At 58.2% G+C, this 237,418-nt stretch overlaps 7 protein-coding genes across 17 annotated transcripts; 1 reads left to right on the forward strand and 6 right to left on the reverse strand.

The window, feature by feature from the left end:
• Positions 1–1,755: 1,755 nt before the first annotated feature.
• Card9 (caspase recruitment domain family member 9) lies at positions 1,756–14,452 on the reverse strand. Of its 3 annotated transcripts, XM_070015054.1 has the most exons (14): positions 14,356–14,452; positions 12,896–13,098; positions 12,394–12,531; positions 10,675–10,979; positions 10,417–10,596; positions 10,185–10,328; positions 9,762–9,887; positions 7,206–7,397; positions 6,682–6,723; positions 6,353–6,398; positions 5,368–5,420; positions 4,966–5,042; positions 3,211–3,354; positions 1,756–2,272 (listed from the first exon to the last, which is right to left on the reverse strand). In XM_070015054.1, exons 2-14 carry the CDS (start codon positions 13,077–13,079, stop codon positions 2,122–2,124), a joined length of 1,782 nt encoding a protein of 593 aa, XP_069871155.1. In that variant the 5' UTR covers positions 13,080–13,098; positions 14,356–14,452; the 3' UTR covers positions 1,756–2,121. The 3 variants fall into 3 exon arrangements, with proteins under 3 accessions (XP_069871155.1, XP_069871158.1, XP_069871156.1); XM_070015055.1 differs by lacking the exons at positions 1,756–2,272; positions 3,211–3,354 and adding an exon at positions 4,705–4,893; XM_070015057.1 differs by lacking the exons at positions 4,966–5,042; positions 5,368–5,420; positions 6,353–6,398; ... (7 more) ...; positions 12,896–13,098; positions 14,356–14,452 and adding an exon at positions 3,662–3,877 and having other exon boundaries at positions 1,889–2,272; positions 3,211–3,350.
• A 2,731-nt stretch (positions 14,453–17,183) lies between these two features.
• On the reverse strand, positions 17,184–39,930 carry Snapc4 (small nuclear RNA activating complex polypeptide 4). Of its 2 annotated transcripts, none has more exons than XM_070015059.1 (23): positions 39,841–39,930; positions 35,591–35,732; positions 35,135–35,181; positions 34,437–34,604; positions 34,202–34,327; positions 33,669–33,747; positions 33,285–33,366; positions 31,850–31,954; positions 31,697–31,769; positions 31,397–31,561; positions 29,929–30,076; positions 29,629–29,735; positions 29,378–29,472; positions 27,371–27,465; positions 25,703–25,782; positions 25,031–25,477; positions 22,782–23,010; positions 22,314–22,384; positions 21,749–21,859; positions 21,142–21,169; positions 19,091–20,655; positions 18,119–18,242; positions 17,184–17,400 (listed from the first exon to the last, which is right to left on the reverse strand). In XM_070015059.1, the coding sequence occupies exons 2-22, from the start codon at positions 35,721–35,723 to the stop codon at positions 18,126–18,128; spliced, it is 4,071 nt and encodes a 1,356-aa protein (XP_069871160.1). In that variant the 5' UTR covers positions 35,724–35,732; positions 39,841–39,930; the 3' UTR covers positions 17,184–17,400; positions 18,119–18,125. The 2 variants fall into 2 exon arrangements, with proteins under 2 accessions (XP_069871160.1, XP_069871159.1); XM_070015058.1 differs by having other exon boundaries at positions 21,746–21,859.
• A 1,206-nt stretch (positions 39,931–41,136) lies between these two features.
• Entr1 (endosome associated trafficking regulator 1) lies at positions 41,137–50,446 on the reverse strand. Of its 4 annotated transcripts, XM_070015063.1 has the most exons (10): positions 50,290–50,446; positions 50,058–50,207; positions 49,249–49,317; positions 48,238–48,353; positions 47,181–47,597; positions 45,455–45,528; positions 44,717–44,828; positions 44,356–44,418; positions 43,054–43,193; positions 41,137–42,081 (listed from the first exon to the last, which is right to left on the reverse strand). In XM_070015063.1, exons 1-10 carry the CDS (start codon positions 50,357–50,359, stop codon positions 41,982–41,984), a joined length of 1,311 nt encoding a protein of 436 aa, XP_069871164.1. In that variant the 5' UTR covers positions 50,360–50,446; the 3' UTR covers positions 41,137–41,981. The 4 variants fall into 4 exon arrangements, with proteins under 4 accessions (XP_069871164.1, XP_069871166.1, XP_069871165.1 ...); XM_070015065.1 differs by lacking the exon at positions 50,058–50,207; XM_070015064.1 differs by lacking the exon at positions 49,249–49,317.
• Positions 50,447–50,521: 75 nt separating this feature from the next.
• On the forward strand, positions 50,522–62,955 carry Pmpca (peptidase, mitochondrial processing subunit alpha). Its single transcript, XM_070015062.1, has 13 exons — positions 50,522–50,608; positions 51,815–52,017; positions 52,391–52,470; positions 53,550–53,632; positions 54,786–54,880; positions 55,586–55,686; positions 56,413–56,676; positions 57,663–57,755; positions 57,837–57,955; positions 58,326–58,416; positions 58,530–58,592; positions 61,006–61,150; positions 62,654–62,955. Exons 1-13 carry the CDS (start codon positions 50,541–50,543, stop codon positions 62,821–62,823), a joined length of 1,575 nt encoding a protein of 524 aa, XP_069871163.1. The 5' UTR covers positions 50,522–50,540; the 3' UTR covers positions 62,824–62,955.
• A 2,559-nt stretch (positions 62,956–65,514) lies between these two features.
• Positions 65,515–74,385, reverse strand: Inpp5e (inositol polyphosphate-5-phosphatase E). Of its 2 annotated transcripts, none has more exons than XM_070015060.1 (11): positions 74,256–74,385; positions 73,019–74,072; positions 69,636–69,759; positions 69,060–69,157; positions 68,512–68,636; positions 68,279–68,398; positions 68,073–68,180; positions 67,501–67,662; positions 67,303–67,418; positions 66,733–66,869; positions 65,515–66,479 (listed from the first exon to the last, which is right to left on the reverse strand). In XM_070015060.1, the coding sequence occupies exons 2-11, from the start codon at positions 73,840–73,842 to the stop codon at positions 66,347–66,349; spliced, it is 1,947 nt and encodes a 648-aa protein (XP_069871161.1). In that variant the 5' UTR covers positions 73,843–74,072; positions 74,256–74,385; the 3' UTR covers positions 65,515–66,346. The 2 variants fall into 2 exon arrangements, with proteins under 2 accessions (XP_069871161.1, XP_069871162.1); XM_070015061.1 differs by lacking the exon at positions 74,256–74,385 and adding an exon at positions 71,554–71,836 and having other exon boundaries at positions 73,019–73,203.
• Positions 74,386–75,114: 729 nt separating this feature from the next.
• Positions 75,115–116,069, reverse strand: Sec16a (SEC16 homolog A, endoplasmic reticulum export factor). 4 transcript variants are annotated; one of them, XM_070015071.1, is made up of 32 exons: positions 115,438–115,529; positions 107,616–108,322; positions 104,659–107,189; positions 103,109–103,245; positions 100,557–100,654; positions 98,454–98,577; positions 97,779–97,977; positions 96,986–97,160; positions 96,191–96,333; positions 94,814–94,875; positions 94,575–94,713; positions 93,984–94,232; positions 93,655–93,752; positions 92,833–92,914; positions 91,815–91,932; positions 91,571–91,682; positions 91,347–91,452; positions 90,183–90,323; positions 89,283–89,396; positions 88,832–89,015; positions 87,153–87,398; positions 86,251–86,333; positions 84,073–84,225; positions 81,904–81,981; positions 81,654–81,710; positions 81,394–81,505; positions 80,890–81,027; positions 80,467–80,561; positions 79,672–79,746; positions 79,069–79,128; positions 78,299–78,376; positions 75,115–76,598 (listed from the first exon to the last, which is right to left on the reverse strand). In XM_070015071.1, exons 2-32 carry the CDS (start codon positions 108,253–108,255, stop codon positions 76,530–76,532), a joined length of 6,696 nt encoding a protein of 2,231 aa, XP_069871172.1. In that variant the 5' UTR covers positions 108,256–108,322; positions 115,438–115,529; the 3' UTR covers positions 75,115–76,529. The 4 variants fall into 4 exon arrangements, with proteins under 4 accessions (XP_069871172.1, XP_069871169.1, XP_069871168.1 ...); XM_070015068.1 differs by lacking the exon at positions 115,438–115,529 and adding an exon at positions 115,982–116,069 and having other exon boundaries at positions 104,659–108,322; XM_070015067.1 differs by having other exon boundaries at positions 104,659–108,322.
• Positions 116,070–125,528: 9,459 nt separating this feature from the next.
• Positions 125,529–171,990, reverse strand: Notch1 (notch receptor 1). Its single transcript, XM_070015072.1, has 34 exons — positions 171,726–171,990; positions 170,212–170,290; positions 153,412–153,674; positions 152,557–152,895; positions 148,345–148,467; positions 147,816–148,049; positions 147,382–147,537; positions 147,047–147,232; positions 146,592–146,705; positions 145,754–145,867; positions 145,223–145,456; positions 145,034–145,144; positions 144,287–144,479; positions 143,704–143,849; positions 143,402–143,515; positions 141,740–141,859; positions 140,898–141,050; positions 140,130–140,358; positions 139,329–139,530; positions 138,752–138,905; positions 138,469–138,653; positions 137,900–138,032; positions 137,532–137,789; positions 137,330–137,442; positions 135,587–136,158; positions 135,002–135,436; positions 133,516–133,664; positions 132,614–132,830; positions 132,367–132,454; positions 132,108–132,273; positions 131,335–131,630; positions 130,074–130,221; positions 129,889–129,986; positions 125,529–128,609 (listed from the first exon to the last, which is right to left on the reverse strand). The coding sequence occupies exons 1-34, from the start codon at positions 171,787–171,789 to the stop codon at positions 127,155–127,157; spliced, it is 7,641 nt and encodes a 2,546-aa protein (XP_069871173.1). The 5' UTR covers positions 171,790–171,990; the 3' UTR covers positions 125,529–127,154.
• Positions 171,991–237,418: the final 65,428 nt, after the last annotated feature.

Raw genomic sequence — 237,418 nt, forward strand, 5'->3', positions numbered from 1 at the left:
TGCCACCAAAGCCCACAGGTCCCAAGCCAGGACTAACACCACTGGTCCCCATGCCCCTCCCTCTTTGTCTAAGCTGCCCAGGGACAAAGGGTAGAGTCCAGATGAGGCAGCAGCAAGCATCGTCCTGTGGCTGACCACATAGCCTGCGCCCCCCCCAGCCCCCAGCCCTGCGGCTGCGCACACGCTGTGCCCCAGCCAGGAGTCTCCTCCGTGCAGACCCCAATTCAGCTGGTCCAGACAAGCGGAGTGTGAAGCAGCCTGGCTCATCTTCAGTGCTTGTGAGACACCCCAGATCTGACCTTCCGGAGAGAGGGTCCAGCCACAGGCGCAGCCCAGGGAGGGGGCAGCAGAATCCAGGCCCAAGCCGCCACGCCAGCCCCAGAAAAGGCTCCACGGGGGGGGGGGGGGGGGGGAAGGCGGGCCTGCGGCAGCGTGGTAACCAGGAAGCCGCCAAACTTCCAGACAGTTGCTGCTCAGGTGTGGGGAGGCCAACGGGAGGAGGCGGCTGCCCTGGAAAGGCAGGTGCCCAGAGGAGGACACGCCCACCCCACCACAGGGCCGCGTGGCAGTGCTGGGCTGGCAGGGCGCAGGGGTGTGCGCAGCCCTTACTGTGGTTCCCACAGAGAAGAGCCAAGGGGGAAACAGGCTAGCATCGGCTGCGTAGAGCTGGAATAGCGGCCCAGCCTTGAACCCACAGCAGGCCGGCCCACAGGCTCTCGGGGTGTTTTGTGGGAGGCAGGGCTTGCAGTGAGGCCCGCACAGGTTTGCGCTCACATGGAAGCCCCAGAAGTAGAGCAGCAGAAAACAGACAAAAAAAAAAAAAAAAGGCCCAGGGAAGGGGGGGAGACACATGGAGACGGAAAGGGTGGGCGAGTGTCCTCATACCACTCAATGTCCGTACGTGACAATGGTGCCAGGAAATTTGAGCGCTGGGAGAGAGGGAGAATGACGGAAGTGTTGGCAGCGATCAAGATGTGCTGTGCTCAACCTGACGTGCTGAACTGAACCCTTCGTACAACTAGACGGTGAAAATAAAGAAGATGCAGCAAAGACACACATCCAAGCAATAGGCTTCAGCTTCTCCATCTTGGATCCATTCAGTCCGGTCAGAGGACCCAGGGAAGAGGCGGCTGGGCCCAGCCTGTGCCCACTGGCCTCCCAGGAAACTGCAGCTGGTCCCTGTGCCCTCGGTGCCCTCCACGGAGCAGCAGGCGGAGGCGGGGGGCTGGCTCAGCCTCCAGGAAGACAGCTCCCACAAATGGCACAGGAGGCGCTGGGTGGGAATAATAGCAGGGTGTTTGCCCAGGGAAGGACAGGGGGTAATCAGATCGAGGTGCACGCAGCCACACAGGCAGCCTCCCACGCCAGGCAGTGCAGGGGATCACTGCAGGGTCCCGAGGGGATGGAGCCACATCGTGTCCCTGTCCTGCTCGGCTCAGCTCTGCTCAGCGGCACCCCCACCCCCTCCAGTCCCAGGTCACCCCCGCCAGACTCGCTGGTGTTATGTTGAAGATCACGCGGCCCAGCACACTTCTAGAAACAAACCGTCCAGCGTCTGCTCACTTCCCTAAACACAGGAACATCCTGAGGGCCAGTCAAACAAAAGCAGAGACAAAACACACGGCTGAAGAAGGGCTGAGGAAGGGCAGGGGGCTCGCCTGTCTGTCCAATGCGTTAGACCCCCCACCCCACCCATCAGGCAGCTCCAGAGACACCCCCCCACACCCCTCCCCGCCCCAGCTCCAAGTCCTCTCTGCGTGGCCACTAGAATTTGCGATGACCAAGGACCATGGCCAAGGCTGGCCCTGGTTCATGGGGAGGAGCCACCTGTGTGGGGCAGAGGACAGCGGGCGACACATCCTCTAATTGCAGCCAACCCCCTGCCCCATGAGTGCGGCCCGCTGCAGGCAAGCACTGGATGACACCTCTGCAGTGGGGAGGGGGTCTTGTAGCCACAAAGAGGCTCACGGGGGAGTCATTCTGACTCCAGGAAAGACAGACAGACCCAGCGCATGAAGGTGACATTTGTTTACTGACAAGAAGCAGGCAGAGTCTGAGAGGCCGGGACTGATGGAAGCATCTTTGTGGAAGGCAGGAGTCCACGGGCAGGCACCACGCAAGTCACGTCTGCTCTGTCTGGCTGGGGTGGGCAGGATCCTCACCTTCACCCTCTTCTGGGGCAGTGGGGGAGCTGGAAGCCAGTTCCAGAACTCCTTCGCCAGCCACCCGGCGTACTTTCTCCCCTTTGGCTGCCAGGATCTCCTCAATGTTCCTAACAGACAGGGAGGCAGCATTACCCCTACACGTGACCCCTAAAGAACATCCTATGAGCCAGGTGCTGTGGCTCACGCCTGTCATCCTAACTAGCCAAGAGGCTGAGATCTAAGGATCATGATTCAAAGCCAGCCCAAGCAGAAAAGTCTATGAGACTCCTCAATTAGGCAGCAAAACACCTGGAAGTAGAGCTGTAACTCAAGTGGTAGAGCACTAGCCTTGAGTGAAAAACCTCAGGGACAGCACCCAGGCCCTGAGTTCAAGCCCCTAGACCAGCACAAAGAGAAATAAAGAGAAACACTTCATGTCTAGCTCAACCCAGAAGCAATTTCTAACGTGCAGGTGGCATCAGAGCCGTGGGCGCCTTGTGAATCTTCACAAACCCCTCCCTGCGTGTCTGCAAGCAAGGTTAACCTCGGGAACCAAGAAAAAAACATAGGCTGCCATCTCCCCTGCTGGGAGCACCGCTGGGGACACTGCGGCCCTCCACCAGCAGTGCATTAACAGCCAACCTTGCAGGACTGCAGGAGCTGCCCCATCCTGTCCCATCCCGTCCACAAGGACATGGAGACAGAAGTTACAAGTGTATGGACCCAGCCCTCAGCCAGGGGCAAAGAGGGCAGCTCCTGACAGATGGGGTACAGAACAGATCCACTCCAGAAATTACCAAAACCATCAGAAGCATCCAAGAGGAGGCCAGTTGGCCTAAAGTGTACTGAGACATTTGGGGGGGGGTACCCACAGAATACCACAAAGTTATGTATGGTCTATCTGAAATCCGTGTCCCGTCCAGACAAGAAGGTGGGGCTGCCCAGGTCCAGAATTCAAGCGGGGTGAGGTGTCTCAGGGAGGCGGGCATGGGCTGCTGAATGGACTCTTGGCCAAAAATGAGGGCCTGTGCCGGGGTACAGCCCAGGCTCTGCCGGCTGGTCTCACCTCTTCCCGTCCAGGTCAGAGAACCAGCCCAAGTTGTCGGCGATGATGTGGTGGTTCTGGCAGCCCGGGCAGGTCACGATGACCACACCCCGGTGATAGGCTAGCTTTGAGATGCGCTTGGAGGACCGGGTCTCACAGACCTGGCTGAGAATGAGGATGCTCAGGCAAGGAGCCCACGGAGTAGCTCCACCCCTTCACGAGGCCCCGCCCCCAGGCAGCCGGCCTCCATCCTCTAGGAAGACCGCCCCCAGGACGACCCCACCCCCTCACTCCTCGGGCCCCGCCCCTCCGGGAAGACTCCGCCCCTCATTCCTCGGGCCCCACCCCCCCGGGAAAGCCCCGCCTCCTCCCCTCGGGCCCCGCCCCTCCGGGAAGACCCCTTTCCCCCTCCCCGCCCTCCGTCCGGGTCCCCGGCGCCGGGTGCACCGGCTCGGTCCCGACGTGCGCCCACCTTGCAAGTGTAGACGAGTTGGTAGTGCGCCGCCTCTACGCGCCCCAGAGCCGCCGCGGGCCCCGGCCCAGAGGTGCAGCGCCGCCAGCCCCAGGCCCGCCGCCTCCCGGAGACCTCCGTGCGCGCCCCCCAGCCCCACAGCCTCCTCAGGCCGGGCCCTCGGGTCCGCGCACCTCCCAGCAGCGCCGGCACGCGGCCCAGCGCCATCCGCAACATCCCGGCAGCCTCCCCCGGCCCCGCCCCTCGCTGCTGAAGCCGAGCCCGCCATCTTGGAGGCGGGCACGTGGACGGAAGCGCCTATTTTGGGCTTCCGCTCGGAGGCGTCACGCTCGCATCCTATAGCGCCCCCTGGTGCCGCCCTGCGGTGTGACGCCGCTTCCCCCGCGCCCCGCGCTCCCGCGCGCCCTCCGCGCCCCGGACAGGCCGTGGCGGTGCCCGGCCCCGCGCCCCCCATGACCCCCGCGCCCCCCATGACCCCCGCGCCCCGGACAGGCCGTGGCGGCGCCCGGCCCCGCGCCCTCCGCGTCCCCCGCGCCCCGGACAGGCCGTGGCGGCGCCCGGCCCCGCGCCCCCCATGACCCCCGCGCCCCGGACAGGCCGTGGCGGCGCCCGGCCCCGCGCCCCCCATGACCCCCGCGCCCCGGACAGGCCGTGGCGGCGCCCGGCCCCGCGCCCCCCATGACCCCCGCGCCCCCCATGACCCCCGCGCCCCGGACAGGCCGTGGCGGCGCCCGGCCCCGCGCCCCCCATGACCCCCGCGCCCCGGACAGGCCGTGGCGGCGCCCGGCCCCGCGCCCTCCATGACTCCCGCGCCCCCCATGACCCCCGCGCCCCGGACAGGCCGTGGCGGTGCCCGGCCCCGCGCCCCCCCGTGACCCCCGCGCCCCGGACAGGCCGTGGCGGCGCCCGGCCCCGCGCCCCCCATGACCCCCGCGCCCCCCATGACCCCCGCGCCCCCCATGACCCCCGCGCCCCCCATGACCCCCGCGCCCCCCATGACCCCCGCGCCCCCCATGACCCCCGCGCCCCGGACAGGCAGTGGCGGCGCTCGGCGGTGACTTTATTTGCGGGCTGCACGCGCAGCGCGAGTACAAGGCTGGCGGAGCCCACAGCGCGCGCGGGGCTTGGCGGGCTAGGAGCCCTCGGCGTCGGTGTTGTCGCTGCCCGTGGTGTTGCCCGCGTCCTCCTCGCCCCGCCGCCAGCCGTTCTGCGCCTTCCGGAGCGCGCGCTTCCTGGAAAGGCCGGCAGTGGGCGGGGGCGCGCGCGCGGGCCGCGCCCCCAGCCCGCACCCCCGTCACCCGCACCTGCGGTAGTTCTCGAAGCTCTCCTTGAGCCGCCGCCGCTCCTTCTCCGGAGGCTCGCCGCTGCCCGGGCCCGCGTCCTGCAAAGGAGAAGCCCGGGAGTGGACGCCCTGCCCTTCCCCGGCCTCGACCACTGCGCCTGGAGCCGCCCTTCGGCCCGAGTGGCCGGGCGCCCTCCACCCGGGACCCCGCTACTGGGCAGCCGGCCGCGGCGCGCACCTGTCCCGGTGAGACGCCCAGCCCCCCGAGCCCCCACACCTGCGGCTCTGCCCCAGAAAGCGGGGGACTCCGCGCTCCGAACACTGCCCGCGGCCTCCAAGCAGAGCCGTGGGGGCCCCACGGGGCCAGGGTCCCAGCATGGGGTCAGCGGCTGAGGCCGGGTGAGGGGCCGCCAGGCAGCCTTACCTTCTGCAGAGCCACGAGGGGCTGCTCTGGGCTCTCGCGGTCTGCCAGGCTGCCTGAAACGAGAGCTGTGCCCGTGGGTCCTGCCCATCGCGGCCCCTGGCCCCTGCCCGGCGGCGCACCTCCTGGGCCAGCTGCGGGGCCTCCGGCCTGCTCCCCTCTGTCCACCCGGTGGCACCAGCGTAGCCCTTGCTGCCTCCTGCCCACTCCTCTTGGGCTGGCAAAAGGATCCTGGCCCCAGGCCTGGCCAGGTTGAGCCAAGCCCCTCACAGGGGCTCCTGGGGGGAGCAGCACAGTGGAGGCCTCAGGAAGACCAGTCATCAAGTCCCTTGGTGGAAGGTGCTGGCAGCCGGCCGCACGCAGACCTGATGTCCATACAGACCTCCCTTGGTGACACCGGTGGCTTCTTGGGTGCCCATTTGGGCTCAGCAGCCTCCAGTTCTCGTGTTTGGGGCCTGGGGCAGGTGGCCAGGCCCTCACTTCTGCATCTCCTGCATCTTCTTCCCCTTTTGCCTCTGCTTAGAGGCTGAGGTCGGCCTGGCTGCAGAAGTCTGTCTGGTTTCCTATGTAACCTTCCAGGGGTCCCTCCTCCTTCCACTGGGCCTCCCCCTCCCCTCGCCCCCGCCCTTCAGAGAAGACCTTTCTCCAGCCCCAGGCTACCTCCACACACACACTGACCCTGTGCTGATCAGCTCCCTACACCCTGCCTCCAGGATGAATAACTCAGTTGTAAAATGAGCAAAGGAGCGGCCTGCCTGGCGGTTCACATCCAGTTTTTTTCCTCGCTGTCTGGTGTCTTCTTTTGTGGTACTGGGGTTTGAATTCAGAGCCTTACAACTGCTAACAAGGTGCTGTTAGCTCACTGTTGTCTGTGGCAGCCTGAATGGCTATGTTGGAGTTACAGGCATGAACCACCAAGCCCAACTACAATGCCCAGCCTGTCCCATGTCCTTGCTCTGCCCCGTGATGCAGAGGGCAAACCCCTCACCTTTGTCTGACAGCTGGGTGTCCTCCAGGTCCTGAGGCAGAGAGAGCTTCAAAGACAAGACAGGCCAGGGGTTAGGCCGTTCTTAAGCTGCCCCTGCCCCTCTAGGCAGGACCTGGGCTGTGCAGTCTCCTGGCTCTCAGCTGGGCACAGCCAGCACTATCAAAGCTCTGCAGGGCCATGAAGCTCCTGCCAGAAGCAACTATCCTTGCCCTAGTTTACCCCAAGTAATCAGACCAGTGCTCTTCTTCCAACCAGCCCAGAGCAGGACCGGGGGGGGGGGGATGTGGTCCAGGGGAGGCCAACCCCTCCTGGGGGGGGGCCACACTCACCTCCTGGGAGTTCCGGGGTGAGCTGTCTTCCAGGTCAGAGCTCTGTGGCCACAGGAAAGGGAGCCGATCAGCAGGCTGTGGGGTCCTGCCTCTGGGCCGAGCCAGCCTGGGCATGGGGGGGGCCTCAGCCCTGCCCTCTAGGGAGTCCTGCCATATGTCAGCCACACTAGGACCCCCCATACAGACTGCCTGTCCTCCTCGACACCTGTACCCCACCAGGCCCCCTGAAGGCCAGCACTTGACCACATTTGCTGCTTGGGCCTTGAGCTGTGTCTACAGCCCTCACCCCACCATGCAGAGGGGACATGGTGAGCGTGAGTCAGCTCCACAGTGGGGAAAGGGGTCAGGAAGATCCACGGTCCTGCCGAGGCCACCAGCGGGACATTGGCCACGCAGGCAGGAACCGTGGGCGTCCCATCGCTACGTGGTTCCTCTCGGGGATGTGCTGGCCTCTGCGTCCCACCGAATGCCCTCACGCCCCAGGCAGGGCCATTCCCCCCAGGCCTCCCACACCCAAGGCCCACCAGGACAAGCGAGTCCAGCTGCTGCTGCTTGAGCCTGCCCTCAGCGGCCAACAGCCGGCCCTCACACTGGAACAGCTGCAGCTGGAGCTCATCGGCCTTCTCGCCCAGCTCCCGGACGCGCTTGCGCAGCTGGTCCTTCTCCTGCAGGCTCTGGGCACACTGTGCGTGTAGCTCCTCGCGGCCAGCCATGGCCTGTAGGGACGGCACCGGGCTTTCCTCAGAGGCACCCTCCCCCTCTCCTTGGCTCCTGGATCACCTTCCCCAGCATAGCCTCGGCCCAGCAGAGGCCCTAGGGAACCGAGCAGCCCAGGGGCTGCCAGCGCTGGCCCATGAAGCCTTGTCTTGGCTCCCTTTGGTTCTGCTCAGACCTAACTGGCTCTGGAGAGATTGGCAAAGTCATGAAGGCTCATGATGGATGTGGACAGTTTTGTTTTGTTTTTTTATTGGTCGTGGGGTCTGAACTGGGCCTGGGCGCTGTCCCTCAGTTCTTCAGCTCAAGGCGAGCGCTCCACCACTTGAGCCACAGCACCATTTCCAGTTTTTTCTGCTTATGTGGTGCAGGGCCTCATGCACGCAAGACAAGCACTCTACCACTGAGCCAACTTCCCAGCCCAGATTTTTTTTTTTTTAAAGCACACACAAACTCTCCATGAACCATGAACACTCAGGATGGTCACTGGGGACCTGGGAGACCTGCAGATCTTCCTGTGGACAGTCAGTAAAGGTTTATACCCCACCTATGCATGCATTTAATGAAGTTTGGATGCTGGGGGTATCAAGAACATGATTGTTGATGGCTTTTTAGGAGTGTAAAGTGGCTCATGCCTGTAATCCTACTACTCAGGAAGCTGTCTGAGCATCACAGGTTGAAGCCAGCCCAGGCAGGAAAGTCTTTCAGATTTAAAAAGTTTTTAGGGCTGGAACCGTGGCTTAGTGGTAGAGTGCTTGCCTTGTACGCATGAGGCCCTGGGTTCGATTCCTCAGCACCACATAAGCAAAAAGAAAAAAGCCAAAAGTGGCACTGTGGCTCAAGTGGTAGAGCACTAGCCTTGGGCTGAATTACTGAGGGACAGCGCCCAGGCCCAGGGTTCAGGCCCCACGACCGGACCCCCCCCAAAAAAAAAAAAGTTGTTGCTTTTTTTTTGCTTATGTGGTGCTGAGGAATCGAACCCAGGGCCTCAGGCATGCAAGGCAAGCAAGCGCTCTACCACTGAGCCACCTTCCCAGCCCCCCCAAAAAAGTTTTTAATTAATCTATTTTTTGTTTATGTGGTACTGAGGAATTGAACCTTGGGCCTCATGCATGCTAGGCAAGCACTCCACCACTAAGCCACATTCGCAGCTCCTCTTTGAGATTCTTATCTATATTTAACTACCAAAAAAGCCAAAAGTGAGGCTCTAGCTCAAGTGAGAGAGCACTGCCTTGAGCAAAAGAAGCTCAGGGACAGCGCCCAAGCCTTGAGTTCAAGCCCCAAGACTAGCACCAAACAAACGTTTGCATAAAATTAAGTGGGGTGCCAGCAGCTCATCTGCCTACAAGCCCAGTTATCAGGAGGCTGTCATCCAAGGATCAGTGTTCAAAGTGAACTGGAGCAGAACAGTCTGAGAGACCTCATCTCCACAATAGCCAGCAAATAATTAGGGCTGGCTCAAGTGATAGAGCACCAGCAAACAAGGCAAGCCAAGCAAGTACAAGTTCCTGAATTCAAGCCCTGGCATGAGAAAAAAAAAGTGGGCAGGGGAAATGTAAAATGAACCTCAGACTTTTGTACACCTGAGGCACAAAAAACAGAGTCCTCTGAAGGATAGGACTGTTGTCAGATGCTGGTAGCTGATGCCCGAGATCCTCGCTACTCAGGAATCCGAGACATGAGAGTTGAGGTTCAATGCCAGCCCAGACAAGAAAGTCTGTGCAATTCTTTTCTCCAATTAACCACCAAAAAGCTGGAAGTGGAGCTGTGGCTTAAGTAGTAGAGTCAGTTTTGAGGGGGGCGGGGGAAGCGAAGGGACAGCTCCCGGGCTCTGAGTTCAAGCTCCAGTACCAGCACAAGAAAAATAAGAAACAATTCCTGCAGAAGGCCATGAAGAGCGCAGAGAACCCCCCCCCACCCCAGATGACCACACACACACACAGTGACGGCCAGCCCCCCTAAGTTCTGTCGCTGCTTCTGATTGTGGACCACCAGGTAAGGACCCCTTGGGCTGGGATGTAGCTCAGTAGTGGCAAAGCGCTTGCCTAGCAAGTGCAACGTCCTGGGTTCGATCCCCAGTGCCAAATAAGTAAATAAATAAAAATACAGTTTAAAAAGAAAAGAAAGGACCCCTGTCCAATCCTAGTCGGTGGCCTTGCTTTCCCAGGGGGTTTCCTGTGTCTCCACTGATGGCCCCCAGAATCCATACCTTATGCACGCTACCAAATTACCTCTAGCACTACATGAAGCACCAACTCTATTGAGTGGAATGGCGTGGGAAGCAGTGAGGAAGACACAGCCCTAGGTTGGCAGGCTAGGTTCCACCCCTAAGAGTTCAGCCAGCCAAGGCACCGAGTGGCACCTACCTGATCCCTCTCGATGGCCACCTCCTCCATCTGTTGCAGGATGGCCTCGATGCGGTCCTTGTACATTTTGGAGTCCTTCCGCAAGGCCAGGCACTGCAGCTCAAACATCTCCCTCTCCTCCATGCACTGCAGGGGGCCGCCGCTCAGCCCCACGCGCCCTCGCCCCACCCGCCACCAGGGGGCAGAGGCCCAGAGCTCAGAGGCACAACTAACTGGTCACACCAGTTGGGACAGGGGAGGCCAGGCCCACCAGAGACCATGGCCACTCTTTGTTCAGCCATGGGCACTGTGAGCCCTAAGGGTGGCCCCCACTGTCCTGGGGAGATCTGGGCAAAGGGCAGTGCCTCCAGGGGTGGTTGGAGGTATGGGGTGGCGGTCCCACACCCTCCTTCCAGGCCCAGCGGGCACTGGTTGGGCTCGTACCCGGCTGCGCAGGGCTTCTCCCTGGCGAAGGTCCTTGCGCAGGGAGAAAATGGTGTTGGCCTGCTCCTGGTGGTCCCGCAGCGCCTGGCGCCAGTCTTCCTCCAGCACCTGGATGTAGGGGCTGCTCCTGTCCAGTTTCCCCTTCTGAAGATGGCGAAGAGGACCAGGCTGGAAAAGCTGATGTGGCCATGAGGGACCCCCCCCCCCCGCCCGCCGTGCCCGGCAGCCCCACCTGCACCGAGACCTCCAGCTCCTGCACCCTGGCCTGCAGCAGCGTGTTTTCCTGCTGCAGCTCCCACAGGAGCTCCTGGCTGGGCCGCTGCTCCATGGCGTGTTTGAGCTTCAGCGTGTGTTTGCGCTCCACCTTGCAGTCATCCTCGGCCTTCATGAGGCTGTGCCTGAGCCGGTCAACCTGTGGGTGGCACCGTCAGCCGCGTCCCCTCCGGCGGCGTCCCCGCGGAGTCCCCGCGGCGCTGCGGGGTCTCCTCACCTCCAGCTGCAGGTCACGGTTCCGCATGAGGGCGGTGCCCTTCTCCTCACTCAGGCGGGCCAGGCGCATGGCCAGGTCGTAGTTCTCGTCCTTGCAGCGCTTGAGCTCGCGGCCTCCAGCCTCGCACTCCTCCTTGAGCCGCTGCACGCGCTCCTGGTGCTTGCGCAGCAGGCTGTCCTTCACACGCAGCTCCCTGATGAAGTCGTCCTTGGAGCTCAGCACGGCCGTCAGGTCCTGCACTTTCTTCTGCAGCTTCATGACCTCCGTCATCAGCAGCTGCGTCAGGCCCGACTCCCCCGACGCATCTGGGGGCCGCACAGTGTCAGGGCACCGGGCCGCCATGGCCGCAGCTTCTGCCTTGGCCTGTCCAGTTCTGAGGGCTTGGGGAGGGCCTTCCAAGACTGGCCAGGAGGCCCTGCTGGGCTCCCACAGAGGGCAAGCTGACCAGCAAGTTTCCCTCGGGGCCTAGGGCCCTTCCAGGCCCCTTCTGCTTCTCTGCTGGCCCTTGTGGAGGAGGCTGCCTCTACCCAAGTCCCCTCCTGGAGCCACAGGGCCGGGTCAACCCGCCCCTCTGTGTCTAATTTACGATGAACCTTAATGAGATGATGGAGGACTGGGTGTGGCAACGGGGCCTGGACAGTGCCCCACTGTGCTGGAAATCAGGACTGTGCCCTGGGGCAGTGGCGAGGGCTCAGGGGACAGGGGCTTTAGAGGGCTCAAACCCAATTCCAGCCAAGTGCCAGTGGCTCACACCTGCAATCCTACTCAGGAGGCTGAGGTCTGAGGTTCAAAGCCAGCCTGGCCAGCCTAGGCAGGAAAGTCTGTGAGAATCTTTTTTTTTTTTTTTTTTAATCAGTCACGGAGCTTGAACTCTGGGCCTGGACACTGTCCCTCAGCTCTTCAGCTCAAGGCTAATGCTCTACCCTTTGAGCCACAGCACTACTTCCAGTTTTCTGGTGGTTAATTTGAGATAAGAGTCTTATGGAGGGCTGGGAAGGTGGCTCAGTGGCAGAGCGCTAGCCTTGAGCTGAAGAGCTGAGGGACAGCGCCCAGGCCCAGAGTTCAGGCCCCACAAACGGACCCCCCCCCAAAAAAAAAAAACAACAAGGAGTATCATGGACTTTCCTGCCCAGGCTGGCTTTGAACCACCATCCTCAGATCTCAGCCTCCTGAGTAGCTAAGATTTCAGGTGTGAGTCACTGGTCCCAGCAAGAATCTTATCTCTAATTAAGCATTAAGCACCTGCTCCTTGTCATTGGGCTTGAGCTATGGCTCAACTGGTAGAGGTCAATCAGCCTTGAACAAAAAACTAAAGGAGAGCGCCCAGTTCCTGAGTTTAAGGCCCAGGACATTCTGTCTCTGTCTCTCTCTCTCTCTCTCTCTCTGTCTCTCTCTCTGTCTCTCTGTCTCTCTGTCTCTCTCTCTCTGTCTCTCTCTCTCTCTCTCTCTCTCTCTCTCTCTCACACACACACACACACACACACACACACATTCTCTCGGTGAGTATTCCCAGGCTAGTGTGGGAAAGGGTGACCTCAGGAGGCGTGACGGGAGGCCCCACTCCCAGCTGCTCCTTTCTGTAGGCCAACAGGCATCCAAGCAATTCAAGAAGCCCTCACTCCTTCTCCAAGCAGGCTTTACACCAGGGCCTTTCATCTCCTGTGTGTCCCCCGGCGAGGCCTGCCCGCTCTACCCGTCCCCCCTCAGTGTGCCCCTCACCGATGATCATGGAGAAGACACGTGCCGGCTCCTTGCCCGTGACTTTCTTGTACAGCTGTGGGTAGTAGAGCTCCAGGCTCTCAAGGAAGGCCACGTAGCCCTTGTGGCCTGTGCGTTGCAGGATGTCCAAGAGCACGCCTATAGGCAGAAGAGGCCGGATGGGTGGGTAGAGGCCAAGGAGGCCCACAGGAGATGGCAGGCCTTGGGTGCCCCACGCTCCACCCCACAGGGCCCGGCCTGGTAGAGGGTTGTGGTGGTTGGGTGAGGCGCCCTCAGGTCTCACTGGGCTGAGGACACAGTGCTGCCCAGCCGCCCTGTGGTCCTGAGGGGTCTCAGCTGTGGCGGGAGTCCCACTGTCCCGGCTCTCAGCAGCACTGAGCAGACCGGAAGCGGGTCACCAGGGGGAGCAGCGTGCTGTTCACATGCCCAGGATGGAGGCCAGGCGGGGCAGGCTTCCTGGGAACCCAGGGACCCGGTCTGCAGCGGGGAGAGCCGTGCTCACCCACTTTCCGCTTGCGGGTGACCAGGTTGGGGTCGCTGAGCACCTGCTCCTCATCGTCAGGATTCAGAACCTTGCACTGGCGCAGGTAGGGCGTGATGCGTGAGGGGTCGATGACGGAGATGAGCTTCACCCGGAAACTCTCCAGCGTGCTCCAGCACTCGTCCTCGTTCTCGTAGTCCGACATGCCCGCCGCAGGCCGCAGGCTGGGGGCGGGAGAGCAGGCGAGGTGGGATGCCCGCCTCTGCTTCCTGCTGGGCGTGGGCCCTGCTCCACGAGCAGCCCCAGGCCTGCCAGGGCCCAGCCGAAGCTCTGGGCAGGGACACCTCCCCAGCTCACGACCAGTTCTAGAGTGACAGTAGAGGCAGGGCGATAGCCCCCCCTTCGCCTACCCTGAACCCTGTTCCGTCTGCCGCCTCTGCCACCAGGGAATGGACAGACTCCCCTAAGCCAATTCAAGAAGTCCAGACTGGGTAGGAGTCCCCTCAGGGATGCCATCCTCCTGGCACACACCATCTTCACCCCTTCGGGCCCTGGCCCTGTGCGGGCCACCTCTCATGCATGGCGGTGAGCGGTTGAAGCTTTGCCCCTGGGGCTTCCCTGCGGGGCTCTGTCCCTTGGCATGCCTGTGCATCCTCAGCCGGCCAAGATCTAGGCTAGGATGAGGCAGGCTGGTTCTCCCCCTTGGCCATGCAGGACTTCCTCATTCCTCAACAGGCCCCAAGTTCTTCCGTCAGTCAACAGCTGGTGATGCAACGGCCGCCTGGCAGCTTCCTGTGTTCACTGTCACAGGGGCGCGTTTGTCACCTCCCACAGGCCGACACAGGGAGGGGATGGCAGTGTTGCCCACAGCCTGGCAAGGCTGCTGTGGCTCCTTCCCAGTGCCAGGTGCTAGGGATCCCTGGGCTCTTCTGCCCCAGACGAGGCCTGGCCCTGGCCTGAGGCTGGAGGGGGACTAGGCCAGCTCTGGCGGACGGGGTCCACCCATGTTGGCATTACCCACTGCATTCTACCTGTGCGAGGTGGACGTCTCAACCAGCAGGACTGGAAGCCTTGGCTCCAAGGCTGTGCTAAGGCTGCCAATCATACAGTGTGGCGCTCTGCAGTGGGGACAGCTCCTAGCGCCTAAGAAACATGGGCATCAGCCCAGGGAGCCAGGTCACCAGTTGGAGAGACACGGGCCCAGCTGGCTCCTTCTGAAGGATTTCCCAGCTTCCTGCTGCACCAGCATCATCCGGTCCAATAGTCCAGGGGAGAATCCTTGTCACAGTGAGCCCCAAATCCACATGGCCCCACACTGGACTTAACTCGGTCCCGTCCCCCTGGTATGACCAAGTACCTCTTTAGCGCCTAAGCACCATCTAGTACTTGGCTTTGGGAGCTGACTGCTCCTCTGGACACTTGATCCAGGGCCACCAAGGTCTCCCCAGCCACCTTTCAGAAAGGACACCTGCTGAGCCTACCTCAAGGGTCTGGTGTAGGATGATGCCCTGGCCACTGACACGGCAGTAGCCTTGGGCCTCTCTGGATGTGGAGATGCTGCTGGCCGCCCTGGCTGGAGGGAAGGTGGAGCCGTGAGTGAGCCTCTGCACTTCCTGATGGGTTCTGGTGAGGCCACAGAGGCTGGCTGGCCCTCCCACAAGGGGATAGTCCTTGCTGACCTGCTTTCTGATTTGTCCAGGGAGGGAGGCCCCTGGGGCCAGGCAGAGGGAAGTGGAAATCCTGTGGAGAGCAGAAGCACCCTCTCTATCCTGTGCCAGTATCCTGGGGCCACTGGGAGTCCTAGACACCCAGCACTGTGGAAGATAGGGGTGGCAGACCTCCTGACGCTGGAGGACAGTCCACTCCCCAGCTCCCTTTGACCCAGAAGAGTGCTCCATGACAAACACTGGAGTTAGCCATCATCTCTGCAAACACCCATGCAGGGTTGGGCCAGCTGGCCATGGCCAGGCTTACAAGGGTCCTGGCAGAGGTCAGTGCAGCCTATCCAGCACATATTGACCACACAAGGCTTGGCAGCCACCCTGGGTGCCAAGTGGGACATGTGAGGGCTTGTGCGGTGGCTTCAGTCTAAGCAGGCACAGGCAGTTTATTCTCTGCGCCTTACAAGCTTCCCCAGTGGCCTGGCTTCCCCCTCATCCTTGCCCCTGGGCATCCCCACAGCCAGTCCCAGGAGGCTGCTAATGGCAGGACAAAGCTTGGCCAACATACAGGAAGGAGCGGCAGCAAAGCCTGCTGCTGACTGCTCTAGCCATCTCTTCCAGCAGCCCTTGGAGCCTTGTGCCCACCATGGGTACGGGGAAACCCCAGGCTGCACCTCAGCCTGCAGAGCTGGTTGAACTATGTTGCCACTTGGCCTGCCCGGTTGGGTTGAGGCAATCGCAACTGAGGCAGCAGGTGGGAAGGGCAGGAAGCTGGCATTGAGCAGTTGGGACCGCTCCCTTTCTCTGACCCGCAGTGGCATCTAGCTAGCCTCTGCAAGGCATAGGCAAAGGTCATCCTAGACCCTTGGGAAGAAGGGCCCATGCCATGCCTAGGTCAATTCACAGGCAGGGATCCAGGGATCCAGTCCCCTCACAGGGAGCCAGGGCCAGGTCCCTAACCCAGTGCTTGACCTGTGATATGAACAGGGATAATGGTGCCTTCCTCATGTTCTTCAGAACAGGGCAGTATCTGGCACCTGAGTCCCAGCCCTGTGCCATCCTGGAGTAAAAATGGAAGACCCCATGGAAGAAGAGGAAGTAAGTCAAGCACAAAGGGCCAGAAGTGTGGCTCAAGTGGCAGAGCACCTGTCCAGCAAGTATGAGGGCCTGTGTTTAAACTTCTAGTACTACCACAATCAACCAACAAGCAAACAAACACTGTATTAAAATTAAAGTAGGAGCTGGGCTCTAGTGGCTCCAGTCTATAATCCTCTGCAGGAGGCTGAGATCTGAGGATCATGGTTTGAAGCTCATCCAGGCAGGAAGTAGAGCTGTGGCTCAAGTGGTAGAGCATTAGCCTGAACTCTACCAGTACCCAGGCTCTAAGTTCAAGTCCTAGGAGCTCCTTACGCCCTTAACCACACACAAAATTAAACTAGGAAGCCAGACATCAGCAGCTCACGTCTATAATTGTAAATACTCAAGTGACTAAGATCTGAGGATCATGCTCAAAGCCGATCTGGACAGACAAATACAAGACTTTCAGGGCTGAGAATGTGGCTTAGTGGTAGAGTGCTTGCCTAGCATGCGTGAAGCCCTGGGTTCGATTCCTCAGTACCATAGACAGAAAAAGCTGGAAGTGGCATTGTGGCTCAAGTGGTAGAGCTCTAGCCCTGAGCACAGACAGGCTCAAGGACGGAGCCCAAAGCACGCCCCCCCCCCCCCCCGCCCCCGGGACTGGTGGCACACGACTGTAATCCTACCTGCTCAGGAGGCTGAGATATAAGGATCATGGTTCAAAGCCAGCCCAGAGAAGGAAAGTCCATGAGACTCTTATCTCCAATTAATCACCAGAAAACCAGACGTGACACTGTGGCTCAAAGTGCTAGAGCACTAGCCATGAGCAAAAGAGCTCAGGGACAGCACACAGGCCGAGTGCAAGCTTTAAGACTGAAAAATAACCAAACCAAACCAAACAACAAAAATCACAAAAAAAATGCTGAAATTCAGCAGCAAAAAACCTCTCAAAATTCCCAATAGGTAGCCACTGTTGCCATGGTGACAGCAGATACTGGCACTAGGACTGGGGGACATGCCTGTCCTTTTGCTCTATTTGTAGTAGAAAGAGGAAGCATGCTACAAAAACAAAGCCCACAGCAGAGCCATGGGCCTGAGAGCCTGCCTGGAGTTGTGCAGCCTAGAACTACAACCTATGTTCACAAAACAGGGAAAACAGCATCTCCATTCTCTTCTGGCAAGCCTCAGGCTTATGAGCTTAATAAGGCCCTGGAGCAGCCTAGGGAGGCTCTGAGGACCTGTAGCTGAGCCGGCTGGTCCCACACAGGTCCCCAGACCTGCTTTTTTCTTGTTGTTGTTGTTGGTCGTGGGGCTTGAACTCTGGGCTTGGGCCCTGTCCCTGCACTCTTCAGCTCAAGGGGAGCGCTTTACCGCTTGGGCCACAGCACCACTTCCAGTTTTCTAGTGGTTTATTGGAAATAAGAGTCTCATGGACTTTCCTGCCCCGGCTGACTTTGAAACGTGATCCTCAGATCTCAGCCTCCTGAGTAGCTAGGATTACAGGTGTGAGCCACAGGTGCCCGGCTTGCCCTATTCTTTAAGACAACAAAACCACAAAAGTTCGTCTTGCTTTTTAATTAAAAAAATAGAACATTTATTTCTTCCAATATGTGGACTTGCACGCAGGGACCAGGCCAGCTGTGTCTGCTGGTCACTGTGGTCTCCTTCCCTCGTAGGCCTGTCTGCAGGCTGTCAGCTTCCCAGGCTTCAGCCACTTCTTCCTGCGGCCTGTGATGGGCTCCCAGGTAGGCATGGGGCCTGCGCTTCTGAGCCATAAGAGTCCTTGTCCTGAAACACAGCAGTGCCCTATCAGGGGGGCACCCTGGTCCCCAGGCACACCCACATAAGCCCACAGACAGTGTTGGCAGGCAGGAACCCAGCGGCACCACACCATGTAAGGACAGGTGCCACGGCTCAGGTGGGCTATACAGAGGCTGGCTGCCGAACTCCTGACAATTCTGCCCTTCCTACTCTAGACCTGTTTGTCCGTGGGCCAGCTGTTCTAGGGCCCACTTTGTCTCAATCAGTACATGCCAGGGCCACCAGGCACCTGCTGCCCTGGTCCTGGGGACCAGTAGCAAAAGCAAGCAAAGCCTGCTCATTGTAGGCCTGTGGTCAGGGGAGACAGAGCCTAGGCAGGTAGACAGACTGTGTGTGTGTGCTGTATGGAGCAGATACTAGTAGAGCGACCTTAGTGTGGAAAGAGGGCCAGTTAGGCCCTCAGAAGTCAGGGTAGGTGTCTCTGAGGAGGAGACCTCAGTGAAGAGAGGAAATGAGTGCCGTAAGTGGATGAGGAGTGCCAGGTGAGACGCTCTGTTGGGCCTGAGGCAGAAGGCTGTGTATGAAGCCCCTTAGAGGCCTAGGCTCAGATCAGTGTTCCTGGAGAATCCCTGAGTGTGGACTTGCCTCCCCAGGTTCAGCCACATGCCTAACCCCACCACACCTGGCCCCAGCTCACATCCTTCTGGGGCAGGGGGAAGGGTGTCACCCTCCACCAGGTACTTACCTACTGCTCACGGCAGCCGCCTCCGCTTCCGGGCATGCTGGGCATGACGGGTCCTGAGCACATGAAGGTCATCAGAAGTGTCCAGCTGGGAAGGGGCTGAGGCCTTGCCGGGGCGTGGGGACCTCTGAAATGAAGACCCAGGGGAGTGACCTTTCCAGCCACAGTAGGCAGGGAGAGCACCATGGGTCACGACCCCCCCCCCCAAGTCAAAACACTCCGAATGTGCCATTCTCTGCCCTTGTCTAGGACAGGCATGTGGCACGAGCTGAGTCACGTAGTGACCATGAGAGGTCTTCCTGGGGCCTGGCTTTCTGCGACCATCCTCACATGGGGGCCTCCCATCATGTTTAAGCAGTGCCTGGCAACTGGCCTCTCGATCCCTAAGAGGCCTCCTTGGGGCGGGGGGAGGGGGTGGCCTCTGCCCCTTCAGCTCAAGGACTCCATGGAGGATCAGACAGCCCCCTGTGGAATGGCAGACGCTAACCCTGCGCATTCCCATGTTCCCGCCTCACCCCGTACAGGGCCTGTACGGCCCCTCTGGCTTGGCACAAAATCTGGGGAACAGCAAGGACACAGGCCCACACCTTTTTTGTTCTAAGCTCACAGTGCCACCCCAGCTCAGACAACTCTAAGGGAGCACAAGAGATGCCTGGCAAAGCTCTGCCCCCACAGCAGCACAGAGGCAGCAGCCCCCCTCGGGGACAGCGTGTGGATGAGGCCTGAGCACCCTCGACTCAAGCGTGCAGTGTGTGGGGATCTGGCCCCCACAGTGAGCCTCCCTTTACCCACAACCCACATGGGTGGCTTTGATGTAGAAGCCCCAGTCCTGGTGGGCTGAGTGAGCTTCCTTCTCAAGAAACCCACAGGCAGCCCTGCTGGGCAACTTCCCCACGCCTGCCCCCACTCCTACCCCACAGGCTGGGAGGCCCCATGGGGCCCCCTGCTCAGGGGAAGTGGGCCTCATGCCCTTACCTGGGTGGGGCTCATGGCCACCGGGCCCACTTGCACTACACTGGACGTGTCCTTGCAATCCAGCTCCCCCAGGTCGTCCTCACTCTCCGTGTCCACCCTGGGGGCCAGTGACAGGGTTGTGGGGACACCACAGGGAGGCAGAGTGGCCAGGAATGCAGGGAGCGCGAAGGCTGCCAGGAACCGTGTCTTCAACAGGAGGTAGGCTGGGTTGTCCCGGAGCCGCCTCCGCACCAGGCCCAGTGAGGACTGGGTGGCCCCAGCCTCCGGCTCGGCTCCCGCCAGCAGAGAGGCGGCCTTCTGCTCCAAGGCCTTCTTATGGAGCAGGAGGCTGGACAGCACCCGCAAGTTGCACAGGGCAGGGGGCTGGTAGGGCAGCCTGCTCTCTAGCTGGGGCACATGGGCACCTTGCTGCCCCTTCAGCCACTTCCTCAGGGCAGCCTCATTCTCTTGGGAGAGCAGGCCCAGGTCCCACGCGCCCTTCTCAGGCCTCTCCAGGCTCAGTGACCCCGAGGAGTTCCCTGGTATCCCCGCTGCATCACCCCTGCAGCCAGGGGCACTGTGGGTAGGCAGCTGGTTCAGTCTGGGGGGTTCTGCCTCTGTGTGGCCGGCCTGGGCCTCTGCCGGGGCACACTGGGGCTCACTGTCTTCAGCTGAGCTTCGGGACAGGAGGTGTGTGGGGGGCAGTGTCGTGGAGGAAGGGACGGGCTCGGGGTCTGCGCTGGCTGGGGACAGGCAAGGGGGCTCAGCAGGGGGAGGTGGCAGGGTTGCTGGCAGCCCCGCAGGGTCGGGAGTGGCCACCTGCCCGGACATGCCCACCATGGCTTGCACGGGCACAGGGAGCAGCCCCTGTGCTGTGAGCACCCAGGTGACTGGCAGGGGCAGGCTGGCTAGGGGAGACCCCCCCTGGGGTGGCAGGCTGAGGGGCTGAACAGGCAGCTGAGCAGGGCTAGGGGTGCGGGGGAAAAGGGGCAGGACTCTGGGCAGGCTCTGCTCCTGGGACGTGGCAGGGGCCTGAGGCTGCCCCAGACTGCTTGGAGGACAGCTCACAGGGCCCTGACTGAGGCCCAGAGCAGGGAGGCTGCAGGCAGAAGAGGCTGTGCCCTGGGCTCCTGGGAGGACAGGGGTGAGGGTCACAGCTTGTAGGCCAGCAGGCCTCTCATCCTTGGCTGAAGCCCCAGCCTCCTGCCAGGAGCCCGAAGGGCTTGCACTGGCCAGCACAGGGCTCCCGGGCCCTGACAGCGTGGGGTTGGTAATGGTAAGGCACGGGGCTGGGAGGCCCTGGGAGGCTGGGGGCAGAGAGGGCTGCAGGACCACAGGTGAGGAGACCAACAGCTGGGGCTGGAGAGCCACAGGGGCCTGGGCGGCCTTCTTGGCACGGGACTCCCGGAGCCGCTTCTCTCGCAGCAGCTCAGACACTGTCTTGGGCTTGGGCCGGGGGCCACAGGGGGCAGGCGCAGGCACTTGGGATGAGGCCGACTCAGTGTGGCAGGACCCCAGCCCTCTGTACCCTACATAGCTGGTGTTCTGGGCAGTGCCCTGAGGTGGCACATTCGGGAAGGGGCGGCCTGTGGAAGGAGAGACACCAACTCAATGGGGAGCTCTGGGCACACGAGGAAGCCTACGTGTGCTATCTGTTGAATACAAGGCCCGAGTCCTAGGTCTGACCAGAGGCCAAGCTCCAGCTACCCATTCTCAGGCCTCCCGCCTCACAACCCAAAATACTGGGCTCTTACAGCCTCTCACAGCCAGGGCAGTCTATGTGCTGGGCCACCCAGCCTGTTTAACAGACCACTTAGGAACAGCCGCTAACTCTTAAACATCTTCACAACCAGGATAGTGGGGCGTCACTCATCTCTGCTCACTGTGTGACAAGGCACTGGGGAATGGGACTGCCAGTGGATTCCAGGAGGGAGTCCTGGCTGCTCCGGGCTCTTCCAGACAAGCTCTCAGCCTGGACTGTCCACCTGCTGCTGGAGGCTGCACTCAACGCACAGGCAGGGCACTTGTGACCTTTCCTACCAAGTTCAGGGAGACACATGGGGCATGGGTACCTGGGGTGCTCCGGACACTGGCAGACTCCTAAGGACGAAAGCAGAAGGGAGTCAGGTCTGTAGAGGTCCCTGCTAGGCAGCCCCCTCAGTCTCTCCCACATTTCTGCACAGTTCAGCGGCGGTGGCTGCTGTGCTCTCCTGGGACAGCCCACCCTGTAGATGCCTGGCCAGAGCCCACTGGATAACCAAGCCAAGGCAGTGTGGGGCCTGAGGCCCAGGGGCACCAGAGTTGGTACTTGGTCTTTAGATTAGTGACACCATTTCACTGTCCTCCAGAAATCAGGGCCCTGGGGGGAGGCCTCCTGCTGACAGAATTCATGGGAATTCAATTTTTGGAGCAAATGGTGCCCACAGCTCCCAGCCTAGCCTCTGTCTAGGATGTTACAGAGAATGCTGGGCTCCCAGCCTATGGCTGAGCTTCATCCTACCTGCAACTGCCTCCTATGCCTCCCAGGAGGGCCTGGGCAGGGCAGAGTGGGTGGCTGTTTTGGGGGATGGGCCCACTCTTCCACAGGGTCAGGGAATGCCCCTCACCAGTGGGGGAGGTCACTGTTGGGGAAGGGACGCCCGCCTTGCCCTGTTTCTTGTTGCTTCCAGCAACTACTACCTGCAGAAGACGTGGCAGTGGTGCTTGAGCACCAGGCTGGAGTGCTGTGAGCGGCCGGGCCTTCCTCTCTCGAACAACCTCCATACAGCCTGCAGTGTCTATCTGTAGCAGCTGAGGGACATGGGGTGAGGGGGGAGGGTTTAAGAGCCACCTGGCCCCTGCTCCAGCCCCACACAGAGCCAGGGTGTCCAAGGTGTCCCCATGGGATAGAGGGAGCCATAACAATGGCTGCGCACAGAGCAGATCCAAATTCTTCCCTGCAAGGGCGGTCACAAAGGCATCACAGGCCCAGGGCCTGGATCAGGGGCGTGGCCGCGCTGCCCATGAGCACAGTGCGGCCCAGCCCTGGCTTCTTCTGTGCTCCATCCTCACCTTCTCTCCCTTTCAGTTTCTACTTCAACCTGGGGCCCAGATGCCACCCCATTCCCAGGACACCAATGTACCCCATGGGGGCAGTAAACACTGACTAGCCACATTAAACCTGCCACGCTAACCTGCTGGCAGTTATTTTCAAGGATCAAAAATGTCCTAGTTTGTAGAACTGCAAGAACAAGGCACAGCTCACCTGGATAAACAGCGTGAACACTGGAGTGCTGGCTAGGTGTGCATGCTCCAGCTTCATCCTGACGCTGTCAGCTGGGGGACAAGGCACATGGGGAACAGCTCCGACTGCAAAGTTCCCCTACTGGAGCCTCAGGCTGGCTGCCAGGCAGGGGCAGGAGAGGCCTGGAGGGGCCCAGGCTGCCTCCTCTAAGGGGCAGCAGGCATCTCCTTTAAGCCTGCTCATCACCAGTTGCCTCCTTGCTTGGCAAGGGCAGAGATTCTTTGTGTAGCCCATATACTCCTCCTCAAAACCTTTGGGTACTGGTGCCTCTGACTCTCTCTGAGGAGCCCATCCTAGTGTGCTCCACCCCTCAAAGATTCCCAGAAATGTTTCCCAAACACCAGCTTGCCACAAGGAGGCATTCAAGCTCCTGTCCCTGCTGCTCTCCTTTCCCCCCACCCCTAGACCCCCGAGGAGCCTGGGTAGTACCGTGAGTCTGCACTGCCCCCGGCCTCCGGGAAGCCTGTGTGCAGGGCAGGGTGACGTCACCCACCCAGGGCGTCACGGCCAGCAGAAGCTTGCGATCCAGGAGTCTCTGGCGTAAAGTATGTCTCTGGCGCTGCCGCCACAGCCTCTTCAGGTGGGGCCCAGTTACGCCGTCTCCAGGGCCAGGCCCTGGGGGTGAGTCAGGCAAGGCTGGCTGCCTCTGTCTTTCCTTCTGCAAGGAGAAAGGCTACCTAGGCCCTGGGACAGGCCAGGGTCCCTAGGGTAATCCTAGTCCCGTGCACTGGAGGCCAGAAAGGATCGTGCAGGGACCCCCTCAGTGTATGATGAGACAGGAAGGATCTGTGAGATCAGGGTGGTGCCACAGTGGTGGCCCACCCATGAGTGTGCACGTGTGCTCAGACTCTCACCAGCACATGCTCCAGGCAGCCCTGTTGGTTCTCAGCACCATCACATCACTGAGGCATCTTCTGCACATGCAGCATCTCCTGATAAGGAGACTGGAGGCCGGGGCCTCCTGGATACCTCCCAGCCTAACCTCCAAAGCATACGCTGTGGGCTCCGCTAGCTACATGGTGAAGTGTGATGTTCTCAGGCACAGCCTGCCCCTGAGGAGGGTAGTGGGGTCCCAAGGCCTGGCTCCTGCATGTTAACAGTTCCTTGGGCCCTTGGTAGCTCTTTTTCTAGCAAGGCTACCAGTACACATAGCAGCAAAGGCCATGGGAGGTGCGCTGCTTGTCTGCAGAGTTGCGGCCTCACTCTGCCGCCCTGAAAGACCACAATGTTGCTCTAGACAGAGTTGCACCCACACCTAGGACCCCAACATTTTGAAGACAGAGATGGAGGAGGGGAAAAACTGGGAGAGAACAAGGGAGTGACACTGTTCAAAAGAAAACGTACTCACTGCCTGACTTACGAAACTGTAACCCCTCTTTACATCACCTTTACAATACAATTTTTAAGAAATTATATCAAAAGCTGGGCACTGGTGGCTCATGGCTGTAATCCTAGCTACTCGGGAGGCTGAGATCTGAGGATCGAGGTTCAAAGTCAGCCAGGGCAAGTCAGTCCATGAAACTCCTATCTCCAATAAACCACTAGAAAACCAGAAGTGGCGCCATGGTTCAAAGTGGTAGAGCGCTCACCTTGAGCTGAAGAGCTGAGGGATAGTGCCCAGGCCCAGAGTTCAAGCCCCACAGCCAGTTAAAAAAAAATTACATCAAAATATTCATCTGCACAGAAACTGACTGGTTAAAAAACTGAAGACAGGGGCAGGCAGACACCTATGACCAGGCAGGCCAGATAGGGCTGGCTCATACTCTGTACAAGAGGACAGACATACCCTTGCAGGTTGTGGATGCATGGAGGACAGCTCCTTCCCTGCCCTCTTCCCTTCCCCCCACTTGGGACTGAAACAACGCAGATTTTCCTTCAAATGAAGTTAAAGTATCTCATTTGCAACTGTAGGAATGGGAATGTAGCTTAGTGGTAGAGTGCTTGCCTACCATGAATGAAGCCCTGGGTTCAATTCCTCAGTACCACATAAACAGAAAAAGCTAAAAGTGGTGCTGTGGCTCAAGTGGTAGAGTGCTAGCCTTGAGCTAAAGAGCTCAGGGGCAGCACCCAGGCCCAGAGTTCAAGCCTCACCACTGACCAAAAAAAAAAACCCCAAAACGGAATGAACCTATGGAGATCTAACAATGAACCCCCATAGCTAACGTAGGCCAATAAAAAAAAAAAAAAAAACAACTTTTTTTTTCTGTTGGTATTACTCTGGGCTTGGGTGCTGTCCCTGAGCTTTTCATCTCAAGGCTAGTTCTCAACCACTTGAGCCACAGCACCACTACCGGTTTTCTGGTGATTAACTGGAGATAAGAGTTTCATGGGCTTTCTTGCTCAGGCTGGCTTTGAACCTTGATCCTCAGCAATCAGCCTGAGTAGCTACCAGCACCCGGCCAAAACAAAAAACAGTAACAACAAAAAACTTAAAATGCTTGTAAATCCAAATGCCTGCTCAGCCATGTTCTGAATTGTGACTTGAAAGCAAACATGTTCGCTGCCAGCCTCAGGAAGGCTTCCAGCCATGGGGCCAGGCTGAAATGAAGCAGCGCATTCCAGCACGTGCCCCAGGGACACACTAGTGCAGGCTAGACACCAGGCTGCCATACGGTCCCTCCGCCTCCGCCTCCGCCACTTCCCCCTTGCCTGTATTATGGGATGCACAAGAGACTCACCTCGCAGGCTGGCTCCTCCACGTTCACTGGGTGAGTGTCTGGTGGGTGTGGGTACTGGACCCCTCTTGGGATGGTGCCTTGTATCCTGGAAGGCAGCTCCCCTCCAGGAGCAGAGGTGGGAACTTCCTTGGGGCGACTTGGGGCAGCATCAGAGCCCTTGGGGAGGGAAGAGGAGGCACCTCCTTTCTGTGGCTGGCTAGCACTTTGCCTGGCAGGAACCCACAGGTCCAGGTCTGGTACTGTGTACTGTGGGGGCAGCAGCACTCTGGCTTGCCCCTGAGGCTCTTCCAGTTCCGCCTCTGAGCTCTCACTGCTGCTGCTGCTGCTGCTGCTGCTGCTGCTGGCATCAGCACTGTCCTCACTGCCGCCGTCACTGCTGCTACTGGAGCTCCAGCGGACCCTGCGGCGCGGCCTCCGCCGCCGCCGTCTAGGGAGACTCTGATTCCTCTGAGAGAAGGAAAGGGCCACGTGGAGGGGCGGCTAACCCAGCACAAAGAACAGCCTCAGGTCAAGTTCTGCCCAACCAGGACACTGCCAGGGGAAAGGGTGCTGCTCAAGCAGGGGTCTGGCCTGTGGCCTCTGCTGCCCTTCTTCCCCTAGCAGTCCCAGTGGCTCTCCTGGGATGGGCCTTCTGACTTCCAGAAAAGCTCCAAAAGGGAACAAATGTCTTACCCCAACCATGATTTTCCACTTGCTCAGACACTGGGAACCTGACCGATGAGGTAGTTCAGAAGCAATTTTTGCCCAGTGACCTACGAAGGCAAAACCACAGGGGTAGTGCTGCATGCTGCTACCTTAGACAATACAAGCTGATAAACTTGTGAAGGGTCTGCAGCCTCCAGGAACAAGGCAGGGCCTTCAGCACCAACTACCCACTCCCCTATGCCCAGCAAAAGACCAAGTCACTGATGCTAATGCACCTGCATCTTGGGATGACCAGCCCTTCAAGAAAGTTCTGGAAAATACAAACAGAAAGGAAAACTTGCCCACAAGTTTTTTGTTTTTTTTTTTGGTCCAGTCGTGGGGCCTGAACTCTGGGCCTGGGCGCTGTCCCTCAGCTCTTCAGCTCAAGGCTAGCGCTCTACCACTTGAGCCACAGCGCCACTTCCGGCTTTTTTCTTTTTGCTTATGTGGTGCTGAGGAATCGAACCCAGGGCCTCAGGCATGCAAGGCAAGCGCTCTACCACTGAGCCACCTTCCCAGACTCCCCACAAGTTCTTAATATGATCATCCAAACCAGACTACACCCACACTTTAAGACATTTCTAATGATTTGTATCAGCAGGAGTGATACCCCCACCTTGAGTTTATGATGCAGAATGAGAAAGAGTGAAGGAACCCTTTGTTATGTGTCTTGAGCCAGGCAACACCACAACTAGATTTAGTCTAAGGAGATATTGTTAACATAAGCAACTTTTTTTCTTTTTTTTTAACTTAGGGACTGGGCACTGCCTCTGAACTTTTTTGCTCAAAGCTAGTGGCTCTACTCGAGCCACAGATCCACTTCTGGCTTTCTGGTGGTAAATTGGAAACTAGAGTTTCACAAACTCTCCTGCCTAGGACAAGCTTTGAACTGTGATCCTCAGATCTCAGCCTCATGAGTAGCAAGAATTATAAGCATTTATAGCTCCTATTTAGCTCAATAGCAAAAATGAAGAAATGTTCAATGTCTGTGGAAAGAAGAGCTCCTCTTCAGGATCAGCGGTGCGGCTGCTCATGGCCACATGCTGTCAGGAGGCACAAGGGTACTACAGCTTTCCCTGTGCAGGCTTCTGCCAGAGAGGAGTAGTTAGGTCACTCTACTTCCTTCTATACATTTGCACTTCTGGATTTTCTATACAGATTGATAGTAATTTGTAATAGGGGCGGAGAGGTATGGCTCAGTGGTATAGCACTTGTCTAGCATGCATGAGATCCTGGGTTCCATACATTACTCCCCCCCCACACCCCGGAAAAAGACAGAGCAAAAGAAATTCTAATAGGGGAGGCCCCCATCATCTGTCACAGCGGCCTTCTTAGGGCACAGCGTTGGAATGGTTCAAACTCTGGGCCTCTAAAGTGGCTGCAGGGAGGCTGGGAAGGTAGCTCATGGTAGAGTGCTTGTATCGCATGCATGAAGCCCTGGGTTTGATTCCTCAGCACCATATACACAGAAAAAGCTGGAAGTAGCACTGTGGTAGAGTGCTAGCCTTGAGCTAAAGAGCTGAGAGACAGCGCCTAGGTCCAGAGCTCAAAACCCATGACTGACATACATACATACATACATACCTAAAGTGGCTGCAGACCCTCAAAGGGACTAAAGCCAGGAGACACAGATGGGCAAACACCTCCATGACTCACCAACACCGTATTTTTCTATTAATTCAATTAACTGCTCCTCTTCTTTTGCATTCCATCGTCCCTTCTTCAAGCTGAAATGTAATCTTCTGAGATAGCTGAGAGCAATGTGGAAACAAAGGAATATTTTAGTTTCCTAACTTCCCAATAATTTCTTAGGCATGATATCAAAAGCACAAGAAATGTAATGACTGGGCTGGGAATGTGGCTTAGTGGTAGAGTGCTTGCCTAGCATGGATGAAGCCCTGGATTCAATTCCTCAGTACCATACACACAGAAAAAGCCAGAAGTGGTGCTGAGGCTCAAGTGGTAGAGTTCTAGTTTTGAGCAAAAGAATAGCTTAGGAACTGTGCCTAGGCCCTGAGTTCAAGCCCCAGGACTGGCACAAAAAAAAGAAATGTAAAGATAAACTTCACCAAAACCTAATACTTTTGAACTTCAAAGGACCTCACCAAGAAAGACAATGGCTAGGTGCAGTGGCTTCTAAACCAAGCCACATAGGAGGTAGAGACTAGGAGGATTGCAGTTCAAGCCAGACTTAGCAAAAAGTTGGCAAAACCCCCATCTCTGCAAGTAAGCCAGGAGTGGTGGTACAAGTCCATAATCAAGTAATGTAGGAGGCTGAAGGAAGACTGCAGTCCAAGACCAACTTTAGGTAAAACCACAAAACCCTGCCTGATTATTAACTAAAGAGAGCTAGAAACATGGCTCAAATGGCAGAGTGTAAATCTAGTTTGAGGCCTTGAATTAAAATCTTGGTACTGCATAAAAAAAAAAAAATAAGTAGGAGCCAGGCATTGGTGGTTCACGCTACCCAGGAGGCTGAGATCTGAGGAGCATAGTTCAAAGCCAGCCTGGACAAGAAAGTCTGTGAGCCTCTTATCTCTAATTAACCACCAGAAAACCAGAACTGGTGCTGTGGCTCAAAGTAGTAGAGCTCTAATTTTGAGCAAATTAGAGCTGAGGAGCAAATTAGAGCTGAGGAGCAAATTAGAGCTGAGGAGCAGTGCTCAGGCCCAGAGTTCAAAAAAAAAAAAAAAGTAAGTAGGAAGACAAGCTACAGATTGGAAGGTTATTTGTAAATGGCCTATCTGATAAGGGGCCTGTAAAAGAATATATGAAGAACTTTTGCAAGCTAATACAGAGACAACCTAAGCATGGCAGCACACACTTACAATCTTAGCACTCAGGAGCATGAACGGTCTGAGACTAGCCTGGGTTATATAGTGAGAACCTGTCTCAACCCTTCCCTCCAAAAACAAAACAAAGAACAGTAATTTAACAAACACTTGACACAAATGCTCAGAATGTTCTCAAGGTTAACACATAGTAAGTACCTATCTTCTCTTTATTTCACTAGTGACGCTGCTCTGAACATTCTTGTAATAGTAATATATTGTTCCCACTTTCAAGTTTTTGGGTTTCTTATCTATTGATTATTTTGGGTTCAGCTTTCTTTTCCATGTGCTAAGGAACTTCCCCAGTACCCCACAAAGACTGTGTCATCCTATGGTCCCACCAAGTGTGTGACATTCCAACCCCCTCCGATTTGCTGTCCTAGTGCAGATGGCACTGCGGGTCTGGCTTGTTTCTGTAATGACTGACTGGGAGCATCTTTTTAGTGCTTCGTGGACATTTGTGACAAGTCTGTGGAAGGGTTTTCTCAGACTTAACTGGGTGCTGTGCTACTGAATGGGGTTTCTACCTGAGGTAATCCAAAGGACTTAAAAGTAGTGGGGTGCAGTATGTACCCGAGCTGCCAGAAGGAGCTGCTGCCTGTGTGGACCAGGGAGCCACCAGCATCTGATCTCTAGACAAGTAACTCAAATAGCAGAAAAGTCTGGACTGGGAAAGAAACAGCTTCTCCTGCTTCCCTCAACCTTGATATAGGAAGCCCAAGAGCCAGCCTCTCCTAGTACCGCGCACCCCCGAGTGATGGTACCCTCCTGGCCTCAGCTCCCTGGCATGACCCAGGAGGCTTCCACACATCCCCAGGGCTGCAGGGCTCACCGGTCCCGGCACTGGGCATCACTCCTGCCTGGCACCTCTTCTCTGATTTTAAACCAGTCCTGCTCCCCATACTTGGCAACAGCCTGAAGCAGCTTCTGTAGGAAGGGACAAATAAAGGTACCTCTGAGGGTATGTGTAACTGTACCCCATTAAGCCGAGGTTAGCTGAGGAGACACTGCAGGCAAGCAGCCACTTGGGACATGCCAGGTAAGCTTCCTGGGCACCCACCCCCTCAGGTCCCACAAACTCACAGCATCTTCCTCGGGGGTCCAGAACCCCTTTTTCAGGCTAGGATCCAAGCTCTTGGTCCATCGGTATATCAGCTGCATCGAGTCTCTCCCTTCCATGTAGTAGACAACTGGGGGTGGAGGGGATGTGTGGGGGTCTGCACAGATGTCCTGTGCAGATGGAGGACAGGATGGCCAATTACAGAGTCACACAGAGGAGAGCCTAGGACAATGTTACCCTCCCTTTTATGCCAATCCCTAATTTCAGGTATTGGGGGGAGAGGGGGGTGGAATGGGAGGCATCCCAAGAGGCCTCGTGCTCACTTCTGCGGTATGGGATATGGTCCCCGACGCGCATCTCCTGGACCAGCTGGGTGAGCATGTGGTCCTCCTCCTCTGTCCACTCCTTGCGCTTCAGTGCTGTGTTGTGCTGCTGGAATTTCTGCAGGCACTGGAAGGCACTGCGGCCGGTCTTCCCAAGGCCAAACAAAAGCACACAGGCATTAGTGGGCCTTACCCCGAGGACTGAGCATATGGGTGTTGGTGGGCATTACCCCAAGCACTGAGCAACAGGCAGAAAGGCTCTGTGGGGCCTCCAGAGTACAGGAGGGCCTAGGAGCCAAAGGGAAGCGACCTTCTTCCAGGCTCCTGCAGGTCAAAGCATGTTGCCTCAAGATGGAAACACCAAACATGGGACACACAGCCCCCAAGAGGACCAGCTACCAGGGAGAGGGCATGATTATGGGGAAGAAAGCTCCCAACAGTAACTAAGATGACATCCAAACCACAGAGCGGGACATCTGAGCCCTCTCCAGCTCAACAACAAGGCCAAGGAAAAGAGAGACACAGAGAGAGAGAGAGAGACACCGAGAGAGAGGGAGAGAGAGAGAGAGAGAGAGAGAGAGGGAGAGAGAGAGAGAGAGAGAGAGAGAGAGAGAGAGAGAGGGAGAGAGAGAGAGGGAGAGAGAGAGAGAGAGTATGTGTGTGTCACAGACCTTGAATTCAGAGCATGGCACTGTCCCTGAGCTGTTTCGATCAAGACAAGCACTTTGAGCCACAGGGCCACTTCTGGCTTTGTGATGAGTTAACTGGAGATAAGAGTCTCATGGACCTTCCTGCTAAGCTGGCTTTGAACCATGATTCTCAGATCTCAACTGGCTGAGTAGCTAGGATTATAGCATGAGCCGCCAGAACTTAGCTAAAAAATTCATTGCAAATATAACTTACCAAGTAAATAAAAATCATCAAGTTGCATGTACAAAATTACACAGCAAATCTACCAAGAGGCCTAAGAACCCTAATTTTTAGCATGGTGTGATGGGTCTGACCCAGAGATCGAAGGCCCAGAATAGACCAGAACCGACCCACTCTGCATTTACAGAGGCGGACAGGCCTCTCCTCAGAAAGCAGAAGGGCTTCTGTGAAAACAGTTTTAGCAAGTTTAGTTTGTCATACCGTTGGGTTCTGCCACAGACAAGTGATAAGCTTTTTAACAATGGAGATTTTAGAGAACATGTGCACAGTTCAGTCCCTCACACTGAAGGATGCAAAGACTGCACGACACCTAACTATTTGAACATGAAAAACTGCATTCCTAGAAGAATTTAGGGTCAGAGAAACAAAAACATAAAGGACATATTCCCTAGAAATCCACTTACAAGTATTATGCCAGATTCTCTCGTGCCCTTAAATGATGATCATGGGACAAGAGACGCAAGGAGAGAGCTTTTCTCACCTTAGGAAGCAGATAAGCTACTGATACACGTCAAGCCTACGCAATGCTGCCTCTTACCCCTAGCTCCTCTGCAACTAGCTGCCATTCCAGGTGGCCATGCTTGGCTGCGATGGCCCTCAGCCGCTCTGCCTCCTCTGTGCTCCAATCCTGCTTGTTGATGCTTGGGTGCTCAGAGCTCTGCCAGAACTTCCGAATCTCCTCTGCACTGCGGCCTCCTTCAAACTACAGCAGAAAGCCAAGGTACACAGACTTCAGGGCGGGTGATACCAAGCACACCCAGACACAGCTCTGGACTGAGCCAGCTCCACTGGCTGGAAGGGACTATGTACTGCGTAAATCAGGCCTGCTCTGACTCACATTGACATTGGAAATCTTCTCCCAGTCATGGCTGTCCAGCCTGTTCCCCAGCAAGGCTTCTTCTGGAAGCTGGCTGGAGAAAGGGGCAGGGAAACAGTGTCACACCCAGCCTGCTGGCTTCCCCTTCCACCCAGGGGGGAGGCCCCTGCTCACTTGATATCCTGGATCTCCTTCTCCGCTTCCCTGACTTGCTTCTCCAGGGCCTGCCTCTCTGGCTCACTGGACACACGGCTCTGCTTCTGGCGTAAATACTCAAGCCTGCAAGGGAGAGCAGACGCAAAAGGGCTGGAGGCCCTGGTTTTCTGAGCTGCCCATGTGGGATTTGTCTATGGCACAGACAGGAGTGGAAAGACTGCCAGAGTTTGCTTCCTCTCCTACTCTGGCTTTTCATCACAAAGAAAGCTGTGGTGCAGTCTCTGAGATGTCCCTTGGGCCAGAAGAGTGTTGTCTAGGACAAGAACAAGCTGCCATGCATTTGCAGAGGCAGGGCATGGCTCCCTAATGCCTGTGTCTCAAAGCCTGGCCCACCCTGCCAAACTAGGCACATAAAATGCAGGTTTCTGCAAGAAGCCTTGACCCTTAGGCCTCACACTGATGCTATAGCCATGAACTGCTTCCCAGACCTGCTGAGGGATGAGTCCCTGCTGCACACTCAGACCATGCAGACACCCCTGCCACCTGGCCTAGCCCTAGGCCTCTGGTGCTCCAGATGTTGTATGGTAGATCCAGTTTCAAGAACACTAGAGAAGCCACCACTTAAAAGGCCAAATTTGAGGGCTGGAAAGGTGGCTCAGTGCATACATGCATGAGGCCCTGAGCTTGATTCCTCAGCACCACATAAGCAGAAAAAGCTGGAAGTGGCACTGTGGCTCAAGTGGTAGAGCACTAGCCTTGAGCTGAAGAGCTGAGGGACAGCACCCAAGCTCAGAGTTCAGGCCCCATGACCAACCAAAAAAAAAGGCCAAATTTAAGCCGGGCACTGGTGGCTCATGCCTGTAATCCTAGCTACTCAGGAGGCTGAGAGCTGAGGATTGTGGTTCAAAGCCAGTCCAAGCAGGAAAGTCCATGAGACTCTTATTTCCAATAAAACCACCAGAAAACCGCAAGTGGGCTGTGTCTCAAGTGATAGAACGCTTGCCTTGAGCTGAAGAGCTGAGAGACAACACCCAGGCCCAGAGTTCAAGCCCCACGACTGACAAAAAAAAAAGCGCCAAACTTGGAGTCTTCATTGGAGTGCTAACGGGTGGCGACAGCATCTGCAGTCCTGTACAACAGCAGCGCCTGCACTTTAACACTCATGTGACTTTTCTTACCAGCAAGCCCACAAGGCAGGTCTCGAGGACAATCACCTTCCAGGGGAACCAGAAGCCCAGAGAAGAGAAAGTGCCCAAGGCACACAATGAAATGAAGCTAGCTGTTCAGCCAACTATGATCACCTCTTATGGAGGATGACAGAGTGCAGGTAAACGCATCTTGGGCTGGCAGAACAGTGGCAGAGGACAGAGTGTGCTGGGCCAGACTTCACAAGCCCACAAGGCTGCTGGGTTTCTGCTTCAGAGAAGACTGGATGACCTGTCTGCAGACTTACTTTAGCAACTTGGGCTGGAGCAGACGCTGCAGGCGGTCGCTCACCACAGACTTCCGGAGCAGGGCTTTTTCCCAGTGCTTCCCTGGGGACAACAGTAAAATCATGACATACTTACTGTCCTCTGAACTGTCTCCAGGCCCAGGCACCACTGCTGGCTCCCAGCTATAGTGGAGAAAGTGGGTGCACCAAGGCCTTTCTGGATGCAGGTGAGCAGCTGGCTAGGTCTCTCTCCAGCCAGTAACTGCCTTTTGAGTCCTACCTAAGCCTACGACAGGACTTCCGGGGAGGGTGTTCTGAGCAGGAGGGAAAGAGATGGGAAGTGAGGGATAGGCAGTAGAGTGTAGAAGCTGGGAAGCCCACCCACGGGCCTGCCATGGCTCTTACACTTGGTCACCAGGAGCGCCTCGAAGGCCTTGATTCCTTGGGCGGCCTTCTCTCGAGTGTCTTCATTGGCAGGGGGACCCTATCAAACACGGCAGCGTCAGGATGTATAGACTCTCTGTGCTCACCTTTAAGGACTATTGCCTTCCCCCAGGCTCCCACCGGGACTCAAGAGTGCCCATCCACATACAAGGCCAGGCAATCTGATCTCCGCACCCTGAACTGCTGCTACACAAACAGCTCTGGGCATGACTACTGCACAGGGTGGGTTCAGAGGACTCCATGCTCATGGCACAGAGCTGCCATTAGGAATGGTGAATCTATACTGGGCTTGCTAATGCCCCACACTTTCTCCAGCCCCTTGATGTCCTACTCCCAAGCAAGGGATTGGCTTGCCCCCCTTTTCGTAAGGAGGCTGGAGAATGTATCCTGAAGGATTAAAAGAGTGAAATACCACTTCCCAAGCACCTGGAGAACTATAACCCTTCTCACAGGGTACAGAAGCCTTCTGATGAAAGCAGGCTATGGCCACTCACCACTCCAGTGACCTTGTCCTTGAAGTACGGCTTCATGAAGTGGCCTATGTACATGTTGGGAGGCAGGCTTCTGCCTTCCTTCATCTTGAGACCTTTGGAGCCAGCCAAATCCCATAGAATTTCCTCCTGGGGTAGAAGCAGTCATGTGTGGGAAGAGGGCAGGCTGCAGGGAGTATCCCCACCCTATCCCCTGTCCCAGGAACCTGGCTAGGAGCTTCAATGCAGATGGTCCTACCTGCTGCTCCCGGTTCTGGGCCAGCAACTGGCTGACCTCTGCCAGCTTCTCTCGGATGACCTCTTGGTAGACCATATTGAGCTGCAGACAAGTCTCAGGGTCTTCAGGGAGTGTTTTATCCTTGTGGTCCTCTTCATCATTGCTGGCCTCCCCCCACCTTTCCCCTTCCTGGTGAAGAAACAGAAATGGCAAATGAGGAACTGGCACATAGAGGCATTCCCACTCCTTGAGGTCCAGCCATATTCCAGTTCCTGGGCCTCTGATATGACACTGGTACATGAGCACCAAACGTGGAAAGAGGTGACCCAGGGAATGGAGAGAGAGGTTGGGCTTGGTAATGAGCCTATCATTCTTGAGGAGGAACATGAGCACTTTTTTCTTTTTCTTGTTGATCGAGGGGCTTGAACTCTGGGCCTGGGCACTGTCCCTAAGCTCTTCAGCTCAAGGCTAACGCTCTACCACTTGAGCCACAGCGCCACTTCTGGTTTTCTAGTGATTCACTGGAGATAAAGTCTCATGAATGTTCCTGCCCGGGCTGGCTTTGAACCTTGATCCTCAGAGCTCAGCCTCCTGAGTAAGTAGGATGACAGGCGTGAGCCACCGGCACCCGGCCAAGCAACAGAGTTTTAATGCACACCCCTCCAGGCCACTTTACAGGGTAGCAGCTGGTCTGTCTCAGCCAGGTGAGTAGTAATTACCAAGACTGGAGCACCAGTGGTGTCTGAGTCTTCATTGGGCAGCGAATCTGTCAGAAATACAAGCACATGGTAATGAAAAAACAGCAAGAAGAATGGGAGCAGTGGGCAGGAAGAGCATGCAGGAAAGGGATGAGCCTCTACAATGGGTGCATCTGAAGAGCTAACTATGCAGTGATCTTGGGTGGTCTGGGCTATAGTAACTGCCAGGATGGCATGGTCACCCAGAGAATCCAAGAGCCCAAGGCAGGATGGCAGCAGAGGCAGGCTGCCTACACAGAGACAACAGGTCCAGGGGCTAACTACGCAGTTCTCTGCGTTGTGGTAAAAGTGAAAGCCAGCTTGAGAAAAACTCAGAACCTGGCAACACAGCATATGTCCTCAATATGACAGAAGAGAAGGAAACCCAAGGACACAAGGATCCAACCACACCCTAGGGGGTCACATACAGAGGCTCACCTGCTTCAGAGCCTGAGGAATCGAGACTTGATTCAGAGACTTCCAAGTGGATGCTGGAAGAACTGGGATCCAAAATCCTTTCCAGCTCCTTGATCTCCTTTGTTATTTTTTCTCTTTCTGCATCTACGTCCATGGCTTCTGCCTGCCTCCACAATATGAGTGTTAAGAATCAAGAGTGCCCACGTCCCATCCTTCTTCAAACAGAAACACCTACTCAGGACAGCTGGAGCCTACTCCAAAGCTGACACTGAGTTCTCTAGAAGGTAGACAGACCCATGCCCAGATGTGGGGAGCCTGGGTCTGTAATCTGATTCTCTTTGGCATCTCAATAACTCATACTTGTTTTCAAGGGATGTTACTGGTTAAGTCTGAGGAAAAAAGAAACTGGGAAGAGAGAATATTACAGAAAACAAGCACAGGGGCTGGGAAGGTGGCTCAGTGGTAGAGCACTTGCCTTGCATGCATGAGGCCCTAGATTCGATTTCTCGGTACCACATAAGCAGAAAAAGCCAGAAGTGGTGCTGTGGCTCAAGTGGTAGTCTAGCGCTAGCCTTGAGCTGAAGAGCTCAGGGACAGTGCCCAGGCCCAGAGTTCAGGCCCCACGACCAGCACAAAAAAAAAAAAAAGAAAAAAAAAGAAAACAAGCACACACCCAAGGGCTAGCAACAAAGAAGAAAAACATCCTAAGCCCAGTGTAGTAACACATGCCTGTAATCTCAGCATTTGGTGAGAGTCTGAGGATCCCAAATCTCTGGCCAGCTTAGGATGTGAGACTGTCTTTTAAGAAAAAAAGGAAAGCCATTCTCCCCTTCGGCACATGCTTCTCCCAGCTGAGTGCCCACGCTGCAACAAAACAAAGCAACCACCAGGGTGCAGCCTTCTGTTGCATTAGGAATGCACTACTCTTCATTCACCCAGGGATGCCTGCAAATCCATAAACAGAACACAGCTGACCCCAGGTGGACCTGCAGAACCTGAAGACCACTTGCAGGTTCAGAGTGGCCATTTGGCCAGGAGGCATCTTCTTCAGAAAGCCTGGCTTCTAAAGAACGAGCAACTGGTTCTTTGAAGAGAACTACACTTATTTCCTGTCCTTGCTTCCAGACAAGTGAACAAGGTCACAGTCCCAAATTCAGATACTGAGTTGGGTTCCACAAGACCATTTCCACGACATCACAGGCTGCCTTTTTGCCTGGTGCCCCCTCCTCACAAAAGGCAACCTCACAGACTCCTTATGGAATCTGGGTGGGGGTGGGCTGAGGTGCTGGTGGCTCATACCTGTAATCCCAGCTGCTCAGGAGACTGAGATTAAGGATGGCAATGTGAGCCGGGCGCTGGTGGCTCACGCCTGTAATCCTAGCTACTCAGGAGGCTGAGATCTGAGGATCGAGGTTCAAAGCCAGCCCGGGCAGGAGAGACCGTGAGACTCCTATCTCCAATAAAACCACCAGAAAACCGGAAGTGGCGCTGTAGCTCAAGTGGTAGAGCGCTCGCCTTGAGCTGAAGAGCTAAGGGACAATGCCCAGGCCCAGAGTTCAAGCCCCACGACCGACAAAAAAAAAAAAAAAAAAAGGATGGCAATGTGAAACCAGCCCAAGCAGGAAAATCCATGAGACTCATTACCTCTAACCACCAAAAAGCTGGAGGTGGAGTTGTGGTTCAAGTGGCAGTGTGCCAGACTTTGAGTGAAAAAGCTCAGGGTAGCACCCAGGCCCTGAGTTCAAGCTGCAGGAATAGCACCAGAGGAGAGGTGGGGGAGAAGGGGGGGGAAGTGCGGGAGAGGGGTGAGAGAGGAGAGAGGGGGGGTGAGAGAGCACGGGGGGGGGAGAGGAGAGAGCACGAGGGGAGAGGAGAGAGCACGGGGGGGGGAGAGAGCACAGGGGGGGAGAGGAGAGAGCACGGGGGGAGAGAGGAGAGAGCACGGGGGGGAGAGAGGAGAGAGCACGGGGGGGAGAGGAGAGAGCGGGGGGGGGAGAGGAGAGAGCACGGGGGGGAGAGAGGAGAGAGCACAGGGGGGAGAGAGAGCGGGGGGGGGAGAGAGGAGAGAGCACGGGGGGAGAGAGAGCGGGGGGAGAGAGGAGAGAGCACGGGGGGAGGAGAGAGGAGAGAGCACGGGGGGGAGGAGAGGAGAGAGCACGGGGGGGAGAGAGAGCACGGGGGGGGGAGAGAGGAGAGAGCACGGGGGGAGGAGAGAGCACGGGGGGGAGAGGAGAGAGCACAGGGGAGAGAGAGGGGGGGAGAGAGGAGAGAGCACGGGGGGAGGAGAGAGGAGAGAGCGAGAGAGCACGGGGGGGGGAGAGAGGAGAGAGCACGGGGGGGGAGAGGAGAGAGCACGGGGGGAGAGGAGAGAGCACAGGGGGAGAGGAGAGAGCACGGGGGGGGAGAGAGGAGAGAGCACGGGGGGAGGAGAGAGCACGGGGGGGAGAGAGGAGAGAGCACGGGGGGGAGAGGAGAGAGCACGGGGGGGAGAGAGAGCGGGGGGGAGAGAGGAGAGAGCACGGGGGGAGAGAGAGCACGGGGGGGAGAGAGCACGGGGGGAGAGGAGAGAGCACGGGGGGAGGAGAGAGGAGAGAGCACGGGGGGGGGAGAGAGGAGAGAGCACGGGGGGGAGGAGAGAGCACGGGGGGGAGAGAGGAGAGAGCACGGGGGGAGAGGAGAGAGCACGGGGGGAGGAGAGAGCACGGGGGGGGGGAGAGAGGAGAGAGCACGGGGGAGAGGAGAGAGCACGGGGGGGGAGGAGAGAGGAGAGAGCACGGGGGGGGAGAGGAGAGAGGAGAGAGCACGGGGGGAGAGGAGAGAGCACGGGGGGGGGAGGAGAGAGGAGAGAGCACGGGGGGGGGAGAGGAGAGAGCACGGGGGGAGAGAGCACGGGGGGGGAGGAGAGAGCACGGGGGGAGAGAGCACGGGGGGGAGGAGAGAGCACGGGGGGGAGAGAGCACGGGGGGAGAGAGCACGGGGGGGGGAGAGAGCACGGGGGGGAGGAGAGAGCACGGGGGGGGGAGAGAGCACAGGGGGGGAGAGAGGAGAGAGCACGGAGGGGAGAGGAGAGAGCACGGGGGGAGGAGAGAGCACGGGGGGGAGAGAGGAGAGAGCACGGGGGGGAGAGGAGAGAGCACGGGGGGGGAGAGGAGAGAGCACGGGGGGGGGAGAGGAGAGAGCACGGGGGAGGAGAGAGCACGGGGGGGGAGAGAGGAGAGAGCACGGGGGGGAGAGGAGAGAGCACGGGGGGAGAGGAGAGAGCACGGGTGGGGGAGAGAGCACGGGGGGGGGGGAGAGAGGAGAGAGCACGGGGGGAGGAGAGAGCACGGGGGGGAGAGAGCACGGGGGGGAGGAGAGAGCACGGGGGGGGAGGAGAGAGGAGAGAGCACGGGGGGGAGAGGAGAGAGCACGGGGGGGGAGGAGAGAGGAGAGAGCACGGGGGGGGGAGAGGAGAGAGGAGAGAGCATGGGGGGGGGAGGAGAGAGGAGAGAGCACGGGGGGGAGGAGAGAGGAGAGAGCACGGGGGGGAGAGGAGAGAGCACGGGGGGGGAGAGAGCACGGGGGGGAGAGAGCACGGGGGGGGAGAGAGCACGGGGGGGGAGGAGAGAGCACGGGGGGGGAGGAGAGAGCACGGGGGGGAGAGAGCACGGGGGGGAGAGAGCACGGGGGGGGAGGAGAGAGCACGGGGGGGAGAGAGCACGGGGGGGAGAGAGCACGGGGGGGGAGAGAGCACGGGGGGGGAGAGAGCACGGGGGGGGAGGAGAGAGCACGGGGGGAGGAGAGAGCACGGGGGGGGAGAGAGCACGGGGGGGGGAGGAGAGAGCACGGGGGGGGGAGGAGAGAAGAGAGAGCACGGGGGGGGAGAGGAGAGAGCACGGGGGGGGAGAGGAGAGAGCACGGGGGGGGAGGAGAGAGGAGAGAGCACGGGGGGGGGAGAGAGCACGGGGGGGAGAGAGCACGGGGGGGAGAGAGCACGGGGGGGGAGGGGAGAGAGCACGGGGGGGGAGGAGAGAGCACGGGGGGGAGAGAGCACGGGGGGGGAGGAGAGAGCACGGGGGGGAGAGAGCACGGGGGTGGGGGGAGGAGACGGAGCCGGGGCCGGCGGCGGCCGGGAGGACCAGCCCCGCTGCAGGACGCGGCGGCCGGTGCCGCGGACCCGGGGCCGACGCGAACTGGCTGGGGCCGTCCCGCCCCCTCCCGGGACCCGGCCGCCGGCCCCGGGGAGCGGCGCCCCTCCGCGGGACGGCCCTGCCCGGCCGGGCCCCCCTCACCTGCGGAGCGGTCGTCACGGTCTCTTCAGGGTCTTCACCTGAGGGGACGGCCCGGGACCCCGCGGTCGCCAGGCGACCGCGGACACACGCTTCCGGAGGCCCCGGAAGCGGGTGGTGCCGTAGGAAGTCCCGCCCCCGAGTCGCGGCGCGGGGCCTGCCGGGAGGGCCGCAGCCGCCCGGGAGTCGGGAGGCGCCTGCGCGCTTCGCCGCCCGGCGGGCGCTCGGGACGGGGCGCTCGGGAGCAGCCGCAGGGCCCGGCACGCCGCGCGGAGCCGGCCCCGACGGGCGCCCACGCGGGGGCGCTCTGGGCTGACAGGAGCGGGCTTGAGTCCACGGCTCCTGCCTTTGGAGACCTTGCCAGCCCGAGAGTGCGAAGACTCCCGGCACCCCACCCAGCCTGGGAGGACACTCGGTAGCCTCAGCCAGCGGTACCGGGCTGGACCGGGCCACGTGGCTTAGAACTGGCAAGATTGGACAGATGAACGCTGGGTGCTTCGGGGCGCCCGGAGTTTCTGCTGTTCGCCAAGGCCTGCCTGCAATGGGGCTCAAAATCCGGGCACGAACTCCTAAGCTACCCAGGAACACTTCACACAGACCAAGCGAACTGCAGACACGGGGCTGTGCCCCTCCACCCCACTAGCCTTAGCCTGTAGCTGCCACCGTCGTAGGGATCCAGAGCCAGGGCAGGTGTGGCCGGAGGGCTGCTCTGGGTGGCTCCCCTGTGCCAGGCCCAGCCAGGGAAGGAGCCCCAGACGTCATCTCACTTGCCTGTCCCTCTGCTCCAGAAAGTCTTTCTCACACAGGCCTGGGGACAGGTCTGCAGGAGATGCAGACTCTGTTCTGCCCTAACTGGCTGACCTGGGAGTGGAGAGAGAATGGGATGCATGATTCACAAGGTCCATACAGGGGCTAGGGAAAGTCCCCGCTTTACCTGTAGTTAGTCAGGATCTAGCAGTTTAAATATCTTGTCTGAAAACCCAACCAACCTCATTTGTAGGGGCATTCTGAAGTTAGAATCCCCTGTCCAACAGTCCCAAAACAACTGCTCTGTGGCTTACCCATCATGCAGACAATGTGTGGTTTCCCCCCAGTCTGCCCCTGCTCCCAAGGGCAAGGACCTAAAGGCTGAATAAGCCAGCACACGTTATCAGCAATGCCAGGATACCCAAGAGACAGTCCTTGGTGCCAGAGGGCAGTAGGAAGGCATGCCAGGAGGGCTGATGCAGGCCTATGCTGATTGCAGATCATTACACAGACCTACTGGCTCTCAAGCATGAACAAACAGCCAAGCCAAAGTGAAAAGGCGATGCACTTTAACTTCAGCATTTATTTAAACAGAAAGCTGTCAATCTGAACAGGAAGGGAAAGGAACTTTTAAAAATGTAACATTGATAAGGAAATAGCCAAAAGGCACGGATGGCTGTTGTATCTTCCCCACTGGAAACCCGGCACCCCCTGGGAGGCCTGCATTTGTTCTAACTTCCTGAATTCTCATACAAAATGGCCCATAGCAGAACCTCTAGCCAAAACCAGCTTTCCTGAATTAAAGTATCTATTTCATCCCTGAAAGCTCAGTGGTCAGACAGCTTCACAATGTGGAATGTCATGACCTCAGTCCCTGCAGTCATCTACTCAGTGGAACCTCTGTGCTGGGGGCCACGGATCACAGGAGCTGCCCTGTAAAAACTACCGGGAGCTGGCACTCAGTGGGGCACCGAGTGATCATAAAGACACCAAGTCCAAGTCCCTATCCAGGCTGCTCATCTCTGCAATAGCTTATAAAATCAAGGCTGAGTAGTGAATTTCTCGTACAGTTCATGTTCTGAGATGATAACAAAGTTATTAGCTCAGTGCTACTTTCATATTTAAAATTAAAAGATGACTGGATTTTGTAAAACTTTTCAATAGGTTATTGCATCTGGAAAACAGTGTGAACATCACCAAGAAGCACTGCACATAAACTGACAGGAGCCGCTCCAGTTGCAGGTGACCAATAATAAATACTCTTTTAGGTCATGAAATCAGCATCTCATGATAAACACTTTGGGTGAAAACTGCATAGTTAGGGGGTGCACATTCAGTTAGGGGTGCAGTGTTGATCTCAGCACACACACCTGGGGGCTGGAAGCAGCTAGTGGTTCTCAAGAGTTCTCCTCCCCATCTTTAATTTCAGAAATTCTGTCTATAGATTTAAGGATTTCAGCAACAAGATTCAGTGTTTCTGCTCCAGAAACCAGCTGCCTAAAATGGAAAAACAGATATTAGGGGCAGTTACTGCAGTGGTTCAACAACAGAAGGACTAAAGCAAAGGGGTTCCAGAGGAGAAACCCTCTAGTTGGCTGGGGCTCAATAGGAAAATGACTCTTATTACCCACCAGCGCTGGTATGCTGGCCAGCACCATATGCAGCACCATACACCCCCAGACTGGGGGCATTTGGCCCCTAATTTACAACAATGGAGAGTAAGCCACTGTTCTTCAGAAATGGAAAGGCAAATTATCTTTCCCCAGGCCATGTGTGGTACAGTAATCTTAAGATGCCCGGGGCGGCCAGGAGCCATGGCCAAACATGATTGAGGGCATGCTGTGCACTGTACTTGGTAGGTAAGCTTTATTAAATAAATTTATGACATAGTGTGCTTTCAATTTCCCATAGGTTTATCAGGAGACACCTGTATTACATCAAGCTTCTATCATCATCAATAATAACAGCAACTAACAGTGCCCAGAGTGCCTACTGTGCCCAGAGCCTTCTATGAATGCACCTGGTTCTCATAATATGAGAGCAATTATTATCATTCCCTGTATTCAGAACCTTTGGTGGCTCACATCAGAAATCCTAGCTACTCTGAAGCCTGATATTTAAGGATCAAAGTTCAAAGCCAACCTGGGCAGGGAAATTCATGAGATCCTGATCTTCAATTAACCACCAAAAGGCCAGAAGTAGAGCTGTGGCTCTAAGTAATAGAGTGCCAGCTTTGAGTGAAGCTTAGGGACAGTGCTTAGGCCTTGAGTTCAGGCCATAATAATGGCACAAGAAAAAGCTGCCTGGCTGCCATAGCACAGCCTGGTGGCTTAACAAGACCATCCACTGCACTTCCTTCTCTGGAGCCCCCCAGTCCGGTTATGCACTGCAGAGCCTAGGTACCACCCAGAACAGCATGCCAACCTTGCCTGTCACCTGCCACGGGGCTTTTGGGCCCCAGCCACTCACTTTATGGATGCGTGTGCGCTGTTCATGACCACACGGAGGTTCTGCAGGGCTACGTCGGTGTTCTGCTTCACCACTGTCAGGCTGGCGCCTTGCCCTGACCGCAGGGCTTCATTCTCCCGCTTGAAGTTGGAGATCTGTGCCTGGGGAGGGTGGAAGACGGAGGAGGGGAGGGAGGAGTCAGCATCGGAGGCAATCCAGTTGGAAACAGATTTCCCTTGGTGGAGACAAGGACTTGGCCTCGGGACTGGCACCGCCTCAGGACAGATGCTCTTGCCTAGCTGGGGATTCTCCTAAGGGAGGGACATACACCTCAGACACAAGCATGTACTAAACTCTAGAACATTCTAAGAAATACATACCCCACCTGGACCTGGGGCAGGGATCCCTTTGTTTCAGGCCCAAACAGAAAGCTTTGGCCATTCTGATTTGAAGCAGACATGAGGAAAACCCAATGGAAGGTCATTAGCTTTTTCTTCTTGTGGTTCTGGAGATTGAACCCAGGGCCTGAACTACATTCCTAATACTTTCCCGTTTTAAAATTTTATTTTGATGGGGCTGGGAAGGTGGCTCAGTGGTAGAGCGCTTGCCTTGCATGTATGAAGCCCTGGGTTCGATTCCCCAGCACCACATAAGCAAAAATAAAAAAAAAAAAAAGTTTAAAAAATAAAATTTTATTTTGAGACAGGAGACTACCAAATCGCCTAGACTAGCCCCAAACTTGGCAATCACCTGACTAGCCTCCCCAGTAGGCATGTGCCTCCATGCCTGGTTCACATCTTTTTCTTTTTTGCCAGTTGTGGGGCTTGAACTCAGGGTCTGGGCACTGTCCCTGAGCTTTTTGTGCTCCAGGCTAGAGCTCTAGCACTTGAGCCACAGCGCCAATTCCAGTTTTCTGGTGGTTAATTGGAGGTAAGTCTCAGGGACTTTCCTGCCTGGGCTGGCTTTAAATCACGATCCTCAGATCTCAGCCTCCTGAGTTGCTAGGATGACAGGCGTGAGCAACCAGTGCCTGGCTCATATCTTTTTCTTGAGCTCACATATACATGGCTTCACAGGAGAAAAGGAAACTTTTTTTTTCCGGGGTAAGGGGGGACGGGGGGACCTTGAATTTAGGGCCTGGGCTCTGTCCCTGAGCCTCTCTCTGTGCTCAAGGCTAGCGCTCTACCATTTCAGCCACAGCCTTTCTGTTTATATGGTGCTGAGAAACTGAACCAAGGGCTTCATGCATGCTAGGCAAGCACTCTACTATCAAGCCACATTCTCAGCTAAAAAGGAAACATTTAAGGTCTTTTCTCTGATTACCTGGAGCAAGCTTATTTCTTGCTTTAGCTTCATGACATGATTTTCTGCCTTTACAGCTCGTTTCTGTTGTCCAAAAAAAATAAGCACAGTTATCACTGACAGCACATTCTCAGTACAGGAGACTTATTATCCTGATGCGGCCTTCCCCAGCCCCACCTCTACGGGCAGAGCCTCTAGGACATCTATCCCCAGCACCTGGGCTCTACCCTGGTTCACGGATGGCCTTAGCCACCCACCCTGGGGTAGAGAGTACCCACAATGCCAAGGAATGCTAGTCCACTAGACAGGCCCAGTGGGCACACAAGCACCGTTCAAAGTGTGCCCTGCCCAGCTGGCTAGCCCAGAGCAGAGCCCTCCGTACCGTCATCAGCTCGAGGTTCTGCTCTACTTGCTGGACCACTGACTCCAGGTCATGGAAGTCACTCTCCTCCTTGATCATCTTTGCCTCCAACTTCCGCTCAAGCGTCCTCACCCTTGTAAAGGAAAGGTCTGAGTTGAGTTCATGCAATCACTTTATTTCCCTTTTTATTGGTTGTGGGGCTTGAACTCTGGGCCTGGGCGCTGTTCCTCATCTCTTCAGCTCAAGACCAGCACTCTACCACTTGAGCCACAGCACTCTTGTTTTTTGGCAGGTAACTGGAGATCAGACTTTCATGGACTTTCCTGCCTGGGCTGGCTTTGAACTGTGATCCTCAGATCTCAGCCTCCTGAATAGCTAGGATTACAGGCGTGAGCCACCAGCGCCTAGCCATGCCATCATTTTCAAGAACACTTTTAAAGACACTTTAACTTGGGTTAGTGGATAAAACACACTGAGAATCTAACCCCATAGGTTGAACCTCAAGCAGAGGTGAGGCAGCAGGGCCTCTTGAACCACTGTGCTGGGATCCCAACAGAAGAAACGGGGCTGCCTTGGGCTGCAGCTCCCTGGAGGTGTGCTGATTTGGGTCTTAATGCTGAAAGATTCTTTCGTATAGAGGACAAGAAGTGTAGCTGGTGTTAAGAGATTTACAGGGTAGCCGGGAACTTCGATATCACTTAGAAACCATGTTCCCTGAGTGGTAGAGTTAAGTTCACTCCTCACTAAAAGCTTACATACATTTCTGTTTGGCTTTCAGAGAAGCTCTGAACCTCATTCAGCTTTCTTCTTAGCTTAGAATTTTCATCCTTCAACTGTAGAGAAAGAAAATCCTGATTAAAAAGCCCAGTATGCCTCACTCACAACTTTTCTTGTGGTGCTGGAAATGGAATCTAGGACCCTGTGCATGTGAGGTAAGTGGTCTCCCTACTGAACCACACCCCAGGCAGAAATAGCTTTCCTCAGATTTTTTTTTTTTTTTTTTTGGTCAGTCATGGGGCTTGAACTCTGGGCTTGGGCGCTGTCCTTGAACTCTTTAGTTCAAGGCAAGCGCTCTACCGCTTGAGCCACAGCACCACTTCTGGTATTCTAGTGTTTTATTGGAGATAAGTCTCACGGACTTTCCTGCCGGGGCAAAGGCTTTGAACCATGATCCTCAGATCTCAGTAGCTAGGATTACAGGCATGAGCCACCGGTGCCCGGCTTTTCCTCAGAATTTGGACTCAGGGTCTTTTGTTTGCTAGGCAGGTGCTCTACCACTTGAACCTTTTTATGCTTTATAGTTGAATTTTTTGGTAGGGGTTTGCCAGTCCTGAGACTTGAACTCAGGGCCTGGGCACTGTTCCTTAGCTTTATCACTTCAAGGCTGGTGCTCTACCACTTGAGCCATAGTTCCACTTCTGGCTTTTTGCTGGCTTGGTAGATATGAGTCTCATAGACTTTCCAGTCTGGGCTGACTTCAAACCACAATTCTCATATCTCAGTTTCCAGAGTAGGGTTACAGATGTGAGTTACAGTGCCTGGCAGGGCTTGCATTTTTTAGTGTGGCTGGTCTCTGGGGACATGTTCCTACTACCCAGTGCATCCTGCATAACTATTATAGGAACATGCAACCATGCCTGGTTCATGGATGGAGACAGAATATCGCAAACTTTCTGCCTGGCTGGCCAGGAACCTTGATCCCCTAGCTGCCATCTCCCAAGTAGCCAAGATTACATGTGTAAGTCATCACACTTTACCAGAACTGATACACAGAAATACCCTAGGTCAATGGAATCAACACACAGCATACTTAGGGAGAATGACCTGTGGCCACAGACTCCAATTCTTCCCACAGAAGTCTTGTAGGGTGATTGTTATAGAAAACTCTACTTCATTTAGGATGCTCAACAAGACGTCCATGTCATGGACGTGTCCATGTCATCCTCTTCTGATAACCCAAGCTGCCTGGAGCCAACTAGCTCTTAACCCTCAGCACTCATCACTGAGATTTATACCAAAATCAACCTGAGGTAGCCTTCCCCTTGGAGAAACTCCTTTCTTGTCATTCCTGGGGCTTGAACTCAGGCCATGGGCGCTATCCCTGAGCTTTTTTGTTCAAGGCTAGCGCTTTACCACTTTGAGCCAAAGCGCCACATCCAGTTTTCTGGTGGTTAATTGGAGGTGAGTCTCACAGATTTCCATCTCCGGCTTTGAACCATGATCCTCAGATCTCAGCCTCCTGACCGGCTTGTTTTCTTTTCTTTTTCAGTGCTGGGGTTGAACCCAGGGCCTCCTGCACACTAAGCAATGCTCTGGCACTGAGCTCCTCCTCCAGTGCATACCACAGGGACTCCCTCTCACAGCATGTTCCCTGAACATCTGACTGGTCTACGCAGCTACGCCCAGGACACCCAGGAAGCAGGACACTGGGAGATCACTGCTCAGACCTGGGCTCCATGCCCAGCGCCACGAGGCCCTCACTTACTGCTTCATAACTTATCTGCAGTGTCCGCAGGTGTCTGTCTCCTAGGGACTCTCCATGGGCCGCAAAGTCTGTGCTAGGACTCCCTGCTGGAGATGCTGGAGAGACACGTGAGTCTGTGTCACTCAGAGTCCACGGGGGCAGAGACTCAGTCCCAACCAATTCCGACGGGGTGGAGAAAAATGACAGGTAGGTGGCGCAGGGTGATGTGCTGGTGCTGGCCCTGGGTGGGTGGGTCTGCTCCACAGCAGATGGCATATAGGCCCCGTTCCACCCATCGTCCTCGTCGTCCTCTTCATCCAGGAGGTCCCCAGCCCCTGTTGGGTCTTCGAAAAATGGCTGTTGATATTCCAAGCCATACCCCATAGTCTGGGGGTTGGAGGAGCTGTGGTCCAGACCCAGCGTATGCCTCGAGGTCTCCTAGAAACAATGGAGGCAAATGCTGTGACCTGGAAGCCACCACATACCCGTTTTCTTTCTCATGTTCGGCCTGGGACCTGAAGGGATTCCCCTGTCATCTACCCCAAAGGGGCCAAACTTGAGCTGCAATGTTAACCCTCCACTAACAGTAAGAGTTCCCACGCTAGGGGCTGGGAAGGTGGCTCAGTAGTAGAGTGCTTGCCTTCCATACATGAGGCCCTTGGTTCGATTCCTCAGCACCACATAAGCAAAAAAAAAAGAAAAAAGCCGGAAGTGGCATTTGCCGGGCGCTGGTGGCTCACGCCTGTAATCCTAGCTATTCAGGAGGCAGAGATCTGAGGATCGCGGTTCAAAGCCAGCCCGGGCAGGAGAGACCGTGAGACTCCTATCTCCAATAAAACCACCAGAAAACCGGAAGTGGTGCTGTAGCTCAAGTGGTAGAGCGCTCGCCTTGAGCTGAAGAGCTAAGGGACAACGCCCAGGCCCAGAGTTCAAGCCCCACGACCGACAAAAAAAAAAAAAAAAAAAAAAAAAAAGAGTTCCCACGCTTTGCTCCTCCTGCTCCCACTGTACACTCAAAAGTACTGCGAGTTAGAAGAGATGCCCTCTAAAGCCATCTGATGCAGATCTTCACATGTACCTTTGGGTAACTTCTACTGCCGGCTGTGTCCTCTTTGGATAAGCCAAGGTTCTTGGTTTTCAGAAACTCCTTAAATGAAAATGGGTTCGCCTCTTCAAGGTCTTCAAGTTTGTCATCTGAAATGGGCATCGGAAAGACAGTTAGAGGGAACCGTCTCATTCATCCCTCCAGAACCCAGCATGTCCTTGGAAATGCCACCACCATCATTTCACCATGACTCAAGACAAGGGGAAACAATGCTGCTTCCTAAGGGGTCAGAGCATACATGCATCTGCATCCTTGCTGCTTCTCGGTCCCCAGTGGAACTCTTTGGTAACACCCCCTTCCCCTTCCTTGGCAGTACTTGGGTATGAACACATAGGTGGCTAGACAAGCTCTCCATTGCCTGAGGCTGGTAGGTATGGTTATCTGTGAGGCAGGGTCTCCCTTTTTGCTCAGGCTGGCCTAGAATGTGATCCTTGTGGGTACTTCCCACCATAGCAGGGTGACCCAGTTATGTCTCCCGTTTTCTTATAGTGCCACGAGCTTATACAACTAGGTAACCACTACACAACTGAGCTCTACTCCAGGCAATCCCTGGAGTCTTTTCTCGTTACTGGGCTGAAGGTACCATGAGATGGGACCTGGAAGCCCCTCAGGTACTGTAAAGATTGGGAACTGTCCCATCTTTCCACACAGGTAACTAAGTGAACTGTCCCTCAGCCTTTCTCTACACGTAGCCACATTTCAGTCCTCTAGCCTACATGCCAGCCTGGGTAAGTGGGCTCTGACCCTGCTGGCCCCTCTGGTAGAACTTCCCCTTCCTGGATCTTCCCACATCTACATTCTGTTGCCCTCATCTTCTGCTCCCTGAGTCAGGGTAAAATGCTTGGGGTTCTATCTGTACTTGGTTTTTGTGGCTTAAGGTACACTCCTTATATCCTGGCAAACCAACTGCTTCCTCTGCAGGACATGTGACTGGCACCATGTGGTGGATAAAGAGAGAAAGAAAGGATCACTGAACTACTCTACCTCCAAAACGTGTCTCATGGGCTCCTGCTGGACCTTGCTTAGTACATTTCCCCTTTCCATAGCCAAAATCTGTAAAGAGACATCATTACCCCACCATGATCACAGGGGACATTACACAGCAGTAGTTTTCTGGGGGCAACTGTGGACTCTCACTGAGGAACTTAAGGGACCAGCCCAGGGCTCCTGTCCAAGCAGGTGACCGATCCTGGTGTCTGGGGCAGTGAAGATGCCTCCAGTAGATTCTGGTGCCTGTGTGTGTGGGCATGCTAGAGATACACAGCTGGACTGTCCGAATGCCTGTGTGTGTGTGTGTGTGTGTGTGTGTGTGTGTGTGTGTGACTGTCCGAATGCCTGTGTGTGTGTGTGTGTGTGTGTGTGTGTGTGTGTGTGTGTGTGTGTGTGTGTGTGTGTGTGTGTGTGTGTGTGTACACATGCGCGCAGGCTAAACACAGCTGGACTGTCTGAATGCCCTTGTGTGCGTGGAAGTGACACACACCAAGGGCCTGTCCGAATGCTCCAGAACCAGCCCAGCCCCTGACCTAACCGCCTACCCACCTGCACCGGTGCTGGCCGAGTAGCTGCCTAGCTCCGCCTCGCCCGCCGCCAGACGCATCGCCAGCGGCCGCCAACTCAAGAGTTGGGAGGCTCCCGGCCCTTTCCCGCACCCGGCGGCCCGGGGGCCTCCGAGCGGCCCGGGCACCGGCCTTCCTGCGCGGGGGGCCGGCTGTGGGGAGGGGCTCCCGGGCCAGACGAGAGCTGGGCGGCGCCCGGTCCTGCGCGCCCCGGGCGGCCGGCGCCCCGACTCTCACCTGTGTCTCCCACGGAAGCCAGCACCGGGCTGGGCACATAGCACATAAACGTCGGCCGAATGCCGAAGAAGTGGGGGTGCAGGTCCCCGCCATGGGGGCGCTCACAGTCTAGCTGGGGGAGACAAGACCGGCGCTCATAGAACGCAGGAGCTGTAAGCGACAACGAGAGCGGCTTCACCGCGGGCCGCCCGGCCCGGCCCCCCGGCCCCCCGCCGGCCCCGCGGGCCCTCACCGTCGGGAACGACGAGGCTCCGGGCCCGGGACAGCGGGGGCGCGCCCGGGCGGCGCGCGTAGCCCGACATCGCCACGCCCGCCTAGCCCGGCAGCGGCTCCATGGTCGGCCGCTGCGCCGTCGCCCGGCGCCGCTCCCAGCCTCTCGCCGCCGCTTCCGCCAGCGCACCGGAAGCGCGCGCGCGCCGCCGCGGCCGGCGGGGGCGGGGCCCTCGGCGGAAGCGGAAGTGACGGCAGAAGAGCGGCGGTGCGATGGCGACCGTGGTGTCGGCCGCCGCGCGGCTGCTGCGCGGCTCTGGGGCCCGGGGCGGGCGGCCGAGGTGAGCCGTGGCGCGTCCCGGGCGTCGTCCCGGCTTCCGCGCGTCCGGGGGCGCCGGCGGGGCACGCTGCGGGGCCGGGCTCCGTCCCGCGCCGGCCTCGGCCCACCCCGCATCCCGCCGGCGGGCCGCCACGGCCACCCCCTGCGGGCGTCCCGCCGGCCGGGCCGCCCCGGGGCCTGGGGCTGCTGGGGTGTCCGCCCCCTGCACCACACGGGCTGGGGTGAGGCGAGGGGAAGTAGTTGCTATGCTCAGGTGGTGACTGGACTGAGTATGGACGGTGTACATTTACTAAAGTGAGGTGCGTCTAGTGGTAGAAGGGACTGGAAAAGTCGAGGCAGAGGGATGAGAGAAGGCTCGAGTCGGGCAGGGTGAGATCGAAGCCAGGAGCTGGCGGAGGAAGTAGACGCGCGGAAAGCACGGACTGGGAGCGGGAGTTGGGTGCTCAGCAAATGTGTCGCTGGGACGGGCTGAGAGTCATTATGACTTGGACAGCTGGAAGCGCGGAAGAGGCTGGATGTGGTGCAGGCCTTCCAGACCCCGTGGGACTGTGGCTTCTGGTTAGACTATAGCGAAGGTGTGAAGGGCACAGCTGGCGTAGCTTTGTATGTACACATTAGTTCCTGCTAAAAAGCCTTTTTTTTTTTTCCCCCGGTGGCTCATGCCTGTAATTCCAGGCTGAGGTTTGTAGTTCAAAGCTAGCCCTCTAGCAGAAAAGTCCATGGGCTTTTATTTCCCTTTAACTACCAAAATGTTTAAAGTGGAACTGTGGCTCAAGTGGTAGAGTGCCAGCCTTGATAGAAAAGGCTCAGGGACAGTGCCCAGGCCCCGAGATTGTCCTAGTTATTGGCTGAGTGCCCAAAACCTGTAAAAGTAAATGCTTCAGAAAGGGAGAAGTTGCCAGTACTGGGGTTTAAACTCAGGGCCTGGGCACTGTCCCTTAGCTTTTTCAATCAAGGCTGCCACTCTACCACTTAAGCCACATCTCCACTTTCATATTTTTGATGGTTAATTGGTGCTAAGAGTCTCATTAACCTTTGTGTCCTGATTGACCTTGGACTATGATCCTCAGGTCTCAGCCTTCTAAGTAACTAGGGTTGCAGGCCTGAGCCACCGGTGCCTAGCTTGAGAAGTTGACTTTCAACTTAGAGAGAAATAATTCCGTGCACCCATGTGGTCATCATAGGTATGGGCGTTTCTATTTCACAGGTTTGGACTCCCTGCACACAGGCAGTTCAGCAGTGGAGGCGCCTACCCCAGCATTCCCCTCTCTTCCCCCTTACCTGGTGTGCCCAAGACTGTTTTTGCTACAGTTGATGGACAGGAAAAGTTTGAAACTAAAGTTACCACACTGGATAATGGACTTCGGGTAGCATCTCAAAACAAGTTTGGGCAATTTTGTACAGTAGGAAGTAAGTACTGCTGGTGCATGGGGTGGTCCTTCATGCTTGACTGTGGTGCCCTCACTAGTTGTAACTAGTGTACCAGTTATGAATTGTGGCCTGAGTGAAGGCTTGTTAAACAATCAGAAAACAACCCAAATAAAAAGCAGTTGTAATTACTGGTGATTGCATTTAGCAAAATGGCTGTCCCCTTCACCCTCCCTTCTTCCTGTAATTCTGAAGATGTTCACCATGTGCAGGATTCCCTGGAAAGCAGGGCATGGTCAGGATAATGAATGTGCCCCCCTATAATTATGTTGGCCATAACAGTCATGGTTTTGAGAGATTTTTCTAGATTAAATCTGTTTTGATTATTTAACCTGTCAGTTTTTTTCCTTATCAGTTCTTATTAACTCGGGATCAAGATATGAAGCAAAATATCTTAGTGGAATCGCTCATTTTCTGGAAAAGTTAGCATTTTCGGTCAGTGTCTAATTTGTAACTTCTGTAACTATGCTCTTGGGTAGAAATACATACACACATATGTATATATTTTTATTTTTTACTTTTTTTTTTGCCGGTTGTGGGGCTTGAACTCTGGGCTTGGGTCTGTCTCTGCACTCTTCAGTTCAAGGCAAGCACTCTACTACTTATTTGTTTTTATTTTTGTCAATCCTGGAATTTGAACTCAGCGTGGGTACTGTTTTGTAGATTGTGTGCTCAAGACTAGCTATCACGAGTCACAGCTCTACTTCTGGCTTTTTTTGGTAGATAAGAGTCTCATGACCCCGGCGCTGGTGGCTCACGTCTGTAATCCTAGCTATTCAGGAGGCTGAGATCCAAGGATCGCTGTTCAGAGCCAGCCTGGGCAGGAAAGTTCAATAAATGGAAGTGGTGCTGTGGCTCAAGTGGTAGAGCGCTCACCTTGAGCTGAAGAGCACAGGGACAATGCCCATGACCAACCAAAAAAAAAAAAGTCTCATGGACTTTCCTACTTGAGCTCTTTTTGAATCATGATCCTCAGTTGTCAGCCTCCTGAGTAGGATTATAGGCATGAGCCATCAGTGCCCAGCAAGACTTTGTTACTATGGTTATTTTTTGTTTTTCTGAGATTTTACCATTTTTCTTGGTAAATATTCAGCTTGTTGCAAACTAGAATTGTTATCTTAATAAATGAGATTCAGTTAAGTTTATGCTGGTAAAAGTTCTAAAAGGTAATTTGTTTTTGTGTGTTTTGAAAGCAAAAGTAATATTTGTTTTTTGTCAGGCGTGGGGCTTGAACTCTGGGCCTGGGTGCTGTCCCTGTGCTCTTCAGCTCATGGCAAGCGCTCTTATCACTTGAGCCACAGCGCCATTTCTGGTTTTCTAGTGATTTATTGGAGATAAGAGTCTCACAGACTTTTCCTGCCCGGGCTGGCTTTGAACCGCAATCCTCAGATCTCAGCCTCCTGAGTAGCTAGGATTACAGGCATGAGCCACTGGCGCCCGGCTAAAAGTAATATTTTTTCTTAGATATATTTCAGTTGTTCTAAACTGCTTATTTAAGCTTTCTTATTTTATAGTCTACTGCTCAATATGACAGCAAAGACGAAATTCTGCTTGCCCTGGAGAAGCATGGTGGTATCTGTGACTGTCAGACTTCAAGGTACGTCAGCTTCATGCATACACAATTATGTGCGTATGTGGAACTCTCCTCTTTGTCTTGGTCAGAGTCCCTTTGAGCCCCTTCTGTTGGGAAGCTGAAGAGATTGATGATGGCCTGAATAGAGTTGAGTGGAGAACTGGGGACAGAGAAACACAGCCCCCAAATGGGTGCAGACTCCACCAATTCAGCAAGTCTGTCAGCTGGCAGCCAGGGACACAACATGATCTGAGACACTTGAAGGGTGGACACGAGAGCCAGGGCTGGGCGGGGGAATGACAAGTTTAGACTGGAGGTGGAAAGAGGCACAGAAAATGTGGCATGGGGACTGTTCCTGGGGGTCTGGTAGACAAGATGGGGTAGTCTAGATCCAGGTGCGGCCAGTGGCCAGTGCCCAGGTCTGGCTGCAAGCAGCAGTATGGCTGTAGTGCAGCCACGGCATTTATTTGCCCAGTGTGTGTCGGCACCTAGACTCAAAACTCCAGCCCTGTGGAAGAACCTGAGCGGTGGGGAAGCTCTTCAAGGGGCCCTGGTAAACCCTCCTTGGTCCTGCAGGCCCATGGCTCAGCGTGGCCTCTGCTTTGTCCTCACATGGCTGTGCAGCAGTGCAGCACTCCTCCACACAGAGATGTGATCTGGTGTCCTGCACGGGCCCACTCCCTTCTGGGACTTGGATTCGCTCGATCTGACATCCTACCGTTCTGGCTTGTACCCTCCCCATCCTCCTCCGGCCTTGTGCTGTCTGGAGTGTTAATTAGACTACAAGCTCCCTGAGAGCAAGACCAGAGCTATGGGAGCTGTGTGTGTTTCCCCATGGACCAAAGCTGTGGAAGGCCACGAGTATTTGTATGGGCCATGCACCTTTCCCTGTAGACCAGTCCTCCTGCCAGGGCCTAGGAAGCACAGGAGAACGGGCCTCTTCTGAAAGAGTGTGTTGGTGAAAACTGCAGAAGAGTTGGCTGCGTTTGACTCCATGGTGTATTCCGCACAGGAGCCTCATCTGCAGGCAGCCATGGCTTCTCCCACCAGGGAGTTCATACGAGGGAGAAGGGAAGAAGACTGCAGGTCCTAGACCCAAACAGTAAAAAGTCCAAGCTGGAGCCCCAAGTCGGATGCGAGTTTGGCTCCTGGCAGTGCTGACTTCTCTTTCTTACAGAGACACTACCATGTATGCGGTATCTGCTGACAGCAAAGGCTTGGATACTGTGGTCGGCTTGCTTGCTGACGTGGTTCTGCACCCACGCCTAACAGGTATGACCCCCAAAGCCGCCCTGGGCCAGCGGGCAGCAGAGTCAGTGAAGGGCTGGAGTTAGACCAAGGCCGCCCTGGGCCAATGGGCAGGGAGAACACTTGTCACTGGAGCTGTCCATTCACGGGCCAGGGACAGTGCGATTTTCATTGAACATGGTGCTGATGTTCAGAAAAGTCTGGCATTGTAGAGTGTTCGGTGCTTGAATATCTTCCTCTGCCCTTTGAGAGTTTCACTAGGATTTAGTCTTAGAGACAGTCACAGACTGCATCCATACTGCCAGAAGTTTCCACTGCATGACTCCTCCTTCCTTGCGAATGACAGGACTTTGAGTTCCCACTTGGAATGAGCCTTGGGGAAGAGGTGCTGGGCACCCCAGCTGCCTGGCCTCATACCCCAGGCTTAGTTCTGCCTTAAGGTCCTGGGGTACTTGGGCTAGCCAGCTGAAAGAGGGCGTCCTGACTGGTTTCCTAAGCACTATCATGTCTGCCCTGGCGCCTGTGAGGCAGCCGGTGTGGGGCAGGGTTAGAGGGAGGTAAGCTCCAGGCCCCAGTCCCTGCTCACCCAAGCTCCTCACACAGATGCCCCGCCCCTCAACAGTGGAAGTGACCCCTGCTCCCACCCGACCCAGCCCAGCTCAGCACCTGGATTAGTGCCACCTTCTGTGTTGTGGCTGGTGCACCCTAAACCCGTCTCTGTTCTTCCAGATGAAGAAATTGAAATGACACGGATGGCTGTCCAATTTGAGCTGGAGGACTTGAACATGCGACCTGACCCCGAGCCACTTCTCACCGAGATGATCCACGAAGTAAGAGTCCCCATGGCAGGGCCTGCCTTGTGGGGCCAGAGGTCCATGCGCTTACTTCGTAGTTGTATTTGCAGAAGCTGCTGTGTGTGTGGACTTTTGGGTTTCCGTTTCTTAAGTGAGTAACAAGATCTTGGCGGTTCTCAGCTACAGGACCCTTTTAGTTTATATCTTTTGTGAACTTTTATTCTTGAGAGGTAGATTGCTCTACATTTACTTTCTCGGTAGAGAGACATGAACTCAAGATTTCCCAGCATGGCTTGGCAGGCATTGTACTACTTGAACTATGCCTCTAGCCCATTTTGCTCTAGTTATTTTTGAGATTAGGTTTCATAGGGGCTGGAGGCCTGGCTCAGTTGATAGTGCACTAGCCAGTGAGTGAAAGTATTAGGTACTGAGTTCAAATCGTGGTCTCAGACCCCCCCCCCCAAATAGTATCTCACTTTTTTCCCAGGCTGGCCTGGACTGTGGTCCCCTATTTGTGCTTCCTGCTGAGGTTCAGACATGCCTACTCTCGCATCTATTGGTTGAGATAGAGCTTGTGAACTTTTTGCTCAGACTAGCCTTAAACTGAAACGCTCTGCCTCCATTTTTATGCATTTTCTTAACAAGCAGACAGTGTCTGACATGAGCATTCTTTTCTCCAGAGATTGAGCTGGAGGCAGTGCCAGCTGTTGGGGAGACCTCTGTGTTCCATTCCTCACGCGTGTGTCCCTCCCCATTCTCCAGGCTGCATATCGGGGCAACACCGTGGGCCTGCACCGTTTCTGTCCCACAGAAAACATAGCAAAGATTGGTCGAGAAGTGCTTCATTCCTATCTGAGGAACTACTACACCCCTGACCGCATGGTGCTGGCTGGAGTAGGTGTCGATCACGAGCATCTGGTAGAATGTGCCAGAAAGTACCTCTTGGAGGCCCAGCCTGCTTGGGGGACAGCCGAGGCTGTGGACGTTGACAGATCTGTGGCACAGTATACTGGGGGGATTATCAAGGTAACCTGCAGTCCTGGCTATGTACACACGTGGTGTGTGCTCCGGCGTGCGTGTGCATCTGTGTGCGTTCTCCCTCAGCGGGCAGCTCAGCCCTGCACAGGCACTGTGTGACACCCACTGGGTGATAGAATGAGTGGAGAGAGGCCAAGAGTGCTGTGTATTCTTTGTCATGTTTCTTGTAAACTTTCCTGTTACTTTTACTTCTTTTTTTCCTTTGGCTGGTCCTGGGGCTTGAAATTAGGGCCTCCAGGGGCCGGGAAGGTGGCTCAGTGGTAGAGTGCTTGCCTCACATGCATGAGGCCCTGAGTTCGATTCCTCAGCACCTCATAAGTAGAAAAAGCAGGAAGTAGCGCTGTGGCTCAAGTGGTAGAGCGTTAGCCTTGAGCTGAAGAGCTGAGGGACAGCACCCAGGCCCAGAGTTCAGGCCCCACAACAGAAAAAAAAGAAAAATTTGGGTCTTTGCCTCTCTGTGCTCAAGGCTAACACTACCACTTGAGCAGCACTTCTAGTTTTCTGGCGGTTCATTGGAAGTATGAGTCTCACCGACTTCCCTGCCTAGGCTGGCTTTGAACTGCAATCCTCAGATCTCAGCCTTCTGAGTAGCTAGGAAGACAGGTGTGAACCACCAGCGCCCTGCTCATTCTTACTTTTAAAAACAAAGAGGCTGGGCGCTGGCTCATGCTTGTCATCCTAACTATGCAGGAGGCTGAGATTTGAGGATCGCGGTTCAAAGCCAGCCCAGGCAGGAAAGTTTGTGAGACTTATCCTCAATAAACCACCAGAAAACCAGAAGTGGCGCTGTGGCTCAAGTGGTAGAAGTACTCGCCTTGAGCTGAAAAACTGAGAGACAGCGCCCAGGCCCAGAGTTCAAGCCCCACAACTGATTTTAAAAAAGAAAGGAACTGAGTTTGGGCCAAGTGCCCGCTTGGGCACGACATGTCCACCCTTGCACACAGTCTCAGCCTAACACTTGTGTGGCCTCACAGGTCGAGCGGGACATGTCCAATGTCAGCCTGGGCCCAACTCCCATCCCCGAGCTCACGCACATCATGGTCGGCCTCGAGAGCTGCTCCTTCCTGGTGAGTGCAGGGTGGGTCGGCGCGCCCAGGTCGGTGGTGAGGCCACTCGCGGGTGACCCCCCCCACTGTCCTTTCCTGCAGGAGGACGACTTCATCCCCTTTGCCGTGTTGAACATGCTCATGGGAGGAGGGGGCTCCTTCTCGGCCGGTGGGCCTGGCAAGGGAATGTTCTCCCGCCTCTACCTCAACGTGCTCAACAGGTGGGTGCTGCCTCTGGCTGGCACTGCCTGGCTTCAAAGCTGGGCTCTCGCGGCTCACACCTATAATCCTAGCTGCTCAGGAAGCTGAGATCCAAGGATCACAGTTCAAAGCCAGCCTAGGCAGGCAGGAACGTCCTTAAGACTCTTATCTCCGATTAATCACAGAAAAAGCTGCAGGTGGCAAGGTGGCACAAATAGTAGAGCACTAGCCTTGAGCGAAAAGGGCAGTGCCCAAGCCCAGAGTTCCAGCCCCAGGACTAGGGGGAGGGGGTGTGGGGGACTGGGAAGTGCACGTGAGCCATGTTTTCTGCAGTGGCTCATGACCTGATGTGGCCATGACCTCCCCCTCGGCTCTCTGTGTCCCTCACAGGCACCACTGGATGTACAATGCGACTTCCTATCACCATAGCTACGAGGACACGGGCCTCCTGTGCATCCATGCCAGCGCTGACCCAAGGCAGGTGAGGCCACGCTGCATCACCTCCGCCCGCCCGCCCCCACTCATCACGACCCACCTGGCCAGGCTGACAGGCCCGGATCAGACCGTCATTTTCACTCTTGCTCTTCTCCATAGGTTCGAGAAATGGTAGAAATCATCACAAAGGAGTTTATTTTGATGGGTGGAGCTGTTGATGCGGTGAGTGAGGCCTCTGGGCCACTTGCAGCCTGTCGCAGCCGGGTGTGGCAGCCTGGGTTTGGGTGGCAGGCGCTTCTCTGGTCTCCCAATCCCAGCCACAGGACACTGCGTTCTCTCTGCTGCCCACCGCAGTCGTGAGTGAAGGCAGCCCTGGGCCTTTTCCTGGCTAGAACATATTTTTATTTTTATTTTATTTATTTATTTTCTTGTCGGTCGTGGGGGCTTGAACTCTGGGCCTGGGCGCTGTCCCTCAGCTCTTCAGCTCAAGGCTAGCGCTCTACCGCTTGAGCTACAGCGCCACTTCCAGTTTTCTGGTGGTTTATTGGAGATAGGAGTCTCACGGTCTCTCCTGCCCAGGCTGGCTTTGAACCGCGATCCTCAGATCTCAGCCTCCTGAGTAGCTAGGATTACAGGCGTGAACCACCAGCGCCCGGCTAGAACATATTTTTAATACTCACGTGAGTTTTAAGTTTTTAAAAACTTATTAATTTTATTATCTTTAAGTAGCTGTACAAAGGAGTATTCAACAAAGCAGTATGAATGCATTCCACCTTGGTTTTGATTTTTCTTTTTTTTTTTCTAGTCCTAGGGTTTGAACTTAGCGTCTGGGTGCTGTCCCTGAATTCTTTTTTTTTTTTTTGGGGGGGGGGTCTGGTCGTGGGGCCTGAACTCTGGGCCTGGGTGCTGTCCCTCAGCTCTTCAGCTCAAGGCTAGCGCTCTACCACTTGAGCCACAGCGCCACTTCCGGCTTTTTTCTTTTTGCTTATGTGGTGCTGAGGAATCGAACCCAGGGCCTCATGCATGCAAAGCAAGCGCTCTACCACTGAGCCACCTTCCCAGCCCATGTCCCTGAATTCTTTTGCTCTACTACTTTGAGCCACGGCACCACTTCAAGTTTTCTGTTTTTTTTTTTTTTTTTGGGTCCGGTCGTGGGGCCTGAACTCTGGGCCTGGGCACTGTCCCTCAGCTCTTCAGCTCAAGGCTAGCACTCTACCACTTGAACCACAGGGCCACTTCCGGCTTTTTTCTTTTTGCTTATGTGGTGCTGAGGAATTGAACCCAGGGCCTCAGGCATGCAAGGCAAGCGCTCTACCACTGAGCCACCTTCCCAGCCCCGACTTCAAGTTTTCTGATGGTTAGCAGGAGATAAGAGTCACAGACTTTCCTACCTGGGCTGGTTTGAACTGTGATTCTCAGATCTCCGCCTTCTGAGTAGCTAGGATGACAGGCGTGAGCCACCCATTGCCCAGCTAGTTTGCACTTATTTTGATGTTTGGAAGGTCTGTCACTTCCTGGGCCAGAACTGGTTAAAGTAAAAATTTTTTAAAAGCCAATTTGCATACACCTGGGGAACTGCCAGTGCCCAGATGCACATGCCGTGCATGCGCTGTGGTCCTCCAGCTGCTGGTGCTTGGTAGCACACACTGCTTGCAGGTTTTCTTTGCTGCATGTGTTTTCTAAATTTTCTCTAGTGATCACACAGTTACATTGTAATCAGAAAGGAATTATTTACTTAGGAAGTAAAACCTGTTGGAACTTCAGTACTTTGCCAGACGTGGTGGCAAGGGAGCTCTCTTACTCTAGTATCTTGCTAGAAAATGCTTTCTGCTAATGTCAGTTTGGGATAAACTAATAGTATGTAAATATCTGTCTGAAATGCAAAAAGAAAAATGACCTGTGCAGAGTGAAGACTTCCCTTCCCTAGAGAGGATAGCGCGTCTCCACGGCCATCTGCTTCCCATTGTGTGCTTTGCAAAGTGGCGGCCCGCAGACCCGGTAGCTGATTGTTGCTCATGCTGCTCTGGACCTTCATGACCCCTTTCCTCGAGCCACAGTGTTTTGTCCACACCCGGCCAGAGGCTCAGTGTGTGCAGAGCACCATTTGGTGGATTCCCCAGAGGCCTGGGGCACTTTGGTGAGCTGTCGCCTGGCCCAGGGTATGCAAGGACCCGGATCTGCTCTTCACTATTTCCTCCTGGCTTCTTTATGTGGTCCGCTCTGGGGCCTGGCCTAGAACTGAGCATTTCACCTTCTGCAGCAAGCAGCCAGGCAGCAGGGAGTTGGGGCACAGCACCCTCACGCCAGGTGTGCTGGAACCTTTGGGTCCATGGATGGCCTTTTTGCTGGGATGTTTCTTTCTTTTTTTTTTTGTCGGTCGTGGGGCCTGAACTCTGGGCCTGGGCACTGTCCCTGAGCTCTTCAGCTCAAGGCGAGCGCTCTACCACTTGAGCCACAGTACCACTCCCAGCTTTTTCTCCTTATGTGGCGCTGAGGAATTGAACCCAAAGCCTCATGCACGCAAGGCAAGCACTCTACCACTAACCCACCTTCCCAGCCCCCTGGGATATGTTTCTGTGAGTCCCTCTGCCAACTAGAGCTAGCTGTTGGTGACCATGGAGGTGTGTGTCCTCAGGTGGAGCTGGAACGGGCCAAGACACAGCTGATGTCCATGCTTATGATGAACCTGGAGGCCAGGCCTGTGATCTTTGAGGACGTGGGGAGGCAGGTGCTGGCCACCCATTCCAGAAAGCTGCCCCATGAGCTGTGCACACTCATCCGTGAGTACGCGCTCAGTGAGGCAGCCTTGCGTGGTGGGGTTGGACTGTGGGGATGGACGGGAGTCCCTTAGGGTCTGCTATACATAAGCCTGGTGTTCACTAGGCAGCCTGGGTGGGAGGGCTGGGTTGTGGGCACTCACAGCCTGCCTGGCCTGCGCTGGCTCCTCGGAGCGTGTGGCCTGGCTTCCCTGCAGCCCGCCCTCCTGGGCCTACAGTCCTGCTGGGACTCGGGAGCGCCCTGTCCTTCTCTGGGAGCCTGCTCCCGTCCTTGATTGCAACTGTCCAGTCTCCTGAGGCCTCGTCTTCTCTAAAGAGCAAACCTAAGCTGGGCACCAGTGGCTCACGCCTGTAATCCTAGCTACTCAGGAGGCTGAGATCTGAGGATCGTGGTTCAAAGCCAGCCCAGGCAGGAAACTCCATGAGACTCTGATCTCTAATAAACCACTAGAAAACCGGAAGTGACGCTGTGGCTCAAGAGGTAGAGTGCTCACCTTGAACTGAGGAGTGCAGGGACAGCGCCCAGGCCCAGAGTTCAAGCCCCATGACCTACAAAAAAAAAAAAAGAACAAACCTAGCTGTCCACCAGCCTTTGGAAAACCTGGTGGCTTTCTGGGACCCTTTTTCTTCTTTCTCCCTGTCTCCTTGTCTTCCTCTCTTCCTTGTCTTCCTCTTTCTCCTTTTCCCCTTCTCCCCCTTCCCCAACTCCTCCTCTCCTCTTCTCTCCTCTGCTCCCTCTTTCTCTCCCTTCCCCCTCCTCCATCCCCCTTCCTCCGCTCCCTTCTCCCCCTCCCTTTTGTGCTAATAGAAGGTCTTGAACTCAGGTCAGGGCCTGGGTGCTGTCCTTCAGCTCTTCAGGTCAAGGCAAGAGCTCTACCACTTGAACCACAGCACCACTTCCAGCTTTTTCTGCTTATGTGGTGCTGAGGAATCGAACCCAGGGCCTCATGCATGCAAGGCAAGCACTACCACTGAGCCACCTTCCCAGCCCCCCTTAGCTTTTTTGCTCAAAGTTGTGCTCTACCAGTTGAGCCACCACTCACTCCACTTACAGTTTTTAATGGTTAATTAGAGACCAGAGTTTCGTAGACTTTGCTGCCTGTGCTGCCTGTGAACTGTGATCCTCAGATCTCACCCTTCTCCGTAGCTGTGATCGCAGCATGAGCCACTGTGCCTAGCAGCTTTAATTTTTAGACAGGATCTGTCTATAGTTCAGGTTGAGCTGCAACTCTGAATCCTCTCTCTAAACATTAGGATTACAGGCATACAGCCCCAAGCATGGCTGTCTGATGCATTTGAAAATAACGTAAAGCCATTGATAGCTTCGCTGTGGGCTGGGAGCTGCTTCTGTCCTTTCAACCTGGCCTACCTCACCCCCTCAGCTGCAGGGGTCTGGAGCCCTCTGCGGTGCCCAGGCTGGCCAGAGTAGCGCACCTCAGCCCCTCCACCCCTGGTGCACACACATGTGCTAGCATTGGCCCAATTCTCTCTTGCTGTCCTTGCCAGGCAATGTGACGCCAGAAGACATCAAGAGGGTAACTGCCAAGATGCTGCGTGGAAAGCCCGCGGTGGCTGCTCTGGGAGACCTGGCTGACCTGCCCACCTATGAGCACATCCAGTCTGCGCTGTCCAGCAGAGACGGGCGTCTGCCCAGGACGTACCGGCTCTTCCGGTAGAGCCCCTCCTTATCCCTGGGGGCCTGAGGCTGAAGGCGAGCCTGCTTCCACACGTGTGCCTGTGTGACTCAGTGTAAGGGGGTCTGGTCTGGCTGTATAAACGGCATGCACAGGGGCTGTTGGCCTGAATGAGCTGATGTGGTCTTCCTGGAGCTTTCCCCGAGGAGCGGGCACCGCCCTCGCCCCAGGGAGAGGCAAGCAGAGCGTAAGGTGCTGGGGTGGGAACCACCTTTTGCTGCCTTAGAGCTGGGCCCCTAGAGCTGGACGTGTGCTCCCCCTCGCCTGACACCCAGCTTGTGGCTGCTGGACGAGCTGGAGGCTGGGCCGGCCTGACACTGCACACAGGCTTGAGTGCCAGTGGCCTGCTTGTGCTGCCACAAGAGCATAGGCCCTGCCAGGAAAAGAGTGGCTTCTGCCACAGCATTCCTTCACCGTCAGCTGAGAGACAGCCTAGGAAAAGGTCCTTAGTGGCCACTAAATAGCAGCCTGAGAATCGCCTGTGTGGTCCAGCATCTCAGCCTCTCCTGCCTCCATTAGGAAATGCATTTGGGTTCAGGAAGTCATCGTGCTGCTATACTCCGGACAGGGCCTTCCTTTGGCCAGAGTCAGCCCATGGTGCCAGCATAGCCTGTAGTCAGATGCTTGGCGGTGGAGAGATGGGCCTTGAGCCTGTGTGTGCCACTGCAGGTGGTCCTGGAACATGAGTAGTTCTCAAACAGACTCTTGCAGAACTTAGCAGGAGCTCTGGCAAGGGTTGGGCCTGGGAAGCTAGATAAGCCACAGGGGCAGTTCCTACCACTTGGTGGCACATGGCAGTCCGTGGTGTGGGAAGCTGTGCTGCATGGTTTGTTAAGGGCAGCAATCTCCCTGCTGTCTGTAGTGAGTACTGAGAAACCCAGACTTTCCAGGCACCAGTATGAGATCTGAGGATCGTGATTCAGTGATTCAAAGCCAACCCGGACAGGAAAGTGTAAGACTCTGATCTGTAACTAACAATCCAAAAACCAGAGGTAGAGCTGTGGATCTGGTGGTAGAGTTGCTACTCCTAAGCAAAAAAAATCTAAGGAACAGCACCCAGGCCTTAGGTTTCAAGGGATCTGTACCCAAAACCCCCAAAAACTAATCCCCCCCCAAAAATGGGGGCCCAGCCCTAGTACCTCCTAGTTTGTTTTAGCCTGCCACCTGTCTTACTGTCCACAAGGGAAGTGTCTCGGCAGACTACTGGCTGGAAATCACTCCAGCCCCTGCAGCTGGAGCACGGGAATGGTCTGCCTGAGGCCTGTAGCATGAGCCAGGTGTTGGAACTTAGTAGTTACCACGTGGGGATGAGGCTACCGCTGGAGAGAGCCTTGCAAGACAGGTGCCCCCAAGAAGTTGTAGTCACAGCTGAAGCCAGCTGCCCGGGGTTCCTCTTCACCTGCCAGCCGTCTCAACACATTCTAGAAGCTCTCCTGGTGTTCTGAAAGCTGATGCTGTGCCCTGCTCTCTGTGCCAAGGCTGCTCCCTCCTTCCTGTCGCCCTCTGGGCTTCCAGCTCCCCTTAAACACTAGTGTGCAAAACTTCTGCCTGCCCCATGGATTCTGAGGTCTAACAGCACTATGCGCCACAACCAGTAGAACCCCACGGGGCGGAAGGCAAGCCCTTGTGTGTGAAGCAGGAGCCAGGCTCAATGGTGTATTCTTTTGCTAGACTGGCACTCTACCACTGAACCATACCAGCAGACCTTTTGCTGCCCGGGCTGGCTTTGAGCTGTGATCCTCAGTTCTCAGCCTCCTGAGTAGGCAGGATTACAGGTGCAGTCCACCAGTTTTGAGGCTTTGTTGTGTTTTCTGAGCCAGGAGCACTGGGTATAGCCCAGGTGGTGTCATTCAGCATCCTGAGTGCTGGGATTATTCGCTCTGGAACCTGCTGCCTAGTTAACCATGAGCTCAGTTTTAAAGACACCTTGAACACCTGGTTAGATTTTTATTAACCTGAATTTTTAACTTTCCAATTGAAATGCTGTGAGTAATGTTAGTGTCAAGTTCAGTCACCACACTTGGCCTCCTCAGATGTGAGTAATAACTTCCCAAGATTCAGCCGGAACTAAGGTGCTTCAGTGTCCGAAGGGTTTGGCTCAGCCTGTAAAGGGTGTCAGTGGCTCACACCTGTAATCCTAGCTACTCAGGAGGCTGAGATGTGAGACTTGAGGTTTGAGGACAGCCCAAGCAGTAAAAATTTGTGATTGTCATCGCTAGCCACCCACCCAAAAAACCAGTAGTAGAGCACCAGCCTTGAACAAAAAAGCCAAGGAACAGCAAGTAAGGCCCAGAATTTAAGCCCTATGACTGACAGAAAAATCCTTCAAATCCTCATTTCAAGCCTCATCACCACAAAAACCTTGCAGACAGACTGCTGATTTATTTGGAATCAAGCAAAACTACAGTCTGGCCATCTGAGTAGTTTGAGGGATGACCTCGCCCTGGTCACAGCTGCCATTGCCTTCAAGTTTACGTGTTTGTAGAGGCCGATGCTAACAAGTTTCACGTGGGGTCTGTTTGGACTGCAAGTCATTGCAATTCGGGTCAGTTAAGTCTGGAGCAGCGGCCCCTCCTGGCTAACCCTGCGTGTGTCTTGAGCAGCAGACTGGCGCTTTGTAGCCTTGAGAATGAAAAGGGCCTGTATACAGATACTTCCTTCGAAGACTCAGCCTTGGGCTAGAAAGTTCACAATTCAATATACACATTTATTTAAAAATATAAATATGGAAAAATAAATAATTTTAGAAGACTGGTGTGGCTATCCCTAGGTTTTAATACACTCAAGGGAGCAGCAGAGGGTTTTAAGCTCTAGGGACGGGAAGCAAGATGGAGCTGTCTGACTTAGGGTGTGGTCCCGTTCTGTGGCTGCTGTCACTAAAGCAGATGGTGGCAATCCATAGAACCCAAGTTTCACAGGGCAGGGCTTGGCCTGTGGGGGTTGGGGGGTCGGAGCCCTGAGATGTAGCCTAGCAGAGATGCCGGGCAACATCCTCAAGTGTCTAGCTTTGGTCTCTGGTGGCAGGGTTCATGGCAGCTTGGGTCTGAGTGTCCAGGAGATGCCCAGCCCTGACCCGGGTGCCTGTGTGCCCGTGTGAGGGTTCTCCATGGACACCTAGAAACTCAGGCTCTCATTTGGGGTGTGAGTGAACGGAGGAGAGGCTTCTGGCACTAGTGGGCTTGAGGGGAGGCACCTCGCTCCGTCCACAGCTGTGTGGGGGTTGAGGGGCTCCCCCTGGAGGCAAAGGCCTGCCATGTGCCCACGGGGACGTGCCAAATGAGAACCGCTCACCCAGCTACAGGCAGGCCACTTCTGCCCCACGACAGCTGTGGGTGTGGCCACAGCCCCTCCCCCCCCCAGCTGCCCATCATCGCTGCTGCTTGTGAGGAAGCAGGACAGGACTCCCAAAGGGGCAGGAGTTGCCCAAGAGCAAACTTCTGCCTTTGCAGCGGCCTGTGCTCCAACATTCGCCTGGGCTGCCATGACCCGTCTCCAGTGAGCGACTTCAGGAAACAGTACAGACAGTGCTGGAGCTCTGGTTCTTCAGCACTTGCTGTTTCTGCATCTCTTTTGAAATCCGTCTTTTAATTCCTATCAAGTACAGTTCTCGGTCAAACTTGCCGGCAGCTAGTGGGATGCTGTGGAGGAGGAAGTGTCAGGAGAGCGCCCAGCAGGAACTAGGACTTTCTCATCTAAAGCCCTGTGCTTGTTCCCAAAGGGCCCAGCCGGGGTCACAGGGCAAGCTTCTGCATGCACCGCGGGCTCATGGGACAGTGACCACAGGGCTGCTGGTGCCCCAACTCAGGAAGGGTCACCCCACTCAAGACAGGAGCCACTTGGAGCCCAAGCTCCAGCCCACTGCTGTGCGGGAAGACACCCAGAGGGACTTACTTGTCCCGTCCTGGCCTCACTTTGACCCGGAACAGGCCGTACACAGGGCGGTGGTCAGATGTCTTGATGCCAAGGCAGGAAGAGTACTTTAAGGGACAAATGTCCCCCTTGTGGCGGCTTCTATACAAGACTCGGTCCTTTAAGAGACAGTGAAGCAGGAGCAGAGCTAGTGCTGGCCGCTCCCTCTGCACGGTGAGCCCCCGGGGCCCTGCCAACCCCAGATCACCCAGCTCTTTGGCAGCAGTGGGGGCTGTGTTGCCTCTGTGGCTGCCCCACTGTCTCTAAACCATGCCATGCCCAGCACGAGACCTGGGCTGGTAAGAGCAAGACCAGCTGGGTGCAAGGGCTTCCCACTCACTCCTTCCAGGGGTGGGGCTGTATGGAACGAGGGCCCAGGGCCAGGGCCCATGTAGCGGCAGGACATGAGCTGCGCCCAGCCATGTGGCCCGGAGAGGCCTTGTCCCACGCACACTTGGCCAGGTAGTCGCTGGCCTCAAGGCAGCTGCCTGGCTGGATGTCATGTGTCAGTGCCACCCAGGCTGGTGGCAGTCACCAGTGCTGGGACCATACCGTGTAGGAGGGGGTTCTCTGTTTGGAGGTGCTGTCGTAAGTATCCTTCCCAATGTCAAACTTGTATGACGGGAGGAAGTGGATATCGGGCTCCTGGAAGCCCTTGAAGATGGACCCTGCAAGGAGCACGCAGGTGGTTAGAGAAGCTCGGGGAGCCGCGCTGCCTGGCCCCCGGCTGCCCGGCCTCACACCACCCACCTTTCTTCATCTCCCGGGTAAGCTGGTCATGCCGCAGCAGGGCTGGCACGTCCACCTCCAGGTCCTGCTTCAGGATGGCCTCCACTGCCCGGCGCCCTCCGCTCAGGCGGAAGTTGAAGTCTCCAAACCAGAACACCTCATCGAACCGGGTGGTGACATCCGCTGGGCACACAGGGAAAGAGAATGGCGCTGGCCTTCGTGAGTCCCAGGCCACGAAAGGGGACTCATCTGTGCTCCACTCCCCAGAACCACAGCCTGGCAGCAGCTCCGGGGATGGGCAGGAGCATCAGAGGGGCGCTGCTCAGGCTTTGTGGTTGAGTTGAGCCCACGGCAGGTGATCCAAAGGGTACCCAAGCAGTCCCCCAAACCTCCAACAGCTGTCCTGATGGGTATGGGATGGACCACGTCTTTCCAGTTCCTTTGCCCAGCCCAGCTAAGCACAGCCAGTGGTCAGCAAGGAACAGCTGGGCCCAGCCAGTGCACGGCGGTCTCAGTGGGAAACTTCCTGTGCTCGGCAGAGCTTGCCTCTCCAGAGCCCCCAGAGAGTGTGGGGCAGAGGTCACAGTCCTCACCTGCACTGGAGCGGTAGGGGTTGGTGTCTGGTACAGTCCTGGGCAGGGCCAAGGCCTGGATGGTCCTGGCGTAGTCCATTAGCCTCTCGGCCACCTTTCCGTCTCCGGCTGCGGGAACAGAACGGGGGTGGGGCAGGGCCTGGCACCTGTGGCCTCTGATGCATCTAGGGTGGAGAGGAAGCTGCCCCTCACAGGCAGTGACTTACAGGTGAAGTGGGAGGTGATGAAGAGGAAGGAGGTGCCGAAGAAGGTGAAGCTGAGGCCCAGGGCCCCCTTGGTCTTGATCTGAGACACGATCCGAGTGGTCACAGTGGAGCACTCCACCTCTGTGTGACGGGGGCAAGGGGACAGTGGGCAGTGGGGCCGTGCCTGGCTGGGCATGCCGCATGTTCTCTCCCCCCCCCCCCCACGAGGTTGGATGGGTGCTGCTGGCACCTACCCGAGCAGAACCAGATGAGGTCCCTGCGGATGAACAGGGACATGTACAGCACCCCGTGCGCGGCGGAGGACAGCAGCACGTACCGGGGGCCCAGCGTCTCCTGCAGGCGTGTCTCCCACTCCCGCCTGGAGGAGGAAAAAGGACAGTTGGGGACACAAGGGCTTTCAGCCCCACTTCCCCCTTCCTCCCCGGCCGGCCCCAGGGAGCAACCAGAGGAGGCTCCCTGATTTTGCTTCATCAGGCTGCACGAGGAGACATTTATTCACCTTTTTTGGCAGTACTTGGATTTGATTTTCTGGGGTCTTAGGCTTGCTAGGTTGATGCTCTACTCTGAGCCTTTGGTCCCCTAACATCATGGGCTTTAAATGGCCCAAACCACTGTTCATGAAGAGGCTGGTTTGCATTTCACCAGACATGGAGGCTGCCTGTACAGCCCACTGGGTCTCAGCTTCTCGGCTTGTCCTTGTGCTCTCGGGACACCGGCCAGCCTCGTGGTGCTCACCAGGGTTTGCTGCCCAGGGGTAATCACAAGGTGCCCTGCACCCTACCTGTCGGAACAGCCTTCCTGGACCCCGATGACGTACAGGTCCTGGGTGTAGTCGGCCTCACTGGGCAGCAGGAATTCATCCAGGCTCACTGGGAGCTCCTGCAGAGGAGACACGCGGGGTCACCAGGGCTGCCAGATGCCTCCTGGGCCAGCGTGCGAGTCCCTGCTCTGCCCAGGAGGCGATTATGAGGCATCTCTTCTGAAGGAGCTGGCGCCCGGCGGCATACAGCCTCCCAGAGGGCTCAAGTGAAGGCAGCTCCCTTTCAGCTCCCTTTTCCTCCCCAAAGCATGAGTCTGTCTCCCAGCAACTCCTCACCCCATGCGTGGCTCCTCCCTGCCGTGTACCCCCCAGCCTGGGCTGACCGTCTCTCTGCGCAGACACCATTGGGCATGCCCAACACTGGTCTCTCATGGAGACTCATGGTGGGAGGTATGGCTGGGGGCCAGAGGGGGTACCCAGCTGCCCTCCTCACACACATGCAGTGTGGCGGGCAGGGGCTGGACCAGGGCCAGGAGTTCCCGCCCCTGAGGCGCAGCTGCCCCTGAACCCAAGCCCGCCCCACTCCAGCTCTCTCACCTTCTGGCCCTGCATGTTCCAGGTGGCCACAAATAGGGCCACATTCCGGTCTGGGAAGTACCTAGCCAGCTCATCAGCCCCCAGCAGGGCCCCGCTGGCCAGAAGACTCCCCTCCAGATAGCTCCTGCAAAGCAAAAGCGGACAAAGGGCTCTCGCATGACAGCGTTCAGCTAGCTCAAGAGTCTCCTGCATTCAGGATGGGGTACATGGGGACTCTGGACTCATGGTCCCTGGGGCTATGAGGCCCTAAGAAACAACCTGAATGCCCACAGAATGCCAGTGAGCCATCTGCCCTGGACTGGGATTTCTCCTGGCCAGGACACCAAGCCCATGCTCAGCTGTGACATCTCCAGCATGGCTGGCTGGGGACAGGAGGGCGTCTGGCCCTGGAGATGCCAGAGCTGGCCTCGCAGGACACACAGGTGCCCCATACGCCACAAGGCTGGCCGGCCAGCCACGCAGACACACGGCATGTGCACAGCTCTGATGGCCATCCGGTTTCTGTTTTGTTGTGTGGCTCTGAAACTATGGTGCAAGAGCCACAACAGACCCCATAGGAACAACACGCATGGCTGCGTGCCCAGAAAACAGTATTTACAGGCATTGAACTCTGAACGCAACCTGATTTTTTTCCAGCTATTTCTAAATAGAAATGGCTGTGATGGTTGCCTGTGGCTGGGCTTGCGGGGCCCTGCTCCTCCTCCACCCCCCCCCCGCCTTCCCTCTCCAGGTAGACCCCACCAGGGGCGGCGGCAGTGGCCACCCACTCCACTCTACAGGTCTGCGTCCCTCCCACCCACTCTTTCCAGCACGGGGAGGCTCTGCCTAGGGGCAGAGGGAGGCTGTGTCCGGCTTTCTCATCCTGCCAGCTGTTCTCGTGTGCTCCACCACATTGCCTGTACAGTCCCGTCTTTCTAGAAGCCTTCCCTCCAGAACACTGTCCAAACTTTATTCTATTCCGCCTGGCACCAGCCCTGGGCTAAAGGAGGGTACTGCTGAGCCAGGAGCGGTCTCTACAGTGAGAGCAGATGGCTAGAGGGTAGGCCCGTCCAGACGCTCCTATGACAAGCCTAGGCAGCGCCTTCCACACCCTCCAGGGTGAGGACACCCCGTCTTCTGTGTGCAACATCCCAGCAGCCTCCAACAGCCACAGGCACAGACTGATCAGGCTGACAGATGACATGGAGAAAAAGGAAACAGGTAAGGCACAGTGGCTCACAGCTGCAATCCAGCTACCAGAGAGGTGGAGATGATGAAGGAAGGATAATCGAAGGCCGAAGTTAGTGAGATTGCATCCCAAAAAACCAAGCTAGGTGTGATGGCACACACTATAATCCTAGTGACCCGGAAGCCATAGCAGGAGGGTGGCAGGTGGGAGGTGACAGTCAAGGCCGATCTGTGTGAGTGTGTGTGTGTGTGTGTGTGTGTGTCAAGTGGGAGAGCATCTACCCAGAAGGCCCTGAGGCGCAAATCTCAATGCTGCTAAGAAAAGGAGAAAAGCAGTATTTTGTCCCATGAAAATACCATAAAAGTCAAGTTTATGTCCTTAAGGCCCAGCAGGCTCCACCGCCCTTGGCTGTAGCTGGCCATGGCTGCTCTCCCAGAGCAGGGAGGCACCAGGCCATGGCCGTGGAAGCTCCACAAAGCCCAGAGCCCAGGCAGGTAGAAAGCACAGGGAGGAGGAAGGTGCTGGGCCCTGCCTCACCCACCACGCCCCAAGGCAGGAAGCTGAGGCTCAATCCTCATTTTCTAAGTGGTCAAGCTAATCAAACTGCACACAACTTAAGAACTGTGGCAGTGCAGATAGTCTCTTTAAAAGGCCCCCCATGGTGACCAGTGTAACAGAGGTGATGGTTCTGGTCTGCTAACATCTAAATGGGCCCAGGGGCTCACTTCCGGTGTGGTGAGGAGGGCTCACCTGCAGAGCCAACCACAGGCCCATCTTCCGTGGCCACAGGAAGTGGAAAGGAGGCTCCAGAACCTCAGAATGTGGCTTTTTTGGACACAGTCTCCCCAGAGGAAATTGCTTTGGCATCTCTGGGCGGGAGCCCGGGTGCAATGACCACGGTAATGCAGCCTCCAGCCAGGACGTCTGCTCTCGGCAGCGGGGCAGAGCCGCTGGACCTCTGCCTCCAGAGCTGGGATCGCTTGAAATCTGGTGTGTGGGCACTTGAGGGCAGCCCCAGCAGGATGAGACTGGACTTTGAGGGGGAAGGGGAGGAGAGACATGAGCTCAGGGACTCCAGATGAACGCAGACTCTGGCTTCAGGAAAGGGGTACCAGGACCGTGCTTGGCTGTCATGGGCAGAGAAAGGCTCCCATCAGGTGAGTTTCTATAGATTACTAGCATTACAGACATGCTGGGAAACAAGGACCTGCACATCCTCAGTGTGGGACCTGATCCACAGGCTGTGAGACTAGACGAGAAGCTGAGAGGGGTGTGCTCAGCAAGCTGCATCTGGGATGTGGAGCATCTGCAGCTCAGCATACTGTAGAGGCTCCCCAAATCTCCTGGGGGGCGGAGGACAGGGGCATCCAGCCTGTGCAGCTCTCCTTATGTGAGCAGGTTTACACCTGGCTAAACATCCTGATAATATGCCAGCTTGTGCCCAGAGGCCATGGGAGAAGCATGCTCAGCCCTTCCAGTGGCACCCTTGGGCTCCTAGAATACAGTTAGTAAATAACAGTATGAGAATGGAGGCATGGCTCAAGTGAGAGCCGGCTGTGAGTAAGCAAGCCAGCAAGCCAGCTGAGGTCTTGAGTTCAATCCTTGGAACAAGGAAAAAAAGAAATGGGGGTAGGGTGGGGGAAATCAGGTTCAAGGTAACATTGCTCTGACAAAAACACCCATTACAAGGTGCCGGAGGCTCACATCTGTAATCCCAGCTACTCCAGACGCTGAGATCTTAAGGATCATAGTTCAAAGCCAAGCCTGAGGCAGCGAAGTCTGCTAGACTCCATCTCCAAAATAACCAGCCACTGAAGTAGTAGAACTCAGCAAGCAGGCATGCTGAAGTAGCAAGAGGCCCTGAGTTCAAACTCCAAAACAAAACAGTCCCCCTGACAACCGAATGCTATCTCACACAAAGTACAAAAAGACAAACTCCAGGAGCAAGAAGAGGGCTGGAGTCCAGACTCATCTGCTTACACAAGGAGTGAGCACAGTGACCCACTTGTACAGGTACACTGTGCCCCTGGATGGTACTGAGTCACCAAGGAAAAGTTCTGGAAGGACATTGTGTCTGGGAGACCTGCCTAAATCTCTGCCGGTGCATCTTAGGTAGTCTCTATGGGGTGTTCGTGTGGTCCCTCACCTAGAGACCCTAGAACAGGGGTCACGGGGTAAGGCTAGGTGCTGCTCCCCTCCCCCATCCAGGCCCTACCTGCTCCGAATGTCCTTGGTGCGGATGGGTGCCAGGAGGCTGAAGGAGGATCGGGCGGCGTGGAGCGGGTGGTCGTCAGAGGCCAGGGGGCTCCGGGGTCGGCAAGTGCCCAGGCTGCTGTGGGCCCGGACCAGCTTGCTTTGGGCCCGCGGCTTGCGGTCGGCGTGCTCCGAGTCAACCTCATTTGCTGCACTCGCAGGGTCGGAGGCCGCGCGGTGGTCGGACGCGGGCGCTGAGCGTGGGGGCCGCAGGCCGGGGGGCGGCGGGGAGCTTCCGGTTGGCAGGGCCTCCCTGTGCAGGGGATCTGGGGAGGTGCTGGCCCCTCCAGAGAGACGGTTACTCCACACGGGTGGACTCCCTCCCTCACTGCCCGCACTCCCGCGGGCTTTCGGGACCTCCTGCAAAGACGGGCCCAGGCAGGGCGCGGCGTGGCCCTGGGCGGCCGGGCCCTGGGCCTGGTGCGGGGAGCCCGCGCACGGGCTGGCGCCGTCCCGCTCCGCGGCCGACAGGTCCTCCTGGCTGTTCGGGAAACGCCTCCTCCTCCAGGCCTTGTCATCGAGAGATAGGGCTCGCTCCAGGCGGGGCTTCATGGGGGGCTGCGGGGTGACGGGCTTCGCCTCTGCTCGGGGGTCCTGGCTGCCGGCGGGGGCTGGCACGCTGCGGGGGGGCGCGGGGCCCTCCTCCGAGCCCTGGCCGAGAGGGGCGGCCGGGGCGCCCGAGCCGGCCGGGCCCCGGCGTGCGCTCAGGAGCCGTCCCGGGGGCGTCGCCTCGTCCGTGGGCCCCGGTCCCTCGCCGGGACGCAGGCACGCCGACTTGGACGGCATGGTGGGGCCCGCCGGCCGGCACCCCGCGGCCCGGGCCCGGGGAGGCCCCGCGGTGCCGGCCGCACCCGCCCCGGCGTCGGGGAGGCCCCGCGGTGCCCGCCCGGCGTCCGGGATGCGCGTCAGGGGGCGCCGGCGGCGCGCACCGAAGAGACCCCGGGCGGCTCCCTCCCTGGCCTGGGGCGCTTCTGGGGCCGAGGCCGCATGGCTGGAGCCGCGCGGCGCCCAGGTGCCTGGAAGCCCGGAAACCGCCGTGAGTGGGCCCGCTCTCCGGGAGGCCCCAGGGCGCGGGCGAGCCGCGCCGCCCGCCCCCTCCCGGGTGTCCAACCGACCGGCCCACCGGCCGGCCCTCCGCCCCGCCCTCGGCGGCCGCCCCCCTCAGCCCCGGCCCTCAGCCCCCGGCCCTCGGCCCTCACCTGAGGTCGGACTCCGCCGGGCCGGGCGCCGGGGGAGGCAGGGCCAGCACGGCCAAGGTGGCCCTAGCAACAACCGCCGCCCCGCGCAGGGGTCGCCGGGCTCTGCTCAATGGCCAACCTGGTCCCGGCCGGGCTCAGGCGCGGGGCGGCCCGGCCCGCGCCGCCACGGGCTGCGCGCCGCCCACAGCGGCCCCTGGCGGCCGGAGGACCGCAAGGCAGGCCGGTCCCTCGGGGCAGAGGCCCCGCCCCGAACAGATTCAAGGCAGCAGAGGCCCCGCCCCGAACAGATTCAAGGCAGCAGAAGCCCCGCCCCGAACAGATTCAAGGCGGCAGAGGCCCCGCCCCGAACAGATTCAAGGCAGCAGAGGCCCCGCCCCTGGAGCAGAGGACCCCTTCCTTTCCCTCCCCCCCTCCCCCCCCCCCCCCCCCCGCCCCATTCAAGCACAGCAGAGGCCCCGGCCGGGGCGCAGACAGACTCAACCACAAGGGCCCCGCCCCTTAGGGCAGAGGCCCCGCCCCGAACAGATTCAAGGTAGCCAAGGCTCTGGCCCTGGGGCATCAGCCCCCTTCCTCCCCAGCCCCCAGACTGAAGCACAGCAGAGATTCAAGCACAGCAAAGGCCCCTCCCCTTGGTGAAGAGGCCCCGCCCTAGACGGATTCCAGGCATGCAAGGCTCCGCCCCTGGGGCAGAGGCCCCCTTCCTCCCCCCTCCCCCCAGACTCACGCACAGCAGAGGCCCGCCCCGTATGCGGCCAGATATCAGACCCAGCGCACACCGTGCCCCCAGCACCCTAGCAGATCTGGAGGCCTGGTTGTCAAAATTTGTAATCCCACAAATCACAAGCCTCAGGGTAAGGTATTTGAGAGCCCAAAATATTTTATTTAACTATTTGCATTTAGGAAAAATAGCAGCTCCCACCTCCAAGGAAGCTTCTTGAATCAAAGTGGTTGGCAGTGGACAGAGCCAGGGCAGGGCTGGACTAGAGAGTGGAGGGTGGGGGCCTTTCTCAGTGACTGGTGGGAATGGATGGATCCAGGCATACTGGTCTATGGAACATTCTGGAAACTATTCTGGGAGGAGGGGGATCTTTCCTAGATGATGAAGTGAACCAGAAAACTGGCAAGGGCTGTGCTAATTCCACATTCTACAATTTCTACACTTACATTTTAAAGACCAAACAAACTGCTTATGTTGCCCCAGCAGAACCTACCCAAATTATTACCTACTGATTTTTATAAATATTTAAATATTTCTCTTTTTTCGGCCTCTTTAGATCAACAGCGAGGGCAGTCGTAAGAACAGTCGGTGAAGCCTTAAAGCTCTGAGTGCAGAGGCGGCTCTCCTGCAGGGCGATATGGCTGAGTTGCTGCTGGAGGTCCCCACGTGGGAATTAACTCAGTGGCAGAGAAGCCATGTTCCAGAGCATCTCCAGGAAATCTTTCAAGCACTCCTTATAGGTGCTCCCGACTCCTCTGAGGATGTCTGCTTCAGAAGAGCGCTGAGGAGCTGGAGGGCACACGGTACCCCTCATGGTGGGCAGTGTTTCTCGGTTTGCAGCCTGGCTACTTCCTCTGGGAGGAGTCTGGCCAGCTGCCAGGAACCCGTTTCCACACTGCTTCAGCATGCCTGCCACTGCAGTTGGGCCCAGTCCTCAACAGGCCACAGAGAGCTGAAGTGAGACTCTGAAACCAGGGCTTCCCTCCTGGATGTGAGCCAAGGCCACTGCTTGCCCTCCAGCACACCCTTCCTTTGGCTGTGGCCTCCTCCCAGCTCACAAGACAGGGAAGAGCTGCCAACGTGGTGTGTACTGGGGCTGGGGCTCCCCCACTTGGGTCAAGCACTCATGCTTCTCTCAATGTCCTGGAAGAACCTGGGAATGGGAATCATCTGCACTACTTCTCAGCTGGGTCTCAGGGAGGCAGGCCCTGGTTGCAGAGGAACAGGGAGCAGGACTTTCCTGTGGTCCAGCCCTGCCCAGCCTCACGTCAAGTGGCTCTCAAGTGGCTGAATCACCATTCTTAAGTCATCGTAAGTGACTCAGAAAGGAACACTGTTCTTTTATGAGAAAGATCTTTTGTCAGATTCATTCTATCCAGCATCTGAGAGAATGGAGTTGGTTTTGCAGTAATTCACACACATGGGCGGAAAGGAGGGGGCGCACAGTGTGGCCGGCTCTGAGCTGCGGCTGTATCCACGGGAGGCCTCCAGACCCGAGGCAGGTTGCGGAAACAGTCATCTTGGGGTTCCAAATGAGAATCCAGAACGAGTGATTGCTAGTTCAACACCGGGTATTTCCTCTGGCCAATTCTTCCCAGTCTTGAATTCCCCGAGTTGACAGAGGCCTACAACAAAAGAAACAGCACCGTCCTGTACATGTCCACTGGGCACTGCCCAGGGACCCCGTGGTAACACAGACAAATGATTACAGGTCATAACTATAAGAACTGAAGAGCTGGCCCCAGATCTCCTTCGAAGGGACTGAGATTTCAGTACTCAGTGTTTCCTACTATTCTAGGTTGTAGAGGTAGTTCAATTTTAGTTTGCTATTTTAAGGGCCATGAGGAATGAGGCTAATTCTGCAGAGTTGGCCCAGCTAATTGCTTGGTGAGTCCAGGGTGAACAGTGGCCTGTGGTCATATGGTGCCACATGGCATGGGTGTTGTCAGGTACCAATGGAGACACCACCAGCATTTGCTCTTCTCCCCTTTCAAGACTTCATTAGGATCAAAGCGCAGGGATCTAGTCTACTGAACTACAGCTGAAAGGAAAAGGGGAGATAAAAATGACCAAAGCTTGAAGCTATGAAGGGGACACTGGTGATAACTGGGGACAGGACAGCCCTGGCTGATGCGGGGCCGTTGCAGGGAGCACCAGAACCAGTAGGAGAGTTGTCAGGAATGAGCAGGGCAGCTTAGGGGTGCGTCTCAGCAGTAGAGTAGCTGCCTCGCTGTTGGAAGCTGAGTTCAAATGTCCGTACTGTAGAAAGGGGGGAACTAGAAGGGAGGCCAGGCCTAGCAAGTGGCTGCGGCAGAGTCTATGTGACTGTGTGTCACTTAAATGTCACATTCAGAATGCCCAGTGTCCACCTGAACCTTTCCCTGTTCTCCCACAAAGCTTCCCGCGCCCCCCCCTCCCAGCCTTGCTGATCACACGCCAGACTATATTCTCCCAGGCAAGAGACAGACAGAGAGCAGAGGAGACAGAACACAGGAAAGTATCCAGAGAACTTCTCTGTTCTCTGGCACAAGTACACACATGACCAGGCCCGGGGAGTAGGGCAGTGCCCACCGGCCTTAAGAACAGAGTCGTGTCTCCAGGCCGCAGAGAGAGGATGAAGGGCCTGGAAGCTCATGATGGGCACAAAAAAAATGCAAAGACAGCTTCAGTCCTGAAGCAAATTCCTGCCCAAGGATTCTACCCAGCCCAACCATCAACCCAGTGACCAGGGCAACAGAGGTATTTTCCCTACAAAGTCACCACCACGTCACGAAGCTCCTAGAAGGTGCGCCACCAAGACAAAGGTTTTAACGGGGAAAGGCAATGTGGAGGGTTCTACACCAGCAATTGCAGCTTCAGGCAGGCCCCAGGGGGTGGAGAAGAGATGGGAGTCTGTGGCCACAGGCTCCATAATGGCAGGAGCCATAAATCCTAATGTGAAAAGCCGCACATCACACACTTGCCCCCTAGGAAGGAGAAAGATGCTCACTTGGTCCACACCCAGTGCTGGAGCAGAAGGCCCCGGGGGTCCAGACCCTCCCCTCCTGTGGAGGCGGCCACCAGAAAAGGCCTGAATCTGAAGATCCCAAAGCAGTGACGGGAGCATGGCATGAATGGAGGCGGAAGTTGGCTGAGAACCCAAGGGGGTGGGAGAGGTGTGGGATGGGGGAGGGGCCAGCGGCCCATCTCCTCACACTTCTGTGGGTGAGCAACTCTGGATGAGAAAAGGAAGAGTCTGGGGAAGAAAAGACACATTCACTGAGCAGCATGGTGCCAAGTCAGCAGGTGAGAGAGTCAGACTCAGGCAAAGGTAGATGCTACTCACCTGTGCTAGGTGAGCAGGGTTGTAGAAGGGCACTGCCCCACTGGGAGGGGCCCCAGCAGGGCCGTGGTCACCGGTAGCCTGCAAAACAGAGAAGCTACCTCAGCAACTGCTGCCTCAGCGCAGACACAGGCTGTTCTTCAGAAAGGTGCTGATGCTCCGAAGAGCCACAGCGTGGGCAGAGGCAGCTCTGACGACACTGGTGTCATTATGAGTGGCAATGATCAAAGCAGCATGCAGAGCGAAATGCTTTCAACACCACCACGTGCACAGACAGCGCAGGCCAGAGAGATGCCCTGTAGTGTCGGCCAAGCAGTTAGGAGACCGGAAGTAGGTGTGTGTCAATACACAGATGAGAGACAAGGTCTGTCCCCACCCCCCATAAGATGCCATCAGACAGTCCTGCTGGCCTCACACAGACTTCCCAAAGGAGCTTCCTGACCTGGGAGACACTGTCAGGCCAGGCCTGCCTTGTAGAAAAACCAACTCATCCAGGTGCTCTGAACCCCGGGATTAGTTCACAGATGGGGCACCTGGAAGCTACCACAGACTCTCCGCTCTGAACCCCAGGGTCAGTCCCCAGACGGGGCATCTGGAAGCTACCACAGCGTCCACGGGCCACTTAGGGGAAGGAGCACTACATCTCAGAAGGCTTGGCTAAGACAAAGGTGTGTTAGTGACAAAGTGTGTAGAACGATGGACCAGCACTCTCAAAGGGACATTCTACTACACACACCAGCCCATGGAAAGAGAGAGCGGCCAGCCACAGGTACCTGATGAAAATGCCGGCTCACTTCCTGTGAGAGCGAGCTCATTGAGCTACAGCGCGAGAGCTACGGAACAGCAAGAACACACACAAGATACAGACGTGAAAATCAGCATGCACGGTGCGCTCCCAGGCGCCAGGTGAGCTTCCGAAAGCTTTACGATGCCGTTAGGATCAACAGAATTCAAACAGGGCAAAGCCAGAGTTAGCTTTCTTCCTACTTTAACACAGGTCTTGTTAAGAAACCATTCGTCTTGTGGAGGAGTGGGAGCTCCCACTTACACCTCACAAGTCAAGCACCGTCACGTCACGCTGCGTTGAGGGAGACCCTGACGGAAGGAAGGCAATGCCACCCCTCCCCCCACTCACAGCTCCTAAATGGTGATCAAACAAGTGTCGTGTTTTTCTAGGAACATAAGGTTTTTCAAGCACTTTGCTCCATCCTGCCCTTGTTGTTTCTGAGTCTATGCAGCGCCCTTTCCCGTTCATTTGCACTCCTTTTCAAAGGCTGGGAGACACTGCCTTTGGGCAATAAAGCTGAGCTTGCCAAGCCTCAACCAAGGGGTGGGGCAGGAACAGGGTCACTGGAACGGGCCAGGCCACTCCCTACCTCTCCTCCCTGGGAACCATCCAGTCTGGAGGGTGTGAGTTCAGGACCAGAGGCTGAAGCTGAAGAGCTGAGCTCCTGTGAAGGAAACAGGAGAGGTGGCAATTACCCAGCCCCAAGGAATTGAAGTCTTTCTCACCAGGAGGAAAAATAATGGCAGCACCTAGCCAAACATGTCGTGCAGAAGGGGTCTCCTACAGAACCCCACTGCTCTGCCTCAGGGTGACAGCACAACCACTCTGTGCCTGGCACGGCCCTTATGGCTGTGAGGCCCACGTGGCCTTCTGATTCAAGCCCATCACCACTGCCCTCTCCCACAGTGTAGTGAACGGGAGCCAGGCTGACCCAGGCCTGGCCCGTTCCAGATGCCCTGCTCTGGGCTGCACAGTGTGTGGGAGAGTCACTGTTCCTTTTAGGTGAGGCTATCCCTAGCTTGCGTTACTTACAGCCAGACAATTTTATTTGTGTTGTAGCTTAATTTTTTACGATTCTTTAAAACTAGTGGCCAAATGCATATAAAATGGCCCACCCCAATTCACAGTGCACTAAGCACTTCCTATGGTGCAGCCATCACCCCTACTCATCTCCAGAACAGTCCCCATGAGACACCAATCCCCACCCCCTCCCTGGCCCCGGGCCCCCACTTCTGCTTGACCTCTGCGTTGAGCAGTGAGAGCAGAAGGCCATCTGTGCGCACACGACACAGACAAGCACAAGGGAAGGGGATGTCGGACCGGACAGGATGGCAGGCAGGCCCAACCTGGGCTTTCTTCTTCCATCTCATTGTACTCCACTAACCTGGGCTTCTGGGCTGGGTTCTGGCTTGGGCTGAGCCCCAGCTGGAGCCTGTCCCCTGCTGCCAGCCCGGTCTGCAAGCTGTGGCTCTTCTGCATCTGTGAGTAAGGGGGCAGGAGGCCATCACCACTTCCCAATCTCCAGGATATCCTTTACAACCCACAGGGAAGGCTCCTGCTTCAGGCCTTCATGAAGAGGCCACAGGGAGTCCACAGGGAAGGGTCCCACTTTGGCCTTCGTGGAAGAGAGGCCACAGGGAAGAGGCCCATTTTGGGCCTTCATGGAGGAGAGGCCACAGCTGCTGAGACAGTGCAGGCTGGCTCAGCCACTCTTAGTGGGAGATGTGGGCCAGAGGCTCCCAGACAAAGACTGGTCAGGTCAGCCAGTGGAGGCAGAGGAGGACCTGCTCAGGTGTGTGCTGCCTACCTGGATTGGGTATTAACAAATTAGGAGGGATTGGGAGTGGGGCGAGTGGAGCGAAGAGGTCGGCAGGAGCAAGAGCTGGCTCATTCCGCTGAGTCCCACTTGGGTTCAGAACATCCACGTAGCGAGCCCTGGACCCACCTACGAGGGGTTGAAGAAACAAATTCCAGGTGACTGTGGAGCCCGCGATGTCAGCAGGGCAAGCAGGGGCCCAGAGAAGGAGAGGTCCCGTCCAAGGAACCCACTGGCTTGCGTCTGTGCTCTTCTGGGAGGTTGCCCACGCATTTCCACCATGTCACACACGTCTCACAGGGCGTTTCTAACCGAGGGGACACTTCTGCACCCATGGGTCATCAACACGGGTGCGAAAGAGTACCATGTGCACGGAGAAATGGACTCTTGCCACAGGTCTACCTCCATAAAACGTTCCAGCACTGTACCAGAAGGCTGCCCGGGGCCTGCTCAACGGCTCTACTAGACATCACCCAAAAATGCTGGGGCTATTACCTGCTTTTCTAGAAAACACGTTCACGGAGGCTGTGGGAGGCCCTTGGGGCCCAATAGGAGCTGTCTGTGGAGCCCTGGGGAATGATGTTGGAGGCGGGGGTGGCGCCTTCTTCTGCAGGGGGAGAAACAGCTCAGAAATCCACCAAGTGTCCCAGAAACCCAGTTAGGACTTTCTAATGGGAGGGTTAAGATGCCTGAGGGTTAAAGAGCAAAGGAGGGGATTTATTCCCCTTGCAGCCGACACCCCAAGAGCAGCTTACCTCCTCTTCTGGCTCATTCAGATTTACCCACTGGTTTTTCTTTTCATCCCAAACAATCTGCCAAGATTTTAAAAATAAAAAAAAATCAGTAGATTAAAGCTCAGCGCAACAGAATCTGATCACTTTGGAAACATTAAGCTTGAGGACAAGTACGTGTTTACATTCTATTCTGAACCAGATGCACAGCACACCAACAACAGGCAATCTTTAAAATACCCTGCAACTTTGTGCTCCATTTCATGATACTCACTGATTTGTTCTTGTCATCTGGCAAATAAGCTTCTGTCCTTTTCTTCCCAGGAAGCCAGCGAGAGAACCAGGACTCACTCTAAACATAAAACCACCACAAAAGCCTTGAGGGTGATGTTGTATGGAAAGCACCCAGCACAATTTACAAATTCTGTCTGAGTCTGCCCACAGAGACAGAGGGCAAAACAGGAAGAGGGGCTAGCCAGGGAGTCAGTGTTTACTGAGGACAGTGTCAGTATGAAGTGGTCAGTGAAAGGACGGCAGTGATGCTGTACATCACTGTGAATGTGCTTAATGCTCCTACTCAACTATGCATTTAAAAGGGGTTAAAGCTGGGGGTGGTGGTACAAGCCTTTAATCTCAGATACTTGGGAGGCAGAAGCGGGAGGATTGAGTCAGGAATACATTTGTGAGATCCTATCTCAAAAAGGACTAGAAGCATAGATGAAGTGGCGGCATGCTTGCTAGGGAGCCTGGGTTTGATCGCCAGGACTACAAAAAAAGAAAAAGAGTGGAGAAGGGTTGGGTGAGGATGCTCTATCTCATGTATCTATGTTAGCAGTGCCTCCAAGGCCTCTTGAATATCAGGCAAGTGGTCCACCACTGAGGCATACCCCCTTGTTTTATGTGTATCTTTAGGACAGTTCACAGCTGAACCTGGAGAAAGTCTCATGCTCCCTACTGAGGAGTACATGCAGGTAGACCATCAGGAGGCTTCAACACAAAGCCCCGGGGTTCTTCCACGGCACAGAACCTGGGTGACACAGTGTGTACTTTCTGCCTCAATGGGTGGCTTCTATTGAACAGGAAAGCAAAGCCCAAAAGGGCAACACAGCCACAGACACCCCAAGTTCTATTTGAAAAGGTACCAGGCCTGGTCCAGAGTCTGCAAGTGCCTGCTCACTTCAAAACTGAAGGGGTGGGGAGCTGGACTCTGGTGGCTCATGTATGTAATCCTAGCTACGCAGGAGGCTGAGATCTGAAGATCATAGTTAGAAGCCAGTCCGGGCAGGAAAGTCAGTAAGACTCCTATCTCCAATTAACTACCAAAACACTGGAAGTGGTGTTGTGGCTCAAAGTGGTAGAGCTCTAGCCTTGAGCAAAAGAGCTCAGGGACAGCACCCAGGCCCTGAGGTCAAGCCCTGCAACAGACAAAAGGATTGCTGGCATGGTTCAGTGGTAGAGTACTGAGGGGCTGGGGATGTGGTCCCGTAGTGAGTGAGAACCACCAAAACCTTTTTAAGAAACACAAGAGCAACAGAAAGAATGGAAGCATTGTGCTTTGCCTCCTAAGTCATGTTTTAATTAAAATATTTATTTTCAAGACACTTGCTAAAAACCAAACAAAACCAGCCAATTGAACCCTCTTAAAATGCACAGCTGTGAGCTCTGCGGGCACCATCAAGATCATGAAGGCCTGAGAGGTGCCCACACCTGACAAGGATCCGCACTGCACGCAGGAAGAGCCTTGGTTAAAATCAGAGCAAGCACTAGGCGGGAAGTGAGGAGGGAGACAGCACAGACGCTTCAGCACTATTGCTCCTTGCCGAAGCCAGCCGGCCACAGTGGAGCATCACCAGCCCACAAGGCCTCCAGAGCCCAAATGCCAGGTGAATCCAAGCTGGGGAAGCAGTGAACAGCCAACAACCTGCTCCTTTGAGACCCAACGCAAGCACTTTAGAAACCACACAGCCCTGCCCAACACAGAGCATACACAATCCCCGTGACAGCACACTCCTTTCCAGGGAGCAACCAAGGAAAATACTACCATGGACTACTAAGAGAATATCTGTGTGCCATGATTTGTGATGACCTCAAAGGAAGCATAATCCAAACACCAGAGCTGGAGCAATGTTACTGTGGCTCACACACAGCAGCCACTACAAGGTATCAGGGAACGAGGCTGCTGGCCATGTTCTGGATAGAGCTGCTGCCCTCACTCACCTGGGTTTGTTCACACACAGGAACGCTCACTCCACTAGCTGCCTTGCACTTTACCTGCTCACCATGCATGTGCTATACCTCTAGAAGGTTTAATTAAAATGCACACAAATGCATTTTCCTTCACCCTGACTTACAAGAATTGCCCCAGGATGCCGAGCCTCCCCACGTGGCACCTGCCCAGCCTCTGCCCAAGTGGACGGGTACGGTAGGTTTGGCTGTGCTGTACCTTCTTCGGTTCCTTGACTTCTTTTCTGACTGCCTGTGCAGGTCTCTTTGTCTCAGGAGTAGGTGTCAGAGCTGGAGCAGGCTGTGTTGAAGCTGAGCTGTTATAATCCCAAACCGGGGAGTTCTCCAAGCCCTGCGCCGTCCTTGAGGTGCCCTGTCCCCAACACAGGAATTGGCTCTCAACTTAGTTCCTCATGAGGGACCAAAGAAGCTAAGGCAAGTGCTTCCTACAACTGCCTTCCCAAGCAAGGCAGGGGGAAAAGATGCTCTGAGGCTCCTAGTCAGCTGCAGACATGGAAACCACTCCCAGCAAGGAGTGACATGATGCTAACATACGCAGCAAGGACAACACTGCTTAGATTGTCAGCATGCATTTCTCAGGGCCTGGGTGCTGTCCCTGAGCCTTTTTACTCAAGGCTAGCACGCTACACTTGAGCCACAGCTCCACTTATGGCTTTCTTTCAGTGGTTAATTGGAGATTAAGAGTCTCATGAACTTTCCTGCCTGGGCTGGCTTACAACCAGGACCCTCAGATCTCAGCCTCTTGAGTAGCTAGGATCACAAGTATGAACCACCTGCACCTGGCTCAACATGCATTTTAAAAAACAGTAAGAGAGCCGGGCGCTGGTGGCTCACGCCTGTAATCCTAGCTACTCAGGAGGCTGAGATCTGAGGATCACGGTTCAAAGCCAGCCCGGGCAGGAGAGACCGTGAGACTCCTATCTCCAATAAACCACCAGAAAACCGGAAGTGGCGCTGTAGCTCAAGTGGCAGAGCGCTAGCCTTGAGCTGAAGAGCTGAAGGACAGCGCCCAGGCCCAGAGTTCAAGCCTCACGACTGACAAAAAAAAAAAAAAAAAAAAAACAGTAAGAGGAGGCTGGGCAATGGTGGCATTTGCCTCTAAGCTGCTCAGGAATGCTGAAATCTGAGGATTAAGGTTCAAAGCCAGCCAAGGTAAATTTGCAAGACTACCTCCAATTAACCAACAAAATGCCAGACTGAAGGGGTGGCTCAAGTGGTAGACCATGAGTGGAAACACCAGCCATGAGTGGAAAAAGTTAAGTGAAACTGTGAGGCCCTGAGTTCAAGACCTGGTATTGGCACATACACACAAAAAAAGATGAAGAGGTCTGAAAACAACAGCTCATGCCTATAATCCCAGCTACTCAGGAGGCAGAGATCAGCAGGCTCACAGAAGCCACCTTGAGCAAAAAGTTAGCAAGACCCCATCTCTAGCTAGGCATGGTGGCTCATGTCTGTCACCCCAGCTACTTGGGAAGTATCGATAGAAAGACTGCCTTCAGGTCGTCTGGGGCAAAACCATAAACCCTATCCCCAAAATAACTAACAAAGAAAAAAAAAAAAAACTGGGGCATGGCTCAGGTAGACCACCTGTCTACCAAGGGTGAGGCCAAGTTCAACCCCTTGGTATCACCAAAATGAAAAAAAGAAAAGGCTGAATGGGACTTCGAAATATTCATTCTTGGGCTAAGACTACATTCACATGGTTAAGCTCTCACTTTTGCTTTTCCAAGGACAGGATGTTTAAAACATGGTAAAGCTCATAATGCAAGTTCAAACCACAGGAAATTATCCACTGACAGGACATCCACATAGGGCTAAGTGTCTGTAAAGAAGCTTCCAGAACAGATTTGTATAAAGCATCTGTCTTTCCCAGTTGGGAGTGAACAGAGGAGGTATCTGTACCAAGCCCCTCTGCTGGTATGAATGGCAGCCTCAGGAAACCAATGAACATGTCGGGTCCTGTTGTACTAGAGATGTGGAAGCCAAAAGGTTCTCCACTTTAATAATAGCCACCAGTGGCTCATGCCTGAACCCTAGCTACTAAGGCTGAGAGCTGAGGATCATGGTTTGACATCAGCCAAGGCAGGAAAGTCCATGAGACTTATCTCTAATTAGCTACCAAAAAAGTGGACGTGGAGCTGTGGTTCAAGTGGTAGAGCAATAGGCTTGAGCACAAAAGCTCAGGGATGGTGCCCAGACCCTGAGTTCAAGCCCCAGGACTAGCACCAAAATAAGAATAATAATAACAATAATAATAATAAGGGATTTTGTTATATTTGAGTATTTTTACACCTCTGAATTCTCTTTCCACCTTTCCCTACCAATGCCTTTTGACTCTTCACATGTTTTTTGCGTTATAAGAGTGGGACAATACCAAATTAGCAAGTTTTCCACCAAAATCCTCTTCACTTAGCTCTGGAAGGGAATTTCTGACAGGCAAGTCCTGTGGTGCCACTCCTGTTAAAGCAAAAGAGAGAGACGGGGTTGTGCGCTGCTGCCCCCCAAACCAGAAGGAAGCACGGCACTGTCACAGTACCTCTGCTGAGTAACAAACAGTTTTGCGGGACGTGACCACACTCGTGTTCACTTCTAAAGCAAGACTGAAGATTTCCCCCAAGGTATGGTTACATTTTTGCTTTTTAAAACCAGGCTTACAGCTAGGTGCCAGTGGCTCACGCCTGTCATCCTAGCTACTCTGGAGGCTGAGATCTAAAGTTCGAGGTTCAAAGCCAGCCTGGGCATGAAAGTCCGTGAGACTCTTATCTTCAATAAACCACCAGAAAACTGGAAGTGGCGCTGTGGCTCAAGTAGTAGAGCGCTCGCCTGTAGCTGAGGAGCTGCCAGGCCCAGAGTTCAAGCCCCTTGACAAATAAAAATTAAAAAACAAAAACAAAAAACAGGCTTCTATTTTCTTTTGCTCACATGGACAAAGCTGAGTCAGGCACAGGCAGGCACGATCACCACTCAATCTGACTTCCAGACAGAAATACGTCACCTTCAGCTATGCATCCCACAGGGACTTAGAAGGACCACCATGAGCAGACCCTGCAGATGTCCCAAGGCTGCTTTGCCACGTCTGAATGGCCATTACCCTTCACGCCATAAACAGCCAAGTCACACAAGGGCTTGACAGTGCAGTGAGACTCTTAACCCCTTTTAACTCCTTGGCAGGGGATGCGGGGGTTCTGTAATGTAATAGAACTTTTGGTCCACAAGCAATGCCTCAATATGGAGGCCAATGTAGTTCTGCCCTTAGGAGAGTACCACAAGACACACCTGGGTCCAGGCTCCTGGTCTCCTGGCGCAGGGGGCCACTTTCTGGGTGTGGCAGTGCCCCCGGTGGCAGGGGTAATCCCAGATGCGGAGCTGCAGCATCAGGCCTGGCATGTTCTGGGAGGCCAAGTGCAGATCCTTGAGATCCATAGCCAGGATCTAGTTCCTGGGGGCCCCGGGACAGCGGCACAGGGAACATTGGCACCCTGGCAGGATGGGCTGGCTGGTCATCAGGGAGCGTCTGTGGAGCTGCAGGGCACAATGGGAAAGCATGAGTCTGGGGTCGTCAAGGCTGAGTGTGCACAGGAGGCAGACACCGTGCATCGCCATGCTTCTCTTACACAGGGGTGGCTGAAGCCATCCCCTCCCCTCCCCCCCAAATCAGGGGTCTAGAGAAAAGGTCAACACTCATTTTCTCAAGGCTAAGAGCAGAATGGACACTGGTACCCATCACGTGTTGGGGCAGGGGCCTCAACCCACAGTATGATCCCCAAACCACACCTGGCTTGGGTGCTGCTATGTTTATGGAGCCCTCTCCTTCACTACCAGAAGTCAAATGGGTCACTCATGCCCAGAGCAGGACCCGTGGCCTGCCATCCCACCAGGGCAAGGGGTGCACCATGAACAAAAGCAGAGAAAACCAGGCACAGGAGTACGTGCTTGTGGTTCCGGCTACTCAGGAAGCAGAGGCAGGAGATTGCTTGAAGTGCTAACTTTTGGGTAACACAGCAAGACCCAGTATTTAAACAATAAAATGAGCCAGATACTGGTGGCTCATGTCTGTAATCCGTTACTCAGGAGGCTTAGACCTGAAGATTCCAGTTTAAAGTCAGTGAGGGCAGACAAATCTGAGAGAGTCCAACCACCAATTAACTAACAAAAACTCAAAAGTGGAGGTGAGGCTCAAGTGGTAGAGTGCCAACCTTGAGTGAAAAAGCCAAGTAAAAGTTGCTAGGCCCTTAGTTTAAGCCCTATCACTGGCACAAAAGATAAAAAGAAATTAAATGAAACGAAACTGTCCTGGGGAAATGAAACAAGGATAAAGAAAACCATCCCTGAGAGAAAAAGCCAACCAGAGTGGATGGGGAGTCCATGGACTTGGCTCAGAAGGTGGAGTAGGTGGGCAGACTGTGAAGGGGTGGGACTGGTGGCAGTTGAGTCAGTTATTTGACTGGAATACCAAGTGGGAAGGGAGGGGCGGTACTGGAGGTCAGTGTCTGGGGGCTGCTGTGGGCACATCCCAGATGTAAGCTGCTACTCTCCCATCCAGGAAGGAGTTACGGGGCATGAATAAGAGAGGTGTGGACCCCAACTCCAGGAGGGATGGGGTGCCCTTTCCTAAGAAGAGAACAAGGGGAAGCAGATGCGGGGCAGGTGTGGCAGGGGCTTTGTCCTAATGGTGCACGTTCACCAGGTTCCCACAGGCACAAACAGCCAAAAAGGCAGACTCAGGGGACGGGGCCACCAGGACGGGGGATCAGCGACATCAGCAGATGACTATCTGAAGCTTTGGGACTTGATGAGCTCAACAGAAGAATTTACATAAAGGGAAATGTGGAGACCAAGGGGTCCTGGGCTCCCACAAACTACTGTGGTGGCACACAATGTCTCAATTCTCATGGCAGCAAAAAACCAAAATAAGTTCCCTGCCCAAAAGCAGGTATCAGAGAGCAATGTCCCACCTGAGGGCAGCAGCTGCACGTCCTGGCTCAGGGGCTCCGTGCTCCCCATCAGTAGGGGATTGTCAGCTCCCAGTCCTGCTGGCTGGCCAATTCCTGCACCATCCAACTGCTCTACCTCAGAGCTTGGTGTGCTGGGACACTGCTGGGGGTCTGCTCCATCCTGGTTCCATAGCACAGCCCCCTCCTAAAGGAGAACAGAGTGAGAGCCTACATACAACATTCTACTACCAGCCCAGGCAGCCCTACACACAGCCTTCTGCCTGCTGATCTGATCGCTGCCTCCACAATACCCAATGTCCTTTCTGTACAATTAGGAAATTCCTGCAATATACACATTTCCTATGTTAATTGCTGCAGTTGAACATCTGCAGTATGAGAATGGGCACAAACCATCTTGTCACACATTTACAGGCCAAGGCCTAGGTCAGGGCTGTGCTGTCAGAAGGCATACCTGGATCTGCCTCTCCACACATCGCAGTTGTACCAGCCAGGCAGGCTCCACAAAGGATTCCTCCTCCGGCTTCTCCTTGAGCTGAGGGTCGAAGAGGCGTAACTGGGAAGCCATCTAGAAGCCCAGAGGAACAGAGAAACTGCTAGTGCAGGTGACACTAGCAAAACACAGTATCCTGACAGTGTTAAATGGGACGTTAAGGTTTTAATTGGCAAATGCAGGTGGGTAATCAGAACCTAAACAGTGGAGTTCTCTGTAGACCTCACATGCTTGTGGGATCAGCGGGCCTGACGATCAGCCAGCAACTGACCATGTATCCTTGACTCCCTTGTCCTCATGCTCACATCCCTTCCCAGGAGGAAGGGATATTGCGAGGCCATGCTGGGTAAGACGAAACAAGTATGGCCTGTGTTGGTGACTACTAAAACTGAGGGATGGGGACAGGGGACTCCTCAGTCTCTGTACTTTTGTGTAGACTCAAATGCTTCCATGATAACAAGCTTCCCTAAGTATCATGAGTATATGGCTCAGGAAAGGAACTACTTGACACCTCACACAATGGGGCCACAGTGTGTGGACAGAGGCGGAGTGTTCTCCACACCAACCTTTGGCAGCTGGCCACACACTCCATCAGATGTGTAAGGAATAGGCTTGCAAACGTGCAGCCAGGACCACCTTAGCTGTGGAACTGCATGGGGGAGCTCTTGACCTCCAGGTTAATCTGCCTCAATCACCTGGAACAAGGAGCCTGCTCACAGAGAAGCTTACTGCTCGGCTTCCACATTGGCATGACATACCTGAAGAACTCCTGTGCTAACACTGTAAACCCAAGCCAAAGGACAATTCAGTATCTTAACTCCAAGACAGGTCTGAGAAGCTTTCAGTATCCTGACTCCCCACCTGCACCAGCTGGGTGACGAGCACTGGGGAGAAAGCGGCAGGCTGCGCCAGGATACTCTTGGCGATCACTTCACAGTAGTGGAAGGCCTGGGTGGCAAGCCCCATCTCAGCCAGGCGACAAGAATAGATGAATTTGAACACCTGCAACAACAGACACAGCTTCACTGTCCCCGGGCTTTCCCTGTGTTTCCTGAGAAGATGCTGTATGTTTGACTCTCTCTGGATGTCTTATTACCAATACCACCCACCATCACCCCTTATCCTCTAAGCCTTATCCTCTGAGGCTCTAAGGTCAAATAACTAAGCTTCTAATCAACCCGTTCTCTTCCCCTGCAATGTCTCTGACATGGCCAGCAGTGGGGCCAGACTCTCCACTAACTCTGCTAACCACTTCATATGCACACTGCGGCCTACCACGGCCCTTGCTAAACACAGCTTATGTCAAAGTACTTGAATGGTTTGTAATGTTGATTTTTTTTTTTTTTTTTTTTTTTTTGTCGGCCGTGGGACTTGAACTCTGGGCCTGGGCGCTGTCCCTCAGCTCTTCAGCTCAAGGTGAGCGCTCTACCACTTGGGCTACAGCGCCACTTCCGGTTTTCTGGTGGTTTATTGGAGATAGGAGTCTCACAGTCTCTCCTGCCCGGGCTGGCTTTGAACTGTGATCCTCAGATCTCAGCCTCCTGAGTAGCTAGGATTACAGGCGTGAGCCACCAGCGCCCGGCAATGATGAATATTTTAAGAACCAAAATGCTAACAAATATCCTCAGTATCACTTAGCTTTTGAGCATTGATTAAACATCTCTACAAGATGTCCCCTCCTAAATCTCATCATTATTTGTATGAGAGTTCAAAAAAACCCAAAGAATCACTAGACACTGTGTGGAAAATGAACTATACAACTTGTGGGTAGGGACAGGAGAGAAAAACTGGGAGGGAGCAAGGGATGCAGTGACACTGTCCAAGAGAAAATGTACTCTCTACCCGACTTATGTAACTACAACCTCCCATATACCAATATTTAATAAAAATATGTAATAACATAATAAACATATAAAAATTAAAAACTAAAGTAACAATAAAAATACTTTTTAAAAACAATCAAGTCTTTCAACACTGCTCCCCCCCAACACATACACAAAAGCCATGCCACATGCTCTTGCTTACCTGGAAATTGGGTAAGAGGCAGGTCTGGGCCCCAAGGGACTGAGCATACTCATAGGCCTCTGTCCTCTGGATGGCTTCATTGGTGGCAAACTTCAAAAATGGCAAACTGTTGGGGAAGGAAATTGAAAAAGTGACCAATTATAAGGCTGGCCATTTCTCAATTAACAGAGGGGAATCGTTTTCTTCTTGAAGGAAAATAGACGCGGCCCCGCTGCACTCCTCACCTGTGATTTGAGCCTATCAAGACAAGTTTTGTGGTTCTCTTCGTGTAAACCCCAAATCCAACTTGAGCCATCAGGTAGCAGAAGTGTGCAGCGTCCAAAAGGCCTTTGGAGGCTGAGGAGAGATGGAGCAGCGCCCTTCAGTTCCGAGACATCCTCCTTTCCCAGTGACGTGACCAAAGACACTAACAACAAAGCCAGGGCTCTGCAGGAGAGAGCACAGCCAATGGCCACCCCACCGACCCACCTAGAGTATCGCCCATTGTGGCCATGGTCCTGGATTCCACATCCATGTTGTTGTTCAGGTTGGATAACACCATAGCAAGATGTGGCCTCCAGTCTCCCCACTTCTCATCTCCACAACACTACAATCAGAACACAAAACATATCCTCATCCTCAGAAGAACACCACTAATTCCCTAATGGTCAAGCCCAATGAGAAAGCTGAGCAACATAAGTCAAGCTGGGAACTGGTGGCTCATGGCCTGTAATCCAAGCTATTCAGGAAGTTGAGATCTGACGACTGTGGTTCAAAGCCAGGCAGGGCCGAAAAGTCTGTGTTTTTTTTTTTTTTTTTTGGGGGGGGGGGTCCGGTCATGGGGCCTGAACTCTGGGCCTGGGCGCTGTCCCTCAGCTCTTCAGCTCAAGGCTAGTGCTCTACCACTTGAGCCACAGCGCCACTTGCGGCTTTTTTTCTTTTTGCTTATGTGGTGCTGAGGAATCAAACCCAGGGCCTCAGGCATGCAGGCAAGCGCTCTACCACTGAGCCACCTTCCCAGCCTAAGTCTGTGAGATTTTTATCTCCAATTAACCACCAAAAAGACAGAAGTAGAGCTGTGGCTCAAGTGGTAGAGCACAAATTTGAGCTTTTTAAAGAAGCTCAGGGATAGCACCCAGCCTATGTTCAAGCTCCAGTACCAATGCATACACATATACAGACATGAACTCAAAGAGAAACTAAAGTCTCAGATCCTGTGATAAAGTCTGTTTTTTTTTGTGTGTTTTTTTTTCCTTTTTGGTTGGTCATGGGGCTTCAACTCTGGGCCTGGGCGCTGTTGCTGAGCTCTTCAGCTCAAGGCTAGCTCTCTACCACTTGAGTCACAGCACTACTTCCAGCCTTTTCTGTTTATGTGGTGCTGAGAATTGGACCCAGGGCCTCATGCATGCAAGGCAAGCACTCTACCACTGAGCCACCTTCCCAGCCCCTGTGATGAAGTCTTTAATGAGAACAAACCCAACAGTGCAGGGCCCAATGCAGCACTCACCGTGGATGCAGCAGGCATCCGCCCGGACATGAGCTGATAGACTGTCTGCAGAGGGTCATTGATCGGAAGACTATTGGCAAACCTAGGTGGACACGAGAAAAGAAAGATTTAACTTTGACTCAGTTACAGAAAAAACCCTGAAGTCTAATTTCAGCTCTTTTATTAATGGTCAGATTGAAGTTTAGCCTTGGCAGATGACAGCTATCTCAGCTTCAAAAAGCATAAAAAGGGCAAAGAACAGGGAATTTGAGGTCTTAAAGGAAATACTGGAAACCAGCTGGGTGCCAGTGGCTCACCTCCACAATCCTAGCTACTTAGGAGGCTGAGAAAGGGAAGATCATAGTTCAAGGTTAGCTTGGGCAAAAAAGTTTTCTCAAAACCCCTTCTCAACCAATAGCTAGCTGTGGTGGCACAAAAGGTGGAGCTTGGGAAGATCACAGTTCCAGGCCAGCCCAGGAAGTTAAGTCTATGAAACTTTGTCTCCAAGGCAGAAGCTGTTCATGGTGGTGTACGTCTATCCAAGCTATCCTGGGATCAAGACCTTACCTCAAAAATAACCAATGTGAAAAAGGACTGGAGGAATGAATCCGTGGTAGAACACCTGCCTAACAAGTGCACGGTCATGAGTTCAAATCCCAATACCACTGAAAATATTAATCAGTTGACAAAAAAAATTAAAAATTGCTCAATAGTTTGACCCAAGGAAAAAAAAACCCAGTAAGCTCAGAGCTCAAGCTTGGCATCCTCAGAGCACAGCAGGGCACGTGTGTGCTGCAGCCATGGGCTTAGCACCTACCAAGGACTGTGTGACAGCTGTCTTACCTGGTCATGACACGGGCATGTGTCCGGCTGTCCATCTTACTTGCAAGCAGCAGAGCGTGACCCCACAAGCCATTTTTCATTGCAGACTCCAAAGCATCCTGCAATGCATTTGGGATTTGTGTGAGTCACCTCACTCTGTAACTAGGACCCAGACTACTGTGCCACCTAGGATCTGCAGATGCTCCAGGAGGGGACAGTCCCCTCCCCACTGAGGGCCTAACGCCAACAACAGTGGAATGTGGAGGGGCCAGGGGCTTCAGGACCATGCAACACCAAGAACAAAAGGGGTAAGTACAGAGGCACCTGGGGTTGGCCTCAAGACCACACACCTTCTTGCGGCCATAGAGCAGAAGCTCTCGGAACCGTTCGGTTTCCTTCTCAAGCATGCTGCTGCTGGTGGCTGTCTGGCTGTCGGTGAGGAATGAGAGCTGCGCTTCACCGGACTCCTCCTCCTCCGCTTGTTCCACAGCCTCATTAGTGAAGTCTATGAGGTTGGCTTCATGGGGTGACTTCCCAGGAAGCCACACTGTCCTATGATCTCGTAACAATAGCTCTGCGATGTCGGTCCCCACCACGGTCTGTAAGGCCACCAGGGAGAGGGGGGAGCAACACAAGGCTTTAATGTGAACAGGGGTTCCAGCAAGGTGACAAGACAGGCCCCTGATGCTGTCAGATGAGAGTCCTGATCAGCTGAGTGCAGGTGGCAAGTTAGAACACCAAAGACACAAGTGTGTCCTTGATGGGGCTAAAGGGCTGAGACCTCTCAGCATGCCCCACACAGCATCCTGCCTTCCCTCCTCTCCCCAGGCTGAAGCCAAGATGCCTTCTTGGTGTGGCAGGCCTGACACTACGACACACACAGGAATGATCCTGACACCAAAGGTCAACAGAGAGGACATTCTACAAGGAGAGGAACGTACCCCATTCTGTCTGCACAACAGAATAATAAAATTCCATAGAAGACTTGCAGACTCTTTGTCAATCAAGTTTTCATTCTGCAAACATTTTGTAGCTTTGTTCTGTGCAAAATTAATAACATCCACTTTATGGGTGTCGTCTCTGAAAGAAGAACAAGTATTCTGAGAATGGAGGCCAGGGCTGTGAAGCCAAACTCAGCAACTGCCTCTGTGCAGACTCAAGACACCAACGAGGAACTTACTTGCCGAGAGGTCCGGGGAAGGAGCGCATCTCCTCCTGCTCGGGTGTGTGCTGCAGTAAAGTCTAAAAGCAGAGGGGACAGGAAGTAGCTCACACATGTGGTCCAAGCCTCGAATGCTGCCTGCACCAAGAGCCCAGGATGCAGATGCCCTCCTGAGACCCTGCCTATCTTGCTATGTGGGGCACACGGTTTTGTCAGTGGGCCCACAGGGGCTATGACAGATATACTTGGTGCCTCTGCCCCTCAGCCTGCTGCTACTGCTCCAGACTCCCTCACAGCACCCTCTCCACCTGTCCATACCAACACCCCCCAAATCAAAATCAAAAGATGTGAATAAAAATACAAAACATCAGCCAGGGGCTGGTGGCTCACGCCTGTAATCCTAGCTACTCAGGAGGCTGAGATCTGAGGATCACGGTTCAAAGCCAGCCCGGGCAGGAGAGACCGTGAGACTCTTATCTCCAATAATCCACCAGAAAACCGGAAGTGGCACTGTAGCTCAAGTGGTAGAGCGCTCGCCTTGAGCTGAAGAGCTGAGGGACAGCGCCCAGGCCCAGAGTTCAAGCCCCACGACCAATAAAAAAAAAAAAAAAAAAAAAAAAAATGCAGAAGTGCTAAATCTAACACCCACAGCAGTTGCTTAAAAGACCAACTACTATGTGAAAAACCCTCCACCAAACAAAAACTCCCCAGGTTGTAGCTTCAGAGGCATAAATGTTTCCCAGAAGGATGGGCAAGGTGAATCACACCAGCAATCTTAGCTATTAAGGAGGCAGAGATAAGAAAGGTCAGAGTTTGAGGCCAGTCTGGCAGAAAAAGTTAGCAAGACCTCAACAAGCTGGTTCATCCAAGGTAATGAGAGAGAGCTGATAGAGAGGCTGACTGCAATCAAGGCCAGCCTGAGCAAATAAAGCAAAATCCTATTCAAAAAAGAACTAAAGCAAACAAGAGCTGGGGGCATGACTCAAGTTGTGGAGTACCTGTCTAGCAAGTATGAGGCCCTTAGTTCAAATCCCAGGGCTGCCAAAAAAGGAAAACAAAACAAAACAATCAATTCCCAGGTCTGTGTTTCCAAACACAAGAGTCAAGTTGGTTGTAGAAAAATCCAACCCAGCTGGGTGCTGGTGGCTCACGCCTGTAATTTTACCTACTCAGGAGGCTGAGATCTAAGAATCGTGGTTCAAAGCCAGCCTGGGCAGGAAAGTCTGTGAAACTCTTATCTCCAATTAATTACCAGAAAACTGGAAGTGGTACTATGGCTCAAAGTGGTTAGCACTACCCAGAAAGATCTCAGAGACAGGCCCCATGACAGACCAAAAACATAAATAAAAATAAGTAAATGATAAGGCATGTGGCACAGAGGGTCCCTAGCCTTACCTCCAAGCTATGGATCTCGACCAGTGCAGGCTGTCCTTCCGAAGGCAGGTTAGGAACCACCTTAATGAGGTGACCGCCAGGTCCAAACCTGGCACAGATGTGAGGCACTGAAAACTTCTCAGGAGAAGTCGGTCTTGATGGAACTGCAAACAATTCAACAGAAGAAGCCATTGGCTTGCTGCTCCCTGTGCTCCACAAGTACAGTCCGACTCCTGAGCAGCTCCACTGGCTCAGCTTGGCCTGACCACCACAGAGCACCCAACCACAAAGACACAGTCAAACAGGCAAGGAGAAAAGAAAGAAGAGAGACTAGGAGAAAGACCAATGCTAGTCCAAGGGGATTTCTGTGTTCTGGAAGCCTCCAGAAGCAAGACTTGCTCAGTCAGATAGATACACAGAACAAGTCTACCAAGGGGAAATGAAGTTTCCTCCAAGACTGCTCACAGACATGGCCAGTGCTGGGGCCATGGGCAGTACCTCCAAGGGCCTATCCTCAGAAATACACATTGTAACAACACATGTGTGGACCTGGCCCCAGGGGCATCCAAGGGCCAGCACTGACTTGCATCCCCAGTTCTACCATTCTGACCTTAGGATGCACAGAGGTGCCAGGCCAGGCCCGCCCCTCAGAAATCCCAATCAAGAACTGACTCCTACAGGGTAGGATGTCAGGCAGGAGGATCTTGGACTTATCCAAGACACTTGCACTACTTAGTGACACTAAGTTTCAACAAAAAGAACCTACTTCTCCTTTTGACCCACTGGTAGCCTCCCTCAGTGCTGCTGAAAACACACCTTGCTCCACGGCAGGCCAGGTGCCGTCAACAGGATAGCCATACTCTGGAAAGCCATGGGTAGTGCCGATATTGCTGCCATAGGTGCCATAGGCATAATCGCCATGAAATGAGCCAGAAGGAGGCGGGGCCTCAAAGGAACCAGTAGTCACGTTTTGGCTTCTGTAAATCTGACTCTTGGGAAAGAAAGCAAGCAGGGAAAGTGAGCTCCCGCAAGCATCAAGAAGGTGGTGGGCACAAAATTAACAGGACTTAAGAAACAAAGAACTTCCAATCATCTGGTCGAACCACTACTAAATAACCCCATGCTGCTGATCACATGTATGGCATCTTATGTGTACACCGGAGGGGAACCAGGAATACGACACAGAACTAGAGGGAATCAGGGAAAAACATACAACAGCGGGACCCATTAGCTGCACTGGACATTGACCAAAATGAACTAAGCAACTCAATGGCAGCGATGGGAGGGAGGGAACAAAAATGGGATAGAGGAAACAGCTGATGCTATGCAAAACAAAAGAAATGTACATACCACCCAATGTGGAAGAAATAACTATCGCAAACCTCATAGAACTCATAAATGTTATAGACTGTGATAGACAATTTGCTCCAGGAAAGTTAGAATGTGTTTGTGACTTTAACTGAGCATCACTATCCCACAATACTGTGAAATTTGGGAAATTATGTAATCACTTAATCACAATTAAAAAAAAAAAAGCAGGTGGTGGGCACACTGTTGGAACCATGGAACTGAGCTAGACAGAAATGCCCGCCCATCCTACTGGGCGCACCTGGTGTGAGTGTGAGCTGAGGCTGCTGCGGCGGCTGGGCAGACTATGCCCACTGCGCAGGCTCCGAGCTGAGTGCTCGCTGTGGACGCTGCGTCGGTCGACCTCCTCCCCATAAGGGTCCCTATGAGGCTCAGTGTCATCATCAAAGCTCCCCGTGAAGCGAGGGTCATATCTCCAGTGATCATCACACTTTTCAAGCCTAGAGGAAACAGGAGCTCAGGGCAAAGAACAAGAGACAGGACAACCCCTGGGGGTGACACGCATCTACCAGCTAACTCCAAAGGCTGGGCTGGCCCTCCACCATCCTCCCTTCCATCCCAAGGCAGTCCTCATTCTGAAGCATCCCCAAGTTCAACCCGGGTGGCCTCAGAGAACACAATGCAGATACACTTCCAGTGTCGTCTCTTCTCTGGGCCATGGCAGGACAAAGAGACATGGATGGAGGAAAGAGGGGGCCAGACAGAAGGCAACCCCAGAGCCACCGTGCAGGCAGGCATTCATGGTAGGCTGGTTCTCCTCCCAAAGCCCAGAGCTGGAAGCCCCGGAGATATGGCCAGCCCTTCCTCTTTCCAAGTATCAGGCAAGCTCTCTGATGAACTCAAAGACAGGAGAGTAGGTAAGCAAGCACATGACAAGGCTTAACCTAAACTCCTTCAGCTGAATGCTATTACCCACCTGTCCCCATAAGCATAGGTTTCCTTCCTGTATGGGTCGGGCTCGGCATCATACCAAGGCCTTCGGTCCCAGACACGGGTATCCCTGAGTCTGGAACCATGGTAACGTTCCCAGCGACCCGGGTCTGCAAATTCAGGAAGAAGGGTCAGTGGGGCACACATGGAAGAACCATCCAGCTCTCCTGGAGCAGTCATCTTGTATTATCCCCCCTGCTGAGGACACCAGGGCTCCCAAGGATCCAACTGCTCAGGATGATGGACCTGGCCCTAGAGTATGGACCTTCACAACACAAACACCAGGTGCATCCTGCCTCTGAGACACCACACAGCTGTGGGCAACCGTTCAAGGTATTTCTTTTCTCTTTTCTTTTTTCTTTTTTTGTGCTAGTCCTGGACTATAACTCAAGGCCTGGGCACTGTCCCCAAGCTCTTTTTTTTTTTCCCCTCAAGGCTAGTGTTTAAGCACGTGAGACACAGATCCACTACTGGCTTTTTGGCAGTGAACTGGAGATAAGAATCTCACAGTTTTCCTGCCCAGGCTGGCTTCAAACCTCCATCCTCTGATCTCAGCCTTATGCTGAGCATGATCCATATATGATTACAGCTGTGAGCCACCAGTGCCCAGCTGAAACACGTTTACTATTGAACGGAAAGAAAACAGACATCTGTGGGTGCTGGTGGCTCAACTTATAATCCTAGCTACTCAGGAGGCTGAGATCTGAAGACAGTGGTTCAAAACCAGCCTGGGCAGGAAAGTCTGTGAGACACTTATCTCCAATAAACCACTCAGAAAACTGGAAGTGGCGCTGTGGCTCAAATGGTTGAGTGCTAGCCTTGAGCTGAGGAGCTGAGGGACAGTGCCCGGGCCCAGAGTTCAAGCCCCAAGACCAACCAAAAAAAAAAAAAAAAAGAACAGACTAAGAAAGAACTCTGCCATTGAACTATATCCTGAGCCCCAAATACTACTTTTTAATTTTTAATTCCCAATCACTTGACTATAAGTTTTACTAATATTTCTTCTTCCTAAAGTGATCCAGAAGAAATTAAGAAATAATTCAGGGTTGGGAATGTGGCTTAGTGGTAGAGTGCTTGCCTAGCATGCACAAAGCCCTGGGTTTGATTCTTCAGAATCACATAAACAGAAAAAGCCAGAAGTGGCACTGTGGTTCAGGTGATAGAGTGCTAGCATTGAGCAAAAGAAGCTCAGGGACAATGCCTAGGCCCTGAGTTTAAGCCCCAGGACTGGCAAAAATAAAATGAAATGAATACATACATTAAGAGGGAAAGAGCCCTTCTCGGAAACTGAGGCAAAACATGGACACATCAGGCGCTCCGGAGCTGTGGAGCCTGAGGTATAAGAATGTACAGCTAGGGGCTGGGAAGGTGGCTTAGTGGTAGAGTGCTTCCCTTGCATGCACGAGGCCCTGGGTTCAATTCCTCAGCACCATAGAAGCAGAAAAAGCCGGAAGTGGCCCTATGGCTCTGGTAGAGCGCTAGCCTTGAGCTGAAGAGCTGAGGGACAGTGCCTAGGCCCATAGTTCAGGCCCCATGACTGACCAAAAAAAAAAAAAAAAAGTACAGCTAGAACAGACAAAAGAACTCTCCTTCTCTGTGGGCCTGTTCTCTGAGATGCCTGTCCTGCTTGGGAGCAGGTCTGGAGGCTAGCCAAGAAGTACCAGACCAACTCAACCAGATGTCCCACATCCACTGTCCCCCACCAATAAGCAGCGACTTGCCTCTGGTGGCTTCTGAGACAATGAGACTAAACAGCTAGGTTTTCATTTATTTCCATTTCATCAGTTCACAGTTGAGTAGTCAAATGGACAATACAGCAAAAACTAGTGTTCACTATACTTGGTTAGAAAGTCAAGGCAGCCACCATTATGACAAAGATGTAGCATGACATAGGATAGAAGCCATCAATGTGATTACTCTTAGACACAAAGAATTTTCAACTATTGTCCTTTGAATAAGAACAGGAAGAGATAATTTAAAGAAAAAGTTTGCTCAAAACACACAGCAGAGTATGACCCACACACAGCAGCCTTTTCACACAGAGTCATATGGACACTGCACTTGCTAATCTCTAAATTCTTGAACATACCTCCATAATCATACTGGCTGGAGTAATAATTTGCATAGTAGTCACTCTGACTGCTCCACCCACTCCTGGAATTACCGTATCCTTCAGGATACCCTTGCCTGAAAAAACACAGAGCTGTTGAACACATTACCTACTGAAGTGTGGCAAAATGTCAGTAGTACACATCATACCATGGCAGCGAGCACTTACCAAAACCATCTGGTTATGAAAAAACACTAATTACAAGACCAAAATGGTAAGAGAGCTGAGGTTATGAATTTCCCACCTTGTAGCTAACTGAAATTTAGCTCAACAAAATCACTACTTGACAGTACTAAGAAAACTAACACATTTTTTATCCTTAGTGCTACATCCTAGGAGTTTTTAATATGTTTAGCAGAACGAAAACAACGTAAATTGATTTTAACCAACTAAAAACGTCAACTTTAGTGGGGCACCTGTGACTCACACCTGTAATACTACCTACTCAGGAGACAGAGATCTAAGAAGCACAGCTCAAAGCCAACACAGGCAGGAAAGTCTGTGAGACTCTTATCTCCAACTACCTACCAAAAAACCAGAAGGGGCTGTGACTCAAAGTGGCACAGTGCTAGCCTTAAGGGAAAAAGCTAAGGACAGCACCCAAACCCTGAGTTCAAGCCCCATGACTGACAAAAAAAAAAAAAAAAAAAGTCAATTTCAATAGTTGTTAGGCCCAACCACTAGTGTGGACTCCATGTGACCTTGGGAGACAGAGCGTAAACTATGAGCAGAGCTGGATCCCCTAAGCCTGATATACATCTGCATTCTATAGGCCTAGACCTACTCATGGCCCTAATCTGAGCCAAAGAAAAGCTGAGATTTAAGCCTTGTGCTTACAGGCTCTTGCCTGTAATCCCATCTTTCAGGAGGCTGAGATCTAAGGACTGTAATTTGTAACCAGCTCAGGCAGGAAATCCATGAGAATCTCATCTCCAATTAACCACCAAAAAGAAAGCTGGAAGTGGAGCTGTGGCTCAAGTGGTAGAGTATTAGCCTTGAATGAAAAAGCTAAGGGACAATACCCAGGCCCTGAGTTCAATTAGTGTGCAAAAAACCCCCAAAGACCAAACCAAAACAAAAAAACAGCTGGGTACTGTTGGCTCACACCTGTAATCCTAGCTACTCAGGAGGCTGAGATCTGAGGATCGCAGTTCAAAGGCAGGCAGGAAAATCATGAGACTCTTATCTCCAATAAACCACCAGAAAACCAAAAGTGGCACTGTAGCTCAAGTGGTAGAACACTAGCCTTGAGCTGAAGAGCTGAGGGACAGTGCTCAGGCCCAGGGTTCAAGCCCCATGACCAACAAACAAACACCGACAAAAAACAAAGAACAAAAGTTGAGATTTGGAGCTCCTCTAGTACTCTTATAATTCTTTTTCTGCTGGTCCTAAGGCTTGAATGAACTCTTTCACTGTCTGAGTCCTTCTCTGTATATCTATCTCTGCCTCTTGCTCAATGCTAGGGATAGAATTCAGAGCCCCACATAAGTTAGGCAGGTGCTCTACAACTCATCTACAGCTCAGCACCTCAATTAAAGAATTAGATCTCTAGAAACAGTATCAATAGCATTGAACTTCATAAAGAGCCACACATGTGGTTCAGTGTCTGTCTTTGGGGGAAAGTACACTGAAGTCAGTTAAACAGGCAAAGATTCACAGCAAAGCCTTTGCTCTTCAGATAAGCCACAAAACTTTGAAGAACTAGCACATGGAACCTTTTGAAAACAAGCACTGAGGCTTTGTACATTAGTAACTAGATGTTCACACTGCTAGGCTTATGAGCAGTGTGTCCTCAGGGCAAAGCTCACTCCTATGAGCAACATTCAAAACTCTGGCAAAGAATGACCACAGGAACTGAGGTGGCAAAGTCAGAAGTGACCAGGACCCACACCCATTGTTTGCTCAAAGCCACCAATGGCCCTGCATAGACATAGCTCAAAAGCCGACTCTGGAGCTCTAAGACACAGTGGACTTTGACCTAGCTTACAGGCTTACTCAGAGGGCACACACCATGGTTCTTTCCAAATCTCTGTTGCATGATTACAAAGCAGAGCCATGGCTAGCAGTAGTACAGGAAATGCAGGCCAGAAACAGATGTAACCCTTCTAGCAAAGGAGGCAGAGCCAGGTACAGAATACAGATCCATCCACAAATTACTCCATCTTTGTGACTAGTCTTCCCGGGTGTCTGGAGACTTCAGAGGAAGCTGAACTAGTTAAAAGAGCCTTGTGCAGCCAGCAGCTGATTGCCAGGACAACAGAGGGGCCTGGTGACAGGGAACCACCACTTGTCCCTGAATGGCACAGAAGCCGCTTCTTTGTGGCTCTGTATAAGGTCTGGCCTGACCAGCAGGTGGGGACAAATGGTAACTGACCAATTCTATTGGGATTGCATGTGAAAATATACCAACATACGTAAGTTTGTACAATCCTTTACAGACACAGAATGTTTCCAGTCATCAAGTCACTATCGTGGCCACACAAACACCTGTCAGGCATTAAAGTAAAGCAGCAGTGTGGATGTGTTCCCACCTGGCTGTGGGCCGGTCAGAGCAGTGGCTTGCTCGGGAGCTGGGCCGCTCAGGATCTGGGTAGCGGTAGTTCTCTGTGTAAGCGGAGGCTGAGCTGTCATAGGGCCTGTATCGAGGATCATACAGGGCGTAGACGTCCTGTGGGAAGGAGGTTTAGGCAGTTAGACTCCAAAACAAGCAGTCAGTTATCGAGCATCCAGCTTGAGCTTGTGATTTCAGATGATCACTCTCCAAAAGCAGGACTGTAGGCAGGCTTCCTTCATGTGAACAGAGAGACAGAGGGTCGACCTCAGGCTGTCAGCCCAGGCCTTGAGAAGACAACCCAGACAGATCCACAAAGGCCTTGCCAGCGGGCAGCGACTTCCTGAGGGCACCATGAGGCGTGAGCCTCTTCAGACCGCCACTGACAAGGCCTGTGATCATTCATGTCCTGCTTTAGTCACCACCTCAGCCAAGCAAGAAGACCACTGACCCATTGGAACCTGCAAGTCATAGGTAGCCTCACTACAGAACCATGGCCTGAGCCTGTGTCTGAACATGAGAAAATCTGAAAGGAGGTAAGACAAAATACATATGAGCTAGAACTCATCCTCCTGTGTATAACTGCTTCAACTCTGCCACTGCCCGGCAGATAATGAAAAAAGTTGTTTCTGACCACCATTGGAAACGACAGCAACATAAAGAAAAAAATGTGCTCATATGAAAGTATTTCCACGCTTCAGTCCCAGTAAGAGCCACAGCAGCCTGTGGCTCCTCTCATTCTCCTGTCCCCAGGTCAAGCAGATGTGGGCTCCGTGGTGTGGAAATACTGTCTAGGCTCCTTTCTAGAAAAAGATTCCCAGAAAAGACTTACAAGATGTCTAGCATTACTCCTGTTGTTTCTTAACGCTGGCTGGCTTGGGGGGTTCAAACTATGTAAAACCCAGGCAGGGTGGCATACTGAGCTTTTAAGAGGCTGAGCCCAGGAACCAACCTTCGCTAAACAATAAAACATGTAAAAAGCTGGGTGCTGATGGTTCACACCTGTAATCCTAGCTATTCAGGCTGAGATCTGAGGATCACAGTTCAAAGCCAGCCCAAGCAGAAAAGTCCGTGAGGCTCTTATCTCCAATTAGCCACCAGAAAACCAGAAGTGGTGCTGTGGCTCATAGTAGTAGAGCACTAGCCTTGAGCAAAAGAGCTCAGCAACAGTGCCCAGGCTCTGGGTTCAAGCCCCAGTCTGACAAAAAAAACAAATCAACAAACATATGAGCTTCCAGAGGATAAACTTTGCAACACAGAGCTCTAATTCTGCACCAAATAGACAGGTGTTACAAGAAAGGGGCCTTTTTTTGTCATATAAAATGGGATGCTGTGTTGTATTTAAAAAAAAAATTAGCAACAGCAATTCATTACAAGCAATTCAATGAGCTGCTGTTGGTAGGAGCCTAAGGGAAGAGCTGGGTGGTAGCCAGAGAGAACTTTTCTCAGGTGGACTGTGAAGGCTTGGAGAGAAGAAATACAACGAACCAAAGTGAGGGCAGTAAGATGGCTGAACACTGGCACTCTTACCTGGTAATACAGAGAGGCTGTCCCAGGATCAGACAGATAGAGTGAGGGGTACTGGGACTGGTAGGCATCGTACAACGGTCTGTAATAGTAGTGGGATGCCAGGTCTGGAGGTGGTGGGCCAAATGCATTTGGAGGTGGTGGGTGCAGCCAGGGCTGCTCTGATCGTGGGGCTGCCTGGCTTGAGCTGGTGGACACAGCCGATGCACTAGAGGACTGAGGTGGCGGAGGCAGCAGCTGCTGGCCTGTGTCAGCTGGAGCTGGACTTGATGGCTGGGCTGAGCTTTGGGACCGTCCCTGTGCGGATGAGCTTTCTGTATTGGAAGGTTCTGAACATGGTGCTTGGGGCACCTGGGGAGAAGTCTGTGGCTGAGGAGGGACGAGCTCTGGCTGGGTTTTTCCCACACCACTCTGGTCCTGTGCATCTTTAGTCACCTGCTGATAGAAATGGTCTGCATTATGCGTTCCAGGCCCAGATTGTCTGGGATGATTGGCAACTGTTTGCTGAGAAGCTGGGCAGTCTGCAAAGGATGAGCTATACATTCTTCCAGAATTTTCCAAAGTTCTGTTTAGAGTGAAGTCTAGGGCTCCAACTGTTTCTTCACGGTTAGTGCACTGATCTGCCTTCTCATTATTACTAGGTACCAATGTACTGCTTGCAGGCGGGACTAAGGTCACACCTGTGCTTCCAGCAAAGCTATTAAACTCAGGAGGAACTCCTGCTGCACTGTGATTCTGACTTTCTGCAAGAGGAGTCTTTGGAACCGGATAGGACAGTGACTGAGCCAACAAACAGGCAGGCTGGCTAGGAACCATTTCAGAAGACCCAGAACCACGAGGCACACTGCTGGGGGCAGTACTGTTAGACAGAGACAAGCCAGTGGCAGTATTAGCTGGGACACCAGATACTGCAGCATGGTCTCCAGAATCACCACCAGGAGGCTGGCTGTTACTCCCTTTGGCATTTTCCCCCACTACGGCATCTCCCCAAGACTGAGTCTTCTCGTTAGGACTCACTAAAGACACGGAAAAATGAACAGGCTGAGCCAAATTATAGCTTTGGTCAGGCTGGGCAATCAGAATGGGTTGATTCTGCAAAGATTCGGTCGGTGGTGAAGACAGCAAACTTGCATAACCAGAACTGGCCTGTGATGGAAGGGCCTCCTCTTCACCCACCTCTGGGGGGTTCTCAAGGTTTTCCGAAGCACCAAGGCCATCTTGGTTCTGCAGAGGTAGGGCAGCACCTGGCTTCCGCAGCTGTTGCCCAGACACTCCCTTTGCCAGAGGCTGAACAACTTCTGGCGGCTGAGGTTTTGCAGGCACGTACAGCGCAGGGGCAGCTGGGGCTAACAGGACGTTGCCACCAAAATCTGGCAGTTCATTTTGTGCCCAAAGAGTTGTTGCTGGGCTTTCACACTTCACGGCTCCCTGTGTCCTGACTGAGGGCCTCTTCTCAGGTGTTGGGCGCATAGTATCCAATGGTGGCCCTGTATGTGGAAGTGTGTGTCCAGCTTCTGCGGTGGTGGTATGTGGCGGCAGGGGACAGGCCTGGGGTGCAGTGAGGGTCTCCATGTTGTCTGGTGGTTGCTCCAGGTTACCTGGAGAGACATCAGGCATCCTGGAAGCTGCTCTGCGTTTCTTCTGCTGGTCACGGGTTCCCCTCACTTCAACCACCATGTTGGCACGATCTGCCTCGACTGGTTTTACCCCAACTAAGTGAGATTTTACTGGTTCAAAAGAACTATTTGCGCTTGTCTGAAATATCCCTGTAGGTTTGGGAGGACTTGGAGTTGAGGGCTGAGACAGGCTGCTGCGGTAATTCTGGCTCCCAGTGGTCTCATCTGTCTCTCCTCCCACTGGAGAAGAGTCAATTTGTTTAAAAAAACTGCCTGAAGAATCATCTTCGGGTTTTCCGATTTCCTGCTGAATAAATGTGCTCCCCAATTCTTGGGGCCGGGTTGACCCTGGAGGACTCTTGTGGCTGTGGCCGCTGTAGCTGGATGACACACTGTCAGACCGTGCAGGGTGCAGTGGCACTTCGGGGGCCTCGAGATGCAGTCCCCCACCTCTGGTGAGACCCACAGCACTAGGCCTGGGGGCACCTGGCCCAGGAGGGGCTCCGTATCGGAAATGATCATTCAAAGAGGAAGAGTCCAAACTCAGGGGCTCACTTGGCAGAACCTCCTGATTTTGAACAAACTCTAAGTTTTCCACGTTCTCATACTGTGAGCCATGAGCACTGAGAGTCCCAGTGCTTGCCGCATCACCCCACATATCACCAGCAACGTTTCTAGCAGTTTGCTTATCATGCTGAATGCCGGTAGACGGAGAAAAATAAGGCTGAGCACCAACTTCCTGCTGTGCAGTCTCACTGTTGGAGCCCTTGAGAAAGGCCTGGTAGACACCACCAGCTCCGTGTGCGAGCGGGAGTGGATGGCCCAGTCCAGGACTAGAGGAGAAACCATCCAAGTCCATTCTGCCAGCAAAGCTTGCTTTTTCAGATGAGAGATTCTCCTCATTTTCTGCCTCCTCTCCTTGGAAAAACATTGAGAGAGATCCTGAGGATGCTTCTAGTGGAGCCCGGCTAGTCCCAGTCCCCAAGGGATAGTGCACCTGGTTTTCTGGGCTATTTCCCTGAGTGAGCAGATTCACAAGGGCAGGGTCTAGCAAATGCTTATTTACTTCTGGATTTTGCATGAACTCTTGGCTTGCCCACGGACTTCCGATTCTGGGATTTTGCCTGGATGTATGCTGAGGGAGAAAGTGTGTAACACTTCGCAGGTGAGCCACCTCATTCCCTTCGCCCCCAGCCGAGGGTGCTGGGGGACACATCGTGGACGGAGAGGGGAAATGGGAAGTGCTGGTGGCCTGGGGTCCCACACTCTGAACAAGTCCCTCTGGGGAGGGCAAACAGTGATGCCGGGGAGTCTGTGAGTCTCCCGGCGCTGGCGCCCACTGACCTGGCATCTGTTGACTAGGCTGGGAGAAGAAGGAAGATGCTGATGGGGCTGCTACACCGTCATGTGGGGTGTGTCTATTCAGAGGTCTGTCGGGCCCAGGCCCACTCTCAGGTAGATGTCTCTCATGAGATGGGTCAGGACCCACTCCTGGAATGTAGTGAAGAGGATATGGTGGATTTTGAATTTCAGGCCCCGAGACAGAACTGACCTCAGTGCTCCTACTCATCTCAGATCCAGGCAGCAATGAAGGGATGGATGCAGTAGGAAACGGACTGGCATCTGTTCTCGGGTGTGACATAGGTCCTGGCAGAGACTCATGGGGTCCTTGGGAGCTATCCCCAGCATTTGTGTGAGGTGCAGGCAAACCAGACCACTGAGAACACACTGGGAAGGCTGAGCCATGCAAAGCAGGCAGGCTGCTCTTGGACGAACTGCCCAAAGGTGTGTGTTGGCGCGTCTGTCTATTAAAAGCAAATGGATCTGTTACTGGCGGCAATGGGCAAGTTATCGGAGCTACTGGTGCATTATTACTGGCTGGCCTCCTGTAAGGACTGTTGCCACCCCAAAACATGCTCCGAGGATTCCCGGCCGGAGGGGGACCAGCCATGCTAGATGGGATTGCCTGGGGTGGCGGCTGCATGTCGGATCTTTCCCACAGGAGATGCTGCTTACAGAGGAGGCAAGGTAGAGCTTTTCCTTAACTTGAGCTGGAAAAGAAAAGAAAAATGATCATAAAACCCATATTTACAGTCCTGACTATAATAAAGGAAACTATATGTGCATATAACTACATATACTCTCTCTCTCTCTCTCTCTCTCTCTCTCTCTCTCTCTCTCTCTCTCAAAATGGCATCTAGTAAAATTCTGAGGACATCTTTCCCCTGCTTCTGCCCTAGCAAAGAACCTTGGAGCTACTTCAGGAAGCTCTGGAAGGGGCTGGATGAGGCAAGGACACTGAGGGCTTGGTCACCAGTGGTCTGAGTGAGTGTAGACAGCCTATGTCCCCTCTAGGACTTGTTATATAGCCTGCTTCTGGATCCTCCCCACCCCAGCAGAGACAGGAGCAATCCGACAACCATTCTGACACTACCAGAAAATGCCTGCTAGTCCTAACACTGCTCTGTAAACTACCACCAGGTGCAAGAAGGAGCAACTGCACTACTGAGAAAAAAAAAATCTGGAGCTAGGCTCATGGCACAAGCAGCAGAGTGCTTTCTTAGCAAGGATGAGGTCTTGAACTCAAATCCTAGTACTACTGGATGGATGGATGGATGGATGGATGGATGGATGGATGGATGGATGGATGGATGGATGGGATGGGATGGGATGGGATGAGATGGAAAAGCTGGTATATGCTTATAATCTCAGCACCCCAGAGGCAGGAGTTCAAGACTGGCTGGTCCACATCAGTGGATTCCAGGTCATCACAGGCTTCATCGTGAGATCCTGTCTTAAAAAAAAAAAATTCATTTCATACTTTTTTGTGCATGTTAATTTTAAATCTGGAAAGAAAAACCCAAAAGTTTAAACTTTGCTCTCCCCTTTTCTTTAGTGAAAAGACATTGTGAAAAACAGTTGTGCTGCCGGGCGCTGGTGGCTCACACCTGTAATCCTAGCTACTCAGGAGGCTGAGATCTGAGGATCTCGGTTCAAAGCCAGCCTGAGCAGGAGAGACCGTGAGACTCCTATCTCCAATAAACCACCAGAAAACCGGAAGTGGCGCTGTGGCTCAAGTGGTAGAGCGCTCGCCTTGAGCTGAAGAGCTGAGGGACAGCGCCCAGGCCCAGAGTTCAAGCCCCACGACCGACAAAAAAAAAAAAAAGAAAAAAAAGAAAAACAGTTGTGCTAGCTGGGTTCTGGTGACTCACGCCTATAATCCTAGCTACTCAGGAGGTTGAAATTTGAGGATTACAGTTCAAAGCCAGCCCAGGCAAGAAAGTCCATGAGACTATCTCCAATAAACCACCAGAAAACCAGAAGTGGCGCTGTGGCTCAAGTGGTAGAGCGCTTGCCTTGAGCTGAAGACAGCGCCCACGACCAACAACAACAACAAATTATAAAAGTTACTAAATGTGCTGGAAACCTGTGGTTCACACCTGCAATCCTAGTTATTCAGGAGGCTGAGATCTGAGGACTGTGGTTTGAAGCCAGTCTGAACAGGAAAAGTCCATGAACCTCTTACCTCAAACTACTCAGAAAAAGCTGGAAGTGGCCCTGTGGTGTTAGTGGGTAGAGCACTACCCTTGAGAAAAGGAATCTTAGGGACAGCCAGGCCCTGAGTTCAAGCCCCAGGACTGGTACACAAAAAAGAAAAAGTTACTAAATGCCTATTTTTTTTGGCCAGTCCTGGGGCTTGAACTCAGGGCTGGGGCACTGTCCCTGAGTTTTTTTGCTCAAAGTTAGCACTGTACCACTTGAGCCACAGTGCCATTGCGGCTTTTTCTGTTTATGTGGTACTGAAAATCAAACCCAGGGCCTCATGCCTGCTAGGCAAGCACTCTACCACTATGCCACCTTCCCAGCCCCTTCTCTCATTTGTTTATGATCTAGTTTTCATCTGAAAGCAGTGAAACAAAGTTGCCTCTGACCACTGGAACTGTAACTAGGCTGGGAATAAAAACCCTAAAAATAAGTTACAGCAGGTTTACAACTATGGGGTGATTGCTTTTACAAACTGCCAACAGGGATAAAGCTAAACTTTTCTAGAAAAAAAAAAAAAAAGAAGAAAAATCCTCACTGAAATGTTATTTTTGCTGCTCTTTGATTTTGAGTAAGACAAGATGAATACAATTCTGACAAACTAATGTCCTTTGGAAGCAAAATTCAAGTTCTGCACCGTGAAAATCCTTTTCTTGGCATCTGTTCTTCTCCCCAGCATCACTCCCATAAGCAGATGTTAAGCTAATCCAAGAGAAAACTGAATCAAAGGAAGAAATCCTAGGAGGTTTCTAGGGTTCGATCCACACTTACCTTTTCTTTTTTTTTTTGGGGGGGGGTTGGGGGTCTGGTCGTGGGTCCTGAACTCTGGGCCTGGGCACTGTCCCTCAGCTCTTCAGCTCAAGGCTAGTGCTCTACCACTTGAGCCACAGCGCCACTTCCGGCTTTTTTTTCTGCTTATGTGGTGCTGAGGAATCGAACCCAGGGCCTCAGGCATGCAAGGCAAGCGCTCTACCACTGAGCCACCTTCCCAGACCCACACTTATCTTTTCAGAAGTATGATGTTTATACCTTTGGAAATCTTTGATACATGGGTAAAAAGAAAACATTGATAGATGTATTTCTAAGTATGCCATTTGCAAATTTTGAAAGTTTCTAATCCTTACCTGAGCACATTTCCTTTGCATCTATGAATTTACCATTCTTACTGCCTCTACGTGTTCCTTCCTATGCTGACAGGGGACCCTTTCTAACTGACAAAGCGTCTTAAAACCCCACCTGAATTCAGTTAGGAATACCAGAGAGTTCACTTGGTATTCTGTCATTTTTTAATTTAATTTTTGTATGGGTGCCAGTCCTGGGGCTTGAACTCAGGGCCTGAGCGCTGTCCCTGAGCTTCTTTTGCTCAAGGCTAGTGCTCTGCCACCTGAACCATAGCTCCACTTTTGGCTTCTTTTGCTAACTGGACATAAGAGTCTCATGAACTTTCCTGCCTGAACTGACTTCGAACTATGATCCTCAGATCTCAACCTCCTGAGTTGCTGGGATTATAGGCATGAGCCACCAGTGCCCAACTTCACTGTCATTTTAAAAGCAAGAACAGTTATAACTTCACCTCACATGGACCAAAGTAGAAGCAGCTCTTTCCCCCGTCTCCCACCCCCATTTCTCCTATGAGCTTGGATTCTCCTCCATTTGTCCAGCCAAGACACAGCAACTCCTTACATCTCCACGTCACACTGAAACCAGGCTGCCAAGAAAAACAGGCCTCCTAGGTTATCTTCCAACACAAGACCCTTACCACTTTAAGCAGTTAAAAACAAAAACAAAATTTTAAAATAAAATCCATAACCCTACTGCACTGCTGGTGGGAATGTAAAGTAGTACAACCACTCTCGAAAGCAGTCTGGAGGTTCCTCAAAAAACTAAACATAGAGTTTCCCTATGACCCAGCCATATCACTCCTAGGCATCTACTCTGAGCATCATGAACCAGCATATGATAAAGACACCTGCACATCCATGTTCACTGCCACAATCTTGGCTATTCACTCACAATAGCCAAGATATGGAAACAATCCAGATGCCCCACAATAGATGAGTGGATCCAAAAATGTTGTACCTGTACTCAATGGAGTTTTACAAAGCAGTTAGAAAGAATAAAATAATGACATTTACAGGGAAATGGATGGAATTGGAAGAAATCATGTTAAATGAGGTAAGCTAAGCTCAAAGAGACAAAGGATGCATATTCTCTCTGATAGCGGAGGTCAGATCTAAAACGTACTGGGATATGACAAATTACACAGGATTCTACATACTCATAACACAGCGAAACCAAAAGAGGATAGTCTTGAGAGAGAATCACAAAAGTGCAATACCCAAGCGCTTTTTTTTTTTTTTTTGGTGGGCCGTGGGGCTTGAACTCTGGGCTTGGGCGCTATCCCTCAGCTCTTCAGCTCAAGGCAAGCTCTCCACCACTTGAGCCACAGCGCCACTTCCAGTTTTCTGGTGGCTTTTATTGGAGATAAGAATCTCACAGACTTTTCTGCCTGGGCTGGCTTTGAACTGCGATCCGCAGATCTCAGCCTCCTGAGTAGCTAGGATTACAGGCGTGAGCCACCAGCACCCGGCTTCCATGAGAGTCCTATCTCCAATAAACCACCAGATAACTGGAAGTAGCACTGTGGCTCAAGTGGTAGAGCACTCACTTTGAGCTGAAGAGCTCAAGGATAGTGTCCAGGCCCAGAATTCAAGCCCCAAGACTAACCCCTCCCCCCCAAAAAAGGGTGAACAGGTGTAGCAGAGGAGCACAATGGACATTGATGAAAGTGAACTACACAAATCATGGGTGAAGATGGGAGGGAGGGAATGGGAGAGAATGAGGGCACAGAGGACACTGTATGAAAAGAAATGTACTTATTACCTGAAGCATATAATAAACATAACCCCTCTGTGTATCACCTCTACAATAACAATAAACAAAAAATAAAATCCATAGCAGAGGCCTAGAGGGCAGATTCAGAGGTGTCACTGTGACAGCAGCTGTGCCTCTGGTGCAGAGCTCAGGGCAGCCACGTCTCTCAGTGCAAGTAGTGTCTCCATTTTTAAAATGAGAAAGTCTGGCCGGGCGCTGGTAGCTCACCACTGTAATCCTAGATACTCAGAGGAGGCTGAGATCTGAGGATCACCTTTCAAAGCCAGCCTGGGCAGGAAAGTCCATGAGACTCATCCCCAATTAACTACCAGAAAACTGGAAGTGGCGCTGTGACTGAAGTGGTAGAGCACTTGCCTTGAGCTAAAGAGCTGAGGAACAGCACCTGGGCCCAGAGTTTAAGCCCCATGACTGGGGGGGGGGGGGGGGGGAGAAAGCAAGAAAGAGAGAGAAAGGAAGGAAGGAAATAAATGAGAGTTTGGATGTTTCTTTTTTCCTCCTTCTGGGTGTAATCTTATGCATGTCTACTCATGGTAGACTCTCAGAAGGCCTAATCCCTACTGCTGTTTAATACAAAAATTCTATCCAAATCTGAATTAGACATTTTATACTCTTTTTTGCAGAAATTTAAATTTTATTTTCTCAACTCTAGTCAATTAAGAATTTTGTTGTTGTTTTGTCGGTCATGGGCTTGAATTCTGGGCCTGGGCACTGTCTCTCAGCCCTTCAGATCAAGGCTAGCGCTCTACCACTTGAGTCACAGCTCCACTTCCCGTTTTCTGGTGGTTAACAAGATAAGAGTCTCTCACAGACTTTCCTGCTTGAGCTGGCTTTGAACCTCGATCCTCAGATCTCAGCCTCTTTAGTAGATAGGATTACAGATGTGAGCCACCAGCACCCAGCTAGAACTGTTTTATAAGCAAACATCACCTACAAAGGAGCACTGCCAGCCCTTATCATCCACAATTGAGAGCCTTTTAGCAAATGTTCTAATTCCATTTGGAACTATCTTATGATCTGAACATTGCTCTTTTAATCTTCTTTACTCACTAACAGAAAACAATGAACTGTCTGATATTTATCCCAGGATTATGGGAATTTCTGTTCTGTTCAGTAAGCTCTCTTAACTTTCTAAAAAGCACCTGTTTCAGAGAGACCTGCTGATCTTCTAGAAGATGTATTATTCATGAACACTGCTCTTCAGCCAAACTGACTCTGTACTTATGCAAGACTTCTCCAAGTGTAAGTTCAAATGGCTGGGCTATGGGATCAGAGGGTATTAGCTCTAGAGAGGACAAGAGTGATATTAATGAGCACACCCCAGGTAATGAGCACACCTCAGCCAGCAAACGCCTCTCACTGCCTCCAGCTGTGTGAGACAAAAGGAGTGCACCCTCTGCCCACAACCTCTTCTTGATGAGACCAGTGGCACTCCAGTTACAAGAGGGGCATCTGGCATAAACATGATAAACCCCACCTCTTCCAAGGTACGAATCTGAAGAAAGCGGACAGGAGGTTGGAAGAGCCTAAACACTGCTAAAAATGAGGAAGTTCCACAAGGACACTCTGAAATTCATGTTAACAGACACAAGGAGGAATAATTTCAAAATCTGCATAGGGCTGGGCACAAGTGGCTCACACCAGTAATCCTGCCTACTCAGGAGGCTGAGATCTAAGGATCAAGGCTCAAAGCCAGCCTAGGCAGAAAGGTTGTTAAGACTAAGACTCTTATCTCCAATTAACCTGCAAAAAAGCTGAAAGTGGAGACGTGGCTCAAGTGGTAGAGTGCCAGCCTTGGGAGAAGCAAGAGATAGGCCTGAGTTAAAGCCATAGAACCAGCACGCGCGTGCGCGCACACACACAACCTGCACGGTATCTCAGAAAATTTCCCTGACAAGTTGGAGATTCAGCGAGGTAAATCCCATGAGGAGTAACCAAGTCACAAGACCAAGGATGAATGCCTACTTCACCCCTTGTCTTGTCTTGTGCAATACACTGGGCCAGAAACCTATGGCAGAGGATGGAGAAGGACGGCAGGGAGGCTGCACGGCGCCGAAACGTGCAACAGCACGCGCAGGGACAGCTGTCTGTGGTTCCTCGCCGCCCTCCCTGGGGATGGCAACCGCGCCTCGGCTTAACCCGGCACCGCTCCGCCCCCCTCGAGTCCGGAGGCGAAGCGGCCAGGGCCGGCTCGGCGGGCCGTGGGCTCGGGGCGCCGAGGCTGCACCGCAGCGTCCAGCTTCCCCTGACCGACTCTGGGATCGGGCGCAGCCCGGGCCTCCTCGCGACGTTCTCAGCACCGAGCCAAGAAGCGAGACACACCGAACTGCGGTGCCAACGCGCCCCCTCCGCGGCGTCGCTCCGGGAGGTGTCCGAGGCCGACGCCGCGGCCCCTTCCACGCCGCCCGGAGCCTCCTCGGCGGTCCCCGCTCCACCAAGTCGCTGGCTTCTTCGGAGCGGGAGCGTCACCGTCCGGCGACGGCGCCTCCCCAGCGGCCGCCCGCCCGGACCAGGGAGCGAGCCCGGGGCGGCGCCGGCCCCGACCGCACCCCACGCCGGCCGCCGGCCCCGCACGCGGAGGCCCTGCTCTGTCGCTCTCACTGGCCCCAGCGTCTCACCGAGACGCGCCGCCGCTCGGGGCTGGGCCCGGTGCCCACCGCGCCCGTCCTGGCCGTCCGCGGCCTCGCCCCAGCGGCCGGCCGCCGCCCTCCACCGCACGCTCGCCCCTCACCCGCGCGACTGCAGCCCGGCCCCTCAAGCGCCGCGGGCCACAGCCCACCCGGCGGCGGTGACGAGTGCAGACATGGCAGCCGCCGGAGCCATCTTGGCATATCCGGCTCCGGTCGTCGCCGCCGACGTGTCCGCGGCGACGTCAGCACGCGCTCCACCCTAGCACCGCCCCCTGCCGCCGTCCAATACTTCACCGCCCCATTTCCCCTGTCCCGCCCCCTAACCCCCCGTCCCCACCCACGCGAGTTCTTAGCCGCCCCATCCCTTCGTCACGCCCTCTGGCCCCGCCCCTTACCCAATCATTGGTGGCTTCGTCACCTGGCCACGCCCCTCAGGGGGCTGTCCTTCACAGCCCCAGCCCCGGGGCCCCGCCCCTCGCGAGTCGGGTGCGCCTTTGCAGCCGGCGGGGGGGGGGCGTTGCCTAGGTTACGACGGCTCTGCCTGCCACTCCTCCGTTTTGGGGATGTGAGAGGAGATAGGGGTTTTAAAGCGAGATCCCAAGTGAGGCTCAGTACGGAAAGACCGAAGCCAGTAGCCCCACCCACCAGGAATGGCCACTCCGCGGAGCCGAGCACCCAAGCGGCCTTGCCTCCAGCGCGGTCCTCCTTTCCGTTGAGCTCGGTGGCAGGCCGGCGGTCCGAACGCGCTTGCGCCGCACCGCCCTCCTGGTGAGCGTCGACGTCAGGCCGCGCATGCGCTACGCCGCGCCGGTTACCTGGTTACCGCCTGCGGACGCCGCGGGTCGGTTCCGGGCCCGCCGGGGCGCCCTTCCCGGGCGCGGGCGGGCTGCTCCGGCGCTCGGCCCAGATCCCCGCCCGCCCGGCTGCCCTGCCCGGCGCCTCCGCAGCCGAGGCCCGCGTCTCGGGGTCCCCGCAGAGGGGACGCTTCGATCCGAGCTCGCTGGGCCGCCCGCCGCTGCCCGCGCCCGCGCCGCCCGCGGGGAGGTCTCGGAAGAGGTGGGTGCTGGCGTCTCGCCCTCCCCCGCCGACGAGCTCGGCCGGGCCCACTCACCCGTACCCTGCCCTGGAGGCCGGGGCCCGGCCCCGGGGAGCCGGCGGGACAGGGGGACGCGAGGTGATGCGGCGGGGAGCAGCGCCCAGGCAGAGCTGCAGCCAGCTGCGGCCCAGCTGACGTGGCGCTCTGCTCAGCTAACATTTACCTTTCTGGAGCCAGGTTCCAAGGAGGACACGTGGTGGGACTCCACCCTCAGCCTCCCCACCTTGACCAGGCACTCGGAGTGGCTCCGACCCACCTCTCTGCAGAGGGTGGCAGGGTGGAGGGGTGAAGCTGGCGATCTCAGTCTCCAGCGCTCTCCTCCTCCTCTGGTCGCATTCACACAGAGCCCTGTAGGGGAGCCACGGCTGGCCCTGTGTCCAGGCCTGATGACTCATATGGAGAGCCAGAGAGCTGAGTGTAGAATGCAGGCCTCCTCTTTCCTCCCCTGGGCAGGGATGTTAAGAGAGTCAGCTGAGTTGTCTAGTTCTAGTCCCTGCAGGGGACTGCTCTCCCCCCTCCTGCGGAGAGGAGCAAGCTCCTCAGGCCCCTGGGCTCGTGGGGCTGGGTCTCAAGAGTCACAGATCCTCCATTAGGACCTAGCTTGTTCTCAGGTGCTGTGTGCCCTTTGTTTGCTTCCTTAACCGCTCTGACAAGTTCCTCTCTTAAGATGAAATCTGGACGGTTGCTGTTGATGCACCAGCCTTATGTAAACTGAGATGGGGTGGATAGGGCATCTGGTGACCAGCAGGGGACACACAGGGGCCTGTGCTAGAAGGAAGCAATGGCCTTAGTCCTGCTGCTGCTCCCCCTGCCCTGCCTGCCACTTCCCATTGGTGCTTGGAGGCTGAAAAGTTCTCCTGGGCCTCTGGGTGGGCATTGGGTATGGAGCTGAAACTGGGCTGTGCCACCCTGGAGCACACAGAACACAGGGCTCATGTGTGAGGAGACTGTGCTGGAAGTCGCTGTCCACTGTCACCCAGAGCTTCATCATTGTGTTCTCTCCCCTCGCTGTGCTGCCGGCAGGGTAGCACCTGGGCACCCGCCACATAGCTGGTCCTCACTGTGCCAGACTTTGAGTGTAAACTACACAGGATCGTGAAAAGTTCACGCTATCTTGTAATGAGGTTTTACTTATTACACATTGAAATGATAGTATTCTGGGTAATTTGGAAATAAAATGCATCATTAAGTTGATTCACCTGTTTTTTTTTTCTTGATTATGATTAGGAGAGCTGAAGTTCCATGTGTGGCTGGTGTTATGTACCTGCTGCACACTGCTGGCTTAGGTGGCATACACGTGGCTGCAGGGCCCAGCCCGGGCTAGTGGGAGGCCTGAAGGGTGGAGCTGGCTCCTGCCTGCCTCTGGGAGACCAGCCAGGCCTCCATCCGCACCTGAGGAGGGAGGAGTGTGAGAGGGCTTGGCCGAGCAGCCAAACCAGAAGCATGCTGGGGTCTAGGGACAGACACCAGATAATTACATGCTAGCCTGGGCCTCCTCTGCACACCTTCTAGAATGTTCCTCACTGGGTGAGAAGGGGGCATCCATCAGCCTTGGGGTTGGCCAGTAATCACACCTTGGTATCTCCAGCATCTTGAAGCAGGTTGGCCCATGGCAGGTCTTAGAGAATGTTTTTTTGTTTGTGTTTTTTGAGTCATGGAACCACACACCCATCATATAAGGCTGTATAAACTACAGAAGCCACGGTGGGCAGAGTAGAAGGCCCTAGGCAGATACTGACTGTCAGCATCTGGAAGATACTGCCATTGCCAGTCAGGGCTAGAGGAAGAACAAATGACCTGGGCTCTCTTAGTTGTAGTGGAGCACTGGAAAAGTGGGGGACCTACTCCCTAACGTGGGGTGCAGTTGTTTGCTGAGCCCTACCATGTGCCGGGCACCACTGGGGCTGGGCAGAGGCCGGAGGAGCCGGGCAACAGGCCCTGCGCTGGACAGCCCTGGGTGTGGGAGCAGGGAAACATCCGGAGGAAGGGCAGGGGAAGCGGGAAAGGGTGGTCTGGGCCGCAGAGAGGCTGGCAGAGGTCAGCTTCTGCAGACTCTGAAGGACTTGGGCAGGATATGTGGAAGAAAAGGGACTTTGGTGAGATTCACAGCAGGAAGCAGCTCAGTCTCCAGAAGGCCAACCGGGTGGGGTGAGAGAATCTCCACGATCCCAGAGGCGTCTCAGGTGACCCAGGTAAAGGTGGAGCTGCTGGGGCAAATGGTATATACGCCCCTCCCTCCCTCCCCGCTGTGACCCCTCTGGATTGGGACCCAACTGTGCAATCCCTGAGATAGCCCACCCGTGGCACGCAGCTCACAGGACAGGTGTGCTTTTGTGGTGATGGTTGTCTTGTCCAGGACCAGGGTGTGAACTGGGGACCTCGCCCTTACACAGCTTGCTAGTCTGCTGCTCTGTCACTTGAGCCATGCCTCCAGCCCTGCTTTTTGCTGGTGGTTTTGGAGATGGAGTCTCATAGGCTTTTTCTACTTGTGTTGGTTTTGAAATGCTATCCTCCAGATCTCAGCCTCCTGAGTAGCTAGGATTACAGGAGTGAGCAACCAGTGTGCAGCACAGGTGTGATTTAAGTGGCAGGTGTGGACTTGGTACCCTGAGGGTCTGAGGAGGGAAGGGCCTTGGGTCTCCTCAGAGCTGGGGGGGGGGGGGAGGCAGGGGTTCTGGCATCTGAGGGATGTCACTGGCCAAGCTGATTGTGGCCTGGATTCCCAGCAGAGTGGCCTGCTGAGCCCTGTTCTCCGTTCTCTGTGAGCACATTTCCCTGTTTGAGGTAACTGCGCTGGGTGATCAGACCCCAGGGCCTCCTGGTCCTGCAAGCAGAGATGATCCCTGATGTGGAACGTGGAAAAATTCTCCCTCACTTTACACCTCAGTTTTCTCATCTGTAACACTTTCCAGGATGCTTACAAATCCGGGATGGTCACCGCTGGCTGAGAGAGCCCTGGCGGAGCCCTGGCAGCAGGGGGAGGCAGAGAGCCACCTCCAAGTGGCTCAGCAGGGAGCCCGGGGCTTGGTATCCAGGATGCCTGGGGCTCACTGTAGGGGGCTCATTCTAGATACTCCCTGCAGCCCCCAAGGGTGACCTCTCACCTCAGGTCTCCCCCGGAGGCAGGAGCTTGAGCTTCATGGAAAACAGGAAATGTGTTTCATGCTCTAAGCTCAGCAGCCTGGCCCTCACCTCTCTGAGGGCCGGTGGTGTTACTCTTACGCACAGAGGCCATCTTACCCCCTGCACTGGCCCATAGCGCACATTCAGGCCAGCAGGTGGCCAGCCGGCCTCCAGGTCAGGGTCCTGTTCCCTCCTCTCCTCTCCTCTTCAGCTAAGGAGTTGGGAGAGAATAGCTCCACCAGCCTCTTTGGGGTCACCTGGGTGGCCACAGGCTTCCTAGAGCTTGGATTTTTTTGTGCCAGGACCAAACGCTGTAACAGAGGGTGTGTTTACACCTCGCCAGAGAACACTTTGAGCAGTAAACCCAACATAGCCTATGACCTAGGAACACATAAGGTTTTAGAGGATTATAGATTCTCATGGTCCCTTGATTGATTGCACATCACACTCTATGGGGCCCAGGAAGGAGCTGCGAGGTAAAGGTGTAGTGGAGAACTGCCAGCCTACCTGAGGGCACTTCCCTGCCACACTGTTAACGTCTGCCCATGCAATGCAGGCTGCAGGCCTCTGCCTGCGGGCCTGCGTGCCTCCACCTTGCCTTGTGGATGGCGACTGTGTCACTGTGGGGTTTCTGGGCTCGAAAACCCACAGGTGGGACCCCCAAAGCATGGGAAGCCCATGGTGACAGCAGCGGCCTCAGCCACACACAGTGCCAGAGGCCAGCAGAGCGGGAGGGGGGAGGCAGGTGAGCCCCCAGACCACAGCAGGCAGGCCCCACGGCAGCATGGGCGGTACTGTGCCCTTCAAGCCTGGCACCCAGAATAGCTCTTCCCCAAATCAGCCCCACTGAGCCCACACTGCAGACTGGAAGGCGTGAGTCCTTTTTTGTGTTGTGGTGAGGGGGTCCTTTGTGAACAAGGGCCCTGCAACACGACACCCAGAGACCCAGGGTACATGCAGCACCCCACACACACTTAGGAAGGGTCCCTCAGAAAAGAAGCCCTGTTTTCTCTGGCTCACTGACCACCCACTGGGACACCCCTCTTCTCAAATATCCACCATAGCTCAGCTTCCTGCAGCTACTCGGGAATCTGCTGTTCACGTACGGTGTGAAAATACCTTTACACAAAAATGCCGGGAGCCTCTGTTGGGGCCGCGGGCCACCAGCATCTCTGCCTCTGCCGGCAGCACTGTCTGCTGCCGCAGGAGCCTTAGGAGGAAGTGGCTTGTGTTGGTTCCTGAGGAGCCAAGGAGCCCCACGGGAGAAGCAGCCGCCGCAGGGCCTCTGGTGTCTCAATGGGGCAGCGCTGTTGGTTGGCCTTGGGCAGGTGAAGGCTTCAAAGCGTCATGGCTAATAAATTGGGATGACCCACCCCTGTGTTGGGTTTGGGCCCCTGATGCTGTGGGGTCCCTCTTGGTCCCAGCCAGAGAGGCACAGGGCCACCCTTGAGCTTCGCGCTGGCTACAGCAGTGAGCGAATCCCTGGGGCTGCAGTTTGTTTGGCTGGGGGTGGTCACAGAGGTGCGGGGGAGGGGGGCTGGCAAGGTGGGGACGGGGGTCAATGTTGATTTGGGGAGGTCTAAACCTGCACTGAATAGGACAGTAGTCACAATCCAGGTACGATGTCTGAGTAGCTAAAATGTGACCAGTCCATCCTCACGTGTGAGGCTGTGTAAAACACAGGCTACATACATTTCAGACACAGCCAGAAAAGAGATTGAGGATGTAAAATCCCTCTCGGTCTATGTCTATCGATCGCTTGTTGAAAGATAATATTTTGGATCAATTGGATGAACTGAGATGTTGCCAGTTCCCCCTGCCCCTCGCTGTCACCGCGGGAGCTTGTCAGGTGAGTCCTGTACTACTTGAGCCACCACCCCAACCTTTTTTTTAGGAAGGGTCTCTTGTTTTGATGTGGGGTGCCATGGCATGGGCTGTGATCCTTTTATTTATTGTCTTCTGTGTAGCAGGGATCACAGACATTAGCCACCGTACTCGGCTTCTACTGATTTCTCTTTACCTTTTTAAAGTGGCGACTGGAGGAAGACAGCCATGCGGCTTCAGCTGCACCGTGCTGGCCAGGGCTGCCCTGGGAATTCCTTCCTCTTGGAGGGGACGAGACTCTAGCCCGAACTGCACAGGCTGTCATGGAGCAGGAGGGCTGGCAGGGAAAGGGGCAGCCCTGGGGTTGACTTACATGCTTTGAGTGTTGAAAAGTGCAAGATTCCAGATCCTTGAAAATGATACCCCTGCTTGCCAGTGCCCTGGGCTTCTGGGGCTGTGTTCCTGGAGGTGCATTCGGCATCTGAGAGGTGGCCTGGGCCTTGCATTCGGCATCGTTTGGGGCTGCTGTAACAGAGCAGTGCACACACACACACACACACACACACACACACACACACACAGGGTGACAGAGTGGCTCAGTGGTAGAGTGCTTGCCTTGCATGCATGAGGCCCTGGGTTCAATTCCTCAGCGCCACATAAGCAGAAAACGCTGGAAGTGGCTCTGGCTCAAGTGGTAGAGCTCTAGCCTTGAACTGAAGAGCTGAGGGACAGCACCCAGGCCCAGAGTTCAGGCCCCACCACCGACAAAAAAAATTTATTCTGCGGTTCTGGAGGCTAGAGTCCTGCGATCAAGGAATGTACTAGGTACTGGTTCCTAGTTCCAAGGTACTAGGGCTGGTTCCTCCCAAGAGGTCTTATTTCCACCTGCAGGTGCTTTTACCCGTGGCTCTCCCTCGCTATGCTGGCTGCGTCCTGTCCTCTCCTTATAAGGACTCACTAGATCCGTGTCTTAATGGCTTCCATAAAGACCCTGCGCCTCGTGACTGGCCTCCGTCTCCTAGCCAGAGTGACTCCATCTTGCACCAGTTAGTGCCAGACTGCAGCACCCAAGCCCTCCTTCCCCGGGACAACAGTGTCTGCCCATGTCCGCAATCCCCACCCCCATGAGGGGAAAGGAGCTTACAAAATGTGCAACTTTGTCAAGGTCATTTGAGTTGTAGTCACTTCTGTTCTGACACAAGGTGTCGCTGTCTTCCAGACACTGCTATAAACTCCGAAAACTCATGGGAAGTTGTGTGTGTGTGTGTGTGTGTGTGTGTGTGTGGTGTGTTTTCTAGGAGACTACGAGAATCCAGGGGACAGGTCTATAGGAGGTATGGACCAGGCCCGGGCTAGGTAAATACAGTCCCTTGTAGTTGTCCACTGCTCTTTGTGTAACCTCCACTAAGACTCGTTTTCTCATACAGGCTGGACTTGTATAAGTCATTCTTTGGGCTGTGGGTGTCAGCACAGTTTGGAAGTACACAACTCTTCAGCCCTCCTGGGGCAATTCACACATACCCTGTCCCCAAGTACAGCCCCATTCTAAGGTCCTGGGGCTTGGGGACTTCAACATAAGAATTCAGCCCAACACAGACTCTGGAGCAGGGTGTCTTGTCTGAGCTTGAGAGAAGGGCTGTGTCCCTCAGGGGTGTCCACATAGTGCTGGGCAGGGCAGCTCCTTGATGGAGCCTGACAGAACAGGAAAGTACAAGCCGGAGGTTGAGGCTGGCCGGGATGGACCCCCTGTATCTGGGCTGTGTGGATGGAGTGGGCCTCCTGGACAGCCATGCCACTTCCCGTGACTCTGTTGGGCATCGGGGCATCACGGGCAGTGCTCAGGCAAGGCCAGTGGTGGGCTGGGGGCAGTATGTGGAGGGCAGGGGCTGTGCTGAGGTCAGGCTGAGGCCAGGGGCTGGCTTCTACAAGGAGCTCATCTCCATGTGCCTGAATCCACTTTTAGTTGGATGCTGAGCAGGACTGGTTTAAACATGGGAAGGCCTAGGCTCAGAGTCTACCCCGCTCTCCTCCCTGAGCACCTCCCAGATGCCAGGGGCTCCACGGCTTCCTGGGAAGTGGAGCTCTCCTCGGAGTAGAGGTCATGCTGGAGCCAGCTCGGCACCCGGGAGGCTGAGGCGGGAGCATCATGGTTGTGAGTCCAGCCTGGGTTATACACTGAGACTGTCTCTAAAAGGAAGCCAGCTGAGGGTCCGCCAACACCTGTCCTTGCAGCGTGGGGATGGAGTCGACCCCTTGCTAGTCCCTTCCCTTTTCAGAAGATGTTATGGTGTGGCTCAAAGTCCAGCAGATTAACCTTTTTAGCATGTACAGTTTAGGGGCATGCATAGAATCAGGCAGGCACTGCCAGTTTCCCAGAGCTGGAACCTCCACAGCCCTCCAGTCCTCAACCTCCTCCCACCCCTCCCCAGGACCGTCAGTCTGTGTTCGGTCTACTGATGCAATTATTGAGGTCCTTTCCTATGAATGGAGTCCTTTGGGGACTGGCCTGAGGCCTTCCAATCATCCACATGGTAGCAGGTGTCAAAGCAAACTTGCTTTTTTTTCTTTTTTTTTCCTTTGGTCCGGCTGTGGGTCTGAACTCTGGGCCTGGGCGCTGTCCCTCAGCTCTTCAGCTCAAGGCTAGCGCTCTACCACTTGAGCCACAGCACCACTTCTGGCTTTTTTTTCTGCTTATGTCGTGCTGAGGAATCGAACCCAGGGCCTCATGCATGCAAGGCAAGCGCTCTACCACTGAGCCACCTTCCCGGCCCACAAACTTGCTTTTTATGGCTGAATATTCCATTGTGTGTGTGTCAGTCAGGGTTCTGTGGAAACAGAGCCAATGGAGTATACACAGAGAGAAACCTCGGGTTCACCCGTGCTCAGACCTCAGACATTGTGGGGAGCGGATGCACATGGTGTGGGTGAGATATGGTGTCCCGCTAGGGGACCCAGGAAAGCCAGTGGGTTAAAGGAAGTTCTTGTCCAAAGGCCATTGGGCAGGAGGTCAAAGAAAGGCCCAGCTGGTGTTTGAGGGCGTGAGGCATGGAGGCCTCACAGGTCGGGTGACTCCCCCTCACTGGGCTTTTGTTCTACTCAGACCTTTAGCTGATTGGACGAGCCCCTCCACGCAGAAGAGCAAAGACCCTCTGCTTTGCTCTTCCATGGATTCAAACGCTCCTCGTGTCCAGTCATGCTCCAGTGGACGCCGGATGGTCATGGTGACCCTCAAAGTGCCCCTCACAGCAAGGGCGGACCATGCACGATGCAGCCACCCACCAGCTGCTGGGCATCAGCCTGCCGTCCGTGCAGCACTGTGAACATGCTGGTTTTCCAGACCTGCGGCCCTGTCTCAATCGCCATTTCCATACGCCATTTCCACCTTGGAATGACTTGTGTGCTGGTGTTCTTTGGGCAGAATTCAGGCTGAGTCCACAGCTCTGAAGATGAGACCAGACCCCTGACCCTGAGCTTGACAGGGCCAGGGGAAAGGGGGCCACACCCAAACACAACAGAGAAATCCTGGGCCCACAGCTCACACTTGTGCTCAGAGAGCCAAGTCTGGGCCTCCTCTTGTCACTTTGGTTTGAGGCTAGTGTGAGGGCCAGTTTCGGGGGGTGGGGGTGGAGAGGAGAGGAAGGACCTACATCTGCACTGGGCTGTTTCTGTTCACAGGGTTCCCCGAACCCTCTCGACTCACCATGCCCAGCCCCACGCTGCCATGCTCTGCAGCTCCCTTTGCCCTCCTGCTGGGGCTCAGTGTTCACGACTGTCCAGGGCCCCTCCCTCTGCCTTCCGGACTGCTGCAGCCTGTCTAGGCTGTGGCTAGGGTGGGCAAGGTGACCCCTCCCCTCAGAGGGAAGGACAGCAGCCGCGGGGTGGGGGACAGGAGGCTCCTGCTGGGTTTCCTCCAAATGGAAAGCTCCCTCCCCAGGTTGCAGCCTCCCGCGCACACCCCCCCCCACCCCCCCCCCCCCGCCCGTGGTGAGGGTGGGCTGCAGGCCCCTGTGGGACGTTGGAAATGGCATGGTCCCCACTTCGTTGCACTCCTGCTGTGTCGGACAAGACCGTCCTGCTGAGGGAGCCAAGTGACACGGGGGGGGGGGGGGGGGCGGTGGGGGTGGGGAAGGGGTGTTAGCAAAATCCGGATCATAGCATCATTTTTTATTGCAAATTAGTTAACAAAAAAGATGAAAAAAATACATCATTTCCATTACCTACAGTTTCGCATGTAGATAACTTGGGTTTTTTTTTGTTTTCTTTTTTCTGTAAACTACTCTATTTTATAAACACAGTAAGAATCAATATCTTAGGATGTGTCTGGTCATGCCCTGCAGGGATGGCACCACACTGCTCCCCAAGACTCTGGGAGGTGGGCATGGCCCCCAAGCGCCCCCTGGGGATTTGGAGGCCTTGGAGAGCCAGGGCAAGGCCGTCCCTGGGCTGTGCTCTCAGGAGCTACTGGCAGCTGCAGGTCACGAGGCCTGGCTTACACTGAGCTGAGCCACATTCTGACAAACCTCATCAGCTTGACACAGAAAAGACTTGTTCGTTCGATTTTTTAAACAAAATCCACCTTTTAAAATGTATTTACAGACATTTACTCTGCCACAGGCTTATACTCGATGCTGCAACAGCCTTGCGCGCGGCTGGGCCAGCACCCCTGAGCCAGAAGGGCGCCCCGCAGCAGGCTCCACACCTCCCTCCAGCCCCCCCGCACAGCTGGACACAATGTGTCCCCACGCACAGCGACAGGGCCCGAGGACATGGTCCTCACTCCCCCATCCCCGATCTCAACACAGGTTTCTCTGCCAGATCAGCTACACACAGGCACTCTTCAGCTGCCAGGGCCCGGGGCACCGCAGTCCGTCCTCTGCTGGACTTGAACAAATGCTGCTGAAGTTGTGGTGCTGGACCCTGAGGGGCCGGCCCAGGCAGTGTCCTTCCCCAGAAGAGGGCAGGATTCCCCCTCACAGCCCATAGCAGAACTTGCATGCACACCAGTCCTTCTGGAGGCTTCACGGTCAGGAACGCGGCAATGGGGTCTAGAAGAGGCTGTAGGGAGAACTCTCAATACCTATGACCACTAAGTAACACTGAACCCCAAAGATTCATGATTGGTGCCACAGAACGTACTCTTGCTACATGCCAAGAATCCTTAAAGCACAGTTTAGAAATGCCAAGTACAGACCACTGCATTTAACTTGTATTTCCTGTTTTAGACAAATGAACACGAGCTCACGTGGGCAGGCGTTGCTTCTAGTGAGCGCTCTGGTAAAAGCAGATGACGCCGGGGACGGGTGGCCGCGGGAGGGCCGCGCTCACGCCGCTCAGGTTCCAGCTTTCCTCCTCCATCACCATTTGTTTTGGATTTCGAAAAGAAGGCATCAATAAATAAATGGCATTCATAAATCATGAATCTTTGTTCGTATTTTACAAACACATAAGGATCTTCTTCAGCCTAACTAGGAAAATGACTCTGAGAACTAGTTTATTTCCTTGGAACAGATAAAAGGTTTTACCTGGCGCCATAGAAAACAGTACATATAAATAAAAAGGCAGTGTTTCTGTGTAAAATAAGAAGTACATAAATAAATACTAAAAAAAAGTCGAAATCCTTGTTCTCTTATTCTGTATAAAAACATAGTTTTTTCTTTTTCTTTTCTTTTCTTTTTTTTTAAAAAAGGCTCCTTTGGTGGCCGGGGCATCCTGGAGTGCTAGAAACGCCAGCCCAGCAGGGCTTGGGAACGGAAGCTGGGGTCCCACTGGTGTGGTTTACTTGAACGCTTCTGGAATGTGGGCGAGCTGAGATTGCATACTGGTGGGCGGACTGGAGATGCCCTCGGACCAATCAGAGATGTTGGAATGTGGGGAGGAGCTGGACCACTGGTCTGGAGACTCAGGGGAGGGCGTGAGGAAGGGGTGCTCTGGCACCTGCAGCTGGTGGCTGGGGGTGTTGTCCGCGGGGGAGGAGGAGTGGCTGTGCTGGGAGGGCGGGGTCAGGAACTGGGCGGTAGTCATAGGCGGCACCAGAGAGGACGGCAGTGAAGTGGACAGGGCCTGGGGCTCCTGGGGCAGGACGGTGTGCACCGGCAGGCTGCTGGGGCCCAGTGGCTGCACGTCCACCTGGCTTGGCTCCCCACTCAGGAAGCTCCGGCCCAGGGCCCCGTTGGCAGCAGAGCCGAGGTGTGGCTGCGTTGGTGGCTGCAGGTTCTGGGGCTGTGGGATGTTTGGTGGGGGCAGGTTTGGCTGTGGCACCGGCTGGGTCTGCACCAGGTGGGGCTGGGCGGCCAGCCGCGTGTTGGGCAGGCCCTGGTAGCCCATGATCTGGGACAGCGTATTAGCAGACAGGCCGCCATGCAGGGACCCCAGCATGCCATGCTGCAGGGCGGGCGCCTGGGTGCCCAGGGCGCCCGGCACCACGCCCGCTCGCAGTGGGTTGTACTGGTTTGGCACCATGCCATTCTGCAGCCGGCTCAGCCACTCACACTGCCCATTCAAGCTCGTGCTGGTGCCCACAGTGAAATTCACAGCCGCCCCACCACTGGCGCCCAGGACCGTGCTGGGGGTGGAGGCCACAGGGAGGTGGGAGAGGCGTGGGGGGCCGGGCTCAAAGGCCAGCGGGCCGCCCCCGCTCAAGGCTGCCACCTCTGGCTTGGTGGCCACATTCAGGTGGCTGATGGCCATGTGGACATCAGGCATGCCAGGCAGGTGGTTGAGAGGCATGGATGGAGACTGCTGGAACGGGGAGGGCAGGAGAGGTGGCGAGGCCACGTCCGACAGGTAGCCGTGGGGCGACTCCAGGGAGCCCACGGGTGACAGCATGCTGGAGCTGTCCAGCAGGCAGCCCTTGCCATCCTGGGACTTCTTCCTCCGTGCCTTGAGGTCCTTGGGCTCTTTGGCACCGCAGGCCAGGCCTTTGGTGCTGGGCTTGCGGGCCTTCTTGCCCTGCGTGGCGGGCTTGAGGTTGCCCAGGTAGCCATTAGGTGAGCAGAGCGTGGGTGACAGGGTGGGCGTGCCGCCCAGGGCGGAGCCATGCAGCTGGGGGCTGCGCACCAGGTTGTACTCATCCAGCAGCCTCACGATGTCGTGGTGCATGCGCTCCTGGGCGATGTCGCGCGGCAGTCGGTCCATGTGGTCTGTGATGTCCCGGTTGGCAAAGTGGTCCAGCAGCACCTTGGCAGTCTCGTGACTGCCCTCCCGGGCAGCCAGGAACAGGGGTGTCTCTTCCTGGAGGACAAAGGCAAGGGGCAGGTCAGGGGCGGTCCCACTCTCTCCTCCCACAGCAAGACAAGAAGCCTGCACAGACCCCATCCCAGCATCCTGCACTACCGAGTCTGTCTTTTTAAAAGCACTGTTGAAGCCTGACGCCAGTGGCTCACCCCTGTAATCCTAACTGCTCGGGAGAGGGAGATGGAGGATCATGTTTGAAGCCAGCCCTGGCAGGAAAGTCTGTGAGACTCTTATCTCCCACTAAGCACCAAAAAGCCAGAAGTGGACCTGTGGCTCAAGTGGTAGAGTGCCAGCCTTAAGAGAAAAGGTGGATGAACGGTGTCTTGGTCCTGAATTCAAGCCCCAGTTCCAGCACCAAAAACAAACAAATAAACCTCCAAAATGCTTTGGACACATTACCTGACAATCCACCCAGGAGAGTGTGTGTGTGAGTTCACAGACACCACTGAAAATCTAATGAACCTTAACTCTCCTCCCCAAACCACACAGACCTAACACACTGTGGGCTTGGGGAAGGCACCTCCAATCCAGAGGGCACCAGTGGCCCCTTCCCTGTTGTGCCCAGTGCCACACATGTCCACCAGGAACCTCCCAGGCCATGGCCCCAGCAGGCCATCCCCAGGCTGGAAGCGATCAGGCCACCTGCCCCACCGTGGACTGGCGAGAGCCCAAACCCAACGGTGCCTCCTGAGGGCTGACACCTGCCCCTCCCCACGCCTGGCTTGAAATGAGCCCTGGCGGCCTGCACTGTGGGGGGAGGGAGGTGGGCGTCCCCATTCCACTTGGCCTGGGGGCCTGAATGATCACGGGAGATCTACCACAGGAGGGGCGTCAGCAAGGACCCAGCCAGGCTCCGCGTTAGTGCTCAGGAGGAAGGAAACAGACCAGGAGGAGAGGTCTGAGCAGGAGGCATGGCCAAGATGGGGTCGGGCCAGGCCAGGAGGCGGAGTCACCAGGAAAGACCCTCACCTTTTCACTTGGAGACCACAAGAGGCACAGAGCCACCCCCACCCCAGACTTCTGGTTGAACCTTCAATACCTGGGCTACCATCTTCCCCAGGACAAGGGCTGACAGAAGGCAAAATCAGGTAACAGTGGCAGAGGACGCAGCGGCTACCCTGTTGCCTGGGCCAGCGTACAACAGGTTCCCGCTGCAGTGACCCCAGTTCCCAGCCCTGCCTGCCCCCGGGAGGGGCCAGCCATGCCCAGGATGCCCTGCTAATGGTCTACGTGGGAGCCCGAGGCGAGGCACCCCCTGGCCGCCGCGCTCGCTCACCTTGTTGTTCTGCATGTCCTTGTTGGCCCCGTTCTTCAGGAGCACCACTGCAGCGTCCACGTTGTTCACAGCAGCTGCCCAGTGCAGGGCTGACTTGCCTGGAGGGAGGCAGACAGGAAGTGAGTCAGAGACAGATTGGACTGCAGCCACAAGGCTCCCAGCAGCGGGCTGCGGCCCCAGCCTACCCAGGTCATCCACGGCATTGACGTCCGCGTGCGAGTTGATGAGGTCCTCCAGCATCCCCTCCACGGCCAGACGGGCAGCCAGAATCAGCGGCGTTGTGCCGTCATGCATGCGTGCGTCCAGGTCTGTGGCTCGGTTCCGGATCAGGATCTGGGAGGTGGTGAAGGGCAAGATTCAGGTGAGGTATTGCAAACATGAGCCCGATGCCTCCAGCTACCGCTGGCCTGGGGCCTGACTACACATCCCGCCTGCCTCTCCCCGCCGACCCCTGGGGTCCGAATGTCCTCAGCAGCATGGACACCACCAGCAAACCGTGATCCATGTGCAGGGCAGGTGAAGGCTTCCTGGGATGGCACAGGCCTATCGGACCACGTGCGGCCTTGTCTAACAGTCCTGGAGCTACGGCCATCGCACTGGCTGTCAAGATCCTGCCAGCATTTGCGGTGTGGCCACGTTGTGGACCCCAATGCACAGCTTTTGCTTTTCCATACTCAGAACGGAAAGTGGTCACCTTGGTTGACAGAGTGACCCGTAGCCCTGCCCGGGTTCCTGCAGAGCTCCCATGAACAAAGCAGGGCATCCAAGTGTGGGCAGGACCTGCCCCTGGGGCTCACGTGGATTTTCCTCTCATGGCTAATTTCACTTTCTATTTCTTCAGAGGGAAGATGTAGCACTCTAGTTAAGGGCAAGCTCTGTGATGACACCTGGTTTGGGCCCCCTCTGAGCCTGCTGGCCAGGCAGGAGGAGCCACCGCTAGCAATGTTCCCTAGAGACCAGAATCCAAAGATCCAGAGCCCCGAATCCACCCTGGCTGGCCCCAGGCTCCCCAGCAAGGCCAGAGCCCAGGCTCGTAGGTGCCAGTGGAGCCTCTCCAGCCCTCTTCTCACTGCCATGGGCTATGCCTGCAGCCGCGGCTAACGGGAAGGCTACAGAGGCACCAGCACTGGTTCCGTGACCTCAGGGAGGGCCCGTGGCCCTCGTGACGGGACCCTGTGTTGGGTGGGGGTATGGAGGCTCTATCTTACCCTGTGGGACCCATAGATCTGCTGCTGAACCACCTCTAGCTTCCTCAGATTCCAACGGGAGGGGCTAGATGCCCTCCCGGAGTGTATCCTTCGGCATGCAAAGATCCAAAGTGTGGACACTTGTGTTCCGTGCCAAGGTCCACTCGAGACCAGGCACCCAAGGCCACGGTATTAGCAGAGTCACTGCCTCTAATCACACTGGTGGTCTCCAGGATGACACGTGGGCAGAGCTACCTACCTGGAAGACGCCCTGTGCATCTGCGGAAACGGCGGCGTGCAGCGGGGTACGCCCCATGTTGTCCTGGATGTTGGCATCCGCACTGGCCTCCAGCAGGCGCTTGGCAGCATCAGAGCGCGAGTAGCGGGCAGCCAGGTGCAAGGCGGTCTCACCCGTGCGGTCTGTCTGGTTGTGCAGGCTGGCGCCCTGATAGATGAAGTCAGAGATGACAGCCGGTGCGTCCTCCTCCTCCTCGCTGTTGCCTGTCTCCAAGCCCCCTCCACTGCAGGAGGCGATCATGAGCGGGGTGAAGCCGTCTGGGGAGAGGGCGGGGGGGGGCGTGGTTCAGTCTGGGAGGGTCAGCTCTCATCCACAGCTCTGGGTGCCAGGCAGTGAGCCTGATTTCAAGGGGGCAGCCGTGTGGACATGAGGCTGTACAGACACAGCCATGCACCAAGGGCTGCTGACACTACCCTGAGCTTCTTGAGGGTGGTGCCCAATTCTAGCTGCCAACATGCCAGTGAGTGATGGTGACTCCTACAGCTTTTCTCTCTGACCTTCCCGAGACCGTGCATCAAAAACCCACCCAAGAAAAAGACAGGAGGTTTGCACTTAGAAAACCAGCCTGCCTTACATGTTTCACAAAGCAGATGTCAGGGGAAGGGGTGAACTTACGGGGCAGAGGCATCTGGAGGGTCAGCCCGAGTGACCAGCCTCTCCCCCCTGCCCCCCCCGGCCCCCCATCCCGCCCCCGCCAGCCTCTCTGGTCTGAGGAGGCCTCGCCGTGGCCTTACCTGGCCCTCGGACATTGACGTCCATGCAGTCAGCATCCACCTCGCCCTGGGGGGGCGTGGGGGCCGTGGCGGACGTGCGCAGGTCAGCCGCGTCCAGGTGTTGCTGGGTCCACTGCCGGTGGTCTGTCTGGTCATCCAGGTCAGGGAGAACCACGGGCCCTTCGAACTAAGTTTGCAGGGGATGAACAGAGAGCCCCCTTCACCGAGAAACCCCGGCCCGGCATGCCTACCCGGGAAGCCCAGAGCCTGCGGGACTCACCCGGAACTTCTTGGTCTCCAGGTCCTCGTCTCCCCACTCGTTCTGGTTGTCATCCATGAGGGCGCCGTCCGAGGCGTGCTTCAGGGGCCTGGTGGGGGGTCGGAGGCAAGAATGAGCAGAAGTGAGAATTCACTTCCCAGGAGATGCCCTGCAGCTGCGGCTCAGGGTGGGGATGGGGCCGGCAAGCCTCCCGGGTCCCGCTCCCCCCCACCCCCCTCCCCCCGGGCCGGGAACAGCTGCCCCTTACTTGAGACCCACGGAGTCCTCGCCCAGGGGCTCACGCCGCTTCTTCTTGCTGGCCTCGGACACCTTGAATCCCTCGGGGAACCAGAGCTGGCCATGCTGCCGCCGCCGCTTGCGGGACAGCAGCACCCCGCAGCCCACGAAGCACAGCAGCACAAAGGCGGCGACGGCCACGTACATGAGATGCAGCTGCGAGGGCGGCGGGGGCTCCACGGTCTCACCTGCAGACAGGGCGCCCGGAGTCAGACGCAGCGGTGTGGCGGGCCGGCAGCCGGGGACGGTGGGCTGGCTGTGCGGCCGGCGCCTCCTCACCCGCTCTCCTCATCCCGCCCCCCAAAATAAGGTCATTTTCTACGCGATTAATCAGAATTGCAAACTATCGCTAAATTCTCTCCTGCACCAGCCGACTCCGTCTGGAGACGGCTTTCACTTCTCCCCTTTCGGGGAGAAGGATTAGCTAACTTCGAATCGCTGCTCTAGCATCGAGCTGTTAAGACAAAGGATTTACGGGGATTTTCAAGATACAAACTTCAACACTTCACATGACACCGATCAATTCTTCTCTCTCTCTTTCAAAAAAAGCTGCAATGATTTTGAAATAATACCCAACAAAGAAAAATCAGGGGGAAGGGCCAGGGAGAGAAAGGAGTCTCCCACTTTCTGGTGGGCGTGCTCATCCCCAGGGTATCTCCACCAACAGCTGCCACTGTTGGCAGGGAGGGCGTGCCATCTAGAAAATTCCAGAAGCACTTCGTGAACCCTGGAGGGCAAGGCCTACAACGGTGGTGGCGGCTGCACCATGAGCAAGCGTGGGGGTGGGGTGGGGTGGGGGGTAATTCCAACAGGCCAAACGCCTCCCTTCACACAGGAACCAGTCCCCGAGACAGAGCGGCGGGGATCACTCACTCTGCACGGCCTCGATCTTGTAGGGAATGTTGAGGCTGCCCAGAGAGGCCAGCGCCCCCAGGAATGCAGCCACGTCGGTGGCGCTTTGGAAGCACTGAGTGGATGACTGCACGCACTGCCGGTTGTCGATCTCCAGGTAGACGATGGACCTGGGGATAGACCACTGGAGCTGGGACCAGACCCTCCCCCGAGCACCCACAGAGCCCAGGCACGTGGCCCGGGACCAACTCTGGCTCCCTATGCCATTATCCTAAGTGGCCCCCCCCCCCCCGCTAAGCCCTCCCCACGTCCAACATGGCCAGACTCCTTGAGCACGCTCTCCCAGCCCCTGCCCTGCTGCCCTTCCGGCTTCCTGAGGAAGACAGAGTGTGCTTGGGCCCCAGAAGTGCAGGGATGCAGAGTAGGGCTCCCTCTGCATGCGTCCAAGGCGAAGGGGCGCAGGCGGCAGGCTCAGAACCCCGGCACCGAGAGCAGCCAGGCTGCCCACCCTCGGGACCTGGCTTCCATGCACAGTGTTCTGTTTTTGTGCCAGTCCTGGAGCTTGAACTTGACGCTTCCGGCTCTCACTTGGGTTTTTCCTGCCCCTTGAGCCACATTTCCACTCCCAGTCTTTTGGTTAATTGCAGATAGGAGTCTCATGGACTTTCAGGCTGTCTTAGAACTGTGATCCTCAGATCTCAGCCTCCGGAGTAGCTACGGTATGATTACAAGTGCGAGGCACCAGCGCCCGGCTTGTGCACAGAATTCTAATGTGGCTCACGCTTCTGCCCGTTGTGGCCAACCAAAATACAGCAGGGAGCCTCTGGGGTAGAAACACTGAGCTGCGGGGAGGAGTGGGGAGGCTGGGAAGGGAGGTGAAGGGTAAACAAAGGAGGAGGCTGCAATGCTTGGTAAGAAATGTATGCATTATCCTGCCCATGTAATTGTAACCCCTCTGTACAGTATGTTCTCAAATAAAATAAAATTAAAAAAAAAAGAAAAAGAAAAAAAGAAACACTGAGCTGCCAGCACCCGGCCCAGTGGCCCAGCTCCTCCAGCTCAAGGAAGAACAGGTGGCGGCCTGGGAGGCCCAGCAGCGGGACCCCTCCCCGGGCCCCAGCTGCTCCCCCTCTCTACCCTGGACATGGTAGCCACAACAACTGAGCACACTCTTGTGGATGGTGGACTCAGCCTTGTAGAAGCCTCCAGAAGCTTCAATCGCTCCGTCCCCAAGGCCTTGTATACAGAATCTCAAACCGATCTACTAGGCAAAGGACACAGCCTGTTGGGCACTGGGGAGTGCCCGTCTGTGGGAAGGGCACTGTCTGGGAAGGCTGCCCCTGTTCCGACTGTGCCAGACCTGAAATCCCAGGCCGGGCCGGGCCATCCATCTCTGCTAGAAAATCAGGCACACCACTCGGCCCAAGGGCAGCTGAGGGTAGCGCAGGGCTGTCTGGTGATTGCGGGGGGAGCTGTGGAATGGCCCGCGGAGGCAGAGCTCACTCACCCGCGGATGTCCATGGGGTCCAGCTCCCTGCGCTGGCGCCCCCCACTGCCGCCGGTGCTGGGGAGCAGCGAGGCTGGGGTCTGGCTGAGCAGGCCGCCGGGCGGGGCCCAGCCCACCGCGGCCCGCTTGATGGGGTGCTTCCGCAGCTCCTCCTCGTGGCCGTAGTAAGGGAAGATCATCTGCTGGCCCTGCGCGTCGCGCTTGAAGACCACGTTGGTGTGCAGCACGTGGCTGAGCTCCCGCAGGAAGTGAAAGGAGTTGTTGCGCAGCTGCTCGGGCGGCAGCAGCACCACCACCACCAGCGTGCCCGCCGCCAGCCGCTCGGGCACGTGCTCCGCGCAGTCCAGCCCGTCCCACTCGCACTCAGCGCTGTTGCAGCCCTGGTCGCAGTGGCCGTCGCTGAAGTGGTCCTTGCAGTACTGGTCGTACAGCGGGCTGCGGGGGGGCAGGGCACGCTCGAGCCGCCGCCCAGCTGGGCCCACCGCCACCTCTCCTCTGCCCCCGGGGCCCGGTCCCCCTTGTGCCAAGCTCCCTCTTCACCCCAGACCCGAGCCCCGCGCAGCGCGCAGCCCCCGCGAAGCTTACTTGCACTGGCCCTCGGCGTGCTGGCAGTCAAAGCCGTCGAAGAGGCAGCCGGCCGTGTTGCACTGGGGGTCGCAGCGGCCGTTGCTGAAGTACTTCCAGCACTGCAGGGCCTGCGTGCAGTTCTTCCACGGGTCGTTGAAGTTCAGGGAGCAGTCGCCGCCGTCCCAGCCGCACGCGTGGTTGTTGCACTGCGGGTTACACACCTTGTTGCCCGCGTCCTCCTGGCACTGGGACAGCGCACACGCCTCCTCGATCTGCGGGGGCGGGATGTCGCGCCCCACGCCGCCCGTGAAGCTGTAGTCCAGGATGTGGCACAGGAGCCCGTTGAACTTGGCGGGGCACAGGCAGCGGTAGAAGGGGCTCTCGGACGTGGGCTCGCAGCTGCCCTGGTTGTAGCAGGGGTTGCCGCCCACGCAGGGGCTGCTGGCCGGGAACTGGCACTCGGGGCCCGTGAAGGGGTCCAGGCACAGGCAGGTGGGGCTGCGCGGCCCGGAGATGCACGTGCCGCCGTTCAGACAGCGCAGGCTCCCACACGAGCGGGCATCGTTCTCACAGGTGGCACCCTCGAAGCCCTGCCGGAGGAGAAGGACGGCAGGGGGTCAGACACGGGCGCCCCAGAGCAGGCCGGGAGAGGATTCTGTGGCCTGTCCCCAGCAGCAAGGCTCTCTACACGGTGAAGGTTGCCAGGGGTTTTGGAGAGGGAGGAGAAGATGGACAGGTGACCCTCCAGTGGGGGGGGGCCTGCGTGTCTCCACACCTAATGCAAACCCGACGTCAACTGCTGGCTGGAGTGAGCACAAGCCAGCAGCACTGTCAGTACTGGCTCTCACTGTGACCTCCAGGCCCTTCAAGAGGCTAACAACAGAAACTCCCCAAAACAGGGGAGAGGGAAAGAGGGAAGGTGCTGGAGAGGAGCAGCAGAGGCGAGGCACAAGGACCTCTTCCTGCACCGGCCGCCCAACTCATCAGCTAAAACTACTCTAAAACGAGTTAGCATTCTAAAAATGAGCCAGGCTGTGGCTCAGGCCTGGGATCACAGCTACTCAGGAGGCTGAGACCTGAGGTCACTGTTCGAAGCCAACCGAAGCAGGAAAGCAAGAAAGCCTGAGACTCTCATCTCTAATTAACCATCTAATAACTACAAGTGGAGCTGTGGCTCAAAGTGGTAGAGCACTAGCCTTGAACAACAACACCAACAACAACAAAAAGCTCAAGGACAGTGCCCAGGCCCTGAGGTCAAGTGCTACAACTGACCACCGCCCCCCAAAACAAAAAAGAAATGGTGCTGAAAATGAACTATACAACCGGCAGGTAGGGATGGGAGGGAAAAACTGGGAGAGAGCAAAGGAAGAAGTGGAACTGCCCAGAAAGAAATGTGCTCTTTACCTGACATCCCTAACTGTAACCACTCTGTATGTCATTGTAACAAATGCTACAATTTTTTAAACTGAAAAAACACTATAAAGGTATGTTTTTAACGAGGGGCAGAGGTGGTACAGCACTTATGTAGCAGGCGTGAAGCCCTGGGTCTCACTGGCACAAGACAGACAAATTTAAACATGAGCAGGGGGCGTAAGAAGGAGACTTGGGGCCCAAACGCTGGCTTCCACCTGGGCCGAGCTGTATGGGTGAGGGCACACAGGGAGCAGGCCCCCCCAGGCGGTCCTGCTGCCCCCAGACCCAGCCAGGGCCCGGGGGCACCCTGGAGACTCCTGGCTACTCCACCTGCCGCAGGTCACCTACCGCTGGACACCTGCAGATGAATCCACGGGCAATGTTGGCGGCCACGGCGCAGGTGCCCCCGTTCTTGCATGGCTTGCCCTTGCAGCCGTTGATGACCGACTCGCATCTGCGCCCTGGGAGAAAGCTGGCGATGAGGCACTGCCCTTCCCCCTCCGCCAGCTGGCACTGTGCCCCGGCCCGGCCTCCCCAGCCTCGCACCCACCAGTGTGGCCGGCTCGACACTCGCAGTGGAAGTCATTGACGCGCTGCACGCAGTTCTGGGTGCCACGCGCGTCACAGGGGTTGGACAGGCACTCGTTGACGTCACCCTCGCATCGCTCACCCACGAAACCTGGCGGGCACGTGCAGGTGTAGCCGCCCACCTGGTCCACGCAGGTGCCGTTGTTGAAGCACTTTGGGCTCCGGGAAGTGGGATCGAGCAGAGGATTACAGTCATCCACGTTGATCTCACAGTGCACGCCTGGGGGGGCGGGGGAGGGGGGACAATGGCCGTTCGAGGCTGGCACCGGCCACGCCCTCACCCTGCCCTGGCCCATCTGTTCTGGCCACCGGCCCTCTAGGACGGCTTACCCTGGGTGCCCCGCGGGCAGGAGCACTTGTAGGTGTTGGTGAGGTCAATGCAGGTGCCCCCGTTCTGGCAGGGGTGGGACAGGCACTCGTTGATCTCCTCGGAGCAGTTTGCTCCATGGTAGCCGGCCACACACTGAGCGGGGGCAGAGCAGGGGCAGGGCACAGCTCAGCCGGGGCGGCGGCAATGCCCTCCTCCCATCCTGGGGCACAAGGCCTCCCCGAGCCCAGCCAGGGCCCAGCCCCTCCCACCTTGTAGCTCTGTGGGAAGACCCCCGCCGGGCGGACCCAGAACAAAACTGGGTCACTGTCTCACGGGAGCTGGGGACAAGAGCCGAGCCCAAAGCACAGCACAGGGTCCGAGGGCAGCCCCGCCCAGCCCGGGGAAGGGAGGCTGCATCCTGCTTGCTCAGCGTTTTCTTCCCCTTAAAGGAAGTCTCTGCTGATTACTCCGCTGATTCGTTAATGGGACGGGGGGGGGGGGGGGACACGCACAGATCTGTGGGTTTGGTGTGCCCACTGTGCCAGCTCTCTGAGCCTGCCTGAGGACTCCTCCCCGGGGCGGCCCACACCTTGCAGGAGTAGCCACCTAGGTAGTCGGTGCAGGTGGCGCCGTTCTGGCAGGGGTTGGGTGAGCACTCGTCCACCTCCTCCTCACAGTAGCTGCCTGTGTAGCCAGCCTGGCAGCGGCAGTGGTGTGTGTTGTTTGCATCCACACAGAGCCCTCCGTGCTGGCACAGGTGGGCAACGTCGACGCCTGTGGGCATCGTGGGGGAAAGGTGAGGCCCGGCTTCGGTCCTGTGGGGCCATCACAGGCCTGGACTCCACCCTCCGGCCCCAGAGCATGGCGGTTACCTTGCTCCCGCGCAGCCACCTCGCAGGACACGCTGGGCACGTCACAGTAGAAGCCGGTCCAGCCGCTGTGGCACTGGCAGCGGTACAGGGTGTTGGTCTGCCAGCACTGGCCACCATTCTTGCAGGGGGAGGAGTCACACCAGCGCACCAGGTTCTGAGGACAAGTTGGGGGGTCAGCGTTCATCCCCACCAGCTTCTGACGGGGCCTCCCTCCCCTCTCTCCTCGTCTTCCTCCCAACTAAGGGAGCACACAGCCCCGACCCTGCCTCCACCAGTGTCTGGGCTGACTTGCCTTGCTCTCCCGCTGGGACTCTGCAAACCCAGCTCCCCACCCCTCCCCACGTCCTTCTTCAGAAAGTTTCCAAGCCATGAAAGCTATGGGATTTCCCTGACAACAGTATGGCCGCGAGCTCCCTTCCCATCCCCAGATTCGCCATTCCCCAGAGAACCTGGCCTGCCCTGGCTTCGTACACCCACCCTGGAACCGGGAAGGCTTCCCGATGCCTCCATGAACCCCTGGAGGATGGCCTGGCCAGGACACTGCCCGCCAGACAGGCCCTGGGGAGCAGCAGCTTACCTGGCAGTTGAGGCCGGTGTAGCCCTGGGGGCAGGTGCACTTGTAGGTGCCGTAGCTGTCCTGACAGGTGCCCCCGTGCAGGCAGGGACGAGAGTCACACTCATTGAGGTCGTACTGGCAGTAGCTGCCCGTGAAGCCAGGGGGACACAGACAGGTGAAGGAGTTGATGCCATCCACACAGGTGCCGCCATTGAAGCAGGAGCTGGAGGCAGCCGGCAGCAGGGGAGGGGGTAAGCGGGTGCAGGGAGGAAGGTCCCATCTAAGGAGACACTTCCCAACCTGCATCTCCCTGGCAGACTCGTGCCGTGTCACACCTCCTTCCTGTGTCTTTTTATAACACGCCGAGCGGGGCTCTACCATACCCACAGGTCTACCGTGGTTAAAGGGACAGCCAGAACAGTACAGGAAATAGCTGTGTCACAAACCAAAGATGCGATTGACATTTAACACTTGGCTTCCTGGCAGCCGTGGTGAAAGGGGTTTCGGAGCTCTTATTGTTCGCTAAGAGACTCGTGGATTCTTCCACATGAACTCCATAAGGTTTCCTGTTCTAAGCCAGAGACGGCAGTTCCTTCCAATGCGCTAGAGGGAGGAGCACTACACACCGCAGGTCGGGCAGCTCCGTGCTGAGCTCCTGCAGGCCTGGTGGACACTCCCCCGCCCCCCGGGGCCAGGCTGCCAGCCACCGTGGCCTCCCTGGCCTCTTTCCCTCCCAGTCTCACCCAAAGCCAGGTCCACTCACAGTCCTGCGAGCGGGACGGCCCCCGCTGCCCCCAGCCCACGCACGGCCCGTCCTCGCACCTCTCCGTGCAGTCCGGCGTGTTGTTCTCGCAGTGGATCCCGTTGAACCCCGCGGGGCAGGTGCACGTGTAGCTGTCCACGCAGTCGGTGCAGTTGGCACCGTTGTGGCAGGGGTTGCTGGCACACTCGTTGATGTCCTCCTCGCAGAAGGCGCCCTGGAAGCCGGGCAGGCAGTCACAGAAGGCTGTGTTGATGCCGTCTGTGCAGGAGCCCCCGTTGTGACACGGGTCTGCAGGGGACAGAAGGCGAGCCTGAGCTGACACCCACACCCCTGCAGGAGACAGGGACACAAGGGCGGCCCAGCACTGCCAGGGCTTAAGGCTGGCTTCTGGTGACGGAGTGTGGTTCAGAGCTCCTTCACCCTAGGCTCTGCCTGCCCCCTACCTGCTCCCAACTCAGGCCCCAAGACAGGGTTGGCAGTAATTCCCCCAGCTCCATGGACCAGTCAAGGATGAGCGACAGTCCCCACATCCCTCAGCCTTCTGTGACCCAGGATGGGTGGCTCGAGGGCCCTGCCTTACAGTGGGCCTGAGGGTCCTGTCCCACGAGAGCCACTCCCTGTCCCAGCACCGAAGAGCCTGGCTGCAGAGCCTTGTGGCGCCACGGGCACCGAGCAGCAGCACCTTTTCCAGCAAGTCCCCCACAGCCCTCCTGGGTGCAGGCAGCGGACCCAGCTAGGACTCCCGCCATCACTGCCAGCTGGTGCCCTCGGTCTGACCCCAAGGGGCAGATGCCCGGAGGCAGCGGGGGCAGCAGGGGGCCACTTACTGGGCCGGCAGTCATCAATGTCGCTCTCGCAGTTGAGGCCGGTGTAGCCAGCCTGGCACAGGCAGCGGTAGCCGCCATTGGTGTTCTGGCAGGACGCGCCATTCCGGCAGGGGCTCTTCACACACTCATTGATGTCGACTTCACAGGTCTGCCCTGTGGGGAGGAGGAAACTGAGTGTCACCGTAGCCTCCATCTCCAGGCCTCTGCCCTGGTCGATCTGCCCACCTACAGAGCCTCTCTCTGCCCCTAGGGCAGCCCCAGCACCATCCTCTGCTCCTAGTCTTGGGCCAAGAAGACTATAGAAAGGAAGGAAGGAGCTGGGCACTGGCGGCTCACTCCTATAATCCTAGCTATTCAGCAGGCTGAGATCTAAAGATCACAATTCAAACCCAGCCGAGGCAGAAAAGTCTGTGAGACTCCTACCTCCAGTTAATTATGAAAAAACTAGAAGTGGAGCCTGTGGCTCACGTGGTAGAATACCAGCCTTGAGTGTAAAAGCTAAGAAACAAGTGCTTACAATGAGAGTTCAAACCTCAGTACTAGAACTCTCTCTCTCTCTCTCTCTCTCTCTCTCTCTCTCTCTCTCTCTCTCTCTCTCTCTCTCTCTCCCTCTCTCTCTCTCTCGGAGAGCAGGAAGTCAGAAAGGGTCCTCCAAGGTCAGCTCCTGGCTCTAGAGCCTCCAGACACACCTGTCTGGAGGCTCTAGAGCCAGGAGCTGACCTTGGTACTCACACATCCAATTCCCAACACCACAGCCCACTGCTTTCTGTCCAGGAGCCGGCCAAGCCCCTAGACCAGCCGGCCTCCCCACTCTAGCCCAGCTGGGACCAGGCCAGCCTCACCCTGCCATCCTGGGGGGCAGATGCAGGAAAAGCTCTCGTAGTCCTCTGATTCCTTGCACACCCCACTGTTTTTGCAGGGGCTGGGGGTGCATGGCGCCAGCACCACCTCACACGTGGCCCCTGGGGGAGAGACACTCATGAAACCATGCGCCCCCCCCCCGCAGGCCCAGCCTCGACATTCGGTGAAACCGGGGGCCCTGCGTCGGCCTCGTTGACCAGAGCCTGTCATGAGCAGCTCAGCCGGTCCCGCAGGAAGGCAAAGGCAGGCAGAGACCCCCAGGTGCTCTTCCAGCCAAGACTGGACCCCAGAATCTGAGGGAAAGGCCGGGTGTGGGATGCTGAAGGCAGAGCAGAGGCAGCCTCATGGCTCGCCTGCTCTGGGCCTCGCCTGCTCTGGGCCTCGCCTGCTCTGGGCCTCGCCTGCTCTGGGCCTTGCCTGCCCGCCAGCGTTTTCCTGCCTGGGAAACAAGTGCACCAGGGCAGAGCGGGGCTCACTCCCCACCCAAGCCTCCTCCGTCTCCCAGGGGTCAGGAGAGGCCCCGGGCTGACCCAGGCTCCAGAGCACAAGAGGCTCTTGAGGAGGCTGTGATGGAGGGGACAGGCCTGCCCTGCGTGACAGGAAGAAGGGACTGCAGTGCTCCCAGAGCACCCACGGGCGCACAGCCTTGGGGGCTTCAGGCTGGGTGACTGAGGCCCGGGCTGGCTTTCCTGTTTATGGCCAGGCGGGTCTCTGAGGAGGAGGAAGCGCTATCATCCTTGTCTCCCGCTGTGTCCCCGGCCTGCCGCTGTGACTTTCCAGGGCCTCCCTTTCTATCGGTTTCCACGGTGACCTGGGCAGGCAGGAACTTCACCAGCGTTTCCGACAATTGTGCAAAGGGAAGCAGGAAGCAGGCAGACAGGAAGCAGGTCAGCACAGGCCGGCCCCTCCCGCTGGGCCCGATAGGGACATGTCCGAAAGGGACTCGGGCTAGGCCCAGCTGCTGACAGCTTCCTCACGGGCCGAGACCGGAGACAAAATCCAGGCCTCTAACTCTGGTGAAAGCAAACACCATCCTGGCCACGGGTCACTGGGAGTCCAGGGAACTTAGGGGCCAACCTGCACCCTGTCCAGGCCCCTCGGGATACCCAGGGCCCACCCCAGGGGGCTGTTAGGCCCTTAGGCCTTCAAGTTTAATGTGCATGTCTCCCACAGTGGGGGGCCCATCTCCCAGGATCCCCCTGGCCAGGCCCACAGCAGGGCCGGACACTGGGGAAATGTCTCTCGCCTCTGCAAATCTGAACAGAGGGTTCCTTGTCCCCTCACACAAAGAGGCCACCGTCAAAGGAATCCTTAGCAGTGGAGGAAGTCAGCCCAGCCCCCAAGGACCATACAATGCGAGTAGATGCAGAGCCATAGAGATCCCTGGCCCGGGCCCAGCCCCCTACCCTGCTCCACCTGCAGGGGTCCCCCAATCCCACTTGTCATGCAGCTACCAGATAAACCACTGGGACAGAGAGCAAACTTCTTCCAGGCTCCTGTACTCCAGGTGACTCCACCCACAGGGCCCCGGGGCCTCAGGGCTGCATAGCCTGAGGCCCTCAGTACAGAGAACCCCCCCAGCCCCTCCCCAGAGAGCTGCCCCACAGCACGGCTGCTGCAGCCCCAGGGTGGGGGGGGCGCACCTGTGTAGGGCAGCAGGCAGTTGCACTTGTAGCCAGCCACGTCGTCGATGCAGGTGCCCTGGTTCAGGCAGGGGTTGGAGGCGCACTCATTGATGTTGGTCTGGCAGTTAGGGCCTGAAGGAAGAGGGCAGTGCTGAGTGCCTGGGCCTGGGCGCAGCCCGCACCCACCTGGCTCCCAGAAGAGGATGCCGTGCATGATGAAGGCCGGGATCGGGACCCTGAACTTGAGCCACAGGGAACCAGTGCGTGGTGGTGTCCCCGCTCACCACTGAGCCCCCCACCCGCGGCGTGCCCCTGCTCACCACTGAAGCCGCCCCGGCAGGTGCACACGTAGCCGCTGGTCATGTCCTTACAGGTGCCGCCGTTGACACAAGGGTTGGACTCGCACTCGTTGTTGTTGACGTCGCAGTTCGTTCCGCTCCAGCCGGGGTCACAGTCACACTTGTACCTGGAAGGACCACACTGCGTGTTGGCACGGCCTGGGCACTGCCGAGCGGGGCTCCACACCTTCCTGGCTCTTCCACATGGTTTCACAGCAGGAAAGTGTCCGCCCGGATGCTCTTGAGTCCTTTAAGTCAGGAATGGGCTGCCCACCTGGTCCAAGATGGCGGCACCATTACATCCGACCGAGGACTGGGTCCAGTACAAGATAGCACAACAGGCATCATTAATACCAAGTCCAGAGGCCCACTCTCCACGCATGCTGTGTGCCCCTGACAACGCACGGTGACCTGGATGGACGGTCCACCCCACAAAGTAATGGCACCCACCTCGCGAGCACCGGAGGTACTCGCTGTGGCTGCCACTCAAGGTGTGACTGGAGCCGGCTGCCCTGGGTGGGCCTCGGGGCCCAGCGCGTCCCCTCCCGCTGCCGCCGTCCCGTACCCATTGAGGCTGTCCCGGCAGGCCCCGTGGATGCAGGGGTTGCTGTTGCACTCGTTGACCTCGGACAGGCACGTGGGGTCGTGGTAGCCCTCGGGGCAGCGGCAGGTGAAGCCGGCGATGCCGTCCTCACAGGTGCCCCCGTTGTGGCAGGGGCTGCCTGCACACTCGTCGATGTTGATGTTGCACATGCTTCCTGGGGTGGGAAGGAGGGGATCTGAGGCCAAGCCCATCACCCAGGGCCCACTCTTCAGGGGCCAGGGTCTGTCTCCCCACCTGGGCCTCAGTTTCCCACCTGCTACTCCCAGGAACCTCGGAGGTTCTGCACACTGCCTTAAGTAGCAATGAGTCACGTGGCTGTCTCACCAGCCAGCGAGACCACCCCTCCCTTCCCAGGGGCCCTGCTCGAAGGCTGGTGTCAAGTAGCAGAGGTGGCTGGCTGCCTGGAAGCCTGGCCTCGAGAGTGTCCACCCAGCCCTCACAGCCTGCTGGGCGGACGTGTCTGACACAGCCGCAGCTGGCACGATCCAGACCAGGAGGCCCGTGGGGAGGGGTGCCAGCCTTCCTGTGGTCTCTGCCCTTAGCCCAGGTGAGCAGCTCAACGTGTGGTGGCACAGCTGGCCTTCGCCACCCCAGCACAGGGGTCATGGTTGGCGTACAAGTCCCCCTAGACCTCGATGAGAGGCTCTGGGGCTGACCTTGACCTCTGACTTGGCTGACCTTGGAGCCCTGGGCCCCTGGGGCACACACCTGTGTAGCCTGGCTCGCAAACACATTCATAGCCGTCGATCTTGTCCAGACAGGTGCCCGCCTCGCAGGGGTTGCTCGCACAGTCGTCCAGGTTGATCTCACAGTTGGGTCCTGGGGAGGAGGCGGTGATGGGATGGTCAGCTTGGGGCCTTTCCTCGTCCCCCCACCCCGCCGGCCACGGCCGGGCACCTGTGGTCCCCTTGAGGCAGAAGCAGAGGTAGGCATTGTCACGGTCTTGGCAGGTGCCCCCGTGGCGGCAAGGCTGGCTGTGGCACTCGTTGATGTTGGTCTCGCAGTGGTGGCCCGTGTAGCCGGGCTGGCAGAGGCAGGTGAAGGTGGAAACGCCATCCTTGCAGGAGCCGTAGTGACAGGGGTCAGGGTCGCACTCATCGATGTCCACTTCGCAGTGGGTCCCGGTGTAGCCTGGCTCACAGGACAGGCACAAGAGGGCTTAGGGCCACCCACTCCCTGGACGCTTGACTGCCCATCCCGGGAAGTGCTAATTAGACCTGGGACAGGCCCTGGGACTGGTTAGAGAAGGATGCGGGCATGGCACACTCTGGGGCGTTTTCATCATCCCATCCCCGCCAGTGGCCAGAGGTGAGTGGGGTTCTTGGCCCCGGCCTGAGGCCTCCCGGCTCCTCCCTCCCACTACCCAGCCCAGCCCACCCAGCCCCCCCCCCAGACACCGCCCTGCCCACTTCCGTCCCGCCCCCGCACCTTCTGTGCACACGCAGGTGTAGGTGTTGGGCCCATCCAGGCACCTGGCTCCATTCCTGCAGGGCGTGCTGGCACACTCGTCCACATCATACTGACACAGGTGGCCGCTGAAGCCTGTGGCCAGCAAGGGGACGGTCACAAGACAGCACCGCAGCCCCTCAGGCACTCATTGGCGACATACCCCAAGTAACTGCCAGCGGGATTTCCCAGAGGGGGCTCTGGCCCGGGCTCAGCAGACCCCCGGGCTTTTCCTGCCCATTCTGCCGCACCCCTCTGATCAAAGCCCTCGCTGGCTCTGCCGGCTCACTTGCTCACTCGGCAGTGCCGGCTGACTGCCTCTCCTCACTCAACAGAGGGCCCTTTTTTCCCAAACCTACGCTGGTTGCTATGGCTGCAGCCGCTCTGGGTTGTGAATGGGGGTCCCCCTGCTCTCCAGTGTCTGGGAGGCTGAGGCCTGGCCCTGCCCCCAGGGTAGGCATGACCCCTCTCCAAGTGCTCCCCCCTTCCGCCCCCGAGTCCTCCTTGGTCATCACAGACATGCAGGCCAGCTCTCCCACTGTATTCCAGCCTCCCCTGCCGTGGAGTGGAGGCGGGGAGCGGGGGGAGGGCAGGCGGCCCCTCCCAGCCTGGACGCTCTTCTGCAGGCAGGTGGGACCGTGCCTGGTCAGCAAGGCAGGCTCCAGGCACTGGGCGCCCCATACCCAGCAAGGCGTGCGGGGCACGCGTTGCCCAGCCCGGCCTTGTCCTCTGGGGGAGGAGGCGGAGTGCTGGCTCTGGCGGGAGCCGGCCGGGCGCAGGCAGTGCATGTGGACACCAGGACGGGCCCTGGCGGCCTCACCTGTGGGGCACTCGCACAGGAACTCGTTGATCTTGTCCAGGCAGCGGCCATCGTGCAGGCAGGGGCTGCTGGCACACTCGTCTGTGTTCACCTCGCAGTACACACCCTCGTAACCTGTGCACAGGGTGGTCAGCCGCTCACGGTCTCCACTCCCACGCCCCCGCTGGGGGCCTGACAGAAACTCTCCCAGTGCAGCCCCGCAGCCTGCCAAGTTGCCATCCATCCTCTCTGCAGCCCCCGCCTCAGCCACTCCCGGCTCGACCCCATTCTCTGTGCCCTGTGGGCCTGGCCTCAGTTTCCCCAGGTGCTCCACGGGGGCCATGGCTAGCTAGGGACAAAGGACCAGAAAGAGGTAACCTCCAGGGATTGCCTCTCTGAGCTGTGCAGGCTCGAGTCAGGTTTCTGACGAGCTGCTGGCAGCACGGGCACCGGGCGGGTGGGCCTGGAGGACGCACCGGGCATGCAGATACACTGGAACTCCCCGATCTGGTCCAGGCAGGTGGCGTCATTCTGACACGGATTGGAGATGCACTCGTTCACGTCGATCTCGCAGCGGGGGCCCGTGTAGCCTTGCAGACACTGGCACTCGAAGGACCCCAGCGTGTTTAGGCACTTGCCTGCGTGCTCACAGGGGTTGGCACCTGGGGGGGGCAGCACGGGTAAGGGGCTCCTCCAGCCTCAGACCACACCGGGCAGCCTGGCCTCTGTCGGGCTGCTGGTCCTCTGGGGCAAGTGCCCTGTTCCACCCGCCCGGCCCAGCCGCCCCCTGCGCCCCGGCCCCGGCACCTACCCAGTGCACACTCATCCACATCCTGGCTGCAGGCCGGGCCTGTGTACCCCGGGGGACAGGTGCAAATGGCCTTGCCATTGACAGGGTTGGTGTCACAGTTGGAGCCCTTGTTGCAGGGGTTACTGATGCATGCGTCATTGAGGTGGCACAGCAGACCTGGGTAAGGCAGTAGTGGTCAGTGGGCACTACCCCTCCACGGGAACCACAGCTCACCTACAGCTGGGGCCATCCCCACTGACACACCCCAGAGGAGCCTCTGACCACGACCCTCCTGAGTGTCCCAGAACGCTCAGCATTCTGGGAGACAGGTGGCCAGCAGGCTCCAGAGCCGGCACCCTGCCCTCCTCCGTGGTCCTCTGGGGCTCTGTGGGCCACAGCCATGTCTGTGGGAGCCAGCAGACCAGCCGAGCCCACTCCGGACCGCGGCCACTCACCCGTGCGCCCGTGGGGGCACTCGCAGTAGAAGGAGGCCACGCGGTCGTGGCAGGTGGCTCCGTGGAAGCAGGCCGCGCTGGCACAGTCGTCGATGTTCTCGCTGCAGTCCTCGCCGGTCCAGCCGTTGACACACACGCAGCTGTAGCTGCCGAGGGTGTTGTGGCAGGTCCCCCCATTCTGGCAGGCGTTGGGCATGAGCTGGCACTCGTCCACATCCTCCGTGCAGTACTGACCTGAGCGGGCAGAAGACCATCACCCGGGGCTGCCACACACGGGCTCCTCCTCCCCAAAGGCAGGAACGCCAGGCCCGCTCAGGGACGCTCTCTCGCATTCACTCCTCCACCCCAGCAGGTGAGCCATGCGCGCCTACATGCCGGACTTAAGTATGGCTCACAGCCGAGGGCCTGATGCAGCACGCGTGGCTGCTGGCGTCCAAGAGCACCAGCTGAGGATGCACTCACACTCAACCAGTGTGGGAGTGGGGGGTCCCCTGGGGCTGCCCCACTCAGGCCGAGTCCCCGCACGCACCTGTCCACTCCGGGGGGCAGCGGCAGTTATAGGTGTTCACGCCGTCCACGCAGGCACCTCCGTTCTTGCAGTTGTTTCCTGGACAGTCATCTACGTTTTCCTCACAGTTCTGACCAGCAAAGCCTGCAGGGCGGGGGAGCAACCAGCAGGGTCAGCCTCCACCTCTGGCTCTGGGCCTGCTGAGACAACCGGCCCTGTGCTGGCATCCAGCGTCTCCAGTTCCAGGCTGGGCCATGACAACCCTCTGGCGGAGACGCCGCCTCCCTGCGGCTTGGCCTGTGCCCCTGGGCCCTCCCAGCTCCCACAGCCAGACCTTGTCCAGTGCCCTCAGGGGACACACGCTTCTGCAGAGAGACACTGTGCAAAGGGCCACGGGAATGGAGTAAAGGGCTCTAGGTTTGGCCACAAAACCCCTCCTAGCTGGGCACACTAGTGGCTCATGTTTGTAATCCTGGCTACTTAGGAGACTGAGATCTGAGAATCCAGGTTCAAAGCCAGCCTGCGTAACAAAGTCTGTAAAACTGTATCTCCAAATAACTAATAAAAGACTGAAGTGAGGGTGTGGCTCAAGTGGCAGAGTGCCAACCTTCAGTGAAAAAGCTGAACAAGAGTGGAAGACCTTGAGTTTAAAGCCCAGCACCAACATACACACCAAAAGAAAAAAAAATGCCTCTGAACATCTGATGGTGCCCACAATCCTGGGCCCCTCCACGTTGCCCACAGTGGCTGGTCATGACCAAGATTGGGGGCCGCCAAGCTGGGATCTGGGACAGGGGACCCAGGGAGGCTTGCTTGGGCAAGACAGCATGACCCTTTCCCCTTGGGGTACAGGAGCAGGGTGGGGGTGCCCACCTCTCCCCCACAGTCTAAGGAAGTCCAGCCCCTCCTGCCCTGGACAGCTCTGAGGTGTGATCCAGCAACTAGGCCTGGGCTCTGAGGTGTGATCCAGCGTCTAGGCCTGGGCTCTGAGGTGTGGTCCAGCGGCTAGGCCCTGCCTCTGAGGTGTGGTCCAGTGGCTAGGCCCAGACTCTGAGGTGTGATCCAGCAGCTAGGCCCGAGCTCTGAGGTGTGATCCAACGGCTAGGCCCGAGCTCTGAGGTGTGATCCAGCAGCTAAGCCTGGGCTCTGAGGTGTGATCCAGCAGCTAAGCCTGGGCTCTGAGTTATGTATGATCCAGCCCCTCCTGCCCTGGACCGCTCTGAGGTGTGATCCAGCAGTTAGGCCCCAGATCTGAGGTGTGATCCAGTGGCTAGGCCCGAGCTCTGAGGTGTGATCCAGTGGCTAGGCCCGAGCTCTGAGGTGTGATCCAGTGGCTAGGCCCGAGCTCTGAGGTGTGATCCAGCAGCTAGGCCCGAGCTCTGAGGTGTGATCCAGTGGCTAGGCCCGAGCTCTGAGGTGTGATCCAGCGGCTAGGCCCGAGCTCTGAGGCGTGATCCAGAGGCTAGGCCCGAGCTCTGAGGTGTGATCCAGAGGCTAGGCCCGGGCTCTGAGGTGTGATCCAACAGTTAGGCCCGAGCTCTGAGGTGTGATCCAGCAGCTAGGCCCGAGCTCTGAGGCGTGATCCAGAGGCTAGGCCCGAGCTCTGAGGTGTGATCCAACAGTTAGGCCCAGGCTCTGAGATGTGATCCAGCCCCTCCTTCTCTGGACTGCTCTGAGGTATTATACAGCAGCTAGGCCCAGGCTCTGAAGTGTGATCCAGTAGGTAGGCCTGAGCTCTGAGGTGTGATCCAGCAGCTAGGCCCAGGAGCTCTGAGGTGTGATCCAGCAGCTAGGCCCAGGAGCTCTGAGGTGTGGTCCAGCGGCTAGGCCTAGACTTTGAGGTATGGTCCAGCGGCTAGGCCTAGACTCTGAGGTGTGATCCAGAGGCTAGGCCCGGGCTCTGAGGTGTGGTCCTGCAGCTAGGCCCAGGCTGAGGTGTGATCCAGCAGCTAGACCCAGGCTCTGAGGTGTGATCCAGTGGCTAGGCCCAGGCTCTTAGGTGTGATCCAGTGGCTAGGCCCAGGCTCTAAGATGTGATCCAGTGGCTAGGCCCAGACTCTGAGGTGTGATCCAGCGGCTAGGCCTGGGTTCTGAGGTGTGATCCAACCCCTCCTGCCCTGGACCACTCTGAGGTGTGATTCAGCAGCTAGGCCCAGACTCTGAGGTGTGATCCAGCGGCTAGGCCTGGGTTCTGAGGTGTGATCCAACCCTTCCTGCCCTGGACCACTCTGAGGTGTGATCCAGCGGCTATGCCCAGGCTCTGAGGTGTGATCCAGCGGCTAGGCCCGGGCTCTGAGGTGTGATCCAGCAGCTAGGCCCAGACTCTGAGGTGTGATCCAGCAGGTAGGCCCAGAGCACCTCCTCAGCAGCCAGTTAACCATTAATCCATTCAACTCCTGTTAGTTCAATGATCAACTCAGAAAGGCGAGTCTGGCAACAGCCAAACCTGCAGCCAGTTACTAATTAACACCCCTCTGGGGGTGCCTTTGAACCCTGCGGCCTCCAGCCCCCAGAGAACCCACCTCCTTAGCCCCTCCCCTGGGACTCCTCAATCCCACAGCAGCCCCCCGGAGCAAAAGCCAGAGGCTGGAAAAAGCTCAATCACATCAGACACTGGCTGGGGGTGAGCACCCTGAATTAGAACCTAGTGCTTGAGCTCCAGGTCCCACTTGGGGTGGGAGCACCACACTGCTTGTTTCCCTGCTCTCAGAGAGCCTGGCTCTGAAGCGGGGTGCCCTAGCTGGGCCTAAGCCTGGGGCTGCCCTGGGAAGTGCAGAAGACTGCGGGGGGGAGCCAAGTGGGAGCCCCACAGACCCGTGGTCCAGAGCCTCTGCTTGTACAATGCCTCCTGAGAAGTGACCTGAGGGGGCCCAGGGAGGGCTGGGCTGGGCTGGGTGGGGTTCAGCTGGGTAGGGCAAGGCCACAGTGACCCCCAGGGCCAAGGGTGCCCTGCAACTCCTCAGGCAAGTCCCTGGAGGCGGGAAGTGTCTCCTACGATGACAGAGGGGCCCACAGGGGTCACTAGCTCCTGAGGGCCTGGCACAGGGGCTGCCTGCGTGAGTCCAGGCTGAGTGGGCGGTGGGCTCCTCCGGCCCTCCCTTGGAGCACCGGCCCCTCTCATTACGAGGGGTGGCCTGCCCTTCCCGCCTACCCGCACGGCAGCCCCCTCGCTGCCTTGGGCTCAGGCAGTGGCTTGAACGGCTGCAGGACACAACTTGTCAGCACCCACGGCCCTGCCCGAGGCCCTCACCCACCAGCCCAAGGATGTCCTCCAACAAGGGTGCCTGCTTCTACCTCCCCAGCCCCCCCAACCCAGTGAGCGCTGTGACCCCGAGGCCACCCAGTGACTTTTCAGGAAATGCGTAGGCCAGCGTCTGCACGCAGAGCCTCAGCAGCGGGGAGCTTCCCCTTTGTGGGGACCAGGGTGGCCCAGGACACAGGGCAGCTCTGGAGCCATGTACCCCAGCATCCAAACCCGCTCCCACTTCCTGAACCCTCCTCGCTTCCTCTAAAACAGCACATGTGCAGCTGACAGACAAGGCTCTCAAACTCCTGTCTTATTTTTAGAGTCGCAGCAGAATTTGTTCAAACAAGAACTGTAAAGGTGAAGGAGGGGGGCTCTGCCTACAGTTCTGCCCTCAAGAGAGACAACAGAGCCACTGGTAGGGAGCCCCTGGGGCTGCACACACCAGACCCTGGGTGCACAGTGACTCACACAAGGAACTTGGGCTGGGGGGGGGGAGGCTTGTGAGCTGTTGTAGACTCATACTCAACCCAAGAGGCTCGGGGCAGGGGCAGGGTGCCTCGGGCTTCCAGAGGGCAGCTCTGGGGAGGGGCCCCAGGGAGGGCACTCCTGTCTAAGGGAGTCATGCCCCCAGCTGTCCAGATCACAGCAAACAGTTCCCCTGGGCAAATGGGCCGGAGAGGGCCTGGAGTGGCAGTGCCACTGCAGATGTCAAGGTGGCGGTGGGTAATAACGCTGACCTGGCACTGGACCCTGAGCTGACGGGCACCCCACTCAGAACTGCCCCATGCCACACGGGGGCTCCAGCCCCCTCCCCGCCCCTGGCTGGCTCTCAGGATGGTCTCCGGGCTTCCTCCCTGGGGAAGCGCCCTCCACACTAGGCACCCCGCCTGAGCCCCTTGGGATTGACAGCGGAGAATGGCCCGGCTGTGCACATGCAGGCCAGCACGGTGCGCGGCGTGGCGCGTGACGTGTGGGACAAGACCTACCCGGCAAGCAGGCGCACTCGTGGGTGGCGTCCCCGGTGGGGCGGCAGGTCCCCCCGTTCTGGCAGGGCGAAGGGCTGCAGGGCACATAGGGCAGCTCGCAGTGGGTCCCCCGGTGGGTGGCACGGCAGGTGCAGTGGTAGGAGCCCACGTCGTTGTGGCACGTGCCCCCATGGCGGCACAGCCCAGGGTTCTGGCTACACTCGTTGACATCCTGCCTGCAGGTGGCGCCGTGGAAGCCAGGTGGGCATCGGCAGATGTAGGAGGCCTCGAAGGGCAGGCACTGGCCGTTGTTGGCGCAGGGGTTGGAGGCACATGGGTCAGCCTGCTGGCACGACTTCCCTGAGGGGGCGTGGAGAGAGAGCCAAGCTGCACCACCCATCACATCCACGGCCACTGGCAGCTTAAGCCACCAGGGAAGCAGCAGCCTGGGATCAACCTGCAGTACCATCTCCCCAGTTCTCGGGACCTACTGCAAGATGACCACCTTTCTACAGACAAGGGGCATCAAGGACAGCCAGAATGTGGGGAGTGGGGGCGGCCTTGAGCTGAGACCAGCGGGTCTCCTCCCAGCCCATGGGGAGCCCAGGGCACCCGGCAGGGAGACAGGGCAGGCCGGGGCTCCACACGGAGCAGGGACAGTTCACGTGGAGCCTCAAACCAACGAACGTGGGGCTGGGAAGGGCGGGGGGCTCTGGAGACTCCATGCTGATAGGAATCCCAGCTCCTAGACGACCTCTTTGAGCCGGCCGATGGCACAGCTTTCTCAGAGCACCTCAGTCATGCAGACAACTGGGGCCAGGGCGGGCCTGGGGGCGAGGACGCAGCCCCGGGGTCTGCTGCCTCCCCCATGCTCACCTGACCAGCCAGGAGGGCAGCGGCACTTGTACTCAGTGAGCCTGAGCAGGTCACACGTGCCCCCGTTGCGGCAGGGGTAGGTCAGGCAGGCGTTGTCCAGGGGTGTCAGGCAGAGGGGTCCGGAGAAGCCCAGGGGGCAGCTACAGGCATAGTCCACCGTGCCGCCACGGTCCACCAGGTGACACGTCCCGGAGTTCTTGCAGGGAGTACTGAGGCACGGGTTGGGATCCTGGCATCGCTGACCCACAAAGGCACCGTTACAGCTGTTGGCAGACACACGGTGGTCAGTTCCCTTTGGCCTCCCACCCTGGGCAGTGGATGCAGTGGGCTGAGGGAGGAAGCTGAGTGGTGGGCCCAGGTGCCTTTGAGATGATAGAAGGTTCTGGTAGGAGACAGTGGTGAGGTTGCACAATGCCACCAGCCTGTTGGCTTTAAAGTGGTTAGTTTCGCTAAGTGAACTTCACTTCAATAAAAACAAATAATAACATTTATTAATTGAGACAGGTAAGACTAAAACATTCAAAAAAGACCAGCTTGGATTGTAAACACAAGCAGATGTGTGGGTCGAGGAAGAGGAGGAAGAGGGGGGGGGGAAGAGGAGGAGGAAGGAGTGCAGGGGGGGAGAGGAGGAGAAGGGGAAGGGGGAGAGGGAGGGGGAGCAGGCCCAGCCCTGGGGGAGGGGCGGGAGCTTTGTGGAAGTCCTCTGGGAGGCCACAGCTTTTCTTTTCCAGCTTCTCCATAATGAATATGTATCACTCCAGTAATAAAAGAGTTCATGGTTTCTTCGACTCAAACATCAATAGCACAGCAAACGCGGGAAGCAGTGCAGACACGGATGGATGGATTGGCTGCCCACTTTCTTTCTCCTCGGGGTCCCTTCCGCCAGGGAATCTCATACGGGGAGGCGGGCTGGCACACCCAGTCCCCTCTGCCACGGAGGGTTTCATGACGCGTACCCGGGCAGCCCGGGCTGCAAAGAGAAGCACCCCCTTCACACCTGACGTTTCCAGGTGCTGTGAGGGGCGGGCTGTGAGGTGACCAGGTCCTCCCTGGGCAGCACAGAGGGGTGCGGTACCCCCAGGCCTGGTCTGCTGTCCTGGCACTGACAGGCTCCGTGTGTGTCTGCCACACCCCAACCGTGTGCCCCCTCCCCCCAGCCTGCTCCACCACCTGCAGGCTTCTGGGCCATAAATCTGAATCCTCCCTCCAGTCCTCCCACCCCAGGAGGGCTGTGATCTTCCCAGTGGGCAAGGCTTCTCAGGCAGAACTGCAAGCCCCAGCCCACACCCAGGCCCCCAGGCCGCCCAGAGGGGTGCTGTGTGGCAGGGCCCTGAAGGCCACCTGTGTGCACCAAGCACATACTCCAGGTTTACCTGGAATGGGGGCGGCCCTGCCCCTGGCCAGCAGGCCCAGCACCTGAGGCTGGCGTGACCCCCCCCCACCGGCCCTCCCTTCCTGCCGGGCTGCTAGAATCACACCTCCGTGTGAGTTGGGGGAGGGGGCTCCCTCCACGGGCTGGCGGGGCTGTGCTAGCAGCAAGGCTTCTCTACCGTCCCAGGGCCTGGAGGCATCTGTCCACCCTGGGCTTTCATCTGTGACCACAGCTTGGGTAGGGAGGGCACAAAATGGCCACTCGGCTGACCATCTGTTGCTAGAAGCCAAAAGTCCCAAGTCAACTGGCTTAAAGAAAACACCCCCTACCACCACACTCCCACCCCCTGCTGCCCTACTCCTCCTCCCTACCCCCCTACTCCCCGAATTTAACTCGGCCTTCACTGTGGCTCCTACCCAGCGTGGGAAGCAGTGGGGCTGTGGGCAGCTGCTCCTCCCCTCCCCACCCCCTGGGCCCTGCCACTCGGGGAGCCTCGGCGTCCACACCTGCCTCTTGGGGCACCCCAGCTCTGGGCATGGCCTCCACTGCACACGGATCCAGTTACCAGCTGGCCTGGACAGCCACTGGAGCCTGGGATCCGGCAGGACAGGCTGGCCAGACACAAGCGGCACCCCTTCCCATCAATGCCCCTTTGTCAGGCGGGAGCTGGCCTTGTCCCACTTGGAGAAAAGGCTTTTTTCTTTCCCAGCCGCTGGCGAAGTCACGGAGGGGGGTGGGGCAGAGGGACCTTGATGATCAAAGCCGGGCTAGAGCTGGCCACGCACACACAAATCCCCGCGCACTTCGGGGCCCCTTGGCCAGGCAGATCAAGGCTCCAAGAAGCAGGAAGCCTGGGGGGGGGACTCACGGGCTGGGGCTCCATCACTTACTCTAGAGCGAGCACCACGGACCCCCAATCTGAGCAATCCTCTACTAAGCACCCAAAGGTGAAGACAGCGCATGCGGCTGGCCGGCCCAGGTCTTCCCCACCCACATACGCCCCCTAACCCTCGGGCTCCCGGGGCAACGTCCGCCCACACCCCGAACGTAGACCCCAATGAGAGGTCTGTGGGAGAATTGGCCTGAACTGGATTCATCCTTGTTAACATGGCTGCATCACGCTGGACCAGCGAGGGTAAAATATGCCCAATAAATCAGGCGTCGGCAGCATGGGCAAAGGGCGGCCGGGAGCAGGTGCACTCGTGGAAGGCACAGCTGCTCTTGGCAGGCCTGGCAGGCGGGGCGGGAGCCTGGCAGGCAGCGGCTTCCATGGGGAATGTGGTGGCTGAGAGGCCCCATTGTGCTCCACCCTGCCACCCCAGGCTCCGGGACACCACAGGGAAGGCACGCTTCCTGGCTGGGCCTGGCGGGGGGGGGGGGGGGCACCTTCGGCCACAGAACAGGCAGGGCCCAGTGATGGACCACCCCTAAGGTGCCGGGGGGCAGGCAGAAGGCTCTGAGAGGGACAGTTGAGGGCCCTGCCTCTACCCCCACCCCCACTCGAGCTCAGGGAAGCTCCAGCCTGGCCTGTCCACAGTGGGGCCAAGGCCAAAGACAGCCGCCCCCTCCCCTCCACGCACTCGGACATCCAGGAGGTAGCAGGGCCTGCAGGCTACAGCCCAGCTGCAGTCAGGGCCACCAAGAGCCCCCTGCCCAGCATCTCCACGCCCGTCCCCTAGCTAGGAGCAATAGCTATGGGGGTCCGGGGGTGTCGCATGCAAAGCCTCACCCAGCCAGGCTCCTGCTCAGTGACCCAGGCCACCCTGTGCCACCCAACCAGGGCAGCAGGGAGAGACTGGACATCTTCCAAATGGAAAGCCCAATCCTCCCTCCATGTGGCAAACACCGCATGCCTGCCCCTGCGTGGGGCTGCGGGGCTCACGGCGGGCTCACGGCGGGCACGCAGCCTCACCAGGTGTGTGCTCTTTCCTCTTCCCTCCTTTGCTCCTCAAAGCCCCCATGAGTCTACTTTGCCTTCTCTCCTTACATCTCACTCGGTGCCCGTGCCGTGGGCCTGTCCGTGCTGGCTGACAGCAGGGGAGTGTCAGGCAGGCCGGGCCCAGGAGGCCTTGGAGGGGCAGCGTCCACTGCGGTCCAGCCCAGCACCAACGGCCCGTTGCCCCACAACAGCTGCCCCGAGCTTTGTTCGCGGCTGCACTGTTTCCACTGTGCTGCCTTCCCCTCCCCGGCTGCCACTCCATAGAAATGTGACTCCAGAAGCATCCGGGGGCAGATGTTGCTGTGACCTTTCACCCGGGACTAATTCTAAATTGTGCTGTTTTCCTTTCCAGACTAAGCGGCCATCTGCCACCCCCAGGGGACAGATGACAGCTCCCTCAGCTCCAAAACAAGGAGGAGGGGGCAGAGGGACAAGTGGGTGGCTTCGTGGCTCTTGTCCTCAATGGGTTTATGCGGTTGGGGGGACAGCCAGGCCACAGGTAGGCGTGGGGCATCTGCTGGAGCTGAGCTGGCTGGGGGGGGTGGGAATCAGAGGAACTTGGGGGAGGAAGGAACTCCTCTAGGAGCAGGGTGGAGCTTGTGGGGCCCTCTGGTGTGCCCAGCTACTGTACAGCTTGGGTGGGACACTCAGTTTGGCCTCAGTTTCCCATGAATGTAATGAGGGGTACAGAGTGTATGGTTTGGAGAGGGCTCAAAAGGCCTGTACAGCAGGTGGTCAGGGGTGGGGCAGGGCAAGGGCTGGGTGTGAGTCACCCATGTGACATTTACACACCCCTCCCTGAGATGGTATTCCCCACACCTGCCTAAGGACACCAGGCCCACCCTCCAAAACCTGCTCCAGAAAGCTGCCCCTCGGCACTCTCCGGTGCCTGGCCCCAGATGTGTGGTCCCAAGGGTGGATGGGGTCCTGTATCTGGCAGCCCGGAAGAGGACGGTACGCACACCTCAAGTCCACACCACCTCAACTGCGCCAGGAACGGTGGCCACCTGCTCTGGCCCCTTACCCTGTGCCACCTCCACCCTTGGTGCAGCAGGAAGGCATACTGGCCTCGGCCTGGCTCCTGGCCCCTTTCTCCCCGAAGCCCAGAGTCCCCCAGCAGCACAGTGGTTACTTGGGGCTAACACATTGTCTTCCAGTCACCTTCCTCTCCCCAAGACCAGGCCACACCCGGCCAGAGCCTGTCCAGCCTGCCACACCCTTCCTCAGCCCCAGCGGGGAAGTCTGGGACCTGACCAGTTGGGAAGCTCTGGGTCAACAGGTGCTGGCCAAGTCCCCAGCCAGGGCTAGGGACAGCCTCCGCTCCGGCCTGCCCACATCCTTGTCCCCAGAGACGGTTAAGCACTGCCCTCGCTCCCAGCCTGATCCTGCCCTGCACCTGAATCCCCCACTCTAGGCCCCAAGCCAGGGCCCGTGCCCCAGGCAGCTGCTGTCCACCTGTGAGTTGGGCGAGGGACGTGTCGTGACCCTGTTGAAGAGGCAGAGGCAGCTCAGTACTGAGCAGGATCGCAGTGGGACAGACCTGGGGCTGGGGTTCCCGGCTGCGTCTCCATGACATCAACGATCTCAGCCCCGTCCCTGGCAGGGGTGGGAGGGAGGGGTACTGGGACCTTATCCCCTCCCCTGAGCAGGGAGAAGCACAAGTGTCCCTTCAGGGGGGCATGCACTCACAGCATACCGAGCAGGAGCCCTACCTGGGGTCACTTCCTGTAGAAAGAACAGATCTCCTGGGGGGTGGGGGCTGACAAAGCCCAGGAAACTGAAAACCCTCCCGGCCCACAACTCTAGTCCCTCCCCTCCCCGAGCCCCCAGAACAAAGAGTTGTGACATGCAAGGTTCCAGAAGCCTGCTGGGGCCTTTGTCCAAACACCTGTCTGAGGGCCAGCCTCCTGGGATCTAGCCTTCTGCTTCCAGCTTCCTTTCCCAGGCTGATGGGAGAAAGGCACCCAGGCATGGAGGTGCCCACGCAGTCCAGGGCACTGCGACCCTGCTCCTACCGCCTGCAGCCGCCGCCTGTGGTCCCACCTGCCCCAGCAGGGACAGGCAGGCAGGGGTGGCTGAGGTGTGGTCTCCCCCACTCCACCCGCAGTGCGGCTGCTCACAAACCTCAGGGGTCCCTTAGGAAGGTGGGAGGGCAGCGAGGGCAGCAGACTGTCCAAGGCCCAGACTGGGGGCCACGCAGGCCTGATGCACACAGGCCCAGCCTCTGCTCTGAGCAGAGGGCCATCAGTGGGCAGAGGGGGAAACTGAGGGCAGCTAGGGCAGGTGTGGCATGCCCCAAGCCTGGGTCTCAGTTGGTCCAGGCTTTCTGGCTCAGAGAGCTGTTCCCAGCAAGCTCAGCTCTTTTGTCTTCAAATCTTTCCCCCCAGTTGCATCCTCGGGTGTTTAAAATACACTGGAAGAGGAAGCACAGGAAAGGCAGCGGCTTCCTCGCCCGCTCGGGGAAGCCCTTTGTGTGGGAGACGAACGGGACGGAACCCGCCCGCCCGGGAAGCCCCCTGCCCCAGACAGGAAACAATGCCCCCCAGGCCTGCTCGCCACTGCGGCCACCGTGGGAACCAGTGTGCCCCTGGGAGGGGACAGAAAGGCCCCTGCAGGGGTCAGGCAACTTCCTGGACTTGACAGAGCTGGAACGGGCAGGGGTGACCCCATGGGGCAGGGGTGGGGGCCCAACGAGGTCCCCACTGCTGGAGGCACCAGGCACCAGCACTCAGCCGCCTGAGTCCATGTGCTCCAGTCCAAGTCTTTTCCCACTTGGTCTCCCCCCTAAAAAAACAGAGTCCTGACCTGCAAGCAAGGCTAGGACCCCCCCCCCCAGCACCCACAAGTTCTGGCCATCCTCAGTGGCCTGAGGGTCCGCAGGGTCAGGTCTCTCGGCTGGAGTCTGAAGCCCTCAGGAGCCCAGGGATGGTCACTTCTAGCTGCCGCTGGGTTCTGCTTTCTCGAGGGGCAGAGCCCAGTCCTGGGCCGCCCAGACCAGACGCAAAGGCAACCCACAGGCACCAGGGCTGGGTCCTGCCGGAGGGCTTAATCCAAAACTCGATTAATTAAGCCAGCAATTGCAGACTGAACTCCACGCCAAAGCCAAAAATGATCTTCTGGCAACTTCCACTTCTGCTTCCCCAAGGAAACACCATCAGGAGAGAAGGGGCAGGAGCAGGCCGCGGGGGCTGCTTGGTCCCCTCTCAGGGGCCAGGCTGCCCCTCCGCCAAGTGGGCCACGTGAAGCATGCGCTCACAGGTGCCTAGGCCCACATCCAGCCAGCCTGGCGGCAGAAGCTGGGAGCGGGGACGGGCAGACACCAAGGACCCCTGCACACACCTGCCCAGGAAGAATGGAGGTCACGCCCCCCCCCCCCCCCCCCGGCTCTTCAGGTACTCATCAGCTACAAGGCTGAACTTCCCGGGCCTGGTGTGGGAAAAACCCGCAGCTTCGGGCAGCCCCCGTCCTCCCCAGCCCATCATGCATAGCCAGCTGCGCACCACGCGCCCCCTCCCCAGCGTAGCCATCCTCACCCTCTCCTGCCCTGTCCTAACCTCTCCAGCTGCTGGCAGGAGGACAGAAGCTCCCAGGGAAAGCCTTGAGGGGTCTCCTGGCACCCCATGCCGCCCTCCCCACCCATGGGCATGGATCTCAGTCTGACCGCCTGAGCTGGGGACGGACGGCGGACAATGTGTTCTTACATGGAGGAGTGGCTGAAACCCAAAACCCGGGTGGGGGGAGGGCTCTGAGAGAGAGGCCAGGGGTGCCCTCTGGTACCCCTGCTTCCACCACCTGTGCCCCCACGCCGGAAAGAGTTTCCCCAGGCCTGTCCAGCAGAAGAGTCACCTCGTGGTGGCCAGCATCCTGCCAGCACCCACAGACACGTTCCCCGTCTCTGGAGGACAGCCGCTGGCCGTCTGGGCAAATAAAGGAATGGCAGCCTTTGCTTCCTTCTCCCGTGAGCTCCCAGGAAACCCAAAGGGCACAGCGGTGCTGACTGTGTGTGGGCCACCCCCGGAAGCACAGGGTCTCCCTGACCCCACCTCCTCCCTCGCCGATGTGTGGAGGGGTGTTCCCAGACAGGGGACCCCCTCTGCCCTGTCACACCTGGGAGACACTGGTGTAGGCCGGCCCAGGGACTTGTTTTCTGTGGAAGCGTGGGGCCCTCAGGCTGGCCCTGCAGGTCCCAGACCTGTAGCTCTCCCAGGCACCACGCCACACAAAAGCACATCGACGCGCCCCACACCAGCGTGGGCCTAGCCCAGCAGCACAGCGATGGCTCCCGAGCCTGGGGCCGCCCGCCCACGGTGCGCTCCGTGCGAGGAGAGACAGGAAGCAGACAGGCGCCCACGGAGCCCCGTCCACCCACCACTTCTGGTCATCTTGTGCACCTCGACAGTGACCTCAAAACAGACCCACCGCCCCAAGAAAAATGAAGTGCACCAGCCAGCAGGGCCTTGGCTGTCCATCTGCTGCCCTGTGAGGTCATCCCGACTGTGGAGGAGGAGGAGAGTGAACACAGCCCGGGAGCAAAGGCTGAGGCCACAAGGCCCGCTCCGTGGAGGGCACCACCTCCTCCCCATGTGCTGACCAGAGTGCCACCCTCTGACGGGAACAGGGACCAGAAGGCAGCACGTTTGGCTCCAAGTTCAAGTCCGGGGGGCGGGGGTGGAGGGGGCGGGGGGGAGGGGTGGGGGGTCAGCCTGGCCTTGGATCCCTGCAGAATGGAAGTCTGTCCCATCTCTAGCCCACAAGCAGCTGCCCAGCCCAGGAGCTGGCCACAGTCCTTGACACAGCCTGGCCTCTGGTCCCATTTGGACCTCAGAGAGGGCAAGCCCCCCCGCGCCTGTGTGACCCTTGGCGGGGCTCCACCCTATGGAGCGGCCCTTTTGTAGGACGGGGAGACAAGAGGCCAAGCGGCAGAAGCACCTCGCTCGGCAGTGTCTGGGCCAGCCCTGTCCACCCCCCATCTTGGCTCAATATCTGCCTCGCTGTCTTACCGAAAGCTGTCAGGGAAAAACTCGCACACTGGAAGCCCTGGCTTGTCCCCCCCACCCCGGCCTCACTTCCAGTAACTGTTGTTTCCGCTCCCCAACAACCGACACCGAGAGGAAATGGTGGGAGGCAGGTCCGTAGGCCGCGGCAGCCCTCTGTTCACCCGGCCCATCTTTCCAGCTCTAGACACCCACTTTCCTTTCCTATGCTGCTCAGCAAAGGCAGCCTGGAGGCCAGGCCCGGGAGGGTGTGTGCGGCTTCACGGCAGGGTCTGCTGCGCAACGAGGCCAGGGTGCCTCCCAGGGCCTGGCCTCTGGGCAAAGGGTCCCAGGCAGGGTGCATTCCACGCTGAAAGCTCTAGCTAACGTCGGCACCTCAAAGCTGGGCCCTGGGGAATGATGCCCGTGCGCACAGCCTTCCTCCCCTGGGCTTGGCTAGACACAGACGTGTCTCTAGAAAAGCTGAGGTCCCTTCTGCCAGGTTCCCGGAACACACACAGGAACACCAGAGCCCGGCTGCAGCCTATGCCTAAGGATCACCCTGGCAGGAGGACAGGCCTGTGTCCTCCACGGTGGCCATGTGCCCTGTCCCTGGTCTAAGGACGCCCAGGCTGTGCATCCGCTCTCACACAAGATTGACAGGGCACAGCAGGCTCCACCCTCAGGCCTGCGCTGCCGCGCTGGGGGAGCTGGCCTGTGCTGCTACCTGCAGGGCTGGGTTTGTTCAATCACCAGATAACAAGGGGCTCGTTTACCCAGCTTAAAAGGACAACCACTTCAGACACACAAGTGACACTCAGGGCAAGTGACAGGCAATCAGGGACAAGACTGCCAGCAAGTTCTCTTATCTCCCTGTTGGGGTAACGCTGGGACCTGCAGCCTGTCCTTCCCTAGGTGGGCCTGGACCCTCCTTGGTGGGGAAGTGCAGCTGGGGTGACTGAGGCTGGGGGAGGACTCTGTGGCCCCCACCTTGACAGGGCCAGCTCTCTGTGGTGTGGGGAGAGGAGAGGCTCCAGGTAGTGGGCTGGCCTGACTCGATCCTGAGATGCTGCAGTCATGCCCTGGGGTGGGTGTGCCTGGCAGGGCTGAGGGCTACAGGTGTAGCTCAAAGCTTGGTGTCCCTCCACTCTCCCTCCCCCCCCAAAGGCAGGCTTGGGACCAGACAGATGGCCTCCTCCTACAGCAGGACTCCCTGCTGGCCAAATCAAAGGAGACCTCAGGCCAGACCTCAGGATGCGGCTCCAGTGCCTCCCGGGTCACTGAGACGCCCAGCTCAGTTGCACAAGGACTTTCCAGGCTCCCAGCTGCCGTCAAGGGTGGGGTGTCTGGCAGGATGCAGTCTCCACCTGAGCTGCAGAACAGCTGGGCGGTGAAGACGCAGGTCCCTTGGTGTCTGGGACCCACTCAGTGAACAACGGCGCTCGGCATGGGGAAGGGGGGACTGGAAGAGGGCGGTGCTGAGCCCAGCTAATTCACTCCAGAGTATAAATGCAATATGTTCTGATCCCTGAGCCAAGCACAGAGAAAGCTGGGGCTGCGGGGCGGGGACACCCCAGGACCACTTCTATCTTGGAAGCAGTAAAAGTGGTGGCCTGCAGCAACAAGGCTCCCGCTCAGGACAGTCAGCTTTTCTTTTTCCCTTTTTTTTTTGTAACTTTATTGTTGTTATCAAGGTATTGATAAGTCAGATAGACAGGGCAGTGGCCTGCGTTTCACCCCCTCCTTCTCTCTCCCCCGTCCCCCGTCCATGCCCACAGGCCATGGAGTTCATTCTGCACGTGGTGCATACACTCATTCACCCTTCTTTCCACCTCTGCACCTCCCTCTGCTCCAAAAAGACAAAAACTCAAAAGCAAAAACACCACCACCAACAAAACCCCCATGTTTCCATTTCCTAGAATTCATTTTGATAAACAGTATTTTAAAAGTTCAGGAGTTATGCCTTTGAGTTCCTAGCCTGAGCACGGGAGGCATCTTTTCTAGTCCCTCCTGGACAGGGAAGGACACCCTGTAGAGACCTGTAGAGACTATAGGCCTCTTCGGGGTCACCATCTGTGCCTGAATAAAAAGGCTCTCTGCGTGACCCAGCCAGTGGCCCTGAACTGACCCCCGCTCTCAGTGCACAGAGGGAAGACTGGACAAGGCAGGTGGGTACCTGCGTCCATGCTTACATAGCACTGCCCCCACACAGCGCCCTTCCACCTGCAGACGAGCCAGGCTGCTCCGTGTGTGCTTCAGCCCAGGGCCGCAGCAGGCCCACATGCTCGGCTGCCCCCCTCCAGCTCTGCCCTCTGTCAACAGTTCAGGCCAGCTTCCCATTGCTGCCGGAGCAGCAGGCGGTGCTCCATCAGTGTGATCCTCCCAGCCAGGTGAGGCCCAGGCTGCCTTGTCCACCCCGCCGCCCCGGGTCCAGCCAGGCCCCGCTCCCTGCCCTGACCCAGCGCGGAGCACATGGGCTCTGCCAGCTTCTCTTTCTGACTGGAGGGGAAAGTGCCAGGGAGCTGGCAAGAGATTCAGAGTGCGTGGGTCCTGAGCAGGGTGGGGCGGGGCGGGGCCGGGAGTGTGCCAGGGCACCTCCTGACTCACAGAAGGGATAGCAGGTCCCGCTCTGGGTGGGCACCTGGGCCCAGAGATGAGCTGAAGATTCATGGAAGACATCTCTTGAGTGTCCACCAGTCCCTCGCCCACTTGCCCGGGCCAATGTCAGCTAAGTGCACAAGGATTCCAGGGCCTGGGCCCACCTCTGACCAATTCCTGACAGCTTCAGGTGGCTAAAATCTATCCTCAGTGCAGTGAGGTTCTCACCCTCACCACAACGTGAACAGACCTTGAAAACACTGGGCCGGCTGAGAGCCAGCCGTGGGAGGCCATAGATCACAGTTTCATTCATAAGAAAGAACAGGCCAATCCGCAGAGCTGCAGGGCAGCACGGTGGCAGCCAAGGCCTGAGGGAGGTGGCTTAGCAGACAAATGCTTCGGGGTTGATGACGTCCTAGGGGCCAGAAGTGGTGACATAGGCCTATAATCCCCGCTGTGGGGTGGGGGGAGGACGGAGGTCTGAGGCTGACTACAAAGAGTGGACAGCCTATGTCAGGATTCTTCCATGAAGTCCTAGGGCCAACCCCAGATCTCCTGGGGTTCCCCAGCTGTTCTAGAAACTAGGGCACAAGGTGAGTCCTGAGGTTGAAACGAGAGGCAAAAATTCAAAGCAGACCCCAGGTGAGATTCTGGGAAGAACTCCAGTGCAGAGGAAAGCTGTTCATTCCACAGCTGGGTTGTTCTTGCTGTTCAGGGTTTTGTTTTTTCCTGTGCTGTTCCTAGGGCTTGAACTAGGCAGGGGAGTGGTCTCTGACTTTTTTGCTCAAGGCTAGTGCTAGCCACCTGAGCCTAAGCTCCACTTGTGGATTTTTTTTTGGTGGTGGGGGGGGGGTAGTTAACTAGAGATAAGTCTCATGGACTTTCCTGCCCGGACTGACTTCCACCTGTGATCCTCAGATCTCAGCCTCCTGAGTAGCTAGGATTACTGGCATGAGACACCAGCTCTCAACTTTTAAAATTCAGCTTTGAACAAGTGCAGCAGTGGTACTCACTATACACTATGTTGAACATGACTTATACAACTTGTGGGCAGAGACAGGAAGAAAAAACTTGGAGAGAGCAAAGAAAGGGGTGACATTGTCCAGAAAGAAAGGTACTTATTACCTGACTGTGTAACTATGTAACTGTAACCCCTCTGTACATCACCTTTATAGTAGCAATTAAAAAACAACTGTGAGAACACAGGCTAAGCATTATAGCTCAAACCTGTAATATGCACCTATGAGCGAGGTAGAGATTAGAAGGGCAGAAAGTTAGTGAGATGCCATCTCCAATCAAGAAGTCAGATGAAGTAGTGCTCGTAATCCAAGCTATTCAAGGAGGTTGTAAGTAGGATGATCTGTGATCAAAGCTATCCAGGTCAAAAACGCAAGACCCTGAAAGAACATCTATAGTAAAAAGGGCTGAATTCAATCCCAGTACAACCAAAACAACAACCAACCAACCAACAAACAAAAGCAAGTTCTGGAGCTGCATGGTACTGGCAGTTACACAATCCTGTATTACTAAACACTACCACAGTCTCAACGGTTAAAATAATTTGCCAGCCAAATCAGTTCTCAGCACCCTGGACTCTCAACAAGCAGGACAGAGTGGGGTGAGGAGATCCTGCTGCCCTACACCCTGCCAGTCACGGGCACACCCCCCCCCGCCATCCTGGAGGCCAAGGAGTTGAGTATGCCGTACCAGAGCCCAGAGCCCACAGAAAGCCTCGGCCTGCAGAACCTGTCTAGACACTGGGCACCGCTGCCGGCTGCCAGCATCATACCGCTGACTGACCTGCTCCCTCCCACAGCTCTCAGGGGCCTAGAGCCACCTAACCCAAGCTCCTCGTGTGGAGGATGAAACTGGGGCCAGGGAGGAGACAGGATGGGGGACAAGGGGATTTGAACACACAGCTAACCAGAGCCAGTTGGCCTGTGCGCCTTCCAGGCTGCGAGTGCCAGGGTGTGTCCAGCCTGGGAAACAAGGGGCTCAGACACATCCCGGCCCAGTCACAATGCCCCGAAGCCAGCCGCTCGTTAACGAGGGCGCTGCTTCCCGCAGCCTTGGCGGGGGGGAGCAGTAAAGTGCTGGATGTGTCTGTACATGAAGGCCAAAGCTGACGCAAGCGGGCCTTGGGTCCCTGAACCGAGCCCAGCTCTAACTGCTCAGCCTCAGTTTTTCCCACCTGTGAACTGGGGATAAAATCAGCAGGCTAGCCAGCCAGCCCTGCTGGGTTGACGAGGCCCGCGAAGGCGGCTCTGTGTGTATGGAGCTGTGATAGCACACCTTCACAATCGGCCGTTGGCGCTGCCTCTCAGGGTATAAAGACCAGGCACAAGGCGGGACGGGCTCCCTCCACGCACCAGGGGGCGGGGCTCCTCGGCCCAACCTGGCACTGCCTATTATAACCTCTCAGGTGGCACCATGGTGCCAGTTCCAGCTTACACCCAGCCCAGGCCATGACACCCCTCAGAGACCCCTCCGGAGCCCCCCAAGCCTGGGAGGTCTCAGCACTGAGCTCTGTGCCCCAGCTGCTAGCACCTCCCTGTTCAGCACCCAGACACAGGGCTTCCCCTGCTTGCCCTGCCCTCCTCCTGCAGAACACACAGCTAGGCTCTTACTGCTCTCGCTCTTCGTTATTCTTCGTTCAATGGAAACTGTTGGTACCCTCCAGAGGCAGGGCTGCCCACAGATGCGGCTTCCTTCACACACGCACGCACGCACGCACACACGCGCGCACGCGCACGCACACGCACACACACACACACACACACACACACACACGCGCGCGCTCCAGCCAGGCGCCCTCCCCCACCGCCCAGGCCTTCCGGTGCCGGGCCCACTCCCACAGGTCTGGTGGCAGGTGAATCTGTGGTGTCGCCTCCTTGTCTGAGTCCTTGAAGGCCAGGTGCTTCGCAGACAGGAGACCTAGGGACAGCGTCTGCCTTCCCCAAGGGACAGCGGGAGAGACAAGTGACTCAGTGGAACAGCAACAAGACCAGGTGACAGAAGCTGCGCATGGCTCTCTGCTCCTTCCCTCCCCGGCCTGTCACTTCCCACCGATGTCACGCCCCAGCCCCGCTTCCTCAGAGGGACACCACAGGGCCACTTCTCTGGGCCTCTCTTCTCCTACTTCTTCTCATGCCTGATCCACAGAGCTCCCCAGGCTGCTGCTGGGGGCCTCGTGGGACCCCCGCCGCCCCCACCGGTCGGGGACACAGCTGCTGCAACCACCTCCCTCTACCCCAACCTGCCCTATGTGGGCGGGGGTCACAGGCGGGGAGGAACCCAGCACAGCAGGCATGCAAGATCCCTCCCTCCAGGGAAGCGTGAAGGGTTGCCCAGTGCAGCATCTCCAGTCCAGAATCCTTAAGACACTCCAGACGCTCCCCACATGTGGCTCCCCACAGGCAGCACCTTTGGGATTCTCTGGATTAAGGAATTAGTCAACTATTCGTCTGCCAATGAGGTCCCCGACGGAGCCCTTCAGCTCACTCGCACATGCCACCGAGATGCCAATCACAGAGCAGCCCTGCTGTACAGATGGGGAAGTGGAGATGAAGGCAATCAATGACCCACCAACACTATGGGGCTAGTGAACAGCAGACCAGGCCACAAATGCTAGCACGCACAGCCCCCAGATTTCCCTCCCAGCTTCTCCAGGTGCTGCCAGGGGCTCCTGGAAGACCTCCTTCAACTGCCAGCCTCACTGCAGGTGCACGTAGTGACCCAGTGCTCTCAGCCTCTCTGCCTTCACTGGACGAGTAGGAGTTCACTCAAATGGACAAGGGTTCTCACCAACTCTCCCCACCAGCAGCTGCCCAGAGCTGTGCCCCGCCCACACACAGGGTTCAAAGCCAAGCTTCCTCACCGGCCACAGCCTAAGAGGCCTCAGTGGCACTGGTACCTCCTAGAGAGCTTCCTGACAGCAAAGGAATCCAGGTTTTCCCATTCCCGAGCCCGGCACCCCACGGGCAGCAGGAGGAAAGGCTCCTCTCCCCAGGCGGATGGCATGATTCACCGACAGGGTGCCGGCACATGACCCTGTGTTTCCTAGGTCCTTCTATAGGGCAGCCGGCACTGCACAAGGTCATGGCTGGGTGCCAGAGAGGGGTTTGAGGGGCTCTAGCATGTGCCCCAGGAAAGAGAAACAGGTCACTGTGTGTACTCTGGGGGAATCCAGACCTGCGCACGAGTGTCCCCAGCCGCCGGCTGAGCCCCCGCCCGTGTCTATCTACAACTAGGCCTGGCCATAACTTTGGTCTCCAGCTCTGTTCGCCAGAGGTCCTCGCATCTACCCCACTTTCTAATTGGATTTGCAGGGTGTGCACAATGAGGCTTCTGTGGGCAGAGCTCTGCCAAGCTCCAGACCAAACTGAGGCAGCTTCCTGCTAAGGAAGGAGTGTTAGCTCCAGTGGACCAGACATGAACAAGCACCAAAAGCTTACAGGGCTGGCAAGTCTGAGATGTAGGAGACGGGGCCACTACCATGAGTCTATTAGCTTGAAGCATCTTAGCCTGGATGCTGGAGGCAGGCTACTGCATGCCAGGCTGCAGCCATCCCCTAATGGGACTGAGACCCCCCCTCCCCCCCACCTTCCCCAGCCCAGCAGCCTTCCTGCCCACCCACTCCCAAGTCTTGGGCAGAGGTTCTCAGCCCTGCCCTGTACTGGTGAGAAGCAGGCAGAGCGTGGTCTGCCCTGCCCTGCTCTGTGGCGGAGAAGGGGGCTGGCTGCACATTCTGGGAAGCCACGCATAATTAATCACACCGCATTAATCGCCTCCCAACAATAGCCCACTGCACTTCCCAGCTGTCGGCCTCTGAATGGAAGGAAACAAGATTTAGGGTATCAAGCGTCCGTGAGGCCTCGGCAGGGGGAGAGAGGGGCCCCAAAAACGCCAAGAAAAAAAAAAGCAGTATGCATTCATTAGCGTCTGACAAAGACACAATCGGCTTTGTCCAATAAACTGCTCACAGACCTGCTTAATTGGCCTCAGTGTGGGGAGGGGAGGGGGAAGAGGGGCAGCCTGCCCACAAGCAGGGCACAGGAGGCAGTGGAGCTGGGGTTGTCAAGGGGATGGGCCCTTCAGCAGTTGGAATGAGGGCGTGCTGAGTGGGCTGGAGCCGGCTCTGTCTGCAGCTCCAGAGCTGGGGGCCAGCCTGCGTCTCCAGCTCCTCCTCATCCTCACCAGGGGCAAACTCAAGTTGAAGGCCATTGGCTACAGCAGAGAAACTTCTCGTGGTTAGCTGGTACTTACAGGGCTCCAAAAGGATTTCCCAACCTATGGCAGGCAACCTCCCGCCTCCAATCACACCCATTTTACAGCTGAGGACCTGAGGCAGGAAGCCAGAGGTCTGAAGAGTCAGGAGGTGGAGCTGCAGCTGCCAGGACAGAAACCAGACTCCTGGCACTCACCCTACAACCTACCACCCAGGCAGGCGGAGCCAACGAGGACAGTTCTAACTTCTCCAGACCTCGCCCAGAGTCCCAGAAGTGTGCAGGGGGTGGGTTTTGTTTTGAAAGTCTCCTGCCAAGTCACCTGCCCAGTGGAGGGCTTCCAGGTGACAGAGACAGGTAAGTACTCCAGAGCCCCTACAACCACCAAGGCTTTCTAGGGACTTTAAGAAGAAGTGGGGACTGCAAATGACCCCCCCCAGACCTCATGAGCCTGAAGGTCCCACCAGAGAGTGTGGGACGGAGGCCACGGAAGCGCCCAGGGCTGCTCCGCATGCGGCACACAGCATCATTGCTAGTGATTAAGTAATTGCCAGACTTTGTCCAATAAAAGTCAGCACGTGACTGCCCAGCCTTTCGGCTGTCTCCAGAACACAATGACCCAGTGTTCTGTCCCCAGAAGGTAGGGGCTCTGCTCCCACAAAAGCAACAGGTCCCCAAAGGGGCAGTACTCACACACAGGCCTCTGTGCCATTGACCACTTCACACCTCCCTCCATTCAGGCAGGTCCCACTGGGCTGGGAGCATCTCAGACCTAGGGAGGACAGGAGAGAGGGGTCAGCCCAGGCTCTGGCCCTGTGACAACCCTACTGCTTGTTACACTCTAGATATGATGTGTCACCAGCCCCAAATCCTTGCAGTCTGGGTGCTGGGGGGGGGGGGCGGGTAGGGGGAGGGAGAACTTCTGTAAGCCCCGGGGAGCCAACATTCTGTCCCCAGAGACACGGTCGGAACCTGTTGCCTGTTGAGGCAGCACAGCTCAGAGCAAGAAAGGGGTGGACAGCAAGGGGAGATCGGGGTGATTGGGCTGCTCCTACCCAAGGCCGGGTGCTCATTAGGAAACTGGGCAGGGCAGGGGCTCCCAACCGGCCACCGCCCTTGTCTTGAAATTCAAACATGAGATGCAAGGGGACAGCCAGGGCGGGTGGCCACCACACTCGTGGGAAAATGCGACAGCTGCGGAGCCCGCTGCCCCGCCCGCCAACAAAGCGCCGGCCAGGGAATCAGAGCGGCCCATTGTCGGGCCAGGGCCGCCTCCTGGGGCATCGGGGCTGCGCCCAGCCCTGCCCCGCCTCCAACGACACCCAATACCCGCCCGGGCATCTCCAGGGGCCGCCACCCCCCCAGCCCCGCCGGGGCGTCTCCCGGGGCGCCTCCCTCCCCCCCCCCCCCGCACCCACCGACGGGCCGAGGAGCCCGCATTTGGAAGGCATTCCACCCCACTCTCAGGAAGGGGCCGCTGACCGACCAGGCCCTTCCTAAGGGGCTGCAGAATTCCGGGGTGTCACCAGGGGCCCTGCTTTCTGTAAGAAGGCCATTCTGTAACCTCCAGGGGACGCGAGGAACGGACCCCCGCCCCGGGCTGCGAGGGGGAACAGACGTCCCAAATCCAACTGCGCGAGGTGAAGTCAGCGGCCCCGACGGCGGGGCCTCCGCGCACCGCCCGCCCGCCCGCCGGTCTGCGAGCCGGCTGGGCTGGGGGACGGCGACCCGGCGTGGGGGGCCGCCGGGGGGCCCGGCGGAGCGGGGGCCGCGGCCTCCGCCCCCGCCCGGCGCCGGCCCAGGCCGGAGCGGCGTCCGGGACCCCGCCGCGAGCCCCGACATCCGCCCGGCGCGGGCTGGAGGCGAGGAAGAAGGAAAATAAATGGCCCCAAGAAGCAACAGGAAACCAACCCCAAGTCGATTCAAACCGAAAAGTCGTAGGCAGGCGGCCGGCTCCGGCGGCGAGCCCCGGCGGGGGGCTGGCGGGGCCCCGGCGCCCCGGGCCGGCCCCGGCGCGGGGGAGGGGGAGCCCACCCGGGAGCGGGCCGGGGACCGGGGGCCGCACCCCCGCCGCGCCCCCAGGCCCGGGCCGCCCGGTCCACCCGGCGGCTCACCCCGCCGGCTCCCCGCCGTCCCGCCGCGCGCGCGCGCGGGGCGCTGCCCAAGTTTCCCCTGGCGCGCGGAGTTGCGGGCTCGCGGGCGCTTACCTCTGGCGGCGAGCGCGGGCAGCAGCAGCGCCAGGCAGAGCAGCGGTGCCCGCGGCGGCGGCATGCCTGCCCGCCCGCCCGCCCGCCCGCTGCCCCGGCGGCCTCCGGCGAGGGGCCGGCGGAACTCGGGCGCCCTCGCGCACTGGGGCTGCCCCGCGGGCGGCGGGACCCGCGGCCCTGACTTCCGGAGGGGAGGGCGGCCCTGGGCTCTCGGGGTCTCCCGGACTCGCCGCGCCCCGCGCCCCGTGCCCGGCGGCCCTGCGCTCCCTCCCGCGGCCGAAGCACTAGTGAGAGCCGGGGCCGCCGCGCGCTCCGCCCCCGCGGGGCCCGCCCCGCCCCGCCCCGCCCCGCCCCCGATCCCTCCGCACCCCGCGCCCCCAGCTGGCCGCGTCCCTCCCGGAGTCCCGCACGCCCGCTGCCTCCCCAGGCCGGGGCGCGGGCCCGAAGCCCGGGGACCCGCGGCTGGGGACTCCCCTGCTCCGTTCCAGGGGCGTCGGGGCGTCGGGGCGCCGGAAGCGGGTGCTAGGGACTACTTCTTGCTCGAAAGTTTTCGGAAGCTTGAAGTTTGAGCCGGGACTGCGGAGGGATCCGCCCCTGCCGTCGCCTCCCGCGGTGACATTGGACGACGATTTGCATCTCAATGGCTCGGGAGGCGCGCGGGGCGGGGCGGCGGGGGAGCCGGGGCGCGGGGACCCGGTGCGGGGCCGGGGCGGGGAGCCGCCAAGCGCCGCCGCGGTCAGCACCCCGAGGTCTCCCGCGAAGGCTTCGGGACGACCGAGCCTGGACTTCCGGAGCACTTGACCCCGCAGGGAGGCGGCGCGACGCCGCGGGCTCTGGGGCTCCGGATGCCCCACGGGAGCCGCCCCGGGCCGGCGGCGCGCCGGGCCGGTTACGCACCGACCTCCCACGAGAGACCCGCCCCGTCCCTCCCCCTGGCCCCAGCCCCTCGGCCCAGGGTGGCCCGGGAAAGCCGCAGGTCGTTGGCCCCGCGGCCCGCGCGGGCGCAGCCCCTCCACGTGCTCCCCGCCGGCCCTTTCTCCACCTCGACGCCAGGCGCGGGCAGCCTGGGCCAGGCTGGGTGAGGCGCCTCGGTAACCAAAGTTTAGTGGAGTCCGGGTCGGACAATGCCCCCTTCCCATCCCAAGGCAGGGAGGGGACCAGCCCAGCCGCACACCCACGGTAGGGAGCCTGGGGAAGGCCCTGCGAGGGCCTTCGAGGGTGAAGGAGACCTGACAGAGGGGGCCCTGAGGCCGTCGGACTGCACCAGGCCCAGCGCGGGAGGCCTCCTCGCCCCAGGTGGGCAGACCCACCTCCTTGCTGGTAAACCTGTTCCTCCACGCCGCCAGTGCCAGCCAGACCCCAGCCACTACTGCGGGAACCCCTCTCCCCTGCTCCTCCCTGCGGCCGTCCTCTCCACTGCGGAGCGGAGCCCGGGTAGCAGCAGCTCAGGGTCAGTGCCCGGGAGAGGAGGCGCCCAGAGGCAGCCGAGATGTTTATTTAACAGCCGACAGCCCGGGGGAGCAGTTTCCATAGAAGGAATGGTTGGCTGGCGGGTGCAGTTCACACGCTTAGTACTCCCTGTGCCACATCCTCCCCCATCTCGGGGGACTGGGAGCCTCAGGGTCCTTGAAGTGCTACTCCTGCCAGTGTGCTCACGCCCTGGCCTTGCATTATGCCCCAGGGCCTCAGACCAGCAGTACCAACTACCCAGCCTGCACTAGGGGCACGGTCTAGGCCTCCCAGAAGGGGAGGGGTAGAGCTGGGCAGCAGCGCCCTGGCCCTGCCTCCACCTTATGTCCATTGGTGCCTACAGCGTAGGCCTCCGTCCCTTGCCAGCAGTGAGACCCACTCAGGTGTCGGACCCACAGGTGCAGAGGTGCAGGTCACTCCTCAGCCAGGTGGGGCATGGGGCACACAGAATGAGGAGAGCACAGGCCTCAGCTTTCAACTGCTCCCCCCAAACCCAGAGCTAGAGCAGCATGGGGCTGCTGAGACTCAGCCCCAGGCCTTGGGGAAGGAGCGGACTTCCCGGGAAGGTGAGGGTCCCTGGCAGGTCTGTGGAGAAGCCTATTCACCCACAAAGTAGGCTGGAGATTCCTGGCCTTCTTCCCCACAGACCTGGTTGTGGACACTGGAGGTGTTAATGAGATGTATGCAAGGCACCCCATGGAGTTCCAGAGACCCAGGGGGTGGTGGATGAGGGTAGAAGCTAGGACTCATAGATTTCTAAATAGAGGTGCTGTGCATCAAGGCCCCATCAGTGGGAAATCGCACCCCTAGTGGGCCTCTGAGTCCTGTGTCCTGGGCTGGTGGCCCAGCTATGTGCCCAGGGAAGGGGCACATTAAGCAGACACCTCTTCTCTAGGAATCACCAGAGGGTACTACTACGCTCTCACCCCAGGCAGGTTCAATTGGGTCAGACACTGGGGGCTGCGGGAGGGGGGGAGGGGACAGCTGGGAGGCCTGGCAGCCTAATACCTTCAAGAGCAGAACATCTGTAAGTAATGCAAAAGTTTCCCGTGCCCAGATACCATGTGCCACGGGGGTCTGGGAGCCAGGGGTGATGGTTCTCCCAGAGGGGAGCTTGGTAGTGATTTGGCTGTCCTGGGAGGAGGGCTGTTTAAGGTCTTGTCTGCCATGCTGAGATGGGGTCCTTTGGGCCTGTCCTTGCTAGGTCCCAGCCTCCATGAACACACACTCTGGAAGGTTTGCTGACTGACCCGTGACGGAAAGAGGGTGAAGGGTAAAGGAATGCGGAGCGGGGGTCACTGGGAGTGGACTCCCTGGGAAGCTTCTGGTCATCTTGACCAGCCTGGGCTCACCTCCGCCCAGCTGCAAGTATTGGAAGATGACTTGCTACCCCTGCGGCTGCTGCTCAGGAGGTCCAGGGAGGAGGAAGAGCATCTCAGAGGAGGCCCAGGCACTGGCGGTGCGCTGCCCGGGCAAGTCCCTGCACAGGGCTGGGGCCGGTGAGCCGCAGGAGCGGGCACCGAGGCTGTAGCGCTGGCCTTCCACACAGGATTGGTACCGTCACGCCCGCAATGACCTGCAGGATGGGCAGCACAGGACTGGTTGCAAGTGGCAGTCACCTGCCTGTCCTTTCCTGGTGGTCTTAGGCCCACCTGCCCAGGGGTCTCAGTGCTTAGAGCACAGCCCCTGACTGTGCTCAGGAAAAACAGCGGGTAGTCCTGGCATGTGCTGAGAAGGAGAACCCCTCTGGACTTTTCCAGGCTTTGGGGTCCCTCAACTGCTCACAGTACCTGTGGCGGGGTCCCCTAGGGGTCAGTGGCTTTCCTCTTCCTGGAACCTGCAAGAGATGGTGTTGGACCATGGGATTTGTGCGGGTTTGGGGGTTTGCTGAGAAGCTGGGTTGGGGGCTTCATGGGTGAGGAACAGGACAAGGTGGCTGGGGGAGGCAGGACTCTGAAGCCAGCACCCCTGGGCAGGGGCTGGGCACCAAGGGATCCCAGCCCATGCCCACCTCAGGGAGGGGACCCAGACTGAGCAGGCATGGTGCCTGGCCTTGCCTGCGCCGCCTCCACCTCGGCACCACTAGCCCCACAGGGCCTGAGCCGCTGGGGCCCAAGGACCCCCGTGGAGCAGGAAGAGGGCAACTGCCACCCTGTCTGGCCAGCTTCCAGCAGCAACCCAGAACTTTCTCCAAAAAGAAAAGGCCCCAGGGGACGAAACTGTGAAGCCACGCCCCCCGGGCTTGGTACCAACTCAGCCTCCACCATCCTCCTGGCTGAGTCACTTGAAAAGCCAAGTCCTTCCTCACCCCTCCCCACTCACCCCTCCCCACTTCCTTCCTCCCTCCCTCCCGTGTTCCTTCCTTCCTTCCCTCTTCTTTCCTCCTCTCCTTTCTGGGGCGGTTGTAAAAATATCTGGAAAGCTACCTCCATAAAAGAGTCCCTTTTCACTTCTCCAGGGACTAGTGTAGCTTCCAGAGGCAAGGCCTCTGCAGCGCAGGAGAAGCCCTGAACCCCTGAACACACTGCTGCCCCTGTGCAGGCGGGGCTGCGCCCTCCTTGCCCCCAGCCAGCTGCCTGTGGGAACCCCCAGCCAGAGCCGCGTTTCTCACGGGCTGAGTTTCCTGGAATTTGCTCTAGACACATTCAGACATGTTTAGCACTTCCGTCCCCCACACTTCCCCCACACAGCCCCCCTTTAAAAAGAAAACTGGCCTGGAAATTGGGGTTTCAGTTACAGGGAGCACAGGGAGTTATGTTGGTGGAGTAACTCGAGCGCAAACATCAGCAGGTACCGCACATCTGTGAGCTATTTCTAGGTCTCGGGGGGCCGAGTGGGAGAGGGAACCCCCCCCAACAACCCTTAAGTAAGACCAGCATTCTTCTATATTTTTTTTTTTTGCCTTGACAGCTAAGGAAAAAATTTGCCAAAAACCAGAGGCTCTGCTGAGGGATGGCGTGGGAATGTTAGTCTAGTCAGCCTTGCTCTGGGCCATTTAAATAAAAACAGGCACTTCGGTGGCAAATGCCAGCCGCATGTAAGAGCACTTGGCACCCCTGGGATGGAACCCAGGAGAGGTTTGCAATCTCTCTCCTCTTTCTCTTGGCCTCTCGGCTCCTTATCGCAATCAGCATCTCACTGGTAAACATTGGGTGCAATAATTTTCCAAATCAGCAAAGCAAGTCCAGTCTTTAATGTGGTGGGGCGGGCACTTTCCCAGTGGAAGGGCAGATTTCTCCTTCTCCGCACTGCCCAGCGCCCAGCCCCCAGGGCTGCTGCAGACACTTGAGGTCTTTGCACCCCATAAATCAAGGGCTATCCTTTGAGCTGGAGAGAGAGAGGGACAGCCGCCCCTGCCACCTCCTCCTCCTCCTCCTCCTCCAGATGTGGGAGCCAGCAGGCTCCTCCTTAGCACGCTCCCAGGAGAAGGAGCATCTGGTCAGCCAGGAGACATGGAACCCTCTGAAGCCAGGACGCCAGGCAGACTGGCGGATGCGGCTGGGATTCAGGGCTTGCCCCGGCTAGCCAGGGCAGAGCGCCCACGGTGCCAGGCTGGGTGCTGAGCTGAGTGAGTGGCTTCGGTTACCTTCTTGAGGAAATACAGGGGCTCTGGGAGCCCCATGGAATTTATTGGATTTTCCACTGTTGAGTTCTCACCCATCAAAGAAATGCTAGTTCCCACTAACTGAGGCTGGGGGCAGCGGGGCGCTGTGCCTGGTCTCTGCTGGTGAAGGAAAGAGTCCAGGGCTTCCTCTCTGCCACCCCCCGCCTTGGTGATATTGGCAGGTGCTGAGTCCCTTGGGCCCAGCTGAGGTGTGAGGAGGGGTGGGGAGGGGCTGCCGCCAGGACTGGCTGAGCCACGTGCTCCCGCTCCAGGGACTGTCTCAAAGCTGGGCATCGTCAGTGTGGTGGCCACGATGTCTGTCCCTAACTCACAACAGTGGATCTTTGAGTTCCTTCCAGAAATCGGTGAAGCAAAGCAGATGTCCTCTGGGCTGAGACCCCTGAATTGCACCCTGGAGAGCTTGGGAGCCTTTGTAACTGGAGGGAGAGGCCTGGGAGAGGCCTGTTGGGGCCCTGTCCCTCCATCGACCCAGGCTGCTAGTGGAGACCACCAAGCCTGGGAACTCTGGGCAAGTGGCCTGTCCATCCTTCAGTCTACTCGGCTGTCCATCTGTTGGTCGATAAACCTGGACCCCTCACGTGGGCTGCAGCTGACTTCCCAGGTCAGCGGCTGTAGGCCTGGCACCTGAGCTGAGACCACCAATCCCAACCTCTTCCCCAAGTGGGGCTGGTGAGGGGTCCTGCTGAGCAGTGCCTGAGGCCAGGCTACCATGCAGGAGTGCTAGGGGGTGTGCGTGCGTGCGTGCATGCATGAGTGTGCGCACGCGCGCACGCGTCCTTGCATGGCTACTGTCTTAAGTCTTGAGACAATCCCAGTGGTCACAGAGGGCAGCAGTTTGGGCGAGGGTGACCAGAATCTTCCTTGCACTATCTGTGGAGAGCCTTCTTGCCGACCTGGGTCTTACTGGGAAGCTGATGGAGGTGGACACGTTGTCCTGCAGGGAAAAGAATCTCACAGCTTTGCCTGAGGCTGGCTGGGCATGGGCCGGGGATGGAGGGAAGCCGCACTGGACACCTGTCTCCACCACACCTGCACTTGGCTGAGCAGGCCGGTACTCAGGGGAAACAACATAATGAGATGTCTCTGTGTCTGTAAATTACAATGTGTGCCACGGCTCCTGCAGCAGGTAGGGTAGAGCGCTCCCGGGCCTGGCATTCTCCGAGCCCAAGAGAGGCTGAGGGAGTTACCTTCCATGCCCACGGGGCAGAGTCAGGCGGGAGGTGTCCCCACAGCACACTGAAGCCATGGAATAGCAAACTAGGTCTTTGGCTTGCTGGTTTTGCCTGACTTTATCCAACCAGACCCACTGGTCAACCTTACCCAAGAAAGGAACAAGACAGCAGATAGCTTTGGTTGAGTTTAAAATCGGGCACCAAACTGGGCACTAATGGTTCACATCTGTAATCCTAGCTACTCAGAAGGCTAAGATCTGAGGACAGTGGTTTGAAGACCTTTATCACCAATTAACCAGCAAAAAATAAAGTGTGGTTCAAGTGGTAGAGTGCCCATCCTTGAGTGAAAAAGCCAGGTAAGTACACAAGGTCCTGAGCTCGAGTTCAAGCCCCAGTACCAGGGTGCATGCACACGCACGCGCACACACACACACGAAGTGGGCACTAAGAGCAAGCTCAAATTCTCTGTGACTAAGGTAGGGAGAGAAGGCCGAGAGGAAGGGTGGAAGGAAGGGGTCAGGGAAGGGATGGACAGTGGCTATTCTGTGTCCTGTTCTGTGGCTTGGGCTTCCCACCTGTGACATGGACCCATTTCTGCCATCTGTAAGGATCAAATGCACTAAGTGGGCGCTCGGCGCATGGCCCTGGAGTTGCTGTGGTCAGTGCTTGGGATGATGGGGTCCTCCTCCCCTGGTCTTCCATCCTAGAGGAAGCCCGAGCCACCCAGCATGGGGCTGGGACCAGTGCAGAGCCTGTCTTCCAGGGCGGCCGCCATGTGGGCTGTGAGGGACAAGGCCTTGGCCCAGAGCCTGTCATAACGAACGTGGTGTCCATCTCTTGCTCTCCAGGCCACCAAGGCCAGCCAGTGGCTGCACCACTGGCCACCTGGAGCCTGGAGCCCCTTCCACTTGGCCCGCACAATCACGCCCCCTTCCTGCCCTGTGCCAACTTCTTCAACTGAGATTAGCGGGGCCGTGGCGGGTAAGGTGGCAGGCTGCAGAGAGCGTTGGCTCCACGGGAAGTGGCCAGCCCACCTTCTTCCACAGCCCTAATCCTGGTCCAGCAGGTGTTTCCGTACCCAAGCACTGGGGGACCTTAGAGCCTCACGAGCAGGGGCAGAGGTGGGGGGTGGGAGGGAGAGCTCACAGCCGGGCTGCTGGTTCTGTTTTCTCTTGGAAGGAGGAAATTGCCTGTGTCACGGGGAGCAAATTTGCCCCACCCAGCCCTGCCAGGGCCACACGCCCGGACCAAGGCATACCAGCAGGCTTGGGGCTGAACCTGGGGTGGGCCCAGGGCACTGTGTTAGCTCAGTGGGCTGACTAGGTGGAGGGGGGCGGAGCACAAGCGAGTGTGGACAGTGGGCAGGGTGACGGGCATTGCTGCTGGACGCTGCGTCAGGAGGAGGAGGATGGTGGTGCCCCTGAAGGGAAGGAGGAGCTGCCGGCCTCACCGGGGAGTGCTTTGATCCGGGGACTGCCTGGCACTGAGGTCCGCCACCAGCCGTCCGTGGGGGCCGCTTGGACCCCTGACTCCAGCCTCCTGCCTTGCCCCAGGAAAGCAGGGCCCCTGCCCTTCATGGCATCACGTTTGCCTTTGGGTAGGAAGTTTTCTCCCAGGATGCGAGGCCCAGCCAGGAAGGCTGGAGCTCCTGGACAGGAAGTAGGCAAGGGGGTCTGTGCCCTGCCTCTCGTGAAGAAGACCTGGGTTCTGGGCCTGTTCTGAGCTTTCTCCATATTCCTTCCCATGCCGCTCCTCCTGCGGGGTGGGCCAAGGGGTGGAGAGGCTGGGTGATCCACACAGCAAGGCAGACACTGTTGCAGTGTTTCTTGTTTGTTTTCTTTTTGCCTTTTTTCGTCTCTGAAATGACAACGTTGACTGTCACACAGGTCAAGGGTCTGGGTAGGGATTAGATGTGCCTCAGGACTGCACACGAGACACCAGCTGGGCTGTGTCTTCTCTACAGCTTGAAGGTGTCTTCTAGCTCTTCAGGTCTTCTACAGTTTGCTCTTCCTGTTTCGTGGAAGTCGTCTTTACAGAACCCGGGGCCGTCGGGGCCCTCTGCTTTGAGGCTGGGCCTCTAGCCAGTCCTCAAAGCAGGCCTGTGTCAGGACAGAGCTACCTGAAGCTCCCCAATCCTGCTTCCAAACAGGACCAGGCTCTGAGCCGCCATAGTTAGGAGCCACACCATTCATGTCAGGGGCAGGGGCAGGGACAGGGGCAGGGCCCTGGCAGGCAGCATCCAGGGATTTCTCTGCAGCTTCTCTAAGCTTAGGGGCAGCTTCCCAAAGTGGGATGGGGCTCACCCCCCATCCCGCTGAGACGGCTCTTACCATGAGCCAGGACCCAAAGCCAGGCAGGATCAGAGCCAGCTGCATGGTGAGCCTGTCCTAGCCAGATCCACTGTCCCCGGTGACCCAGGTCCAGGTGACGGGGGATCTGGCGGCAGCCCCTGGTGTCCAGGCCCAGGCCTGCCTCTGGGGCACAGTAAACAGGAAGGTCCATGGGGCCTTAGACTCTGGGAGAAAGGAAAGAGCCAGGTCAAAGGCGCCACAAAACGTTTCAAGTCAGCAGGAAATGGTGACTTTGTCCTGTGTCCGCCACCTTGCTGGCCTTCTGTCAGGCCAGTGGTTCTTCCCATGTGGGTTAGGCCCGGGCAGCAGGTGGGGCACGCTAGGCACCCTGGAGGGAGCATGCTCAATACACACTGGGGCCCTCTGAGGGCCAAGCACCCCTGCAGGAGCCTGGGGTTGGTGGTCAGTCCCTGCCCCTCTCGGTCTATCGTGTAGGAGGAAGCCGCTGGTACTTGGCAGTCCCTGGGGGCATCATGAACAATTCCCCCAAAGTCTGATCCTGCCCTGTGCGCCTGGCAGCGTGCGGTACTCGGGGTTGGGTTAGCCACAGGGAACAAGGCCCACAGAGCCGGGCAGAGAGGCTCACTCCTGCGTGCATGTCAGACAGAGCCTTCGCTCCGTGGGGTGGGGACCCCTGGCTCCTGCTGGGGCTGGGCAGTCTCCTCCATCCCAGATGGATCCCAGATATTTCTGTGGATCTACAGATGGAAGCTTGTGATCTGGTGATTCTACGTGGGACCCGGAAAGCCCACCGCTGGGAGACACCCTCATGTGTTATTTATAACCGGAGGCCTGGAACCGCTCCGAGTGTGCGAGTGTCTGGGCGCCAGCGAGCAGCCAGCATGGTTTGTCTGCATGAGCAATGTCCAGTTGGGAGTGAAGTCGGCGGAAAGTCCTGGTGCCGTGGGAAAGGCTCCTGGACAGGAGGAGGAAAGCTCAGGATCCCGGCTGAGGCTCAGCATGGATTCCAGGGCGCGTGGGAGGGAGGAGGGGGAGCAGCGAGGGTCCTGCTCTGCTCCGCTCCGGCTCCTCCCTGTGGTGACCTGCGTGGAGAGCCCCTCACAGAACCCATGTGTGTCGTGGCCTTGGTCTGCACCCCTCATCCGAGGGGGTCGCGGGATTCCAGGGCCGGCTGGAGTGAATGGGCAGCAGAGCAGAGGGCGGGTCCCCCTCTCTCCATCCAACCCCCCCCCCCCAGCCAGTGTCCCTCCTGGGGGCAGAGGCATCCCTGGGACCCGCCCTAGCCCCCAGGCCCAGGGTCAGCTTAGGGATGCACACAACCAGACCAGCGACTTGGCCAGTTCTTCTCTGAGGGACTGGCCAAGAGCAGGAGCCCTGAGCCCTCCATCTACACTTCCCCAAGCCCCATCCCTCACTGTCCACACGCTCGCTCCTTCCCCACCCCACCATGAGCAGCTGGGCCTAGGCAGGCGAACCAAAGGCGGCATGGCGGGTGACGGGGTGGGCACTAACCCTGCTCTCATGGGGCAGGGAGGGACCCGGGCCTGAGCCCCTGAGGGCTGGTGAGCCCCAGGGACCACCCCAGCTCTCAGAGCTCCAGGCCTGGGGGTCAGCCACAGGGAGAACTTCGCTCTCCCTGTCCTAGCCAGGGTGGAGGAGGAGCCCTGCCCCAGGAGGCTGAGCTGGTGGGGGAGGAGGGTGGGGGGTAAAGGGAGCCTGCGTGGGAGGCGGGGTCAGGTCAGGGTTGGGGCTGTGGCTGGATGGGCGAGGATGGCTGTCACCTGTCATGGTGACCTGTCCTGGGCCAAGGGCAGGTGGCACTTTATCTTTCCTCCTGTGCTGTCACAGCTCTGCGGGGCTGCCTCATTTGTTTGTTTGTTTGTTTGTTGTTGTTGTTTGGTCAGTCATGGGGCCTGAACTCTGGACCTGGGCTCTGTCCCTCAGCTCTTCAGCTCCAGGCGAGTGCTCTACCACTTGAGCCACAGCGCCACTTCCGGCTTTTTCTTCTCAGGTGGTGCTTGAGGAACCGAATCCAGGCCCTCAGGCATGCGAGGCAAGTGCTCTACCGCTGAGCCACCTTCCCAGCCCATTTTAACCATCAGACGTCAAGTCACATGGCAGAGAAAGGCAAAGGCAGATCTGGGACCAGATGGTGCCCGTCAGCACCTCAGGGGTTCTGAGGATGCCTTGGGGTTCCTGCAGCTTTGACTCCCTGGAGAGAGGGCCGGACCCTCCTCTAGAACCAGCAAGGCCCTGCGACCATGTCGAGGGGAGGAGCCAAAGACAAGTCTGGTGATCGTCCCTCAAGACCTGTGCGTCCAGCCTCTTCTTGGTCAGAGGAGATGGGACAAGGGACACTTCTCCCTCTAAGAGCCTGGGCCCACCTGAGCGTGGGATTCGAGCTCCAGGAGGGTCTGAGGGGTGTCACTAGGCCTTGAGCCTCGCTCTGCAAATAGCTTCCGTTCCTTCTGCTGAAGATGCCGTTCTAGGCTGGTCCAGGAGCAGACGAAGGCGGCCCGGCCAGGAAGGGCTGCGCACTGCTGCAGGCCAACTGGGGTTCATCGTGCCCAGCACAAGGCACATCCTTCTCACCATTAGTCATCTTGCCGTTTTGCCCAACATGCAAACGATTATGAGGCTAAGTGGCGTGTCGTTCTTCCTCCCTGCTGGGCGGGGTGGGGCCAGGCCTGCTGGGCCGCCCCTTCCCTGAGGTAGAGCCACACCGGGCACCGGCCCCTCTGCCTGGGAGGAGAGAGCCCTGCCTCCGGGAGGAGGAGCCCCGGGACCAGCCGGGAAGCTCCACACTGACCTCAGTCAGGGCCAGATCCCTTCCTGGGCCTCTCACCCAAAAACTGGGCTTCCTCTCAGGGCCGCCAACTGGACTGAGCTGTCCCGTGGTGTGGGGAAGGGACGCAGAAGGAATAGGAGAGAGGGGACAGAGAGAGGGAAGTAGGGAGCGGGGGACGGAGGGGGGACGGAGGACAGGGACATAGCATAGCGGGAAGGGCTGGAGGAGAGGGAGAGCGCCCTGTGGCCTCCAGGGAGCTGTGCGCAGCCACGCGGTGCAAGGCACAGCCTTGCTCCTGTGAAGGCCCAGAACCGGAACCCATGGAGATCGACCGCGGCGGTGGGGACAGGCTGGCGGTGGCAGAGGTGCCCTAGAACCACAAAGCGCAAGACACTCAAAGGACCCTGAGATCCAAGAGGCAGGGGGTTCCTGGGGTGGGAGGGGCCGCCCCCTTGCTCCCGCCCCCCCCCCCAGGGTGTAGGTGAGCTGAGCCTTCGGAGGAGGAGATGGGCTGCGGAGCGCAGCTCTCTAACCAGCTCTGAGGCAGGAACCCTTTCCTCCTTCGGAAAGCCCAATCTTCCATGTGGGGGAGGGGTCGGGTCCCACTCTGCAGACCCGGGCCTGCGTTCCCTGAGGGCATCTCTGGAGGCGGGACCAGGCCGAGCTCTGTCTGAGGACGGCCTCCTCGGCCCTCCTTCCACCCACATCCGGGGTGGCCAGTGGGCTCCGCCAAACGGTTCTTGCTCCCTTCCTGTCCCTGCGGTCCCTACCCTAGGGCCAGGAGGCCCTTTTGCTCTGCTACCACACGGCCTCCAGCTAGGCACGGTGGCGCTGAGCCGGGGTCAGACTAGGAGCAGGGAGGGCAGGCGGCTCCGGCTGAGACCCGCTGCCTGAGGCTAGCCTGCACTTGCGCTCTGTGTGACAGGCCAAGTGTCCTTCCTGGAGGCCCTTGCTGGGGCCCTGGGCTCAGCCCCCCTTCCCCTCAAGGCGGCCTCTTCCAATCCCTTCCCTCTGCTTTCTTGAAACTCTCCTGTGAACCCTCCCTCCCCTCCCTCCCTTCCTTCCCCCCCCACTTCACCCTTCCTCACTTCCCACCCCCAACTGCAGCCCCTTGTGGTGGGGAGGGCTCCCCCTTGCTCACCCCCTCCCCAACTGGTCTCATGGTGCAGCTACCCAAGTAGCCATGGGCCTGGAGGGGGGCTCAGGCAGTGGTGTGGGGTGCAGGCTCCCCCTGGATGAGGGTGACAGGGTGACCCCAGTGTCCCCGCCTCTGCACTTCCCAGAGCAGCCCAGGGGAGGGGAGCTCAGACCCATGCCACACCCAGGCCAGGCCCCGTCCAGGGCCCGGTGGCCTGTGGCAGCATGGGCTCCCGGCCACCATCACACTTGTCCCCCAGGACTGGGCTCTTGCCTTGGGATTTACCGGGCAGCGACAGGGCAGGAAGTCTGCTCCAGGCTCATCAGCCACTGACTCAGACCTCCATACTGCCCACCTTCCCATTCCCAGACCTTCTGTGGCGTCCCAGCAGGCCCTGCGCTCTTGCTGCTTCTCTTCTGAAGCCTGTGCAGTGCCTGCTCAGCTGGCCCCTCTCCAGAACCGGCCCCCAAGGCTCCCGGGCCAAGCCTGCACCCCTCTCCCGCCCTGTCCTTGGCCCTACTGCAGTCTGACCTGGCATCTGGGCAGTCACCACACCCACTTTATAAGTAGGGAAACTGAGGCAGACCACACAACGAATGTGTGTCTAGTCTAGGCAGGACTGCTGTCTTGGGTGTGTGTGACCCACACTCCCCAGACTGCCCTCCTAGAGCAAGAGTGACCCAAGGAGCCAGCTGGGCCAGTACTGGCCACACTGAGATGAGGGGGCTGGATCCCACCCCCGGTCAAGGCTGGATTCCTGTCCATGAGCACCAGTGAGCCTGGCCCGCTGTGGAGACCGGGGGTGGCAGCCCCGTGGCCTCTCCCTGGGCTTCCAGCACAGCCCAAGCCCCCGCCCTGGGCAGGAGGAGGCAGACACACCTTGCCCTGGGCCTTCCAGCTGCCTCTGCGGCCTCCTTCCTCCCCAAGGTCTGGCCTCTCCTCTCCTTCCTCCTCCTCAGTGACTCTCCTGCCCCTCTCTTGTCACCAGCTGCAGATTCTCCCCCAGCCCCTGCCAGCCCAGCCCAGGTCCTGCCCAGGGGCCTCTTTCTGCAAGCTAAGGGTCAATGCTGAGCTGCCTGGACACGCCTGGCTGCCGGCTTGGGCCTCTCCATCTGACACTTGTCAGCCCTCTGGCCTCCTGCCTCCCCCCAATGAGAGCCCCCCCCAGGCTGGGTGGGGACCTGGCAGTCTGGCATCAAGCCATGTGTGCTAGCACAGGGCTGGGCCAGCACATACCACTCTGCACCTGCCATGGGACCGACAGAGCCAGCACTTTGGGGGTAGCGAAGAGCAATGGGCGGTACAGGGGCCTTCCCACTGAACCCTCCGTCCCCACCACGATGGCCATGTGGTCCTGTTTGCGGAGGAGCCCAGGCTGAAGAGGCTGCAGTGACAAGCTGGGGTCATCTGATCTCAGATCTTGTCTCTGCATCCTAGCCCCTCACTGCTGTTCTGGAAGGGCTGCTGGGGAACCCACAGGGTCTGAGGGGTGCTGAGCCAGGCCTTGGGGCCATCTGGGCTGGCTTCTGGCCACCCCTGGGCCTGTGGCCCTGAGGCTGGCCACCCTGCAGAAGGACTGCAGGACACACACCCCAGCCCACAGACGGGCACAGCTGCCAGATAAGCACCCTCTCTCCCCACCCCCCCAAAGGGCAGAAATCAGAAGACCCTCGGGATGGGGTGTCCTGTCGGTCCCGTGCATGCACAGGGCTGGCCCTGCCCAGCGCACCTGCTTTCCTAGACTCTGCCTCCACAGGTCGAATGGCAGGAGATTCAGAAGTTGGCTTGACCCTGGGTGCGGTGGGGGTTCAGTGATTCCGAGGCATTCTTGGGATGCCTGTGCATTCAGGGCCAAGGAGATGGCTGTGTAAATACTCAGGAGCCCCCCACACAGGGGCCCTGCAAGCCCGTCCAGACCCCCCATCGTTCAGACCCACAGAACTGGGATGCTGGGCAGGGACGGGGTGTGACCTCGGCAAGGTCAGCCAGGCCCTTCTTGGTCAGGGCTGAGCTTTGCTGGCCTGGTTTGGCAGTGTTTGATGACTGAAAAAGTCTCAATCCTCTTCCCCACCTGCTCTTTCATAGCCCAGACTCCGGAGAGGTGGCCCACTGGGCAAAACAGAAATTCACCCAACTGCTTCCAAAGCTAACAGAGCCAAGAGAGGGAGGGGGGAGCTTCCAAGCCCAGCCCGGGGCCCGGCCCCTCTCCCGAAGGCCTTGGGCCCTTTCCACACAGGATCCTGCAGGGGACCCGCCAGTCTCTCTGCCACCCTCTTTCCCAGCGGTGCTGAACCCAGCAATGGCCCGGCATCTCCTCAGAAGGCCTTTCTTTCCCGTGGAGCTTGCCACTGTGTCTGCAGGTCCCTGTTGTCCGTTGTTGTTTTTTTATGCTGAGCTCAGGACTTGTGCCACAGTGTCCCTGTGAGTGGCCATCTTCCTAGTCGGGTCTGAGGGTGTGCATCTGTGACAGATGGGCCTCTGAGAGGAGAGGCCATCCACACCGGGGCGTCTCCGTCTCCTCTCTGGGAATCACGGGGACGGCTGATTCCTTAGGCAAGTGTGTGGGTGTGCGGCGTTAGTGTACACACACCTGTCACCCAGACCGAGGGTGGGCATCCCCTTATTCTTTCCTCTCCATTCATATCTTTGGTATTTTCATCCCTCCCTCTTGCTGGGTTGTTAACCTGTCTCTTGGTTTGTCAGGGCTCTTTATATATGAGGGAAAGTAGCTTATGTGCTATAGTTTGCAAATATATTCTCCATTTTGCTAAACAGCAGACTTTAACGTTGTGCTTAGCATAGTTTTTAGCTATTCTGAACTTGTGTTCATTTGGAGATCAAATACAATTTGGGGGGGGCGTGTGTTGTGTGTGTGTAGCGTGTGGTGTGTGTGTGATGTGTGTGTGTGTGTGTGTGTGTGTGTGTGTGTGTGTGGTGGATCTTGGCACACTGCATGAGAGGAAGTTCTCACCTCAAGTCTATAGGGTTGTTTTGTTTTGTTTTGTTTTGCTCTCCCCTACTCCCCCATCCCCCATCCATTCTGAAATTACTTGGATAGGAGTTGGGAGGTATAGGCAGGACTGTCGTTTTTCCGAATCGAGATCTGGTCTTGCATAAGTGGGTGGTTCTTGCTGTTCGAAGTCCCCTCCGCATCCCGTGCAAGGTCTCCTCGGCTCTGCTGTCCTCTTGCTGACACTGGGCTAAGGGCCTTAGCTTCTAGTAGGCTGGTCTCCCCTCTGCTCCTCCTCGCTGTGGCCTGGGTAGGGGGCAGAGGGCGTAGATGGGGCTTCATATGGTGGGACCTGGGGGTGGGGAAAGAACTCTAGCAGGGATCCATGTGGGGCTGGTTATTGCCTGCCAGCGTGGGTAACTCAGCCTTCACGGGCATCCAGCAAGGTGACCTCTGCCTCGTATCCTGCAGCTTGGCAGACCCCAGCTCCCACACTGGTCTTCCAGAGCATTGTGGAGCCTCAGGGGGGAGACTTCCGGGGGGAGAGGAGCAATTCTTCACTCCTCACTTACTGGTCCATCACTCATCGATTAATTCACTGATCACTCACTTGCTCGTTATCGCTGGCTGGTTTGTTCTCTCGTTCATTCATTCACTCATTCATTCATTCATTCAGCACTTGCTCACTAGCTTGGCAGGTGTCTCCTGAGCCCCTTGATATCAGATGCAGACATGGAAGGTGGGTGGCGGCGGGCCTGTGCGCTGGCCCAGGCACTAGGGCACCTGAGATTTGCGCCGCTGACTGACCTCTCTGTGCTAGGTTCTGTTATCACTGCTACCAGGGGGGCCTGAGAGACCTGCCTGGCCAGCAGGACAGGCTGTGTCCTCACAGTGCTCAGACTTCAGTTCCACCTGCAGAGAGACCGAGGTTAGGGGCCCCAGACCCTCAGCTCTCCGTCAACGGGGAGGGGAACCTACAACCATCAGGGCCCATCCAGGGGATGCCTATGTGCCATGTGTGCCTACCTTCCCCTGTGCCTGTCTGCACTTGTCTGTGCCCGCCTATGCCCGCCTGTGCCTCTTGTGCAGCCCACGCTCCCCTGTGCCCACCTGTATTCCCCTGTGCCCACCTGCTCTCCCCTGCGCCCACCTGTGCCTGCCTGCTCTCCCCTATGCTTACCTGCTCTCCCCTGTGCCCACCTGCTCTCCCCTGTGCCCACCTGCTCTCCCCTGTGCCCACCTGTGCCTACTTGCTCTCCCCTGTGCCCGCCTGCTCTCCCCTGTGCCTGCCTGCTCTCCCCTGTGCCCGCCTGCTCTCCCCTGTGCCCACCTGCTCTCCCCTGTGCCCACCTGCTCTCCCCTATGCTTACTTGCTCTCCCCTGTGCCCACCTGCTCTCCCCTGTGCCCACCTGCTCTCCCCTGTGCCCGCCTGTGCACCCTGTGCCCACCTGCTCTCCCCTGTGCCCACCTGCTCTCCCCTGCACCCGCCTGTGCACCCTGTGCCCACCTGCTCTCCCCTGTGCCCACCTGCTCTCCCCTGTGCCCACCTGCTCTCCCCTGTGCCCGCCTGCACCTGCCTGCACTCTCCTTGCTCACTTATGCATGCCTGTGCATGCCTGCTCTCCCCTGTGCCCGCCTGTGCACCCTGTGCCCACCTGCTCTCCCCTGTGCCCACCTGCTCTCCCCTGAGCTTACCTGCTCTCCCCTGAGCTTACCTGCTCTCCCCTGTGCCCACCTGCTCTCCCCTGTGCTTATCTGCTCTCCCCTGTGCCCGCCTGTGCTCCCCTGTGCCCACCTGTGCCCACCTGCTCTCCCCTATGCTTACCTGCTCTCCCCTGTGCCCGCCTGCTCTCCCCTGTGCCCACCTGCTCTCCCCTGCGCCCACCTGCTCTCCCCTGTGCCCGCCTGTGCTCCCCTGGGCCCACCTGAGCTCCTCTTGCTCACCTGTGCACGCCTGTGCCCCTGTGCCCGTCTGAGCCCCTCTGTGCCCGCCTGCACTTCCTTGTGCCCACCTGTGCCTGCGTGTGCCCCCTTGTGCACGCCTGTGCTCCCCTGTGTCTGGAGCCTCATCTGAGAAGCCTGCTGTGCCCCTCCTGAGCCCAGCAGTCTCTGGTAGAGGCCCTGGGGGCCCGCATCCCTCCCAGACCCTTCTGGAGGCCTCGCGCTGCCTCCCCTGGCTTGGGCGCCCCATCTAGGCTGGCCAGCCGGCGCCTGCCCAGATCCACGGTGTCCCATCTCACCGTGGCCGAGATAAGGCCCCGGCTCAAAGCTGCTTTGTTCAGTCAACAAAAGGACGTTTCTGTGGTGCCCTGGGAGCCGGCAGCGGGCTCCCCACGCTGGGGAGCGCCCAGCCCGGGGCAGGCACCAGCTCCAGAAACCCTAGCCTGGCCCTGGCCAGGCCTTGGGGACTGGGGACGCACCTGCCACAGGCTTCCCAGGCCCCTGGGCTCACAGAAGGCGTCCCCTTTCTGCACCCTGGCCTGGCCCGGCCCGATCCTCCACTGCCCCTGCCCACCGCCTAGCCTTGGGGCCGGAGCTGGCCTCGTCCACAGGAGGAGGCAGACCACCCCCCGGGGAGCACGGGCGACCTGCAGGCCCTGAGCCTGGCCCCCGGCGGCCACACCAGCCCGCAGCCAGGAGCACACCCCCTCAGTGAGCCTGAGGGCCAGCGGGGGCCGGGGTCCTCCTCTCCTCACGCGGGCATGAAGCAGGCCCCGGCCCATGGAACGTCGTGCGGAATTGCGACCCTCCAAACAAAGGTCCACCTGGGACACCAGGATGGAGTTTACTGGGTGAGAGGTGAAGAGGCCTCCGGTGGGATTCGTTAGGGATACTGAGATGAGATCACCCGGATTAAGGGGAACCCCAGCAGCTCCAGCCCAGTGTGGCCTTCCAGGGGAGCTGAGCCCCAGCACAGCTGGACCCCACCCCCGGCCTCTGGGCTGGGGCGGGGGGAAGCATGGCTCTTGGTTTTAGCCGTCATGGCGTGTTTCCACGGGACTCCGGACACCCACTGGGCCCTCCGTGTTCCACAGGGATGAGGTGCCCACAGCACAGCCCCCCGTGTCCCCTGGCCCCCAGTCGGAGCCTCCTGCCCTGGGGCGGGGCCACGTGGATGGACATCTGCGCCTCACTGGCCTGCACTGCTGTCCTGATGGCCACTCACAGCCAACCTGGCTGGACCAGGGAGGAGGGGGGGAGTCTGGCCTGGGCCCAGCGGCCTCCCCCCCTGCCTGAAGTCTGTAGGCTCCCCACTTCCTCCTCCTCCCAAGCGGTCCTCTCACAATGGACGCCCCAGGGGCCCTCCCTGCATTCACCCTTGTCCTGGGCTGTCTGGAGCCGGCCTTCCTTCCACCTACTGCTGCTTCCCACGAGCTTGAGAGCAGCCCGCGCTCAGCCGCTGGACCTTGGCGCCTGAGGTCACAAGCCACAGCCCGGCCTCCCTTCCTAGGGGCCTCCTGCCCAGGTATAGGAAGGGAAACTGAGGTAGGCCCAGAAAGAACAAGCAACCTACTGAAGGTCACATTGCCCCCAGGCAGGGCCAGCCACCCCCTCTACCGCTGCCCCTTCTCCCGCTGGCAGGCATGGCCCGGTTCCCAGGGCCCAGCACATGGCACCCGAAGGGCAGCGCCACAGGTGCTGCCACCGCCAGCAAGCTGCTACACGTCTGCGCAGATGCCTGCAGACATGTTGGCCAAGGCTTCAGGCGCTGTTCACCTGCGTCTGTTAAGTGTGTGCGTTCACAAGGGCTTGCTCCCATGTGGAGGTGTCCAGAGGCCCACGTGCTCATTTGCACACGTGCGTACCCACATCCACACATACCAGTGTGTGTGTATGCACAATCTTTCTTTCTGTTTGTTTTTGTCTGTACCAGGGCTCGAACTCAGGGCCTTGCATGCTCAGCCTTCTTGTTCAGAGCTGGTGTTTTACCACTTGAGCCATGCTGCCAGCCCAACTTTTTAGCTGGTTAATTGAAGATAGAATCTCTGCCGAGGCTGGCTTCAAACTGATCCAAATCTTAGCCTCCTGGGTAGCTGAGATTCCAGGCATGAGCCTAGGCACCGGGCGGTGTGCATGATCGGCAGGGATGTTACTTGTGAGTCTGTGTGTGCTTGTGTGTGCTCTGTTTAGTATGCACATGCATATGAGCACGCATCCACACACAGGTGACTGTACTTGGAGGTGTGCATGTGTGTACACACGTGTGTGTGCATGTATGTTGGATGTGTGTATATGTGTGGATGTGTGTGCATGTGTGTTCAGGACGGAAGAGTGATGTTGTCATGGGGACCTGAGACCAGAAGCCCCCCTCGGGGCTGTGTCTCCAGTGGGAGGGAGGTGGTGCCCTGCAGAAGCTCCAGGAGCCCAGGGTGGGGAGGAGCAGATCAGGCCGGCCTTCAGGCTGTCTCTGCCCCGCGCCCCTGCTGTGCCAGTGTACCATCTCCTGTACCCTGGGGCCTCAGGGTGCAAGCCCAGGTTCAGGGAGGTAGAGGTGGGCAGGGCCCCCCCTTAGAATCCAGAAGGAGGCCTTGCCCCTCACCCCAGGCAAGCTGTGGGAGAGGATTAGGGTCTCTTCGGCTCCCATGTCCCCAGCCCCCAGTTCAGATCCCGCCTGCCTGCTCCTTCAGGCTGGGCTCTAGCAGAAGAAAGAGAAGAGCTGCTTCCTCCCACACCCCCATGGCGACAGTCCCAACATCTGGTTGGTGTTTCCCTCAAACTGGGGGCGGGAGAGGGCCCAGTGGGAGCGGCAGGAGGGGAGCCTGTGGGAGTCGTGGTCCTGCTGCTGGGGTTGTGAGAACCGGCGTGGGGGGCGGGCCCTGCCGGTCATCCTGAAGGTTGGTGCGTGGGGAGGGGACAGCGGGGAGAGCCCTGCGACCAGGCCAGAAGGCTCCGTGCCTCTTCTAGGCTCTCTGAAGGAGAAAGGCTCCAGGCTGCCAGGATAAGCTCCCCACAGCCCCAAGAAGAGGCTACCCTGCTCCCTGGGGCAGCTGGGGGGGCGGGGGGCGCTGTTCCAGCCTCAGTGTCTCCTGGAGACGCCCAGGAAGTCAGGCATGCTCCTTAGTGTGGCTGGGTGTCTTCCCCAGGCCCCTTGCTCCTAGCCATGGGGCCAGTGGCTGCACAGCCAGCAGGGCTGCAGAGGCACCGTACATCACAGACAAGCTCCGCCTTAGTCCAAGCTGGTCTGCAGGCGACAGGTAGGCACCAAGGGGTGTGAGGAGTTCCAGGTCTCAGCAGGTTTACTGCCCCACTCAGCTGCTTTCCCCCAACAAGAGGGGGGGGGCCTCTGGCCGGGGGCACGCAGCTGCAGGGAGCTCAGCCTGGACCATCAGCCACTGCGAGCTCCTACTCAGCCTTCCGGTGAGGTCATGGGAGCGCTCGCTGCAGACCCCGCTGCTGAGGGTCCCCAAGGCAGCCTGGGGTTCCCCACGGCTCCTCCCAGCTGTGGGGAGGGGGAGGCCGGCCCCTCCCAGCACAGCCAAGCCTGCTCCCCAGGCAGAGGCCCCCAGCTCCCCAAGACCGCCTCTACCTCTGCGGCTACCAGCCAGGGCCACAGGCCACGGGGGCCGCCACGGGCCACGGGGGCCGCTTCCTGGTTCTCAGACTCCACACACCAGAGACCTGTTTATTGTTTTTGTTGTGTTTTTATTCACCCTGCCCCTCCACTTCAAGGAAGCAGCCCAGGCAAGGGGGGGAGGGCTGGAGGAGCCTGGCTGGGAAGAACAGAGGAGAAAGCGTTACCCTCCCCCCCCCCCCCCCCCCCCCGCCCCCAGCCTCTTTGCTTTCCCACCCATACGATTCCCCAGGAAGTAAACAGGAAGTTTGTTTCTATTCCCCCTGGAAAATTCAAGGATTTCCTCTGGGGCTGGTCAGGACGGTCCCCAGGGCCACTGGGGCTGGTCGGGATGGTCCCCAGGGCCGCTGGGACCCAGGGGCCGGGGCGGAAGGGACCTGGGCAGTCCTCAGCAGGCAGCAGGGGCCTGCGGTCATCTTGTCCCCACAACCAGGGTGGGCAGTGGTCCCTCAGGGACACACTGGGCCTACATGGGGCCTGAGCCTTCTTGTGGGGTGGCGTGGACCTGTGCTCCCTCCCTCCCTCCTTCCCCCACTCCCCCCTTTCAGGGGACTTGTGATGTAGCCCTGGGAGCCCACTCTGCACCTGCATGACAGCAATGACACTGGTCATTGTGTGCGTGTGTGCGTGTGTGCATGTGTGTATGTGTGCGTGTGTGCGTGTGTGCACGTGTCCCAAGTGTTGGAGAAGTGGGCCTAAGACCCAAGGGACCAGAGAGGGGCCAAGCATTCCCGGGCAAGCATTCCCAGGAAACGCAACAGCCTCTGCAAAGGCCCCGTGGCAGACAGGCAGAGCTGTGGGGCAAAGGCCCTGTGGCAGACAGGCAGGGCTGTGGGGCGGGGAAAGCAGAGGCCTGTGGGCTGGGGGGCGGGGCGTGGGGAACGCCACAGGCCTCTGAAGACAGGTCGTGCCTAGAACGGTTTCCTTCCTAGGGGAGGCGCAGAGGGCTCTGTGCAGGGGAAACTCCACTCCAGAGCTGTGTGGGGAGGGCTGGACACGGGCGGGGGAGGGGCCTGCGTGGCCCAGGGCGTGGGTGCCACCTGCTGAGATGGGCCAGCGGAGGAGATGGGTATGGACTCTGCCCAGAAGCATGCTTGCTTCCTTCTCTGCAGGGGTGTGGAGATGAGAGACTGGCCATAGAACCCCTTTGGAGCCATGGCACACTGCAGCCTCCTGGGATAGTGAGCAGAAGGGGACAGCGCTGGGTACCAGGCCCAGCGAGGGTGCAGAGTGGGCACGCGTGTGCACACACACACACATGCACACACACACACACACGCACGCACGCACACACACACACACACACACACACACACGAACGTCCAGCCTCCAGGCTGTTTCCCCCTGCCTCCAGGAAGTCTCCCACATTTCCTCCTCTCCGCTTCCTGGACACCCGCTGGACCGTGGCTGGGGAGCGGCTCTCAGGTCACCCAGGCCGGAGCAGCGCATAGCCAAGGCTGCCGGCCTGCACGTGAGGGCATGGGCTCCCAGCCCTGACAGCTCTGGCTGCACCCCAGAGCCCAGCACACGCGGGCCTCCACCTCAGGCTGCCTCCGCTCCCATGGGCCTGGCTTCCCGGCTGTGCTCTCCCTCCCTCCCTCTGTCTCTCTGTCTCTCTCTCTGTCTTTCTCTCTCTCTCTTTCTCTCCCCCCCCCCCCCCGCTCCTCTCCCCTCCCACCCCCAGTCCTGGGACTTGAACTCAGGGCCTGGGCACTGTCCCTTAGTTTCTTTTGATCTAGGTAGTGCTCTACCACTTGAGCCACAGCTCTACTTTCAGCTTGCTGGCGGTTTCTTGGAGATCAGAGCCTCAGACTGAATTGCCTTGGAACCACCATCCTCTGATCCCAGCCTACTGAGTCACGGGGATCACAGGCATGAGCCACCGGTGCCTGACATTTCAGCCAGTTTCTAGGGACATGGACTAACTCAGGTGGGGTAGAGACAGGAGGGAGGGCTCGAGTGGAAAGGCATTTTCAGATGTCTGGAAGAGAGTGGGTGGCCAGGGCCAGCGTGTGTGTGTGTGTGTGCGTGTGTGTGTGCGTGTGTGTCTGTGTGTCTGTGTGTGTGTGTGTGTCTGTGTGTGGGGCCCTGCCTTGCCTGTGTGTGTCTGTGAGTGAGTGTGTGTGTCAGCGCGTGTGTGGGGTGCTGGCCTGCCCAACGCCATGCAGACGCTGCGTGTAGCCCTGGGCAGTGATGGGCGCTGGTGGTCGTGAGAACCTGGTCACCCTGCTCGGCCAGCCTCTTATCTGGCTGTGGTAATGATGAAGACACCCTTGGGCTGTCCCCGGGGCTTTGGCTTTGTCCGAGGCAGATTTGGTAAGTGATAAACCTGCATCTGCCAATTTTGTCCCCTGGGACGTCAAGGCTTTAGGGGACCTCAGGGCACCCCTGCGTCACAGCTCCCAGGGCCATGGGCGGAGGCCAGCGTTCAGAGCGGGGGAGGCAGGGGAGAGGCGCCGCTCCACCTGGCTGGGGAAGGCCCTCCAGCCCGGCCTCCCTGCCTCCTGAGCCCACCCTGAGGACCGGGCTCAGGGCCCTGCTGAGGTGTGGGCCCAGGGGAGGACAGCGAGCAGTTGGGGGGGGGCCAGGATGGAGACAGCCTCAGGACTTGGTACTCACTCATCAGCCTCCAACTCGTAGCAGGCAAAGGCCCTAGTACCCAAGGTGGGAAGATGGCGTGCTGGCAGGGCCAGAGGCTCTACACTGGAGCCCTGAGGACACTCCCGAGCTGAAGTGGCCTGGAAGGTGCCAGGGTGGACGCCAGTTCCTGCGTCCCCCAATTCCTCAGATGCGGAAAGTCTGAGGTCAGAGGTCAGAGGTCTGACAGAGTTACCCGCCGGGGCAGCAGATTGCTTCACTAGCAGTGGAACCACTTTATTTGTCACGGCTGGGTTCGCAAGGCCAGGCCGAGATGGAGGTGTGATACGGGTTTCTTTCTCCTCCCCTCCTGGTGGGCAGCGATGGAGCGGGCCTTTAGGGGAGTTGCACAGCCCTCCCGAGGGCCGCCAGGTGCCCAGCTCACACAAGGCGCACGTGGGGCCTGACAGCAGGCAGAACAGGATGGAGGCCGGCGAGGATCGCTGTCTGCAGTAGCTCAGCCCTGGAGGGCCTCTCCTGTGCTGAGTGACCACGGGTGGGGTCTTCAGTAGAGGAGGTGGGCCTGGCCTCTGCGTGGAGTCTGGGGCACTCTCCGGGCAAAGGAGCGGCAGGGACAGTTGGCAATGGCCGAGGGGCTCTGGGACCCTCCGAGGCCTGGCTGCTGACCCCGCAGCCCCTCCCCAGAGCACCACAGGAGCTCACAGCCTTGAAGCTCCCACTGGAAACCATCAAGAGAGCACAAGTCATAATCACCCTGTGAGACCAGGGCGGGAGTCAGCCCTGCGGCTCAGGGCTCTGGGACCTGGTGTGTGGTGGCGAGAACCCAGAACCCCTCAGAGAGGCTGCCCGCCCCCAGGGCCGTGTGACCAGAAGACCGTGATAGGGAGTCAGCATGGGACAGACATGGACCCTAGAGTCTAGTGGGGGGCTGCAGCCAAGACCAGGCTGGGGAGCACTACGCAGTCTGCGGCCCCCGGGGATGGGGTGTGTTCTGTGGCCAGAGACTGAGCACCTGTGGCAAAACCTTCCCAGAATCTGAGCTCCTGAGTGATCAAACTTGAAATTATGATCTTTGCAGAAGTAATTAGTTGAGGATTTTTTTTGGGGGGGAGGGGGTTGGTCATGGGGCTTAAAACTCTGTTTCTGGGCGCTGTCCCTCAGCTCTTCAGCTCAAGGTAAGTGCTCTACCACTTCAGCCACAGCACCACTTCCGATTTTCCAGTGGTTTATTGGAGATTAGAGTCTCACGGGCTTTCCTGCCCAGGCTGACTTTGAACTGTGATCCTCAGATCTCAGCCTCCTGAGTAGCTAGGATGACAGGTATGAGTTACTGGTGCCGGCTTAGTTGAGTTTAAGATGAAGTCAGCGTTAGCAGGGTGCCATTGGCTCACGCCTGTAATCCTAGCTTCTCGGGAAGAGGATCTGAGAATTTCAGTCCAAAGCCAGCCCAAGTAGGAAAGTTTCTGAGACTCTGATCTCCCATTAACCACCAAAAAGCTGGAAGTGAAGCTGTGGCCCAGGTTCTGAATTCAAGCCCCAGGATTAGCACGTGCGTGCATGTGTGCATGCGCGCACGCAAACACACGCACCCAAACACACACACACACACACACACACACACACACACACACACACGGTCACCTTTGCTTTAGCATGGGCTTTAAATCCAATTATTGTTCTCTCATAGGAGAAGGGAGGAGAGGAGAGAAAACGTAAAGACAGATGTGGGGCTGGAGCCACAGTTATGAACCTCCCCATGTCCCCCCCCCCCCCAGGTCTCTGGGAGGAAGGAGGCCCCAGCAGCCTGGATTTCTGACCTCTGACCTAAGGGACTGCAGAGAAGAGGGCCCCGAGGCCATCTGTGTGCCTCCGAGCCCTGGTGTCACAGCAACTCAGGTGACATTCCATGGCCCAGTGACTCAGTGCCCAGCCTGTGGTCAGTCAGAAGCTCAGGCACTAACAGACAGACCCACGTGTCTATGTCTGGTGCTGACTGCCAGCCCCAAGCTGCCTGCACTGGGGAGGGGGGAGCTGATGGGGGAGACACCCCACAGGTCTGCCAGTCTTGTGTCTGAGCTCAGCAGAGCAGACAAGGGACAGGGCACTCACAGGAGCCCCCCAGAGCTATCAGTCCCCCAGAGACAGACAGTTTAGGGGAGAGGGGGCTGGGGAGGGGCAGAGAGGCAGTGCTGGTGGGCTGGGGAGAGGCTGGAGGGGGGGCTGGGGGGCTGGGGAGAGGCTGGAGGCGGGGCTGGGGGGGCTGGGGAGAGGCTGGAGGCGGGGCTGGGGGGCTGGGGAGAGGCTGGAGGCGGGGCTGGGGGGCTGGAGGCGGGGCTGGGGAGGGGCTGGAGGCGGGGCTGGGGGGCTGGGGAGGGGCTGGAGGCGGGGCTGGGGAGGGGGCTGGAGGCGGGGCTGGGGGGCTGGGGAGGGGCTGGAGGCGGGGCTGGGGAGGGGCTGGAGGCGGGGCTGGGAGGCTGGGGAGGGGCTGGGGAGGGGCTGGAGGCGGGGCTGGGAGGCTGGGGAGGGGCTGGGGAGGGGCTGGAGGCGGGGCTGGGGGGCTGGGGAGAGGCTGGAGGCGGGGCTGGGGGGCTGGGGAGGGGCTGGAGGCGGGGCTGGGGGCTGGGGAGGGGCTGGAGGCGGGGCTGGGGAGGGGCTGGAGGCGGGGCTGGGGGCTGGGGAGGGGCTGGAGGCAGGGCTGGGGAGGGGCTGGAGGCGGGGCTGGGGGGGGCTGGGGAGAGGCTGGAGGCGGGGCTGGGGGGCTGGGGAGGGGTTGGAGGCGGGGCTGGGGGCTGGGGGCTGGGGAGGGGCTGGAGGCGGGGCTGGGGGCTGGGGAGGGGCTGGAGGCGGGGCTGGGGAGGGGGCTGGAGGCGGGGCTGGGGAGGGGCTGGAGGCGGGGCTGGGAGGCTGGGGAGGGGCTGGGGAGGGGCTGGAGGCGGGGCTGGGGGGCTGGGGAGGGGCTGGAGGCGGGGCTGGGGGGGCTGGGGAGGGGCTGGAGGCGGGGCTGGGGGCTGGGGCTGGGGAGGGGCTGGAGGCGGGGCTGGGGGCTGGGGAGGGGCTGGAGGCAGGGCTGGGGGCTGGGGAGGGGCTGGAGGCAGGGCTGGGGGGCTGCAGGCGGGGCTGGGGGGCTGGGGAGGGGCTGGAGGCAGGGCTGGGGGCTGGGGAGGGGCTGGAGGCAGGGCTGGGGAGGGGCTGGAGGCGGGGCTGGGGGCTGGGGAGGGGCTGGAGGCAGGGCTGGGGGGCTGGGGAGGGGCTGGAGGCAGGGCTGGGGGGCTGGGGAGGGGCAGGATTTGACGCGGGAGGAGGCAGTGTGGCTCAGGAAGAGTCCTGTGGACAGATGTTGTGACATTCACACACGCTGTGAACACACTTATTGCCACTGGATTGCACAATTCAAGATGACTAGAGGGTTGAGTTTTGTGTCCAGAGAATTTTTTATCACAGTTTTTAAAAGATGCTTAGGGCCAGGTGCCAGTGGCTCACACCTGTAATCCAAGCTACTCAGGAGCTTGAGATCTGAGCTTCGCAGTTCAAAGCCGCCCAAGCAGGAAAATGCGTGACATTCTTATCTCCAATTGACTACCCAAAATCTGGAAATGGTGCTGTGGTTCAAAGTGATAGAGCACTGGCCTCGAGCACAAAAGCCCAGGGACAGTACTCAGGCCCGGAGTTCAAGCCCCAGGACTGGCACACACACACATACACAAAACCCCAAAACCAAACCACTTGGGGCCCTGCAGAGGCCCCTCAAGGAGGGCGGCGGCAGGATGGGATGGTGTTCATCTTCAGAAGACAGCGTGGACTCCCCTGGGGTAGGGACAGAGACAGCGCAGACCCAGATCCACACTTCTGGTACAGACCTGAGCTGGCAGCAGGGCAGCTGGGAGGGGACACAGAGCCAACCCCAGGCCAGTCCCTCCCCCATCTGGGGGTCTTGGCCAAAGCTTCTGAGTAATGAGCGGACCCTGGGGCGGGGGGCGGAGCCTCACCCACAGGGCTGCCACTCCCACAGGAAGCCGTGAAGTCATGCGCTCACCAGGGGGCAGGGGCAGGGGCAGGCTTCCCGGTCAGGTCCAGGTCTCCTCATCTGGACCACAATGGCACCTCTGCTACAGTGCCACACAGCCACGTTCCCAGGACTCCTGGGCACGAGCAGCCCCAGAGATAACGTTGCACAGGGCAGTGTGTGCAGTAAGCCACAAGAGCCAGCCCACTCAGGAGGCGCACGTGCAGACCAGTGTCCTGGGCCCAAAGGCACTGTGCCCGGCCTGCAGCGTGGCAGTGAGCGTCCTGTGTGCTGCGGCCGGCTCAGCCCGCCGCCATAGGCACAGGTGCGGTCCAGGGGGCAGTGGGTGGACGGCTTGTGTGGAAGGCAGAAGCGATGGCCAGCTGCAGTTCTGTGGAGCCGGTGTAAAGGATAAGTGTACAGAAACATCAGAAAGACGGGCCTCAGACACCAGCACCTCCCCTTCTGAGAAGAGGTACTCTGTGTGTGTGCGCCTATGAGTGCATGTGTGTGTGTGTGTGTGTGTGTGTGTGTGTGTGTGTGTGTGTGTGTGTGTATGAACCAATCCCGGAGCTTGAACTCAGATCTGGATGCTGTCTTTGAGCTTTCTGGTGCAAAGCTGGCGCTCTACCACTTGAGCTATATCTCCTTTTCCAGCATTTTGCTGGTGAATTGGAGACACAAGTCACAGACTTCGCTATCCGGGCTGGCTTGGAACCACGATCCTCAGATCTCAGCCCCTTGGTAGCTAGGATGACAGGTGTGAGCCACCGGTGCCCGGCCGTGCCTGTGGTTTAGGTTTTTCTTCTCTTGCTGCCATGACCACGAGGGGCTTTTCACGCAGAGATGCTCCGTAGCTCGGGGCAGCGGGGGGCGGAGTGGGCGAGGGGATGCCCAGGCCCTGCCCCTGCTCTGCCAGCAGGGAGGGGAATGAGGACATTCCTAACCCAAGGGTCGCTGGTCCTCCCCTCCGCTCGGGCCCCTGGTGTGGGGCTTGCAAAAGATGACAAGGGAGGAAGAAGAAAGGCCCTGCCGGCCGCCATGCGCTGGTCCTCTGTAACAAAAGTGACCCTGTGCTACAGAGAGCAGAGGGTTATGGGAAGCACCCCCCCCGCCCCCCTCAGCAGCTTGCGTTTGGAGGGAGCGCGGGCCTTGCTGGGCGGGACAGTGAGGCCTGCACAAAGCCTCTTTGTTCCCTGGCCTGACGGCAGCACAGAGAGAAATTATCTTTTCAGCAGGAGATTAAACGGGCATCCCGGCCCGGGCTGGCCAGGCTCCATGCAGCCATGGGGGACCCCTCTCAGGACACCCTAGTGTCCTTCCCCTGCCCCGGCTCCAGGAAGTGTCTCAGAGGCCGGGCAGCATGGCCAGGGAGCTGCGGTGCACGGGCCTGACCGGGGGACACCTCACAGAGCACAGAGGAGGAAACCGAGGCAGGCCGGCCCCTGCGGAGCTGCCTCTCTGGCACCCCTGGGAGGGGTGGCCCTCCCCACCTTGAGTAAGGGTTGGTGTCAGAGGGTGGGATTCAGGCATCCCTGGCATCTGTTAGCCCCAGGAGGGGGCTGCCAGGAGCCCTGCCCGGAGCGCCAGCCCTACCTGCGCTTCTAAGACAGGGTGCAACCCCTGGGCCTGCGCGGCCTCTCTGCCCCCCAGAGAAGCTTCCAGCCCTCCGCCGCGGGGTGCCCCCCACCGCACAGCAGGAGTTCAAAGGGGCCTAGGCCACCCTCCTCCCAAGCCACTCCAGACTGTATCTGAGGGGCAGGGGACACAGCCCTGTGGGAGAGCCAGGCCGAGCGGGTGCCGGGCACTGTGCCCCTGGCCCCATGGAGCCACCCAGGCCTGCGGGACAGGGTGGAGGAGGGGCTGGGCATGGCTCCCACCCCCTGGGTACAGCCAGGACCCTGGGGGGATGGGGCTGAGACTGGAGCCATCCGTGCCCCTGGCCGTGAGCTGGGGAAGGGGGGGCAGGGCTGCCCAGGGGGCCTTTCCAGCATCACCAGCCCCACCTCCCGGGCAGGAGACTTCCAAAGCAGAGCCCCATTGGCGCTTAGTCCAGCCAAGAATCCCCAGATGGGTGGGGAAACTGAGGCTGAGGGAGAGGCAGTCAGAGCGAAGGTTGGCTCCCACAGCAGGCCGTGGTTGAGACCCACGTAGGCCGCTGTGTTGAGCTGCGGGGGCTCCCGAGCCTGGGGGTGAGGATGAGACAATGCCGAGACCCCTTGGCCTGCGCAGCGGCTGCGGCCTCGTGAGCAGACCGAAGGTGCAGAAATGCCAGACCTGGCCCAGGTCTCCAGTCATGGGGCCGCGCTGCCCTGCACCAGCCCCCACCCACCCAGCCCCCACCCACCCAGCCCCCACCCCACCCAGCCCCCATCCCCCCCAGCCCCCACACACCCAGCCCCCATCCCCCCCAGCCCCCACCCCACCCAGCCCCCACACACCCAGCCCCCATCCCACCAGCCCCCATCCCACCCAGCCCCCACCCAGCCCCTACCCACCCAGCCCCCATCCCACCCAGCCCCCACCCAGCCCCTACCCACCCAGCCCCTACCCACCCAGCCCCCACCCAGCCCCCATCCCACCCAGCCCCCACCCCACCCAGCCACCCACCCCACCCAGCCACCCACCCAGCCCCCACCCCACCCAGCCCCCACCCAGCCCCCACCCCACCCAGCCACCCACCCAGCCCCCATCCACCCAGCCCCCACCCCACCCAGCCCCCACCCAGCCCCCATCCCACCCAGCCCCTACCCACCCAGCCCCCACCCCACCCAGCCCCCACCCAGCCCCCATCCCACCCAGCCCCTACCCACCCAGCCCCCACCCCACCCAGCCACCCACCCAGCCCCCACCCCACCCAGCCCCCACCCACCCAGCCACCCACCCCACCCAGCCCCCACCCAGCCCCCACCCCACCCATCCCCACCCCACCCACCCAGCCCCCACACACCCAGCCCCCAACCAGCCCCCACCCAGCCCCCACCCCACCCAGCGGCATCAACCCACTCGTCCTTGCCCGAAGCCCCCAGACCTTCCTGAGTCTGCAGGACTTGTGTCCCCCTTGGTCCACAAGAGGACACCCGGCCCCCACAGGACTCTGGCTTTGCCAGTCTCTGGTTCTGCCAGGACCCCAGCGCCCCCCACCTCCGCCCTGCGGTCTGGGGCGCAGGATCCGAATCTGACACGGGGTGGTCCGGTCCTCAGCGGTGGCTCCCAGCGCCATCCTCAATGCTGGGGAGTGGGCAGAGGGGGCCTGGGGGAGGAGCAGCTGGTCTGGAGGCCAAAGACTTCAAACCTGTCCTTGCACTTGACCTCTTGGGACCGCCCCCCCCGCCCCCCCCCCCCCGTCCCTGGCTGGGGCTGAGAGCCAGCTGACAGTGAGGCTGGGTGCCTGGTGGGGCTGGGAGCAGCTGGAGGGCCACAGGAGTGGGCTCAGGGCCTGACGTGGGGAGGGCCTGGGCCCGGGGTGGGCAACGGTCCCTCATTCTGGTCTTGGCTCTGGGAGAAGCCCTTCACTGACGGAGGGGCACTCCCCCCCCCCCCCCCCCCGCGCTGACATTCAGGCGTGGGGAGGGAGGGGCTGCCCCGGCGCATTCAGCAGCCCTGACCCGAGTGCTGGGCTGGCAGAGGTAGCACAAAGGGCCCTTTGTCCCCAGCTTCAGGGCCCTGAGGCCTTGCCATCGGTGTCTGGAGCCATCTTTCGGGACCAGTGACACGGGGGGAGCCACAACCCCCCCCCCTCAGCCTCCTGAGTGCAGGCACGCGGGTGGGGCAGGCGCGCTTCCTGCCGGGCTCTCAGGGCTTGGATGTCCAGCTCTGCGGCCCAGGAGCCGCCGGGGGGCAGGGGATTGGGCAGCGGGCAGAGGCCTGGCTCTGCCCAGACTAGGGACTCACTACCTGCTGAGAACATCAGGGTGCCCCACCCGCCCCAGCCAACTCTGGGGGTCTCATGGAGCGCCTCTGGACAGAGCCACCGCCCACCCCGGGCTGGCAGGCTGGTATGGGGCACAGAGGCCAAGGCTGGAGGGACTGTGCTCTGGGGTGCTGGTGAGGAGGCGTGGAGGACTGTGCTCTGAGGTGCTGGTGAGGAGGGAGGCATGGAGGACTGTGCTCTGGGGTCCTGGTGAGGAGGGAGGCCTGGAGGACTGTGCTCTAGGGTGCTGGTGAGGAGGGAGGCGTGGAGGGACTGTGCTCTGGGGTGCTGGTGAGGAGGAAGGCCTGGAGGACTGTGCTCTAGGGTGCTGGTGAGGAGGGAAGCGGGGAGGGACTGTGCTCTGGGGTCCTGGTGAGGAGGGAGGCGGGGAGGGACTGTGCTCTGGGGTACTGGTGAGTAGGGAGGCGGGGAGGGACTGTGCTCTGAGGTGCTGGTGAGGAGGGAGGCGGGGAGGGACTGTGCTCTGGGGTACTGGTGAGGAGGGAGGAGTGGAGGGACTGTGCTCTGGGGTCCTGGTGAGGAGGGAGGAGTGGAGGACTGTGCTCTGGGGTGCTGGTGAGGAGGGAGGCGTGGAGGACTGTGCTCTGGGGTCCTGGTGAGGAGGGAGGCGTGGAGGGACTGTGCTCTGGGGTCCTGGTGAGGAGGGAGGCGGGGAGGGACTGTGCTCTGGGGTACTGGTGAGGAGGGAGGCGTGGAGGGACTGTGCTCTGGGGTGCTGGTGAGGAGGGAGGCGTGGAGGACTGTGCTCTGGGGTCCTGGTGAGGAGGAAGGCCTGGAGGACTGTGCTCTGGGGTCCTGGTGAGGAGGGAGGCGGGGAGGGACTGTGCTCTGGGGTGCTGGTGAGGAGGGAGGCGGGGAGGGACTGTGCTCTGGGGTCCTGGTGAGGAGGGAGGCCTGGAGGACTGTGCTCTGGGGTGCTGGTGAGGAGGCGTGGAGGGACTGTGCTCTGGGGTGCTGGTGAGGAGGCGTGGAGGGACTGTGCTCTGGGGTGCTGGTGAGGAGGGAGGCAGGGAGGGACTGTGCTCTGGGGTGCTGGTGAGGAGGAAGGCCTGGAGGACTGTGCTCTGGGGTGCTGGTGAGGAGGCGTGGAGGGACTGTGCTCTGGGGTGCTGGTGAGGAGGGAGGCGTGGAGGACTGTGCTCTGGGGTGCTGGTGAGGAGGGAGGCGGGGAGGGACTGCTCTGGGGTGCTGGTGAGGAGGGAGGCGGGGAGGGACTGTGCTCTAGGGTGCTGGTGAGGAGGGAGGCGTGGAGGACTGTGCTCTGGGGTGCTGGTGAGGAGGGAGGCCTGGAGGACTGTGCTCTGGGGTCCTGGTGAGGAGGGAGGCGGGGAGGGACTGTGCTCTGGGGTGCTGGTAAGGAGGCGTGGAGGGACTGTGCTCTGGGGTGCTGGTGAGGAGGGAGGCGGGGAGGGACTGTGCTCTGGGGTACTGGTGAGTAGGGAGGCGTGGAGGACTGTGCTCTGGGGTGCTGGTGAGGAGGGAGGCCTGGAGGACTGTGCTCTGGGGTGCTGGTGAGGAGGGAGGCGTGGAGGGACTGTGCTCTGGGGTGCTGGTGAGGAGGGAGGCGGGGAGGGACTGTGCTCTGGGGTGCTGGTAAGGAGGCGTGGAGGGACTGTGCTCTGGGGTGCTGGTGAGGAGGGAGGCGTGGAGGACTGTGCTCTGGGGTGCTGGTGAGGAGGAAGGCGGGGAGGGACTGTGCTCTGGGGTGCTGGTGAGGAGGGAGGCGTGGAGGGACTGTGCTCTGGGGTGCTGGTGAGGAGGGAGGCGGGGAGGGACTGTGCTCTGGGGTTCTGGTGCTGGCTGTGGCATCTGTGTCTCAGGGCAGTGATTTGGGGGCGGGGCAGGGCGGGCTTGGGTAGACGGGAACACCCGGTGTGAGCCAGCTGGTGTGGGGGGTGTGGGATCAGTGCCTGCCCCCTCCAGGGCTTGCAGGCAGGGGTGGGAGAGCTGGAGCCTGGGGGACCCCTCGTCCTGGGGGGTGGGGGCTTCTCAAAACTCTCCTCCAGAGCCCCTGCTACCTCAGAGCGACGGGACTGGAGTCAAAGCCGGCCTCTGGGGAGTCCATGCGGGCTGGGGTGGGGGGAGCCTCATTGAGACCTTCCCCAGGCTCACCAAGGCCCCTGCTCAGGTTGTCGGTGACCTGCCAGGCTCTTAAGCATGGTTAGCTTTCCGTGTTCTCTCCTGCCCTTCTGAGACTCAGCCTCCTCTAGCCTCAGCCTCCTCTCAACCCTACCCAGGGGCTCTGGGGTCCCTGGGCTGTACCCCACTGAACCTTTGATTCACACATGAAAGCTACCCCCTCTACACACACACAATTAACCCCAGCCTCCAGGAACCAGAAAAACCTCCTCCCTGAGGAAGCCCGCCTTGATTGCTTCCCATTGTTGCACTGGCTTCTCTGAGGATGAGTGGGCAGGAGAGTGGGCAGGATGAGTGGGCAGCCATCAGCTGACCCCAGGCTGAGCCCTGACTATCCAGATAGGCTCAGAATAGAACCCAGGGCTGGAGGGATCTGGATGCCCAGCCCCGTCCCCCCTCCCAGTCTCTTGCCTTCTGCCAGTACCGGACACTGCCTGTTTCTGTTGGGGCCACCCCTGCTGGTCCACCTGGGGCCTGGACAGACCAGAGGCTTGCCTCTTCAGGCCTACCCACCCCCCAGAGGGTTGAGAAACTGAGGGTGAGGGGGCGGGCGGCTAGCAGGCTGGCAGAGCCGGGCCGGGCGGGCACAAGGCCAAGGGACGCCCATTGTGCTAGTGCTGCCAGCCAGGTGTGCACACGGTGCCCCTGGGCTGCGCGCTGGTCTGGGCTGCGTGTGAGCGCCCTGTCCTCCCGGCTGGCCCCGGAGCCAGAGCCCTACTGGAGTTCACTGAGAAGGGGCTGGCCTCCGGCTCTTGGGGACCCCTTGGCAGGAGGGCCACTGGGAGCTTGAGCCAAGGGCCTGGGGTTGGGCTGCCGCTTCCTGAGGGCTCCAGGTGCCCAGCGGAGCTGAGGACCGTGCCAGTGGCTCCAGGCAGTCACAAGACTTGTCCAGTCACCTGCGGGGTGGGGACGGATGGAGTGCCCGTCCCGTCTGCCTGGAGGTTTGAGTTCTAGCGAGCCTGATCAGTATCGAGCTTGATCGATGACCAAGCCCCCACCACCGGGCACAGGCTCTCATCTTTGTTTGTTTGTTTTCGTCTGAGACTGGGACTTGAACTCCACATCTGAGGCTTTTTGCTCATTGGCTAGAGCTCTACCACAAGCCACGCCTCCAATCCCTCTGGTCTTCTATTGGACCCTTCAGGTACCCAGGCTGACGGGAAGCTACGAGGCTGTGGCCATCGTGGGAGGAGGGCTGGGTGCAGGCTTGGTGGGCGTCTCTCTGCTGACCCCTCTCTGTTGGGTCTATGTGAGGCCAGCAGGTGGGGAGAAGCCAGCCAGGCTCTCAGGGGGCAGGGACCCAGGCAGAGAAAGCCTGCGGATGTTTCTGGGGCTTCAGAGGTCGCACAAAGATGCCCATGACTGGCCGGTTGGCGGTGCCATGGAGACGCACGTGGCTGTGGCTGGTGCCGTGGTCCTGGGCACACGGTGGCTGTTGGAGCCATCGGGGGACTGGCAGGGGTCCCGAGCCAGGTCACCAGCTGCGCACATGCTCCCAAGGAGCCCGGGCTGGAGCCATGGCTGTTCACAGACAGCCAGGACCAACCCCTTTGCACCTGGGCGGTGGCAGCGCTGGTCAGCTGGTAAGGAAGGAGGGCGTGGAGATGTGGACCCGGGCACCGCACCGGCTCCAGCCTTGGACACAGCTGGCACTCTCCTGGGAGAAGACGAGACCCCTTTCCGTGCTGGCGCAGCTCAGGCCTACCGGGGAGCAGCCCACGGTGCAGGGCAGACAGCCGCCCCAGTTACACAGAACGACTGGGCCCCTGGGTCTTTGGTCGCTGTCCCTTCACCTGATGAGCCTCTCACTACCTCTGAGCCACAGCTGGGAGGTGGCACACGCGCACGGCCCCTCCTCCAGGCTTTGCGGTCTTCTCTTCCTGGCCTCCTCTCTGGCCACCGAACCTGGCAGCTGTGCTGTTGTCCCTCCACCCAGTGAGAATGAGCAGATCCTGGGTGATCACCTGGCAGCGAGGAGGTCAGGACAGCAGACACTGACCACGGCCTCAGGCTGGCTCCCCTCCAGGCCCTCCTCTGGTGCCTGCTGGCTGAGGCTGGTGAGGGTTTGCAGCAAGCACAGCCACTCCGAGCTCTGACCCTGGCCCGCCTTGCTCTGGCCGAGGGTCCTGGCAATGCCGCTAGGAAGCTGGAAGGGACGGCAGGGAGGGGCTGTCAGGGGCAGGGCTCACCCGCTGGCCAGGCCTCTGCAGAGGGCCAGCTGCTGCAGGGCAGGAGTCCTGGCCCGGACCCTCGCCCTCTCACCCCCCGCACGCAGGGCCCTGTCACCAAGAGCTCTGGGCTCCAGCGGCTCACTCTGGGCTTGGCATGGTGGGGGATCTGTCCGAAATAGGATGGGGAGGAGATGGGTGTGGAGCTACTCAGGAGGCTGAGATCTGAGGATCAGGGCTCAAAGCAGGAAAGCCCCGGAGAATCTTGTCTCCAATTAACTATCAAAGCTGGAAGTGGAGCAGTGGCTCAAGTGGTACAGCACCAGCCTTGAACAAAAACAAAACTCGGGAACAGTGCCCAGGCTCTGAGTTCAAGCCCTAGGACCAGCCACGGGGTCATCCTTGACCAGCTGGCCTCATTCCCTGTGATGTCACTGGGCCTGTGATGTCATCAGTTGACCTTGTTCATTCCCTGTGATCTCATCAGCCCTGTGATCTCATCCATCCTGGGACAAGGGTCTCAACATCGGTGGCTGGGACGGTGCGGCCCTCACTAGCCCTTTCTGGGACCACGTGAACTTCGGAGATGACTGTTATAGGTACCTCTGGGAGCACCCAGCATGCTGGCCAGCCCCTCCCACTGTCCTCGGCATCTGCTCACCTAGCGCGGGCCTGCCCGAGAGCAGGCGGCTGGAGGGAGGGCTGGTGGAAGGAGCGACGGGTACCGTGATGGATGGAGGCATGGAGAGGGGCAGAGGTGTAGTAGGATGTGGGGTGGGGGTGGTGAAGCCATGCCAGGCCCCCGGGGCACTGTCCCCGATGTGGACGTGGCCTCCGGAGCAGCTGCTCTCTGGCTGGGACAGAGGGCACCCTGGCCCAGCCCAGTGGACACGCCAGGAGCCGTCCTTCTGGCCTCCCCAGTACAGGTTTCAACTTGGGGGCGGGGGGACGCCGTAGCCAGCGCCTGTAGCCAGCGCAGGTCCTCGGTAGCTTGGCTGGCTCAGAGCTGGGGGTGAGCGGCTGGTTTCACTCTGCTCAGGGGTGAGACAGTGAAACCTGTCTAATTACACCCCGGACTTTCTCACCACCCCCAAGCGCTCCCGCTTCAAAGGTGCTGCCCCGGGCAGGCCAGGGCAGGGCGGCCAGGGAAAGTTTCTCCTGCCTCCCCCTGCCGCCCCCACCCCCCTCTCTGGGAGAACAGCTGGGGGCGGAGGGAGGCCGAGCCCAGGGACTGGGAGTATGGACCCCACTTCTGGGTGGAAACCGAGGCCTGGGCTCTGCTCTGAACCGGTGCCCGGCCAGACACGCGGGGCCGACGTGGGCAACCCAGAGCAGGTAGATTGGAGCTGCATGGCCATAGGAGCCAGGGAGAGTAACCACGGGTGCACAGGTGGGCGCTGCTCCGGACAGGTGTGTGAGGCAGTGCCAGTTCCCAGGCCCAGCACCCAGAGGCGGGACGGGGTAATGAGAGAGGGAGGCTCCGGGGGGCGGGCTGGAGCCACCCGCCTCCTCCCCAGGGCAGCCGCACAGGTCCCCACACATCCTGGGTCACCGGGCTATTCCCACGGGACACAGGAGCCCGTGTAGAAGCCCCAGGACTGAGTGTCTGAGAGCCTGGGCTGCGGGGAGGGGACCCCCAGGCCTGACAGCCTGGCCAGGACACATGAAGGGAGGTCCAGTGTCCACAAAGAGGGAGGGGTGCTTCTGTCCGCACTGAGCCCCAGGCCGGGCCAGACCCTGTTGGTCTGAGGCCTCCCTGGCCAGTGGTCACCGCTCGGCCCCCAGCCTCAGCTCCTGACCCCTCCCTCCCTACCCCACCCTTCCGAGGGTGGTGGTTGTGTGCTGGTCCTGGGACTAGAACTCAGGGCCTAGCTGCTGAGCTTTTTTGCTCAAGGCTAATGCTGTACCACTTGAACCACAGCTCCGCTTCTGGCTTTTTGTTGCGTGTTAAGTGGAGATAAGAGTCTCATGTACTTTCCTGCCCGGGATGGCTTTGAACTTCAATCCTCAGATCTCAGCCTCCTGAGGAGCTGGGATTACAGGCCTGAGACGTAGTGCTCAGCTTTCCCTGACCTTTGAAGATGCTCCCAGGGCAGCTCTGCTCAGCTGCCCTCAAACAGCAGTGCTCAAATAAAACCAAGCATTTGATCCTGATTTCAAAGGGGTCTTTGTCCCAGCCCGTGGCTGGCTGTGCGTGGGCTGGCTCTGGCTCCTGATTCACCTGTTCCTCCGCCGGGCTGGCGCGGCCGGCAGCAGGTGGGGCCGGCAGCAGGTGGGGCCTGGCCACGCCTCTCCCCGGCTCACTCAGAGCTTCGGTTCACTTTCCAATCTCAGGCATTCCCCGGACTCTTGCGTCCCTGGGGCCTGGCCACCCCTTCTCAGCCTGGCACGTTGTCCTCCCTCCCAGTCTGTGGATGCCCCTGCCAGGCTTTCCTCAGCTCTTTGCCTCCTCTTCGCCTTGCTGGTGGCCTCTACCTCCTGCCACAGGCCGGCGTCCTAGGAAGGCAGGCACCCTGGGTCTCTTCAGATGGCGGACAGATGCCAAATGGGCCGAGGCTGTTTTCTCGGGGGCGGGGTGGGACAGCTGGCCTGCAGCTTTGGCAAATGGTGCATGTGGTGGGGCCTGCAGGCCCGGCCCCCGTGGGGTCCTGCTGGAGGGGCGTGAAACTTGACTGACCAGGCTGGGAAGGTGGCTCAGTGGTAGAGTGCTTGTTTCACATGCCTGAGGCCCTGAGTTCCATTCCTCAGCACCACCTAAGCAGAAAAAGCCAGAAGTAGCACTGTGGCTCAAGGGGTAGAGCGCTAGCCTTGAGCTGAAGAGCTGAGGGAAGGTGTCCAGGTCCAGAGTTCAGGCCCCATGACTGACCAAAAAAGAAAGAAAGAAAAGATTTACTGACCACTCCAGCACCCCTGGGGCAGGGGCAGGCTAGAGGGCAGCACGGGGCTCTCCCCAGGGGCCGCTTCGCCCCGCCCCACCCCTCCCTGCAGCGGCCGCTGGAGGGTGGGCTTGAGAAACGGCTCCCAGACAGCTGCTCCTGCTGCCACATCGCTCTGCGGGCAGCGGCCAAACACCCACCGCCCAGGCGCAGGATAGTGTCCGCCGCCTCGTTCCTTCCTTGGCCTTCCCAGCTAGCCACTCCCCAGGACCGAGTCCTGGGGAGGGGATGGTGTGGGGCTCAGCTGGGCTTGGAGGCTGGGCAGCCTGCTCAGGGGCCATCTCTGAGTTGGACACTGCCTTCCCGGCGGGCTGGGGCAACTCCACCCTTCCTTCCTCCAATCCCTTCTGAGCTTCTGGGCAGACTTTTTTTTTTTAAGGGGGTAGGGGTTGGCCGCTAGGCAGCCACATCTTCTGCCGCACACCTCCAGCCTTCTTCTCCAAGGTTCTGTTTTGCAAAGGCTCTTGAGTGCTCTGTCCCCACAGAGCCCAGTCTGCACACTGGCCACAGGGGCAGACCTGCAGGGTGGGGGATAGTGACCGAATCGGCCAGGAGCTTTGCAGCCGCTGCACTCGGGTCCCAGCTGGGCCTGAGTAGAGGTGGATGGCCCAGGACTTTCTCTCCCACCCCTCTCTGAGCCCTCACCCCGCCCAGCCCTCAGCGCCACACACCTCCTCCAGAGACCCCAGCGGTGTGGCAGAGACAGGCAGAGCACCACCACGGTCCAGAGAAGGGGCTCTGCCACCCTCGGCCGGGCCGGGCAGGGCAGGGCAGGGCAGGGCAGCACCTTGGGACTCGAGAGCTCTGGGCTCGGCACCTGTCCCTCCTTAGTAACTGTCCGATTCCACTCTTGGGGGACCCAGCAGGCCAAGCCCCAGTTTACCTCCACGAGTGGAAACAGCAGGCTCTTCTCCTGGGCGGCTGGAGGAGAGGCCAGAGGTGGCGGTGGTTTGTGGTGCATACTGCTGGCCACTGCAGAGGAACAGGGCTGGCCAGGGATCTTTTTCTTTCCCCAGTACTGGAGCTTGAACTCAGGGCTTTGGCGCTGTCCCTGAGCTTCTTTTGCTCAAGGCTAGCGCTCTACCACTTGAGCCAGGTGCTACTTCTGACTTTTTCTGTGTAGTTTCTTGGAGGTGAGAGTCTCACGGACTTTCCTGCTTGGGCTGTTTTGAACGGTGATTCTCAGATCTCAGCCTCTTGAGCAGCAAGGATTCCAGGTGTGAGCCATGGGCACCGGCCCGAGGTCTTTTTGATGGGACGCTCTCATGTCTGTCTGCCCTTTGGGTTGGGTTTCTTGAGGCCCCATGCCCACTCCACTGGCTACAGTCCCCAGTGCTGGGTGAGCTGGGTCACAGGAAGCTTCCGGTAGAACTGGGCTGCTCTGGGGGCAGTAGCACAGTGTTAACAACCAGGCCAGGAGGATAAGGAGCTGGCCAGCAGGGCACTGTGCATTTGACCCCTGTCCCATGGCCAGGAGTTTAGAAATGAAAGCATAGCCCTGTGCCTGTGGCTATATCTATAATCCTAGCTACTCAGGAGGCTGAGATCTGAGAATCGAAGTTCAAGGCAGGAAAGTCTTTGAGACCCTTATTGCCAATTAACTACCAGAAAACCTGTAGTGGAGGTGTGGCTCAAGTGGCAGAGTGCCAGCCTTGAGCAAAAAAGCTAAGGGACAGTGCCCAGGCCCTGAGTTCAAGTCCCAGTACTGGCACACACCAATATAGACAGACAGACAGACCACACACACACACACACACACACACACACACACACACACACACACACACACACACACACGATGTAATGAATAAATGGACACATCAAAATGAAATCTCTTTGTACAATTAGTTCATGTTCATGAAAAGCATAAAGAAAAGTTGGAGCCAGGCGCTGGTGGCTCACGCCTGTAATCCTAGCTACTCAGGAGGCTGAGATCTGAGGATTGCGGTTCAAAGCCAGCCCGGGCAGGAAAGACCGTGAGACTCTTATCTCCAATAAACCACCAGAAAACCGGAAGTGGCGCTGTAGCTCAAGTGGTAGAGCGCTCGCCTTGAGCTGAAGAGCTGAGGGACAGCGCCCAGGCCCAGAGTTCAAGCCCCACGACCGACCAAAAAAAAAAAAAGAAAAGAAAAGTTGGGTGCTGGTGGCTCACACCTATCATCCTAGCTACTCAGGAGGTTGAGATCTGAGGATGGCAGTTCAAAGCCAACCCAGGCAAGAAAGTCACAGTGAGACTCTTATCTCCAATGAACCACTCAAAAACCAGAAATGGAACTGTGGTTCAAAGTGGTAGAACACTCACCTTGACCAAAAAGTGGAAAGAGTGAAGAAAGAAAAAGAGAGAGAGGGAATTGGGGTGTATGAGGAGGACTGGGGGGCGGGGGGAGGTTGGGGATGTGCAGGGCCGGCCCATGCTGGTCGCAAGGGACCTGGGCCGCAGGGCCTGCTCTGTGGCCGGCATTCGGGCCCCTGACCTCAGCTTGGAAAGGGAGGGCTGGGCCTAGGAGCTACAGGCCCGCTTGGCCTGTTTGGCCATGCAGGGAGCACAGCCCAAGAACTGGGAAATGTTCTGGTCAAAACCTCATCCCTTCCCTGAGTGCACGCCCTTCCCCACCCCAGTGCTACCCTGGTCACAGCCACACTTGTCCACACTTCCTGAAGCTGGTCCTTCACACCAAACCCTGGGCCATGGGGTCTGGGGAAGGAGGGGGAGTTTTCCCAGAAGAAGGCCTCTGAGTCACCAGCAGCCAAGGAAGTGGCTGCCTCCTGTCCAGCCTGCCAGCTGACCGCTGGACCCTGTGATCACCGAGCAGGAAGCTGTCGGCCTGGGACTCCGCCCGCCCCGCAGCCCCGGCCAGCCACCCGACCCGCGGCATCCATCTTCGTTCTTGAGGCCCCCTCAGGCCAGGTGCTCTCGGGAGGACTTGGGATGGCTGAGGAAGACCCTGGAGGCTGACCCCAGTCATGAAGCTCACGGTGAATACAGATGTGAAAATGGAACCGGTAGCTTGAGGCTGTGGGTGGGGACTCACCACCTGGCTTGTTGAATCGAAGCTCCTTTGTACTTAAACTCAGGGCCTGGGCACTGTCTCTGAGCCTCTCTGTGCTCAAGGCTAGTGTTCCACCATTTGAGCCACAGCTCCGCCCCTGGCGTTTTTGCTGATTAAGTGGATATATGCATCTCAAGGGCTCTCCTGTCTGAGCCGTCTTTAAACAGATCCTCAGACCTCAGCCTCCCGAGTAGCTGAGAGGACAGGTGTGAGCCACCAGTGCCCAGCCAACAACAAGTATTCGACAGGGCCCAAAGTCTGAGGTCAAAGGCGACGGGATGTAGCCTGGTGGTAAAGTGCTGCGCTGGCATGCAGCAGGCTGAGTTCTATCCTCACCACTGGCATGGGGGGCCCATGCCTAATCCCAGCTACTCTGGAGGCAGAGATCAGGAGGACTGAGGTTGGAGGCCATCCTGGGCAAAGTTAATGAAACTTTTTTCAAGCAAAAATTAGGAGCTTCATAGGAGGCATAGGTGGGAAGATTGTGGTTCAAGGTTAGCCCTGAGCAAATATCCTAGACCCTGCCTGAATAACTAAAAGCAGAGAAGGCCCAGAGGTATGACTCAAGTGGTAGAGCACCTGCTCCATGGGTCACACTGATTAGAGTCTTCCCTCCTGATCCTATCTTCTCCTGGGCTCCCAGAGCCCTCCCCACCCCCACCCCTGCTCCTGGCAGCCGCAGACTGAAGGGTTTTGACATGAGGATTTTAGGGCACACAGGGGAGCGCGGGGGAGAGGCCTTCAGGATGAGCAGGGCTCAGTCAGAGTCCCGCTGGGGAGGGGCGAGCTAAGCCAGCACCCTAGCACAGAGCAGATTCCAAGGAAGTTGCCCCCAGCCTGGACAGCGCTCTCCAGCTGAGACCCCTCCGCCTCATCTCCAGCACCCCAGGCTCCCAGGCTCTCTCCCAGGACTGGGTCTTCCAGGCCGGACCTGGAGGCTGGGGCTGCCCCTGGAGCCCCTCTGGTCGCATCTGCCTGCTCAGATCTGCCGAACTTCCAAGTCCAGCTCCAACCAGGAGAGGACTCGGGACAGCCGCAGCCTCGGAGATCAGTGGTATCTCAGGACCGGCCCGTGCTTGAGCAGACAGACTGCTTCAAGAACATGGCCCGGGCAAGACGCGTCCAGGGCCACCCACGTGGTCTGCACCTCTGCCCAGATCCCCCCACCCCAGCTGGACCCCTGTGGCCTGGTCCCCTGAAAAGCGGGGGGGGGAGCCGCAGCTGCTGTGCAAAGTCCCATTGGGGTGGGAGAGGTGTGAACCACACATGCACACACATTCACACATACATACACTAACACACTCTCACACACAATATTCACACTCGCACACTAATGCACACGTGTGCACACATCATACACTTGCACACGAACACGTGCACAATACACACTAATGTACATGTGCTCACACGCCCCAGTACACTCACACGCTCACACACACATCTGTTCCCAGCTAGTGTGCTGGGGGCTTTGCTGTCACTGAAGCAAACCTCTGCAATCTCCCCAAAGGCTGGGGGGGGCAGTACACTCCAGAACCTTCTCCGAGAGCGCCTCGGCCTCCCTGACCACACCCCGCGCCGTAGAGCACCCTCCACACGGAGGTGACTTCCTCCGCCAGCTTCCTCCACGTCCCTGAAGCAGGGAGGGCCGGACCAGCGGTCCACGCGCAGGGCCTCGGGAGGCGGGGGCTGCGTTGAACCCACCACACCTCCCAGCCTTCCCAGGGCTCAGGCGGCGGTGGCCATCTGCTGTGTCGAGTCTTTGGCCATCAGGAGGGGAACAGAGAGGGGGCCGTGGGGAACCCCTCAGATCTGCTAGGGAGTGGGGCAGCGTCAGGGAAGGACCTCAGGGCTGAGGGTGCCCTAGGCTGGGGGGTGGGTCCTGGCGCGTGGAGGGGTGTCTGGGGTGGCACTCCTCTCACGGGCAGGCCAGTCCTGTGAGGAGCGGGCTCCAGTCACGGCGGCCACGCGGCTGTGCCCCATCCCTGCGGTGTCGGCCGGGCCTGGGGCAGGGCTGGCTGGCTGTGGGCAGCTGAGTCTCAGTGCACTGAGTCAGCCTCCGGCTCTCCTGGGGTCGGGGACAGCGACGGAAGTCTGGCTGCCTCCGAGCTTGGGAGAGTTGGTGGGAAGGCCCCTTGGGAAGCCGCTAGGCTCCTGAGGCCGGGGGATGCTGTTCCGCCTGGGAAGGTGAAGCCTCCCGCCCAGAGCCTCTGGCCGCCGCAGACTGCCAGAGCCAGGAGTGGATCTGTGTTTCAGGGTAGTAAACCCCGCTCTGCCCCCACCCCAGCCGAAACCCGAGGAAGGAGGCGAGTCTGCGGCTGCCCGGGCCTGCTCAGGCCCCGCCAGCCCCCTCCCGGGCAGCCTCGCCCACTGGCGGGGAGCCTACAGATGGCTGGGAAGAAGAGGGGAGTCACCAGGTCCAGAAGGGGGCAGGTGTGGGGGGCTGGGTAGACCAGGGATTGAGCTGAATTGGGGGTTTGTCCTCTTAAAAGAAAAGATGATGTCAGCTCAGATCTTCAGGCAAGAAGTGGGGGCTTGGTGTAAAAGGGAGAAAGACATGGGTGCTCTGAGCGCAGCTGGGGGCTGCTCAGGGCACCCCGCGAGGCGGCCAGCCCCCCAGGGGGGGAAGGGGAGGGTCTCCATTTGCAGCCCCTGCATTTTCCTCGCTTCCCTCCACACCACCAGACTTTGAGCCACAACCCCGCTGCACCAGCCGCTGCAGGAGTTGCCAACTGGACCCATGGGCTGGACACAGGACTCCCAGGCTGGGGGCCGGAGGGAAAGTAGAGTACCCAGAGGGCGGACAGATGCGGCCCTGGGGTCCCTGGTGTCTGCCGGCCTGCCCACCCCCCTCCAGCGCCCAGTTTCTCATAGTGTGCAGCTCTGACAGCGATGGAGGGAAGGGAGGGAGGTCAGAAGGCAGGAGGCCAGGACAGACACAGAGAGCCGGCTGGGTGGAGCCACAGACCCCTCCCGGAAGGGCCTGTCTGTCGGGCCGGACAGTGGATAAACACGCAGAACGTGCGGAGGAAGTCAGGGGGAGCGGAGGGCCTCCATCACCTGTCCCCCCACAGCCAGACATGGGTCACCTGGGGGGCCGGACCAAGAGGACTTCCTGGGTATCTGTGGAGGCTCAGCAGGGCCTCCGGTCCCGGCCTCGCTGCCGCGCCCCCTCCCCTCTGTGAGCCTCTGCTTCTGCTTTGGGGTCCGTGTTCTCCGCGAGCGGGGCCGGAGGCACGGCGCAGGATTTCTAGGCTTTCTGGGCAGGCCGGAGGCTGCTCTCAGGCACCGCAGTTTGATGACTTGCCGAGCGACCTGGTGTCCTGTGGGCTCCGGCCTCCGCCAGGCCTCGGCAGCTGCCAGGCCCCGTTTGTCTTAGTGGAGCAAAGAGGAAGTCGGGCTGGGAACTCTGGTGGAGCTCGGCTGTTTTGTGTGGACAACTCATGAGCTTGTGCAATTACTGTGGGCCCGGAAAGCTGGCCGCCCGTGGCCGCACGCGAGGGGCAGACAGGGGTCATCAGGAGGCAGCCATGGCCTGGGGCCTAACCCCTCTCCCCCACCCCCCGCTGGGCCTGAGCTGGTCAGGGGGTCCCAGCCAGCCCATCCTGGGTGCCTGGGGTCAAGGTCACCCACCCCATCACATCTACTACTGTCCTGGCGTATGAGGGACCACCAGGCCTGGCACCTGCCTCCAGCTTTACTCTCTTCTCTTCCTTTCTTCAGTGGTCCTGGGAATTGAACCCGGACCTTACTCAGGCAAGGAATGAATTATAAGCCTAGACCTTTTGTATAGGATTTCACCAATGTTGCCTACTTTGGCCTTGAACTTGAGATTCTCCTGCCTCTGCCTCCCAAGCAGCAGCTACTACAAACATGTGCTGCCGTCTCTGGCTTAGCTAGTTGCTTCTTGGGCCACTCAAGCACAGAGCTAGAGACCTGGCCCTCAGCCCAGAGTGGGACTCTGGTCTCTGAGCTGCCTGAGCCCCTCCCCGGACCCTGGGTGGGCTGGGGAAGGCCTTTTCCTTCCTCCTCCAGCCAGGGACAGCAGAGGACTGACCTGTGGGTGCTGCGGTGCCCAGGCCCAGGGCTCTGCATCGTGTAGACAGGGAGAGGGGCCGGGCAAGGCCCTGAGCTGGGCTGTCTAAAAGAGGAGTCAGAGAAGCCAGTGCAGCCCAGGCCCAGTGCTGGGGCAGACGGATACCGCTGCCCAGGACGTGGGGGGGGGCGGGGAGGGGCGGGGACTGCACAGGCATGGGAGAGGACCCACAGCCCCTGGGGGCTGTGACCAAGGCCTGGCGGGACCCTCCCTAATGGGGGAGGCAGGGGCCAGGACTCCTGAGGAGGCGGGGGGGGGGGGGGAGGGATAGTGGTTATCAGGGCCCAGTGCGCATGACCTCATCAGGCCAGGCTGGCGCAGGGAGAGGCGCCCAGGCCCCCTATCTGGGGCTGCCTCACCCTGCCCGAGATAATTACCCGCAGCTGAGACGGCTAGATGGTGTGGTCTGCAGTGGGGGGAAAGCCCATCGGGCCCAGCGTGCTGAGGGGCTGCGGGGCAGCCAAGGGAGGGCCTGGCGCATGGGTGGCTGTGTTTCTGTTTCGTTGTTAATATAAATTGTTATCATTAAGGTGCTGTACAGAAAGATCACCATTTAATGCCAGATAATAAGTACATTTCTTTCTCTTTTTTCTTCTTTCTTTCTTTCTCTTTTTTCTTCTTTCTTTCTTTCTCTCTCTGCCAGTTCTGGGACTTGAACTCAGGTCCTAGGCACTGTCCCTGAGGTTTGTGTTCAAGCCTAGCATTGTACTGCTTGAGCTACAGCTCTACCTCTGGCTTTTTTGGTAGTTTAGTGGGGATAAGAGTCTCCCAAACTTTCCTGCCCAGGCTGGCTTTGAACTGCAGTCCTCAGATCTCAGCCTCCCGAGTAGCGGGGATTACTGGTGTGGCCGCTGGCACCCGGCATGCGTGCATTCTTGGTGGTCCATGTTGCCACTTCCTTTGCTTTCCCTGTTCCCCCTTCCGTTCCTGCCCACAAGCCGCACAGTTCGTTTCCCACTAGTGTCTCCTGGGTACCACGCCTGCACTTCGGGGCGTAGCTCAAGCATGGCACTGGGGAGGGGGTGAAATGGGCCCAGAGGGGACAGGCCACCTGCCCAGGGTTGCAGGTGTATTGGACAGATGACTTGTGGCTGTGGGCCTCCTCCTCCTCCTCCTCCTCCTCCTCCTCCTCCTCCTCCTCCTCCTCCTCCTCCTCCTCCTCCTCCTCCTCCTCCTCCTGGGCCTCACGCAGCCTTGGCTCCACTGGCTGTGTTTCTGCCAGCCTGCTCGGAGCTGTGTGGGAAGGGGAGCAGGTGGAGGACCCTGCTGCCCTGCAGAGCCCTGCCTTGGGCGGCGCTGTGGGTTCCTGGCTCCACCCCCACCTGAGCCAGGGCCCACTCTGGCTTCCAGAGAGCAGGGGGGGGGCCCGTGGGGGGTCCTGGGAACACGGAGGCTCTGTGGGATCGCAGAAGGCCCCTATTCCCACACAAAGGGCCTTGCAGCACCCCCAGACCCACCCAGTGCCCAAGGCCAGCCTCCCCGGCCCTCTTGCCACATCCCACGAAGGCTGTGGTGGAAAGCAGTGTGGTGCTCAGGCCCCGGCCTGCTGCTGGCCTGCAGCCTCGGGCTGCTCTCCAGCGGGGGAGGGGGCTCAGGCAGAGCCCCTGTGCAGACATGTCCCGAGCTCGGCCCGCATGTGCGTGAGAAGGTGGCAGTGGGCACCGCCCACCCCTGCCTGCCTGGGAAGAGCACTTGGTGCCCAGACCCCCCCCCGCAACCAGCAGCCCCATGACCACAACGGCCACTAGGTCCCTACACCCCATTTCTCCTCCTGGAAAGGTGACAGCCCCAACGGGGCTCATGGATGAGGGGGCTGCGACACCCAGCTGGGCCACATCGGCGACATCTGTGCCATCCTGCGGCAGCTCAGGAAGAGGGACACATGGCGGGAGGGGGCCTCTCCCCCAACACCCCTGCTGGCCCCCCAGGGCCTGTCTGTTTTCTGGCAGAAGGGCGCACTCGGGAGTTCTGTCTCTGGGGACCCTGTGTGTTCTGCCCGGGCATGTCTGAACTCCAGATTCTCCCAGGATGGGACGGGGGTGCACCGTCACAAGGCGTCGGGGTAGAGCACGCTTCTCTCCAGGGATGGGACAGGGGTGCACCGTCACAGGGCGTCGGGGTCGAGCACGCTTCTCTCCAGGGATGGGACGGGGGTGCACTGTCACAGGGTGTCCGGGTCGAGCACACTTCTCTACAAGGATGGGACGGGGGTGCACCGTCACAGGGCGTCGGGGTCCGGCACGCTTCTCTCCAGGGATGGGACGGGGGTGCACCATCACAGGGCGTCCGGGTCGAGCACTGTCCCAGGTGTCCTGTGGGCAGGGCAGCAGCTGTCTCCCTGCAGCACTTTCCATGGTGTGAACTGGACCTGCCTGTGCATCAGCTTGGCCTCAGGGCTCCCCCGGACCTCCCCCGCCCCCCCCCCCCGTAGCTGTGTCCTGTTGCTGCCCTCCCCTCCAGACTCCTCTCTCCCTGTGAGCCAACACTGTCACCCTTAGTGCCTGATCGCCGGGCACCCCTGCCCAGTCTGCACCCAGTCTGCACCCTGTTCTCCACTGGTCTGGGGGCTATGTTGGGGGGGATGGTCTTGAAAACAGCCACGTTGGGGTCCTCTGCCCCGCCCCGGGTCCCACACGCAGGGAGCTGGTGCTGAAGGTGAAGGTGAGGGTGAGCGGAAGGCTGCGGCGGGCGGGCAAGGAGACCCTGGTTGGAACTAGGCGCCAGCAAAGGTGAGGATGGCCAGGGCTGACCAGAGAGGCCGCACCCTGGGGCTCGCACCCGGTCCCGCCCTGCGGACAGACGAGCGGGGAGCAGAGCCGGGGCCGCTGTGCCCAGTGCTTTCTCTGTGCACTACTCAGGGGTCCCAGCAATGGCCGGGCTGGGCACGCTGGTGGCCACAGTCCCTGTCCCTCAGGCCCTCCGGGGCCCCTGTGTGTCCTGGCTCCAGTGTACCATGCCCCCACTTCCAGTGGGGGTCCTGGGTCTGAGTCTGGGGGCCGTGGTGAGCTGCTTCCCCGTGGGGGACCCCCGTTTCCCCCTGAGGAAGGGGAGGTGTGTGTGGAGTCCTGGACCCCTGCCGTGTCCGCACCTGCTGAGGACCCGGAAGCAGGTGCGGGGGGGGGGGGGAGCCGCGCAGGGCTCACACACGGGGCCTTGTCGGGCTGAGATTGCAGGCTGCCCTCGCTTCTGCGTCCTTCCTTCCTTCTTCCCGCCCTGCAGCCACGATGGACATAAGCCACCCAGAGTGACCGGAGCTACAGATCGGCCCGGCTGTGCTTGCCGGGCCTGCCCACCCCGCGCAGGCCAGGAGGCCTGGGCTCTCACGTGGGCCATCAGCCTCGGGAGGGCCCGGGCTCCGCGCCGCATGTTCCGTGGCCGCCGCTGCAGACCCCTGCAGGGCCCTGACAGCCAGCTGGCCGGAACACCCGCTCTGACACAGGCACCAGCTAGTGCAGTGGTGCCACGGAAGGGCTCTGCTGACTGGCGGCCGGGCTGCGGCGTGGCAGGGCGCCGGGAGGCTCCTCGTGGCCCCCGCAGGGGCACTTGCCGGCACTCACACCTGGCCACCTGCCACCCCCCCCCTCGCCTGTGCGTTCTCACGCTCTGGGAGCTGGCACAGGGACCGAGCCAGGCTGGGACTTGTTGTCCCAGTCCTGGGAAGGCAGGCAGAGGTTTTCCTCCGGGCCTGGGGGCAGGGACGGTGGCAAGTCAAGACACGGCTAGCAGGGAAAGTTGCAACACCGGCTGGGCGGCTGCTGGAGCTGCCACACACACACACACACACACACACACACACACACACACACACACACACACACACACACACACACACACACACGTGCGCCAGCCCGCTAGGCCCCAAAGAGGGCAGGAGGCGGCCGCCCCCACCCCACCCCAGAGCTCGCCGGGGTCCTGGCCCAGGGTCCCGGCCCTCTCTTGCTTCTGTTTCCTCTACTTGAAGCAGGACAATAGAGCCTGGTCAGGGCAAAGCATGTGCCTGCTCTCTCGACTGCCCACCCTGCGCCTCGCTGCAGGCTGACATGGCTGTCGGGCCCGGGAGCCCCCACACTTCTCCCTGGAGAGTGGGCTGAGGGGCGCAACTACCCCGGGACTGTCAGAGGCACCAAGGAAAAAACCATACCCTCAGTCTGTCCTCAGGGCCTGAGGTGTACTTTTAGGACAAGCCAGGAAACTTAGGGGCTGAGGTGATGAGGATGGGGGAGACAGGCCCGAGGCCCCGGCTCTGGGGTCTGGCTGGACAGTAGGATGAGGTGTCTGGACACAGAAATGGGGTGCTTAGCCTCTTGGAGCTGCTAGCTGGCCATAGCGGCCTTTCCAAGACTCACCTGCCCCCGACCTGCCCTGGAACCACGCGGCTGCGGCCAGGTACACCCTGATGACAGAGCTGAGCTCCGCACGAACCTTCCAGAGGCCGGGCGGGTCCCTGGTCCCCCGGGAACAGGACCAGGGATGGGCCTGCAGGTTAAAGGACCAACACACACGATCTTCTGGGACACCGCCGGCTGGGGCTGCGCCTTGGCGCTGATCCCACACGTCCTTTTCCCATCAGCTCCATCACCATGGGGTTGTGGGGCGTGGGGCGTGGGGAGGGCTGAAGGTGAACTGGACACATCCTCTCCAACCACCATCCTCCCCCATGCTGTTGCCATTTGGGGAAACTGAGGCCCGGGGAGGCACAGGCCCATGGCTGGCTTCCCCTTTGGCCCAGACACCCCGTCTCCTGGCCTCTCTCATGGGGCAGAGGATGGGCACTGAGACGGCATGCTGCAGTGCCACAGTGGTGGCAGCCGGGAAGGGCAAAGGGCAGCAGGGGGGAGGGGCGCGGGGCAGCCAGGAGGGCCTGGGGCAGCCGGGGGAGCCCCTGGACACCCGCTGGGCCCCTCCCAGGCGGGCGTGGGAATGTGGCTGGCGGGAATGGGCCTCTCCCCCGGGAGTCTGCAGCTGGGTGCTGGCCAAGAACGCTCCGATCCAAAGAGGAAGCATAGTTCAGCTGCCGAAACCTGACCCAAGATCACTGGGGAGCCAATGAGCACCGGGGCGGATGCGGACTGTCCAGGCCTGGCCCGGTCCAGGTCCAGGCTGGGCGAAGCCCCACCCCCGGCCACAGGTTCCCCAGCCCAGCCTGAGTCCCAGTCCCAGACCGATGATCCACACAGGCACAGCCATGGACACCCTGGACCCGGATCTCAATCACAGGCTTAGTTCTGTTCACAGACTGAACCCTGGTCCTAGTGCATCCTCCTTCCCCTCCACAGCTGCAGACTGGCCCGTACTCGAGGTTGACTTCTGACCCCCCAACCACAGCCCGGGCCCACTCCCGATCCCAGACCACAAGGATGGCAGCTACAGGTAGCACCAGGGCCCCAGCCATAGAGGGACCCTGACGCGGCCTAGACTGAGTCCTGCCGCCAGCCAGGTACTGAGCTCAGACAGAACAGGAAGCACCTTCCCCCGGCCACAGACTGGACAGGCCTTCAGCCCGAGCCCGGCTCCCGACTGCAGGCAGGGCTGACCTTGGCCGCCTGCAGCTCTTCTCTGAAGCTCTGCGCCTCAGCCGCTCTGAGTCTGCAGCCTGAGCGGACTGTGGGTTGTTTCAGCGGAGATTTGGCCTCAGTCTGGGGAGGGGCCTGGTCTTCCTCTGGGCCCAGCTACAGTGAGCCAGAATCCAGGCTGTGGGCCTGGAAGAAGCCGGAGCCGGCAGCAGAGGGGCAGGAGTCCTGGCCACCTGCTCTGCAGGGCGCCTGCTCTGCGCTGGCCCTTCCCTGCCAGCCCAGCCAGTGACTTGAGCGTACACCGCATATGCGTGCCACACTGGGCTCCGACTTCCTGCCCAGAACCAGGCCGGCCTTGGCCTGAATGTCAACACCCCCCCATCCCAGTGCCACTGGACGGCCAGCGGGTGGGGAGCTAGCAGGGAGGACGCAGGCCGGACAGCCCTGACAGCCGCCACCCCCCTGTCCTCCCTGCCCCCCCCCCATGCTGGGATGAGAGCTTGGGGAGCAGAGTTGTTTATCCAGTGCTGAACTGCCCCTCTAATCTCTGCATCTTATCAGCTCCCTGATAGAGCTCAAACAGGGCCTGGAAGTCAGGAAAAGGGGGGGGGGGGGAGGAAGCGAATTTGCCCAACTTCTAGGTGGGAGCATTTGCAGCGGCCTCAGGCACCAGGCAGCAGGTGGCCAGCCTGAGGTGAGGTATTCTCGGGTCCTGGGCTTGGCTTCCCAGCAGCCCAGCTAGGGCGTGGCTGGAGGGGCCGCTTTTCCTGGGAAAGCCCTGCCAAGCCCCCCCCCCCCCTGCAGTTCTGGGCCATGCCTGGAAGGTGGGAAAACCTCAAGGCCACGCAGTGGGTCTGGGAGCACCTGAGAGCCCACAGCCACGCCAAGCCTTGGTCCCAGGCCCACACTGGGCTGCAGCTGCAGGCGCAAAGCCTGGAGGCGGCGTCCCTCAGGACCCCTCCCGGAGAGCAGCGCAGCCTCTGTGGCCGTGGGCAGCCGGTAGCTTCCTGGCAGTAACGGGATGCTCACGGTCGCAGAATTGTGGGGAGGAGAGTGCGGTCCTCAGACATCACATCACCCCGCCTGCCGTCTGTACGGACAGGGGCGGCTGGGGCGCACAGGGGAGCAGATGCGGGGCTTGGCCCGCATGCCCAGGCTCCCAGCTGGAGCTAGCAGGGCCTCCCAGGCTCGGTGGCTGGCGCCCAGCGCTTCCCAGAGCCTCTGAAGAAGCCCTTTTCCTTTCTGGATTTATTGGAGTTCATCACGCTCATGAGTCGGTTTATGGGCCTCTGGGTGGCTTCAAAGCCCTCCTGGCCCAGCAGCTGCCCAGGGCCTTCTGCCCCGCCCCCCACAAACGCTCAGTGCACCCGTGGGCTTTAGGGAGGGGCCGAGGGGGCTGCCAGCCGGGTCGGTGTCCGCGAGGTTCTCGGAGGGGCAGCCAGACCCTCAGTGCCATGACGGGACCCAGGGCTGCGGGTCCAGCTGATGCCGGGGCATCCATGTTGGGGGGAAGCTTGGCCCAGTGCCCCGCAGTCCCCGCCTGCCCTCCATACAGTGTAAAACTGCTTCACGCTTGTGTTCGTACGCGGGTGACCGAGTTAAGTTTGTATGAAAGCATCTCCTTGTCCCTAAAGGTAATTTTTTTTTCCTCCTGATTTTAAATGATCTGAGTCCTGGAAGGTCTCGGGTCCTCCCTGGGCCTGGCGGGGGAGGGGGAGGGGGACATGCGGGGACTGACCTCCCCTGGGGTCAGGCGGCCCTCTGCAGGTGGGGTGCCTGTGTACCAGGGCCAGGGCCAGTGGTCTAGCCCACAGTGCTGGGCATCAAGAGGGTGAGGCAGAAGCCCTCAGACCGTCCGGTCTGCACCCCAGAGCAGGACTGGAGCTGGGCTGGTTTGGGGAGGAGGCTACAGGAAGCACAGGCCCCTGCGGGGTGGGGGCATGCTGGGGGCCGCGGGGAGGGAGGTAAGGCCGTCCTCCGGATGCTGGACAGACCAGGGCTGCTAGGCCCCGGGCCCAGGCCTCAGTCTCCCCATCTGTACAACGAAGACAGTCCTGGGAGAGTTTATCTAAAGCAGAAGAAAGGAAGTGTGGGCCCCAGGGAAGAGAGGGATGACACGGGTGCGGCTTCAGCGCTCACTGGGGGAAGGAGCTCAGCTTTCCTCCCACCTGCGCCCGCGGGGGTGGGTGGGGAGGGGAGGCTGCGCGTCGGGAGCTGCCCAGGGCCAGCCTTTGCCAGGCTTCGGCCCACCTGCGGGGGAGAGCACCCCATGCCCCTGGGGAGCCCACCCCCAACCACAGCATCTGCTCTTTCCCTGTTCCCACGGTCCCAGCCCTCCGCAGCCCCAGCTGGCACACCTGGCTGGCTCTGCTGCCCTCTGCTGGCCCCAGCTCTGTGGAAGGCTCAGTCCCCGAGGCCACGGGCCTGACCGTCCTGGAGACCCAGGACAGCCTCTCAGCCAGTGCCCCCTCAGGCCCCTTGCAGCCTTTGGCAGTACCTGTGCCCCACTTCTCAGAAGAGGAAGCCAGGGCGCCCCGCGCCCCCAGGAGAGGCCTGCGGGCTGTCACCCTGGGGCTGGGAGTACATGGTGTGGGGACCTCCAAGTCGGTGGCAGGTGGGCAGCATGCATGGTACACCCTGGGTCAGGGTGACCAGTCCCTGGAGGCCTGCTTCCCGTTTGGAACCTTGGACCAACAGCGCTGTTTGTCTGCTGTCCTTACTGGGAATAGTGCCCAACACTGCCTTGCTCTGCCTCAGTTTCCCCAGCAGCACCAGGACCTGTGGCTCTTTCCAGCCCAGATGCCAGACCTGACTGCTACCCAGACCAGCTGGGGAGCCCTCAGCCCTGAGATGGGGAGCTGGGAACCCCTCAGTCCTGGTCAGCCGGGACACCTCAGCTCTGGCCAGCCAGGGAGCCCTCAGCCCAGGCCCTGAGCGGGGCAGGGCCGAGGCCTGGGATGGGACTTGGCAGCCTCCCAGCCCTATCTTCTGGGCAAACAAAGCCCTGCCGGCCATATGCTGCTGCTCTGATTTGTTTGGGTTGCGGGGTGCCGAGGGCGCCTGGCACACCCAGCCACACCCACCCACCTTGGCACAACAGAGATACCCCTCAGCTGTGCAGTGGCCTACGCGGTCCCCCCTCGGGCTGAGCCCCACCACGGCGGAGCCGACAACGGCCCAACAGCGGGGTGTGGGGGCACAGATCAGCGCCCAGCCCCGCATGGGGACGGAAGCCCACGGGTGGCCTCTGACGGTGACATCACCATCACCTGCCCTGCCTGAGGCAGGGGCCGAAGTGGACCGGGCCTGGCCGCCTCCCGCAGTCCCAACGTCCCTGCAGAGCCAGAGATCCCCGCCTCCAGCCCAGCAGCTGTGCTCCAAACCCACCGCCAGGGGTGGAAACCATCTCCACTCCATGAAGGAGGGGGCCCAGCCTGGGCCTCAGGGAGGCCAGGGTCGCGCCTGGACTCAAGACAGACCGGCCAGCCCTCTCCCAGCCCAAGGCCTCTCCCCAAGCCTTCCACAGCTGGTTTCCAACCTCTGGCACCCCCTGGTGACAACTGGTGGTACTGCAGGAGCTCCACAGGTCCTGGCACTTGTGGATGCTCAGGGGCTCTGGGGTGAGGGTGGACAGGCCATGCAAGACCACGGGCACCCGGAGGAGAGCTGGGTCACACGGGCTCACGGCTCTTCCTGGCATGCACTGCCCCTCCTTGGCAGCAGTCAGCTCTGCGTCACCTGGTTCGCCTAGAGCACTATACAGGAATGCCCCCAGCGGCAGGTCTCTGTCCTCCGGCTGAGGTCTGGGCGAGGAAGGAGCTGTGGACCCTGTGCTCTGGCCCAGCATCGCCTGGGGTTTGGATTCAGAGCCTGGGTTCCTAGTCTGAAGCCCCCAGGACCCCAGTGGTCCCCTGCGGGGAGGGGACACAGATTCCCCCAGAAGGTCAGATGCACAGGCAGCAGCACGGCCCAGCCCCTCGGGCACACCCATGGCGGAGGTGGGCAGAAGGGAAGTGAAATGCCAACGATGCAGGTGATAGCATGCTCACGGGGTAGCACACTGGCCTGGCGAGGTGAGGCCTCAAGTTCGAGCCCCAGTACTGCTGAAAAGGAGCACCACTAAAACAGGTGGACAAACTAAAGAAGAATCAACACACCGGATGCTAGTTGCCTGGAAAGATTGATCAAGCAGATTGCTTGATCAGTCCGAATGAGGGGAAAGAGACACACATGACTACACGCTGGAATCAAAGGTGCAGCCTTCCCTGCAATCCTTCGCACCCTGAGGAACGGTTTCAGTCAGGGGGCGGTGCACCTGCCTGCAATCCCAGCGCAGGGAGGGGAGGAGCGTGGCGGGGGGTGGGGGGAGAGTCAGTGTGCGCAGCTCAGTGGCAGACTGCCCACCTAGCAGACATGGCATCGTGCCAGCACTGGGGGGCGGGAGGGAGGAAGCACTCCCCACCGGAGTGGGCAGTCCTTCCGGAGGCTGCCACTGTGTCCGGCCAAGGGAGCTCAGCTATGCCAGTGGGCACCTCACGGGTGGCCTGACCAGCACTGTCCCCTCTCGTCCTTCTTTGCCCAGGGCTCCTCTCCCGGCCTGGAGCTTCCTGGAGCGCATGCGGGGACCCTGTCCAGACCTGCCAGGCCTCTCTTTCCAGGACCCTCTTCTTTCTAATACTCAGTCTGTGACTTGACCCACCTTGACCTCTCGACCTGCACTGGGATCTGCGGGACCTGATGGCTTCCCCTTCCCACAGCATGATGTGCGGAGGCCAGAGGGCTGAGAGCCGGGGCCAGCCAGGCCTCACCTTCTGCGGGGCTTGGGGTCTGGAGTCCAACCTGCACCTGGCCAGGTTGTGGCTTGCTTCTGTTTCTTTCAGTCAGGAGTGGGACCCTGAGGCCAGCTCCCGGGGAAGGGGAGCTTCTCCTAGAGCCCAGGAAGGAAGCGAAGCCGCTGCCACAGCCACGCCGGTTCTGTCTGGGGTCCACACAGCGCCCAGGGGACAAAGCCCTCCCCCCCAAAGAAACCCAGAGCGGGACTTGGGCCAACAGTGGCAACGGTGGTCATGCGCATCTTTGTGCTTGTGTGTGTGCACCTGTGTATGTGTGTGCACCCCACACTATGCGTGTCAGTGCACATGTGTGCGTGCCTACACTCACGCGTGTGCCTGTGCTCATGTGTGAACATCAGTGTCACCCATGCCTGTCTGTTCCCGTGTGTGTGCCTGTGCCCGCATGTGTGCAGCTGTGTTGGTGCCAGGTGCCCATGGAAGTGGCTGGAAGGTGCCGGAGTTGGATGGTGGATACAAGAATGTGAGGAGGAGGGAATTCAGCCTTGTGTGAAACTCGCCGCCGCGGAGTCTGCAGGGCCCAGGTGGGTCGGTCCTGGTGTCTGAGCCGTGGCATCGTGGAAGTGGCTCCTGGTGGGATTAGCATTGGAATCACAGACTGCGTCCAGCCCTTCTCTCCCCAGCGTAGGTGGGCCTTACCCAGCCAGGTGGAAGCCAGACTAGAACAAAACGCTGAACAAGAGGGAGAGGGCTGCGAGCGTGGCTCGGGGGCTGCGTGAGCACTTGTCTGGACTTGTGGATTGGATCCCCAGCACCTCAAACAAGGAGGGGAAGAGTTCTGCCAGCTGCCAGGGAGCTGGGCACCCCCCACCGGCTCTCCTGGCACACCTGTGACCCGTCACCTCACAGCCACAGCCGGTGCCGAGCCCTGGTCCTGTCTGTGGACAGCGCCAACCACGGTCCCCTGGTTGTGGTGGCGGTGGAAGGACTCCGGGCAGGGGAGGCGGGCTGGCACTGCACCTGTGGCTGAACCGTGCACTGGGCTGGGCAAGGCAGGGTCAGCGCCACTTCTGGTTTTTGAGTCATTAATTGGAGATAAGAGTCTCATGGACTTTCCTGCCCAGGCTGCCTTCGAACCGTGATCCTCAATCCTCAGATCTCAGTCGCTGCTAGGTTTCCAGGTGTAAGCTACCGGCACCCAGCTAATGTATGCTTTTAAGAAAAAAAGAAGCCCACTGTGGCTGCTTCTGCTGAGAAAGTTTAGGAAATGTTTCTTATTCAGTGCTGTTAAGAGACTGGGAGCACTGGGCGCCGGTGGCTCACACCTGTCATCCTAGCTAGTCAGGAGGCTGAGATCTGAGGATCACAGTTCAAAGTCAGCCTGGGCAGCATGTGAGACTCTTATCTCCAATACACAACCAGAAAACCACAAATGATACTGTGGCTCAAGTGGTAGAAAACTTGCTTTGAGCTGAAGAGCTGAGGGACGGCGCCCAGGCCCAGAGTTCAAGCCCCACAACTGACAAAAATAAATAAATACATAACCAAGAATGCATCCAGGACAGACTTCTTGGCTGGCTCCGGAGGCCTGGAGCCATGTTAGCTCTCTCCTGATACTGCCTTCCCTACTTCCAACTGTTTGGGCTCTCTTTGGAGTCCTCACTGTCCTGCTTTCCTGCCAGAGGACCAGATGTGGCCTGCTCCCCACCTGCCCCCCGCGCCTCCCTCCCTCCCCCTAAACCTCCCGCATGCTTCGGGAGCTTGCCCTCAGCCGCTGGGAGCAGTGGCAACTCATCCGGGACCTGTGGCCGCAATCTTCCCTCCCACAGGGTAAGAAACGCCACACCCCGCCCCACTCCTGCTCCTGGAGCCCCCCCCCCAGGTCCCCATCCCGTCTGGCCCGAGCTCACGCCCCTGCTGCGGCCTGCCACCACACTTCTGTTGAGGCATGCTGTCTGCAGAGCAGAACCCAGAGACGAGGCTCGGGTTCGGGCCCAGGGGCGGCCGCGTCTCCTGCCACGAGACCCACGGACAGCGGAGGTGCGCTTGTGTTGCGGTCGGCGGAGGGGTGGCAGGGGCTGGCCAGAGCCGGGGCCCAGGGCCGGGGATGTGGTCTTCTGGACCCCTGGCAGGCCAGCTCCCCGGACGCCTCAGCCTGACGCGGGCCAGCTGGCCCTGGCGGTGGTGGGATCTCAGGCAGAGACGGGAGCCCAGCAGGCCTGGAGGGAGCTTTCCCTGGGCCGGCCGTTCTCTCTGGGAGCTGGGGGCCCTGCCTCTCTGAGCAGAGGCCATCTGTGGCCCGGTGGGTTTGAGGTGCCTTGGAGAAGAAATGCCCACACAGGGCTGCTAAAGCTGCCAGCCTGCCACGTGCTCACCCCATCTCCCACACTGGGGGGGGGGGGGCTCTCCTCAGAGACCAACCCAGGGCTGGTGGGGCTGCCTTGGGTCTTGGCCATGTGGGGAGAAGCTGCCCCCTGGTGAGCAGTTGGAGAACTGCAGGGAGTCAAGCTGGACTCTGGTCTGGGTTCATGGCCCGGAGCTCACTGCCCAGCCCCAGCCCACGGGCCACAGAGATGGGTGTGCGGGCTCGCAGGCTCTTCCCCAGGGCAAGTATGAGGTCCCATAGCTGGGGCAGGAGGCCTCCACGACGCCCACTGGGCACTGAGCCCTTCCTCCTTCCAGCATGGCGGCGGGAGCCGAGGGTCAGGCCGCGCACGCACCGCTGACCGGGGCTTCCCTGCACGTCCCCGGCTCCCGGGGTCCCCAGCTGGGTGAGGTCAGCGAGGAGGCGGGGGACTTCCTCTGTCCTCTTACACAGCAGCAGCAGGGCCCTGGGCCAGGCCGGGCCGCGGATCATGTGCAGATGGCTCCGGACGTGAGCGCCAGCTTCTCCTTGGGCCCCGTCCCACTCTCCAGTTCACAGGCCACCCACAGGGTCCTGCCAGTGCCGCTGTGCAGGCCGGGAAACAGAGGCACAGGGGGGATCTCACAGCGGTGACGTCACTGAAGCCGGATGAAGCTTTCCAGGCTGAATCTCAGGTCCCAAGCTCTACCTGAAAAGCATTTCAGACCATCTCACTTGAAAGAGTCCCACTAAGTGAACGTTTTAATAAGAATCTTGCCTACTACCGGTGATCACGCCAGAAGCGGAGCTGTGGCTCAAGTGGTAGAGCACTAGCCTTAAAAAAAAGCTTAAGGACAGTGCCCAGGCTCTGAGTTCAAGTTCCAGGTCCGGCACATACACAAAAAAGCATCTTTTAATAAAAGAGGATCCAAATAGAGGGAAATGGAAAAGGAGAAACATTTCCTGCTCTCCATATAGAAAGTAGGAATGGAGGAGAGAATGGCAGCTGTTTTCTACTCATTCTGAGCCGGGGAACACATGGCTGTTATCCACCAAGACAGGTGCTGCTCACTACTGTAAAACGTGGAGGGCTGGGAAGGTGGCTCAGTGGGAGAGCGCTTGCCTCGCATGCATGAGGCCCTAGGTTCGATTCCTTAGCACCACATAGACAGAAAAAAGCTGGAAGTGGTGCTGTGGCTCAAGTGGTAGAGTGCCAGCCTTGAGCAAAAAAAGTGTAGGGATAGTGCCTAGGCCCTGAAGTTCAAGCCCCAGGCAGGACTGACATGAAAAATTAAAGTTTAAAAATAAATAAGAGGAGGTATAGAGGGAGGGAAGTTTAATTGATTTATTTTCTGGTTTTAGCTTGTATATTTTGTGCTGGTACAGGGGCATGAACTCAAGGCTGGGATGATGTCCCTTAGATTTTTTTGGTCAAGGCTGATGCTCTACCACTTGGACCACAGCTTCACTTCCAGCTTTTGGGCATTTAATTGAGTATAAGAATGTCACAGACTCTCCTGCCCTGAGTGCTTTGAACTCTGACCCTCAGATCAGTTTCCTGAGTAGCTAGGATTACCGGCATGAGCCACAACTATACTCGGGTTTGAACTTCTGATTCTGGCCTTTTTTATATTTGTTCAAAATAATATAACTTGCCGGGCGCCGGTGGCTCACGCCTGTCATCCTAGCTACTCAGGAGGCTGAAATCTGAGGATCACGGTTCAAAGCCAGCCCAGGCAGGAACGGCTGCGAAACTCGTATCTCCAATAAACCACCAGAAAACCAGAAGTGGCGCTATGGCTCAAGTGGTAGAGTGCTTGCCTTGAGCTGAAGAGCTGAGGGATGGTGCCCAGGCCTGGAGTTCAAGCCCCAGGACCGACAAAATAATAATAATAATAACAATAACATAACTTAATATCATCTTCCTGTCTTCTCATCTCTCTGTCCTGTCTCATGGTCAGGCAGGCCTGGGCAGGCTGGGCAGGTGTGGGGAGTCTGGGCTGGCCTGGCCTCCAGGCTGAGTCACAGGCTCCAGGGAGTCCTGCCAAGAATCTGGGTCCCCCTGCCGTGTGGAGCGCCTGGCCGCTGGGTGGCACAGCTCACTCGCCCTCAGGCAGGACAACAAGGTCTCATTCCAGTGCTCAGCCAGGCCCTGAGCCCAGGGAGTGGGTGCTGCCATCCCGTGGGAAGGCGCGCTGGGCCAGCCCTCGCCTACCAGGAGCTCTGGCCACCTGTGGCAGAGAAACCACGGGGGGTGGGGGGGGCTTACAAACCTCCAGGGCCCCTTCCTTCCCTCCTTCCTTCCCTCCCTCCCTCCTTCCTTCCTTCCCTCCCTCCTTCCTTCCTTCCTTCCCTCCTTCCCTCCCTCCCTCCTTCCTTCCTTCCTTCCTTCCTTCCTTCCTTCCTTCCTTCCTTTTCTTCCTTCCTTCTTCAGCAGAAATGGGGCCTTCCAGCTGGACATGGTAGTACAGGCCTTTAACCCAGATGCAAACAGATTGAAGGTCAAGGCCAGCCTGGGATACACGGCAAGACCTCCAATCAAAACACAACTGGAGTTGGGCACCAGTGGCTCACGCCTGTAATCGGAACTGCTCAGAAGGCTGAGATCTGAAGATTGTGGTTGGAAGCCATCCTGGCTAGAAAAAGCAGGAGAGACTCCTAACTCCAATTAACCAGCAAGAAGTGGGAATTGGAGGTGTGGCTCAAGTGGTAGAGCAGCATTCCTCAGTGGAAGGTCTAAGGGATGAGGCACATAGAAAAACAGATGAAACGGGGTGGGGCTGGGGACCCCCCCCAGGGCAGGGAGCTTCCCTGGGCCTCCTGACCCAGCTGAGTTCCCCTTCATAAGCCAAGGGGGGCCTGGGCACCCCCACAGCCTGCCTGGGCCTTGTTTATGCCCAGCGTGGGACAGGGTGAGGACGAGCACCAGGCAGCCCCAGCTCAGTCCTCAGCGTATTCCACTCAACGCCGCCTCCCGGAGGGGCGGCCCAGGTGTCCCCTTCCCGCCCCCCCCGCCCCGTGAGAGGCCACAGCTGTTCAGACCTCACTTTTCTCTGCTGACCAGTGGGGAAAACACTGGATCTTCCTGCGGGCAGCAGCCCAGGCTGAAGGGCCAGGGGTGCCGGTGCTTGGGCTCCTTCCAGAGGCCAGGGCCCCGCGGGCCGGCCCCTTCCCAGCTGGGGAGCAGGTGCCGCCTGGCGGGGCGGGGTGACAGGAAGGCGGGCCGAGGGCAGCGCTTCCGCACGGGCCGCTGGGGCGGGGTGACAGGAAGGCGGCCGAGGGCAGCGCTTCCGCACGGCCGCGGCACCAGTGCAGGCCCTGATAAGGCACTCATGGCCTGCAGCACGTCCGCCTTTTGTCCTAGTCCCGCCGGCCTTTCCTGCGAGGGCTGGGGGCTGGGGAGGGTGGCCGGCCCCGTGGGGGGGGCTGGGGGCTGGGGAGGGCGGCCGGCCCCGTGGGGGGGGGGGCTGGGGGCTGGGGAGGGCGGCCTGCCCCGTGGGGGGGGGGCTGGGGGCTGGGGAGGGCGGCCGGCCCCGTGGGGGGGAGAAAGCCCACGGGGTGGGGGGGAGCACGGTGGCCTGGCCGCTTTCCTCTCGCTTCCCACAGCTCCTGCCTCTTCCATCCCAGGGGCCAGGCCCAGGGGACTGTGCAGCCTGGGCACAGGGGGCCCACACAGCGCCTCAGCACCCTCCCTGGCCCTGGGGCTCCAGGCTGGCACTGGAGGAGCCACCAGGGCTATGAGGAGCGCTGAGACAAAGCTCTGCTGGGCCACAGCTCACCCACCCGAGCGGCCGCGCTCACAGGCTGGACACTGCCCTCCCCCCAGCGAGAGGTCTTCATTAGCACAGGTGAAAGGAAGACCCTATCTCCAAACAACCTGGGCAGCCGGGCGCCACTGGCTCACACCTGGAATCCCAGCTCCTCAGGAGGCTGAGATCTGAGGACCTCACGGTTGAAAGCCAGCCTGGACAGGAAAATCCATGAGACTCTTACCTACAATTAACCAGCAATTGCCACAACTGGAGCTATGGCTTAAATGGTAGAGCTCCAGCCATGGGCGAAAAGGCTAAAGGACAGCTCCCTGGCCCTGAGTTGAAGCCCCAGTACTGGTGCACACACTAACCCGTGCCACAGGGGTGACGTTGTGACTCGGCCTGCATTTCAAGTGTATGATTTCAGCTGGGCATGGTGGCAGACACCTCTAATCCCAGGACTCGGGAGCTAAGGTGGGAGCGTGGTACAGCCACACAGGAGCTGTCTCCATCAGTCAGTGCATGAGCACTTACTGGTATATTGTAATATTGATTCATTTAGACAGGAGTCAAACATACCTGTTGCAATTTTTCTATTTATTATTGTGAAAATACCGTACAGAGGGGTTACATGGGCAAGCTAATGAGTACAATTCTTATCAAGCATTGTTGCCTCCTCCTTTGTTTCCCCTTCCTAACCCTTCCTATCTCCCCCCACCTGCCAAAGCTGTAAAGTTCTTTAACTATTTTTCATCTACAGTTAATTTTTAGTGACTTAAGGAAATGCTCTGACATAATCTGCATGTTAGGCAAATTAGCTTAAGTCACCTGCCTGTAAGTCCAACACATGGGAAGAAGAGGGAGGAAAATCCACAGTTCAAGACTAGCCTGGAATATAGAGTAAGACCCTGGGGCTGGGAAGGTGGCTCAGTGGTAGAGTGCTTGCCTTGCATGCATGAAGCCCTGGGTTTGATTCCTCAGCACCACATAAGTAGAAAAAGCCAGAAGTGGTGCTATGGCTCAAGTGGTAGAGTGCTCGCCTTGAGCTGAAGATCTGAGGGACAGCGCCTAGGCCCAGAGTTCAAGCCCCATGACTGACCCAAAAAATGAGGAGGAGGAGGAGGAGGAGGAGGAGGAGGGATGGAGGAGGAGGGATGGAGGAGGAGGAGAAGGAGGAGACGGAGACAGCCTAAAGGAAAACAGCATGATCCTGACTTGAGCCCAGCTCAGGTCTGGCCTCTCAGCTCAAGTTTCCCACCCTGCCGCCTCTGCTGGAGAGATGATCATGTCCGCCCAGCAGGTGCATGAAGAGCTGTGCTGGCGGGATGGGCCGGCTCACAGCACCAGCCTGCAAGTCCCGTGTCCCCCCCCCACCTGAGGACAAAGGCTTCTTGTCCAATGCATCCCAACTGCTCTGCAAACCCAGCAGTGCTGTTAATGCTCATCCTGTCTGCTGCGCCTCTAGATCCAGTGTAAAGGAGGGCAGGGGCTGGGAGGCCCCCCAAAATGCAGCCTCGAGGCCTGCCCGGCTGCCAGCACCTCTTGTTCCTTTGAGACAGTGTGAGCTCTCTCTGGTGGCCTTAAACCAAGCTCCTTCTGCCTCAGTGCTGGGATTACAGGTGGGTGCCACCTCTCCTGGTCCAAAACTGACTTTGTCCAAGAACAAACCCTGAGGCCATTCCAGAGCCATGGTTTCTTTTGTCTTTCCTTTTTCTTTTTAAACTTCTGGGGACTGAGGGACTGAGCCAGGGCCTTCACAGGCTCATTTGCTGGTTTATGGGAAAATGGGTCTGACCACCTGTTCTATTCAGGATGGCTTCAAATTAGGATCCTCTGTTCTCTGCCTCTCTTTCTTCTATTTTTTCTTCCTTCCTTCCTTCCTTTCTTCTTTTCTTTTTGGTTGGTCACGGGGCTTGAACTCTGGGCCTGGGCACTGTCCCTCAGTCTTCAGCTCAAGGCTGGCGCTCTACCACTTGAGCCACAGCACCACTTCCTGTTTTCTGGTAGTTAATTGGAAATAGGAGTCTCAGACTCTCCTGCCTGGGCTGGCTTTGAATGCAGTCTTCAGATCTCAGCCTCCTGAGTAGCTGGGATGACAGACCTGAGCCACCCGCATCAGGCTCCTTCTCTTTCTTATGCATAGACATCACAGTCTGTCTCTTCTGTCTTTTTACAATGTAGTGACTTTTACTTTATAATTGATGAAATTCCCACATATTTACGTTATAATGCATCTTTTTATAAGTCTATAACATGAGGTCTAAATCAAGCTAAGTACATTACTTCCATACTTACTACTTTTAATAGTGAAAGCACTTAAGATCTCTTTTCTTTCCAGGCATAGTGGTGCACACCTGTCATCCCAGTACTTGAAAAGCTGAGGCAAAAAATAGAGATGTCCAGGCCAGTCGGGGCTACATGGTCAGGCTGGAGTAAGGCTGGGCCTCACAGCCTGATCCTGTCTCAGAAGAAGAAGATAATGCCATCTATCCTCTAGGAACTGGAGCTGTGGCTCCGCGGTGGGAAAGAGACCTTGCTTCCATCCCCGGCCCTGGGAATACCTTGCCATCATCATCATCATCACCACCATCATCCACTCACGGTAATCTTCCCGAATATACCAGAGTCATGAGTTGTGAATTTTACACCCTTCTCTTGCCACACTCCAGGCCTGGATCCCGGAGGCTTTCTACTCCCATGATTCTGTTCTAAAGGACACGCGTGGAAGTAAAGTCACGGCGTGCGTGTGCCACGCCTACCTCAGTTCCCTGACAGAGCTCTCCTGGTCCGTGCCGGCCTCAGCCAGGGCTGGACGTCTTCTTACCAGCGCAGCCCTGTGCGCCTGCGCCCGGGTTTCCTTCCTGTCCGTCTGTCTAATGGCGGCAGACCCATCACAGCTGCCGTGGGGAGACTACCACGTGTGGATCGCGCTGTCTTTGCACACCCGCCCCAGAGCGGAACTGCTAGGTCACACCTCAGCCCTGCAAATGTTGATGACTCTACACAGTTCACCATCCCGTTACTTTGTGTGCATGTGTGGATGTGCTTATGTGTGCTTGTGTGTGTGTGTGTACATGCTTGTACATGTGTGTGCTTGTATGTGTGTGTCACACCAGTCCTGCAAATGTTGATGACTCTATACCATTCACCATCCTGTTACTTTGTGTGCATGTGTGTTTGTATATGTGTGTTTATATGTGTGTGTCTGTGCGCTTGTATATGTATGCAAGTGTATATGCTTATATACATGTGTGCATGTGTGTGCTTGTATATGTGTATATGTGTGTGCATGTGTGCTTGTGTATATGCATGTTTGTGTGTGTGCTTGTATATGTGTGTATGTGA

Source organism: Dipodomys merriami, unplaced genomic scaffold (genome assembly GCF_024711535.1).
Source record: "Dipodomys merriami isolate MVZ:Mamm:240054 unplaced genomic scaffold, mDipMer1.0.p SCAF_11, whole genome shotgun sequence".
In the NCBI taxonomy this organism is placed as follows: Eukaryota; Metazoa; Chordata; class Mammalia; order Rodentia; family Heteromyidae; genus Dipodomys; species Dipodomys merriami.

Coding starts and splice junctions, on each gene's coding strand:
- Snapc4 (XM_070015058.1), bottom strand. CDS start 35,723: ATGGACGTAGATGCAGAAAGAGAAAAAATAACAAAGGAGATCAAGGAG. Junction 22,385..22,781: donor GGGGGCAGTGCAGACTCACG/GTACTACCCAGG, acceptor CTTGTCCCCCAG/CTGACAGCGTCAGGATGAAG. Junction 21,170..21,745: donor TGCCACGTCTTCTGCAGGTA/GTAGTTGCTGGA, acceptor TTTCGTCCTTAG/GAGTCTGCCAGTGTCCGGAG.
- Pmpca (XM_070015062.1), top strand. CDS start 50,541: ATGGCGACCGTGGTGTCGGCCGCCGCGCGGCTGCTGCGCGGCTCTGGG. Junction 54,881..55,585: donor TCTGCACCCACGCCTAACAG/GTATGACCCCCA, acceptor CTGTTCTTCCAG/ATGAAGAAATTGAAATGACA. Junction 61,151..62,653: donor TGAGCTGTGCACACTCATCC/GTGAGTACGCGC, acceptor TGTCCTTGCCAG/GCAATGTGACGCCAGAAGAC.
- Inpp5e (XM_070015060.1), bottom strand. CDS start 73,842: ATGCCGTCCAAGTCGGCGTGCCTGCGTCCCGGCGAGGGACCGGGGCCC. Junction 68,181..68,278: donor CATCACCTCCCACTTCACCT/GTAAGTCACTGC, acceptor CTGTTCCCGCAG/CCGGAGACGGAAAGGTGGCC. Junction 67,663..68,072: donor CCCCTACCGCTCCAGTGCAG/GTGAGGACTGTG, acceptor CTGTGTGCCCAG/CGGATGTCACCACCCGGTTC.
- Sec16a (XM_070015068.1), bottom strand. CDS start 108,255: ATGCAGCCGCCACCCCAGGCAATCCCATCTAGCATGGCTGGTCCCCCT. Junction 89,016..89,282: donor GTGTGGAGAGGCAGATCCAG/GTATGCCTTCTG, acceptor GTTCTCCTTTAG/GAGGGGGCTGTGCTATGGAA. Junction 81,506..81,653: donor TGAATGAGCCAGAAGAGGAG/GTAAGCTGCTCT, acceptor CTCCCCCTGCAG/AAGAAGGCGCCACCCCCGCC.
- Entr1 (XM_070015063.1), bottom strand. CDS start 50,359: ATGTCGGGCTACGCGCGCCGCCCGGGCGCGCCCCCGCTGTCCCGGGCC. Junction 47,598..48,237: donor GCAGTAGAAGTTACCCAAAG/GTACATGTGAAG, acceptor CATTGTTTCTAG/GAGACCTCGAGGCATACGCT. Junction 44,829..45,454: donor TCTGAAAGCCAAACAGAAAT/GTATGTAAGCTT, acceptor TTCCTTTACAAG/GGTGAGGACGCTTGAGCGGA.
- Notch1 (XM_070015072.1), bottom strand. CDS start 171,789: ATGCCGCCGCCGCGGGCACCGCTGCTCTGCCTGGCGCTGCTGCTGCCC. Junction 148,468..152,556: donor CGAGTGCGCCTGCTTGCCGG/GTAGGTCTTGTC, acceptor CCCGCCCTGCAG/GCTTTGCTGGTCAGAACTGT. Junction 130,222..131,334: donor ATGCACAGGGCGTCTTCCAG/GTAGGTAGCTCT, acceptor ACCACCTCCCAG/ATCCTGATCCGGAACCGAGC.
- Card9 (XM_070015054.1), bottom strand. CDS start 13,079: ATGTCGGACTACGAGAACGAGGACGAGTGCTGGAGCACGCTGGAGAGT. Junction 12,532..12,895: donor CACCCGCAAGCGGAAAGTGG/GTGAGCACGGCT, acceptor TTCTGCCTATAG/GCGTGCTCTTGGACATCCTG. Junction 10,597..10,674: donor ACCGTGACCTGCAGCTGGAG/GTGAGGAGACCC, acceptor TGCCACCCACAG/GTTGACCGGCTCAGGCACAG.